The 281,193-nt window shown below is 40.8% G+C and overlaps 24 protein-coding genes and 3 long non-coding RNA genes across 50 annotated transcripts in view; 10 read left to right on the forward strand and 17 right to left on the reverse strand.

Annotated features, from left to right (window-relative positions):
- Nucleotides 1–2,094: 2,094 nt before the first annotated feature.
- Nucleotides 2,095–5,192, reverse strand: LOC119012973. 2 transcript variants are annotated; one of them, XR_005072653.1, is made up of 3 exons: nt 4,505–5,192; nt 3,273–3,339; nt 2,095–2,703 (listed from the first exon to the last, which is right to left on the reverse strand). It is a non-coding gene; the product is annotated as an uncharacterized LOC119012973 (long non-coding RNA). The 2 variants fall into 2 exon arrangements; XR_005072654.1 differs by having other exon boundaries at nt 3,273–3,377.
- On the forward strand, nt 4,089–8,358 carry nek2 (NIMA-related kinase 2). 2 transcript variants are annotated; one of them, XM_037087253.1, is made up of 10 exons: nt 4,089–4,459; nt 5,199–5,287; nt 5,422–5,639; nt 5,760–6,000; nt 6,093–6,175; nt 6,272–6,398; nt 6,540–6,777; nt 7,158–7,212; nt 7,317–7,393; nt 7,685–8,358. In XM_037087253.1, the coding sequence occupies exons 3-10, from the start codon at nt 5,455–5,457 to the stop codon at nt 7,888–7,890; spliced, it is 1,212 nt and encodes a 403-aa protein (XP_036943148.1). In that variant the 5' UTR covers nt 4,089–4,459; nt 5,199–5,287; nt 5,422–5,454; the 3' UTR covers nt 7,891–8,358. The 2 variants fall into 2 exon arrangements, with proteins under 2 accessions (XP_036943148.1, XP_036943147.1); XM_037087252.1 differs by lacking the exon at nt 5,199–5,287.
- Nucleotides 8,359–9,161: 803 nt separating this feature from the next.
- Nucleotides 9,162–14,505, forward strand: slc30a1a (solute carrier family 30 member 1a). The gene is made up of 2 exons (XM_037086694.1): nt 9,162–10,231; nt 11,715–14,505. The coding sequence occupies exons 1-2, from the start codon at nt 9,658–9,660 to the stop codon at nt 12,620–12,622; spliced, it is 1,482 nt and encodes a 493-aa protein (XP_036942589.1). The 5' UTR covers nt 9,162–9,657; the 3' UTR covers nt 12,623–14,505.
- Nucleotides 14,506–37,058: 22,553 nt separating this feature from the next.
- Nucleotides 37,059–45,548, forward strand: rd3 (retinal degeneration 3, GUCY2D regulator). The gene is made up of 3 exons (XM_037085490.1): nt 37,059–37,426; nt 40,168–40,481; nt 44,600–45,548. Exons 2-3 carry the CDS (start codon nt 40,192–40,194, stop codon nt 44,964–44,966), a joined length of 657 nt encoding a protein of 218 aa, XP_036941385.1. The 5' UTR covers nt 37,059–37,426; nt 40,168–40,191; the 3' UTR covers nt 44,967–45,548.
- Nucleotides 45,549–45,709: 161 nt separating this feature from the next.
- On the reverse strand, nt 45,710–49,418 carry si:ch211-22i13.2 (uncharacterized protein LOC553945 homolog). Its single transcript, XM_037085491.1, has 7 exons — nt 49,282–49,418; nt 48,864–48,936; nt 47,837–47,995; nt 47,529–47,590; nt 47,331–47,417; nt 47,056–47,145; nt 45,710–46,963 (listed from the first exon to the last, which is right to left on the reverse strand). Exons 1-7 carry the CDS (start codon nt 49,282–49,284, stop codon nt 46,913–46,915), a joined length of 525 nt encoding a protein of 174 aa, XP_036941386.1. The 5' UTR covers nt 49,285–49,418; the 3' UTR covers nt 45,710–46,912.
- A 10-nt stretch (nt 49,419–49,428) lies between these two features.
- Nucleotides 49,429–109,535, forward strand: si:dkey-12h9.6 (macoilin). Of its 4 annotated transcripts, none has more exons than XM_037085486.1 (11): nt 56,415–56,528; nt 97,598–97,739; nt 97,854–97,980; nt 98,648–98,771; nt 99,859–100,037; nt 100,645–101,104; nt 101,199–101,357; nt 102,736–102,906; nt 105,020–105,146; nt 105,830–106,004; nt 106,621–109,535. In XM_037085486.1, the coding sequence occupies exons 2-11, from the start codon at nt 97,620–97,622 to the stop codon at nt 106,809–106,811; spliced, it is 1,833 nt and encodes a 610-aa protein (XP_036941381.1). In that variant the 5' UTR covers nt 56,415–56,528; nt 97,598–97,619; the 3' UTR covers nt 106,812–109,535. The 4 variants fall into 4 exon arrangements, 2 of the variants coding, with proteins under 2 accessions (XP_036941381.1, XP_036941382.1); XM_037085487.1 differs by lacking the exon at nt 56,415–56,528 and adding an exon at nt 95,778–96,107; XR_005072342.1 differs by lacking the exons at nt 97,598–97,739; nt 97,854–97,980; nt 98,648–98,771; ... (5 more) ...; nt 105,830–106,004; nt 106,621–109,535 and adding exons at nt 49,429–49,578; nt 53,742–53,829; nt 53,980–54,140; nt 60,984–61,282 and having other exon boundaries at nt 56,360–56,528.
- On the reverse strand, nt 51,453–60,977 carry rhag (Rh associated glycoprotein). Its single transcript, XM_037085488.1, has 10 exons — nt 60,705–60,977; nt 56,325–56,508; nt 55,948–56,098; nt 55,658–55,805; nt 55,159–55,325; nt 54,913–55,050; nt 53,961–54,082; nt 53,720–53,790; nt 53,499–53,572; nt 51,453–53,226 (listed from the first exon to the last, which is right to left on the reverse strand). Exons 1-10 carry the CDS (start codon nt 60,880–60,882, stop codon nt 53,152–53,154), a joined length of 1,308 nt encoding a protein of 435 aa, XP_036941383.1. The 5' UTR covers nt 60,883–60,977; the 3' UTR covers nt 51,453–53,151.
- On the reverse strand, nt 80,433–87,201 carry LOC119012992 (cysteine-rich secretory protein 2-like). Its single transcript, XM_037087274.1, has 7 exons — nt 87,064–87,201; nt 86,345–86,479; nt 85,723–85,941; nt 85,408–85,492; nt 84,680–84,825; nt 84,407–84,501; nt 80,433–84,073 (listed from the first exon to the last, which is right to left on the reverse strand). The coding sequence occupies exons 1-7, from the start codon at nt 87,199–87,201 to the stop codon at nt 83,959–83,961; spliced, it is 933 nt and encodes a 310-aa protein (XP_036943169.1). The 3' UTR covers nt 80,433–83,958.
- Nucleotides 90,154–95,864, reverse strand: LOC119012040 (serotriflin-like). Its single transcript, XM_037085489.1, has 9 exons — nt 95,026–95,864; nt 93,008–94,802; nt 92,886–92,889; nt 92,666–92,766; nt 92,417–92,507; nt 91,299–91,441; nt 91,066–91,160; nt 90,703–90,785; nt 90,154–90,516 (listed from the first exon to the last, which is right to left on the reverse strand). The coding sequence occupies exons 2-9, from the start codon at nt 93,188–93,190 to the stop codon at nt 90,389–90,391; spliced, it is 828 nt and encodes a 275-aa protein (XP_036941384.1). The 5' UTR covers nt 93,191–94,802; nt 95,026–95,864; the 3' UTR covers nt 90,154–90,388.
- A 1,081-nt stretch (nt 109,536–110,616) lies between the features above and the next one.
- nrbp1 (nuclear receptor binding protein 1) lies at nt 110,617–122,447 on the reverse strand. Of its 3 annotated transcripts, none has more exons than XM_037086546.1 (18): nt 121,814–122,447; nt 121,305–121,560; nt 121,096–121,218; nt 119,683–119,784; nt 119,388–119,477; nt 119,253–119,293; nt 118,965–119,059; nt 118,334–118,417; nt 118,192–118,250; nt 116,248–116,346; nt 116,009–116,141; nt 115,061–115,151; nt 114,687–114,737; nt 114,307–114,442; nt 113,909–113,962; nt 113,510–113,573; nt 112,751–112,806; nt 112,066–112,161 (listed from the first exon to the last, which is right to left on the reverse strand). In XM_037086546.1, exons 2-18 carry the CDS (start codon nt 121,533–121,535, stop codon nt 112,066–112,068), a joined length of 1,605 nt encoding a protein of 534 aa, XP_036942441.1. In that variant the 5' UTR covers nt 121,536–121,560; nt 121,814–122,447. The 3 variants fall into 3 exon arrangements, with proteins under 3 accessions (XP_036942440.1, XP_036942441.1, XP_036942439.1); XM_037086544.1 differs by having other exon boundaries at nt 121,305–121,563; nt 121,814–122,444; XM_037086545.1 differs by lacking the exon at nt 121,814–122,447 and having other exon boundaries at nt 110,617–112,161; nt 121,305–121,535.
- Nucleotides 122,448–123,689: 1,242 nt separating this feature from the next.
- On the forward strand, nt 123,690–139,589 carry capn3b (calpain 3b). Of its 3 annotated transcripts, XM_037086541.1 has the most exons (23): nt 123,738–124,458; nt 127,577–127,646; nt 128,679–128,797; nt 129,850–129,983; nt 130,457–130,625; nt 131,347–131,430; nt 131,508–131,599; nt 131,777–131,854; nt 132,128–132,288; nt 132,392–132,561; nt 132,664–132,675; nt 133,571–133,779; nt 133,922–133,958; nt 135,038–135,061; nt 135,275–135,361; nt 136,160–136,237; nt 136,354–136,411; nt 136,574–136,638; nt 137,458–137,526; nt 137,612–137,690; nt 138,003–138,119; nt 138,392–138,450; nt 139,107–139,589. In XM_037086541.1, the coding sequence occupies exons 1-23, from the start codon at nt 124,141–124,143 to the stop codon at nt 139,131–139,133; spliced, it is 2,316 nt and encodes a 771-aa protein (XP_036942436.1). In that variant the 5' UTR covers nt 123,738–124,140; the 3' UTR covers nt 139,134–139,589. The 3 variants fall into 3 exon arrangements, 2 of the variants coding, with proteins under 2 accessions (XP_036942436.1, XP_036942438.1); XM_037086543.1 differs by lacking the exon at nt 135,038–135,061 and having other exon boundaries at nt 123,742–124,458; XR_005072523.1 differs by lacking the exons at nt 138,003–138,119; nt 138,392–138,450; nt 139,107–139,589 and having other exon boundaries at nt 123,690–124,458; nt 136,578–136,638; nt 137,612–137,631.
- Nucleotides 139,590–139,677: 88 nt separating this feature from the next.
- On the reverse strand, nt 139,678–151,844 carry znf106b (zinc finger protein 106b). 3 transcript variants are annotated; one of them, XM_037086536.1, is made up of 22 exons: nt 151,657–151,844; nt 151,271–151,528; nt 150,607–150,766; nt 150,018–150,079; nt 148,214–148,417; nt 146,797–148,119; nt 146,356–146,710; nt 146,177–146,237; nt 145,665–145,819; nt 145,509–145,569; nt 144,657–145,428; nt 144,524–144,573; nt 144,265–144,407; nt 143,924–144,058; nt 143,561–143,677; nt 142,697–142,888; nt 142,276–142,338; nt 141,886–142,005; nt 141,488–141,559; nt 141,320–141,391; nt 141,003–141,149; nt 139,678–140,860 (listed from the first exon to the last, which is right to left on the reverse strand). In XM_037086536.1, exons 2-22 carry the CDS (start codon nt 151,462–151,464, stop codon nt 140,804–140,806), a joined length of 4,515 nt encoding a protein of 1,504 aa, XP_036942431.1. In that variant the 5' UTR covers nt 151,465–151,528; nt 151,657–151,844; the 3' UTR covers nt 139,678–140,803. The 3 variants fall into 3 exon arrangements, with proteins under 3 accessions (XP_036942431.1, XP_036942432.1, XP_036942433.1); XM_037086537.1 differs by lacking the exon at nt 151,657–151,844 and having other exon boundaries at nt 151,334–151,465; XM_037086538.1 differs by lacking the exons at nt 151,271–151,528; nt 151,657–151,844 and adding an exon at nt 151,063–151,245.
- On the forward strand, nt 151,500–153,591 carry churc1 (churchill domain containing 1). The gene is made up of 4 exons (XM_037086548.1): nt 151,500–151,642; nt 151,900–152,035; nt 153,007–153,077; nt 153,245–153,591. Exons 1-4 carry the CDS (start codon nt 151,604–151,606, stop codon nt 153,335–153,337), a joined length of 339 nt encoding a protein of 112 aa, XP_036942443.1. The 5' UTR covers nt 151,500–151,603; the 3' UTR covers nt 153,338–153,591.
- Nucleotides 153,592–155,946: 2,355 nt separating this feature from the next.
- Nucleotides 155,947–156,676, forward strand: LOC119012579. Its single transcript, XR_005072524.1, has 3 exons — nt 155,947–156,084; nt 156,200–156,236; nt 156,536–156,676. It is a non-coding gene; the product is annotated as an uncharacterized LOC119012579 (long non-coding RNA).
- Nucleotides 156,339–165,050, reverse strand: ttbk2b (tau tubulin kinase 2b). Of its 2 annotated transcripts, none has more exons than XM_037086539.1 (15): nt 164,797–165,050; nt 164,204–164,326; nt 163,961–164,108; nt 162,931–163,004; nt 162,685–162,825; nt 162,443–162,547; nt 161,878–161,943; nt 161,699–161,791; nt 161,487–161,612; nt 161,239–161,396; nt 160,796–160,985; nt 159,716–159,930; nt 159,139–159,607; nt 157,591–158,288; nt 156,339–156,845 (listed from the first exon to the last, which is right to left on the reverse strand). In XM_037086539.1, the coding sequence occupies exons 2-15, from the start codon at nt 164,270–164,272 to the stop codon at nt 156,494–156,496; spliced, it is 2,904 nt and encodes a 967-aa protein (XP_036942434.1). In that variant the 5' UTR covers nt 164,273–164,326; nt 164,797–165,050; the 3' UTR covers nt 156,339–156,493. The 2 variants fall into 2 exon arrangements, with proteins under 2 accessions (XP_036942434.1, XP_036942435.1); XM_037086540.1 differs by lacking the exon at nt 164,797–165,050 and adding an exon at nt 164,444–164,717.
- Nucleotides 165,051–165,759: 709 nt separating this feature from the next.
- LOC119012447 lies at nt 165,760–167,243 on the reverse strand. Its single transcript, XR_005072477.1, has 2 exons — nt 167,150–167,243; nt 165,760–167,077 (listed from the first exon to the last, which is right to left on the reverse strand). It is a non-coding gene; the product is annotated as an uncharacterized LOC119012447 (long non-coding RNA).
- On the forward strand, nt 165,942–180,127 carry mideasa (mitotic deacetylase associated SANT domain protein a). Of its 3 annotated transcripts, none has more exons than XM_037086287.1 (14): nt 165,942–166,838; nt 167,292–169,067; nt 170,978–171,193; nt 173,449–173,800; nt 173,891–173,957; nt 174,035–174,171; nt 174,273–174,376; nt 175,115–175,190; nt 175,323–175,411; nt 175,920–176,003; nt 177,224–177,367; nt 177,768–177,887; nt 178,563–178,726; nt 179,190–180,127. In XM_037086287.1, exons 2-14 carry the CDS (start codon nt 167,556–167,558, stop codon nt 179,440–179,442), a joined length of 3,318 nt encoding a protein of 1,105 aa, XP_036942182.1. In that variant the 5' UTR covers nt 165,942–166,838; nt 167,292–167,555; the 3' UTR covers nt 179,443–180,127. The 3 variants fall into 3 exon arrangements, with proteins under 3 accessions (XP_036942182.1, XP_036942183.1, XP_036942184.1); XM_037086288.1 differs by having other exon boundaries at nt 165,942–166,286; XM_037086289.1 differs by lacking the exon at nt 175,920–176,003 and having other exon boundaries at nt 165,943–166,838.
- An 18,237-nt stretch (nt 180,128–198,364) lies between these two features.
- LOC119012926 (potassium voltage-gated channel subfamily S member 3-like) lies at nt 198,365–202,342 on the reverse strand. Of its 2 annotated transcripts, XM_037087158.1 has the most exons (3): nt 202,283–202,342; nt 201,136–201,373; nt 198,365–200,570 (listed from the first exon to the last, which is right to left on the reverse strand). In XM_037087158.1, exon 3 carries the CDS (start codon nt 200,564–200,566, stop codon nt 199,067–199,069), a length of 1,500 nt encoding a protein of 499 aa, XP_036943053.1. In that variant the 5' UTR covers nt 200,567–200,570; nt 201,136–201,373; nt 202,283–202,342; the 3' UTR covers nt 198,365–199,066. The 2 variants fall into 2 exon arrangements, with proteins under 2 accessions (XP_036943053.1, XP_036943054.1); XM_037087159.1 differs by lacking the exon at nt 202,283–202,342 and having other exon boundaries at nt 201,136–201,570.
- Nucleotides 202,343–202,594: 252 nt separating this feature from the next.
- Nucleotides 202,595–211,465, forward strand: LOC119012925. The gene is made up of 21 exons (XM_037087157.1): nt 202,595–202,747; nt 202,831–202,889; nt 202,977–203,063; nt 203,155–203,276; nt 203,371–203,514; nt 203,670–203,768; nt 205,335–205,505; nt 205,873–205,975; nt 206,490–206,710; nt 207,746–207,902; nt 207,991–208,202; nt 208,307–208,421; nt 208,591–208,784; nt 208,872–208,986; nt 209,080–209,249; nt 209,347–209,441; nt 209,852–209,982; nt 210,527–210,716; nt 210,900–211,041; nt 211,177–211,273; nt 211,363–211,465. Exons 1-21 carry the CDS (start codon nt 202,725–202,727, stop codon nt 211,431–211,433), a joined length of 2,718 nt encoding a protein of 905 aa, XP_036943052.1. The 5' UTR covers nt 202,595–202,724; the 3' UTR covers nt 211,434–211,465.
- Nucleotides 211,466–213,110: 1,645 nt separating this feature from the next.
- LOC119012884 lies at nt 213,111–219,598 on the reverse strand. The gene is made up of 21 exons (XM_037087086.1): nt 219,438–219,598; nt 219,285–219,361; nt 219,090–219,185; nt 218,870–218,994; nt 218,372–218,515; nt 218,184–218,273; nt 217,922–218,086; nt 217,750–217,846; nt 217,134–217,351; nt 216,899–217,055; nt 216,608–216,816; nt 216,404–216,521; nt 216,094–216,293; nt 215,354–215,468; nt 215,105–215,274; nt 214,916–215,013; nt 214,689–214,819; nt 213,789–213,978; nt 213,507–213,648; nt 213,294–213,423; nt 213,111–213,207 (listed from the first exon to the last, which is right to left on the reverse strand). Exons 1-21 carry the CDS (start codon nt 219,452–219,454, stop codon nt 213,140–213,142), a joined length of 2,757 nt encoding a protein of 918 aa, XP_036942981.1. The 5' UTR covers nt 219,455–219,598; the 3' UTR covers nt 213,111–213,139.
- Nucleotides 219,599–221,605: 2,007 nt separating this feature from the next.
- ttc32 (tetratricopeptide repeat domain 32) lies at nt 221,606–223,165 on the reverse strand. Its single transcript, XM_037087087.1, has 3 exons — nt 223,008–223,165; nt 222,660–222,826; nt 221,606–221,819 (listed from the first exon to the last, which is right to left on the reverse strand). The coding sequence occupies exons 1-3, from the start codon at nt 223,121–223,123 to the stop codon at nt 221,692–221,694; spliced, it is 411 nt and encodes a 136-aa protein (XP_036942982.1). The 5' UTR covers nt 223,124–223,165; the 3' UTR covers nt 221,606–221,691.
- Nucleotides 223,166–227,699: 4,534 nt separating this feature from the next.
- Nucleotides 227,700–234,615, reverse strand: matn3a (matrilin 3a). The gene is made up of 8 exons (XM_037087275.1): nt 234,450–234,615; nt 232,332–232,826; nt 230,655–231,230; nt 229,525–229,614; nt 229,155–229,280; nt 228,672–228,770; nt 228,429–228,498; nt 227,700–228,328 (listed from the first exon to the last, which is right to left on the reverse strand). The coding sequence occupies exons 1-7, from the start codon at nt 234,613–234,615 to the stop codon at nt 228,443–228,445; spliced, it is 1,608 nt and encodes a 535-aa protein (XP_036943170.1). The 3' UTR covers nt 227,700–228,328; nt 228,429–228,442.
- A 995-nt stretch (nt 234,616–235,610) lies between these two features.
- laptm4a (lysosomal protein transmembrane 4 alpha) lies at nt 235,611–244,142 on the reverse strand. The gene is made up of 7 exons (XM_037086407.1): nt 243,897–244,142; nt 241,398–241,518; nt 239,687–239,763; nt 238,291–238,413; nt 237,821–237,916; nt 237,566–237,664; nt 235,611–236,530 (listed from the first exon to the last, which is right to left on the reverse strand). The coding sequence occupies exons 1-7, from the start codon at nt 244,023–244,025 to the stop codon at nt 236,456–236,458; spliced, it is 720 nt and encodes a 239-aa protein (XP_036942302.1). The 5' UTR covers nt 244,026–244,142; the 3' UTR covers nt 235,611–236,455.
- A 1,004-nt stretch (nt 244,143–245,146) lies between these two features.
- On the reverse strand, nt 245,147–249,837 carry LOC119012507 (syndecan-1-like). Its single transcript, XM_037086408.1, has 5 exons — nt 249,681–249,837; nt 247,353–247,431; nt 246,337–246,422; nt 246,136–246,244; nt 245,147–246,047 (listed from the first exon to the last, which is right to left on the reverse strand). The coding sequence occupies exons 1-5, from the start codon at nt 249,744–249,746 to the stop codon at nt 245,881–245,883; spliced, it is 507 nt and encodes a 168-aa protein (XP_036942303.1). The 5' UTR covers nt 249,747–249,837; the 3' UTR covers nt 245,147–245,880.
- Nucleotides 249,838–250,366: 529 nt separating this feature from the next.
- pum2 (pumilio RNA-binding family member 2) lies at nt 250,367–267,216 on the reverse strand. Of its 9 annotated transcripts, none has more exons than XM_037086075.1 (23): nt 267,064–267,216; nt 265,207–265,570; nt 262,609–262,677; nt 261,749–261,854; nt 261,430–261,617; nt 261,161–261,333; nt 260,594–260,885; nt 260,416–260,509; nt 260,175–260,282; nt 259,943–260,088; nt 258,627–258,747; nt 258,298–258,438; nt 257,864–258,163; nt 257,534–257,761; nt 257,169–257,436; nt 256,903–257,032; nt 256,662–256,796; nt 256,384–256,521; nt 255,919–256,044; nt 255,556–255,627; nt 254,519–254,640; nt 253,569–253,761; nt 250,367–252,856 (listed from the first exon to the last, which is right to left on the reverse strand). In XM_037086075.1, exons 2-23 carry the CDS (start codon nt 265,555–265,557, stop codon nt 252,725–252,727), a joined length of 3,633 nt encoding a protein of 1,210 aa, XP_036941970.1. In that variant the 5' UTR covers nt 265,558–265,570; nt 267,064–267,216; the 3' UTR covers nt 250,367–252,724. The 9 variants fall into 9 exon arrangements, with proteins under 9 accessions (XP_036941970.1, XP_036941971.1, XP_036941974.1 ...); XM_037086076.1 differs by lacking the exon at nt 267,064–267,216 and adding an exon at nt 266,720–266,995; XM_037086079.1 differs by lacking the exon at nt 267,064–267,216 and adding an exon at nt 266,073–266,104 and having other exon boundaries at nt 261,430–261,521.
- Nucleotides 267,217–267,787: 571 nt separating this feature from the next.
- On the forward strand, nt 267,788–271,042 carry LOC119012349 (rho-related GTP-binding protein RhoB-like). The gene has a single exon (XM_037086081.1). It carries the CDS (start codon nt 267,937–267,939, stop codon nt 268,525–268,527), a length of 591 nt encoding a protein of 196 aa, XP_036941976.1. The 5' UTR covers nt 267,788–267,936; the 3' UTR covers nt 268,528–271,042.
- Nucleotides 271,043–272,191: 1,149 nt separating this feature from the next.
- Nucleotides 272,192–281,193, reverse strand: part of LOC119012346 (apolipoprotein B-100-like) — a 14,682-nt gene continuing 5,680 nt past the window's right edge. Inside the window, exons 17-26 of the mRNA XM_037086070.1 lie at nt 280,844–281,049; nt 280,411–280,581; nt 280,178–280,308; nt 279,850–280,051; nt 279,534–279,706; nt 279,243–279,418; nt 279,011–279,135; nt 278,491–278,864; nt 273,694–278,390; nt 272,192–273,585 (exon numbers count right to left, since the gene is read on the reverse strand). Of these exons, the coding sequence (XP_036941965.1) occupies nt 272,467–273,585; nt 273,694–278,390; nt 278,491–278,864; nt 279,011–279,135; nt 279,243–279,418; nt 279,534–279,706; nt 279,850–280,051; nt 280,178–280,308; nt 280,411–280,581; nt 280,844–281,049 (7,374 nt within the window). The 3' untranslated portion in view covers nt 272,192–272,466. The remainder of the gene's footprint in view (nt 273,586–273,693; nt 278,391–278,490; nt 278,865–279,010; nt 279,136–279,242; nt 279,419–279,533; nt 279,707–279,849; nt 280,052–280,177; nt 280,309–280,410; nt 280,582–280,843; nt 281,050–281,193) is intronic.

The raw sequence follows: 281,193 nt of genomic DNA on the forward strand, positions 1-281,193 counted from the left end.
AGGATCAGCAAGCACGAAGAGATGATTGATCTCTCTGTAGTCTCTCTTCAGTAAAAGATAACATTACCCTCATTCAAAATGTGACTGAACTTACATTTGTTGGCTTAAAATACTGTATCATCTGATAAAAGGAGCAAAAGTGAGGGCACATTTTTCTCTTGGTGGTACATATGGTATTTATAGGACTGAACATGGAGATTAAGTTAATGTGTGAGCAGCTTTTATTGGGCTTCGTGTAAACAATCTTATGGAGACTTTGTTGACTAACTGTTGTCATTTCACCACTTCTTGACAAATGTTAGCTGTTGTCTAATGGAAGCTAACTCATATGTGTTCTTTCAGCTAGAACATAGAGAACATTTGGCGGGACACTGGGCCATATATCTGGGTAAAATAACATATTTGATAACCCGTTAGCCAACTTTAGCATTCATCCACCTCCTAGCTAACATTGCTGTTTGATTACTTTTGGTTTGTTTCACTTCCAGGTTCAAATAAATGTGTGCAAAATGTGTGGTGACAGTTCAGACTAAATTTATGACTTTTCCTAATGTGTTGTACTTTCAAAAGTAACGTCAGCTAGGAAGTCTGACCGTGAGTGTGGGATGTCAAAAAAAAACAGTTGCAATGTGGGAAAGGATAAATAAAAGGCTAAAGCAGGTAGCCAGTTAGCTTAGCTTAGCATAAAGACCGCAAACGGAGGGAAACAGCTTGCCTGGCCCGGGCCGAAGGCAACAAGATCTGGCCTATGGATCGGCTCATCTATTTCATGGCCACAAAGAGTGTATTTAGCAAAATGTCAAACTGTTTTAGTATAACACCTTAGTGTATGTATTGAGTTAGGTTCCGTCGCTGGTATTGTATGTGTCCAACAGCATTTTTCCCCTAATATAGGACTGGTTATCACAGATGTTTATAGTCCCTCACATCAGCTGTGAGGATAGTTCATCTTTCACCTTTCCTGATTTGAGAATCTGCTTTAAAAGTGTTTGATTCACATCTTAAGCAGAAACCAAGCCCGTGTGACATGACATGCAGCTACATCTCCACAGCAGCTGGAGTGATATGCGGAGGGTTTTGGTCTGCAGGAAAGCCACATTCTTCCAGCAGCCAATGGGAGCTGAGGGGGGAAAACAGCAAGAAATGAGCTGGAAAATGGGATTAAATATGCACGAAGCCTCACCAACATACCAAAGGGCTAAAAGTCAGGAGCCAAGGTAGCCATTGCTCAGTGTGGTGACCAGATGGAGGAGTATGGAGAATCATCCTCCTTGGTGCAGCGCCAAAAAAAAAAAAAAGAAAACTCTTCCCAATGTCACCCACATTACATTGACAAATTATTCTCCAGAGGATCTTTGTGTCCTCTGCAGAAGAGCCGGTGTTCCTCCTCGGACACCTGCAATGGACTATTTCACGGGTGCTGCTCCCCCGAGGTCCTCAGTGTCACGCTTTGATGCCTGTTCCCTTGTGAATGTCGCGGCGGTGGTGGTCCCTTGAGTCAGCAAGCACTAAAACACCCAGCTGTGGAGAGGAGGGCCGGGACTGAATGTCACTGCAGCAGCCGTGGGCATCACAGAGGCCCCTCCTGCTGTCCTGATGACAGTGGTGGCTGGTTGGACCCTCGGCGTCGTTGAGCTCACATGAATCTCGTGCAAATACCTTTGTCAACACACTTTGTTGGAGACTATGTGTCTTAATGTCCATTTGTGAGTGTCAGAGGTGCTGATGGGTGAATTTTATTACTTTCAGACAGCAAGGCTAGCTGTTTGCCGTCGTTATGCTAAGCTAAGCTAATTGGCCACTTGCTGTAGCCTCATATTTGCCACATAAATGTGACAGTGGTATCAATCTTGATCCGATGTCCCTCGAGGCTGTCTGCCTTTTTAGCCTGCCAGTCAATCGGGAAGCTGTAACACAACATTTATTCAACATGTGTCGAAAGTGGCATCAGAGTAAAATGGCCGCTGTGTGAATTTGTCTATATGGTTTCATCAAATCTCACTGTGTGAAGTAACTGGAGAAAGCGGCATACAATGGAAACAGTCAGGCACCCTAAAACTGGGTTACTTTCCACTGAAAATGACGAACCGTTCCTTTAAAATTCAAATAATTGGTTTAATGCCATTGTTTTTCATGGGGCATCACTGAGGGTCTGAAGTACCAAAGAAAATAAAGCAGCCGGGTGAGAGTGTTTGTCTTCCTGAGCTGAAGGAGAAGCGCGCCCACAAAAGCGGTGAGATGAGCAACATGGGTGTGCTGCGATCACCCCGTCACAACACTGCAATCACCTCAGCAGAGGTGAGGAGGTCACCGTGGGACGAAGCTGTCTGTCCTCTCTGTCGCTCCCTCTCAACTCCTGGCCTTTAACAGGGGCAGCTGACGTCAGAGCGGCCGCAGGCATCCAACTGTCTCTGTTGTTTCTAGCTGTCAGTCCATCCCCCCCGACTGTTCCTGGCTGATGTCCAAACTCCTCCAGCTCTTTGTAGGAGTGACCTTTGCAGAGGCAGACTGACAGGCCGGCCCAGGCGCTCACTCTCCTGGTGGTGAGAGTGGTGTCAGTGTGTGGTATACTGGCAGCGGAGAAGGCTGAGAGGATAATTTGAACACAGCCGCCACTGTGGCTGCCCCAGCGAGAGGAACGCCACAGTGAGGCAATCCCTCAGACGGCGTTTATCCCAGGCAGGGATCCCACATCAACGTTTCCTTGTAACGAGACAAATCATTGTTTATCTGTCATGTTAAGGATTTGTTTGTTAGTTTGTTTGTTTTACTTCAGCAAGGCTTCAATTAGACATTCTTATTTGACTTCATGCTGATGGAAATGATTCTGTTCCACAGAACGTTTCTGGAGCTGCACAGCAAAACAGTGTGGCAGCATTCTCCTGAACAAGTGAAGAAGACAGGGACTTACAAAAACAAACAAAAAAAAACCACATCAAATGTCTCCATACGTTATCTGTCTCTCGAAACTACAAGATCTTTATGACTGATTTGATTTGAACAAAAAAGGAAGGTTATGTACACCCTTGTTAAATCTGAAGTGTTGCAGTGGGTGCAGGAGCTCGGCCAAATGTTGAGTGTGTAACGTCTTTGAACATGAAAAATGAAAAAAATGTGCATATATATATATATATATACTTACATACTCACTGCTGCTGTTTGTCTATAAATAGGTGTATAAGGACTCTGCCAAACAAAGTCTAATTTAATTTGAGAATATTTTACAGCATACACAAAACCTTCCTTGGATATTTTAAGCGAGCTATTCTTACCTGAGCTTGATTAAATTTCTAGACAGCTACTTCTGCTCTATCTTGGGAAAAACTCCCGGTGCTTCGGCTGGAAGAAAATGTTCTCGGTCACTCAGAGTTAGAGTGCTGTCGAGTAAAATTGAACACATCATGTAGTTTTTGAAGAGCTCTGAAGTCTAAAACATTTATACTGTCGGAACAGTTTTATTGTTTACCATCTCTATTTGCTGTTACTCCTCCTGGGATTCATATGAAAATGATGGCTGATCAGCAGATGTTAAATAGTACTGCAATTTCATCAATACACCCAACTATACACACAGCTTTAAATAAAACACGAGTTACAATCCTTGACTCGAACAACAGTAAACCATAAAACATATATCAATAGCCAATGTTTTTCCATCCATACTGTAAAAGAGGAGAAATAATAACAATGAATTAAATGTTTCATATTCATGTACACATATAATCTAATAAACAAATTATATTAATGAATTTACCATTTATGAATAAGGCAATGGGAGGCCAGACAGGACCAAACTTCATTGCTTTTATCAATATTTTTGATTACCTGTCACGGGGAAATGATCCCATTATCAGTCTTTTTCCATCAAACCATCTTCAAAATATATTTCCTCTGCGTTCCTAAACAATTGAATAATCCTAAACTGACCACAGTCAACCACTTCATTACGTGTTTTGGCGCTCCCATGTGGAGAGTTGAACACGCGTCATCTACCCGCTCTACTCTCGCGGTATTCGGGCTCTTAGCAACCTCACAAATTGCATTTTCGCACTCGCCAATCAGGAGTTAGCGTGCGGGGACAGCCTACCAATCACGATCGAGGATTTGGGCACCAATTTAAACCCGAGAGCAAACGCTTCCTGTTTTGTTTACTGCAATACACAAGTGGACTGCGAGGAAAGGACAAACATTTGGTCTGTTTAAGCAACTTTATCTGGGATAACAGAATCCTTAGCACACGAGTAACTGAGAGATTAAGTCGGAAGTCTATGTTGAACTCCGAGTGTATCCTAACATTAGCTTCACTAAGTTAGCCAGCAGCTAACGTTAAGTCAGGTCACTTAACGTTAGCTTCGGTTGAAATATGCCGTCCCGTGTGGAGGACTACGAGGTGCTGTACACTATAGGCTCGGGCTCCTACGGAAGATGTCAGAAAATAAGGCGGAAATCCGATGGGAAAGTGAGTAATGTATACACGTTTTGCCAGCTCAAAACCGCTGCCTACCTGTAAGTACCTTTACCTGCCCGAGAAGTCTCTCCTGCAACGTGTATTAAACGTTACACCGTTTTAGCTTCAGTTGGGTCAAAGGCTGAACCATCGAGCGTGAATGTCAGTGGTTTTGTGGTATGATTCAAAGATAGTTTTTAAAAAAATAAATTTATAAAATGCCAATCAGTGTCCAAAGCCCGAGATTTAGCCCTTAATGGCCCTATTACAAACAGTCGCGTTACAAACAAAAGAGATTCACATTTACGAAGCCGTGATCAAACTATCTTGACTAATTTTTTTTCTTCAAACCAACCAATCGATTATCAAAATAGTCAGCGATTGATTTATTAGTCGATAGCTTATCGATTTGATTGTTGCAGCATTAATTGTAATCTCAGTACCTTTGTTGATTGGACAGAGCAAGTTATTTGAATGTGTCACCTTGACCTGTGGGGAAATTAATCAATTAAATCTGCCTAATAAGTAAATACTGTAGCTGCTTAAGTGCAGCAGTGAAATATGTTTTAAAGTGGATTTTGGGCCAAAAATTGAATATTTTAATGTTTCCTTTAGTGTATATTCACCTGAAACTAAGAATCATTGTGTTTTGTGATCTGACAATCCTCCTTGAGTCTGCTATCTTTCTGCAATAGCCCAGAAACCAAACACTGACTCTAGATTGGGCCTTTCACGCTTTTTGTATTTCTAGAAACCAGTTATAGGAGGTGCAACAACTCTTTTTATCGCAGCTGACTGCTGAGTGATTTTGCTGACTCAAAAACCCCTGCGGCATGAAAGGTTAATGTTGCTGTTGTTATTTATCGCCACTTTTCAGCAAAGGCATTATGAACAGATGTTTCATAATGGATTGTGATTTTTATGCTCTATTATTCGATTCCGATTCTAATTATTAATCATTATTAATTTCATAGATCCTTGTGTGGAAGGAGCTGGACTATGGCACCATGGCTGAGGGTGAGAAGCAGATGCTGGTGTCAGAGGTGAACCTCCTGAGGGAGCTCAAGCACCCAAACATAGTACGGTACTACGACCGCATCATAGACCGGACTAACACCACTCTGTACATTGTCATGGAGCACTGCGAGGGTGGGGACCTGTCCAGCCTCATCAGCAGATGCATCAAGGAAAGGTGACGATGTGGTTATATGCGTTGAAATACAAAGACTGCTTGAGTCGTGTTTCCCTCGACTCCACATCTGTGCTTCCTGACTGTGTTTGCAGAATGACAGCATGTTTTTTGTCACGGCAGGCGTTATTTGGAGGAGCAGTTCATCCTGCGGGTCATGGCACAGCTCACATTGGCTCTGAACGAGTGCCACAGACGCAGTGATGGCAGTGCCACGGTTCTTCACCGAGATCTGAAACCAGCCAACATCTTCCTTGACATCAGGCAGAACGTGAAGCTCGGAGACTTTGGACTAGCGAGGATCCTGAACCATGACACCAGTTTTGCAAAGACATTTGTCGGGACACCTTACTACATGTCTCCAGTGAGTTCTTTAATCCGGCCGTGTCTTATTGGAGCCTAATCGTAGCCTTATTAGCCACATTTACTACTATCTGTCAATATCTTTTCTTTCAGGAACAAATGAATCGGATGTCATACAACGAGAAGTCAGATATTTGGTCCCTGGGATGTTTGCTATATGAACTCTGTGCATTATCGTAAGTTTTCTGACTCCTCTACTTGAGCTGATTTTCCCCAGCTGCTGCTTTGTCGTCTCTGACTCTGATATTTTTTCCTGGATTTCTCCTGCTCAGCCCTCCATTTACTGCCTACAACCAAAAAGAGCTGTCAGAGAAGATCAAAGAGGGAAAGTTCAGAAGAATCCCGTACAGATACTCTGAGGAACTGAACGCGCTGCTCAGCAAAATGCTCAACTTGAAGGCTAGAAAGAATTATTTAACAATCATGTGATTTTTATAAGACAGTCATTCATATTGTCAGAAACTTTTGTTGTGCTGCTGCTCCTCAGGTACTAGTCAGATTGTGTTATTTAATCCAGGAGTGGTTTCTTTTTGTTGACAGGACTATCTGAGGCCCTCTGTGGAGTCTATTCTCCAGAGCAGCCTACTGGCTGACGCTGTCGCTGAGGAGCAGAGGAAGGCACAAGTGCGACTCAGGAAAAAGTCGGCGGAAACTGACCGTCCACTTAACAAACCGGCTGAACCAACATCGGCCTCTGCTGCTGCAGAGCTCAGACTCAGAGAACAGGCGCTGCGAGACAGAGAGAAGGCGCTGAAGGAACGCGAGGAGAGGCTGGAGCGTAAGACTTTTTTTTTCTATTCGCTGTCCTGCTACACAGACCCACATCTGACCTGGGTTTAACTGCATTTTGTGTTTCTCTTTTCAAGTTTAACTAGTATTCCATTGATATCTTTGGTGACTGGGGGATCCATAAGTCAAGTTGTCTGAGACATTCTTTTAAACTATCATCTTACATCACGTACTACCTCTCTGTGGGTGAACTTGTTTAACTGGTTGAATTGGTTCATGTTACAACTGAATGTTTACCTACTTTCAGTTTTTTCCACTTCTACCTGGCTGAGTGACTTTAGCAAATATACATGCACTTCAAGTATTTATGATTTTAAAAGTACCAGTGTCACATTGAAAATAAGTGCTATGCTTTTTGTTCATTCGCAGAGAGAGAGCAGGAGCTTTGTGTTCGTGAGCGACTGTCAAATGAGAAGCTTGCGAGGTAAAACTTATTGCAACAGCCAAAAATGGACCGAACCCTTCTCATTCAATGATGTCACCTTATGTTAGGCTAACTAACTCTGTGTCTTTAATCTGTTGTTTCAGAGCAGAGAGTTTGCTGAAGAATTACGACAGTCTACAGCCGCAGAGGAACATGGCACTGTTCTATGGCAAAGACATAGGTATGGGCGTTGGACGAAGGCCTTTGGACGTACTGAACCGAGACAAGAACTGAGCAATGTTTTTTATGGCTTCATGCTTCAGTCTGGAATGTGTATGACTAAAATCATGGTTATTTATTAGTTTCTTTAAATCATGTAAATACTGTTTTTTTTTTATTTTTTATATACCAATAAAGATTTTATTTAAATATTTTTATTTTTAAAAAAAAAACAAAAAACATTCATATTACACACCTTGTCATCATTAATTAACTCTTCATTAATCAATGACTCCTTACTGCTTGGTTGTAGATGAGGAGAACATCTCCCCCGGCAAGCGGAAGGTCCACTTTGCTGGTGAGAGCAAAGAGAACCGGCGTCCCGATAGTCGGCAGAGTGCGACGTCTCAGGAGCTGATTTTGAGGAGGCTGCAGGTGGCCAAGCTGCGCGCTCAAACACTGAATGAAGTGGAGAAAACCTGCCAGTTCAAGAGCAGGCAGCTACTCGGCATCCGCTGATCATACAGGCGACTGATGCTGTCAGATTTGTGACTGAATGTAAAAAAAAAAAAAACTTGTGAAGGCTAGAAGTCAATAACTGGATGTAAATAGGATAATTGAGTGGGTGTGACAACAGTGCAGCTAAATTATTCAATCCAAAGTTTGTCATGTGCATGTTATTGCAATTTTTGTTTTCTGACTTCTGTGTCAGGATTTTATTTACTTTGATCTGTGGATGCTGTTGTGAATGTACTGTGTGTTCTTCTCAAATATAAGTTAGTTTTCTTGTACAGAAAAATACACAAAGGGAAGGCTTTTTAATGACTTGTGTCTGTAACCATACAACAAAGTGTGTAAACGTGTGGTTTAGACAGTAGGGCTAATATTGTTACGCACAGTGAAACTATGCAGACAGAATATTTCTATGTCAGGTATTACATTATACCACTCACAGTAGTAATAAATTATTAAGATAAAATAAGAACATTATTTGTACTTGAATGATTTTTTTTGTGTCAAAGATTCTCACTATTCATAGTAAAATGTATATATTACAAAGTATCAGTTTGGTGGGAATTGTAGTGAAACCCCCTGTATGTGAATCAAAACAATAACTCAAAAAGGTCTTTAATTAGCACGGTAATTGCACCTCAAGCACTCCAGAGAGCTTCAACACAGAGCTCCCACAAGGGGTCACCAGTTCCCCAGGAAAAGTCAGCTGCTGAACAGAGGGAGACCTCTGCGAGTGATTACAGGCCACTCAGCAATAATCCCTCACACCTGAAAGTCCTTTGATTGATAGCGAATGAAAGGGTATACTTGGGAGTGATGTGTTATATCAGAGTTTTGTTCAATAGTAGGCCATTCGTTTACAGTTGATTTGATTAGGCTAAATTAAAAGACGAATGATTAGAAGGACTTCAAACAATTAAGATAGTCCTAGACTATTTACAAACATATGCTCATGAACATATTTTCTCTCTGTTTTTCACAGACAATACTAAAGGCAAACATAACATATCATTAAACCTATTATTGGCACATTTACATTTGGGTAAAATGAGAAGTACTTTCCGTACTGAGAAACACTCATTATGAATAAATGGCCAGTGTTTCCCCATATATATATATATATATATATATATATATATATATATATATATATATATATATATATATATGTCTCGAATATCTGTTAAAAACAGATGAGTTTTAATACCACATAGAAACAGATCCGTGTCAGTGGAATGTCATCGCGAGATTACAGTTGTCGTTAGCGTGTGTAGCAACCGCTGTTGTCTAGCACGTTTGCTTCGCCTTCCTACGAGACTTGCAAAATATGACCAATCGCATGTCCCCCTGAGCCCTCTCCACCAATCGGAACCGTCCGAGGCGTGTCCTCGCCGTGCCTTGTTCCGTGTGGAAAGTTTACCGGCTCGGGTGCAAAGTTTCAGCCGTCTGCAAACCGGGGCTCGTCGGCAAACGTACGAGGACAATGCTGGAAGCGTACTGTAAACTATATTAACTAGAATCGTATCGTGGATTAGTTACCCTTGAGGTTGTCTTCCCATTTAGCCGAGGGATGCTGCCGCCGCTGGATAACCACGGTGAATGAAAACGCTGTTAGCATTAGTCGTATTGTCTCAGGGACCCACCTATTGTAACGTTAGTCGTTAGCTTGGAGTTGTGTTGAACCGGATAGCTAGCTAGCTGATGCTCCAGCGAGCTCGTGAGAAGAAACACTGAACGGTATTTCACTCGAAACTTGACTCGACGAAGGGGAAAATGGCTTGCGAGCCCAACCGTGTCCGGCTGCTATGTATGCTCTCATTGACTTTTGGCTTCTTCATTGTGGAAGTGGTGGTCAGCCGGATGACCGCATCTCTATCGATGCTGTCGGACTCCTTTCATATGCTGTCGGACGTAATTGCGTTGGTGGTGGCTCTGGTGGCGGTGCGGTTCGCCGAGAAAACCCACTCGACTAACAAAAACACCTTCGGGTGGATCCGGGCGGAGGTGATGGGGGCGCTCGTCAACGCCGTCTTCCTCACGGCGCTGTGCTTCACCATCATCCTGGAGGCGATCGAGCGCTTCACCGAGCCCCATGAGATCGAAAGCCCGCAGATGGTCGCCTGGGTCGGCGCGGCGGGGCTCCTCGTCAACCTGGTCGGACTGTGCTTGTTTCACGGCCACGCCGGCGGAGGCCACGGGCATTCCCACGGAGGACACTCTCATGGAAATAAGAGCAAGAGGGGCAAGGCGGGGAAGATCCAGAAGGCTGGGAACGGGTCATCGGGAGAGGAGACCAACAACTTGGTGGCGAATCACAACAGTCCTGGTGATGTGAGACCGAGAAAAGGTTAGTGTGGGGGGGAAACTGGGCATTTTCCGCTCGACTGTACGGTTCAATTATGTAATTTTCACGTTTAAAAGTATTTGTCAAAACTCCAATCAGGTCTTATTGTGTCCCACATTTCACCTGGCGGCATGTGCTTCACCATATCTCCATTATTAGCAGTTCAGATTGCATAAGAGTGCACATCTTCGGTATACCATGGGGAAACCCCGCCGGAGTGACTGATCCTTATTGTTTCTGTGACCGCAGCTTTTGGGCATCTGTGTTTGTTACTGGATATTTGTTTGTGGGTTATTCTATCTTTGGAAACGTGGCCTCCCTCAGTGACATAAACGAATTAAACCTCAGGTTTCATGCTTTGCAATATTCACCGCAATCTGCTGTCTTATCAGAGGGAGATATGCAGAAGCTTGTGTCAGTCTTATCCATGAGTCGCCCTGTTTTGACAAGTTTGGACTAGTAGTAGTGTCAAAATTCCTGATGGCCTTGTGCATTATTCTTCTGGATTCATACAGCAGTGATAACCCGACTGTATCTTATTGTCAGTTAAATACAGCTAAAGCATGTGAAGGAGCTGCTCATGCTTCTGTCTGCTTGCAGTGGTCAGATTAGATTTTAACCACCCACCGAAAGGGCTTCCTTCTCCTCCCTCACTAGGTACAGAAGAGCATGTCTCCCCCACACTGTTAGGCCTCACCAGTTTCAGTAAATGGAGGCTATACCCCTCCTCCTCTGTTCACTGCTACTGGGTCATACATCAGTGTAACACTGTAGCCGGCAGCCCCGGCCAAACCATTAGCTGTTGATGAATGACCCAGCGGCGTCCTGGGGTGAAAGTGAGCAGCCACTGCTCAGATGCCGTTTCCCCCAGACTTGTGTATGCTTCCTGCAACGACTAACTGAATTTGCTTGATAGAAATTACTACAGAATGTTTTGCAAAGTTTAGGATTAGGGGTTTCTTTCATTTAACCCAGCATGACTGTCTGGTATGTCTCTCCTGTTTGCAGGAGCAGGTAAAGAACAGACTCAAGTAACAAGAGCTATAACTTTGCTGAAAAGCACTACTCGGTCTACTTAATGGTATGAACGACTGAGGAAATTGCCGTTGACACCCTTCTCTTGACTGAAAAGAGCCACTCCAGCATGTGTCACCTGATGAGTACGGGTCTTTTTGTTTCAAGTTTCAAGCTGCGGCTTCGACCCCAAATTATGTAACTGAACAATTTATTAACTGGCTGCTACTGATGGCATCCTCTTGGAATCTCCTCCTGCAGGCCAATTAGTTTCACCTTTTCTTTCAGTGTATCCTTGTTTTTCCCCCTGTAATTTCTCAAGGCAACATTTTTAATGTAGTTGTAATTCCTGTCATGTCTGTGTATCTTCTTTGAATGCTGCATTGGCATTTCAGTGTCAAAGTTCAGCTGATCATTACATTTTAACTCTGTGTTCCCCTAAAGTAAACTAGCTTCTCTGTTTTATTGTCAGAAATCAGCTGTAAAGAGAGCACAGAGGTGCAGATGAATGGCAACACCCACTATGAGGAGATGGACCATGAACACGACTCGTCAGCCCAGCTGAACATGCGCGGGGTCTTCCTCCATGTGTTGGGCGATGCCCTGGGCTCCGTCATTGTGGTGGTCACTGCTTTGATATTTAACTTTGTGTGGCAGCCCTGCATAGACGGCGAGGCGTGTGTAAACCCGTGCATCAACAGCCACACCACAGACCACCAGCACGTCAACCACACGCTTGTCAACCTGCTGGAAGGTCCGACTATGTCGACCATGAAAATTGCCGGTCCCTGCTGGGTCCTCTACCTGGATCCCACACTCTGCATCATAATGGTGGGCATCCTGCTGTATACTACCTACCCGCTGCTCAAAGAGTCAGCCCTCATCCTGCTCCAGACCGTGCCCAAGCAGATCAACATGCACCGGCTCAATGAGCAACTGCTGAGTCTGGACGGCGTCCTTGCCATCCACGAGCTCCACATCTGGCAGCTGGCCGGCAGCCGCATCATCGCCACAGCGCACATCAAATGCCACGACCCCACATCTTACATGGACGTGGCCAAGCGCATCAAGGACTTCTTCCACGACGAGGGCATCCACGCCACCACCATCCAGCCCGAGTTTGTCACGTTCAACTCGGAGTCTCGAGACTCCCTCTGTGAGCTCTCCTGTCGGACTCAGTGCGCTCCCAAGCTGTGCTGCGGCTCTGCGGACAAACAGAACACAGACTCTGATAAGAAGGCCGGCAGTGACTGCAAGGCTGCAGCTGCCTCAGCCCTGGAGGTGATCAGAGAGAGCTCAGAGGAGCCCGCAGCCATTCAGGTGTGCCCTCAGTCAGAGGCCGAGGTTACCATCACCAGAGAGGTGGAGTCGTCTCTGTGAGATGGACTGGAAAGAGAGAAACGGAGGAGATGCTGGAAAACCACCACACCAGGCTAAAATCATTGTCATGGACGCTGTTATGTTTTTGACCCGTTGCACTGTCCTGACCGAGACAGTGAAATGGTTCCCCATAGTCTTTTATTCTCTGTCATTTCCCGCTGGTTGAGGCTTAAAAACCCTCCCAAAAAATGCATTTGAGCCGTTTTTTTTCGTCTCTCTCTCTCTCTCTCTCTCTCTCTCTCTCTCTCTCTCTCTCTCTCTCTCTCTCTCTCTCTCTCTCTCTCTCTCTCTCTCTCTCTCTCTCTCTCTCTCTCTCTCTCTCTCTCTCTCTCTCTCTCGATACACCCTCTCTCCCCTCTCCTTCCTCCCAGCCTCTCCTCTCCCTCTCAGCCCCTCTCTTGTTGTCTGTTGCCCTGGCAGTATGGCAGCGATGCATGTTGGGGTTCACTGACCTTATCTCCTCCAGGACTGGAGTGAGGCCTGCATGAGTGTCCCTCATTAGCACCGTGTCGTGATGCGTCATCTCGTCCCATGGTGTTTCTGTGCCAAAGCTTCTTACTGCAGGACTGAAGGGTTCTGGGAGACCTCCTCTCCTCCACAACACACAACACATGCAAGTCGGAGCACACATCACTTGGTTATTTTGTTTAGCTTATGGACCTCTTGGCAAGAAGTCTACCTTTTCATTTTTCTTACCCTCTGGCCCCAAAAGGAATAATATTGTATTGCATACTAATTTAAGTATTTAAGTTATTAGAAATGATCTATTTCTCTCTGTAGATGCTGTTTGTAATTAGTTTGGGTGATTTAAACCTTTTAAAAAATTTTCTGTCTTGTCTGTTTTTTGACGGACCATCTATGCTGTAGTGTTTTTATTTCAAATGTGACGTTTTCTAATGTGTCTGTTCTTCAAGACTTTCTTCTGGCCTTGACTCAGTTTTAATTGCAGTCATTAGTTGGATACAGAAGCCGTATCAACACCTCTCTCACCTTGCCTTTAAACATAAGAAACTGCTGTGGTAGAGCACTAAGTGTAGTAGACACGGTGTGACCGAACTTCTTGCAACGGCACAGTCACCTGATTTAACGTTCATTTACAAATTTGATGCCTTGCAAGCCAGAGGATCGGGTCTGTTGCGAAGAAATGAGCACTGTATGCCATTCTGACAAAATAAAAAATGAAACATTCTCTGTACGAATCTGTACTGAAAAGCCTTCTGACGACGGCTGTTGATTTGAGTAAAAAATCCTCATGAATGTGATCGGCACCTCGTCACAATCCTTGCTGAGGTAGGTTTTATATTTCCGGGACGCTCTACTTTGTTCACATGACCAAACCGAGACTTGGTGTCCGATATTTAGGAGCTCCACTAAGAGCGCCAGTTTGCTGCTTACCAGAACCTGCTGGTATCCCCCGACATTACTCAACTGTAATAACTGTGTAGGGAATGACTGATCTTACAGCTTTTCTGTCCTCTGCATTGGACAGCTGAGCACGCTGTTTCTGCTGAATTGAAGTCCATACGGTGGCCTTGGACATTTTCTGAATTTTCACTCATCACCACAGATATCATTTAAAGGTGGTCCATCGATGCGTTTCATATTTTCACTCCGGAATAAATGTGTATGCAATATAGAACTATGTGCTGGGAAATGTACTTTGACGCGTTCCTTCATTTGTAATGTTTGGTCACTTTTATTCTGTGTCTTTTAAGATTGAGCTCCATGTTCAAATTGAAAACAAGGTGTTTTTTTAATTTTAGATATGATGACATGTCAACTGATGTGTTTTTGATATACTATATATCTACAGTAACTGTCCAATGTGTCATAAATGTGAAATAAATAAAATGTGGCTGTTTGGTACAGTTGATAAAGCCAAATTTGTCCTTTGCCTTATTCTTACTTTATTATTATTTATTCTTAATTTTCTCACAGTGTCAATGCACCTGTACCAGCTGCACTTTCTTGCTCAGTCCTCTCTGTGCCTTAGTCAGGAGTAAATGAATTCAGATGCTGCTGTGCTCAACACACAGTACAGAAGCCTGTAAAGGTATTGAAGTAAGAAATTCCAGCACCGTGACAACGCTATTACTGACTGAGCCAACGGAGAACATGCTGGCACGGTGCCCCTGGACAACAGCCTTACGCTCCTCCCTGTAACATCAATAACGAAACCGACAGAGAACCAGAACGACCACAAAGTGGTGCAGAACTGTCACAGAAGGAAAACAGACACAAAAATATGGAAAATTACAAAAAAAAACTTCCCAAAAAAGAAAAAGCAACACACTTTTAAGCACACTTCATACTTTACCTGTGGTTACATCACTCACCCATGGCTTTTGGTTATTTGAGATGCAAACAGCAGCTGTTTACTGATGTAGGTTCATGTTTGAAGGCTTATCCATTCAGCACAGTGAATAAACCCAGTAACCAGACCCAGGGCCTTAAAACACCTGCCTCCATATGAGCGATGGAACCAATCCTAAAAAATGACTAGGAGCCAGTGGTAACAAACAGAAACTGGTGTAACTTGTGATCTTTAGTTTTGGTTGAATGACTTAACTCCAGTTTCTCACTGTACCAACACAAACGTTGACCTGTTGTTTTTCTTTGGCCTATTAAATCCACTGTAGCCACAGAAGTGTGAAGGAGATTACTGAGGAGATTTAGGTTGAAACAAACAGGTCGGTTTAACTTTATTAGCCGACATTCCAGTTTCCTGTTAAGTCCAGCTGAAGTTAGGACGCACTGAAGATGCTGCTGTGCTCAACACACAGTACAGAAGCCTGTAAAGGTATTGAAGTAAGAAATTCCAGCACCGTGACAACGCTATTACTGACTGAGCCAACGGAGAACATGCTGGCACGGTGCCCCTGGACAACAGCCTTACGCTCCTCGCTGAAACATCAATAACGAAACCGACAGAGAACCAGAACGACCACAAAGTGGTGCAGAACTGTCACAGAAGGAAAACAGACACAAAAATATGGAAAATTACAAAAAAAAAACTTCCCAAAAAAGAAAAAGCAACACACTTTTAAGCACACTTCATACTTTACCTGTGGTTACATCACTCACCCATGGCTTTTGGTTATTTGAGATGCAAACAGCAGCTGTTTACTGATGTAGGTTCATGTTTGAACGCTTATCCATTCAGCACAGTGAATAAACCCAGTAACCAGACCCAGGGCCTTAAAACACCTGCCTCCATATGAGCGATGGAACCAATCCTAAAAAATGACTAGGAGCCAGTGGTAACAAACAGAAACTGGTGTAACTTGTGATCTTTAGTTTTGGTTGAATGACTTAACTCCAGTTTCTCACTGTACCAACACAAACGTTGACCTGTTGTTTTTCTTTGGCCTATTAAATCCACTGTAGCCACAGAAGTGTGAAGGAGATTACTGAGGAGATTTAGGTTGAAACAAACAGGTCGGTTTAACTTTATTAGCCGACATTCCAGTTTCCTGTTAAGTCCAGCTGAAGTTAGGACGCACTGAAGATGCTGCTGTGCTCAACACACAGTACAGAAGCCTGTAAAGGTATTGAAGTAAGAAATTCCAGCACCGTGACAACGCTATTACTGACTGAGCCAACGGAGAACATGCTGGCACGGTGCCCCTGGACAACAGCCTTACGCTCCTCGCTGAAACATCAATAACGAAACCGACAGAGAACCAGAACGACCACAAAGTGGTGCAGAACTGTCACAGAAGGAAAACAGACACAAAAATATGGAAAATTACAAAAAAAAAACTTCCCAAAAAAGAAAAAGCAACACACTTTTAAGCACACTTCATACTTTACCTGTGGTTACATCACTCACCCATGGCTTTTGGTTATTTGAGATGCAAACAGCAGCTGTTTACTGATGTAGGTTCATGTTTGAACGCTTATCCATTCAGCACAGTGAATAAACCCAGTAACCAGACCCAGGGCCTTAAAACACCTGCCTCCATATGAGCGATGGAACCAATCCTAAAAAATGACTAGGAGCCAGTGGTAACAAACAGAAACTGGTGTAACTTGTGATCTTTAGTTTTGGTTGAATGACTTAACTCCAGTTTCTCACTGTACCAACACAAACGTTGACCTGTTGTTTTTCTTTGGCCTATTAAATCCACTGTAGCCACAGAAGTGTGAAGGAGATTACTGAGGAGATTTAGGTTGAAACAAACAGGTCGGTTTAACTTTATTAGCCGACATTCCAGTTTCCTGTTAAGTCCAGCTGAAGTTAGGACGCACTGAAGACTGTAGGTTATCCGCTCTGTGAATCACAGGTTGTGAGTTTTCTTCAAGGACAATATCAGCATCCAGAGGGAAGACGTTTAAAATGCTAATTCAACTGTATATGCATAAAACAGCATGTGGCTCTAAGCGCTCGTCGGGTAAAATGTCCCATTTCATAGTGTTTTATATGTTATAGGTTTGTTATCGATGCATGCAGAAGTGAGTGAATGTGTGAGCAGCCGTTTGGCCGTAGCTGTGTTTTACTTCCACCAAAACCTTTTAAAGACATTTATGAAAACAAATGTACATTTTGTACATTTCCCAGAGCAAAGTTACTCGACGTGTTTGGAATGAGAGTCAAATATCATCTTTTCTCACACATAGCAGCTTCAACCTGTTTTTAACTTGTTTTAAAATTCCTCAAGAAATATATCCATCAATTTTAAATGCAGCTGCCAGACTAAATGTTGGCAGAATATACATTTCTGCAAACCATGTTGAACCTTCACGTTTATAACAAGTGTTATAAATAAACAACAGGATCGAGGTTAAGAAATGAATCAAGTTGATGTACTCGATAAAATAAGGTGGTACTAGTCAAATTGTCAGTGAAATCTCCTGAACAAACAAACATGGCGTCGATCTGGTCTGACCGGATATTTGTGGCTCATGTCTTCTGGCCCAGCTACAAAACCTCAGACTACCTGAGCAGTAATGATGGTTAGAGGTAAGTCTGACACACAAAGTGAGTGAGTCGTGGAGCTGTCATGCTTCAATTACATAAGTCCATAATTGCAGCATTTCACAACAGTTCTCTGCGGTGTAAAGATGCGGATACTGCCTTTATCCCGTGGCTGAGTTTCAGCGGTGACTGCTGACTGTGGGGCTGACGGGGCAGCTGCCGGCCCAACGGGACTTACGTAAGAGGCCCTGGGGCATTCCAAAGGCAACAAGAACGGGGCTCTACCCAGCATTCCTCAGTGCTGCCGGGCTGCTCTCTCCTCCCACTCTGTCCCTTTTCATGTGAACAGAAAGAGGTTCATGCACACAGCAGCTCCTTTTGTGTGCTCTTTGTTTAAGTCAGGTGGTTTTTTTTGCACCTTTCCTGCAGCCTCATTGTGTGCAAACAGTCCAGAGGGTCTGCATGGATCCACTGCTGACACCTGTGTGTGTGATGTAGCCACAGTGTGTGCCTCTCATGTATTACCAGTCCTGTCTCCAAAAAGGTGATGAGTCAATCATAAAATCTGGTAAATGCTGGTTCGAAACATTGTAGTTTAACACGAAGAATGTGTTTCCTTCACCATGGAGGTTATTTTAAAAAAAAAGATTACAGAAGGGAATCACAACAAACCTGGATGGAGGATGAGTCTCGCTGATTTTATTGCAATTGTGCATGTGGTTTGTCCCAGCGGTGTTGCCTTACCTAGCTGTCCAAGATGGCGGATGCACTCGCACATGTGTCACTCAGATTGGGTAGTGACATGTATTACTCCTACGAAGTTCAAGTAAGGAAGGATCGTGGTGTTAGTTTAGTACGCATAAAGGATGTTTACGTTGTGATCTTTGGAAACAAATCACACCAGAATCCTTAGAGAAAAGTTAGACATTTTGGGGAAACTTGCTTTTCTGGTGGCGAGTTTGAGAAGACGAGCACATAAACCATGAACCAGGGCCCGCAGGACGAGCGGCCATATTTATTATTTGTAAATAGCAATTCACTGCCACACTGTTTATAATTACATGTTAGTGTTGTACAATATTATGTTCATATGTATTTACGAGTCTATTCTGTTTCTTACTTTTTAATTTTATTGTTCTTTTTTTTTAAACTATTGTTATTGTTTTTTAGAATGCTACTGTCCTTTGGCTGCTGTGGCAAACACATTCATGCATCACTGAACTCCATGGCTGTGTCCAGATATAATTAAACGTCCTTACTTACTGTAAAACAGTGAACTGGTGTTTTTAACACATTGGTTTTTGAACAGATTAAACAAACACGATATAACATGTTAATTTGTGAGCTTTAGAGATGCTGGAAGGAAGGTTTCGTTTCATTTGGACAGAGCCAGGCACGCTGCCAAGACAAGTTACTCATGAATGTTTATTTACTGGAAAAACATTTTAATCTTGTCATCTAAATCACCGCTGTAAAGGGAAGAGCAAAATGTTAAACTTTTCCTTTAAAGACTATCCTAGTATGTAGATGAATTTATATGAAACCATCAAAATCAACAGTAATAAAAAAAAGTGTCATGTCAGATTTGTTCTTACAGTTAAACAGGCACGAATGCCCCCTAACAATAAAACAAACTGACAATGTGGGGTATTTTAAGTCGAGTACCCAGTCCTACAGTCTGTGTGCGTGTGTGTGTGTGTGGTCGCACCAGGCCATCTGTCTCCCTGGCTTTGTCCCTGGGATTTTCAGCCACAGCCAGCAGCAGGACATGGGGTTGAGCTCAGAGGGGGGAGAGAGAGAGAGAGAGAGAGGGGTGAACACTGGACTGGAAGGGTGAGGGGTCACTCAGCTCCTGCATGGTGTCACCTTTGCTAACGCAGCATTTGAATGGGCGGTGACGTGCGGGAGCTCCAACTCTGCCGTCACTCAGCAGAGGGGAGCTCAGCAGATTATTCCCCTAAAAGCGGCATCGTGATGACACGAGATACTTAAAGCTAATTCAGTTTTCTCAGAAACAGTTGCCAGGTGATCACTGGAAAAACTAGAAAGGTTGTGATATAACATTACATGAGTAGAGGGATTTAGAAAAAAAACTTTGGACAGAGCCAGGCTAGTTATTTCCCTCTGTGTACAGTATTTGTGCTAAACTAAGCTAACTAGCTGTAGCTTCATATTTTACCGCACAAATATGAGAGTGTCAGTCCTCTCTGGAAAAGAAAGCAAATGTATTTATTTACCAAAATGTCAAACTATGACTTCAAATATACAATATAACTTCAACCGCCAAAAGTCTTTCAAACAAGAAAGGCTGAGGGAGAGCAGGAGGAGGAGCTAACGCTAGCATCCGGCTAATGAGCAGTGGAGTAATCTGAAATGAGGGATAATGTAATTACACAACTCAGGAAAGTACACAACAAAGTGCTGAAGGTTCTTAGAAATGCTAACGCCAAATTTATATGTATTATATTGTTAAAGATAGTATCTTTACTGGAAAGAGCAAAAAAATAAAATATTGCAGAGTTTTCTTCTAACATCTGAAGCTAAATAAACCATTAAAACACCCATTGGATTTTAATAAAAAAAATAAAAAAAATAAAAAACTAAATTCACAATAGAGTGCTGTAGTTATGACAAACTTTTGTAGGCTAACTCAGAGGTTAGCATCGCCTGGTTCCCTTGACAAAAAAAAAGTATGGGATGCTTTTTCATTGGATTATTATAATCATTATTTTGGATCATTGCATATAAATACTGCGGCAAACCCAAGTTTCTGACACCAGACTCGGATTATCAGCAAGATAATCTTCACAAATAAACACCACTTTAATCAGTTTTAGCTAAGGTTAGGCTATAAACAAACTCAAAAGATTGTAGTATTATGTCTTGTTATCCCCTTAAGCTTCCTACTCAGCTATATACACCTACACACATGAAGTGATCAATCTACCTCTGAGCTTTGTTAAGAGAGAAAGAGTCCACTGTGCCAAACTGTACAGTCCCATTTACAGACAAGTGACTGCGGTTTCACTGCTGCTGGGGTCAATTCACTCAGTTTCTGCCAAAACATTTCTTCTCCAAAATGCCAGAGAAGTTAAAAACTTTCAAAGTAAACTGACCCGAACTTTTAAATGTGTGACATCTCATATATTCATTACTTTGTCAGTCAGATTGTCAGATGGGACAGTGAGCCTGATCGTCTGACAGGGTTTCTTTTAATTCAACAAATAAAGAAATACTGAAGTGAAACACTAACAGGTTTGTGGGCTGTAAAGATAAACTGATGACTCTGGAGGACTTCAGTGAGGATGATGCGTACTGCTTGTTTCACTTCCTTTGTTCTGCACTTTCTAAAAGCCGCCTTTGTTTACGCCATGAAATGTAGGGCTTCTTATTACTCCACAGCAACTGAAAACGTACCACACTTTTTCTTCCTTTTTTTGTCTGTTCGATTGTATTCTTAACAATGTTATCCCAATTAGAATATCCCAACAACCATTTAATGGTTGTACATTTTGCAGAGGCATTCATGATACCCAAAGACCGCCTGCCTGACTGACTTTTGCTTTAGTGCTAGACATTTGTGTTGAGTGAAATGTCTCAACAACTACTATGAAACCCTCCGCCCCAACCCCCTACAACACACAGGAAATCCAAGGTATGAGTACATGAGCCTGTTATTTAAAAGAGGGAAATCCAAACTTGTGGCTCAGAGAGGGATCTTCCTGGACTTCACTGCGGGGCTGTCCTCTCCCACACTCCTCTCAGAAACCTTTAATCTGACCACATGTTCGTACCCACAAAAGACCTGACAGCCTCAGAGAGATTAGGAGGGCTGGAATGTTAACCAGCTCTCTGGTGGTGGTGATGATGACGATGATGATGATGAGCAGCGGGGGGAAGAAGTCCTCAAACATTTGTACTTTGCTCATTCAGAGTCCACTGCACTTTTAAAACCTATCAGCAGTTATTAGCATCAATAGGTGCTCATTCTGACTTTTCTCCGGACGAAAAGTCTCGGATCTCGAATGTTTGGGTCGTTAGTGTTCTCAGATCCGGATTATATGCTCCTCTACGGATGGAGAACATTATCTAAAAGCCTTTGTCATTTTTGCAGCTCAAAATCAGTCAGCAGAGACCTTGATCAATATGTTTTGTCCTTAAAATCAATAACAAATCGAGGGAACTATGCTAACTCACTTTCTTGTCGCAGGATAGATGAGAAGATCAATACCGCTCTGTCACTGTGGTCAATAGGAAGCTAACGCTAGCAGCAGGGTTGCTAACCTTTGCATAGAGACTGGAAACGGGGAAAAGAACAGCTAGCCTGGCTCTATCCCAAGATTTCAAAAACAAAGTACCTATCAGCACCTGTAATGCTCTTTAATAAACACATTTTATCTTTTCTTAGAAGTAAAAATAGCTAGGTTGTTTCCAGTCTTGCAAGTCTTTATGGTAAGATAAGCTAACTGGCTGCTAGCTGTAGCTTCATGTTTATTGTTCAGACATGAGAGTGGTGTCGATCTTCCCATCAAATCCTCAAAAAGCATGTAACTAAGCAAAATTTTCCAAAATGTCCAACAATTCCTTTAAGTCAAGGTCCACTTACTAGACTTTTCAATTGTATTTACATAGCCCAAAATCACAATCACGTTACCTCAGTGGGCTTTATAATCTGTACAGTGAACGACACACTCTGTCCTTAGAGCCTCGATTCAAGGGATGGAAGAAAGAAGGATCCCTCTGCCAGGACGGACGGACATGCAGTAGATGTCACAACAGAACAACAAAATCACAGTTTACAAGTTGCATTGGCAGAATATCTGATACGGTCTGCTAATTTGTCACGGTGACCGCTCAAATGTCATAATGTGACCTGTGGAGTGCGGAACGTTGCAGAAAAAAAGATAAAGAGGGATTTTGATGAGGCCATTAAATGAGATAAGAGAAACATTATCGATCATGCTCAGGGAAAGGGAGGTGTCAAATAAACATCAGTGCAAGAACAGAGTGCTGAAAAAACAAAAAGTTAAGGTACTCAATAATACTACACCAAAGATACAGGAAATGATAGTCAAACGAGTCATTTCGCAGGGGTTCTGCAAAAAAAGTTATGCAACCTTTCATCTGAAAACGTCTTTTTTTAAATCACCCCATGCCATTTTTGAAAATTGATACCCGGAAAATTGAAAAATACTAAAAAAAAAAAAGAAGGTAAGACTAAAAGATTGATTATAAATACTGATAAATATACCACTGAACATGTGAAATAATTGTCTTCATGTCATGATTTAGAAAAAGAAATCTGTATTGTCGTCCTGTTTGAATAAGGGGGCGAGAGAGAGCGAGTGAACCTACATGTGCTTATATATGTTTATGTTTCCTCTCTGAGAGTGTCGGGGAAAAAGACTCGGGTTAATGTTTCATTGACTGTATCGTCACTCGCCAACCTCTCAGACTTTGATCGTTGAGTTGAGGAGGTTAACCACTGATAAAAGGAGTAACAGCAGCTGCAGGAAAAGAATAGAGGAGCTCAGCGCCAAACACTCTTGCTCTCTCCCCTTCTTCAAGGGTTATGCAATCTGCATAAAGTGAAGATAAATGTCGTCTTTTAATAGCCGTTATCAGCGACTTGAGCAAAGATTGTGAGGAGGACGGCAGCAGCTCATCACAAAGGGGCAGTTAAATATCGTCAGGACCGTCGAATGTTTCAGCTTGATTGACTGCTCACAGGTTTTTCACCGACCCTCTTGGCCGCCACGGCAATATGGTCTCGTGAATGACCAGATAAGTGAGTCCCGATATCCATACATGATCCCCAGAGGATAAATCTGACTGAATTGAGTGATTCCTGTGCTTTTCAGCTTGTGTTTCCTTCAGGTCAAAGTTCTCAACTTCGTGAAATTTGTTCCTGGCCCTCAGATATCGAGATGTATCAAGCTCAACTGATGATCCCCTGACTAACTTTTTATACCGAAATGTCTCGGTGGCTATTGGAAGCGAAGCCATTAAATAAACACTGAACAGACAAAAGAGAAATTAACTGATTAAGAAGATCATTTTACAATTCTTAAAATACAGTGAGAATTTGTCGCTCAGGCCCGGTCGGTGACTGTGATGCCAACAAACGCTGTTGATTTGTGCTGTTACGCAATGTGTTTTGCAGCTCTTCTTCCTCCAGCTCACAGATTTTATGCTTCACATCTATCTTTGGAAACAAACACCCAGTCAAATGCTGCTGTTGCACTTATCCCTCCCCACGCCAACACACACACACACACACACACACACACACACACACACACACACACACACACACACATGCATGAGCGTTATCTCAAGGATTCACGTAATATCTGCCGAGAGGAGTTCTGTGAAAACAGCAGTCTCACTGCTGGGAGTACACTCCTGGCTCAGCACATAACTCAATTATTTGCTTTTAAGATGTTCCCCTCCTACACACACATATTAGGTATATATACACACATCTGCCTAGTAAAATAATTACATAAATGCTTCCGTCTCACCAATTCTTTGTCTCTCTGCCCTGTGTTAAATCTATCCACTTTGCCATTAAAACATTAAACCACATTTGATGGCCATCGTTTGCCATTTTTACTCTTACTAGCCGAGTTGGTGTTGTATGGATGGAAACGTTGCTTCTTTGGTCCCAAATGGACAAATATAAAATGTGCTATGAAATATTACACAGACATTCCCTGTTATCAATGACAAGCAGGCAGATCTGCGTCATATATGCTCATCTCAAATAAACGTGCATGTACAGAGTTTGTCATAGAGTTTCACAGATTTTATACAGTTTCACTGAACTCAAGAACATTAAATAATCAAATTTAAATATTTAATCATGTCATCTGGGAATTCTGTCTGCCTCTTCAACGCTTTTCTTTGTGTGACTGAATTCCCACATCCTGTGGAAACCTGAAACAAGGAGTGATGGTGGAGGTGAAGAAACAGTTCATAGTGTGGCTTCAATTCTCGATGTGCCGTGTCTTTGACACTCTTATGAGCACATCCAATAACTACATTCTGTGTTCTTATACAGGATTTTAATAAAATCAGCTCTGCACCAGAGGCTGTTTTTTTTTAATTCTATGACTAAGAAAACTGCTCAGAAGACTGCTGTGCAAATATTCTCTCGTGTCATCCGTTTTTGATGATGACAGACAGTTTTCTCTCCCTCTACCACAGCCAGCTCAACTCGCCCGTCAGCGCCCAGCCAGCAAAACCATTCTGCAGTTGTCGCTGGGGGAAGACAAATGAGTGAAGAGAGTGTCACTGTCCAGTCACACAGTTTCTGAACCGCAGAACAGGTTCCAGCAGTTAAACAGCTCCGACTCCACCAGGCTGAACATCCAAGGCTACTGTGATCTCATCTAAATAGAGCTGCTTGTTACTTAAGATTGAGGGAGGAATCAGCAAAACGACACAAATATGATTTTCTGGATGTTCCCTTATAGTATAGTTGAGCATTCCCCCCAAAATTGAAAACAAAATGTCCATGAAAGTTCTTGTTCATCCAGGTCGTAGCAATTGTAAGTGCTGTATTGTATTCTTTTTTTTTTCTTTTTTTTTTTTTTTAAACTTTACAATGTATAATTTCCTTCCCTCACTCTGAAAAGAGAGGTACAGAGTTACAGTAGCAGCAGCTGTCCTCCTCCTCCTCCTCCTCCTCCTCCTCCTCGGCACTAGCTGCTCCGTTTACACTGAAAACAAGTGAGGCGTTGGCTTCAACCGCTTGCTGCCTTGAAGCACTTTAAGTCTGGTTCCAAGATCAATAATCAACTGTCTGTATCAACATTTAATGAAACACGGACAAGATGTTCTTTTCTCCGAAAAAAATCAATATTGAAATTTTACAATTCTGACAAGAGGGAAGACCAACACTCTGTCTACTTTTTTTAGTTGTCTGTGTGGCACTAAATCTGTTTAATTAAAGCCTAAAAATGATCTTTTTCCTCACCCTAACCAAGTATCGTTTGAGACAGATCTTAAAGCTGCTTTAAGTGCTATTTTCTCATTAAAATGAGTGTTAAATAACTCTATATTCCAACGGCAATCACTGCTTCTGGTCTCTGTGCCCACTTTATCAAATCAGGTACATAGAACTCCATAAAGAGGCAGCCTAGTCGGCTTGTTGAACACACAGCGAGCAGGTTGTCAGTGTATTTTTTTAAGCGCTCAAGGTGCATCTGCTTGATCTAGTAGATTAATCATGCAGGACGGTCATAGTGAATGTTCGGATGGTGAGCTCTCTCTGGACGTTTTGCATCTTGGGGGATGTCGGGCTCATTTGTGGTGAGAGTCCATGAAAGATCATTCTACGGATATGCACCCTGACACGCGCCATCACTGAAAACTGGACATGGACTGAACTGGTTGTGCTCAAACTGGGACAGCTGCAGTATATCTTACATGTATGTGCAAACTTGTGCATACGTGGCCTGGAGCTTTTTTCAGCAACAAAAGGTAGTCTTCAGTTTTCCTCATGATACTCCGAGTAGGATCATGCACTGTGTGGACTCACTGCTCTCATGTGTGCAGCTGCCGTCCCAGCTGGAAGGCATGGAGTCCATAAGAGGGAAAGTGCACACATAGATCAACATACGGTTACAAACCACTGTGCCTGACTTGCATGTGACAGAGGAAACTTTAGTGAGCCTGCACGTATCATCCAGAGAAGATAAAGAGAGGCAGACCTGGGAGCTCATTACTGTCATGTGACGACCAACCAAAACCACCATAACTTGAAATTTATCATACATTTCCGTACATGTGAGGGAGAATTACTGCTGAATACTGCTTGAATCATGCTAATATTTTATTTATCTTTATGTAGAAAGCCTCTATCTTTTTGCTCTGTCTGACAGGCATGGAGGCGGTCACATGTCCTGTAGTTGACTTGTTACTCAATTCACCACCATGTTACCTTCATATAATGGTGGAAACAGTCAGTTGTTTTATTTGTCTTCTATGATAGTTTACTGAATGTTTCGGCAGGTTTTTGACTTTTGGTAGGACAAAATAAGAAATGTAAGGCATCAACTTTGGCTCTGGAAAAAGCATGAGGCATTTTTCAGTTTTCAAACTAAATATCAGAAAAATGATCTACATATTAATAATCGTCAGATGCCGTTCTTTATACAGGTACAGATACCAAACTAGTGCGGCTTAACATAGACATGCAGTTTTTTCGTACTGTTAGGTTGATCATCATCATCAAAGATTTTTTCTGCCATGAAACAAGCCCTGAAAACCAACCAGTCATTTCAAAGTGCATGAAAATAACACCACATTTGCACATTTACTGCAGTACATACACACACATAATTTTGCATGTGGGTGAACCACCAGTCCTTCCAAGTAAGTGCTGTGGAAAACAGGTGTGTTCAAATGCCACACACATAAAATGTCAGGTGACAAAAAATAAAAAGATAAAAAAGAAAGAAAAGTAAATTTATGTAGTTTTATGCATATAGATCTTTGAAAATTCCTGTTTATCCACCTAAGCTCTTGTTTTCTGACTATTTAAATGCACACAATTACTGTGAAAAAAAAATACAACTGGAAATTGTCCTGAGGTCTCCTTAAAAATATCTAGTGGTGTGATGCTTACAAATGTTGATCATCAAAACTGTCCAGTACTTTCACACTCCCTATGAAAACTTTCACATACTAAACCCCCTTCTGCAATTTAATTTCATTTTCTCTTGGACATTATTGTCTGTGTTGTCTGACCGACTTGTTCTGCTGTCTGCTTGCAACCAAAAGAGAGAGCACACCTGTCACCTAGAGGTCACAAGGTTGTAATGTTATCTCAGAGATCCTCACGCAGCGGTGCCGCAGACATCGACTCGCATCGCAGATGAGTCAAGCTGAGACTGTTTGCGTTGTTATCTAAGACACACAGACTTCCGACGCAGACTAAATCAATTAGCCAGAAATTTGGTAATTCCCTGGCTTAAGAGATAACATTCTGCATCAAGAGTGAATTCCAGTTTGTGTTGAGGAATTTATTCTTTCATTGCGTGTCCAGCCATCTGGCCTCGCAATATGGCCATATAACAGGCAGAGAATCAGGCCTCGGGGTGTCTGTGCCAAACTCACTATCTGACTGAAAGCTGGCACGCTGATCTCTGCTCAGTGAGCAAAGAAAACTGGGATAAGTTTTATATAACATGGTTTAATAGAGTATGTCATCACTCTTCGTGTCGCGTGTTTCTGAAGATGCTGTTACTTTACGCTGCTCTGATTAGGACTTAGAATTTAACAAATAACTATATAAAATACTAAAGTGAAAAAAAAAGGAGATTTATCGCCTGACCATGCAGGTCACCTCAGCTGTGTGAAACATTTTAACACTATTAAACAGTTAGGGAAGGAAGTGGTTAAATGCAAACAGGAGTTGCTGTCTGAGAAACAAATTGTCATCAGTTATGTTGTTTGACCTTAAAGTACTGCCCGATGTCCCCTGGGTTAATCACTATCTATGTGGTATTGTCTTTTCAGTTGCTGATGAGTCAGGAAGCAAAGTGTGTAGCCATTGCAGTCAGTTAGACAAATACAAATGTTGCTTGTATGTTTAGGAGCTGCAGAGTGTTTTGGATAAGGTCAGGTCAGCTGGCTCATATGAGTACATGAAGAACTGAGGTAGCCAATCATTCATTTTGGGTAAATAAAAGTGTTATTTTCTTTTAAAAACAACATACTGTTGCTAATGATATGCTGGTTTCATGTTAATGTGTCAGACATTAAGATTCTTCACAATTTGTAATTTGTCATTAGTGTTCAGTGAGTCAGATACTGAGCGTTTGCAGTGAACCACTTCCAAGCTAACCTTACTGTGTGATTGTATCCAGTTTGTTTTACTTCCGGACTTAAATAAATGTGTCCAATGTGCACTGACATTTTAGAAATGTAAATGTATGCATTTTCCATTGTATAATGGAACACTATCAAACAGTTACGTTAGCTAGGTAGGGGTAGGATGCTAACGTTAGCTAGCTAACATAAGGTTATCTAATATGCTGCTTTACCTTGAAATATGGTCAGATATACCTCCAAATTTTTACTACCCAGTGTCTTCTCGGTTGCTCGTCAATCAGGAAACGGTGAAATGAATAACAACAATTTGTCAGATTCTCCATGTTTATATGACTTGTAAACTGGGACAGCAGCACAACACATAACATGACATGACAGGAAAATGGCCGCTATGTGTATGTGGACTGATTGATTTTCTATCAATATGTCATGTTGTGTCAAAGTCTGTTGAGGTAAATCCAGCTAAATTACATGGATATTTTGCTACTTTTAACCCTCAGACGTGCCTTGATTGTCACACAGAAAAACTGAATTATTAATCATAATAAGCACGATTACTCAATATGTCGAACTATTCCTTTAAATTAGAGATCTATACAGGGATCACTGATCGTAAAACAGCTCATGGGTCATAAATTGATAGTATTAAATGGTATTAAATTGTACTTTAATTGCCTGTAAATGCTAAACCTTCTGACAATAACAAGGTGTTATCGAGTTTCTTTTGACTGTTTCTTTATACCTGCTAATCCAGCAGCTCAGACCACAATGACCCACGACAGTACTAAGCTCCCAGTGCAGATTGACCTTAGACCGCAGTCCACAGAGCCTTTTCTAGTGAAACGGGTTGCTGGACAGAGGCCAACGAAAAAAAAGGGATGTCAGCAAGTCAGACTTTTTTTTTTTTTTACATTGCTCATGTGATCTGCCCTGAACTTCCTTCCCTATAGTCACACCGGAAAGTGGTGAGATTTCAGCTCCACTCAAAAGATGAACAATGTAGTTTCGTGGCTTCCGGATTACATAAATACGTTTGAGCAAGGGGAAACTCTTAGTGGCTGTTAACTGAGACGGATCAGGAAGAACCTGGATACATGAAATTAGATGAAACCCTTTTACCGTGGGTTACAATTACTTTACAAAAAGTACACGTAACTGACAATATGCCCAACAAGTATTTCCCTATACCCCCTTTAACTCCTTTTTCCAGGATGTCCCCCTTCACCTCACGTATGTTAAATTCGCTGATGAAACACTTATTGTTGGTTTGATCACTGATAATGAAACCAAGAACTATGGATGAGTGGACGAGTTTGCTAATTACTGTCACACAGGTCATCTCCAACTTAATAACAACAAAATGATCTTTGATTTCACAGATGGGACACACAAGTAGCACATATCTATCAAGTCTAATTGTACTGAAGTCATAAATGACTATGAATGTCTACAGTTCTGTACTAAAACTGTCACAGGATAGAAACAGAGGTGACGTCTACGGGAAAGGATTATAACGATTTGTATTTCATGTGGAAGCCTCGCCAGTTCGGAGTGGACAGATACTCATTCTGTTTTTTATCGTTCATCTGCGGAGAGTATTTCAACCTTCTGCTTCATTGCTTGGTATTTTTCACTGTCTGTAGTTAAAGGATAAGTTCACACAAAAATGATATCAATACCCAGTCACACTCAAGCCGGTGTCCTCAAATTGTGTGAGCCCTTTTTCAAGCTAACGGCAGGGATTGATTACAGAAGATATACACTAATACCATGGACATGACCTCAGTGTCTACAGCTCCGATCCTGAGTTATTAAACATTGGATTCAGGTTCTGTTGATTTTCAGTGTAACAATCCTTAAATTTAAGTTGACAAGCAAAGTGATCATCATGTAAAGTAAAGTTCCTTTATATAGCGTAACATTTCACATGACGGGCGTAGACTCAGTGTGCTACAAAAGACAAAAGAGGCAATGATTGCATGACTGTTACGTATAAGATTAGAAGTTAAATACATACGTAAAAACATGTAACATAAGATAACAACACATGGGATAAGAACATAGAAGATAAGAATGACTGAATGCTAGAAAGATAGGGACTAATACTAAATCTAGACAAATGTGAAAGGAGATCAGAGGTCGTATTATCACATATGTGTTTTAAGTAAGAGCAGATTTATCATACACATTTTATATAAAGCATTTAACATCACAAAGGGGAATAACATGTTAAACATATTCTCATTCTTGGTCTCTAACGGCAAAAAAAAAAAAAAAAAAAAAAAATCATCCACAGGAAAAATGTGTCAGTGGAACAGACCTTCACCGTCATGTTTTGTGCTCGACTCATCATGTGACTATTAGTCAGTTCGGTGTTGAGCGCAAAAAGCCTGACAGATGTTTACTGTGTGTGGGGCTCAATGTGAACCAGTCTGACAATGAAACAAAGCTCACATTCAGCTGAGCCTGTGTCTGTCCACGGCACTTCACTGTTTGTTCCTTCGCTGGAGTAGGGGAAAAGGCCCGATTGTCTTTTAATGTGCTTCACGGCAACCTCTTCAGGCTTATGCTGGGTGTAATGCTCTCTTAATCTTTACTGAAGAGGGGGTCTTTGTTCTTTCTGTGCTTGTTCAGTGACATGTGTTCATCTACATGGATTAATATTTGTTCAGAAGGTGTGGTGACTCGTGTTTGTTTGATCTAACTTGTCAGGTTTTTGATCTCAAGAATGTAAAGCATGAGCTCTTACAACAAATACAGTTTCTCCACCTTAAAAATCATGTAACGCAGCTCACACCACCTTTAATGTTTATTGTCCCAACAAACTGAGATGTTTCAGCAGAAGATGAAGAGATAATAATGAGGTTGCAACAGCTTGCATGAAGCCTGGCAGCAGCTAAAGCAGTGAGAACCTACCCTCTGGTGGTGAGTTTGAGTGCTGACAAAATCCTGGAAATTAGGCATCTAGTACAAAATAAATCATAAATCTAGAAGGGAACATAGGTTATTATGATGTTCTTTCTATCCTTTAACATGCATTAACAATTTATACATCTTTATATGTATAGTTTTGTTTAACATCGTAAATGAAACTGAAGTTAAACCAGATAAATTAGAATAAAATGAGTTGAAAGGGACAAATAATTCAGTTTTAGTGCATTGAAAGATCCCCGCGAATTCAATAAAGGAATTAGAAGTGAAGTAGTGAAGTTCAGTCAGTGGAATCTCTTTTGGTATGTCTGAGCAGAGTGTTCAGTTCTGTTCAGTCTGACCGCAGTCATCCCGTTCCTTCTGCTATCAAAGTCAGAGCCGGCATTTCTATGAAACCACTCAGCAAAGATTAAGAGCAGAATCTGGCTGTTCTGTATCATCTCCGAAAATCTAAATGCACTGACAAAATATTACAAAATCACACCAGTATTTAAAGAACTATTGATCTCTCTCTGTATTTATGAAAAACCTGAATAAGCAGAGAAATGTATTTGAACATTTATAAAGGAGGCTCATCTGCCCAATCTCAGTCCATGTGGGACAGCCAAAACTAAAAGACCTGATCATTATATAATAAAATAATACAAGAGGATAAGTTTGATCATCTGAATTTTACTTCAGTCCAGTACGGATGTTTACCACAGAACAAAGTACAGATGACAGTGACTCAGCAAAAAGCGCACCAGCAGATACGCCCTCAGCTCAAGTGTGCAGATGGAGATGTCTCTGTCCAGCGCATACTGTACGCCACTTAATGCTGCACACTTTAATGGTCAAATTACAGAGGAGCAAGCTTCAAGTAGCTTACAGTGATGCCTTGAGAGTATTACCTGAATGGCCCAGATGGATTAGTGCCTGAAATGTTTGTAACATAACCTTAACCCAGATGCAGAGACACGGGTAGAGCTCTCAGTTTGTAAGACACTAATATCAGTTTTTCTTTTCCCCTTTTACACCGCGATGACTTGAACTCGGGGTCTGTAATAAAGTCAGAATTAAGTCTAACCAACTAATTACTACCACGTTTCGAGACCATAATGCAGGCCGTGTTAGTGTAGGTGTTCAGGCTCTGATGATCAATCTGTGCTTCAACCTGAGTCACGCTGACTCACTGTCTATATCTGACTCGTCCTGATCACCTCATGGAGATTATTAGGTTTATACATCAGGATCAACGTGTGTGTGTGTGTGTGTGTGTGTGTGTGTGTGTTTAAAAGAAGAAGTGAACAAGGGCCTATAATGAAGTGTTCACATATAAAATCAACTAGTCTATGGTGGTGTGACGCCCCCTGTTGAAATGAATATACAGCTGCACGATAAAAAAACATTCTCAAACTACTACTACCACACTCGTTTTTCAACGTGCTTTACTTGCAGTATAATTATTTATAATATATTTGGCTGCAGAGGCCCATGTTGGTAGTTTAGAGCATTTACGGTACAAAAAGAGAAGTTTAGCCTTAAAAACCATCGCAGTCTGAATTAGAAATGAGAGCAGAATATAAAATCCAGGAGGGAGATCATGACTCAAAATGGCTCGACTCCTGTGCTTCACTCAATTTCTCTGTGGGTTTTAGAAGGAAAAGAAATGGTGAAAGTAAACACAGCAAAGAGACAAAACACTTTATTGGTATACTGAAAGAATAGAGATAAAGGGTAAAGGAGTGACATCATAGTCAGGTGAAAATGATCACAGACACAAAACACGAAAGGAAGGTAGGACTTAAAAAACAAACAAACAAAACATGAGAAAAAATTGGTTAAAATGGCTGAAAATCACACCTCCAGCCACGGTTGTTTATTTGACTTCTACATATTTTGGTGAAGGAAAATGTCCATTTTGAATCACCATCAGAGTTTTACTGTGACAGTGAGAGCATCTCGTTCAATCTTAGTGCCATTAACATCACATTGTAACTCCGCTCTCACTCTTGGTTAAATAGAACTTCAAGGGAAGACTTTCACATTTTTTGACAGTGGTAAGCTGAGAAGATTGTCAGCCTACTACTTCTGTGTCTGCATGACAAGCGACAGCCGGCATCATAGCTTAGCATGAAGACGGCAAACAGCCCGGCTCTGTCCAACGGCAAACTCAATCAATCCTCTGAAACTCAATCACTGGCACATTTTATATTGTTTGTTTAATCGTCCCAATGATGTCCTGTTATGTGTCTTTCTTGAGAAAAAAAATGTACACACACACACACACACACACACACACACACACACACACACACACACACACACACACACAAATGTTGATCCTGATGTATAAACCTGATAATCTCCATGAGGTGATCAGGATGAGTCAGATGCAGACAGTGAGTCAGCGTGACTGAAGGGGAAGCACAGGCGGCTCATAAGAGCCTGAACAACAACACCGACATCGTGTAAACAAGATGGATGGATGGATGAATAAATAAGTTACTATTAGATAACACTAACTGGACATTTAATATATTCATTTACATTTAGCAGACGCTTTTTGTCCAAAGCAACTTACTGTCATTCATACACTTATGGCAAGGTACCGACCAGGAGCAGTTTGGGGCTCAGTATCTTGCCCAACAACAACTGACCTTCTGATAACAAGATCCTGGCTCTACCCCTGAACCGCAGTCGCAAATTGTATATAAGCCTGCAATTAAAATTTCTGTGACCTGTACATTTATTTTCAGCGAAAATCTGACAAACAACAAAACATTTATGTCACATTTTAATTTGATTTGGTTTTACCTGTGAGACCTCGCCATTGGTAGGGTCAAAAATGGTCACAGCGACAAGAAATCCAATCACAATCCCACGCAGGCAGCAACAAGAACAATGTAATACACATCATAAACAGTGCATAGACGTGGCAACAACATTAGCTGATAGTGATTTTTTTTGGTTTTGTTTAGGAAACCTGCTGCTGGCTCCAGCTTCATGTTCACATTACTGTACAACAGTGGAATCAGTCGTCTCATCTAAAAGTCTTGGCTGAAAACCAGAGAAGTGAATTTCTCTAAATTATCAAACGACTCCTTTAACATGCACATTGGTCGACTGGTCTGAGTGCACCTTCTTTTCTCCTCTCATACATCACCTCTCTCTTGCGCAACTTGTAACAAGATATTCAGTCACGTGAACGCGCAGTCTGATCAACAACACATTTAAGTGTCATGTGACCCTGTTATGGGCCACATTAGATGATGGCGAGTGCCTGAAAGCTCCTGCGTCAGGACACACGGTCGTCTCTTCATCAAACAACATCAGCGCCCGGTGACGCTGGCTGCTCTCTCTGAGGTTCACGCAGAGTTGATGGAGGGAATCACTTTAGAGGATTAACCCTGTCATCTGTTTGGATTAGAGGGAGAGCCTACCTGCCCATCTGTCAGCTTTAGGCGGACACTGCCTTTACATGTGGAAGGCCTCACCAGCACTCACTCACTCTGGCCTTATCTGTTTATTCAGATTAAAAACACAAGACTCCATGGCCCTGATGGAAGAACTGTAAATGTCTGGATTGTGATGCTGTTCCCTCTGAGTGGAATCTTAACTCCCTGCTAAAGGAGGCAGTGCCCTCTTGTACTTTGTGTAATGCATGTGAGCAAGACTACAGATGTGACCTCTGGAGACCAATCCACCTAAATTCACCCCAGAGATCATCAGTACTTCTTTTCTAATAAGGTAAACTGATAAAATGTTAACAAGGTGGAACTAAATCTTCATGGAAGGTGAATTTTAACTCCTCTCTCCAGGGAAAAAAGGTCAAATTTGCCTCCTGGATTCATTTAATTATAACTTAAAGAAAAGGATAAATAAAACCGTGTGATCTATGAAATGTCCTCATGAATGCCTTGTTACTATTCAGCTATTTCACCCATTTATCACAAAGTCGTGCAGTTAGTTCAGCACAGTTTAAATCCGCATACATTTTTTACTTCCTTGTTCTTTAATTTATCAGTGTGTTGTGTTATTTTTTTTATTATTTGAAGCAATGCGACTTTTTAACAGAGAAGTGCTTACGTAACACATGATTTGAAAAGTGCCTATAAAGATTGATATTGTCAGCGTTAGTTTCACGGTATGTTATATTCACAAAATGTTTTGTAATGTGTGTAGTAAATGTACGTGCACTCATAAAATGCATTTTGCATCAGCTAGTGAAAAGTTGGAGCAAAAACAAGCGTTGCCTTGATATTTCGTTGTTGAGTGTATTTGTTGTAGTTCAAGTTTAATGTTTTCCTTTCATGTAACCTAACTACCTATCGAGTGTGGCTTCCCGTCGTTGCTGCGCCGATATGTATTGAGATGTTTGCACTAAAGTAGGCGACAGACTAGAGGCGTCGCTGTGTGAGTTTTCGTAGATTCTTTCTCTTATAGAAGTCCTTTTGATGTGTTGCAGGTCCAAACGTTGAAATGGCTGATGGCTGAATTCCATTTAGCCGCGTCACTGTCAGGGGTTCTGGTGTTGTGCATGTTGGCTCACTGTCGCAAAATCAAAACGGATCCATTGTTGATGTTTTCAGTGACGTCCGTACAAGTGCTGTGAAAGTGTGCAGGGGCCCTGAGGAGCAAAGCACAACATTTCCTGAAACACAACATTTCACAAAACACAACAACATTTCAGAGAACGCGACATTTAGGACAATACAACCACATCTGAGAAAACACAGAATCTGGACTGTGACTGAGAGAAAAGGACACTGAGCTGAGGGAATTGGATGCTGCTCAATCACAAGTAAAAACTACTGAAACCTGAGATTTCTTGGTGTCTTAGACACTCTGGGTCACCGTGAAAAGGCTGTTTACTATTTGTATGATTCCCTTTTGGATGCTGATCATCTCGTGCAGGCTTCCCAGTTTAAACCCAATCAATTTAAATTCCCTGTGATAGATTTAGTTGCTTGTTATTCAAGAAGGCACGCGATAGACTGAAACTCTTCTGTTTCTAGAAATCACACTGTTTTTTTCTGTTCATGCTGCTGGATGCTGGCGTCTCTGCTCTGACTAAAACAGAGTTCATAGTTCACCCAGCATGTTATTCTAACCCTGAGGAGGAGGAGGAGGAGGAGGAGGAAGGACGGAGGAAGGAGAGGATGACGCTGGTGGCGATGCTGCATGTGGTGGAGGTGTGACGGAGGATGGTGAGGTTACTCAGAGTGTGTGCGGAAGGGGAACCGTCTGAGGTTTGCTGCTCACGCCCACACGCGGAGTAAACCAACAAACCTTGATATCCACCTACACGACGACTGCACATTCGAGCTGGACTCTCTCGCTCGCCGCTTCTCCATCATCTGCGCTGGATCATCAACATTTCCTCCAGCAATTAGCACATTTCCACCCTTCCTGTAATTCACGCGCGACTGCTGTGGGCCGCTGAGGCTCATTATCTGTGGATGCACACCGGCTGACCTCTTGCAGATGTTGCACCGCGCCCCATTTAACTAAGCTGCCTGTCGCCTGCTGCACGGCGAGCCCACACCCCACTAGCCCCTGTCCTCAGAGCCACATCCCTTGATTTATCTCCCTCTTTCCATCTCGCCGCTCAAACCCACTGTGTCCTCTTTATCTGCCTCTTCATCGCTCTCTGGCTCCCTCTCAGCTGATGGAGCTTATTGTGGACAAATAGGCTTAGGAGCGTGCAACTATGGCAACGGCCAATCGTAAAAAAGCTACATAAGCACTTCATCAGGGGCCGTGATCCAACAGCTCCCATTGGAGATGGTGCCCCCAACCTCCCGCAACAAGTAAAGGCAGGCCAGAGAGGCTCCTGGGAGGGAGGAGGGGAGAGACGTGAGAGAGAGAGAGGTGGAGATAATACCGTGGGACCGTGTGAGAGGAGCAGAGAGAGAGAATCCATTTCTCTTCTCTCTCTGCTTTTCATTCAGACGGTCTTTTCCCTGTAGGTATACACACTTTAATTTCTGAGGATCTTCTGCCTTTCAGTAATTTTGATTCTTGTGGAGTCTGAGAAAAAACTTAAAAAGAAGGAGAAGAGGAGGAAGAAGAAGGAAGAGGAAGAAGAAGAGAAAGGAGAAAAAGAAGAAAAAGAAGAGCGAGAACAAGAGGTAAGAAAAGGATTCTGTTTTTAAAAACTGTTCATTATCAATCCCTGGACCAAATGATTGCGACGAGCAATAATTCAGACATATTCAGAGGGGCTGCTCGTATCTGTCAGCAGTACAGCCGGCAACACAAGCGTCCCTGAAAAGCAGGGATTTTACTGGGCGAAGAAAGAAAGAGAGAGAGTTCAATCAAGCCAGATATACCAAAGGAAAATAAGTCAGTTTCAGCTCACTTATCTTCAGTCAGTTAGCAGATATCCACATAATCGTTCCAGTTTTTAAAGCAATGCCACTGTAGATATGATCATTTTATGCTTTTCTTGGCTTTGCTTTATAATCAGTTGAATATTTGGGGGTGGTTTTGGATGGTGTGTCTGACTAAACGAGCCCTTCCAGGACATCAAATTGGACTCTCTCTCTCTCTCTCTCTTTTTTTTTTTAGAATTGCTTTCTGATGCTTTATAAAAGAAAATATGAATTGATTAATCAGTAATGAAACTACTCATCAGCTGCTGTAGTCCTGTTTATTCATTACCCTACAAATCTGTTAAAGACTATGTGCTAAAACAATATCTGAGAAACATGGACTAACAGTGCTGTCTATCTTACGGAGGCACTGTGACGGACGACTGTGTTGGCTGGATGTGTTTGACTCCATTTTGAAGGGTTAGTCTACGGGTTAGCGCAGGGCTGCGACTAACCTCCCTCTGTCTCTGCACATGTTGAGTGTCCGGCCTCACTACTGCTCACGTAGAGTTGTATGAAGCCCGCACAGCTGCTGTGGGCTGGAGGTGACCTCAGAACCTGAACAGATTACAACAAGATTAAAAGAGGGCAGATTTAAGACTAAATGTCCGTCTAATGGAAGAGTTACCTGCAAAAATGTGTACAGGTGCAGCACCAAAAATAATGTGCACTGCCGCTTAGAAACTGTGATGGAAAAATTCCTTTTCATTATGGGTTGATGAATTTTGAACTATTTTGTTGAATATGATTTCTTAAAAACATTTATCTAACTTGCTTCATGTGACTGATATCTTATGCAAATGCATGAACACCTAACCTCTGCCCTATATGATTGTAACAGAGTCACGAACCAGCCAAAACTCAGATAGAAAGTTGTCTTCTTGTCTTATGTTTTATGTCTGATAATTTTATGCTTTGCACAGAGTCCCAGGTCATGCGTCATGAAGTTTTAACTTTACGTCTTGTGTCGATGAGAAGCCTGTCTGATTGGGATAGTCGTATGTACGTGTGTGTAGCTTAATCACTGCTGGCACCGAGAGTGCTTGTCTCTTCCCCTGACCTTGTTGATATCTGTGTATAAAATTGTGAACACTCCTTTACTCGGGGCTCATTCACTCAGCTCATGAATTCGACTGTGTGGTGAGTCCATCTGCAGATGGTTGGATTAAACTTACCGAAAAGACAGATCTGACTTTACTCTTTGATTGACAGAAATTTCCACCACAAAACACACAGTGTGTAACGATTCTTTTCTGCATCTCTAAAATGAATAAGTCAGTTAATTGATCCTTCAGACATGACAAGATTCCCATCACAATTTCTAAGGCTCAAGGTGCTCAACCTTCAAACTGCTTTTTATTTAATCGGTTAATCGAATTTTTAACTCTGACAATAACTTTTTGATAAATTGTCCAACAAATAGTGACAAAATGCCCAGTGCAACATTCCTGAGCCCAAAATGACATCTTAAAATGTTTAGTTTTGCTCCTACAACACTCTCACGCCCAGAGATATTCAGTTTACAGGAAAAAAATGACTGGTCACTCTATTTAACACAGTGTCAGACATTCTTGTGGGATGAATGCAGGATAAAGGTGAGTCCAAAGACAATACAGGCACACAGAAAAAAAAAACAAGTAAAGTGGTATGTGACAAATAAAAGCAGCAAATTCTATAATCTGAGAGGCTGGAGTAGAACAATAATTGCTGTATTTTTTTAAAAATAGTTTTTGGCATCCAAAACTCATTGAGTACATTTTCAAATGGAATTCAGTTACAAATGACAGAGAAAAGCGGCAAAGATTTCCGCTGAAGAGGCTGGAACAAGAGCGTGTTCAGCATTTGTACATCAGAAAATGATTTGAACATCAAAATTGTTCCTAAATCTTTGACCAACTAATTTATTAGTTATTTCAATCTTATAATCACAGGCTTGCAAAAACGGAAGGAGCTCTTGCAGCTCAGGTGGTCCTTCTACTTCACAATAATGACCTTCAGCAGCCCCTTCTGTGGGTTTTGTTCTTTTATCACAATTAAAACAGCAAAAGCCCGACTGTTGAATGGAGCTTGATTGAATAGAGCATCTGTGGGAGCGGATATGACACCTGTAGAACAAAGACCCAGAGGATGAGGACGATGGCGTGTGGGGGGGGGTTTCAAATGATGTGTGTCAAATGTGGCACAAATGATGTCAAACTACAGCAGATGTAAGGTCTCCACAAATGATGAATTTTCAAATTGCCTTGAAAACCACTTCTCTGTTTTGTTTGAGTTCTCTCCCATTTCTCTGCAAAATAGATATTTCTATTAGTGTCAAACCTCTCAAAGATGTCTCACCAGCAGCAGATCTAATCTGCAGGCAGTGTGCACGCTCCTTTTATTCTCCAGTCACACATAACCTTGACCAATCCACTTTGAATGTGAAATCAATTAACCGAGCAAACATCTGAAATCATTTCATTGTGCTGACTCCCTGTGATAATCTCTCCCTCCTGCAGAGGGCTGTGGAGAAGAACAAGGCCATGGCCTCCTGGTTCAGCTGGAATGAGCCGTATCACCGCAGCCCCCAGAGGGACCCGGCGGACGTGGTGACCGACACACTGATGGTGGAGTTCAGCTGGCAGCTGAAGGAGGCGGAGAGGCTGCAGAGAGAGAGGGAGATCGAGTACAGACGCCTCAAGACCGGAGTGGACTACAGCTGGCTGGCCAGCACGCCTCGCTCCTCCTTCAGCATCAGCACCGGGGAGAGGCTGGGCCTGGAGGACCTCTGCTCCAAGGTGCCACCGCCCTGCTGCGGCTTGGTCATACTCAAGTAAGGAGACTAGAAAACTCATCATCTAGCTGTAGCAATATGTTAATGAAGGTTCTTAGTCATCCAGATCATGGTAGTTCTGTGTGCTGTATCATAGGCAACTGGACGTGTTTACGTTTCCTGAAGATGGGGAAGGGGAGGTGCAGGGTTAGAAACTGTGTGTGGGAGTGTCTTTACAGAGTCGCTAAGGACACATGTGAGCTCTTTCAGGGTTGTTAAGCCTGAAACACACAGGGCCAACCGTTGGCTGTCTGAAGTCTTCTCTGGCTAATATGTTTACATTGATTTCCTCAAAGGAATATTTTTTCTCCTTCAGATGTAAGTGGACAGCAGAGTCTTGACCTGAGGAGTTGGACCTCCTGTGTTGTTGCGTCTGTTTATGGAGGGGGTTTTTTGTTTCCCCAATGTACAAATCTGTGCAGTCCTGGCTGCATCATAAACTACATGACTCTGCTTACACCTGGGTGTTTTGTCCTAAGGATGGAAAAGTGCCCCAGTGTGTTGGTAGGTTTGAAGTGAACCTGGATATGATGGTTACTGAAGATCCTATGATGGTTACTAAAGTATTGATCTGTGTGTGTAGGGTTTCTGAACACCTCAATGCTGAAGCTTCTGTTTTGTTCATCGTGTCCTGCACAGTCCAAGAAGGGCTGGTCTGTCTCCTCTGACATCTTCCCGAGTGAACTTGATGTTGTGGCTGGGAGCAGGTTCCTGGGAAGGTGATCAAGGCTCTGCTCTCAGCTTCTTCAGTGTAGAGGCTGGCCACTACTGGGGACAGTGGTGAGCTCACGGCACAGCCATGCTTCTGTCTGTAGAAACGTTTAGATGGTCGTCAGATAGACAGTCACAGTTGGCTCTGCTGGACAGAGTGCTGTCCTGTAGCAGGTGTTTCTTCACTGTATTTACCACCTCTTGAATGGCAATGCATGTAAATAGTCATGTGACATCATAAGAAACCATTGTTTCGGCTGGATCCAGTGTTGTTTCTCTCACCATGTTGACGAAATCCTGTGAGCTTTTGATGTGGTGAGTGTTACCGCCCAAAGGAGCTAGGATACCAGCTAAGTGCTTGGATATGTCATAGGTAGCTGAGTTGATGCTGCTGCTGATGGGTCTGAGTGGCGCTCCCTCCTTGAGTATCTTCGGGAGTCTATAGATGCATGACATGGCTTCCCCGGCCTACAGTCTGCAATATATTCGCCTGCCAAGGGTAGCATCTTTTTCAGTTTTTGCAGATATTCTATATTCTTTAAAAGTAGCAAAACTGCGACTTCTTAAATGTACAAACACCATACATGGCACAATTCAAGCGGGAATGATTGTCTCTCACTATTGACTACTGTTTTATCGTTAGTTAGCAGTTAGCGGCTGCTCTGGGGATGTGCTACCCCCAATGTGTTTGGAGCATGATTTCAACAGGTGGGCAATTCTTACATATTTACACCAAAATTAGTGTATACAAGCAGGGTTTTTTTTTCCCCCTCTTGTCTTTTGCGGGAAAAATTGGGAACAGTAGAAAGCGGCACGTCACACACCTGATTAGACTACATCCAGAAGACTTTAAACTTTTTTTTTTTTTAAAGTCTTGCAAAAAACATTCTGATTTAGACACATAGTTTGATGGATGGTTCCTCTCTCATTTCTGTCGAGATCTGCACATGAGCAGTACCGATCAGGCAGCTGGCGATGACACAGAAGCCACTGACAATGTAACTGCGGTTACTATTTTAGTATCTTCGACTTCAGTCTCTGGCTCTCTTCAGTGCTGTTTGAACAGAGGCGAAGAGAACGGTGTTAACAAGCCAGCACCCTTAACTTCAGTGCCCATCATAATATCACTTTGCCTGGAAAAGAGCGAAAAATCATCTTACTGTATCTTAACCAACAAAGGTTTCCTCTGGCCATATTTCATATTGTTTGTTTTTCTTTGAATAACTGTCACAAAGAGTATTGAAATAAAATAAAAACAGAAGTTAGAGGACCATATCCTCCCTTCAGCATAAACAAAGAAAACATACACAAACCTCCCACTTTACTTTAACATGTAACATGTTTTCACAAAATCACACTCCTTTATTCTGTATTTTTTGCATTCATTAATGTCTCTAACATGATTTTCTCATGTGGACGGCGGACCAAAGGTTGACCGAGAGTCACGGTGTTGAGGTGGATGCTGTGTATAGAGAAATGACAGGCTGGCGCCCAGATGTACTTCAATCACAGAGAAAGCGTTAATTACACTTCACAGCCAATCTGAAAGCTGAGGTCTCCTCGTCTCCAGCTAATTAAATTCACACAAAGATGTTGGCGCCAGTGTGTGTGTGTGTGTGTGTGTGTGTGATTTCTCCTTTCAATTAGCACCTCACTGCATTCTCACATTAACGCCACTCAGACTGCCTCCCAAAAACTGTTGAACTCTAACAAGACACCTGAGGCCCAAACAGATGCCCAAACAAGCTCAGGACATCTCTGCTGCAGATTAAAGGAGAGTGACACCAAAGAATTACAGAGCCATGTGCTGGGTGGCAGCTGTTCAGCGTCCCTGTCTCTGCCAAAGACAGCGCTTAGTGTTTGTCTCTCTGTCTCTCAAATCACGTGAACAGATTCCCATGGAATTTCAAGGACAGTAGATCTGATACTTCTTCCATTAAGACACAGGGCAGGCCTGGCTAGCTGCTTAGCATGCTAACTTAAGTGGATATTCCCTGCAACACAATGCATAGACACCTCTGAAAAATACATTTCTGACTGAATAGAAAAATAGAAACGGACACCATCTGAACTCAAGTTTCTCTATTTTACCAAGTCGAACTAAGTCAAGCTTAACTGCCTTGTTAACTGTAAAACACATTTAATTCAGACCGAAACAGAACGTTCTTTCTGCCCCCTTTAGGTTCGAAGCTAAAGATTCTAATAATAATAATAATAATAATGATAATACATTTCATTTGTAATGCGCTTTACACTCCTCAAAGTGCTACAGGAAAAGCAACAGCAAAAGAGAAAATATTAGATAAGAGTCAAAAGCAACTTAGAGGTCATAGGATCTGCTATAAAGCTCCCTCATTCTGGCCATTTCCTACAAATCACACATTTGAAATCAAGCATTTCTATATGTGAATATAAAGTGTTGCAGCATTTGGTCGTATATATTATACAGAAATATCTTTTGGCCTTTACAGAAGTGTTGGATCTAAAATGTAAGTAAAACCCGCTTCCTGAGCAGAAGAAATGTACTTTTAACAGTGAAGATGCATTTGAGAGCACCAGGAAAAGCTAAAGAAGGGACCTTGAGTGATTTGAGTGAAGATGAAGAAAGAGCTTTCACAATGAGTCAATAACTCTGATGAAGTAAATCCTCTTCTAAAGGTAAAGTAATCTGAACATTTGAGAGTTAAAGCTCACTCCTGTATTTTAGATTTTGACAGTCGGGCTGCATTTCCATGTACCACTGGATCACATACCTGTTAATTAAACCCTTTCCCACCTTTGAATGAGGAGATATTACTTTTTCACAGCCTCTTACTTACGATCACAGTGACAGTTACAAAAGGTTTCGATATAGCTACACACAATATATATTAAACGCCACCCTAGCCATGAACATGATTTCTCTTCAGAGCTAACGTGTTTGAGGGGAAGCAGGTCAATCATCAGCTAACTGGGCGCATTTACTGGAAAGCATGCTCTCAAATAGAGCACTATTTAAGGGCTTATTAAGGCCTTTGTTTCTGTTGTTAGCAGGAGGAGGAGTAATTGGGGGGGGTTAGCTGGAGTGTGCTGGTTACACAGGTGGGGAGGGGGCTGATGACTGTGATCCATGTTGCCTTTTATAACAGTTGGTGTGGTTTTCACTCAAAGGCAAGAAAAAAACCTTGGGTAGAAATAAACAAAATGAGGCCCTCTCTTCTGTTCATCTGCATGAGTACACATTTAGATTAGAGATAGTGTAAATACATTGATATCTGCGCAATGACCCTCTGTTTCAGTTTATTTGTGTGCCCCTAACCAAGTGTGTTACAACAAATGGGAAAAACACAACAGTAAAATAAGTTCTAGTAGGTATGAAGTGTACATCAGAATATAACGGTCAGTGTTTTGTATTTTGTTCTGCACAGGTTCAGGGAGGCCCTGCAGGCCAATGAGCCCGAGGTGCAGGAGGTTCCCAGCCTGTTTCGCACCATCCTCCTGGAGGCTCTGGATCAGCTGAAGGAGGAGCAGGAGACTCAGCGGCTCGCCCGCCAGTGGAACAACAAGCGTGCCATGAGCATGTCCCTCGTGAACTTCAGGTCCCGCATCAAGATAAACCCGTTTGGAAGCACAGTGGGCCTGACCTCTGCTGCAGCCGACGGGGCGGGTTTGAGCGACCTGAAGACGGTGTCAGAGGATGTGGAGAGGGGGATGGAGGGGGAGGAGAGGGTGCAGAGGGTGTGGAGCATGCCTGACTTCAGATACAAAGGAACTGGCAGCAGTAAGGTTGTCTGATATCAGGCTCTTCATGGGACAGTGATGGTGGGATGTTTCAGATGCTGAACTCCAGGACCCTTTGCTGCAGTATGTCCACCTTAGACCAGAGGTGGCAGGATGAATCTTATCATCCTCCCACTCTTTCCTGTATGAGACCTATCAGCATTCAAGACATCCACTACTTTATCTTAAGAGCTACAGGGGCAAGAGCCAGGTGATTTTCTTCAATTCTTTTTTAACTTGACAGCACCGTTTGTGGGGATTTGAAACAGTTTCATCTCTGCTTGAGATTATTGCAATTTGCAGTGATGTGACTTATATTTTTTAGGCATTGGCATCTAAGCCAAAAGGGCTATCTGCTGTAGCCTGGTAGGGATGTTTATGTCATTTAATGGCTTTCTACAAGGAACAAATGAAAAATGTTTGTGATGCCAAGTCACATGGCACAAAATGGCTGTTGCGGTGCAGAGAGAGGACGTTTTGCATGATATTTATGTATACTTGTTACTTATTTAGTCTCAAATACAAATTATCTGTAATAGTCAATATAAACATAAGGTTATTCAGAGGGTGAGTCACGCTCTCCCACCAGACCGCTTTGTTTTTCTCCCAACAGCACACAAGGTCTTGGCACAATAATTCATCTTCCAAGGTCAGCAAACTGAAAGCTTTCCGACTGTTATTCATTTGCAACACAGTGTATTAGAAGAAAAAGGCACAAACAAATGTTACCAGACCTTCTCGAATTAAACATTTCAAAGTAAAATCTTCCCAGCAGTTTATTGCCGTTTCTTGATTTGTTTGTTCATCACACAGCAAATTTCAACAGTACACAATACGTTACTCCATCATCAATATAAAGCTTTCAACAGGATCGATTTAGGGGGACTAACAGTGATTGTATATTATACTTCGATTTAATAACAGGACTGATGCTGAAACAGCATCCATGGCAGAGTTTGGGGTAATGAATGTTATGGATAAGAAATACAGTAATCAACAAACAATGCAGAATTGATTCTCATCATTTTAAACAAAAATGTACACATTAAAAAACTATGATGACACTGTGGTTCTCATAGCAAACGTCCCATGGTCAGTTACCTACAGAACAATAAATGCACAGGCCAGTCCAACATGTTGTAAAGTTGTCATGAACGATTGAAACAACCAGCAGAAAAATGTAAAGTTCACTAATTTTACATATCAAAGCTGGATAATGTGAAAGAAGATGAATAAAGCCTTTTATAGCAACAGAGCAGGCCCCAAAACATTTAATGAATTGCCTCCAGTGATGTCAGTCAAGTCCATGTCACCTGGGGCTGAAGACTACATGTTTGGAAAATGATAATAAATCTGGAGGTGTGTATATAGAAAGAAGTGAACTTAGCAGACCTCTGCTGCTTGCTCCTAATCTCAGTTTGTGGCTACATTAACCAGTAGGAGCATTCTTTAGCATATCACACTGGAATCTCAAGCAAAACTGTCTGCAACTGAGTTGCACTGTGGGTAATTTAAGTACCTGGTTATGACAAGTAGAATCCCTGGAATTAAAAAAAAGAGGTGAACTCACGTTCAGAAGCCAGTCGCTGGCAGCTCAATGCTCAGACTGATGCTTTCCTACTACATCTTTCACCTTTAACTGATCTAGGTGGCCACAGATAAAATTATGGACGACACTGCGCAACATAAACAGATCTCACATAACAAAAACTATCAGACTACGCTGAAGAATTAGCCACCTGGGCAGTAATGTGGGAAGCTATGTTTTCACCACTTCATTGCATGAGATACAGCTCCTTTGCTCTGGCTTGGTGCCGAACCTGTGTATCGATGTAAGTGGCATTCATCGTATCTGTCTCAGAAAACCCTTCATTATTTTGTCTTGGAGAGCTGAGTTGTTGTGTCCTGAGTTCTGCTGACATGTCCAGGCCTGAGAACCGCTACTGGTGTACACAGGGGCATCACAGGGTAGAGTTTAAGAACTCAAGAAGTTCTGCCCGATTTTTATCCCGCTGTAACAAAAAAGGCAAACTCAATTAATCACTTGTCAAACTATAAAAATGCTGTTACTATTGCTTACTTAACAGCAAAAAGTTGAGATTACCTGTTTGTCTTTCTTTGACTTCTTTACTTTCATCTTTATCTTCTTGCCTGAAATCATACTGTACTTGCCTTTTTTCCTGTCCTTCAAGTACTAAAAGAAAAACAACGCATGTTCAAGGGTTCCAGAATATTAAAATTCATTTAAATATCATTCATCAACATCAACTATAGATAACTATGTAATATACAAACAATATACATTTTTGATGTATGTATTTAAGTTCATACAGGTAAGACAATTAATTTCTGTTCAAAGCAACCTTAATGAGAAGTTACCTTGGATATCTGTACAGGTCCCGAATTTTCCTCTCCTTTAGCTTTCTTGTCTTTTTTACGTTTATGTCGCTTCTCTTTCTTTCCTTTCTGCAAAACAAAAACAAAAACGCTTGACTTAGTTTTAAGTGAGCTACTAATACAATACTCCAACCACCTCATTTTATAAATACTGTACATGAAATAAAATGCATTAATTACTTTTTTGTGTTGTTTTTCTTTTTTCCTTTTCTTAGACTGCTTTCTGGATTTACTCCGAGAGTCTGAAAAAAAAACACAAAACACCACACTAAATCAATTTTTTCATCATAACAGTACCAATATCCATAGACATAAAATGTGGATTTAAAAGCAGTTTGTTGGAAAAATGTTGTCAAAGCATCTGAGATTGATATAATTCAGCAGCAGTCTGTAGAAATTACATTTCAGGAGAAAGTTAAGTGACCACAAAAACCACATTTAGCCATCGAAGGTTCTCACATGTGCTCAGGCTTTAAAGACACACTTACCACTACTGCTAGAGCTACTCGAACTGCGGCTAGATGAGTGTGATGAACCCGACGAAGAAGACGATGAGGATGAAGATGATGAGGATGAAGAGGATGAACTGGAAGAGGAAGATGAGGAAGATCTACTCCTGCTGCGTTTCCGCTTCCCCTTTTCTCGTCCTGAACAAACAGAGGACAGAAACACAAAGATGAACCTTCTTTAGGAATTTGAATGAAGGTGACCCTGTGTTCTTGCTTAAAACAAGAAAAAGAACCAGCCATCAGGAAAACAAAATAGCTGCAAAGTGAACAACCACAGTGACCTGATGCACTGATGACATTGTTGAAAATATAATGTCATGAAAGTATGTCATTAGTTGTCACCCAAGTCCCAACTATTCTCCCATGGTTCTCCTTAATCAATTAAAATGTGACTGTTCTAAAACCATGTAAGAGAGTGATATTTTGAAATTAGAATAAAACGCAAAAAAAAAACCATAAATATGATGGCTATTTTTTGTTGACAGCAGGAATTAATATCAATAACAATGACATTTTTCCTCAAATCAAACTGTACAGTTAATTGTTTCATGAGGAGTAAAAGTTGAATGATCAAACTGTAGTTATCACACCAAGGGGCTATTTTACTTACATTCTAATAAATGTCTAATTTTCCTACAACTTTGTCACATGATGCACTTAATATACAATAAACAGATCAGATATATGTATGGGTGAGGAATCTCTATATATTAACAAGATGACTCAACAGTTTTGTAGCATCAACTCCATATTTGCAAGATTTTGCAGTAACTGAAGTTAATGAATGAATAAAACAAATTGTTTTAGCTCTACCGGCGTTTAACGTTTGCATGTAGTTCACACCGCCAATATTTTCTGTTTAGTCTAAAACAACAGAACATGCACACAACTTTCTTCTCGTAGTGAAACTGAGAAAACAACAGTAAAACTGTGGAAGTGTCTGTATACGAGTAAAGTTTTGGACATGATGATGAGTTTCGTGTGTCTTCTACGTAAGCAGTCTTGCCTCTGCTCCTTGATCTCCTCCTTTCATCTGATCTGGAGCTGGAGCTGGAAACTCTGCACTCCGTTCTCGTTGACTGGAAACATAAGAAATGTTGACAAATATGTTTGGTGTGTCTGTGTGTGTGACTGCGTCCAGGATGTGACAGGACATGATTTTTAAGAACTTGAAACCTGAGCACCAGGAAGATGGCGTTACACATCACACAAGTTACGCCTGGTCATTCACGACAGGTAACCACATGTCTTCAATCGTGGCTTGTTAAAGTAACCTCTGGTTAAGGACCCTTACGTTGATTGTCCTTTATGTAGCTTAGTGCTTAACGTTACCTGGACTACGCTTACTAAGCTAAAGCTAAATGCGTTTTAAGCTAATAAAAAAAACAACCTAATGCTGGTGAAAGAAGATGTTCTTTACTCACCATTACGCCAGCAGGTTGCGGTTGATATATCACATATATAAGTATATAAACGGACACAACGCCCGCAGGAAATTGGTTAAAATATATATTTTTATTCGCAATTATCTCTAGTAGACTAGCTTCAGCCGACAGTCTTAGGAGACATTTTGTATCCCATGATGCACCGCGGCTGTACTTCAAAACAACGGAGGGAAAACGGAAACGGCCCACAGATGACACAGCGCCCCCTGCTGCTGAGCGACAGGAGCTACATCTTCATCGTGCAAAGTGCTGCTAAGTCAGAACATTTTCTAACAGGTGATTCAAGGCTGTTAACTAGTAGAACATACGAAGTTAATTTAATGTCCGCAGCTTTCATGTAAAGCTGCCATTAAGATGTAGAAGTGCAATTTACCTGCCTTATATCTTTATCTTTCTAGAGTTATAAGGATTAATGTTGCAGTTGGCAGTTAATCAACGTTACACCTGGCTAGCTAGCTAATATTAAGGCAGATTAAAACAGCAGCTCTGCAATTAACCCAGCTTTCTTCTTTAAAGTTATGATGTTAAGGGGTTGTTAAAATTGCTTGAGAGAGATGGTGAATTAACTTAATGGCCATTTTGGACTAGTGTTTCTAGCTCATGTACACCCTTAGTTGATATAAAGGAGGCGTGTCAGTTAAGCTAAAAGCTAACATCAGCATGCTAATTATGCTCATAAGATAAAAGAGCAAAACATTTAAATGTGGAGTTAAAAAAAACAAATAGTGGCAAATAAACATGAACAACAGTAAAAAAGGAAAATGGAAAATAAGTTGAGTGAGGGAGATTTACTCAATGTAATTCGAAGAGTCTCAAAGCACATCTTTTTTCCACCTTTTTCAAAAATCGAAAAAGGTTTTCAAGTCATCTTTAGATTCCACAAAATGTAAAAAAAAAAAAAAAAAATCTATATCTGTCAGTATAAAGTTTACCCATAATCAAAATTAAGGATGAACCCATACATCGTTTTCAGGGCAGATACTCATTAGTAATTATCAAGGTGACCAAAAACCATTATTGGAACAAATATACATTTGCAGTAAAATTAAGAGTCTTGGTGTCAAAGTTTAGAATAACTAGTGATGGAATGTAACTTACTACACTTTACTTAAGTACTGGGCTCAAGTACAATTTACTTAACTTTTTCTCCTACTTAATACTTCCACCCTAGCTACTAGTTACTTTGCAGATTCAGATTATTTTGTGTAAATAGGCCATTACTTGTGATGTGTAATCAATTAGATAGCACTGCTGGTGGGACTTTGAGTGAGACCACAGAATTGCGACTACAGGCATGAGAATACCGGTTAGAGTTGAAGTAGTGAATTTTTAAATCGATTTATTTAATCGGCAATTGCACACAGAAAACACAGACACCGATAACTGGAAAAATACTGAATATCGCCTCTGATATGTAAATATGATAAAATGCCTTGAACTTCTAGATATACTGCCAAAATATGAACATTTTACATAAAGATAAATTTACATTAAAAACAGTGGAATGATGACCATATCTAAATGACCTCCACTTCTTTACCACATTCCTTGTGATGCCCTTAAATTCTTCAAGAGATATAAATGTGTTTTAGATCGCTTCGCTTATTAGTCCAGGACCAAGGTGCACAATATGAAAATGCAGTTCTTCTAAAATCTGTCAAAACCTGGGGAACATGGAAAAATCAACCACTTAGAGTTGAGACCGGTAAGGATACAGCGCTAATTTGGAAGTTGACATATTTACTGATCCACATGCACGATGACAATACAGACTTGAATCTTGAACTAAGATATCATTGGCTGATACACTGAGCTCTGCTAGGTTATTCATTTTGTAGGTATTTGTCATAGACCAAAGTTACAGACAATATTCAGGGTATCCCCAAAGTTATTGCAATCTATCCTGAGGTGTCATGAATGTCTGAAGAAAATTTCGTGACATCCAGCCAATAGCTATTGTGATAATTATCTCAAAACCAGCAAATGTCAACCTGCCGTGTTGCTAGATCAAAAATCAGGGTCTCACCAGTGGCATGATCAATGTAATCATCATTTACTCCTGACTTAATTGAGTTTAGCGACATTTAAATGTAAGGAAGCCATGAGACATGATTACTACCATACACACCAAACACACACATAAACACGGGTATTGTACAAAAACATCTTTATTATGACAGTATTAGTATATTATACAAATACAAGCACATGCCCACTGTATAAAAATACAAAATCTTGATGTGTCTCAGTGTTCTGGGCATCAAAAATCATTTGACAAACCAAAATATCATTGATTAACACTACTATGTGTGTAGTCAGTTTAATCCAGCCCTGCAGTCCAAACGGTTATTGTTAAAGACACTCCAACACCGTGCAGCTTAAAAAGACGCTGAGAAGCAAGCAATAGCTGCTCTCCAATATACACTTATACACAGGAGGATTGTTGCAGGTGTGACGGACCAAAACTCAGAATTAAAAAGAATTCAACAATAACCAAACAGAACAAAAAAAACAGGCAAACTGATGCATAAAATTGTACTGTGAAAATTGTAAATAAAAATTAAGCTAATTGTCACATTAGCACCACGTGTAAATGCCTGAACTTTCTCATTTTTAGGTGTGTATGTTCCTGTTGAATTCTTTAAAAGATGTCTGAAAAATATTCAGTACCAGTAGCTCTTTTTTAACCTCGCAAGGCCTTCATAAAACCAACCATGTCAAATCAAGAGTATACTGGATGTATATAGATAAAACACAAAAATATGTGCTTCAGCTCGTCCAGTGACAGCCAGTCTAATGCTTAAAATGCACGGCTCTGAATGCGATCCTCATTGCATTAAAGCAGTAGTACAGCTGCCCTCAGATAGAAAATTACTGTAAGCAGTAGAAGATAAGTAACCTGAGGGTTCATTAGTTACAAGGTATAATACGACTATCCCTGCCCATGTCAGAGCTCAGGCTGACTCTGACTCCCCGCAGAAGGACTGGGCTCCAGTGAGGTGATGTGAAGCAGCAGGTCAAGGCGGGTAACACTTTCTTTGACCTAAGCCTCAGCAGAAATACATACAGAAATATAAAAGAGCATATGACAAAAAATACACACTATACTAATATCTTAAGACATGCATTTACGCTTTTTGTTAATAGAAAAATAAAAAACTGAAAAAAAAGCCTTTGGAAGTGAAGGCAGTGAAGCTCTGGTGTGATCCACTGTGGTTTTTTTCTACAGCTGCTCATGACTGTTGAGTCATGGCGATTTTCAGTGTTAAGGAAAATGAAGAAATCCCTGAAGGTCACTGTTCTCTTTTCAAATAATGAAATCTTTATTTTAGAAAAACTAGCTGTGTACTTTGGACTTTTCACTGACCTTTCTAATTATAAATGGAAACTATACCAGGGCTGCAGCTGACAATTATTTTTACTATTTCATTGCTGATAATTTCCTCAATTGATCGATTAGTTGTTCGTTCTATAAAATGGGAAAAAAAATGTCAGTGTTTCTTAATGCCTAAAATGATGTTCTCAAACGTCTTGTTGTGTCCACAAACCAAAGTTATGCTGTTTACTGTCATAGAGGAGTAAAGAAACCAGAAAAATACTCACACTGAAGGAGCTAGACTTTGATGATTAAATTCATAGTTGACAACTAATTAATTAATCATTACACCCTCATACTATGATGATGTGTCATTGTATTTCTTCAGAACTGACCACAGTCCTGGTTTTTGTGTTGATGAGTGGCGTAAATTGTCTAGTCTCGACAAGACTGACAAGTTGATCTATGCAGACACGGTGTAGCTGATTAATTATTCTCCTTCGTTTCCAGATTAGTGGACTCTGGGCAGATATTTAAACCTCTGCCTTGTTCTTTGAGTGATCGGCGTGAGCCAAGCTCTCCTCATTCTCCTCCTCTTCCTCAGGAACCTGGAAAACATGACATCCAAATTATTTGTCTGTGGCACGATAAAAGAGACCTAGTGTATGTGAAATGGACATCGGACAGTTATTGGCTTATGTGCTATTGAAAAAAAGGAGTATCTGAAAATTGCTAATAATAATGGAATGAACCACATCCATCTGATATGTTCCCCAAACAACTAGTTTAATAACTATATATTGGACGACTACATCCATCACTCGTGACGCTCAACAGTCAGAACCTAGAGATAATATTTATGAGGGTTGGGATTTCTTACCTCCCAGTAAATGGAGTCATCAAAGCAGTTCTGGTCTGGAGGCTGTCCCCAGAAGGGCAACTTCATTATAAAACCTTGAAGCAGAGAATGAATTGTTTGGTCACTCAGGTGTTGCCCTTTCGCTTAATCATACCAACCTCAGCCTTTCTGTTGATTGACACACCCTGTGCTCATGAATTCAACCGTCACGTTTATGTTCTCATTTTTTCACCTCCACCTACCTGTAATGGCACCTCCGACCAGAGCGAACCCGAGGGATGAAGCCAAGGCAGCAGCTTGCATGGCAGCATTGCTTTTGAAGAGATCGAGGAGGAGAGGGGAAGACAGGAGTGTAAGAACTGATATATAACTGAAGAATAGAATTACTTAAAAGCTACAACATACTCTGTGTGTGTGTGTGTGTGTATATATATATAATCACATGTGTATGTAATGAAGTGGTGAGAAAAAAAGGGCTCTTACCCATCTTTTTTCTTCAAAGCCACAGCCACAATGCCAGCCAACCCGCCGAGGATGCCAGGCATGCCGTGCAGATTGTGGACTCCACAGGTATCCTGGATGCCGAGGTTCGATGCCAGGATGGGCTGCAGAGGAGGGAAAAAAAGGCCTCATGTAACAACCGAAGATGTGTCTTTTTTAAAGGTGATATATGCATTTTTAATTTTCAAAGCCAGGCATGCACTTTCATAGAACCAAAATAAGTATGATTCTTTCTATGTACATATCACTTTATGACTGACGGGGACATTTTTGTTAAAGAATCAAGTGTTTCGCAACTGATTATTTTCACTATGAGTTTTATTTGTTATTTATTGTTTAGTATGTCAGGGAAATGAAAATCACAGCTTCCCAGAGCCCAAAGTGACATTTTCAAATGTTGTTCAACCAACAGTTCAAAACCCAAAGATATTCAAGTGTAACACTTTAAGATAACCATCATTAATAACTTCTGAAATTACAGTTAATGAAACTTTTGTAAGTAATAGTTATTTCAGTGATATTAAACAACAAAATGCTTTATCAACCATTTGTAAAGCAATTGTAAAGGTTTATAAACACAAGTTACAACTGCATGATTGCTGTCCAAATGATGTTTTTAAATTAACTGAAAGAACAAGAAATAGTTGCTTGAAAATAGCTTATCAAGCATTTCATTGCTTGTAAAATAACTAGTAACTATAGTTAAACTGCTCAGGCTACTGTCATAAAGAGTAAGAAAACAGAAAATATTAACATTTTGGAAGCTGAAAAATGTTTAACCGCTATATTAGTAAAATTGTTGAACATTTTCTTACAACAACTGTCAAAGTGTTTACACCATACATTTTAAAAACTGTACACAACACTATAACTTAAATCACTATTATTGGGCTTTTGTTTTCGTTTGGAACCTATGCTTTGACTTTCAACTCACACTGAGGAGCTTGAAGCCAAGGGTAGAGATGATGCCAGCCACGAATCCAATCAGCATCGCCCCAAATGGCCCGATGCTCATGTCAGCACATGTTCCCACAGCGACACCACCAGCCAAGGTGGCATTCTGAATGTGCACCTGTAGAAATATAAAAGTATAAAAGTACGGTATATAACTGAATTCGTTTTGTTTTTTTTAAATTGTTATCAGAGTTATTGTGGGTATTAAAGGAAAAGCATATCTGACCATGTCCAGTTTTCCTTTGTGCTCCACGAGGCTTGAGATGGCGTAGGCAGAGAGCACACAGGCAGCCAGGGAGAGGTAGGTGTTGATCACTGCCGTGAGCTGAAGAAGGGGCCCTTCAGCGATGGCTGAGTTAAAACTGGGCCAGAACATCCACAGGAAGACAGTTCCTTTGGGAGAGAGTGATGAAGACATTTATATCGATGGATGGTTCAAATCAAATTACATTTATAGTATTTGTATATCTTTTACAGGATTAACACTCAGAAGAGGTCACTGTTGCTTGATCACTGGGTATACGGCATTGTTATTTGTGTCCACAAGGTGGCACCAGTCATACATGTGCGAGAGGCCAGTGATGACAAAGAACGTTGTAGTTTGTCATCACCCCCCCAAAATGTAAAAAATTCTCAGTTTGAATAAAATGATTTGTCAAATGTAATCAGTGTTTTTTTTTTACTATATGAACTTTAATACTTGACACAATCCTACTGGCTCTTACCAATCATAGCAAACAGATCGGAGTGATAAACAGATCCGTCATTCTCATGTCCGTTTCTCAAACCTGGCCTGTAAAGTACTCGAGCAACTGCCAGGCCAAAGTAGGCTCCAAAAGCATGGATGATCATAGATGCTCCAACATCATTTGCCTGTTAAAAAAAGGTGATGCAGAAAAAACAAACAAGCCAAACCACCATTTTTAAAAAAAGCAGTTCACAGAAGGTCCTTGTCATAATGCTGGAATTAAACAAATTAGTTTATCCACACATGCATGTGTCATTGTGCATTTACTTTGAAGATCTCGACCACCAGATGTTCATTAATGGAGAAGATGGTGATCTCCAATATGGTCATGATGAGGAGCTGCACAGGGCTGGTTTTGCCCAGAACAGCCCCGAAAGAGATCAGGACTGTGGCTGTGCTGAAGTCTGCGTTAATCATCCTGAAAGGAGAGGGAACAAAACAGAAATTACAGGATAAGGAGAAGAGGTGGAGGTCAAAAAGTAGCATAGGTCAGCCGTCATTTCTCAGAGCTACTCAGCAGCAGCCAACAGGGCAGGTCACAGCTCTCGTATTGAGCAGCTACAAAGTTGGTGATTTATATGTGCATAAGTCATGTTAGTCAGTCAGTTACTGAAAAGCTGCATGTGCAGAAAAGACAATCATACTTGAAGATGTTCATTTTGATCTTGCCATTATCCAGGTGCCAGATGCCCTGCATGAGGAGGCCCCACTGCAGGCCGAAGGCGGCCAGGAGTAAGTTGATGCCCACGCTGCTGAAGCCGTATCTCTTCAGGAAGGTCATCAGGAACCCGAAGCCAATGAAGATCATGACGTGGACATCCTGAAACACTGGAGGAAAGAGGAGGGAGGTCAGTTCTGCTGCTGGTTCGACAACAGGGCCCTGCTTTGTTGTAAGAGACCCGCTTTAGCCTCAGCTAAATGTGGACAAGAAATTGAATCAGACGAAACACTTTTGTCATGCCCTGCCGTCCATAAGACATTACCAATTTGCAACGTCTTTGCTGTTCACAGTGGTATTCTTTTGACTTTGTAGTTTAAATGATTTATCAAGCAGTTACTGGACTTCACAGCAGTCATTTCCTTCCACAGGGGCTGTATTGTCAGCCATGACCTGTTCGCTGGGAAAGCAATTAAATCACACTGCGTTTGGGATCCTGCAAAATGTTCCCACTGTTCCTGTAGAGTTTGTGACCTTGTGCTGTTTCTATTAAGTGCATATGATCTTAATAAGTTTAAACTTGTGTAGTTTCAAGAGCATGAGACGTTTAGCACACCCTTATCTATTAGTCTCACTTGATAGTCGGAAAAACAAATCAGGGTTTAGAAGTCCCCTGACACTGTCCTTACATGGCGTTTTCACTCTGTCCTGAGCAGTAAGGATGCACAACCAAAAAATTAGTGGAGATATGCCACAAATCGGGAATAAGGCAAGGTAATTTTGGGGGGATTTATGTAAAACCGGGTGCCCCCCCCCACCCCCCCAAGAAAGGACATCGTGACAGGAAATGGAACTCCTGTTTTCCAAAGGCCTTTGAGCTTGATATGCCCTGCATGTGGAAAACACATTGAGGTGAAGGTGTGTGCGGGTTGAGAAACAATGTGCTTCATTATCTCATCCTGTAATAAGCATGAACACAGCCATTACTGTCTGGACAGGACACAGTTGGGTCTTTAAAAGGGCTGGGTGCTGCTGCACGAGAGTGACATGAAAGACATAAAAATGTCACATCTGTGCCTTAATACGAATCTGCCACTCACAGATGGTTAGGTTTGCTTAGCTTAGCACAAAGCATGGGAATGTTAGGGAAACAGCTAGTCTAGCTCTGTCTGAAGGTAAGAAAATAAAAACACAAATTAAGACATTATATCTCATTTGATTTATTCCTGAAGTCTTGTAGTCACCATGAGGTTGCCAGGCAGCCAGTGCCGTCACCCAGCCAGGTAACCCCCTTAAAACCAAAATCAAAATTCCATTTTTGTACAGATTGAACAAACTTTAGACTTTGATAAACCTTATTGTTTCATGCAGAAAAAGCCAGGCTAGTTGTTTCTACCTGTTTCCAGGTGCTGAGTTATGCTAGCCAGCTTCTGGCTGTAGGTTTGGATTTACCGTACAAACAAGAAAATGGTATTGATTTTCTTGTCTAATTTTCGGAAAGGAAGCGACTTTTCACAAAACTGTTCCTTCTAGATCGGCCAGTAATGAATAAGTTGTCCAATGTGTGCCAATATGACAACTTGAATAGAACTGAACATAATGCAGAAAAAAGATGTGCAGGCTAATTTACATTTATTACACTGAAGGTGAGAGGTTTACTGTTTCAGTGCACTGATGTCATTTATAACAGTAAGGTTTATTATTTTCACATATCATTGTTTTTGATAACCACACATATTTATGACAACGAATATCAACGATATCCGATTTTGGAAAATTGTATTCCCTTTTATCACTATTTGTATCAGCCCCCAAAATCCAGTATCGTTCAGGCTCTGATTCTGTCAAGTAACATGACAGATTCAGTTTAAAAGACGCTTTTATCAATTACACATTTTTGGCTTTGAGCTATGAAAGACAATAAGCTACCATACACTGTACACATTACGACTTCCACTTGTCCTGACTCCACTTCATTGTCAGACAATTGATATGACATATCTACAGCAAATATCAGGAAAACAAGCACACATGCTACATTTCTATGTATCAAACATGGAATATGTCAATATTTGTATTTTTCTACTTCAGGCTATGTTTACAGCACAGAACAAAATGCAGCAGCTTTTGAATGTCAGACTGATGAGGGCGATTGAAGTCACCCACACCTATTTTCACAAACAATATTTACATATTGACATCATATATGTCAGCAATTTTTGTTTTTTACATGTCCTATGCTAAAAAGTGAGACTTGGAAACACCTGCATCTTCATTGAGATTTTGTAGGCATTGATCATTTTGTAATCAGCCAAAAACTGAGCTCGCAGCTCTGCTCAGTCAAAGTGGTTGCCTGGCTGCTCAATAACCAAAATATCCTTTAAGTGTGAAGATTAGTGTCTCAAATTGTCTTTCAGTACTCTAATACCAAGAATTAGTTTTTACTTCACTCATTATTATAGTCACACACAATTTGTAAGGCCAGATGTCGTGGCTGTATTGAAGTCTGTATTTAACAAGACAAAATTGTGAAATTTGTGTTGATGGTGAGCTTGAAAAACCCTCATGTGTCCTTGTTTCACGCTGCATAACACGCACTCAGCCTTTTCAGCACGGAGAACTGATATCAGCAGAAGCGAGTCGGGGTGTAGTTATCTGATGTGGAGCTGTTTTTGAAGAAACCCCATTTGACCTTCATCTTGCACTCCGACCTCCCTCCCATTCACAGCTGGGTGATTCAGACTTGCTCTTTTTGTAGTAGAGGATTCAAGTGAACAGTAGATTGAGGATGGGGAGTAGGTAAAGCTGGAAAGCAGCCACAGGGACTGGCACCACGCCCAGATGTTAGGTAATCTGCAGACGAATTGAGCGAGCCAGGACAAGGGAGGGAATCCCCTAAGGACCTGCTGTAGTCCAGAAGTGATGCAACCGATTCATAAAGATGAATTATCTTAGTTTTTTTTTTTTAATGTCCTTGCCTTTGATGTTTTCATTCTACAAATGATTTCCTCCTCAAGATGAAATTACTTTCAGAGAGTCTTGATTAGAAAAGTACGCAGTGTTTCGTCATACCATGCAACCACAATTGTTTCTGTCATTTACTTTATTTCAAAATTGAACTGCTCCATGATGATGAAGCTGTGATAGCTTTTACTCGCTGCAGTCCATTTCTCTGCTTGTTTGTCTTGCTTTGAACCTATAATTAGATACGTCTGGTATGGGTTGTATAGCGGTTCCTCTCAATTACAACCCCAAGTCTTATGCAATCGCTTTTTAAGTTGGTCACAGCTATAACCCTTTCTGCATAATTAAAATACTTTACTGAGCCTGTTGTGCTTAAATCAAGCTTGATCTACATTTTGAGAAGCATCTGCTGGCATTTCCCCTTACATCTTTTGATAGCAACTTTTGATTGTTGGCATGTGCAGATAAATCTCTTTTCTTGTGGGAAAAACAGTAGATGCCATAATTATTCAGAGACTAATATTTTTAATGTCTTAATTGCATATAATAAAAAATGTATATTCCCACAGTTTTCTAACAGTTTTTAATTGCAAAAACATCCCGTCTGAAGTGTAAAATATGCTTGGCCTTAATGGTGACCATTGAGCTAATCTCTGTGAAAACAGAGTTTCATAATTGCAGCTGCCTTCATGCAAATAAGTTGACCAGATGCAAAGAAACCCCTCAACTGTGCTGTAGTTGAAATAAAAACTGTTTGAAAGCAACACCAACTGCTGCATAAGCTTGAAAGAGTGTTTCTGTTGCTCCATCTTCCGTCATCTGTCTTTGTTGTTCTGTTATTTATGTGTTTTTTTAGACCTTATTATAAATCACATGTGACCTCCACTGCATGGGACCTGACACTTTTCCCTGCAGGATCCTCTTGACTCCTCAGCTGCATGTGCATGAATAGACTTTGTGACGGACGAGAATGCGACCCCATGACTCCTCTTATTGCATTCAGCAGACCTGCTCTGTAAACAGCCTTCAGATTCTTCTATTTCTTTTTGCAGGAAATTACAGATGTCACATTATTCCAATGAAGGGGCGGTTATTTTTAGTTTACAAAAATTTCAAAGTTAGAGACTTAAAAACCAAACCTTTAAATTGTGGAAGATTTGTAGATTTAATCCAGATAGGAGCCTAATTTCAGCATTTTGCACTTCTAGCCTATTCCGCCCTATCTGTCTGGATATTTAACCAGAGTTAATTTTCACCAATTAACAACATTAACCCCAAAGCTGCATCAGAAGCAGTGTGTTAGAAGCGTGAGATAAAAACTTGTTGACCCATCATTTGTTACCCTTTTCAAAAGCAGCCAAACATCACATCCAGTAGAAGAGCATCCCTCAGGTAGACTTACTGGGGTAGAGTTTCATGGGTGGCTCTTCGCTGTGAGTGTGATTGCTATGGTCTTGGTGCCCGTGACCTTTCCCGTCATCATAGTCCACAAAGACAGCAAACAGGATGATGGTGATAATCTCCAAAACCAAGGCCACGATTGGGAACTTCATCCTCATGTTGGTGGCGTATGCTGGCATCCTGAGACCAACTCTAGTTATCTCTCACAGTCTGACCCACACGAACACACAAACACACTCACTAACTCTGCCTGTCTGTCCCTCCCTATCTGTCTTTTTAGGGGTTGTGCTGTGTGAAGGGAGGGAAGAAAGTGGTGTCTGGTTTTAAACTGATGCAGGTTTCATGGTGACCAATGACAGTGCAGAAGACTGGGGCCCTGGGTGGTGAACACCCACCTCATGCACGTTGCTCGCGGGGATGAGTTTCCTCTTCGGATGTTGGAGGGGACAAAGCAAAACACACCCGTAATGACATGGGGGAAAAATACTTAATGATTGCTCCCTCCCACTCATTTTTCATTGTCAAAGTTATGTTCGTTGACTTAAATGTTCAGACAATAAAGCTTGAAAAATAAATGTCCATGAAGAGAGTTACAATAACTGTAGCCTTCTTGAGAAAATATACAGTAGCTTTCATACAGTTATTCTTGTTATTGAGTGTCCTCTTTTATTCGCTCCACTGAACATTGTTCCTCTTTCTGAGTGCAGATGACCTTACACAGTTCCCTTGATACTAAATGATTTCTATGATTTTTTTTTTAACTGATGCACCTGTAGTGAAAGTAGTAAATAATACCAAAGTACATGTTCAAGTTTTCGTTTTCTGAGTATTGGCAAAAACAACAGAAGTATTATCAGCAAAATGCCATTCAAGTATCAAAACTAAAAATACTTTGTTATGGTGAAACAGACAGTGTGAAGGAGTAGCAAAAGTGCATTTAGATACATAACTAATAGTAGCTAATTTACAGATCAGATCATGGTGACAAAGTTTTTCCCATTAATGAACTTGTCACAACAATGCCTGTAACGTTTTGTGACATTGTGTGGGGTTGCCCTGCCTTCGCACTACCGAAATCTGTCCATGGGCAGATGGACAGATAAGTCAAAAATATTAACAGCGACATGGGAAAAACTGATTTGATCTGTGATCTGAGACATAAAATGAATAGTGGCCAGGGCTACTTCCCACCTGCCTAGTTCCTGGGCCCTCGCTTTGACATGCTCACTTGGCCTTCTGCAAAAAAACTTCCACATACATAAAAACAACTGGAAAGTACTCAGACCGCCTCTGTGGTAGTTGCTGCGACAACAGGTGGCTCCGGGACCATATTTTGCCTTGATGACAAACACGCAGTCTCGCAACATGAAAACATTTTAGCCGAATGTTAAAAATAAAAATCGCCCCACGTTGTCATTCCACGCATGGCTCTCCCATGACCCCTACAGTCAGTGTATGTAACTGTGATCAGGTTACTTCAAAGTTCAAGTCCTTTACCATTGGTTGTTACATACAGTGCGTGCTTGGGCTTCCTTTCCCACTATCCAAGCTGACTCCCCTGATTGACCTTCAGGTTCTGATCCTGTATGTAGCTCCCACAGTTAGTGTAGTGGCAATCTGAGGCCTCTCGCCAAATTACCTCAGGCCAGAGGTCCTTCATTATGTGCCAAGAGCTGTATGAATGAGCAGAGGAGTTAATCACTGCCAGCAACACCATCTCTGTTTGTCTTGGAGCTGAGCGCAGTGAGAGTTTTCCCAGGCCAGTCGGGAAATTACTACCAAATGTTGACAGATATCAAAAAGTTTGCTGCACTGCTGAGAGCTAATCTGCTGATGCTGACTCATTATTCAGTCATCATGCACTAAAGAATTTTGCTCCAGTATTTCACAGACAGTTGAGTTTTTTTTTTCATGGGGTGGAGCTATGTTTTCTTTTCACAGACAAGTGAGCAGACTGGCAAACTTGAACAGCACAAGAGGATTTGTGGTTCAATTGCCACAGTCATTCATTCGTGACGGTCATAGATACTCCCTAATGTGTTATTGTCTCTCAGTCTATTAATTACACAACACACTGTGGCTGTTTGACTCCTCCCATCCAACAACAAATATTCGTTTTGCTCCCAGAGTAGCTCTAACCCTGAGAAATGTTTGTGTAACAGTGTATGTATGTGTAACTCCGGTCCTGCAATTATTGAAGCCATTATCACGTCCATAGTTTTCCAGAGGATCAGCTTCTCACCGCCCTGCTGTAGTCTGTCAGCATTTTGACAATGAGCATGGGAACAGTTTGTGTAGTCAAGACTGTTCAATAACAGTAAATGCTCCGAGTCTCACATTTCACAGCGTGGTATCCCAGGGGTGCCAGTGCTCTTAGGTTGTTGTTTCTATCAACATTTCCTCTCTATCCTTGAATACGCACGATTCACAGGTCAAGAGACTGATGGTGTCAACATGCTATAGTCTTGTCATTGTCACTATAAGCAGGATTTCCTGCAGAGATTGAAAAGACATATTTTAGAAAAATACGTTTACTGGAAAAGAAATGAAAAGAGATGAAAGATAAGACTAACTTGTGCATTAGATAACGTGAAAGGCAGGAGACAATAAGTCTAGCTTAGCATAAAGACTGAAAGCAAATGGTAACTGGTAGTGTGGCTCAGTCTAAGTCAAATCACTAAATTACACATTGCCCTTTTATTTACTTTGTACACAGACACAAAGAAGTATGTCTGCCAACAACATGGTACCTGACAGCAGGATAAGAAATTAGCTCCATACATGATGTTTTAGTTTCTAAGGTAGTTGATTGTTGAAGCTCATTTCCAGGTTGTCAACTGACACCTTGTGTTTGTGGCCAAAGCATCTGTATTTGAGTATTTTATTGAGTATTACAACCTGGGAATGAAACTCAACAGTCAACTGTCTTTCTTCAAACTAGCTTTTTGCACCGGTCAGTTAGCTACATAGTTGATGCTGTGAAAAGTTTAGGCAGCAAAACTACTTGGTTAGGTTAAGGAAAAGCTTGTAATTGTGATTGAATTATGTATGTTAATTACATGATTATGTAGGTTCTGTGCCTAAGTATAATCTAGAAGTACCAGGAAGCAAAGCAAGAGTTTGGATAGTTGGGTGGATCACTCGTAGTAATGTGACCGAGGTTCGAGCAAAGCTATTTAACTTGTGCTGTGTAACTGACAACTAGTTAGCTTGGACAGAATTACAGCTAGCATGCTAGCTAGCTTGGAAAACCTCTTCTTAATTACTCCTTAATGAATATAATGGCATACATGTATGAGAGAAAAACACTGGAAATGTACTTTTTATGTATATTTTTTTGCAACAGGAAATTTAAGTCACAATAGGTAGGCTATTGTGATTGACATGCACTGGCATATTCTTTTGCTTTCTATCATGTAAGTTTAGCTACAGCAAGCTGCCGATATCAGGAAACTAATATAAAACCATGCAAATTAAAACGCTTACTTTGTTTGATTTCATTTGTTTCTTACTGTCTGTGCTGTGCACACAAGAAAATAGTTATCGTTTTGGCAACTGAAGATCCAAAAGGGAGTTCATTGAGCCCGTGATGTATTACATCAAATTCTGGCTCCATTTCTATTTTGTGATCTCTGTCAGTCTCAGAGGGAATCATTTCACAGTTTTGTATAACAAACCCTGTTATTGACGCTGAAAAATAAATGTGTTGGCTTGTTTAGTTTCACAGAATCTGAAAAAGATTCAACCTTAAAACAACAATGCAGAGAGTAAACAGCAAAGCTAAACAGCTAATTTCTTTATCAGATCAAATCCCGTTTAATCTAGCCTCCCTGTGAACTCCACATTCCAGGAAAACCATTAAGTGATTTATCTCTGCTCACTCACAAACCCACCGTAAAGCTCAGATCTGTGGAAAATAAACAAGCCATCAGGCCTAAATGCGCTCCGTCCTTTGTGTCTGGCCCCCACGTGCCATTACGCAACATACATGACTACACAGGCTGCTCTGATGTTCTGACTGGCTGCACATTTGATCCTCCGTTCACTTGGTCCATCTGTTACGGACATGAGTCTCGCTGTAATGGCAAGACGACTCTGTGACTGTAGGGGATCAAAGAGCGAAGGCATTGGATGATGGACGACTACTCTATTTCGCTTTAGTTTCTGCGTCAGGACATTCCTGGACAGGCCTTAGTCTATCATATGTCGAGGTCAAATTGAGGTTTGGAGATTCATTGCCTCATATTTGCTTCTAGTTATTGCTTTTTGACAAAGCTCCCGACGAAAACCTTTACTTTTATCTGAGCAGTAAAAGGAGATTTGCAGAAAAAAGTCTGTTTAATGTATTCATTGAGAATTTGTTCAATGGATAGAACATTTTAAAGCTGTTATTCATTTAAAGTCATTCTTCTAAGTACACTCACTTGGTGTTTTAACCCTTGTCTTGTGTGGGGGGCACTACCGTGCGGCTGATCTGTTTGTATGGACATTCCTTCGGTGGTTTGTCCAGCTCCTCCTCATTCAAAGGTCAACTCCACATGCTTCGTTTTTTGGGTGCCCCAATGTATTGCCCTCTTATCGCTCATAATGAGGACCAGTGTATCCTTAATAGGATTCCTCTCCACACACTGCATGATACAGACCTCTGCACTTGTGTGAAGCCACGCACACACCCCTTGTTGGATACTCAGGGGATCAGCACCACATTCCTCAGTTTGGAGGATTCCTCCATGAGGAGATATGTTTGTGGCTGATTGGAAACAGGCCAGTCGGTGTGACAGACAAAACCCAGGTCCCTTCTCCTCGTTAATCAGAACTGTAAAGCTTGTTGGGTGGAGTAACTAAGTAACATCACACACAGCCTTCTTCATAAATGTGCGTGAGCTCCGCAGAGCTTTGCATGAGCAGTATCTTCAATAATCCTGCTTGATTTATGACTCCTGATAAATAAAGGGAGGAGAGCTCCTCCAGAGAGTGTTGACCTCGCCTCAAAGTGAGGATTGTTTGAAGCCTTCAGTGAAGCCAGTGCATCCACTGGGAAATTTTAGGATGTAGTGCTGTTTCTGTTTTCAATCTGTTTTAGATTCAGAGCGAGGCTGCGAGGTAGCTCTGCCTGTAGAGCTCACAATGCCCAAAGCTAGAAGTTAAAAAAACCTCAAGTTATTAGTGTAATTCATAGGGTTGATTTCTCTTTTCTATACAACCCCTTTGCTCTGTGACATAGTTAAAAATACTGTTTGCACATCACCACAGAGGTCAGGGCCAGTTTGGATCACAGAGCAGATAAAGGGTTCAGTTTTTCACCCAAGGACACTTTGACAGGTGCAGACATGTCCACACTATAGATATGGCAGTTATGAAACAGGCCGTGTCCCAACTGTCATGAGTCACAGTCTCACCAGTGTCTGATAGAGAGTACAGTAGATACTGTTACTACTCTTACTACTACTGATACCACTCTGTAGGTATTTGACGAGGAATCTTCTCAAAAATGAATACACATGTTGGCATTGGTCATGGCTGGGATCGTATTCACATGTGCAATGCATACTTCACATTTCCAGCTGCAGAATTATAGTTGACTTTGAACCAGCAGGTGTTTTACCGAAGGGGCGTTGAAACTCTTGTGGAGGCAAACGTAAGAGTTAATATTCCTTGAAACTCGTGCTGCTTATTTCCTATTCAAAGGTCGCCCTGCTTTGATTCCAGTCAACTTTTTTTTTCCCACTCTGAACGTCGTGATTGTTATGTGCAACTGCGGCCTGGTTTAATGTGACAGCAGGAGCAGGGGTCAGTCAGCTCGGATCTAAGTAGCAGTCCACTTCAGGTGCACAGTGGGTGACTGTTGTTGAAGCTAAAGATGAGAAGCATGGCGGTGAGGAGAAAGGATACTTCAGGGGAGATCCGGAAAACGCAGACTGCGGAGAATGTAAGAGTTGAGTGTGCAGTGGAGAAGGCATTTTACCCATCCCTGATACAAATCCTCACATTTTGTTTTTATTCTGACAAAACATGACAAAATTACATTTAGCCCGATCATAAGCCTGAATTGCCATTTTGGTCCACTTCAGCGATTTGCCAGAACAGTGCGATTATGCTGGCTGTCTTTTTGTTTTAACCTGACCACTAAACGTGTTAAGTCATGTTTGCTGCCATCTCAGTTACACTTGTCGCCATTTTTTTCTGTTGCTATTGCTTCTGAAGTCATGCACCTTCCAGTGGACCACCATGGGACGAACATATGCATGGCAGTGAATTGGGAGAGACAAATCATTTTTTGAACCCATTTGAATTGTGCCTTGAGCTACACACGGGATGTTTTTCAATTTAAAAGATAATTTTTCAGCTTGAGAAAGCAACTAATAGAAAATTAGAATGTGAAAATGCACAATTACAAAGACTACAAAATGATCTTTTAATTTCACAAACCTTATATGTGTAACTTGTGGTGCCATTCAGGCAGGATCCAAAAAATATTTGTCCCTCCCCGGAAACTACTGTAAACATTTTGTCCGAAATAAGGTCCCAAGAGGTCCACTGGAAGGGCAGCACTTTGGCTCGCTATAGTTAGGTAGTTAGCTGGCAATGTAGGAAGATGATGTCCCCATTCTAATCCCAGCTACACAACTGTGATTGGCAGAAACAGTCATCACTAAACACAACATCAGACTTAACACGTGCAAGATGTGGGTAGCAATTCAGAGCTCTTGAACTAGAGGAAGGAATCGTGTCCTGGTGTTGAGAACTGTTGCTCTGATTCAAAGTGACAAACATTAGTGTCCTCGTGGAAAAAAGAATAACAAACTTGAGCAGTACCACAGGATTTTATATAGATGTTTGCGCTGAGGTCGTTCCCCTCCGCTTTTAGTTTCTCAACACCCCTGACGCACAATGCTGGTGTGAACTGGAATGCAGAGGATGATCGCGCTCCTCCTCCTTTCCATCCCCGGCCTGCACTCCCCTCGTTTCCTGTGGCTCGAGCTGAGGGGAACAGTTGCACACCCTGATAAGCTCGCTCGGAGGGAAGCCTGTGCAGGCGGGTAATCAGCACGTTAGATGCTAGCAATCAAGAACAATCACAAGCTCTCATCATGTTTATGTTGCGGTGGCTCCTTATGCTATTTACGTGGACGGCAATTACACAAGTCCCATAGTGTTTCACTCCGAAGGGTTAAGAGGGCGCGCACATCTGGTAGGTTTCAGGTGAGATGGAAAGAAACTATGGCAACAAGTAGAAGCCAAAAAAAGAGACCTTTAAGCCTTGAATGAATGGTCAGATAACGTTTAGATGAGAGACATACCTTTCTGTCAGTCAAACATTGCCTCTTCACAACATAACCATTCCCTCCTACACCAGCAGCCACGAACTTAAAAAGGCTCTACACACACCTGCAGATGCTGATAGTCAGCGCTGTTAGAAGACGGCTGAGAGCACCAGAATGCTTAACAGGTGTGCGTGTGTGTGTGTAGGATTTAGCACCATGCCTATCGTGTTACTGTGGGATGTGCAACAGGCATCAGTCAAAACAGAGTGCAGACAGAGGAGCGTGAGTACAGTACGAGCACCGTGGGACCAAAACCACATGTGCACAACGTGATATGGAGAAATTGCAGTTACGTGTTTTTTTGGTTTTTTTTTTCTGTGACAGCAGGAAGATGTACAGCGATGGACTCCCTGAAGCCTGCTCATGCTTTTTTTCTTTTTTCTTTTTTCTTTTTTTTTTAAAGATTTGTGATTGTTACGAAAGGTTAGAAGTTTAGTCTCTGAAAGGCCTTAATACGTCTTCAGCAGTAGGGTGCAGTTTGCTTGCAGCTGTGTGGAATTCAGGGCCGCAAGTAACCGTTATTTTCACTGCTGATTAATCTGTTGCCAGACCGTGATTGTTCGGTCTGTAAAATGTCAGAAAATGGTGAACAAATGTCGATCAGTGTTTCCACATAGTGTTCTCAAATGTCTTGTTTTGTCCACAACCCAGGTTACTATCATAGAGGAGTAAGGAAAGAAGACAATATTCACATTTCAGAGGCAGGAATGAGATATTTTCTCGTAAAAAATAACTAGTCAATTAATAGGTTAATCTTTGCAGTTAGATAATCAGTTAAAGATGCGTTAAAGTGTAGGCATTTACACATTTTTTGAAGAGAATGGTCTCACTTTATGGTAATTAAATTTACATAATACTCTGATGGCATTAGCTGGTTTCCTCTGTAGGTTTGGCTCCATGAAGACCTATTGTGTCTACAAATACATTTCAACCCATGCTTACTGATTACAGCTACAGTACAGTATGCGATCTATTTGGGGAGGGGGCGGGGGTGATGGAGGATAGTTTGGTTACTTTGCAGTGTCGTGGGACTCCCTTCAATTTGCTCACACACTGAGATAAACCTTTGCTTTACTTTCAAGTTTCCTCAATTACAAAGATAACATGAGCGACTTGTGGTCCCAGGCTGCTACAAGCTCAGAATGTATGATAGCGCCGCTGAATTTTAATTCTGACAATTCTTCTGGTGGAGAAAGTGACAAGAAATGCATTGCAATGCAACGGGTCAAGAGCTCCACTTTAACATATAAAGTCACCGTGAAGCCACATTTTCCTTTTCAGTTTTAAATGTCAAGCTTATTGTATATATAGCACACTAAAGGCATGAGTGGAGATGCGTTAAATTGCACGTGACAGCACCCCCTCTTTTTTTTTTGGCTTTTGATTTCCCACAGTCTTTAACCTTATCCTCCCGGCCTGGAAGGAATTGCTGTCATATTATTTTTGGATGAAAGCCTTTTGGTAGCCAGTGCTGCAGCTTCCTCTGCAGTACATCCTGATGTCATACAGCCTTTTAAACACATAGCCACCCTGCAGCGAAGTTGTAATTGCGTTATCTAGTGCGGGCTTCTTTAAATGACGCCTAATTGAGGGCTTTCGCCGCACCCTTTCCTCATGTGGCTCCGAGCGGCAATCAATCTGCCGCGTTATCACCACATCTTAATAAAAACTAAAATGATTGGGCCACAGCCCAGGACTTCCCTTAGAAATAGGAAAGAGAAGGAGGGGTTGGGGGGGGTAAAAGCAACCGAAAAAAAAACATCCTGACTTAAACGACATGGGGAGTGGGCTCTCAACACACAGGATGTAGAGAGATTGGCGGCTTAAGGCATGTCGGCAAAGTAGAAAAGGGTTGTCACGCAAACAACTGGGCAGATCGCACAACTGGGAGGAGCGTTGTGTATATGATGGAATTAATAAGTCGTGTTAAACCTATAGCATTTACAACACACACACACATTGAAAAAATGGCTAGCATCCAGTGGAAACAAACAACAGTCATGCAACTTCCATCCGTGTGAAATAGAATCTCCCCCTGAAAACATTGATTTAAAGGAATTTACTGATTATATCAAAGGATTTCCAGCAGACACATGAAGCATGTCACATGTTGAATGTGTCTTTTGTATGATGTTCCAGCTGTTTAAATGTTTCCCCACATGCTAGTTATTATGGGAGGCATGTTAATTACATGACGACTACACAGATCTACAGTATAGAGTCCATTTACTTTATATGGCCATCTGTTAGTTCTCTCCACTTAAAGCTTTTTCTCATGACTGTTAAACACCTCGAGCCAAATCAGTGATAGAAACACCATCAATCTGTAGAGACATGGCTAACTTCACGTGTAACAGACCGTGTTTGTGTTATACAAACAGCTTGATGTAATATTGTTTGCAGTTTTATGAGAAGGTATGCATTTGTATATGCCGGTGCATGCAATGTTTAGGTCAGGGAGGCGCACTGAAACGCTTACCTTACTTTACCAAAGAGAACAGACTGGGTAAATGCAACAGCAGTGTCACATTTAATCAATCCACACCGGTAGTTTTAAAGATTGGATTGCCTTGTGGAACCTGAAAATCAGCTAAGCACCTTTTAAAAAGCTCCTGCAAGGTTTTTGTTGTTGACTGAATCTCCCACTTTTGCGCTTTATTTCCACCATATTTGTTCATCTTCTATTAGCTGCACCATGTTTGGGAGCCATGCTTATACTTGTGATTCCACTGTGATATAAAGATCAACTTGCTGCTATATACACCAACCTTTTACTTAAAATGAGTTGAATCAGATCTGCTTATCATCATCAACACTGAGCAAACCACATTTTTTAGAGCCCACATGATGACTGCATATAATCAATTGAAAGAAGTTACTGGTGCAAAAAAATCGGCTCTGGTCTCTGTGGCTAATTCCCCCGATCATGACAACTATGTGGGAGTGAATTTTTATACAGCTAATTTATTTAAATTATATTATGGCTTAAAGTTGTGCACAATTAGGGCCGGGACCGATTTGAGTGGCAGATGCCTGTGAGCTGTCTGCTCGGCTTCACCTCGACTAATTCCAGCCACTGAACTCGATCTTTAAGTCGGATGTGTGGATGCCTCGTGGAAAATTTTAATTCAGATTCATTACATGTATTTAGGTGGAGATATGGCTGGTTGATGGGTATGTAACACTCACAACTTTCCTGCAGGAGGCTAGAATTGTGCCATGTAATTAGCCTGCAATTAGCATTCACCTTTTCACCAACCATAACCACAACCTTACCAAACCAAGACCATATTTATTTGCCATGACCACCATCTTTACCTGTGCATATTGTAGAATGAAGACATTCAAAACACATCATACACTTGCACTGTACCTTGAAAAAAAAATGGCCCATTAGTATGTTAACTTTAAAGTTACTGGAATATTTTATCAATCTTCATCATAAGGGGACAGAAACTGCAAGAGGCAACTCTTTACCATGATGTATAGAGAACAATGAGAATACTTCACATGCCTGCTGTAAAATAAGTAGTAACAGCTGCAGTTGGTTATGACAGAGCCATAATTTACAAGATTATCACGACACTTCAGAAAAAAACTTGTTGATCATGCTCAGTGCTCCGTGTTGTTTATGACTGCGCAGCAATTTTTAGTGGTGAGCTGAGACCCTTCAATTATGCAACTACGAATCTCTCTCCAGCTCCAGTGTATAATCCCCATCAACGTTTGGCCTGTCACAGTGAAATATGTGTCGTCTCCCTCAAGCCACATGCAGATGTAGAAAATAACAGAAAACACACAAGGAATTTCTAAACGAAGACATACATCGTGGTCTGCATCAGTGGAGCGCGTGAGGAGTATTAGGAATCCTCTTTCCGCATCACCATCCTGGTGAAAAAAGAGCACAGAAAAGGCTCTTATTTTTACGGAAACTTAAGAGGGCTAAATCCTGGAGCCTACAGAGTAGCAGTAAGAAAAGGCCCAGGTGAGGAAGGCTCTACAGCGGGTGATTGAATCCTTCTAGAATACCGTTAGTGTCCATCTACTGAGCACCAGCAATATCAGTGAAATGAGGCTAAAAGACAACGCCCACCCCAGCCGCAGTCTGTCCACCCTGCTACGATCTGGCAGACTCAGACGTATCTGCTGCCATAACAGACTACAGAGCAGCTTCTGGTGGTTTAGCATGACAAAAACATTATTATTGCTGCAATTTTGTGTCACTGTGACACGTTCAATTGAAGTTTTAAGGGGGGTATGACAACCCCAGAGGTCGTATAAACGTCTCTATTGTATGTGCTTTAATTTCCTGTGTTCCTAATTTTCAGTGCCCCTCTGTTGTCTTACCTGTGTGTGTGTGTGTGTGTGTGTGTGTGTGTGTGTGCGTTCCAGTCTGCAACCCAGATGTTTAAAGGTGTGCTCCTCCCAGTTCTTTTGGGCTTACCTCTCTGCACCCTCAGCCAGGTTGTGTGCTGGATGTGTTTTTAAATAAAACCTCTGAAAATACTTCACTGCTGGTGGTGCTTGGAAGATGGGAGGAGGGGAGTCTCATTTACTTGTGGCGCCACTGTTTCCCCCAGGCCCTGGTTGTAACAAGATCGTTGATAGGTTTTGATCGGACGGTGCAACAGATGTTTTCTGACGACTGAGCCGTGTGTTTGTGTGCTGCTCGGATGATCCTATTTCCCTGCTCTTCTGAGTCCATTCTCTTCACGAGTCGTTAATTGGATACAAAAAAAAATACTGACACTGTGATATTTTTGGTAATCTGCAATATACTTTACATTGCTATATGAACAAACACTGAAATTTTCACCACATAACTTGAGTGTCTCCATACAGGCTACGGAGTCTCCATTATTACAACATGAGTGGCAGAAAAATGTTAAAAATTAATTTACTGATTATTCCGACAACACATTAATACACCGTTATAAACTGATTACTTTGCTTTACCAGAAAGGATTTAAGTTTAAGTAGAGGCTGGGCGATATGAACTTAATCTTGTATCACGGTATTCTTAGGCTATATATCGTGATAACACAATATGTACCTTGATATTTTGAAACCTTATGAAAGGCACAGCTCAAAAGGCCCTGCTTTGATATTAAAGTTGAAACCATATTGTAGCGATGACTATAGATGCTTTCACCAAAAAATCCTGATAAATAATCATCCATAATGTGGATGTAATAACTAAGTGGGTAAAGTCAAGTATTAGGAAAAGTAGAACAGCTGTAAGTAACAGTGGTAAGTTCAGAAAATGACATCGCTTAAATGTAATGTAGCCTGACAACAGTTTTGGCATATCATGATATCCAAAATCGAGGACGGTATACAGTCTCATGTCATGATAACAATATATATATCGTAAATATTGTCCAGCCCTAGTTTAACTTTTGTAACCTGATTTAGTAAATCACTAAGTCGAAACTAATAGTTACTAGTTAGCTAATAGCTAATAGTTACCAAGAACTTGGTGAGCCTCAAACTTAATTGAGGATTTACAAAAAGTTGTTGCAACTCAATCTTGAACTTCTCTCCAGTTGGACTTGACCTTTCAATCTGTCTACTCCCACATCACGTAACTGCCGTACCAGGAATGCATCGGCTGCCGCTGAAATAATGAACCGTGAGTGATTGACCCTTGCATGACCAAGCCATTCCTGAGTGAAGCTTATGGATTTGGCCCTTGCATCTGTCTGACACCGGCTAATGGCAAACAGATTTACTAGGATGAGAAAAAGGAATGTTCTCCCCGTCTTCTGTGTAAATGCCAGGCCCCGCAAACGTCTGTGTCAGATTACCGTGGCAGCAGCGATAAGCAGATGTAAAGACCCGTGGGGCTTATTTATTATTGAGGCCATGAGTGGAAAAAATAGCCAAAGAACTGCAGTGAGGAAAGCGCGAATATATGGTTCACGCATGTTTTCCCCGACACGAATTTCCAACAGTTTCACATAGAAATATATTTCAGGAAATATGCAATATTAACATTGACGGGTACATTTGCACAAGGCACAGAAGCCAACCTTTGAAATGTAACTGATCCTGAGTGCATAAAAAATATGGTTGTCTTTATGCTGCAGTATGTTGGTGAATGTCACGCACTCTGTCCTATAGGGATATAGCAGTATATCATGGCACAACATGTTGCAGCACTAAAGCGTCAGTGCTTTGAAAAGTACCCGAAAATTGTACTTGCGTAAAAGTAAAGATATCGTGTTAAGAGATTTCTTATGTAAAGGCGAAAGTCACCTTTACGAATAGTACTTGAGTAAAGATCTTATGTATCTGATGTTAAATGTACTTAAAGGGATATTCCAGCGTAAATTTAATCCATGGTCTAACACACCGTGACACCGAGTAAGACCCCTTCTTGAAAGCCCTGACAAGTCGATTACCGAGTGCAGTTAGAAATGCTCAATTCCCTTCTTTTCCCTGTCAGCTCTCGATAATAACTGCTGTAAACTGGTGGGCAAGACACATATTAACTTTGATTGCATTTCCATGGAGTTCCGTGGAGTTCCGTTTTGTGATGATTGGAATCAGTGTTTTTTTTTGTTTTGTTTGCATACCTCCACCAAGGCCTGACATTCCTTTTTATTCAGTCAGTGATCTGCATCAGGTATTGACCACCTAAGCTTGTGTGTTTTTGTTTTTGTTTTTTGTTTTTTTTTAACATTTTTTTATCAAGATCAATACCCTTTCCCCTGAGAAATTAACAAACATGCCCTATCCCTGCAATGCTAAAGCAAGTGAGGAAAACCTTTTGTCTCTTTATCCAGATCCACACCAATAGTTAATGGGGTCTATTCCGTCATCCATAAAAGATTTGTGGAACTCCGTTAAGTTGTTTATGTATGAAACTGACGAAAAACCGAACAAACAACCAACAAAAGGACACAGGACTTGGCAGAGATAAAAAAAAAAAATCCCTACACATGCCACCTTTCAAGCATTTGTCCATGCTAGTGTGAATATGACTTCAGTAACATCTACAAAGCTCGAGCCCTCACAATAACCAGAAAATAGCTATCATGTGAAATCAGTCTTTGGTCTGTGGGGCTAAGGCCCGTCCATCAGGATGTCTTTGGGGCCCCGGCATCAAGAGTAACAGAGCCAGGAACTCTTTTTATCCCATCTGCCATTACACTTAATTACACACATACATCAGTTGGACACTGGATAGCAGGTGCCCGAAAATTTACAACTGGTTTAAACACTACAGCTGGTGTTGTGCTAATGTAGTATATATACAGCTTTGTTGCCGCACTTTTTTTTTGTCTCTTTCATATATACTAATGCATTGCCTGTAGGAAGTATGTATTCCTATAGAAAAGTGGGAGGTAAAGTAGCTTTTTCATGGATGGCCAAATGAGGCTGTGTTTGAAGGTGGGACGTCAGGGATATTTAGGTTTGTTGTGAAATTTGATATTCCAGGGTATAATTGGCCGTTTTTGATTTTTGATTTTGCCATTATATTTCACCTTTAAAACTATTTACCTTGCCTTGCCTGGTGTCATTATTTTCAGCACAACCTCATATGTGTGACTGTACAGTTATTTTTTCATTTTGATATACTGTATCAACACAATGGACCTAAAATCACAAAAAAAACATAAAATCCAAGTAGGAAAAAGTTAGATTTTTTACTGTGAAAACCACAAATATGTAACGAACCATTTTTATTACTTATAATGCAAATATAAATTGTTGTTTGCTAAATTTGAGCTTAAGCGTTTGAAATTTACAAAGTTATATGTAACTGTTTACATTTAAATGCAGGCAATGCCTCAGGCTCAGGCCTCACTCAGCTCCTTCCAGCTGAATGAAGAACTGCACTGGCTGCTCCACATTCAGCAGTCTCCTCATTGTTTTGACTCATTAAACAGAAAAACAACTTCACTATACACTAAACACACTACACCACACACTACATAACACACTAACTATACACTCAAAACACGCTATATGTCACAAATCTCTCAACTCTCAAAACTCTCTATCGTTGTCTCTATCACTGTCACTGTCACTGTCACTCTTCCACCGCCATCCCTCCCACAACTTCTCCCTGTCCCTCAGCAACCAAATCACGTGGTTTGCCATATAATTTTGTGATTGGTTGGTGTGGTGCCTTTTTCCACCAATAGGAAAGGGAGTAGCACAGTTTTTTTTCTGCTTGCAGACACTTCCTGCTTATGGACACTTTTGTGAAAGAAGCCCATTTTTATTGTTTCTTCCTGCACCAAACACACAGCAAACATGACGGCAATGTTCTATCAGCAGAAAACTGGTATAAAGTTTGAAGGCCACGCCAATATATACGTCAGAACTGAGACTCACGGAGGCTGTGTCTTGCTGCTACGTCATCTTAAATTAGCCACGTGATTTGGACGCACCGGCGCGTCCGTCGACTCAGGAGGTGGAGCGTGGGGCAGGACTCTGCAGTGATTGGCTCTGGTGCGCACATGGCTATGGTGGCTATGGTTGACAATGCTAGCAAAATTCGGAAATCATATATGAAATCATTTAATAACGGTATCATTGTAGTCCAGACAAATCCAACGTTGCATACTCTTAAACCACGCAGCAGCCGTGTTGAAAATCTCAGGTCAGTCTGATCCTGATCTGAGATGTTTGAGGCACACACACACACACAGACACACACAGACACAGACAGACAGACAGACAGATATTTCTTGCTTTTATAGAGAGATAAGTGCTGCAGGTCAGCGCTTGTTTAGTGCTGTGTTGTTTTTCTTCTGCCTGTATGTTTTGGTGTCAAGTGGGCTGTCACCACCCTTGGGTGTCTGTTATGTGCAGACTATTTCTGTGTTTTCATTGTGTGTGTTGCTTTAATGTTCTTGTTTGTAATGTTCTGTTTGCCCACATGGCAAAATATACAGAAAACCATATACATTTTAGTGCTAAAAGAATAGCTTGAAACATAAATTAAATCTGTTGAATTCTGACTCCCCAAAAGGAACTATGTCTTGTATTCATACATTAAATACCAGAGGGAGAAGTTAAATGTCCTCTGTGGTCTGTCAGAGGTTGGAGGGTGTTTGGAGAGGCCAAGTTTATGTTTGCTCTTCATCATCATGAAGACACTCTTGTTTGGACAGTTTACTGTATGTTTAGTTTGATGTATATACTGATATATACAGATCTGCTTGTAAAAAAACTGCTCTGCTTTTTCATTTAGAGGAGTTACTTTTTGGTACCACCTCCTTTATGAAGGCTTGCAACTAAGGGGCTTTTGGAATGTTGATGAATAATTTAAGCTTCATAGATCAGTCCTAAGCTTTCTATATTCACAACAATTTAAATGATAAGGGCTATGGGAGGATATGGACCAGAGGCACTTATAAATGGATTGGCAAGATCTTTTACAACACTGCTAACATGGATGCTTAACAGTTTATAAAACACCTATACACCTTGGATTTATACCAGAGAGAAAAAAAATTACTTATGAAAGTAGGGATGATAAGCTTCGAACATACAGTGCAATCACACCAGTACAACACAGTGAGAAATGTTCTTACCAAAACTTTGAATGCTAGAAATAATCCACCAGTGCATACACTATATTTTTGATGGTTGTGATGTCATTTCTTGAAGGATCTTCAAATGCTTTGTATCTCTGAAATCTGTACAATGTGAGATGAAAAGGTTACATAAGTCAATAAAAAAGTATTGAAATTATGTCATGAATAGAAACAGATATCTTACAGTGTGACATTTACATTTTACTAGATTAAAACAAAGTTCATTGATCCAAAAGATTTTTATATGTAGAAACTTGCTCGTTTTTATGAGTAGTGTACAAAGGTATGTTAATATTTCAAGCACAATATTTTTGCTTATTGTGATGTCATTTCCTGGTGTTTCTTCAAATGCTCAATATGCTCACTGCAAATGACAACAAAACACATTTCGCTTTAAACTGCTATTTCTATCAACCTGCCTCTCGGCTCTCGTGCCCCCGCTTATTGGCGCCACCGCACGTGTTCTCTACATTTTTGCAACATACAGTACGTCACGTGACATCATCACGCCATCATGCGTGTACAATGTGATTAGGATGGATGGCGAAAGTCTTAGCTTAGTGTTGCAAAAAGTAATGAATGTTCTAGCTGTTATGGATATCATTCTCCTGTGGCCAGTGGGGGGCTGATCGCGTGAGGTCCGTATTCTTTAAACAGACCTCTCGCACAAACATTGAACAGTATTTTTAATCACAGAAAGTCCAGTAGTCACAACTTTTATGCTCTGCATTTCATAAACGTGCCTTATTGGCAGTGTTACCTAAAATTGACAATTTATATCAGTTTGTTTCCTTCCAACTGAGAAAGAATATCATTAGTGTAACAGTTTATGAATACTTTTTAAAAGCCTTGACTGTATCACTACATCTCTGCCATTTCTAAAACAAAAACAGACTGGATGCTTCTTTATGCAAATAGTTCTGAAGGCCACTCTTACTTTTGACGCTATTGTTTTTTCACAGCTGTGACTGTGTGAATGAATGGTTTGCCACATGTCGTGTCTGGTATATGCCTACGCCCACGTTAACCATTTCCTCCGCTGCTGGCTTGGGACCCCTCTGCCAGTGTTTGTTTAATGTACAGTTGCTGGAGGAGCACTGAATGAGAACAGCTATCAAACAGGCAGCGGCTTGGAGAAAGAACAACACCCGTCCGCTCATGGCTGACATGAGCCAGGCCTGCTGTATTTAGCTGGGTATGCTGGGAGAGATCAGTCTTTGGCCAGTGGTTGAACTTGTATCGTTGCGCTTGTTTATAAAACAAATGGTCACTCTAACAGGCAGTAGAGGAAGCACAGGGCACAAAAGCCCCATAATGTGTACTCAGTCCATAGGTTATAAGCTTCTCGGGACAATATAGGGAAGTATGTGGTTACTTTAGTACCAGCTACTGCATACAGATTAGACGTAAAGTGTTTACCGTAGCTACAACCCTCCTTCCCTCGGGCCTTTATCGATGAAAGTGATCTGTCAGTGCCTCTGCATGCGACGGAGGAGATCTGTTGTCAGCCGGCTTTGGTTGGAGGGGGTTCTTGTGATGCTCTTGTATTTGCGATGAAAGCTTAAGAGGCGAGCTGTGGAGCTTGTTAGCAGGTTTTGTTGCGCCGCATGTCAAAGCACTCAGAGAGAGGAAGGAAGCTGCCCTCTGCTTTCATTAGAGCGAGGTCCGAAGGGTTCTGTAGTGCTCGGTGGGCCGGAGGTCACTCCCCACAGGTGACACTTTGATACGTTGGGTGATCTGTGGCGTTACACAATGTGAAGCGCAGTGAGGGCAAACAGATATGATCTGAACGGCAGTTGAGGCAATCCCACCTCCCAAGTGTGTGCTGTGCTGGGCGTTATATGAAAAATAAGACTGGGTGGAACTTTGTGCATGTCGAAAAAGTTTTAGTCTGATTAAATGCTTTGGATCATGTTTTTTTTAACTATCATACTAGGGGCTGACATGCCTCCACACCAGCGTTAATTGTGGCCAGAGGAATTATGTTTTTGGGTTGTCCGTTTCATTATTGCAAAAGCAAAATCTCAAGAAGGCCTTGAGGGAGTTTTTTCAAACAAATCCACTAGGACTGGATAGTTGTCTCAGTGTATTTTATCTTGGTTGTAAAGTCAGTTGACAACGATAATCCAAATACACTTAGCTGCAGTGAGCCCTGAGATATTTGTTCAGATTCAAAAGGAGTGTGCTGCTTTTTTTTTTTCATCTTCCTGTTTCTAATCCAAAGGGACTGTGATGTGACGAGATAACAGCTCAGACTAAATGAACTGTCTTATGTCTCGACAGACTGATGTAACTGATCTCCCATCGTCTTCCTGCTTATGAAAAATGCCACTTAGTGTTCCAGCCAAGTTATTGCCCCGCATTCTCTTTTTCTTGTTTCTCGTTCTCTTAACTTTTTTTTAACGCTCTTATCCCCTATTGAACAATGTTTTAATGAAGAAATTTTAAAAGATAGTGAGGGAAATGTATCCCCTTCACCTGATTATTTTCTCAGTCTTCAGACACACAGACAGCTGCCTGGCGGAGCTGTAGTACACTGTGTCAACATCGGATTTGAACACAGCCTGTGTAAGTTTACATGAGGCAGAGCTTTGCTGCATAAACTTCCAGGACTCCCCAGCAATCTACATAAGCAGGAAAAGTACATTATTTTTCCCATATTACACAATCTACTGTTCGGGAGGACAAACCGACGCCAAAGTCATAAACATTTTCTGGCCCTGGGGCTAACTGTTGAGGCTTGCTGGTGGAGCTGATAAGCCCCACAGGATGGCACAGTTGCGCTTATCGAGCTCGGCCAAGCCAGAGGACCTCTGCTATCGCTGTACCAACCGGCAGAGGAAAAAACTCACCCCCTTATCTCCCCTCTGCTGGGGGAATAACACTCTGTCCAGCTACCCTGTCCACCCACTTCAGGTGGTGCTCTCATCTGTGTCCTAACTTAACCTCAAGGGGGATTGCAGTGACGGAGCAGAAATAAGAGGCCCAGACTTTTTTATTTGACTCCCACATGCTGTGGTATGAAGAGCAAGGCTCTTTTGGCGCAAAGACAAGATTGCAGAAATTCAGCCCCAAGTGTTTATTTTTAATGAAAGAAGTTTGTTGTCATACGACGGGAGCTAATGTCCACACAATAGCAGTGCGCGTGACAGTGTGGCAATAGGAAATCTAATGTTGAACTTGGAGCGGATTCTTTTCTGAGCCAAAATGAAAACAACCTCTTCTGCGAGTGCCGCATGGAAATTCAGAACAGGAAACAAAACCTAAGAAGATCCAGTCTGGATGAATTCCAACATGGCGAGCTTGGAGGTCCATCTGTGCTTCTCAAGAGTAGACTGCATAAGCCTAACTCATACAAACAAGCTTGTTAGAACCAGTAACCTGCTGTGCAGCCAGAACATGTGCAGCTGACCCCTGAGGGGAGGCACACTCGCTCAGCCTCAGATGTGGCTAAGTAGGAGCGTCTCCTTCTTTCAGATGCAAGTAAAGCATGCGATGTGAACGGAAAGTTGCAACCTGATGCGACTCGGGACATCCTACTGTTTGTGGAGGCGGGAATTAGGGGTGCAAGAAACCATCAATTGAGAAAAACAAAGTATGATGCAGACTCGGCAGAGGGCGAGAAAGAGAGAGAGGCACTCATGTGGACGAGCTAAGAGGGAGCTTGGGAATATGACCAGAAGTGTCAGCAGGGTGCAACATCTTTCCGTGATCATGAGGCCTAGAGCTTTGTCAATCCAGCGGATGAGCTACGCTACAGACCGGAGTCTCTGTGACAAACAGGCAGGTCTGTGTAACATCGGCATCCTCACCGCAAGGCATCATTGTAAGCTACGACGTTGTTTGTCTTTGGCATTTATCATGTGTCTTTGGCGATCTGATCACAAGGGGGACAGCTCGTCACTTCAGGCCTGGCATCAGAATGCATGTTGACATACATCCCAAGTGACCACTTGTGGTCAGATCTCACCTCGCCACTCTGTGCAAATAAATATGTACGTCACTGCGGCTAAACAGACATTATATGTTTTTCATACAAAAGAAAGAACAAACTCAATGTGCGAAAATTTACAACAAGGCCTCAGTGATTAAGAATTTGTCACAGAGAGAGTTTTTTAACAGAGTTTCTTATATTCACTCAAAATGCTAATTTCTACATAATGTTGCTTTAAAATGAAGGTTGCTTCCTTGATAGTTTCACGTTTATTGCAGGATTATCATCACTGAGGCATTAGCGTGTGAGCAGCTCGTTCAAGTGGAGCTGATTGTAACTGCTTTATAGATATGCGCAAAAATAATGAAAACATTTGTCAAAGATTGAGTCCTAAAATCTCTAACTTGCAGTGTAGTCTGAATATGTATTAGATAATAATATCTAGACCTGTTTATGACAAAGAAATGTGCCACCATGGCTGAATTATTGAAACATACTGATTCGAGATGAAGAATGGCTCAACTGGCAGATGAATAAAAATAACTTCAGCACTAACTTTCAGACTAAAATGACTTGATAAGATGGATGTTATTCAAAGGATTTTTTAAAATATTAATCCATTCCCCACACTACCAAAATATTGCGGGAAATCTGGATTCAAACTGCTTTAATCTTGGATATCATAGTATTCTTTATTTTCACCCACAGCAGGCATGTGTGGTGTCAAATTATGATTGTTCTTCGGAGCAACACTGTGGAATGAACTTTTCCACCCAGCTGCTGCCAGATCCACCCTGTAAAGTGTGGCTCACCTTCCTCTCTGTGAGTTGACACCTTACGCACAGTCAAAGGGCATCTGGTTCGGCAGGGAGTGTTTGTCAAGAGAGGAACTGTGCCAAAATACATTTCCTTCTTAAAGTCTGCTGAGCAGGTCAAATAAAGTATGAAAGCGGAGGCACACAAGCTTGATTGCAGAGTATATTTATTGAAACTGACTGACAGATGAGTCACAGCTTATCGAGGCTGTGCACCAAGAAATGACATCACGGATGCAGCCCAGCTGATGCTTCTGATTAACGTCTTGCTACAGAGAAAAGAGAAAACAGAAGATCAGTGTGTGCATGAATGACAGCGCCGCTCACTGAAGTCACCCAGTTAAAATTTGTGTGTACATTTTTTTGTTTTTGCTGTTTGACTTGTGATGACTCTTCTGATGATAAGTTATGCATCTTTAGTCTCTTTTGGTTGAGGACTACATTGAAAATAAGTCAGAGATTTTATTGTGTGACCCTTTTCCACCAGTGGGAGGGGTACTGAGAATCTGAACTCATGTACAAGTGAAGTTATATTATTGAGATATCACTTATTTACAAGTAAAACTACAGTTATGAAGATAATACTTATCAGTAAGTAAAAGTAAAAAGTGTTCTTGCAAAACGCTACTCAGAGTATTAGTTGTTTTTTTACCAGGCGTTAAATCAAGAGGGTTGATGTTTCTAAATTCTAAATAAAGTCTAAATTCCTTCCAACTCGTGTTCTGTTCTGCTCACTGGTCATGATCACCTCTCAGGTTGAGTGTGGACAGCGGTAAGTACACACTGGTTTCTTGCTGTTTTCAATACTTTGCTGTTGTGGACCATTCATCTGAAGTATTATTATAAGTCCTACTTCAGTCAATACAGGTGTATTTGTGTTAATGTCTCAGCCAAACTATAGTTGGTAGTAATGTCCAAGTGCCACAAGATGGAAGTATCTGCATTTGGAGTATCATAATAGAACAGTAGAAATCACTGAACATCAGAAACATGTTCCTGCAAACATTTCACAATCAAAGTCAAGTTAAAAATTAGGGGATTCTGTCCATTGACAGGCTGGAAAGGCTTTTGGGTGTCCAAAACAACAAAGTAAAAAGCCTTTGTAAACTGTAGTTTGTAGTGAGCTACAAGTGCTGGGGGCGCCTGTGACTCAGGAGGGAGAGCTGCCATTTTGAAGTACTGTCGTGGATCAGTACAAGTCTCTGAACTTTTTACACAACATTTAGACATTTCACGATAAAAGCCTTGTTACCAAGTGAAAGGATTGTGTCCACGGAAAGGCTATGGAAGGCTTGTACTTTGTAACATGTACAGGAATGGTCGAGTTTGTGTTTGCAGTATAATGCATTAACAAAGATTTAACAAGGCAAATGGGAGCAGATCAGAAAGAACTTTTTTTATCATAAAATTATTATAAAATATTGTAAAAGATATTATAAAAAATTTTAATATAATAGAATATAATACTTTAAATACAGTACTGTTAACATTTGCGGTAGATACAGGCTTCAGCCACTGAACTGTGATATAACTGATAAAAATATTACAATTACAAATACTCATGAATACTATTCACTGTTTACACTGAGATTATAAAGTGTAACTCAAACTCCAATCAGCCATTCATTCAGTGTTGTTTTTGCCACTTACTGCACAGTTTGTTTTCACAGGAACCGCGACAGGCACTGCAAGAGCGTCCTTTCTTGTAGGGATATTGTTTGTATCGAAACTTCGAGTTTCCACTGTAATGTAGTCCAAAGTATTAAATATTAAACATAGCTGCACAAAGACCTGATCTGTGTAGCAAAACGCTGTTTATTACTACTTGAAATTGCAGTTCTTCTCCTTACTGCAGAGCATTACCATGTTCTTCTTGCATCAACTGTAATATCTATCTTTCAAGGACTGCAGGTAACCCACATAGTGGGAATTATATCTATAATGAACTCTTAAATACAATTCATATTGCATAATAGAACTCAAGGCACATACAAATATCCTTGCAATTATTCCCTAAACGTGAAGAAACATGCTAGACTTTCTGCTGAGAAGCAGGAAAAGTGTTCTGTACTTACGGAGGGGAGTACTGGCAGACGGCGTAGTACTTGTATTCAGCATTGGGACATGTGGCCATACCGCAACCTATCTTGTTGGAATCGGCCCAGACAATCTGTTTAGACAATGACCAATAAAATGCGAAATCATCAGAACCCTGTGCCATTAATGTACTGTGTGTTATTGTCTTAATAGTCACTGTTTTGGTTACATAGTTTCAAGCCAGTGAAGGCCAATTTGTATGCAAATAAGCCAGAATTAACAAGTGTTGTGAAAGCGTGATTTTACTGCACCTGTGTGTAGTGTCCGACTGCTTTTTTCTTGTTGGTTGATCCCACTCCATATTTCCAATGTTTCACCTCGTCGTACCAATTCTGGATCACAGTGTCCCAGTTAGATGGTGCGCTGGACATGTACAGGTTCTCTCCAAAATTTTTACCTAGAGTCAGAGAGGGGGAGAGAGATACTTAAGTCTTCTTAAAACCACCTGCACCTGGAATACAGTCCATTAACCTAGGCCACTATTAAGTCGTCCGCATCAATCATTGCATGCATTTCAGTCCAAAGGCTAACACAATTAAGATACCTATCAGGAGAAGTCAAATTAAGGGTGTTGCTCTCAGATGTGAAATAAATGTCCTTCATATTCCTATATGATTGACTTTTGTCTGTCTTTGATAACATTCTCTTAAAGAATAGTGTTCTAATTAATAAATCTTTTTTTTTTAAATGATGGACTGTTTGGATGGACCATTCTGATCATCGCCACAAGGCCCATACATAACATATTAACATGTATTAAAGAATTGACACTATAAACTGCTACATGAAGCCTGCCATTTCCCATTTATGTCCTGCCAGGAGTGTTTCTGTCATGTATTATATGGTTGACACAGTACCTTAAATATCTGCTAGAGTAGTCCAGATGTTTAAGATGTCTGACATTTTAAAGCCATGTGATGGTCTGTTTGCTGTTTCTGCTGTATGTCTGGCTAAAATGACACCCTTATCATGATCTTACTTTGACGTATTTTTTGCGGGCTGTGGACCTGGGTGCATTTGTCGGCCCATTTCTGAGCATTGTCAGCTAACTCCTTGCTCCAGCTCTGAGGAAAACAGAAAACAGAGCAGAAATAAGCACTTATAGACGACTGCGGTATACAGTATATGCACTAGAGAAGTTTGCTGTGTGCTTGTCCGTAGTTCTTACTGATTTGATGCAGGCTGGAGAATGTGTAATATTTATTCAAGGCCTATCAAGCTAGACGAAGTGATCCATGTTCATAGAATTTAGTCAGGCACACTTTGTTATGAAATCATGAAATTCAGCATTTACCATTTTCAACATATTGCTTGCGGGAGGGCTAACACTTCTTCTCAGGTTGTTGTGCTTGTTCACAATCTCACTGGGATTCACGGAGGAAGAGCTTGAGGGAGAGCCCCCGGAGCCCCTGGGAGAGCCCGGACCAGAGTTCCCAGATGGTTTGTGAGGATACCGGCGATTATTAGGTTTCACAGGCTTAAAAGGGTTCCAGCCATTGTTAGGTTTCACAGGCTTAAAAGGGTTCCAGCCATTGTTAGGTTTCACAGGCTTAAAAGGGTTCCATCCTCCTGGGAGTCTGCCAGTTACCTTAATTACTACATTACGTACATTAGAGCCGTTCTTAACAGTTTTCGTAACTTTCGTGTTTCCATTTACAGCAACTCTGCCTACATGAACACAAAACAAAACAACAAAACAGATTTTAAAAGTTTCAATACACATGAATATCCTAAATCCGGTAATGATAATTAGTAGAAAGACTCACCGAATCCCTTTTTTGGGTGGTCGTTTTCAGATACAAGAGAGAAATAATGGACAGGTTATTGCACATAGGAAGCAGAATTATTATTGATTTTGCGAAACAATAACTAAATTCTATATAGTTCCCTATGAGAGAGAAACATTTTTTACTTACAGGTATGTAGATGTACTTTTTCCCCAAGTTACCAGGCACCTGAAGAGCAAAGATGGCCAAGACGCACAGGAAACTCAAAGTGTACAGAGACATGGTTGAAACCAGGACTGTTAACCTCCGAGAGCCACAGGTGTGCTTTATATGCACACAACCACACAGACATGTGACAAATGAGCACACAACCTCAGGGTCATCCTGGTTTTGAATGACCAGCCTGAAGAAAGCATTTGTCAACGTGGCACCCTGTCTGTGACGATGTATGGAGAATTACAGGTCGTCCTTATGTATTCTGCATAACAGTGATGATGTGTTCTTCTGCCTGTTACTAGTGAGTGTAGGTCTTCACGTCTTCAGTAAATCCCTGAACTGTTGCTGTCTGCCAGGGATGTCTGCATTTGGGCCAGTTACCTTTAGCCACGCACTCTGCCGCTTGTTAATATGTGTTTATAAGATTTTGATTCAGCTTTCAAATTCCACTTTAACGCTATTGTCCTTGGGTGGAAATTTGTTTTGCAGCAAGGGTTATTATATCAAGTGATGAACTTATGGGAATCACGTTGCCATGGACGTCATACGCTGCCCCTTTTTCCTGCTTGTATTCTTGCCAATGGTATTTTGAATCTTTCAAACTTAACATAACCAGCAAAGACCCTTGGGCCAACAAACTGCCACCTACCTAGTGACTTCATCCCCTGCCTCACTTTACTGGTTATCATTACCTGTCTGCTCTCGCTGGTTACTACATACATGTCATCACGAATGTCATCAGGGAGCTGCAAACTTCTACTGTCGTCATTGCACTTCTTACTTTTGTATTTTTCTAACACGCTCTTGTTGTCTGTGTCTTTGCTGTACATGTTTGTTCCTTGTTTTCTGCCTGTTTTGCATGTCGACTGAATGTTGTCTCATTACCTCCTCCAAGGAGGTTATGTTTTTGCTGGTGTCCGTTTGTTTGTTGGTTGGTTGGTTGGTTTGTCTGCAGGTTCAAACAAAAACTACCCAACAGATTTCCACAAAACTTGATCTTGACCCAGAATAGACCTCTTTAACTTTTGGTGTGGATCCAGATATCCAGAATATTCTTTCACTCGCGTTCTATATGATAGAGCATTTTCAAATCTTTTGTCATTTTCTCAGGGAATAATGGATCTTGATGAAAAAAGATTGACAAAATTTTGTGAGTGGTATGTATCAGTCAGAACAGTTAAAAATCCAAATAAAAATTCTGATCCGGCTGATTTGAACACGTTTTGTATTTGATATTTGACTTAATAGAGTTAAAGTGGACTACCGGGCCTTGGTGGAGGTATGCACTCTACTGAGCGTCATTTTATGCAATCAGTCGAGCAGGATACAAGCTTTGCTCATCTGTGTACTGTACATTCATCCCTCTTGTCTCTGATTGCCAATTGTATATTGTGAAACTTGCTCCCTGTCCATTTCACAATGCATTATAAAACAAAAAAAGCTCAGACATAAATTAATGAACAATTTCCAACAAGGGTCTTGTGTTATATTTGGGTGTCAAAATTGTGTTTATACTAAAGTTGGTCAAGAGTGGACCTGTCAACATTGGACGATTCTACAGAACCCAATGCCGGTTGTTTTAAAATTCTTGCTGTCTGTAATATCGGCATATGGTGCCAGTTGTATGGATAAGGCCAATAAACAGGCAAAAAACAAAATAAAATGCTTTATAACCCCAGACGTCAGACTTGAGACCAAGTCGGCAACAACTTTGTCTCACAGGTTTCTTGACTTGGTAGTCTCTCTCCCTTATGCTTCCTGTAATTTCCTTTAATCAGATGTCACGGTTCATGATTCCATCAGATCAGATGATACTCTCCCTCGTAAGGAGCTGCATTCCTCCTTTTTTCGTGTGAAACCAAGACAGAGGTGTTTTTCTTGAAGTGTCTCTTTGACTTAGAGTTTGCATAAAAACGTATACATTATCTCCATTTGCATACTAGAGATAAGTATGTTTTCTTTAAATCAATATTTGTGCAGGATTAAGGTCCTGTGAAAGTTCAGTTACACTCTTCTCACACACACTCACACATAATTCCTTCCCCCTACCAGGGGCTGTTAATAGAGACCGGTTTTCCACATCAGTTGGTCATATCTGTCCAGTTACACAGCAACACACACTCAGTATGCTAAAGAGACACAAAGTTACTACAGGGACACGTAAGTACTAATGAAAAGCTACTCAACTACCACGAAGTGACACACACCTATTATGAAAAAAGACACAAAATGACCAATTCAAGATTTGGGTAAACATCTACTGTTTAGGGGCTTCTGGTGCTGCTAGTGAATATTTGGATAACAGATATCCAGACCAAGATGTCCTCTTCAGTGTGCCTCATTTTGGCTAACCCATATAAACAGATAGAAACTAAAATAAGTAGATAAAAAGTTAAATCATCTTCAGACAATAGTAAAAGGGTTCTGAGGTCACATTTTGGCCAAAAAAGAAAAGAAAATTGCACCAGCTGTATGTGGTGGGACACCATACATGATACATTTATAGTGAAATGGTTATAAACCCTGGTTTTAATAATAATAATTTAAAAAGAATATTGTGTTATTATAACTCCTGCACTTCACCACGTTTTGCCCACTGGAAGGGAACCCCAGAGAGGGCACTTTATTTAATATACCATATGAGCGTTTAAGAGGACACCTTCACCTTATTTTTTTCGAACATGGGGGCATCATCTTGTTCTGCATATTTGTTTCACACTCACTTTTTTAAGTACTCCTTTTTAAGTGATTGGTCATAACTACTTGGATTATAACAGACGGCAAACAGAAACTAGAACACTTCCTATAGCGAAGTCTTTTTCTTTGTCTGCAGATTCTGCATTTATATGCAGATATCAGTTAATACTGATTTAGAAAATGAGTACAACGAGACACTGTGTCCCTTACAGTTTTGTTGTGCTCACATAAAGGAGGGGTGGGGGGCCTTTAACAGGTCTGCAGCATAAAAAGCTAATTTCTGTGCAATTAACCAATCCAGATCAAATAGCTTGAAGTCAGTGCTGGAAGCAAAAAGAAATAAGAGCCGTGACTCCCTTCATTTATGTCAACATACATTTACATCCGCACAGTGTACACATAACAGTGCATATAGTGATAGGGCAGGCTTCAGGCAGTGTTTGTCCAAACAGAAATCGTGCCGAAGTAAATTCATTTTTGCATATCTTCTTATTGATTCGCAGGTCAAATAGCTCGAAGTCAGTACCTGAACTGGAAAAAATGTTGCTCACACAGAGCTGACTATGTAATCACAACATACATTTTATGTGTTTCTTCTGTCTGAGGAGTGGAAGTATCCAAAAACGAATTAAAAAATATAAAAAAGGAGGTGATGAATGTGCATGTAAATTAAAAAATGATAAATAGAGTGGTAAATCATCAAGTGATTTGACTAATTTGAAGCCGACAGTCTTGTATGATGAAACACTGACAACGCAAAACTGCCATTTGTCATTTAAGCAAAGTGACCCCAAGGGTGGACGTACTGCAACAACAAGTACTCAAGATACTCATACAAAACTGAAGTTTTGAAAATGCTGTAGAATTCAGCATAACAGTGACTGACTGAATGTGAATTTTAAAACAAAGTGATTAATTGTCTTTAACACACTTGACTTTATATTCTTTATTTATTTGAAATAGTGTTGCTCTGATAATCAGCTGGGCTGTTACTTTCCAACATCCATTACTCAATTCATTTCAAATATTGAGTAATGCAATTACCCCGTATTTTCTTGAACCTTTCTTGGTGCATAGTTGTGAAATCCAAGTCAAGTATGTTCTCCTTTCTCTTTAGGAGTTCACACCTGTGCAGTCAAAGTGCAGGCAGTGTTTGTCTAGAGAGGAACAGTGTCAGAATACTTTTCCTTTTCTCTGTCTGCTGATTACTGAGCAGGTCAAGTATCTCTGACTATTAAAAAGGAGGAACACAAGCTCTGATGCTGAGTATGTTTATTGATACTGACTGAGCAGTCAGGGTCGATGTGGACATGCCGCCATTTAAATGATCTCGTTGGTGCACTTGCAGGAGGCTGGGCAGCAGGAGGCCACGTCGCTGTTGCTGCAGCCCCACTGCTGCTTCAGATCTGGACAGTTACTGTACTTATCAGCGTATTTACAGGGGTTGGCTGGAGGAACAAGAAAATGAAAAAAATTAACGGACGTATAAATAAAAAAACACTTAGAAAACATTAAACCATAAAAATAACTTCTGTTACAATTAGCACTATTAGAGAGTGTCATAATGTAAATGTAAAAATAAACCACTCTTATTCAAAGTAAATACGTTTTTCAGTGTTGTGTTTACTACTTACTGCACAGTTTGTTATCACAGGCACTGCGGCAGTCACCGCAGGTGGGTCCTGACTCGTAGGGGCGAGCTAACTGGTAGTTCCCACTGCAATTTTGTTCAGAGCATCAAATAACAAGCATTAGCAGCGTAAATGTATGGCACAGCCCAAACACGTTGGATATTACCTGAGAAGGCAAAAATGCTTTTAAATGACTACTTCAAGGTGCTTTGCTCAGTTAGCCATGATACTGGCAGTTTGAGCTGCTAGAGTTTGGGCGCAAACACCACAATCACAGAAGCAGAATGAATATTTTCAACCAGAATTCTTACATATTGCACCTTTAATTACTCCACACCAATGTAAATTGTTCTGTGGGGTACTCACGGTGGGCAGTAGTGGCAGACATAGAAGTACTCGTATTGAGCATTGGGACAGTGGGCAAGCGCGCAGCCAACAAGGTTGGACCTGTACCAGACAACCTGAGCAGAGAAAAAGCAGATTCGATAGAAAAGCAAGAGTCCTCTTTCACTTATTACAGTTTTCAGCAAAATGTTGGACAAGGTGTATGCAAGTTAGTCAGAGTAACATGTGTTGTGTAAACTGTTACGGAGGTGCACCTGTGTGTAGTGTCCAACCACCCCTCCGTTGATAGATCCCACTCCGTATTTAAAGTCCGCCACCTCGTCGTACCAGGACTGGATCGCGTTGCTCCAGGTGTTCTTATAGCTGGACATGTACAGGTTCTCTCCACAGCCACTAGCTACAGTTACAAAGGGAAGAGACAGTTCACCCCAAAATCAAAATACGAGATTGATACCAGATTGTTGTCATGTGTCTAGATCTAGTTACCCAGTGTTTGAGAGTTCAGCTGTAGAAATGTCCATCTTCTTTTGACTAAAATGGAGCTACGCAATCATTATATATGTTTTCTGGAAATTGATCAATCTACAATAGTTTGCAAAAATGAAATTGTGGGTCATTGTACAAAATAATTTGTTTGTTTGCCCCATGGCTGTTCAGGACTTCCCTACTGTGGATCAATTACATAAATGTACACCAACTTAAAGTTATAGAAACAACCTGGTCATATATATTAAAAAAATAACAAAAACGTATTGCTGAGAAATTAAGCAATACATACATAATAAGTTTTCTCTTAACTCAGTCCACATCTGTCATTGTGTGCAAACAAAATTAAATTACCAATAATGATTAAAATAAAATAAAACAAATTCACTTCCTATTCCTGTGATATAGTCTTGCTGTCTTTATGATGACACTTTCTTGTATGGTGTTTATCAAATTAATAAATCTAACTGGCGCCAGTACATGGTTACATATTTACACAAGCATCAGTCTGGTAATTGCTCATACAATATTTTAATTTGATATCTGTAACCCAGCTAGATTAAAGAAATCACACAATGAACTGACACATGATGTTACCCTGACCTTTTCCTGCCTTTAAATACTGTTAATGAAGTGGATACAGAGCCTTAAAATAACTTGATAAATCCATCATTGTGGATGTAAGTGTGACGTTTAACAGCACATGACCCTCTTAAAAGCTGTATCATACGATTTTACGCTCTTATAATATTATAATATATTCTAATAATGCTTGTTAAACTTGTCAGGTAACAGTAATGCTGTGTAGCTGCTGACTTTTTGTTACTTAAAAGTCTTTACTTTTACTTTTTGAATGTAAAATAAAGAGATGTTATAACGAATTTACTGCTGATCGTTCTGGAGCTGGCAGGACTGTGGTTCATGGAGCAGGTGTTGGCCCATTCCTGTGCATTGGCTGCAGCCTCATTGCTCCAATTCTGCAGGGAGCAGAGGAGAGAGGAGCCATTACACATGTAGCAACTACAGTATATACACCAGAAAATCTCCAAAGGCTGTGTCTGGAAAGTCAGTTTCATTTCCTGATATGCTGCCCGAGGGAGAAATTTGCAGAACCAGTTCATGTGAGATTAGTTACCATTTCCAGCATGTTGCTAGCAGTAGGCTGAACACCTCTTCTCAGGGCATTATGCTTGTTCACAATCGCAATCTTATCGGAGGAGGAGACCAGGACAGTGCCTAAATAAACACAAATAAGGTTTTAAAAAATAAGAAAGAAAGAAAGATTGAAGGTGACATGAATGAAAATCCTTAATCTTAGTGAAGATTATGTATGAATAATAATTCCAAACACTCACCCTCCTTCAGGTATGGATTTCAGAGATGAGAGAGAAAATGATGTGGTTAATTTATTGCTTAACTGCACTACAAATATACACACAATTTAATTCCTAGTTGAGGGGACATTTCATCTACTTACTGCAAAGGGCTCCATATCCTCCGCCAAGGTGCCAGGCACCTGGAGAGCAGCAAAGAGGCCCAAGGCACACAGGAAGCTCACAGTGTTCATGGTGACGTCCATGACTACCAACCTCAGAGAGTGATTTATATACAAAGGTACCACACAGACACGTGATGAATGAACACACAAAGTCAAGGGCATCACAGAGTGACCAAAGTGATGATAGGGTTTTGTCAACGTGGCGCAATGTGTTTTGCGAAGGTGGGCGGCTGTGACTCAGGGGTAGAGCCAGGGTCTTGTTATTAGAAGGTTGGTGGTTCGACTCCCCTGGTCTGCTAGTCAATATGTCCTTGGGCAAGATATTGAACCCCAAAACTGCTCCTGATGTGCTGGTCACCATCAGCCTATGTATGTATGTGTGAATTACTGTAAGCCACTTTGGACATATCTTTTTTTTAATGTAAACTGCTGAGAAAGTGTCACATACAGAGGTTGTGGAAGAAGGGGCGAGGGAGAATAGGGTCACCTCTGGACCTCGGCTCTCCCTACTGGTGCGGGGGAGCAGTGAAGCAGGGGATTCATCTAATAGTGCACAACTAATGCAATTAATTAGGCCAAAGTCAATCACATATCACAAACTGCTCCCGAATAAAGCACATTCAGTCATTATAATATTGTGATATTGCAAAATTAGTTTGATAAAAAGTTATTTTGTGCATGATTTGTCCTACACATCTGTTTTTTTTTTCATGACAACTCCAATAAAGGGGCATGGAATATGTTCTGTATGTTCTCCGTGTGTGGCAAGGTTATAATAAGAGGGTGTGCGATATCATACGGAACATGGTATCTAAATTAAACTTTGATTATTGAACTAAGATTAGGAGCATCGATAAGGTTTGAAAACAGCTCTCTGGTGTTAGACAGCTTATAAAGGTCTTTTTGGACACAGCAGGCCTGTATGTTTGAATCTTTCGTAAAACACATGATATCTGGATTGTCAGTTTTACAAATGAGGGAAAAATATTCAGCATAATCACAAATGTGTTGGCAGACTTAGTTAGTTTAAATAAATAACTGCATAGATTGTGTTATCATAATAAATTTACCCAAAGATAAAAGATAACGTGTTATTTTGATGTCCAATCCATTCAACTTGAACTTTATACCTTTTTACTATGTCCTGTGTCACTAAAATGAAGAATTGGAAGTACAAAAATGTCCTGCAGTTGAATGACCTGACTGAGGTGGTGCAGCTTTAATCTTACTTTAACCAAAATCACGTCATTCGTTTCCTCTTCAAATCTAGAAAAGGTTATACGTGTTTATATCTCCTCCACAACTGGCAATTAAAATGCACTTTACTCTTATCAGTAGATATACTATCAAAGGGCTGCAACTAATACTAAACTCTGCTGCCAGGCTGTTAAGGCACGCCGGAAGAATCGAACACATCATGCAACACATTGCTGCCCTCTACTGGTTCCCTGTGAGGTCTAGAATTGACTTTATTCTTACTGATACTGTTTTGAAACCTTTAATGGTCAATCAAAGTGCTACCTATGAAAAACAAATCAATTTCAATCAAGCATGAGGTTACAGCACAGGGGTTTTTTTTTCTTAGTTTTCCTTTTGATGGTAGGAGTGCTGCTCGGTTGTGGAAAATAGTGCCACAGAGACACGGAGTAAAAAGGCTCTAACAAAGAGAATGGCTCTGGATACATACACTGAAAGCTGCCCAATACCCAGGCTTGAATGGGGGAACTAGGACCTTTCTCCTGTTTTCTCCCAAGGCATCTGAAGCCTCCAAAGTCTGAAAAAGTTATTTTAGGCATTTAAGAAGTAAAGTAATTGATGCTTTTCCGAGGGTAATTAAATCATTCAATGTTTGAAGAGTCTGTGTATGTATATTATTATTATCTTGCTTACTGTTTGTGATTTTTTTTTTCAGCTAAACATACTTAGTCTTTTGATTTTAACTACCTAATTATGTGACGACCAATCTGCTCATACTGCTGCTGTGAGAGTTTACCCACCTGTGTATTCTGTCATGTGGTTGTCTCTAGACCAATCATGTTACTACTCATCCGTCTTCACTGATCATGTGGCTGACTGTCTGGACTAGGGATGCACAATATTTATCAGACAGATAAATTACTTTCCCAATAATGGAAAAATTGCATTATCGGTTATCGGCAGGTAAGGAAATTATAGCCGATAATGCAAAGCAACAATTGCTTTTGTTGACTCAGCAAGTGCGCATCTACACACAGCAGGTGGTGGCGTGCACCTTTAAAGTTGTTTTGTGAGCAGCCAATAAAAAACAGAGAAGAACAACAACAGTAACGTGCTCATAATGCTGAACTTTTATTTCTAAAATATACAAATGCTTGATTATATTATCCGTTATTTAATAGGTAATTATCGGTTATCGTATCGGCTTGTAAAAAATCATATCGTGCTTTCCCAGTCCAGTCATGTCACCACTAATCCAGCTTTACTGATCATGTGACTGTCTGCTAACCTGTAAATGTAAGAACCCTAAAGTGGCCATTTTGTGCTGCCCTGAGGAAGGTCTGGCTGAAATACATAGGCATGTGTTTACTGATGAGGTGATTGAACTGCCATGATTCATGAAATGTTTCTTAACTCATTACACTCTTGGTGCCCTCAGACAGACTCAACAGTTCTGAAAAAATTAAAAAATAAAAAATCCAGACGTGCAACAGAATTAACAATCAAATGAAACACTAAAATACCCCCAACTAAATGTGAGTGGTGAGCGTTTTGGTACAGTGTGTTCATCTGCTCCCCTCCTGCGATCAACACTTGTAGGTACAACACCCGCCGCGCATGCGCAGAGCCGTCGGCCGCCTTGCATTTCTTCCCAGACATCATCATCATCATCACAGGTTGAACCGAACATCCTCTTCCACAAGGAGCGAGCTTCTGCCTTTTATTTCTGCTCCTTTTCTTCTTTTCTCCGCCGCCGCCGCCGCGGTGTGTATTCAAAACAGCACGGAGGGAGCAGAAGCCATAAGATGAAGAAACGCTATGTGGACGCGAACAGGCTACGGAAAATGAAGAAACTGAAAATAACGGAGAAGCTGTCTGAGAGGTAGCTAGCGCCCGAGAGAGCCGCGTCGCCTGGCGGAGGCTGCTTTTGTTGTGGTGTCCGTCTTTGTGTGAATTTCAGCCGTCGTCACCTGTCTGCCTCACACATCTCGTCACTTCATCCGCGTCTCACGGTTTTACTCACACACAAAAAAACAACCAGTCCGGAGCTGTAAATGCGCTCCGAGCACGGCTGAGCTGCGGGAACGGAAACGTAGGGGGGAAAAAAACGATGTGATGCGAGTTACTTCAGCCGACATTTGTTTACAGAAAGACAGGAATGAGCAGCTGTGCAAGTTAACGTCGGCCCTGCTTCTCCCTCAGGCTCTTACATCTGCTGCTGCACTGTCCTCTGTATCCAAGTGACAGCCTCATTTAACGCATTATTCTGGTGTTGGCCCAGTATGGACTGTATTCCCTGAAGCAGCCCGTGTGAAACAGCTCATCTTGCAAATACAGTCATAAATTGAAAGCGTCTAGACAGAGTCCAGAGAAGAAATGATGCTTCAGCAGAAAAGAAACCACTTGTTTTGAATTGTGCATTGTTTCACATGAGACGGGGAATTAGCACAGTTTAATATTTTTGGATTTTTTAAAAAACCACAAACATCTTGGCTAGGCAGTCATTGCCCATTGTTTAAAGTGTATAAATGTGACAGCTATGCTAAAAAAAATAAATAAAAAAAAACAATATAAAAAAAACCTGTGATATAAATAATAATACACTCTATTGGTAATATATGAATTTAGACTTGCTGTTGTCCTTCCTTCCTCTGTCTCTCTGTGCTCATTTAAACATTGCATTTTTGTTGTGCAATATTTGGCAGATGTATTAAAAAAGCCAGGGAAGCAAATCAAAACACACTCTCACTGAGATTACAAGGCAAATGTGAACTTGTGTAGAGAATCCAAGATGCCGTTGTCGTCCCCTTTCCGTCCCATCACACTCTTTAAGTGAAATTATCGCTATTTCGTTGCACGTTTACTTTCTGTTGTAAGAATACAAATGCACTTTTATGTCAATAACATTAAAAAAAGGGAGATTTGGGCTGAGTGCAGCTGGATGCTGTGGTGCTGCCTCTCTCCTCCAGATGAAATATTGCCATGGTTACCAAACAAAGAAGGGGTGATGTGATAGCAGCCTATGGATGAGCAGAACAAAGGAGCAAACCACAGCCCCTGTTTGGCTCGTGGTTGCCTAATAAAATGAATGAGGGAACAGTCATTGTTCCTCAGCACCTCTACTTAAAAGATTGGACTGCAGTTTTAAGACGCAGCTGCTCAATTATAGGTTTAGGGACGCGTATCCGGTTTCTAGTCCTGTATTTGCTGCTGCCTTGGCTTAACAGGCTTCATTGTATCTGGAATGTTTTTATTTACCGTACTCGGAGCCAAGAGCAGAACTCTTTGTCCAAACTGAACACACCCCCTCGCTGATTCATACTTATACATAAACAGTGTTGGCTTTTCTACTGTTCCCTTGTCTTTGTGCAGTGCATACACCGTCCTGAAGTTTATGATGATGTGGACGCTGGTGCTGCTGGCAGATTTCATCCTCGAATTCAGACTGGAGTATCTGTGGCCATGCTGGCTCTTCTTTGGGAGCGTGTACACCACTTTCCACTGCCATGGTCTGGTGAGAACCCCCTGCTGTGTGATTTCATCTTGTGTGAAGTGGCCCAGATGATGATAATCCCACAGAGTGAATCCAGCGTATCTTTACTGACATCAGTGTTTTCTTTGTTTGCAGGTTATCTGTGTTGTTTTTGTCTGTGCTGCCTTCACTCTGGACATCTTTTGTTTAATTTTTGTTCCTCTGCACTGGCTGTTTTTTGTGGCTAGCACCTACGTGTTATTCAATTACATATGGCACACAGGTGAGTATGTGGATTATTGTTTGTTTTTGCCCACACATATGGAAAAAATTGCCAAATTCAGTTTGCTCTAACAATGAGGGTTCATTCCCTCACTCTCATGCCAATAGAAAGTCGGGTTGAGTCTCGTACTGCACAAAACATTTCTGGGGGTTCACAGCAGAACAGCCTTCTCCTAAAAAACTGAAGCACATAAAATGTCTCAATACAGCATGTTTGGCATCATCCAAGTCCTCAGAAGTCCAGAAATCCCAAAATTGATTTAGAACATATTTGTTTATTATATTGATTTAAACGCTTGTTGCACAGTTGAGCCCATGCACCCATTTCAGACTAATACTGTTTGCTCAGCAACCATACTGAAGGTTTTGGCTTAAAAGAGAGTTTAAACAACAGCTTTTTAATGTCGGACAAGCTGTATGGAGCCTTTTTTAGTTTTAAAACAAGTTTCCCATCTGCTTCAGTTGTTAAAAATGCTGCAACATCATTTTGCTATGATGCTCCAGAAATGTTTTGTGGACTACAAACTTCACCTGACTGTCCTTTGCTGTGAGAGTGTGAAGATATCAACTGTTTTTTTCATTTTTGTGTAAACTTATACTTTTAAAATGTGTGGTGTAAGCGGAAGTAGCATCACAAACGTTAAAGTATTCTTTCTTTCTTTCCTCAGAAAAAGGCATCTGCATATCAACGGTATCCCTGTGGATTTTGCTCGTGTACACGGAGGCATCGCTGCGACTCAAAGACCTCAAAACCTCTCATGCCAACCTGTCTCATCTTTTTGCTGCACACTGGTACATCGATTTAACACAACTTAAGACCTTTCTTTCTTTCGCAATTCTTTTTATTGACTCTGTACAAATAGTGCATACAGGCAGTGGCAGCATAGGACAAAAAAGAAAACAGACAAGAGGTTGTGCGGCAGTCAGGGTGCTAGACTGCAACAAATTAAGACCTTTGAAGAATTTCAAGAATGGTGATGTCAGACATAAAATTAATTGCGCTTTAGAATTAAACTTTATCTACTGTGTGATATAATGAAGTGGACTTGATGTTTTTCATCATAGTTTCCTGTAGTCAGTTCACTTTTGTTCTACTAGCTGATGACAAGTATAAAATGAAAGGAGTAAAAATGTCTGGATGCACAACATGTATTGGGATATTGTGAACTACATTATTGGCTATGTATTTATATCAGTGAAATTATAGCTGATAATTAGAGACGATGATATGGGACCAAATCGCTTTTTATTTCATTTTGCTTAACAAGCAATGCAACTACACACTCTGGTAAAGTAGGTGACTGTGTTTACTTTGGCAATTGGATTATAATCTGCTGATAAACACACAGAAGAAGTGCAGAAGGCGGTAAATGTTCTGCAAGTATTCCAAGGGTCTGTACACAGCAAATCATCAAAAAAGAGACAAATCTAAAACACTCTTCTGGCAAAAAGGTTAACAAGCCTATATTTAGGTAGCTTTTTCCCTCCGAAATTAAAAGCATTGTCAGTGCATGTTAAAGATGAGCTGAGTAGCAACCCACGCTTCGTGGAGTGTAACCGCAGCACCCTTTATAAATGTACAAGATGACTGCACGCACCTCATCACGTCTTGGCCTGTCTTACATTCAGGTTTGCATAAACTACAGTGTAGAAACCTCTTTTAAAATACAAAAATGTGTAATTATCTTTTATCTTATTGGTATCGGCCATGAGAAAGGGGTAATTATCGGTCATCTGTATTGGCTGAATAATATCCATATAATGCATCCCTATGAAAATAAATAGATAACACAATGATTGATAATAGAAATCTGTTAGCCAGGATGAGTTTGTATCACATATTCTAACTGTGTCTTTTCCCCTTTGTATTCTCATTCAGCATTGGATATCCTGTAGTGTACCTGGGGTTTTATGCCACCTGCTACTTCACCAACATCTTTAAGTTGCGCATACAGAAAGCAGTGCAGAGTGAGAACGACTTCCACATGCACCTCCTGCAGCACTCGCTCCCTCCAGGCCTGCAGGTTTACCCCAAGACCGGCACAGATGGCAGCAGCAGTGAGTCTTCTGCACCACTTCCATTTATACACACTTGTTTCTGCCATTTTTCACAATCTGCAGGATGATTCTAATTTAAGTTTGTTTGATCCATGAGATCAGAGGGTTGAGTTTCTGCAGGCGCTGCTCTTGTGTTTGTGTGATCATCACTCAAAGTAACCATTCAGTGCTCTGCTGTTTATTCCAAATGAACAATGGGAAAGATTTGCCAGAAACTGGGTGTTAAGAACATCGATTATAAATGCAGAAGATCATTATACACTTGATGCATCAGTGAAATCTTGCAGATGATCTAAACAATCTAATTGAAGCTTTTCTCACGCAATTCAATAACCTCCCTTATTTTTCATCCAAGCGAAAATGGTGACAGAACTCAGATGGCAGCAAATATTTCTCAGAGGACACAATTTATTCAGTGATGGTTATATAGATTGAAACTGTATACATTTTTTACATAAAGAGCATAAACAAGAATTAATTGTTGCAGCTCTCTGAAAAACTGTAAATAATATGTTCACTCTATTTATATGCCAGGTACAGAATTAAGAGCCTTCCAGAGCAATGATAGTTGCTGATGGATGTCCTTTTTTTCTGTCTGTACTCACAGGCTCAAAATGGAAGATAAAGCCTGAGTCAACTCAGTATCAGTGTCAGAATGGTGCTGTAGTGGCCCACGATGAGGGACACACTGCGGACTGTCTCCAGATCCGCAGCGAGGACAGAGTAACGGAGAAAGGAACCCACGAGGTGAGGTCAGCTGAATCGAACCGGCGACCATCATCCAAACCTGGTGAGTCCAGAGATCTGCTCCACTGTGGGGCGGGAGGACCAGAATCCTCTATGACCCCGGAAACTCTACCTCAAGATGAGCAAGGAGGCAAAGCCACACGGACAGCTAAAAACTCCTCGCCAAAAGCCCGCAGAGGCAGCACGAACACTCCTTCACCGCCTGCAGGGAGGACTGAGAAGAAACAGAGATCCAGCTCAAAGACAGTCAGCCCAAACCGGGATGTAACAGACAAGAGTGCCACAGCAGCTCAGAATTACCACGCTGAACAGATGACCAAGTATGGCACTGCCGATCGCCCCAGCTCAGCTTGAAAGTAGAGCACGTAAAGATGAAACCAGAGCTAATTATTTGTCTTTTGCTATAATTTTCAGGCTGGAGCAGGAGCTGAGGCGGCTGAAGGGCGAGCTGCAGTCAAGCCGCCAGGGAGAGCAGGAGCTGCGGAGTCACATCTGCAACTTGACCAACAGCGAGAGGAGCCTGAGACCAGAGGTTTCCCTGCTCAGACAGTCCAACATGTTGCTCCAGAGCAAGTGAGTCACCCGCCAGAACCACTGCAGAGATTGTGTCTTTGGCTCCCTCTGTGGGCTGTTTTATATATTGCATAAGTCTATAAATATAAAAGTTGTCTGTGAAAGTAAAACCACTCCTTTGTCAGCAAATGTTTCAATTCTCAAAAGATCTGATGGATCTCTTTTTAAGCTGGGCCATAATTAATATCATATGAAGTTGTATTTCATGTCGAGGGATTGTGTATCACAATTCTCATCTATAATTCTCAACCATAAATGAGTGATAAGTACTTGAACTGAATCTTTCACAGCATTAGATCTTAAATTCATGAGAGTATTTGATTTTAATATCTCACTCAAATAGTTTGTGGGCTACTCTAACACAATCTGACCCTGTGTGATGAGCCTGAATTGGAGTTTTCTAATGATAACTTAATTATTTCGTGTGAGTGTGTGTGTCTGTGAAAAGTAGAGGGAGACAAAGGGACAATTAAGATGTGAAAAGCTGACATGTAAAACAGCTATTGATTTACACTCAAAAAGGAAGACTGTAAAACATGTCTCAGGTCTGCAAAATATCGATACTGTATCAAGAAAAAGGAACAGATTATCATTTTTCTTCTTCAGAGCCCAGACTGTTACACTCTAATAATTGTTTTTATTGTTGCCCATTTTGTAGATTATTTTCCTTGTCATTAAATTATGAATCAAATAAATCCAAGGTGAGATTGTTAAATTGCCAAACCCAAACCCCAACATTTTCTCTATTTACTGTGATATAAGACTAATACCAGCAAGAATTCCCATTTTAGAAGTTGGAATGTGTGAATTTCCAGCAACACATAGATGACTAATCCATTATTAAAACTGCTGCTATTCATTTTTGTTTGTTTAATGACTAATTGTTCAAACAATCAGTTGTTACCGCTTCAGCTAATATGCAGTTTACATCAATGAAAGACTTTACAGAGACATGGTCTTTGAAGATTTAGGTCATATTCTCAAACAGGAATACGAGGCATTATTTTACTATGTTCATTTTTTAGTTGTGTGAGTTGCGCTTCACTTATTAGTAATAATGTGACCCCAGGATTTTATCTGGAAAAGCAGATTAGTACTCAAAGCACATCTTGTCAGTCCTTCCAGTCACAGATGAACCATCTGAACACATTTCCACATCAAATCCACATCCACCAGCCAGAGGCGTTTAATCTTGTTTGAGATGAACATGTTATGCATAGTTTTGATAAGACATGCTCCACTTTTTTTTTTTTTTAAAGCAAGGTGCTCCCCAGTGACAACTAAAACATGTTCCGTCTGTTTTTTGAGGCACTGACCCACTTTTTTACAGCGTCATTTTTTGCCATCACTTGAAGTGAGTTTAATGCTTTTCCTTCAGGATTTTGTGTCTAACTAAAACCAAGCAAAGGGACAAACAGAGCAGTGCGATGCTGGAGAAGAAGACCAGAGCAGAGACGGAGGCCAGACTCTCTGCTGAGAGGCAGTTGGCAGAGCTTCAGGCCCAGAAACTGGAGGAAGCAGCCAGCACAGCACGGAGCCTAACAAACAGGTAAAATCATTTCTGCCAGGAAGCTAAAGCTGGATCTGCAGGTGTTTGCTACTGATTATAATTATCTCTGTCGTGAGCGTATCCCAAACATTTGAAAAAAAATGAATTATGATTATTAGTTTGAGAGTTTGGTTGAGATCGATACCACTGTCCTGTCTGTGTTCAGTCAAAATCTGGGGCCAGCAGCTTCTTAGCTTAACTTCACATAAAAACTGAAAAGGGCTAGCAGGTCTCTCTGATGGTCAGAAAAGCTGCATACCTGTAGCAGTGGGAAGTAACGTACTACAGATACTTCCTTGATATACTTTTTTAATGTATCTGTATTCATTTTTTGGACAATTTTTTTTCAACTTTTCCTCTGTACACACAAACACAAATATCTGTACTTTCTACTCTGTACATTTTCAAAACTTGTTATTTAGTTTTAATGCATTTGAGGGAAATTATTGATTATTTTTGCACTATTGCACTGTGTCTTCCCAACATTACAATATCATGCTTGGCAGACGTAACAAGACAGAAACAGACAGAGAATCAAACCCCCAGGAAGAGTGCCAGGCATTGAAGCCAACTTTTGTAAAGGCCAAACTGTATAATCCTCACATGATGCCTGAATTCTTGCCATAAGCTTACATTGTGAAAGCAGCTGTAACGATGTAAGGATGGATCCATTTATTAAAATGTCAACGTCAAAACCTGCAAAAGGATTTGTTTCACTGTCAGAATTTGATCCATTTGGTCCAATAAATTTTGGAAAGTCTAGAATAGCCTCAAGATTAGATTTTTAATCTCTTATCAAGTTAGGCGGGCGGTAAACTGGAAGTTAGACGGCTCGTTCAGCGCAAGTCGATGCACACGCTCCATTAGCCGCACAACATGAAAGATCCAGGTCATTTAATAGCTGGGAATTCGAGGGAAGGGACAGCTTTCATAGGAATGAATTGGGCTCCATGTCCAACACTGTATCCAGGTTTAACTGTAACGTCCTTGACTGAGATGGGGAGAAAAGGCGTTTCAGGGTGTTTATCTGCAGAGACCAAGCAGCCCTCTACCTGAATTTTCTTTTATCTAAATTTTTTTTGCTGCGCTCGGGAAGCTTTACCATCCCAAAATGTCCTGGGAATCAGCTTTCTGGGACAAATCCTACTAACTCTAAGTTTAATAGTCTCTGAATTATACTAGTATGAAAGTGAGGCTCAGTTTGCTTTGCATGGAAATGGCAGGTAGAAATGTCCTTATGCGGGAAACTTTTTACTTCTGTACTCCAAGTTAAATCAGTACTTCTACTTTTAGAAGTTTACAGTATCTGTACTTCTGTTGAATGTGTGTACTTTTCCCACCTCTGCCTACGTGGTATACAACAAAACACCATTTGTGTTTCCTTGAGCTTTAACTAATGATATCTTCCTTGTTGATTAATCAATAATTTTCTTTTATCAGTGTCAGAAGTTTGTGAAAAAAAGGAATCAAAGAATTTGGACTCACTCAAACCTATTAATCTCTTGTCAAAATGATGGGTGATTAATTAAATTCTTGACAACTACTTGATTAATCCTGGCATCTCTAGCGTTTGCCTAGGGGATATGTGTGGGAGTATTTCGTATATTTATTAAATTATATATTTAAATCACTGTGAATGGCCACGAAACAGTCCAGGACAAAATGACAGATTTTTGTTAGTACACTTTTGATTTTGTGTGCTTTAAAACAAAGCAACACAAAATGAAAGTTAATCAGTGAGCTTTGGAGGTGTAAATGGGTGGATATGGTTTTCTTTTTACAGAGCCATGCTAGCTGTTCCCCTCTGTTTCCAGTGTTTGTGCTAAGCTAACTGCACCTGAAAATACAGATATGACAGTGGTATCGGTCTTTTCTTTAAGTGAATGAGAGTATCTCATAAAATATTGAACTATTCCTTTTATATGCACAGGAATTTTTAACGGATTCACATATTTTCTTGCATTGTATCATTAGCTATGTGGAATATAAAGAAACAAATGTAGGACAAATGTAAAAAATGTCATGTTTCTTTCTGTGTGAACTGGTTCTTCATATCCTATGAAAGCCCTCTGTAACAGCTCAAAACTGATGTTTTCTTCATTTCCTACACCAGGCAGGAACACTGTGAAACCCAAATGTTAAGGAAAAGAGTTAAAGATCTAGAGACAGAGTACAAACAACTACAGCTGGAGTATCAAGTGAAAGAGAGTCGTGTGGTAGATCTAGAGAGTGATGTTGAGGTATCTGTTCTTTACACTATTTGGGAATGAACCTGAGTTTAAGTGTTTGTGAGTCTCAAGTGGTGGGTTACTTGGTTGTCATGTACTCTTTTTGCTGTTTGAGTTTTTGTTTTTTAATGTCTTTAGTTCTCTGTTTGTAAAATTATTGGAAAAATGAATCATCTTAATCAGGAACATCTGTTATTTTTTAAAATTTTATTTTGGCCTGCTGTCAACATGTTGCACTTTGTCATCGTGTCAGTATGTAGTCGTATCGTATGGGTGTTGTACTGTGTGGTATTTCATTTTAGTGACATTCTCTCCACGAAGCATGCTCGAACAGAAGCCAGGTCTTTCATAAAAACATTGCACAGCTTTAATAAAAGAGAACAAGTCACCTCCCTCAAAATGTGAGAAACTGTTCAAAGTGAACACAGAAAGAATCATCCCTCGGCGCGTCTCTGGAATAATGTGCGGCTTTCATGTTTTTTGAATGGCTGGCCGCTTCATCATCAGTGTGTGGTGGTTGTTGTCTCTGTGGCGCATTGGTTCCCGAAGTGAACGAAACCTAAACAAAGACACACTGCTGACTATTAAACGCTAAAAAAGGTAAAAGTACTTCGGAAACCAAAGCACCGACTCCCTCAGGTGTCCATCGCACTGAACTTCGCACTTAACTGTTTAAATGTGTTCTTTGGACTCAGGATTTGGGAAAGTACCGCTGTGTGGAAAAAGAGACGGACATGCTGCTGTCCACTCTGTCAGCCATGCAGGAGAAAGCTCAACATCTGGAGTACAACCTGAGTGCAGAGACTCGCATCAAACTCGACCTGTTCTCTGCACTGGGAGACGCCCGCAGACAGCTGGAAATCGCTCAAGGTTCTGACTCTTTTTCTTTGTGCATTGCAATTTCTTTCATTTACAACGTACTGTCTCCAGTAGAATAGTTACGGCGCGTGATTGTGTATTATTTTGACAAGATGTAGAGCGTGAACCAACAAGTGATGAGTTTTTGCATCCATGAACAACACTGAGTGGCCATAAAACAGGCTATATTGTGGCTCCACTTTCCTTTGTCTTTAGGCTTAGAAATATATGTTGAACTTGGCAGTCTTTGTAGTCAAATACATCACTGGGACAAACAAACACAATTTTTTTTATACAGTGATTGAAATAACTTAATGTCTAACATATGCTGAATTTCTAAGAAGGCCCACATTTTTAAGGATTTGACATAGACAGTGTTTCACAATTTTACTATGCTCCCCTTAACATAACAACTAACAAGGTTTTTCCTCACACAATAACTTTCACAATTGGAGACGAGGAAGGTCTACTCTTTCACGTCACGTTAGAATCCATTCACATATGGCCAGCACAAAAGTGGTTAATGTATGTAAAATGCTACAAATTGTAACAGAGCCCCTTTGAAATAGTCTGTATCGCTACAGCCCGCTGTATCCACCCTCTCATAGTGCTTTTGTCTGTCTGACAGATAAAGTGATGAAGCAGGACCGGGAGATAAGGGAGATGAAGCAGAAGATCGCGGAGGTGATGGCCGTCAGTCCTGGTGTATCCTACGTGGCGCCTCGGCCTCCGATGCCACAGTATCTCAACAAGCTACTCAACTCTGAGCGCTACATGCTGAATCCACGAGCACTGATGTACCAGTGTCTGAAGAAATAAAGGATGTCGTCGCCTTTTTTTTAGATCCTCAGACCTCTTCGCCGCGCCCCGTTAGCCCCCTTTGGCTAGTGGATTTTATTACAGAGCTAAATGACACCATGAAGTCATCTACTTCCAGCAATGAATGGAACCAGAATGATCCTCCACAAATCGAATGCCTTTTGCCGCACTTACGGTGCTAACTTGACATTACTATATATATTTACTGATTCATCACTCATCATTCAAGAGTTTCACTCCAAAATAAGATACCTGACATGCAGCGCTGCTGTAGCTGCAGTTTTTACGTTAAGATAGAAGTCATCCTAACGGCATAAACCATATTTAGGATGCAACAGAGAAAAGCACAATATTTCCTTTTTATTCAGGAGCTTTACATTTGTCTAAATGAAAACCTGGTTTCAAGCGATAAAACAATGAAATATGTGTAATTTCTTTACTAATCCACCAGTTCAAAATGTCCAGGTAGATGAATCATACTATCATACAGATAGACTTTAAAAAAATGTATGGATAAAAAAATATTTAATTACTTTAATTCTTTCGGGAGAAATTCTTTTCTTTGTGTATGAAACTGAGTGGTTTTTCTTTTTCTTTCAAGGAGAATGTTTCTTTTTTTTAAAAAAAAAACAAGAATATAGAATAAAAGATAAACTGGCGGGACAAAAGAGAGTGTGTCAGGCATGGGGCAGTGGTGCATGTCAGCCTCTTGTGGTCAGAATGCATATTACAAAAACATATACTGTAAAAAAAAAAATTTGCCTTACAAAATAAAATTATCCTCAACCCTCTCACTCAGTTTCAAGCATGAAAGAAAAAATTTCTCCCCAAACTTTTTTTTTTTCTTCGCAGGTGGAAAAATAAATGAAGGACCTTAAGGATAGTCTCCTGGCAAAACTTAACACAGGAGAGTAAAAAATTTAGCTTCAACTTCACCAGACATAAAAGATTTTCTCTTGCCCCTCAGGGCTTGAGTAGTCCAGTGTATTTCCTTGCAATTAAGTAAAATTACCAACTCAATATTATTTATGTCTTTATTAAAAGTATTATTGAGTCAAATTACATATAAAAACATAAAGATCTGCAACGATTCGATTAGTTGTCAACTATTAAAGTAAATGCCAACTATTTTATAAATGTTTAATCAATTTGAATCTTTGTGGTTTCTTTACTCCTCTATTATATAAATTAAATATCTTTTGGTTGTGGCAAAAGAAAATATTTGAGGCAGATGTCTCAGGCTTTGAGAAACACTGATCCAAGTCTCTTACCATTTCATAGACCAAAAAACAAATTGATTAATTGAGAATGAAAATAAACATTAGTTGCAGCCGTGCATTTCGACTCGTGTCCAGCTGAGCCATGACAGTGTGACAATGAGTCTGCATGCACAATACCAGGACCCTGAGACTGAGGCAGCTAAACTGAATCCAGCCATCATCATTTTACTATTGACACGTCCAAATATCCTCTGTGGAAAAGGCTCATTTAAATATTAGCATTTAAGATTTGATGCTGTAGATTTCGGTAAAACGTTTTGATGTGAGAACTGTGAAGCATAATTAATGCCTAGAGATGAAAAACTACAATATGGAATTATCTCTGAGCCCTACAGTACCTGCAGTAGTTACGTCTGAGGGCCTTCTTTTCATTTCTCAAATGAAATGAACCATAATTTGATTAGATACGAATATTAACTCCAATAATATTCTGTAAACAAAAAATAATTTACAGTACAATAATTATTATTAAGCAACAACATTACCACATTCATGCATCAAGTATTCAACAAAATTGTCTGTGCCTGTAAATAGTGGATTTGGATGATATGAATTTTGCCGAAATTCAGAAGAAAGTCAACGAATTACTTTTTAAAATTTAAAATACACAGTATTTTGGAATGAGACCCTTAAGAGTTCCAGACATTTCACTTTTTTACAGGTGTTGTTTTTTTATGCTGAAATCTGAGTTTCTTAAGAACAATCTGCAGTGATGTTTATTTGCCTGATAAAAATTGAGGAGATGCAGTAAACGAGCTGCGGTTACCTGTCTGTGTTTCGACTGACAGCTACATTTTGATGTTTGGCAGCTCTCGGCTCCACAATGACAAACTCCTGGAAAAGAGAGAAAGTGAGCTGAGCTGAACGGCTGCCTTGTGGAGTGGAGTTGTGTTTAACAAGGAATGGTGTTGACCAAACATGGTTCATGAATTTAATTACTGTGCCTATATACATTACTTTCAAGCTGGGAAGTAAAACACAAATTTAATGTGAAGAGTAATGTGTTTGAATTGAAGTGCTATGTACGGTTTTTGTAGTTTTTGTTTGTTTGTTTTTTAAAATTCACTATGTACAGAATTGAAAATACCCACGCAGCTGAAAAACACTCATGAACTGGATGTCGCCATTTTGGTAGCTTTTTATTTAGAGTGTGTTTCTAGGGTGTTTTATATCAAAAATATTTTTTAGTCTTGCTGTACTTTTATTATACTGCTGTAATTTTGTACGGCAATGTGTTTGTCAGCATGAAATGTGTTTAATTCAACTGTTATTTGAGCACACATTGTGACATTTCAGTATGTACATGAATATACTTGTACAAGGGCTACAGTTTCTTAAAATTTTGAACAAATAATTAATTCAAACAGTGATGCTCCGAGGGTAGAGGTCACACTCCTGATACACCAGGATGGGGTTTTTTGTATAAATAATTTAAACAATTGAATTTTGTCTCCTCTGTTTTTTTCATTTTATTTAAAGTATATTTAATTTGATGTTCTAATCTTAAAGCTGCAATATGTAAGAGTTGACGACTTGCCAGATTTAAAAAAGCTAAAAAAGCTAACTGCTGCTAACCATAACTTCCAGTTTGCTCAGTTAGCTGTGCAGCTAGTAGTCCAGACTGAGAGGTCAGAGACCCAGGAGACAGTTGGAGTTTACACATCTAGCACAGCAGGTTTAGAGCGAGGTGGTTTGGGGCTAACCGATTAGCATGCTCGCTTCAGTAGATATACTCCACCACAACTGTTACTCACATTCTGTTCAAAATTCTAGTTAATTTTCTGACATTTTTAATGAAAATTCTTTCGTATTGCACCTTTAAAGATAAAACTACACATTTCGACCCTGGAAGGGAGAAATGTCTTTAGTATAAAGGCTTTCAAACGACATTTCCTACATCAGATAATCCTGGGTTAGAACCTTTTTTGTTCATGACCCCAGAGCAACCAAATAAAAGGTGTTTACTTGTCAGATTAACTGTCATTTTCAAACTGTAAAGCAAGGAAACTGAGGAAATTGTTCCAACAGACACAAATATTTCATCAGCACACAGGTGAAAACCTACTCCAAACATTTATTAGGGTCAGTCATATATTCAGCATAAGAAACTGAAGTCAAGTGGGCCAAGAACACAGCCAGTGGAACTCCTTTTTACTCTCACTTACTTTTCAAGCTCAAGTTAAAACATTTACTGTGACAGTTTTTTGGCGCCAGTGTATCAATATTTGTATCGCAAGAGAAAGTCATGTGACATAATTAACCTACTAACAAAATGATCAAACTGTCAGGATAAGGTTAGGATAAGGCTGCATTCACACCAGGAGTACGTCTGCTGTAGAAGGTCCTGACCCCCCCAGGTTGGGAATGACCATATGAAAGCATAAATCCTCAAACATGAAGGCAAATATTTCAGTCCAAATCTTATTGTAAGGTTTTGTGTATTGTTGGGGGAAAAAAAAAAAAAACCTCTCATACAGCAGTCATGAACGCTTGACAAACACATTACAACACACCAAACAAAGTCCTCAAGTGCTGATAGTGTAAATTTTTATTTCAGGAAGTGAAAAAAGAGGGTAAATGCGTTGCAGTGTCCAGCATACAGTGTACAAGATGGTTACAAGCATGCCAGGCAGACCCACTTGTATCTCGCAGTATCTACAGACCCTGTCAGAAGGTAGTCACAGCATAGATCAGACAAGACTAAGTTTTTAATGACGTCATTTCCAAATCATCTAAGTCCCTCCTGTTGTTGTGAAGGAGTCAGAGGCTACAGGACATTTCAAACAGAATATAAAAGTGTACAGCAGTGCAAACTAGCAGAGAGATCCCCAAACATTTACATAGAAGAGTGGTCTGAGCCAGTGACTGACTGTTTAGGTGGGAGGGCAGGTTTTACAAGACCATTAAGAAATGGTTCAAAGTTGCCGCAAAATTGTAATGTTGAGACTTCTCAGCTGCCAAAACTTTAATCTTTCACCATCGTCTTTAACAAACTCCAGAAGCAAGCGCAACACATGCATCATTTTCTTCAACGTTAAACTCAACAACCTCTCCAGCATAAAATGCCCCCTAAAGATGACTTTTCATTGACCTCGCTCTACTCAATAAGTGCTGCTATGGGCTACTTGTACAACAGAAGTAATTGGACCACAGTTGAGAGACGACACCCCCCTTTTTTTCCATAAAAAAATAACAGCTTGATGTAAAGAAAGCAACTAAAAGCATACATTCAAACAACTGCCAACCTTAGTGCTGCAAATGAATCATAGTACACACTTAAGAGAAGATACACAAATAAATAGTTTGCTTTTCAATATTTTAGCTGCAGCTCTTTAGATTGTGTTGCAGCTGCATGTTTGATGAATACATTTTACAGCTACAGAATTCTGAAGTGAAAGTGACGTTGCATCGGTTGCTTGATGCGTTGGAGAGTCTTCGAAAAATTGATACAAGGTAGGAAGATGCCTCGCTTGCTGCTCGAGAGAATAAAAGGACCAGACTTAACCTTACAACACCATAATACATACAATTCAGTATGCGGGACAAAGATTTTTTTCATACAGACAACTATTTGACAGTTTTAAGTAAAAATATTTAAAATACAGTTTTAATACTGACTTAAGGAAGATACTGCTGTTATCCAGTTTAATGTGGCTTGATCTTTAAATAAGCCAAAAAGTGAAAACACTGTATTTTCCTTTAAGTTGCAACTAGGATTTCCTCTTTTAAAAGAGAAGCAGATGGCTGTATTGGGTGGGAGAACAGACAAAAAAAAAAAAAAAAAGAAAGCAATGACCACTTAGTGGTAGCTTTTCCCACCAGAAGATACAAGAACAGGCTGCAGGATCTGCAACCAGACCAAGGCTTCCTCCTCCGTCCTCGCAAAGCTTTCCTGCAACTCAGAGATGGAGCAAAAAGCTAGTCCTGTTGTAGAGGAAGAGGAGGTGCTGAGAGAAGGCCGAGCGAGTCCCCTGCTACGAGGAAACAGTCACCGGATTGAGAGAACCATTCCGGCTGTAGAACTTTGAGAAGGCCTCTTCAAGAACGGATGCAAGTCGTGGCTGATCGCCCTGAAATGGAGAAAAAGCACAAGATTAAATATTTTCTTTGGGGCTGTTTTATCCTCAAGCTAATGGCATTTTCAATTACATCTGCTGGTTTGGCTCTACTTGGTTTGACTCAGCACATCGGCTCAGCACCGCAACAAAGAGCATTTCCATTACAACCTGCGACCTGCTTGAAAGTGTGTCTTAAAATGTAGATGTGCTTCAGTTATGTGTTGGTCACAGCAGAAAAAAACCCCACTAACAAATGTCCATTAATTTGGTGTCAAACACATTTATTTTCCAATACATTGTTTAAAATAAAAGGCCTCCATTAATTTGTTATTTCAAAGTTCGTACTATGTAGCGGCGCTATCAGTAAATGCTGGAAACTTAAAGTGGGCGATGAAACAGTTCAATACGGCAGATATCTGCAAGTACACACAGGAAAACTGGAGATAAAGTACAATAAAAATGCCTTTGGGGGGGTAGAGAGGGGGGTCGGCATGGGTAATGGAAATGCAAACTGCCGCTGCTTGGTTTGATTTGCTGCTATCAGAAGTGCCGGTGGAAAAGTGTTCAGGTCAGCAGGGTCATGATGATTAACTCCACGTACCTCACTGATGAATCCCAGCTGAACGAGCTCCACAGCCAGCTCCTGCACGCTCTCATCTGAACAAAAACACAAAGGCAGTCAGAATACTTGCAGCAATTGCATAATTTCCGTAATAACTACCACCAAATAATGTGCCTTTAAAGTAATTAGTTTGTTTTACGGATTGTAATAACAGCTTCCCACATTGCATGATCTGGATGTTCTACCAGAATGCACATAAATTAAATCCATAAGCTTAGGGGTGATGTGGTATTAATTGATGACAGAATGTTTTACAAAAAACACTCCTTTATGTAAGAGTCCTTTCCTGGCAGTGTATGATGAACCAAACAAGTCACCACATATTTCTTGACAATAACTTAATTTTGTGCTACAAGTAACTACATTTAAGCTGTCGCTAATATGGAATACTGATGTATTAGTATCGTAGAATCTGGGAGTCATACATCATCCTCCAATAGGGGTTATAAAAGCAGCACTGCTCCTTTAAGAAACAGAATAGTGCGTATGGTGCGAGTGGTCGAGCAGAGAGGAAAGTTTTGCAGAGAAGTTGTAAAGTACAGTACAGGTTACAGTTAGACCATAAACAAACTCTTGCAGCTCCTCAATACCCCAGAAGAGCCTCTGTTTGAGTGACGGCTATCACTCTCTCCATGATCAGTTCATTACCATGCACAGTCCCTGAGAAATACACTGAGTAAAATAAAAAATACATGGAACAACCATTCCGGTATCTTTAAATTAAATAAAGGTACATACTTGGTAATAAATCACAGCTTAAGTGCCTGTTCAACTTGTCCTCAAGTTTCAACAGCAGGGTCAGCTGAAAGCAGAATAAAACAAGTCATTTCACAAGTCTAGCAGCACATTATAATAATTAACTCTATATGTGCAGCACGTTTCAAAACATAGTTACACAGTGCTTAAAAGAAGATAAAAACAGCAGACACAAAAAATAAAAACAACTTCATAATAAATGCATGTAAAACAAAAGTGATACAACAAGGATCAGACCAACAACACATTTACTTTTTAAAAAGCCTTCCTACAACAGCACATTTGGACGAGAGGTTTAAAGGAAGGAACTGACTTTGCAAGTTCACATAAAGCACTTTGACACATGACATGACATACTTAAGAGGAAGAAACATTACTTACATGATGTTTGGTGCCCTCATCAACAGGCTCAATATTGCACTGCATCTGAAGGACCTGAGAAGCACCAGAGGGACACATCAACATGCAAACTAAGATCAGGAAAGGATGAAGTGAAACATGCGGATGAAGTCATTAGCAAATAATTTATCACCTACAGGACAACCTGCATACAGCGGGTTTTATTCTGCAGATTGACTATGCTACAACTTGTTTTCACGCAAACAATGGGAACCTGAAAATGTACTTTCAATATTTCAAAATTTGTCAACTACTTTATCTTCTCCAGCTGTTCCCTACCACGTTTTGGATAATTAATATAGTGGTGGTTTATTTGTTTATTTGTAAATATTATGAGACACAGATCTCACTTTGCTGTGCTCCTACATGTCAGTTCTTACCTTCCTGGTCTCCAACTCTGCAGGTTCAGGGGTCGGGGTTTTCACTGAGGGGGGCACTATGGGCGACTTCACCGTCTCCTGCTGAGGCTGTTGTGGACATGGCATCCCAAACGCAGTCAGAGGATAGATCCCATTCCTGGAACATAAAGGGGAAAGGCACAACCTCAGAACAACTTCAGATGATTTATTATGTACATACCATGACCTACTTCTCCTCTTACAGAACAAGTTTCAATTTTTGGCTCCAGTTTCAGTAGATGGTGAGCAATCGTTGTGTTACTTTACCAGCAGGTCCAGGCGTTAAAACTAGAATATTTAAACTACGGGCAAATTAAAATGATATCTTCTTGCTTCCAGCTGTAGCATATTTATTTTCTTACCTTACATCTTCCAGGAACTTGTCCAGCTCAAGGGCAGGAAACTGAGAGAGTCTGAAGCAAAATGAAGACTTGTTAGTTGTGCTGAATACTCAGGACAAGACCGTGACTACATCTTCAACACAGTTAAACAGCAAACTGAGCAACTTTTTATTTAATTTCCATTGAGAATGTAAGTTCAGCTTTGTTAAAAAAAAAATACATAAATAAATAAATAAAAAAGCTGTAATGTAACATCAAGGATCAGAAATAAAATCAGAATATTATGAGGAACCAAATTCCCCAAAAACAACATGTTACAGACTTTGCTCCTTCAAGAGGTTTTTCATCCAAGTATCTCTTTACATCAGTGTTGTGTAGTTCTGTGATACACTTACTTCATCTGAACTCCATTCTTGGTCTCAACAATCACCAAATTAGGGTCCATGTTCTTCGTCATCTCTTCTAAAGCATTTTCTGGAATCATATCTACAAGTAAACAGAAAAGATGCCAATCAAATCAGAGTACTTGACCATGTTTTATTGGGACTGTGTTGCTTTGGGACTGCTGTTTTTTTTTTCTTTTCAATTTAATCATATGCAAATAAAAGTCATTAGTCGATGGCATATGAAAAACGGCCAATTTGACCGTCTTAATAAAGTACATTCAAAGTATCACCAATCAACTTCAGTTTCAACAAGGCTACTCAAAATATTCTCCTCCTGTTTCACACTTTCCTTTACCGAGCTATGTTTGTAACCTTTCATTTTTAAGTTTAGTTTGTGTTTCACTCGTAACTAATCTTGGATGGCGAATGCATGCCCAGCGTGCATGAATGTAACAACATAGCAGGCTTGAACAAAAACAGGCTTAAACTTAAACAGACGTTAGCTTCAGATGAAACCGGCTCACGTGGTCAGTGTGAAATTGTTGTGAAGCTGATTTTACACACAGCTTTTGTCTCGACCAGATGGTGCTTTTAATAAAATCTGAAATGTGGCCAATTGTCTGCTTTAAAAATACCTTTTTAAAATCACTCGCTGATGATATCTGCCTACCTCTGTGGTAACTCTGAACATATGCCAAGTTAGCCTAATCTTCATCCACAAGTCAATGCAACAGAGCAACGCTTTGAGTTGCCATTACAGCTTTACTGGCCAGTCGAGACCAAAATATCAACAAACAACACAGGCTGCAAGCTCTTCTGTCACCAGGTTGATCAATGTCTTCTCTTAAACACAAGGAATATTCTCACCTCTAATAATTACTGTTACATCTTTAAGCTGCAGATACTGACTGCTCGTATTGATACTGACAACGAGTGCAAATATTTATTTAGACTTACGCTGGTGGCCGACAATGCAGTGTGCAGCCAGCAGCTTGAGTAAGGGCACCTCAAACAAGGCCTGGTGAAACAACAGCTCCTTCGCTGTGGGTCGCTTACTGGGGTCCACCTCCAGACACTTCTGGATAAACTCCTGAAAAAAAAAAAAAAAAAAAGGAAAGCAAGAAAAAGTTAAGGTTATTGATTTCTCTTCCAAAACAGACATTCTAGCTTTAAATGCTTGTCTCTCCCTCTCTCACCCGTTGCAGTGTGTCCTCAAGGGACTGAATGGCACTGTTTATGGCTTCTTGGGACACGTAAGACGAATCCCCATTACTCTGGATTTCCAACACAGCCATCTGAGGAAGTGATTAGACAAAGAATGACAATCAGCTTTATTGGCCATGTATGCATACACATACAAGGATTTGATTCCGAAATTTTGCTCAGAATGTACGAGGAATAGCTTTTAAACATTAAATCTAAAAAAAAACTAATAATTGAAACATTGCGACTAATATGTACAAGAAAAAAATGTGCAATTTAAAGGAGTTCAAAATTTCCACAGTATTTACATTTAAAAACAGTATTTACATCAAAACAGTGGCAGTATTTATTGTACAGTCTTTTTTCGGACACTTGTGACTGTAAGTGTTAATCAGGCTGACAGCCTGAGGGAAGAAACCACGTCCGTGTCTGGTTGTTTTGGCGTACAGATTCTCCTGAAATCCGCTGTCCTGAGCAGGCTCAGCTCCGGATGGTTGTGACCACAACAGAGGGCCAGCAGGTAAGTGGGAGAGGGGTGAAATGAGTTCCTTTCAAACCTGGGGTAGAAGGTGTTCCGGTCATCTGATAGTTGTGGGTTGTGGGTGGCCTGTAATTCCAGCTTTGATTCATCGGTCCATTTTCTGACTATCCTCACCACAGGCTTAAAAGTTTTTAATTTCTGCCTGCAGGTCAGGATGAGATGGAGCAGACATTGATCAGAGAGTCCTGAGGCTGCATGGGGACGAGAGAGATAGCAATGGTCCAATGTGTTCAAGTCCCTGGTGTGACACTGCTGTCTGTAATTCCGTGGGTGACATCTGGTTAGCCGATTGTTGGCTGGAGGTGGGATGTATACACCAACCAGAGCAAATGAGGGTAACTCCCTCGGAGAACATAAAGGTTTACAGTTTATGGAATGAGTCTCTAAATGAGGGCTGCACACTTCTTCAACACTCTGACATCTGTACGCCAACTTTCGTTAATGTAGAAGTGGGCTACGCGTTCCCTCGTCTTTCTCCGAGAGCTCCATGATGTCTCCTGAGGAAAGCTGGAATCACGGCAGCTGTAGGGAGCTGTCCGGGGTACGTTCGCTGAGCCAGATTTGATCGAAACATAGGGCGTCGGATCTGCAAAAGTCTGAGTTTTTTTGAGTTGAGAAGAAGCAACAGTTTATCCATCTTATTTGCCAGGGAGCCGACATTCCCCAGGTGTATTGATGGGGGCTTAGTGCGTAATACCCACTGCCTCAGCTCGACGAACGCTCCTGCTCACTCCCCCGTTCTTCAGCAAATCCCATAGCGAGCTAGTGCATCGCCACAAAAATGTCCAGTTCAATGAAAACCAGTGAAAAAATTCCAGCAGAGGAGTGCTCGATGTTTAAAAGTTCCTCTCTGGTGAATGTGACCAGAGAGGGGTCATAGAGAACTGAACAAATTAACAAAGACACAAAAGGTACAAGAGAGCAAAGTACCAAGGTGACCATCCACTGGGCCAGCTTGGATGTTAACAGGGTTAAGAAGGGTGTTGATCAGATGTGATTCATAAACGCAAATACAATTCATCAGTAGCCATTTTCCTGTTACACAACACATTCTGAAGACGAACCTAATCATGACCTTTACACAGAGGACTGAAACATTAGAAACTGTATTTTCACATTAGCTTTTTCTTGCAAAATATGGAGAGAGAACCAACATCCTGATTTCTATTTCTGAAAGTATTTAGTGATAAGTGATAAGCAATCCAACACCAATATTTAAAGCAAAAAATAACACAAAAAATGTTTAAAGCTGGATTAAATTTTCTGTTAAGAATGCACTGATATGTGGACCACAAGTCCATAAACAAACCTGCATATTTCCCATAAACAAAAGAAGAGCGATTACTCTCATCGGTATGCGACTAACAGCTCAGAGCAGAACAAGGTCTCCCCTCACCTCTAAGGCGCACATTCCAAAGGAATAGATATCCACGGCTGTGGTGACGCTGGCAACAGCTGAAAGAGAAATAAGCTGATCAATATCACACAAACACTTCAGCACAACACAACAGCATCTGAGACAAATGAGAGGTTCTTACCTCCGTATTCTGGGGCAAAGAAGTGAAGGCTCTTCTGCTCTTCCCGACAGGTTTTCACATGGTTATTGATCGTGTCTGGAGCAACTGAAATAGTGAGAGAAAAGCCTTAATAATAAATAAAATATTAACATAACGATAAGTTAAGCTGAAGAGGGACTGGCCTGATCTCATTTTCTGAACCACCTCTCCCACTTGAAATTAATTAATTTTATAACTTTTACAAACAGTAGAAAGTAGATCATATACCTCATCAGACAACCTCCAGAAGATGTTATTTAAGTCTTCATTTGAATTTTTCAGAGCTGATGACAGAAGTTGCTTATAAACACGACATCTCACTTGTTTCTCCTCTCTGTTGAGAGTCGAACATACTGATCATGCTGTAAATTTTAAATATCTTATTCTTCAGTCTCTCTTTCAAACTCAGTGGATTGAACACCATCAAAGAGACAGAAGAGAGACAGATGGACTAAAACACAAGCCAGCATCCTTAACTTCATCACATACCATGGAGGCAAGAATTTGTGATGAACACCTGTGACAAGTGTGATGTGGGAGTACTATATGCCGAGTGTACCCATTCAAAAAAGCCAGATGTCAGTGGATGTTGGTGGGTTTGAAAGGGGTGTACCTGAGCCAATCTTGATGAGGCCATTGTGCTGGATGAAGATGGTGTCACAGGTCAGGTTGCCATGGATGATGGGAGGTTCACAGGAGTGTAGGTAGCTGCAGAGAAGTCAACAAGGTAAAGACAAATAAATAACATCCCACTTTTTTGTTCCTTGGTGAATTATAGCATTTAAAAAGCCACTTTCAAGAAGCAGACCTTCGTAAGATAGCTGATCTTTTAAAGATGTAATACATATATTGGCCACACCACAATTTATTCTTTAACACTTAAAGTTTTTGCTATACTGACCTGAGAGCAGACAGTATTTGTATGCACCAGCGCTTCCAGGCCTGTCAAACCAAAGAGAGGTTATCGAAAATAGAACTTGCAATTATAAAATGCTTTTTCTTTACATTCTGATCAGTTATGGCAGAGCTGTCGCACCTTTTCATTCATGGTCTTGTGGTTTTTCTTTGTCTTTTTCAAAAACTGTTTGAGACTTCCTGATGACATGTATTCTGTGATGAAAATGACCTGCAGACAGAAAGGAAATGTAAACAGATCCCCATTAAAACCTTGTGACTCAGCACTGTTTATATGTTTTCTTCTATATCCTGTTTTTTTGCTTTTGCAACAAACAGAGCTGCACTTTCATTGTACGCTGAGCTTACAATGACAACAAAGGCAATCTGATTCTGATGATTTAATAAAGAAGGGGACTTTAGAGATGATCTCCTACCCTTGCTCTGTTCTCTTTAACATCAGCCCAGTACTTGTGGAACTTCACAATGTTCAGATGCTCCAGCTGGATCAAATTGTCAAAAACTGCTTTGACTTTTTCCTGTGGAAACAATAAAATTGATTAATTAATTAATAACATTAATACATAATGTCACACATTTTAAACTGTACTCAGAATGTAAAATATTTCACTTTTCACTCATTGTCAAATTCAAGTTGGATTTACTTTTAATTGCAAATACGTTAAACAAAAGTTAACAATTCAGCCTACATGTGTTCATCATGTCTTAAACACCTTAATACTTTTGAAAGGTCTAGTCATCTCTAAACCATCAGGTCCAACAGGCTCTCTTATAAATCCCACAGCTCTGAATGTGGATCCATTAAAATATTTGAAGCTTCAACAGTCTGAGAAAACTAGATTTTTTTTTATTTCTGTGCACATTAGAGCAGCTAGGAGACAGCTCCTGAGGACAGAGAGGAACAAAGTAAACTTTGTTTTAGTGCCATAACCATTACATTAGACAGAACAGCTTGTTTCTTCATGCTGTGAAACTCCTCAATTCATACAAATAGTTTATAAATGCGCACACATCCAAAAATGTTACACACAATGTGCTGGACAGAAGAAAAACTGAAAATTACCAAAAAATAAGTCTGATCAATTTTTCATGCTCTAAAAAAAACGTATTACCCCTCTATACCTTCTACAGACATGTTTACTCCTGAATTCAACCTCAGTGCTCGCCATAAAAAAATGCATTTTAAGAAGTCAGAATTTGACCCATCATAGATTAAAAATAACTACAATAACTTTCCAGAAAAGGCCAATCTTTTTGCTGATGGGATTGTTTGTTCACGTCGGTCATATAATCAGACATCAGACTTAAATTGGGGTGAAAAAAAAAAAAAAATCACATGAAAACTTCAAGGCACTTTCTTTTAGTCTATTCAAATTTCAAAGCATGGTCATAATCTCCGACACGTTTGGGCATCAAGTCCTCATCAGGGAGCCCTTAGTTGAAATGGGACTGTTTGCTGATCATGTAAAAGTTACCTTAAGCACATTTGAAAGTCTAAACAGATCACTTAATTATGATGCAATAAAAATCAAGCTAAATACCAAAATGACTAAGCACATGAGAGCTTTAAATACAAGTTCTTTTGGTCGGCTTACCCCTCCAAATTACAGAAAACAGTCTCTCTAACGACTCAGGTACAGCATGTACTTTGCAACAAGTCGCCTAAGGAGCTTAGCGCTTCTACATTGTTAGTAAGATCACCCAACACAAAACAGTAAATCTTTACAACCTCATCGGGGTATTTTATTCCATGCAAGCGCAAATGCTGTCCTCTTGCTGAACAATCTGTTTCATTCATAACAGCTTGAGACACAACTAACTGCACCCACCTCCTGTAGTTTGAAATTCTTCCTCTCTGAGAACATGACCTCATTCCACACCACCTCCACTCCTTCCTCAGTGTCCATGGCCAAGTAGGCATTATCGATCCCAGGGACGTTTCGCTGATTTACCTGCAGGCAGACACCAAAACAATGCATCAGACGTTGTTTACTTTAGTTAGAGATGAACTCCGCTCCTCTGCTGACACATCCCCCACCTCTTCTCTGCGTTTCTGCCAGCGTCCACATGGACTCTCCTCCAGTATCTCTGACTCATCCTCGCTCTCCTCCTCCTCGTCCTCTGTGGCAGCAGTAGCTGGAGGCTGGGTCACCATGGACACAGGAGGAGACACGGATGACACTCCTTGACCTGTGGATGCAGCTGCCATGGATTCAGACTTTCCATCCTGGACAGTGTCAGGGGCCTGTTTGCTTTCTCCCTCAGACATATTCCTAGTTGTCAGGCCCAACAGCCTGCTGTGAGACAGAGACACAATATCAGCACCATTGTCAAGAACACCGGCTTGAAGTGAAAAACAAAATAAAATGCAATTGCGTCACATCTGAAAGCTAGCTTGAATGGTATGAGTTTGACAGATATCGCCTGCTAACAGAGCTGCAGTATAGCGACTTTGCAAAAGAAGTTAGCTGATTTTGCACCTAACAACAAAGGCCATGATAAATCGTACAACACATGAGCAGAAGTAGTAGATATGGTTGGACATACGTGTTAAAGACAGGAACTGTGACGATGCCAGCTCCAGTTTAACAGCCTCCCTCCGTCGCAGAGCAATCCCGGTTTGTTTGGCTAGCTTTATAAACTATAAATCTTCTCGCTTCACCAGCTAGCTCCGTGACGCCGCTAGCTCCTTGGCTACAGTCCGTTAGTAACTTAAGAACCGGAGACTGCAGCGGAAAACTGCCGGTTAGCTTGTGCTCTCGTTCACGGGCGTGTCTTTATTCACAGTAGCGTCACCTGTCTCTCGGTGTATTTAAACTACCAGCTAGCTAAGTAGCTGCTCGGTCGCTAGCTAGCGACAGTCGTAGCAGCCCACCGCCCCTTGCTGCTTCTCAAGACTCTGCTAATGTGGGCTACGCTGAAAAACTAGCCGCTGCTAGCTAATGTGAGTGAACGACACAATATTTCAACAGTCCCGGACGCGTTTACTGGTGAACAGCATCACAGCAGCTCAGGAGAAGCTCGACAGCAGAGACGCACAGAGGTTAATGATGTCAGTGACTTTATATCCTCGAACACAGCGGCTGACTGACTTGAGAGCTAGGTTCACATTTAGCCAGATATGATGGCGACAACTTCCAGATGCACCCTGCGTTATGAGCTCTGTCACGTGACAGCCGAGTGTGGTTGCCAGATACAGTTCAGTCCGATCCCCCTTCTGCGCCGTTCAAATCGCTGAGGCGTTGTTACCTCTTGATCAGTTTGTCAAGTCTCTTACTGTCAGCAGTGTTGATGCCATTAGATTGAAAATCTAGAAAATCTACACCATTCTTATTTTTATTCACAAAATTATTTCTGCAAAAAGTCAGTTTAGATATTCAGGATCTGTAAAATTTCCCTTTTTTCCCGACCACTTATCATCCATGTCAGTTCAAGTAGTTTTTGATCTCAATTTAAGTGTTGTAGTGTAGCAGGAGACATCCGATCTTGTTAACACACAACACTGCAGCCAGGTAGCATGAATTTCAGGATGTACTGGTTAATTTTTGTGTTTCTGGGCATTTATTGAACATGTAGTCTGACAGGGCACCTGTGGCTGTGGTGGTCAGAAGGGGAAAATTAGCACATTTCTGCACTTTAACGTAGTCATGATCGCAGAGTCTGAACACATTTCTCTGCAGCTCATTACCTAAGACTGAGATGGAAAAATTCACTAGATGATCATGAATGCAGTTCTGTGTTCAGTGTCTTGAAAATGGCTTGAAAAGTATAACAGAAGCCAAAGTGAAAAAAAAGTTAAATATTCAGAATGTCAAAATTAGAAATATTCCTGGTTTCAGGTGAAAATTGTGAAAGAGATTCAGCTTTGTGTCAGTATTCTGATCTGAGAAGTCAAATCAACTTATTGTCTTAATAAATAAAAATTAAAAAAAGAACAAGCATTTCATAGTTTTCACTTACCATCAGTTTTACCATGCGACACAACAGACTTTCAGTCTAACCGCACAATTCTTAAGAGGTCCAATCGTCCTTGCTGATACTCATACAACAATGCAGATTTTCCGCAAACCTGGCAACCCTGCGCCCAGCAGCCCCTCCTGGTCTTATTTGATAAGGGCAGAGACTGACAGAGTATCAGGCCAACTGAGCACCGAGCGACGGTGACCGGTCTGTTCAGTCTGACCAGCTTGAGAGGAAGCAAATGTCAAGGCGTTTGTTTCACCACTAGGTGTCAACTGGATATTACAGATGTAGAACCGAAGTCTTGAGTCATTATAATCCAGTAACTCACATGGTGTATTAAAATAAGATGAATTAAGATAATATAATGATACATTTTCAGCGGATATATGGGCTTGTTGTTAATTATAAGCGCTAACTGTACACTTTTTATCCCCTCGGTCACATTTAAAGGCTAGTGCACGCTGGGTTTATGACCTGCTTTTGATCAAACTTTCCAAAAAGTGCTTCCTCATATATTATCTTACATGTACAGATTTTGGAGAATCTCCCTGATAGGCACACTGTGATCTGAAAATCTTGTGACCTGGCCGGTGTCTCTCTTCGAGAAGCCTCCTCCCCTCCTAGGCCTATATTTAGGTCCATCCAGCTCCAGGGACACAACTGTGAGCGAGTGCTGGTGTCAGAGGCTGTTGGTTGGTGTGACCGCTTATGCAGCAGTGACAGAACTTCCAGCCAAATAAAGGAACTAAAAGTGATTACCGAGGACACAGGAAGTTTCTTCTGGCTGTTTTGCAAGCTGAAGCTCTGTTTCCACACGACTCCTGGGTTTCTTCTTTTCTCTGTGCACTTTATAAACTGACTTTGAAACAGGAACACTAAAGGCTGAAGTGTTCACTGATAAAAAAAAAAAAATGGGGGACGAGACGTATAAAGGTAAAATTCCTCTCGTTGAAGACACAAAGGTGAAGGTGCTTTATGAGACTCAAGCATCAGCTGGGCCTGATGACAAAGCTGAATACCCTCCTGCTGGGACTAACTCCATCTACTCTGCGATTCTGAGCAGAAACGAGGCCGTCAAGGATGCCAAGCGCCTCAAGACTTTTTTGGAGCTGCGAGACAAATATGTGAAGAAGAAGGTGGTGTTCGAAGACCCTCTGTTCCCCGCAAACGACTCCTCGCTCTTCTACAGTCACAAGTCTGCCATGAAGATCGAGTGGAAGCGTCCCTCGGTGAGTGCCAGCCGCGTGCCACGCAAAAGTGAACCCTTCTCCAAAGTGTTTCTCCTCACTTCCTCCGCAACACATTGAGGTCGGGTGGCCACATGGTCACGGATGCATAGCTCCGCGTTGTCACCTTCTACAATCACAGGCAGCTGACTCTCACACAGGAGGCCCTCCAACACAAACTGTTCTGACTTAGCCCTGAATCTGGCGAAAAATATTTAGTTTCGTCCTGCATTGTTGCCTCGAAGTGCCAATATTTACATACAGACACTAACAGACAGAAAAGCGGACAGGATGATCAAACCCCAAACCTGCCAGCCAAGTGAAAGTGCCCTGTTACAGTGTTACCAGCAAAAATCAGAGAGCTCTGTCAATTCAAAATGATCAATATCAGCCTGTTATATTATTATATGTGAGACTACATTATAGTTTGTACATCATCAGATCATTATTACTATTATCAGTGCATAAGCAGCTTTTTTCTATCAAATGTTTTTTTCTCAAGGTGGAGCTATTTAACACAAGTGCAGCTCAATACTAAATCCTTGGGCCTGACATCCAAGATGGCAATATCAGTGTATTGGCTGACATGTTTTTGTTGCAATGGTCCCTGATGTTGATATTGAACAGCTGTCACAAGGATGTTTTACAGTTTAGCAGCAAATTTTATCGTCCAAATTGATCAGCGCACTGAAACAGTACATTTCTTCAGGGAGATGAATCATTTCGTATCCCCCCCCCGGGGATATATACAGTGACATTTTGTCGCACAGTTCGAATGTATCTTGATATTTATAATACCCTGAATAAGTAGGTGCCTCAATGTATCCCGCAATGCATTGTGTAAAATGTTGCTCAATCACAGGTCACTAACCAAGAGTTAGATACCATCATGCACTGAGATACAGTGCACGTTCTGTCGAGAAGACAAAGAGTAGATTTTAACTGGGAAACGACTGGCTGAGAGGTAAATCTCTGCCTATATGTGAACTGCTGTTCCACATGTGTTGCTCACCATAACATGTTGAGGTGTTATTTACAGTCTTTATGCTAAGCTAACTGGCTGTGGTTTTATATTTACCTCAAAGACATGGGAGTGAGTGGCAGGCCCATCAATCCGCTTGTTAAATTCTAGTCATTAAAGCAAATTAATGCCTTTTTCCTGAAGGATGAACAATCAAAAGAGGTTTTTTTAAGCAGCATTAGATAGAAAATACTTATGTGAAGTGCAAGTGCTTCAAATTGCACTTGATTGCAGAACTTGAGTAAAAGTAATGAGTTACTTTCATTCCCTGCCCAGTCTGCTTAGACAGTTAACTTCTCTCAGGTTTATGTGACTGGCAAGGACAGATGAATTCCCACAATATTAAGTCATTTTAGCACTAATATAAGCCTAAATCAGGTTTAAATCTATCGATGTGTTTTTGTTCTAATTCAGGTGAACACATGTGATAGACTGAACAGAGAAATGATCCAACATAACATGAATCTGAAACGTGATCGTTGCTTAATGACTCATGATGAATGCATCTCCAGCTTTTCAGCTGAGATTAGTGATACATGAATCCCGTCCAGGGTTCAGCAGGAGAGCACGCTCTAAATGCGGAACATGAGGCAGCGTTTGTACGACCTCAATTACGGTTAGATGTGTGATGAGAGGAACACGGTCGCTGCTGTGAATCTCCTGAATCAAAACTTGATTTCTGATTATTTCGTTCCTTCTATGACCCTCTTTCCTGTTATAAAACCTGCTAAACTGCATCTTTTGGATATTTTAGGTGTAAGAAGATGCTGTTTGATAAGTGTGCATGACTTGTTTATCCCGGCGGGTTTCAAAAGGTCAAACTGGCAGATGCTACAGGCTAAATGTAGTTTTCTGAAATTACACGTTGAAATGTGCAAATGACACATTATCTAACCACATATCGGCTAATGTGCTCATATTTCCAGAACCAAAGTCTGGCCATTCCATCAAGCCAAGTTCAAAATTCTTGGTTAATGATGTTGACACATCAGAGGTAAAGGTTTTACAGAGGGAATTTTGAATATTGCTTTTTAATCACTCCATAATTTAGAAAATACAGCCATAAAATACATTTTTGCCACAAACTTAACTGTGTAAAAGCCTTCAAAACATAGATGGGATCAAAACTTTTTTTAAGTGCAGCCAAAGTGGAGCTTTCTGGCTGAGAAAAGATTCATTTTGAGAAAACGGACAGTAAAAACATTCAGTAAGAGTGTGAACATATGATAGAGATTGACGATAATTTAGTCATTTCCAGTAGGACCAGAGACACAGTCCATAACTCTACCTTGACAGAAATACATAGTTATGAGGTGAAGGCTCACACAACGTTATCACTTGTTTAGACGACTAACATGTCGTGACCAGGAGACCTCCAACAGCTGCTTCCTCATAAATATGCAGCGAATGCAGAGGGGGTTTCATGGTCCAAGGAGGTCCGACTCAGCCAGGGGAATTTCTCCCACCCGCTTTCCGTTTCAGGGTCATGTCCTCATATTATGAATCATGTCAGGTGTGGATTTGTAAGAACAGATATTAAATTGAGTTTTTAGATGTTGACCAATACCAAAATGATGTAAATGAAATAAACAAATAGGAGTATACATGCACAGTCAAGACTAAAAAAGTGCAGGTGCTGAGTTGAAAAGTGAACAAAACAAAACCCTGAAATGAATTTCAGAAATATGTTCACAATGTTCACGTGCTCGGTCGTTAAAGAACACACAAACGCGATGAAATTAAAGATGAAATTTAGGACAGCTTGTTTTCAACTGAGTCTGGTTGATAAAAGAAATGACTGAAGGTTTTTAAATCAAACAGTTGATCGTGTAGCATTTTTATCCAAGGAGCAACATTACCTGATATGTCTTTTGACAACAAGGAGAACATGTTGTCTTGCTGGAAAATTCAGACTGGAAATAAAGCTAAACAGGTTTGTGTCCTTGTGAAAGAGATTGGATAAATACATCTAAAAATAACAATAGTGCAGCTTTCGTTTGATTTCATTTCACAGTGAGAAAAACGATGACAGCTCTGGCGTTGATATTTTGCAACATGTGCACAAATCACACCCTCTAACTCTCTTTTCCTCTCTGACAGGAAATCTGTGAAAACCCCCAGTTCATCATCGATGGAGCCAACCGGACAGACATCTGTCAGGGAGAATTGGGTAACATTTAAACAGTTTCTGCTTTCGAACAAGTGGTTCAAAAGTACAAAGGTACTGCTATTGCTGCTGTTGGGGCGTGGAACTGGAATGGGGAACTGAAATAACTGATTATTGACTTTCTCTGATTCTCCAGGCTATATATCAAACCCTTATGGTGCATACAAGGACCCCTTTTCTGGTGAAACATTACCATAGGTAGTAGACATTTGTAAATTTGAGGAAAAATGATATTTTTTTAAAATAACTAGTTATCGGTTCTTGTAAAGCGTTCCAGTTCTCATTAGTTCTCAGTCTAGTGTTGTCTCCTTGAATTTGGACGGAATTAGGCCTGGAAAGTCCTTGAAAAGTCCTTGAATTTAATGTTTAAACAAGAAAAAGAATGAAAAAGGGAGTGATAGAAAAGAAAGTTTCTGGCTTTGATACATAAATAACTGTATAATTAAATGCCTAAATAAATAAATAAAAAACATATTTGTATGTAAAATGCAAATACATAAAATGCATTTAAATATAAAATTATATATTTATTAAGCATTACTTATGTATACGTATAATTTATTTTCTTTGTCATTTAATTACACAATTGTTTTTGTATTTATATACTTAGTTTTGGCCCTTAAAACCCTCCTTAACCAATGAGGGAAGATTAAGAAGAAACAACTAATTCAGCAGCTTTCATAGTTCGATCAGTGTTCCACAAAAGGCTGTGAAAATTAAGATTCTAACAGTGAAAAACTTAAAATGTCTCAGCTTAAGACAGCTCCTTATACCTTCTGTACAAGCAGCTGAAGTCCTGTTGGGAGACACATCAAGAAAGTGAAGTACAGCCAAGTCATGTGGGATGGAAACTAGAGTTGTGAATATGTTGAGCAGCTGCAGTAACTGAGAATTAACCTTACCCCTACTGATATACCTGGGGGCTGCTGATGACACCTGCAGCAATGTCGTTTTAATCTGTGACAACTGCAGCACTTCACGAAGCGGTATGCTTGGATCAAGTGTTTTCATAGCTCATGAATCTGCTGTTGACAGGTGACTGCTGGTTGCTGGCTGCCATCGCCTGTCTGACAGTCAATGAGAAGCTGCTGTACAGAGTGATTCCCCCTGATCAGAGCTTCACCGAGAACTACGCCGGCATCTTCCATTTCCAGGTTTTTAAATGGATATTTGACATATCGTGCATTTTGTTGTAGTGGCTTTTAAATGTCCAGTGTATAGGATATAGATGCATGTATGGCAGAAGTGTAATATATTAATGATTTATAATTATAATGTAGATACAATATGCTTTCATATGATGTGATACAATGCTATACGATACGAAAAGATACGATACAATACGATACGATACGATACGATACGATACGATACGATACGATACGATACGATACGATAAGATACAATAAAATACAAAACAATACAATACAATACACTTCCATACAATAGGATACAATGCGCTTCCATACAGTGTGATACGATATGATACAATACCAAATACTTTATTAATCCCCCATCTGGGTAACGTGCAATTGTGCATACAAGACACACAATGGGGAAAAGCAAACACATTTAAAGGCAGTAGAAAAGGGGAGAGAACAGCACCACACTAAATGAAAAAATAGTGTTAACAATACAAAGTGACATGATTTTTTTGTGTGTTATTTCGGATATTAACAGTAAATTGCAGGACGGAAGAACTGTAAGTTACAGAAAACTTAAAGAATATCTACATTTACATAGTTTGTCCACAATAGAGCACTGAGCTTTCTGAAGATTATTGTTTTACTATAAAATGTCCCATTTAGTGTGTATCTAGGTCATAATCTAGGACAGAGCCAAGCTAGCTTCCTCCCCATTTGGAGTCTTAATGCTGAAATAAACTAAGCACCTGCTGATTGTAGCTTCTTATACTGTCATTTAACCTTTGAAATTATGTAAAATTTCAACTAATCCTTTTGCTATAAGCTCATATGTTGCTATCAGCTTTTTTGTAAACTCTAAAATATTGATATCAAATAATAACTGACTTTGTAACCCAATATTGGTCAGGCATTCTACATTCTTTCAAATGTTTTAACAGACTTTGCTTAACAGATGTGAATCAACTGATAATCGAAAATCTGAGCTTTTCCTCACTCAGTGATAAATTATCCTCTGTCTAATCACCACAAGTTTTAAATCTCTTCTTTCTTCTGATACACAGTTCTGGCGTTATGGCGAATGGATCGATGTGGTTGTGGACGACCGCATCCCCACCTGCAACAACAAGCTGGTATTCACCAAATCTTTCAGGAATAACGAGTTCTGGAGCGCCCTTTTGGAAAAAGCTTACGCAAAGTAAGTACAGTCTGTTAATATCCACTGCAAAGCCCTCCATGGTGTTATTTCATTCAGCTGTGTTCAGGGCCTTCAGTTCGTGTGGAGGCAGTGAAAGCCTGGTGAACATGAAACCTGAATTTCAGGTGTTTTTGATGCAGAGTCACAGGTTTTCATCAGTGTCAGTGAAGACACAAGGAAAATCATCCCACTGACATCAAAATGGTGCCACTTGATCTAAAAAGAAGATGATGGATGCTTGAAACTTATGAACTCTTGTCTGTTTTGCATAACATCTGGGCTTATTTCAGCTGAAACAATCATTAAGATTCAAGTGTCTCATTATGATGTGTTCTTTTGCAGTGTAGCGACAGTAACCCGGCACACAACTCGCCTGTCCTCATGTTTCACAAACTGGCAGCAGACACAGTGTACAATCCGTGTCACACACCATATGTCAGTGCATTGAGCAGAATGATTGACCTCTCTCTTAGGTTGCATGGGTCTTATGAGGCACTGAAAGGGGGCAACACTTTGGAAGCCATGGAGGATTTCACCGGTGGCGTTACGGAGTTCTTCGAGCTGTCTGAGGCGCCCAAAGACCTCTACAACATCATGAGGAAGGCGCTGCAGAGAGGCTCGCTGATGGGCTGCTCCATAGATGTGAGTGGGTCGCGAAAAAGGGCGAAGTAAAGACGGGGGAGGAGTCACAAAGTGCAGAGATGAAAAATTTCGCCGGGACTGAACACGACAGAAAAACCACACACACAAAAAAAAACTATGGTGTTCATAGATGAGCCGTGCAGCAACACAAATCTAATTCATCATCAGCTGCAAGGAGGAGGAGGTGGTGGACATGTAAAAAAATTGAACAATAAACCTCATTAAAACACATTTATTTATATAGATAAGTTTATTTTCAGCCTGTGTCCCTCTATCTAGAGATGGAAATAGTTTTAATATACTTTTACTTAAATAAAAGACCTACTACTGAAACCACACTGTTAAAATGCTACATTACATGTAAAAGTCCTGTACAGGTATGTACAGATGATAAGGAAAATGTACTTTAGGTACCTTGATGCAGAAAAATGGCCCCTGTGACTCTCATAATATCACACAGTATATCATTAGATTATTATTATTACTCACACATTCATATGAAGGCAGAATTTCGATGTCGCATTTGGCTGAGGTGGAGCTACTTTTTCGCTCTCTTGCATAGCACCGCAGCTAATGATTCATTTTAGATTGTTAACTCCATTAACCAGTTGTTAACATCTTTTAAAAATGATTGTTTTGTTTCCAATTGCATCTTTTTAACATATCACCTTTAAAATCCAGCCTGAAATTTGCTTTGATGTGTGCTGTATCTGCTTTTCAGGTTTTTTCAGCCAGTGAACTGGAGAGTCGAACTGATCTGGGGCTGGTGAGGGGTCATGCCTACTCCATCATCGGCCTGGCAGAGGTACAGTAATATGCCCACGTACTTAAGGAAGACCTGCTAATGGCAAGTAATGCTAACAACTTGGTTTTGGTTTCAAGTGTGACGAAGTTGCAAAGAACACCAAAGTTCGCCTGATTCGCCTGCGCAATCCCTGGGGTTTTGTGCTGTGGAAAGGACCATGGAGCACAAAGTAAGATAAAAAAAAAACAATTATATATTACATGAAGCTTCTTACTGTCGTTGATTGTCGCCTTAATGCTCAAAAACAGAGAATTATTTCAAAAATTATTACACAGGCCTGACGGATGATGCACTATGACAGTCTTTACTTTACTCTGTATTATTCCTTTGATTTTTTTTTCCACAGTTCAAAGGAGTGGTCGACCATTTCCATCGCAGACAAGGAAAACCTAAAGAAACAGACGATAGAAACGAGTGAGTTCTGGTGAGTAGTAGTCCATCTGCAGTTTAGTCTGGGATAAAATCAACTTTATAGATATAATGATGAAACTCAAAACTTCTTTGTCATGTTGTCATGACGTGTTGTCAGTCTAACAGACTCAAATCTTGATGTTTATCCTCATAATACTACTATATTCATTTAACTTTGTAGTTGCCTCCCATAAGATGCAACAAAGACTTTTTCTTAAGACCTCTCAAGTGTGGGTAAAATGGAAGAAACCAGAGGACAAGCTTCCTCTTTCATGTTCCCCTCCAGGATGTCTTTTGATGATTTTAAGAGGAACTTCACCAAGCTGGAGATGTGTAACCTGACCCCCGACACACTGCAGTGTGAGGAGAGACACAGCTGGACGGTGTCCGTCAACGAGGGTCGCTGGGTGAGAGGCAGCTCTGCTGGAGGCTGCAGGAACTTCCCAGGCAGGCCCTTGCTGTTTTCTACTTCCAGCTTTTATTGCAGCTCTATCTCTCTAAGAGCCAATATTTATCGTATTTTTCTGTCTTTACTTTTTGTGTTTGACAGAAACGTTCTGGACGAACCCTCAGTATCGGCTGAAGCTGTACGAAGAGGATGACGACCCAGAGGACGGAAACGTGGCCTGCACTCTCGTCGTGGCTCTGATGCAGAAAGGTCGAAGGATGCAGCGTCATCAAGGGGCCAGATTCCTCACCATCGGATTTTCCATCTACCAGGTACTGAGGACATGACCCCGTATCACTCAGATTTCCAAAGACACTGGATAGGCTGATGTACACTTACCGGAGTTTAACCCAACTTCTTCTTTGTGCCTGCAGGTCCCGAAGGAGGTACGCCCATGTTGGAGAAGAATGTTATTAAATGCAGTCAGTGCTTTCACAGCATTGACCTGTATCTGCAGGGAGCCCTGTTTGTTTGTGTGTCTGTGTTTGATTTAACATTACGTGGTAGTAGTAGAGGTGGAAACCTCTATGTTCTTAGTACAACATTAGATAGAATACCTTTTGGTTAAGAAAACAAAAATTACGAAAAGTGAAAATGTCAGTGACAAAACTGAAAATTGTCACATTTCAGCAAATATTTTTGTGGGGCACGATAAATGACTCAAATGCCAAACCATGTCATCGAAATGCTTTACGTTCAAGACGTATGTCAATTGACATCGGTTCCAACACCTGATGTACTTTAGCGACTACAGCACCTCCAGCATGTCCACTACTTTTACCCCTAAATGTAGAGGATGCATTATTAAAGAAAAAGTTAGAAAAATCTTTTTTTATCTGTATGCTGAACATAAAGCTAACACCAACAGCCAGTTAGCTTAGCATAGCATAAAGATGTGAAGCAGGGGGAAACAGCCAGCCTGGCTCAGTCTAAGAACTTGCTGTGCTTGCACTCGGCCAAAAAGTAGTTCAGCACATAATCATACATTTATGCATCACTTTTTTTCCACAGATTTGACCAATAAGATAAAAGATGTTAGTTACAGAGCTTTACAGGACCTGGTAGGCTAATTTTGTTATTTTGTTTGCATCTGTTTCCAGTTTTTGCGTTAAGCTAAGCTAAGCTAAACAGCTGCCGGCAGTAGCTTCATACTTATCCCACAAACACAAGAGTGGTACAAAAGCAAACACACTTAGTGCCTGACATTTTTGAACTGCTTTCCTTATTTTTTTTATTTACATTACTATTTCCACACTTTCTCTGATTTCTTTCTAATCATAGATGTGTGGACAGAATCAGCATCTGCAGAAGGACTTCTTCCTGTACACAGCCTCCAAGGCTAAATGCAAGACCTACATTAACCTGCGGGAGGTCACGGAGCGGTTCCGTCTGCCCCCAGGGGAGTATGCCATCATCCCCACGACCTTTGAACCTCATCAAGAGGGAGAGTTCATTCTCAGGGTCTTCTCTGAGAAGCAGAGCACGTCTGAGTAAGGATCACGCCGGGTCGCAGGCCATATTTGGGGGTGCAACTGACGTTATTTTTGGGGAGTGCTCACCGTTAAAGTGCAAAATATATCAAAGTCCAACAATAAATAGCAGGGATCCTAATGTGTCTGTCTCTCTTCACAGAGAAGTGGAGAACACGATCGGCTCTGACCAAACGCAGGTGAGTAAAGTGATGTAGAAGTGAAGAAGTGGGGTCATAATATATGTTGATATTTCTGACTGATATCGCAGTGGTGAAAGGACTCAGAACAAACCTCTGGGCTTAAAAAGAGGTCAGACGGCAAACATGACACAGGTATCCAGGTGCTGTTGTATGGAGCACTTAAACTGACAAAACAAAAGATGGATAAATGAATAAATCATTGCTCGATGAATAAATAAATTAGATTTAAAACAAATGTAGGTATAATTGGTTTATAAAATCTGACATAAATTTTAATTGGCCTCTGTGTTTATTTACCAATGTATAGATTCCCCTATTTATGTAATTTATCTTACTGTTTTATGTATACATTTCTAGTCTATTAATTTATGTACCTATTTATTGAATCATGTTCATGAAAATCATTTTAAAAAGCTTAATTAAATAAACTTATAAATTGGTTAACAAATAGATGAAAAGGCAAAAGATAAATATTTAAATACATAAACAGATTAAGTACAAATGTTAACAAAAATATCAGTCTGTGTCACATTTTAAAACACGTATGTATGCATGCATTTATTTTTAATATTGATTTTGATCTATTTTATTTATCAAGCAGTTATTCATTTTATATCGTGTTTAGTTGTTTCAGTCCCCCATACAACACCGGCACCTGAATTCCTGTGTAATGAGCTGTAGTTGACACTTTTGTGCATTTTTGATGCATTTAACAGCACATTACATCTGTAAGGATCCATTAATTTATTTTTTATTAGATTTAGATTTTGCCAGGTTCAATCCTCCATACTGTTGGCCCCCTAATATTGAAAACAATATCAGGCTTCTTACTCCGACAAGAGTATCACGTCTGTAACACTGCACAGTCAGTTTGACTTACATATACTGTAAACCTCAGTGGTGTAGCATGCATATTTCATCCACCTCTTGAAATTTCTCTGTCTTGTCCTAATTCATATCCTGAGTTCACTCATTGATTTTTCCCACAAGAGTAACTAACAGTCTAGAGAATGAGTGTTTTCCTCCTTTTCATCTCATTTCATCCTTCTGTCCCTCCTTGTCTTATTGGCCATCAGCAAGACAAGAAAAAGAAAGAAAAGGTAATGATTGAGAGTGGCAATAGCATTGTTAGCCTGCTCTCAAACTTCCTCGCTGCTTCATTCCATTATGTCAGTGCTGGCAGTTATAGTCTGTGTCATAATCGCATGAAAAGATTATAACTAAAGTGGAGTGACTATGAATTAACTCTCTCTTTTCTGTCTCTTATAACCCCTCTCTCCTCTTTCCAACCACTGCCATTACCCACATGCCAGCCTATTGTATTTGTGTCAGACAGAGCACGAGCCAACAAAGAACTCGAGCATGACGGCATTCTGGGAGAAAAGAAGAAGAAACCAAAGGTAATCAAAAAGAGCAAAAGTGTTATAGTTGAGCCAAAACACCAACACTGCTGCCACACAGCAAGTAGCATCCAGAGGCTCTATCATAATTTCTGGAGACTGACGGCTCTGAAATGCAATCTTGACCAGGTCAAATAACATTGGTGGGAATGAAACAATCGAGTCTGAAGCCAGCTGGTCTCAAGTGGCTGAGCTGCACCTGTTTTCCTGTTAGGCCTCAGTATATACAGGCCAAGCCATTCATGTTGTTCTCTAATGTGCTGCTCTCCTCTGGTACTATAAGGAAATGCATTCAGAGCTAATCACTAAATTTAGTTGTTGTGCAGCAGGAGCAAACTGAAGAAATGGATATACTTTTTATTTTCACATTGCCGATGAACACCAGTAATCAACTGCTTCACTATTAAGTTTGTCATATCGCATTAATACATTAATTACGTTTTTATCTTAACCTCTAATATCAAACCATAATTTATTTCATGATATTATTAATCTGAATTTCCAAAGTAACTACTGTAGGAGCTAAAGTTGTACATTATATTAGTGGATATATAGTAGTACAATGGTGACCTCTAAAATGTTGTGGAGTATAAAGGTAAGAATAAAGGCAGAAAATGGAATCATTCAAGTACATGTACTTAACCCTCAAATTTCAAACCTTTCATCCTCAGTGTCACTGTAGTTAATGCTCTCTGCTATGGAGTGGATCTACAAACTTATTTTTCATATATTAAAACTACTCAGTGGTTAATTTTTCCTGAATCTTTGTAATTTGATTCTTCCATATGTGTCCCTCAGCAAAAACTACTTGAACCTGAGGAGGAGACTGAAGAGGAAAAACAGTTCAGAGCCATTTACAAACAGATTGCTGGTGAGGTGAGTAAACAGAGAGGAGAGGGTGTTTAAAAGAGATAAAGAGGAGAACACAGGACAGGCGTGGAAGTCTGAGTTAAGTACTCGAGCTTATATTAAATACATGCTCCCTCTATCAGGACATGCAGATCTGTGCCAACGAACTCATGAGGGTCATGAAGAATGTCCTTGCCAAACGTGAGTACACTGTAGAGATTAAGGGAGATGCATTGTGCTCATTTTTAGGTTCATAAATGTATTCTGGGTTTATATCTATCAGCATAATAGATCTCCCTTAAGGTCATTATTGTAGTCTTTTTCATATGCTGATCATTCATACCAAGCTGTCCGTTTCCACAGATAGTGAAATAAATTCAGAGGGTTTCAGCCTTGAGACGTGTCGGAGCATGATTGCCCTGATGGATGTATCCTTTTGGTTCAGTAAAGCATAGGAAGGAACATGTGTAGTAGTGTATGTATAGGTGACAATAGCAGGCTGTTGGTGACTAACTATCCTGTGGTTTTTGTGTACTAACAGGAAAAAACATTTTTCCTGTATGCTTTAGGCTGGCAACCAAATATCTCATATATCAGTGATGCCATCTTGCTCTGGTGCTTGCTCTTGTAATTTGGAGCCAGAGTCTGTGCAGTAATGACACAACTATTTGACATGTAGCGCACTTGCCTACTGAGTTTTTAGTTTGGTCCATGTTCCATCTGCAATCATGGAGGTGGCAGGATTTATGACGTATACCGTGGCCAGCCACCAGGGGGCAATCAATGCATTTTGGCTTCACTTTTGGGGTGCTTTCATGTCTTATGTCTCTATCTACGATGAATCGATAAAACCCTTATTATTTAAGATGAGAGTTAAGAGATAATCCTCTATCAATCCCCAGCAAGGAAATTCAGATGTAACGTTAGATTAACATTAACATTAACATTTTACTGACAAAAGATGTATAAAAAAGTGTATATGCTGCGTTCACCTGACTGTAAAGTTTGGATGGACTGTACTGCTATTGTAGAGCACTGAGGTAAGGCTCGGAGGAGGTAATGCCTTTTATTTTCAGCAAAAATGTTGGTAAATTGGAATTTAGTTAATAGTATATTTAAGAATTAACGTTAATGACACGATCATTATCATATTCAATAGTTAAAAAAAAAACAAACATGAAATGGTAAACAAAAAAAAGGAAGATTTGGTGGTTTTGGTGTTTTTTCCATGGCTGAACCATTCTCAGACTGATGGGACAGGAAAGCTGAACCTGCAGGAGTTCAAACACTTGTGGAGAAAGATCAAAGCGTGGCAGGTGGGACCATTTTACCAACCTCAACTTCTGCTCATGTTCAACGAATCTTTTTCATCTGACTGTCAATATCCTCATGTGCTTTCAGCTGATCTTCAAACGTTACGATAAGGACAAAACCTGCTCCATCAGTAGTTTTGAGATGAGGAACGCAGTTAATGAGGCAGGTGAGCAGCATCGAAGAAATACCTTTTGAGATTTAAACACTCACAGGATGTTGTTCTTGACTGCCATGTATTTTTACTTTTTAGATTCTTAGGTATTTTTAGGATTTTTCAGAGCTAATAATTTAAATTTAAAAACACTGGTAGTACATAGTGTTTGGCTGTTCACAACAGGATTTAATATAATAATAACATTGTAAAAGTTCAGTTTCTAATTTTGTTGCCACCTTCGTCCTAACTCTTGTAAGAAATCTGTAACGTGATATGAACTTTTGACCATGTACCTGATCTGTGTTTTGTTCCCTACACTCAAAGGGTTTCACCTCAACAACCAGTTATATGACATCATAGCCATGCGCTACGCAGACGAACACCTCAACATCAACTTTGACAGTTACATCTGCTGTTTTGTGAGGCTAGAGGGCATGTTCAGTAAGTACCAGCAGATACGTCGACTGAAAATGATCTGACAGAACTGAAGTGTTTGATAATGTAAAAGATGTAGTCATCGGCATAGTGATTTACTTAATCCATTAATTATAGTCTCTATTGAGAATGTTAAGAATACAGAATATAACCCTTTTTATGAATCTTTGCATTGACACATGTAACTCATAGGTCTCACTGACTGCAGCTTCAGCCAACTCCATTAGTTTAAGATTTCTAAAGGGATTAATGAAGACAAATTTATTGTGTCTCTACAGGGGCTTTCAATGCTTTTGACAAAGATGGTGATGGAATCATCAAACTCAATGTCCTGGAGGTAAGCCATTTTCAGTGTTTTTTACAAGATGATATCCTGAGTTTTTATGTAGAAGCTCAAGCTAATTAATTTGTTATCTTGAGAAAACATCCTGTTTTATCTCTGGAAAATGACATGATCAGACCGTCGGCAAGAGAAAATTGCAATCAGGTGTGCAATGCCTACATGTATCGATGGCATCTTGACAGCTGTGGCAGCTGATTTAAGATGAAAGTGTCAGATTAGGTAGTACACATTATTGGTCATCGCATCACACGGTACTTAAATCTTATTTATTTACATACATATTTTTAAATCATTTAAACAAACACTAATGCTGGAAGTCTTGTTTCCTTTTCCCAATGACAATTCTTATTTGGAGCCTGGATGATAAAACATCTGCTAAATGCAACATTTAAAAGTCTCTCAATCAGAACAAAAGACAAATGACAACAAAGACAAGTTCACTATATATGTGGTGCAGTTTAACACAACAGCACAACAAAGTGCAGCTTACAAATAACGCAATGAAATTGAATCTACACTATTATGACACAAACTGTTTAAACATTTTAACAGTCTTGTTGTTTTTGATTGCATTACAGCCTAAGGTGTTGTTTAGTTTCAAAATGAAACTGTTTGAGCTCATATTTGTTTTTCTTTTGCTCTCTTTGCAGTGGCTCCAGCTGACTATGTATTCTTAACTCGCTCACTTGATCCCTGATGTAGCTGCAGACAATTGGAGCTCACGTTGATGACTTAAGTCCTGAAATCTTAAAAGGTTTAATGTGACATTTTTATGTGATATTTCAAGTTGAGTCACCACTCCAGCTACGACAGTGTGGACTAAAAGTCAACTTTATTTTACCTTATTTCTAAGAAACTGACATCTTATCAGTATTAAAGGTGATTCCTGGAACGTATTCAGTTGTTTAGACTCTACAGTGTGGATGAGAGCAAGAGAATCTGTATATTCTGATAATCATATCAGTGTTTGAAATGAAGCAGGGATACAAAATGAAATAAAGAAGCGGTGTAATGATGTGAACAAAAATGTTTTTACAAATGTAGACTTAACCTTTGTTGCCATGTTGAACAAAATGTGACGTGTAATTCAAAGCTAGAAATGTCAAGGTTCAAAAATAAATGTTTGAATACAAGAACTGAGTAAATGCACATTTTGTTTGAGACATTTTTAGAGACAGTGTGTCCAGCATATTGTTTATACATTTATCCAAGACGAACATGTGAATGTGTTTTGTCTTTTTATTGCTGTACACATACAGTAGGTATTTAAACAATCAAATACACACTGTTAAGTATAACATACAAAAATTAAGGCAGCAAGTTATTTTCTGAATGGTTTGGTCTGACAACGGAGACAGAAAATGAGAGATGAGTCTCAAATATCTGTTATACAAAGTAATAACAAGGAGAAAAGCATTGCCAAAAATGTCAAAATATAATAATTATTTTTTTTTTACATTGACTGAAGCAGGGTATATTTTTATAGTCAAATCTCCCAGTCACAACCTGAGAAATTCAATTCAAAGTTCTCAGATGTGATGGGAGGCAAAAATCTGAGTCAGAAATTAATTTGGCAATATATTTACTTTAAACTGTGAAATAAGGAAAAATAAGAAGTCAGTATTCAATTAAAAAATCTGTAATACATCCAAATCAAAAGAGACGTCTGTATCTGAGTAAACGCTCAAACAGTGGAGTACTCTTTTGAAATGACAGAAGGTCAGTTTCACAAAATGCTTGTTGACATTTGATGTATAAATGAATGATTTTGTTCAGGCTCAGACACTGTGCCATTTCTGGTGTGTTGCTGCGCAACAGATTCAGCCAACATTAAAACCTGCTGCCTCTACTTCAGAGCCAATTGACAGTACATATCTAAACAAGATTGATTAAGAAGGCAGTTCACATTAAAAGATGGCCTGTAAAAGCTACTCTGAGGTGTTAATGCCAGTGAATAGTTGTGGAAACACTGCAAGGAAGTAGCTTCACATATAGTATGGCATTTCTGAGATGAACGGTGTCTAAAGCCATGTTATGTATCAACAGGGATAAGAAAAGAACGTGTTGGTAAACAGATCAAAACAGTAGTGAATCATTGAAGCTTAATGATTGATCATTTTAACAGCAGGACTGATTGAGTGCCCGAGTATTAGCCTGATCCTGACATGATACAGCTTCAGATATCAATAACAAGTTGCCCGTCTGGTCTCAGTGAACCCAAAGAGATGTGGTCAACACCACAAAAAGCAGAACAAAAAGGAAAAATGGAACATTCATGGAAAACAAAACTAAAAATTGTAACTGAAAAATCTGGTGGCGTGTTGTAATGGATGAAACTCCAGCATCATTAAGGCTGCACTTTACTGTCCTTCTCCACGTGGCTCTGCATGTGTTCGGGAAGCTCCTGCGGGAAAATTACAAACCAGACTGAGGAGGTCTGAGGGGTAATGTTCAACTGTACACGTGTTAGTGTGAAGGCACTCTAACATTGTTTTATAACAAAGCTTTTAGAGACCGCTGAAAATAAGATGCCGTCAGTTCCTCACCTGCCTAACTGACTGCTTTTGGGCAAAAAAAGCACTGCAGTCTCTCCAGCGACATTTGACCATCTCCAGATTCAGGTTGCTGTGATCTCTAACGAGGTGCTGCAAGAGATGATCCGCCAGGCCGAAGATCAGAGAGCAATTCTGCCACTGAAGACCAGACAAAGACACACGACAGTCAAAAAAACATCACATCTTATCATCCTTCAATATCATTAGAAGAAGAATGTTTATCTTATGTTTGATAATAAAATCTTATTACCCGCCTTAAAATATTGAAAAAAAGTTAAAGTTTCACTCTCTGTGTAATGAGTCCTTACCCAGCAGCGGTGGTTCTTCATCAAGTTGAGCTTCACAGCTTGAACACTACCATCATAACAGCCTGTGTAGATCTGACAGACAATGCAGATATATAGTTTGACAGTTTACAAAATTGAAATCTGTCATGCAATTTTAGGTTTTGGCTGGGTCAGTTTTTATCCACATACCACACTCTTATGTACAGCCATACACATCACCATGTCACTGTGACCCCCGTACACCTGCAGGCGGTCATGGGACTAAAACAGAAACAAAGACAAAGTTTAAATGACATCCATCATGAATTTCTCTCATTGGTGAATTGCATCTCTGTCCAGAGTTCACTCTGTATTTATTGGCCTCAGAGACCACTGCTGTTCTGCTACCCAGCCTCTACTTTTGCCTCTTTCTCTTAATAGGTTCATCAATCGAACCTCCTCCAACTCCATTCAATGACTAAATGAAACAAGGTTCGTTGCTTTCTCTGAATTTTTAGAAAGCTAAGAAATGCACCTAGAAATCAGTGTCAGAAGGCAGTGTCCAGTTTTGGAGCAACATGTGATTGTAAAACTGAGTCATACTGTACCTGAAGCTCATACACTCGGACCAGTTTATCCAGACAGGCCGTCACCATCACCTTCCCTAAGATGACTATCGATGTCACAGCATGACTGTGACCCTTGTAGATTCGAACCAACTCACCCGTCTGCAGAAAAAAGATGGACAACAAAAATGTGTGAAGTCAAATTGGAAAAACCAAAAACACAGAGACACGCACTTTATTGATTAACATTTGAATATTTTAAGATTGTCACTCAATACTGACAATCAACATTCTCATAACCTGAGCTACTGTACTGTTGTGACACCTCAGTAACAACAACAAAGGTTCAAATTCATTTATTTGTAATGTTAAAAGGTATGAAAACAAACTTCACGTGCCTGTCCATCAATACTCATTGATAAATGTACTTACATGGATGTTGTGGGCATGAACAGACGTGTCACTGGAGCCGCTGAATACCAGGTCATTCACCACCTGAAAACAACCAAAGAAGAAATGATACAGTACACCTGATACACAAGTGATGAAAATCACTAATGATCTGCATTTCATCTACAAGACATAAATTTGACCTTTTAAAACCAAAACAGCAATACAGCAATTTGCTAGATCATTTAAAGGAAACAAACTATTTACAGGATTAAGAAAAGTCATTTTGAGAATCACCTTTTAAGTGTCAAAATTTGGATTTTGACCCTGATATGCACACAGATTTACTGTTTCCTTAACTGAATGAACAGTAAGGAGCCTTGTAACAGCTACAATTATTTTGTCTGGACAAAAATCATTATTAGATTTTAACAGTTTAGTGGAAGCGGGTTCATCTCCTCACCTTCATACAGAGTACAGTTTTGGTGTGACCCTCCAGCGAGCGCAGCAGCAGGCCGCTCTTGGCGTCTCGTACGCTGATGGTGCTGTCGTAGGAGCCGACCAGGAGCACTCGCCGGGCGCCCTCCTGTGCCGTACCCAGGCAGCTCACACCTCTTGGGCCATGGCACTCCAAGATATCCAACTGCTTCAGCGTCTAATGAGAGACAGAGAGAGGGAGATATGATAAACACGGTGAATGTTTTTTCTACTTGGTCACACAAGTGCTCTGCTTACAGGTAGAACTGTACCAAAATGTCATTTTTGCACATTCAAACTTCCTATTGAGGTTTTCGAATGATGCTGCAAATGTCTGATTGCTGATCAGCTGTTTGGGGCAAATAAACACTACCTCGAGTAATACTTGGAAACACAAGAGATCCCATGGACAAACAAGCTGGTGGTGAACATAGTTAAACTGCCACTATTGCCAATAAAAATCTATCTGATGTGACCCGAGCATAATTGTTCTATATTTTATAGGTTCAAGTTACATTTAGTCTTATTCCCCTACTTCCTTGCACAATTTTATGACTCTCCTTGAAGCTTTACCCTCAGGCGGCCAAATGAAACACACCATTACTTTGTGGATTTCTTTGGGTTTGGTATGTTGGAAAATATTTCGGATAATGTAAGTGGTTTTAACATATTCTAATACTGAATGTGTGAAGGTCAAACAGTGCACACAAACACTAATAATAAACTAATATAAACCGAGTTATGACAGTTGGCTCAAGTTACAGTTTACGAGAGTTTTTCACGTCACGGCATAATAAATACCAACCAATCACAGACATGATATTTTAAGGATTCAAATAATTACACTCACCTTTAAATCATAGCTGGCCACTGATCCACTGGCGAGTCCAGCAAACAGAATGTTCCACGCGACATGCAAACACAACACTCTGTCTGACAGAGACATCTGCTGCAGACACTTCTTAGACTGGAGGAGAGTTGACATAACAAATCACAAAATTAAACAGCAACGTGGTTAAAAGCCATCAATAACTCAACAAGTTCATTGTAATTACTGGGTTGGTATAATACTTTGGCTATATAAAAAGAGCTAATGGGAGAAATTTGTGATAGCTGCAGGTGTGGGTTCAACAAAATAAATGTGCAGCATCAACCAATTAAATGATTCCCTGTCCCTGTAAGATTCCCACTTCACAAGACGGAAGTTATGTACCTTTATGCTGTGACAGCGGATCGTCTGGTCACTGGACCCGGTGAAAAGACGTGCTGGCAGGTTTGGGAGCGAAGACACCAGCAGACAGTTGACTTTGTTTGTGTGACCAGTGAACACTGCTTGGCACTCCCTGCTCTGGATAAACAGAGACAAAATATAAATCTTATCATTTTGCAGATAATATACTGGGATCCAAAGATCCATTGTCTTTGTTGTCACGTAAAAACAGTCTGCTCCATTCAGAGAGACTGATTTGGTTAGATTATATTTGCTTATTGTCTAAGGAAGGATACAGTTTTACAGAAGAACAGTGTGTCACTTTTGAATCACGATCAACGCACCATCAGACTGTAGGCACGTGCTGTGTTGTCCCCTGAACATGTGTACAACAGGCCCTCGTGAACTTGGAGGCCGTGGACGGGGCCTGTGTGGTTCTCAAACGCTCCCAAGAATGGCTCCTCTTCCTCAACCCCCTCAAAACACTCTGAAAAAAGGCAGCGATTTTGTTGAAAATGACATTTTTAGAGCTTTATTTATCTTTGTTTCCAAACATGTCCTGTGAGCGTTTAATTCAACACAAACAGGAGACACAATACTCACCTGGAGGACCACTGGCATCTTTGACTGGCACAAAAGTGGGCTGAACTTTTCTGAGCGGTCACGAGAGAACAAAACAGTCAAATTTCACATGAAGAGTAAAGCAACCAAACATAATGTTACGTAGTGACCTCACCTCCCATCCTCTTTTTGCTGAAGCGTCTGTGTGCTCACAGCGCTGAACTCCACACTGACAGACTTCTGAGGAGGCTCTCGTTGAACGGGAACAATTGAGATAGTCTCCTCATTGTCCGATTCGTCGATATCAATAATCTCCAGGTTGGAGGGCTCCACCATCTCGACGGAGTCATCGCTCTCATTCCCTGCGCCATCATTCTGAGCTTCGCTTTCAGGAACAAGGGTGGAAACAGGTTTCTCTGTTGTGGGCCCAAGATTTCCTCCTGTCTCTTCCTCAGAATCACTGTCAGCTTCGTCTCCCGCTAACCTGACTTTCGTTAGAGAGTCTTTCCACCTCTCCCTGGTCACTTGCTCCTGCTGCCTGACAGATGATTCAGGAGAGGGACTCGCAGATAAAGAGGATATTGTTTTGAGTTGGTTCAGAGAGGTAACAGGAGTTGTGGGTGCAGCTAAGTGTGACGATGTAAGCAGCAGTGAGGGGAGCAAATCATGAGGAAACAGGGTCACAGGCTGGTTCACAGGTACCTGAGGTTTATCAGGGTTACAGGACACTGTCTGCAGTTCTTGCTTTAGTGGCATGGTTGGCAGGGCAAGAGGGGCTGGATGAGGTTGGCTGATCGAGGATGCTTGGTTTGTGGAGGACGAGTGCTGACTAGAGGCACTGACAGGGCAGGGGAAGGCACAGAAGGAAGGAAGGGGAGAGAGCCTTGATTGCACGTCAGCAGCCGCCCCTGCTGATGAAGTGGTGGCTCTCTCTGCTACACTTAGTTCTGGAAGAGATTGAGTGAGAAAATAGTGAAGTATTTGTTGAGTGTGAAGACATTTAACGCAAAAGGTTAATCTACGGTACCTTGCATCCCCTGCAGGATCTCAATGCGCCTGGCTCTGAGACTGTTGACCTCAGCAGTGCACTGAAAGAGCAGGAAGAACGACTAAATGAAATCTCATGAAAAGACCCCTCCGCAAAACGTGAAAAGATTTGTGATATTTTCATCCATGGTGGTACCTGCTGTCTCAATAGGAGGAGTCTTTGGACTTCCGTGTAGGCAGCTTGCAGGGCGTTGCGGGCCTGGATCAGAGACCTGTCCAGATCCTGTAACGAGTGGCTCAGCTCCTCCTCCCTCAGAGACACAGCCAACAGCTGGTCCATTTGGTTGTGGTCTAAAAGGTAGGATAAAATACACACTGAGATTTACTGGATGATATTTGGAAATATTCACAAACACGACAGAGTTTGGTGGTGGTCTATTATAAGTGGCTGTCAAACACTGTTGGTCAGCTTAGACATACATTTTAAAATGAAAATGCTTAAAAGAGTGCTTTGGACATTATCATTGTACTGCTTTAACATTGTTGGATTTAACAGTGGAGAACTGAAATCAATGCAGCTGAATCTGAGATATAGTTTTTCCTCGTCAAAATCTGCCATCTACATTACCCACAATGTAATATGACCACTGACACTTTGGTCAGAGATTGCAGAAGTTACAAAATCAAAAAACAAAATATTGGGATTACCCTTCTTTGACTTAGTTTTCTTCTTTTTTCCCCCCGTCTCGTTATTAGGGACGCCATCACACTGTGAGAATAAAGTAGAATTAAATTCCAATCATTAAAGTATCCTCATGTTAGTTGCTTCAGCTATGTCTAATACTTTATAATAATAATCCAGTATAATAATACTGGACACTACTCACTCTCACCACTTTGCTTTTCCTCTTTTTGGCACTACTGTGGTCTCCCAAATCTCCATCCTCGTCCAAGTGTGTTTCCACCTTCACAGAGACAACTTTGACCATCTGACTGTTGCAACCTTCCTGCGCTGCTCCAAGCTGCTCCACAGCCTCCTGCATCTGAGAATCTGACGGTGTTGCTGTGTGATGTTCATTAACTGTAGTGTCCTGGGCTGCAGGAGGAGGTAGTCGAGTCAAGTGTTCACCTGAAGCACTGCCAGGCAGCGACTCCCAGTGGAAACCCTCCGACAGAGGAAAGTCTTCCGCTTGAGTTGAGATTTCCTGGTCAGACGAAGGGTTCGCAAGTTTGATTCCAAACCTGTTACGGCACAAATGAACCAGATGAAATGCTGATTTCTGCTTGGAAAACAAAGAGTAAAGGGATGCATGAAAGAAGAGACTTACCTGGGAATGCCTTTGATACTCTCCTGCTTCTTCCTCCTCATCTCCTCGTGCACCTCCCTCCAACTCAACTTACTCTTTGCCCCTGATGAGCTGAGAAACTTATTCAAGTTTGGTTTGGGAATTTTGCACGGTTCATGGGCAATTCGAACCTTATGGGTGGTGTTCTGAGTGGACTCAGAGGATGCAGTCGTTCTTAAACATCGGGTGAGTGGAGTCTGGCTGTCCAGGGCCTCCTGTGATTCTCTGTCTCTGCTATTTGGTGGTCCATTTGAGGCACTCACAACCACTGAGCTCTCCTCACAATACTGATTTGTTCCTTGTGTCATTCTGACTGTCTGTTTTGAATTAGCTGGAGCATAACTGGAAGGGTGAACACCAGAATGTGATGCAGGAGCAGGGGAGCTGACCAGTGAGGACTGCACAGATGTAGTACCAGCAGAGGGGATGGGGGAGTTTTTGTGAAAGACACCTGCTGGCTGCTCCTTCTTAGCTTCAGCTGGATCAGCTGACCGGACAGCTGCCTCAGCGTTCTGCCTCCGGGCTTCACGATCGGCTCTACACGGCTCCCTCACACCCAGCGCTCTCCTGATTTGCCGTAGCATCTCGCTGACGTCAACGTCCCGTATCGGAGCTGCGTTAGCAGGTTTGTTTGTTGAAGCAGGTTGAGCTGAACCTTCTTGTTCTGCCTGAGAAGATCCCATACTCTCTTTCTGGTCGTGATGAAAGATGATGGCTCCATTCTGAGGGAGTTGATCACTTGTGAAATCTGCTGCACCATCATACTGGTTCTTGTAATGGCCTTGCTGTCTAATAGCATGCCATGTTGTTCGTTCTGACATGTTAGTGGCACCTCCTTGAGTATTGTGTTGTCTTTTAATATTTCTGTCCGTTTGGGAATTCTCAGTACTGACTTTGGTGAACTGACTGTTGCCAGAAAAGTTGCCATCATACCTCATCTGGTAAGTAGACTGGGTGAACTGGTCCCGGACATAAGGGTGATGCCCACCTCTACCTGCAGGCTCTCTGGACAAACAAGCCGATCTGTCTGGCTTGAATTGCCGTGTTTGCTCTCTTTGGTGAGGAGGTCTTTGTAGACTGGACACTTTATTCTCTTTGTTTTGAGTAACAGCACTGTTGCTTCCTTCCTGGTGGGTTTCCTGCACCTGAATCAATCGACTTGTTTTCACTTGTTCGGATTTTTCCAGCTTAACAACTCCTTCGGACCCCCCTGTTTTTCTTCCGTCAGCTCCCTGTTGCATTTCTGCTTGCTTCTGACCAGCTAACTGTTTCAGTTTCTTTTTTCTCTTTCTCCTTACTTTCCTCCTGTAATGGAAATAGACAGTGTGTCAAAACAATAATGAACTAAATCAGTGAACGAATAAAATGCAAGCGCTAATACTAAAGGTGAATCTCTTACTCCTGAAACTTCAATATCTTGTTCCTCTCCAGGATTTGGTCGTAGGTCTCTGTGCCCAGGATCCTCTTCAGTGTGGGGGGCTTTAGATTTTTAGACATCAAGCTCTTCAACCTGGCTTTATGTTGAGGGGTGGAGATGTGCTGAGCATACTGTTTTAAACCCATGGAGGATTCCTTACATGCCTGACATTCATGAAATAAATTCCTGTCGGTGGAGGAACATAACAAAAGATACGTCAGATATCAGCAGATGTCAGAATCCCCAATTTTAGCTCAAGAACTAATATTAAGATCAAAGCTAAGGATGACTGCAACTGTGTTATCTCGGTATGGCTAGTGCCGATTCAACCCCCAAGTTTCAGTACAATGCCAAACAATACTATGTTATATCTAGGTATAAAGAACACAAACATGTTTTTCTTCAAGGTGATCTTCTCATGAGTCACACTTATTAAATCTTCACTGACAAGCAAAGCGCAAGAACTTTGCTGAAATACACACACTTCAGGTGGCACAATCAAGTATTGTGACTCGATATCTAGCTTTATGGAATATGTGACATGTTATACAAAACGTTCAATCCTTTTTCTCAGATGAAACTACCTTTTCACTTTGAAAAAATTACTTTTTTTTTTGAACATAGAAAATGTATTTTAGTTGCGAAACGCCCTACTTTTGTTTAAAATGTTTTTTATTCATCTCTCTAAAACTTGTTTATATTTTAGTAATTTTCTCAAACTCAAGACCCGCCCTGTTCTGTCTGTTTTGTTTTGTGTTCAAAAACTGAAAAGATGGTTCACTCTGTGAAATGACATATCTAAAGATGAACAAAATTATTGTGAAGATGCAAAATCAAATAAAGGAAAAAATGTAAAAAAAAAAAAACAAAAAAACAAAAAAAAACACTGCTTTTTTTAATCCCTCACAAAAAACAGAACAGATCTAACAGACCTGCAACAATTACTTGATTGACCAATTAATTGGATAATATGCTGTTAAGCAATCAATCAGTGGTTTGGGTTATTTTTAGGCAAAAATGTCAAACATTCGCTGGTTCAAGCAAATTTTGATGTAAGAATTTGCTGCATTTCTTTGTCATTTTGGGTTTTGGCCCATTGGTAAGACAAGAGAAGCAATGTGAAGAAGTCACATGGGGATGGGGCAATTATAGATTTTATCAGAGATCCTAATAAAAAACACTCACATTTTTTTAAATTCCTTTTTAAAATATAGTAATCAGGAATCAGGATAATAGTGAACATTTACATAAGAATTACTGTGCTTGAAAAAACTGTCCTGCTCCCTGACATACAGTCCTATATTTGTTTTCTGCTTTGCTAAGTGCCAAAGCCTCTCACCCTGGCTGAAGGCACGGCTTGCACATTGTATCTTCCACAAAAACAAGTCGTAAACTGGATGTGTGTAAACAACAGGGAAATGTGTTCACCACTGTTTTATTTTATACTTTATTTGTACAGGCGGGTCTTATGATTTATGATGACTTCTTTCAGATTCTTTGATTGTTTGTTTCATACTAAGAAAAGATGTGTGTCCAATCTGTGATGCATGATAAAAACCTCTGTTTCTGAACAAAATGTAGGGTTGAAGTGATTCCAGAGTATTTTGATGATTACTGAGATACTGTGAATAACATATGTTGGGCAGGGTAATGGTGACTTCACATGTTTGACATTTTATAGACTAAAATACAAAGCATGCACATAATAACGAACAGATTAATTGGTTATGAAAATAAGTGTTAGTTGCAATCCTACATATTCTTAATTTTTACCAACATTACTCACTTGCCCAGCACTGTCTCCAGCTCTCTGTGATGCAGCATGCCGTGCATATGCTCTTGTGCCTCCTGTAGTAAAGAGTCATACTGTCAAGATTAGAGATAATTTGTAAAAACTGCATCCTATATTACCCAGCAGGCCAGCACCACTACTCAATCAAATTAGGGATGCACAATATATATTGGACCAAACAACTGTCAGCCCAATTATGGAAAATGTACGTTATCGGTTATCAACAGGTAGTGAAATTTTACTTCATATAACCAGCCAGTAATACAATGCATTTGTTGACTTTTTGTGGAAGCGCTAATTACATCTAACTGGTGCACCTGTGGAGAGCAACGCAATGAAGAAATGTCTACAAAACTTAATAGCGCTGTGGGATATCAAATTAACCATCTACAATTGGTACATCTTGGACTTTTTTCCTTTCTTCCGATGTGGTTAAACAACAATTTAGGAAAATGTAAAATTATCAGTTATCCTATAGTATTGGCCATACAAGGCAAGTAACTATCAATTATTGGTATCGGCTGAAAGAAATCCTTATCATTGCATCCCAAATTTTAAATGTCTCTGTAAAAGAGCCACTTACATGTTTCAAATACGACGTGCGACACAAATCACAGTAGACATTTTTGACCTTCGGGGAGGGTTTAGAATTGTTGTTGTGGTTGTTGTTGTTGTTGTTTTTCTTCACTGGGGTTTGAGCCACCTTCTCATGTGGGGTCTGAAGCGCTGCCATTTCTGAACAGCTGAAACAAGAACATATGATAACAGCACACATACTAAAGATTTGCACTAATATCAATACCAACTCTACATAAATACAGGACAGGTAAATCCAAATTCCAGTTTCTCAAGAGACATCAGGGGACAAAGACGACAGCCTATACGTAAATTATAGTTTATTAGTAGCATTCACGCTATATATATATATATATATATATATATATATATATATATATATATATATATATATATATATATATATATGGAGCTAGGCATATTATCCTTTAACACTGTCAAATCATTAAGTCTACAGGTATACCTGCAGCAAAACGTGGTTATCAAGTCAGACCTAGTTAGCCAGCGACCACAAAGTTAACACATTTGACTAACGGTGGACAATAACAGTTGCAGGTAAACGGTCCCTGAGGTCAATGTCACCCAAGCCGTTAATAAAAGTTGATAAAACTAGGCTAATTCATCATGCTAAACACTATCCTGTGTTTAAATCGTTAACGGGTTGTATTTACCAGACGATTTTCACATGGTAACTACCCTCCACCGCTGCTACACCGCCATGTTTGTCTACGTACGTTACGTGCGACTGCGTCATCCAATCACACGCTGGAGACGCCAACGGAAGAATGGCGACGGCTTTTCTGTTTTTTTTTTCCGTAGATCTCCAGAACATGAGAGGTGGGATTTTGTATCGATGTCCGGTCATGATGGTGTGTTACAGCTCTAGTGAGCTTCAGGGACCGCTGCTCAATGCGGAAGAGGCGTATCTGCTAAAAAAAAAACCAAAAAAACAGTTAGCAGTTAGTTAGCCGAGTTGACGCTACCTGACGTTTTTAAAAGTTAAAATGTGTAACGGCTGTGTGCAAAAAGAATATCCCGACCGGGTAAGTTGAAGCACCTTTAAAGCCCCCTCTTTTTATCATGGAGCACGAATGCTAATTTATTACACCAGCAAAGTAACTGCTAGCTACTGACGTTACAATTACCCGTGAGTAACGTTAATATTTGGTTCAACAAACAGCCTCAAACGTCGATGCTGTGGTGTCACGAGCATACGATGGCATTTTAAGATGTCACTGAGGGGAACCAAGTGTTGAACGTGATGGCGTCTAAATGGGTTTTCCTGTCTGTTCTTGTTCAGGGGAACACTTGTCTGGAGAACGGCTCCTACCTGATGAACTACCTGGGCTGTGCCAACTGCCATCAGAGGGACTTTGTGCTGATCAGCAACAAAGCCACAGAGGATGAGGATGGAGAGGAGATTGTCACATATGACCGTCAGTCTCTCTGCTTCACTCTCCCAGTTGTTTTCAGTGAACTGACATGTTTTTACCAACCAGTTCAAATACTTTGTGTCAGGGGTCGACCTACATGTTTTTGTTTTTGTTTTTTTTTTAGGGCCGATGCAGGTACAGATATTTAGAAACCAAGGAGACTGATAACCACTATTTGGAACAAATCTTTATTTGCAGAAAAAATGAAGTCTTAGTGTGAGGAATTAGAGCAACCAGTGAAGGAATGAGAAAAAGTATGCACAATTTCCAGGTACTTTAGGGCTGAGCATTTTCCTTTCCTTGATAAATTATATGTTATCAACTGTGATACTTTAACAATCAGATTGTGTTGTGGGATTAGGAAGGATGTTGCATTAGGGCCAAATGATCAGCAATTTCTCAGGCGTGGTCAGGCCCCCTTAGTTAAGTACAACCTCCAGGGACCCTGCCTCCTCATGTGGTGACACTACATTTTACTGCTTAATTTAGACCTGTTTTCCTCATTCGCGGACACCTGTCTCTATTATCTTGTGGTAGCAACAACACAATGAATTAATAAGTGTAAAAACACGAGGGCTGCTATCTCAGCCAAGACCTTCTCCAGTCATTATACTGGACATTGTACAAAACCTCATCAAATGTTATGGTTGAAACTTACTTAATAACATAAAAAAACAAATATTTTTGCAGCATTTCAGACAGGCCAATAAATATAACAGACCATAATGACACACAAAAAGGACATTGTACACATTTATGATGCTGCTGAATTTCCATTAAGGTGGAGCTCAGCATGAACATTGGGCAGACTGTCAAATATTACAGTGGAAGAAATGCAGCTGTACCACCAGGCTCCACTTCCTGGTATCTTATTTGTTAACCCTCCTACAAGGTTCCTGTGAAGAAGACAGAAATATAAGATGTATTCATTAAAAAAAGAACCCACCAATAATTAACTCCATTTGTCTTTTCAGATGTTTGTAAAAACTGTGACCACGTCATCGCCAGGCACGAATACACGTTCTCCGTAGTTGATGAATATCAGGTAGGAAATCTCTGTGCTGCTTTAACCCTAACCCTCAGCTAAGATGTACATGAAGACAAGCGTTTTGATAGGGCCAAACTTGTTATCTAACACAAACATAACTGGTTAGTTGTTGACTCTGTAGTCTTTTAGGTCTGTATATTAATGTCTTGTCTTGTGTTGTGCAGGAGTACACAATGCTCTGTCTGCTGTGTGGAAAAGCAGAGGACTCCATCAGCGTGTTACCTGATGACCCCAGACAGTCTGCGCCTCTCTTCTGAACCTGCAGGTCACGATTCACTTTTTAAATTGAGTGTCACCACCACGGAAGTACTGCTGACCTCACGCTTCACGGGTCCAACCATTTATATCATGCAGGTGAAATGTTACGCACACTTTGAATTGTGATTTTTAAGGTCTTGGTTGTTTGTGAACTACTGTATGGCGATATCAGTATAACTTTTTATAGTCCTCGACAACAATTAATATGTATGTCAATTGACAATGTCCTTCAAATAAACATTTTTACTCCTAAGAATTGTAAAACCGTTTCTCCATTCTCCTCTTCGAAGTAAGGAAACCTACCATGCAGCTATAGACTTGACAAACGTATTTTTTAATCCCAAAACGAACAGAATTTGTCTTTAAAAAATGCTAACAGAATGGAAAGCAATAACAGTTTTGCTGTTATAACGACTTTGTGTTGCAAAGAATGTTTAGCATGCTATCCAGCTAGCCCCGACCCCTCCAAAGCACCTCCATTAGCCATGTAAACACCAACGCTTCCTCAGTGCCTTGAGCTCCCGGTTCGAAGGAGGTGTTTCAAACCCACAGTGAAACGTGGTGGTGGAAATATTCAGGTCTGGGGATGCTCTGTCTCCTCTGGAGTTGGGACACCTGCACAGAATTGACTCCACCCTGACCAAGATGAAGTGCCACTCCACTCTTCAGAGACATACTACACCCTCTGGTTTGCATCTTGGAGACAGATTCTTCTGCAGGAAGCCAACAGTCACCTGACCTCAATTCCATGAGTGGTTGTCTCTGACTTATGTACCCTACTGTACATTTCCCACCAAATTGAGTGGTCCTGAAGTTGCTTGTTACTGTGTCAACATCTGGCCTCTTGTTGTGGTTTCCTGTGAAGCTGTCGAGGTTCATTGCCAATATGTGTTAGCTATACTAGACCGCTCACATCTAAAACAGCCACTTTTTCATTGCAAACACGGATGAACCTGTTTGACGTTTCAGAAAGCCCAAAGTACTGTCTTTGTCCATGTCCACATGTTTATTAACATGCTGTCACTTACCGCTGTTAAACATCTGGCCACACGTTAGTCCACAGAGTGAGCAGGCTTCATTTCACACCACCACCCCCTCCATTCCGCCGCCAGCCCGTCAGCAGTCTCTCTTGTGCTTACAGGGACGCCTGTCTTAGAAAAACAGCTGCTTGGACAGAATTCGACAACCAACTGTTCTCAGGGGACATCGCAGTCTGAATCATCACGACTGGAGTTCAACTGAAGTAGAAAAAAAATCCACAACTTCATCAATTGAGCATGTTGAGTTGAGATTTAACTGTCTGCTTTGCCTTTTACTCGTTTGTGTGATCACTGACAGTGATGCTAAGCTTGAGACTGTTTCGTCTGTAGAGACTGGCTCTTATAATTAATAATTCAGAGTAACCAGGACACTGCTGCAAACAAATTTAGTTCTCAGTTTCCATTGTCTGAAGCGCCACAAAACAAATACCATTCAAATCTTGGAGACGGGCACTTTAAAGGAAAAGTTCACCCAAAAATGAAAGTCTATGTCATTATCTTCTCACCCTCAAACTGACAGTAAATCAGAAGGCATTTTTGGAGCTTCATAGTGAAACAGCATACTCCTAAACAATTAAAATAGATGGGGGGTTGTTTTAAAATATAACATAACAACTGACATGAAACAGCTCCAAAAACGCTCCTCTGGCATTTTCCGAGTTTCTGGAAGCCCCAAGATCCCAAATTGAATTGAAAAGATGTTATTTACACCCTTTTAAAAGCCGAAATCTTCACTTTTGCTGCTAAGCTAAAATGTCTCAAGTGAGCTTGACTGTGCATCAAGGTTCTAAATATTGTCTTTTAAAATCATTTTAAGATCTCAGGGCCTCCAGAGGCTCCGGATTAGCTGTTTGATGCCATTTTATGTTTTTTCTGGTTTATTTATTTTTTTGCATTTAAGAAAGTCTCCATCTACTTCCGTTATTTCAGAGAATGTTGTCACATCAATTTCCTGAGAAGCTCCAGAAATATTTTGCTATATTTTCCATCCACATGGGGGTGAGAAGATAAGGACTGAATTCTAATGTTTTGGGTGAACTTATCCTCTAAAACTTGGACGACTCAGTGCAAAATCATAAAATTAGCTAAATACTGCTAGGCAGGGATAAGGAAGTAGTGAGATATCTGTGAACTGACCCTTTAGTCAACATAAAAACTACAGCGCGTGTGGCCATGACATAACCTTTTTCAGATCTGGCATTTATTGAATTTACTTATTTCAAAAGAATGAAATTCAACAACATGAGATGATGAAAAGGTTCCATTTATATCAGTTTTCTTCCTTTTCCTTCTACATGGTGTATGAAATAAATATGCACATAGTTGCTGGTCTACATTATGATGCATTTGGATCAGAAGCAGTTCAATAAAAATACAGATGTCTTAGCAGATTGTACAAATGAATAATAATAATAATAAAAAAACATTAGCGTTGATACTCATGCACTTTTACAATACTTAGGAATGAGTGCGCATACATGTACATTCTAAAATGCTGAGGCTTTTTGATTGACAAATAGTTTCTAGCAAAGTAAAAGCACGCTACTACACTGTGATATGCCAAATGAGCAATTCATTGTTACACAGAATAATTAATCTAGCTGTTTTACAGGAGTGAGGTCAATAAGGGGCAGCATGCCCTGGTTCTGTTCATGAATGCTGATGTTGGTATACTGCGTGTGGTGTTTACTACAAGTGTTCTTAACGTGAGTAAATGGTTTCTATTAGTGTTTACCATTTTTCTTAATGGTACATATCTACAATTAGCATCATTTTTACATCCCTCAAGTATTAAACATTATCTTTTTGGTCTCATATTAGGCCTATATGGAGAGTTAAGAGAGGAGTGAAATGAGAGGTAAGGAGTTGGCAATCATAAGGTTTTCTCAACCTTTTTCTTTCAGCTGCAGGTTTCAAGCCACATCGTCAAGTATTTTGAGAGACACATCCAACAAATGAATAAATAAATAAATACAATTTATCATACATTTTACATTACATACAGTACATTCCCTTGAGTAAATACCGTATTTACACATGCTATCATGGACTCGATGTGAGACAGCCTCTCGCTACAGTTGCACCATCCATATCAGTCACTTGTGTCAAATACAGTCATCGATTCACTTTGCTGAAGCCTTTCCCCTCTTGGATTAGACCTCTTCCCCTGGAGCCGTGGCCCCACAGACCCTGCCCACCGGGCCTGTCCTGTGATTGAGCGTGCCTAGTGGTAGGGGAGCCGGAGAAGCTAGATGGAGAGCGGCTGCGTCCCTGCAGTGCACTGCCCTCGCGGAGCTCCTGGCGGGAGGGGGAGGAGCTTAGCGAGCGCTGAAGGGAGGACGACGAGCTACGAGGCCGAGGAGGAGGGCTGAAGAGCATCCCGCTGCGGTCCTGCATCAGCTGAGTCAGACTGGCCAGGAAGTCTGCGTCACTAGTGCTGCTGGCTCGCACTCTTAGCCTCCGCCGCCTGGAGAAAAGAACATATGACACTATGATTGTGATTCTTTCTGTTCGATGATTCTTCCTTTACAACATTAGAAAACTTCTGATTTACAAGATTTTTTGATTATTAATTATGGTCAGCATTTTTAAGCAAATCTACATTCTGTAATAAGCTCTCTTGTAGTTTTTAGTCGTCGGTGGAGTCCATTCCCACATTGGATTTATTTTGTTTACCTATTCAAAAAAGTAAAATAATTAATCGTAATGCAAAGTGTAAATCTCTTACTGCTGGTACTTGGCATAAAAAAAAAAAAAAAATCTACCAGCAAAACACAGGGTGGCTTTTACTCTGAAGCATTCACAGAAAATTAAATGTATTTCTCACAGAGATGAGTGTGGCAAGGATTATTAACAGCGTAATTTATCATCACACATGAGTTTATAAACAAATGCAGCAGTCAAAGTTGGCTAAATTGAAGAGTCTAAAGCACCAGGATAAACGGCCAATTAATGTCTGACGTATTTTTTTAAAAACAATATAAGTTTGTTTGGCTGCACTGAAAAAGACACAAAGGTTGCTGTCATATTTCCTTACTGCTTGAGTGTTTGCTATAGAATTAAACTGCAATTACTAATACCACAATTGACCACACTAAATCAACCAGGGCCAAAGTCTTAAGGACTGTAACCTTAAATATGTTCCGTCCAACAAAAAGAGACAAATGAGCAATGTGGATCCTTTTAAAGTCTTCACAGAACATAGTTCATACCTGTTGTCCACACCCGGGCGGATAGGAGGTTTCCCTGGAGGTGGTCGAGGCAGAAACTTGCTTGTGAATTGCTCGGGTAGAAAGTTGGCGCTCACTGGACGCGGGATCTTACTTTTGCTACCTGATGAGGAGGACAGAGAGAGAGGGTCTTCTCCTCCACAGTCGGACCTGGAGCCTCGCTCTGAGGAGAGCCTGTCCCTCGGCAAAGCGCAAGGCAGGTTGTCACAGGACAGAGATGGAGAAGGTGAGTGGGTGGGGGAGCCAGGAACTGGACTGCTCCAGCGGTGACGCCTCTCCAAGTTGAGGTCCTTAGTTGGAGAGTCCAGGATGCTAGGGTCCCGGACTGGGATTCGACTCAATCTTGGGGATGAGGGAGAGTCTCTTCGCCTGAGCAGAGCTGGAGGTGGAGAGGAGGAGACGGTGACGGTGCTCTCCATAGCGCCTCCCACTGCGTCAGCTAGAGGCTGCTGGTTCGGCTCGGAGGAGCGATCGGGCAGACCGGAATCACTCTCTGGGTCTCTGTCGTTTGTCAGATGAGAAGTGGGACCTTTGGCTGGGCTTGGCACTGGAGCTAACTCCAACTTCCCTCCGTCCTTCAAGATTTCTTCTGAGACTTTATCAGATTCACCTGATGGTGCCTCGAGGGGTATTGCATCACTCCTCTCCTGTACTGGCGACTGTGGCGCACAGCTAGAGGACTGAGAAGAGTTTGATAATTGTTAAAGGGTGTGAAGACAATCAAAAACAACAAACAATCAAAAGCTCCAAAACAACCTGGATCAATTTTCTAGAGCATGTCCTGCTGATGGAGATAAGGTTGATGAATCTTAATCATTTTCTATGGATGGCAGGAGATCAAGCCCGAGATCACTATGTTTATGCTGCTTTCGCAAAATGTTGGCAGAATCAGGCGCACAGCTGATCACGCATTATTCAGACTGAGCATTCATCCATTATTCAAAGGTGGTTAGCCCTAATACAAACCATGTAATGACGCCAGATTAACAGCTTAAATTAGCCTATTTTGTGGTTTTATAGCAGTTCCTAACCAAGTGAACCCAGATACAAATGATGCCAGTAGAAAATTAGCTGAAACAATTGTATTGGTGTATATAATTGATTTTATTTTGATGTAGCTGCCAGCGTATTTGCAGCCACTCCTCTGACTTCTGTGAGTCTTTCTCTCTTGTGGGATACATCATCTGTGTCCGCAAAAATATATATCTCGGACTTTGAATTACTACTCTACTCTCGTAATTATGGTTTACAGGATATGATGTGAACGTGGAATTATCTACCATACACAAAGTGCAATACGAATGTTGTATACTGTCGTACTTACACCTATATCCATTTGTCAATGTCATTGTTTCGTAGGAATTTGTTCAAATGTGTCTTTGTAAAAGCATATCACTGTGAATCTGAGGTTCCTATATTGATGATTATATGATTAACTAATGAATTGGGGTTGTTTTCTCACCTGTTAAACACCTAAGTTCACAATGCTGCTTTCAGTTCATGCACATCAAAATGCTTGATCACTTCTACCTGGTCCATCTGGGGTCTTCCCATCATGACTGAGGGCATCTGTCCGAGCATCCCGGGCAGCCTCCTGTGGCCCAGTAACCATGTTCCAGGCATGGACATCTGCGACAGGACAGGACTGCTCGGCACTGCTGTGGACTGACCATCCTGTGGCTCAGAGGACTGGTTTTCAGTCTCAGCAGGTGGCTGCATTCCAGGTTCGTCCTCGTGCAGAGCTTCACCTGCAGGCTTGGTGGCCCCAGAGCCGCTGCCTTGCTCAAGCTCCAGCATCACCCACTCCTGAGAGTCTCCCTCCTGAGGCACAGGACTGAGGTTTACGGCCACAAAGCCGCTGCTGGCTGCACCCTCTTCTTGATCTGGTGTTGCCATGCCTGAGTGTTCCTCGTTGCAGGAAGGCGTGTGCTGCCCATGTCCCCTCTCAGGAATAGATTTCTCCCCGACTTGAGAAAGGACAGGACGCTGTTTGCCTAAGCTGAAACAACATATTTTACAAGATTATGGTCAATTTGTCTGTTTGCCATAAATAAGCATTTTGCAAGCTGTAACAAGCGGATATATTGTAATTTGAGAGCGTACTAACTAGGCCTCAAGGAAGCGTTCGATGGTGGGCTTGGGTTCGGGTGCAAGCCTCTTTTCAAATGCCAAGCTTTGACTGTGCCTCATCCTGCGGAGCAGCGGTGCAGCCCGCTCCAAGAACATGGTCTCTGATCGCACCCGTCGAGGAGAGCTCTGCATGGAGCCGGTGTTGGGGCTCTGGTTCCCCTGGTTCTGACTGTTTTCATCCTCACTCACCACCTGAGGAGAATGAGCAACAAAGAGGCCCAAACCTGAAGTAATGCATTTTTTACGCACAGAATGCTATTTTTACTCCGCACTGCTTGTTTAAATTCAAATCCGAAGTAGCAAATTTTTGATAAAGGTAGTGATGATTATTGTTGCCGGGACGCTGGTTAACCGAAAGTGTCAGAATTTGACAGCCTGGGAATGAAACTCAATAATCAACAATCTCTCTAGAATTGTCTACTTCAGCTTTAAGTTTCAAAAGGTAGGATTTTTTACATATTAAAAAAACACAAAACAACATATTTGATTACCTATGATTTAAAGAAGGTTAACTCATCGCTGTGTCCATTCCTATCTCAGACCTCACATCTTACCTTAAGAAATCCTAACTATAAATCCAACACTTAGTCATTTCAATCATAATATTTCTGTTATTGCTGTTACCCATCTTTATTGTCACTGCCATACAGACCTGACAATAGTAGTGCTGCAATTTCTGGCAGTTATTATGAAGTAAGGATGCCATCCTAAATCAGGATTCCTAATTTAAGAAATTCTTCGGTTAGGACTGTTCTTTTATATGTACATTTTAAGCCCAAAATGGGATTTTTAAATATTTTTTTAATAAATGCAGTTAAGGAACATGCTTTAGGTGTACAAAAATCCTAAATATTGCCCTCAACTGGGTACTCAAGTATCAGTACTGGGGTGGGTTAAAGTAGGTGAGGCAGAATTAAATATTCTACCTCTGGGCAAAGTTAATGCAGTCTTGGGGAGAGTATTGAGCAAAAATGTAAATCTCAGTGCACAAGACAAGTAGCAGTTACATAAGAGTAATATCACAGCAGTGGGTAAGAACATTGTACATTGCCCCGACCTTCCTGATCATCGCCTGGGCTTGTTTATGATTTCGGTTGCGGTCCATCTCCTCCCATACATCTGCACCAGGGGTGGTCGGCGTGGGGATGGGCGGGCAGTTGTCAGCATCACTGAGGCGCTCCCCTTGCAGGACATCTTCAGTGTTCTCCCTCTGCAGCTCGCCTGGCAGCACTGAAGCATTGGCCATGCTGTGGAGGAGAAGGAAGGTCACCCTGCAGCTCATTTCCACAGCACAATTTAGAGCAGCCATTTCTCAGGGATCTCTGACTGTGCAGATTTCTAGTCTAAAAAAAGCAGCAGCTATACATTTACACTCATGTCCAACAAAGTGTGAAGGAAGTCTGAATAGCACAAGTGAAACTGCAATAATGATCCAGCTGCAAGTAATGGAATAAATGGCTATGTGTAAAAAGTGACAGAGCCTTCTTTGACTGTAAATACCCCAAGTACGCTGGTGTGAGGCGAGTGAGCTGCTGAGCAGTGGTTGTTGCGGCAGTGATGGTCAGCATGTCCACGGAATCACATTTCTCCCAGTCGTACGGGTCATTCTCCAGCACGTTGTGGCTCTTCATAGCATTCTCAAACACTGACATCAGGAGCTGTCACAGAGAAAACACAGCCGTCAGCGTTTGGTAGCTGGGGAGGAACAAACAGTGCATGCAGAATATGCCAAACAAGAGATGGCCAACCTCATAGTCAGGCTTAGTGAAGTAGTCCAAAGTCAGGATATGATCCAGGAAGGTACTAAACTCAGAGGGAAGGTGCTTGAGCATGAGTCGATGGTCATACGTCTCTTTTAGATTTCCGACTTGTTCCTTAAAGCAGGGAGAAAATAAATGGATTAATGGATACAAATACCATGAATACATTTCTATACTGATTAAAACAAAAAGGCACATACTTTATCTTTAATTTTCCTCCAAGGCAGCTGACCAACCATGAATTCAACCAACATGTAGAAGAGGGACCACAAGTCGTCGTGACGGCCCATTTCCTACAGATGAAGATACACAACGATGAGCTGTTTCAACGTTAAAACGAATATGTCAGCAAAAACGGATGTTTGTGGTCCATGCTCACCTTATTTTTATGAGCATTGATTGAAGCATATCGCACAGTTCCTCTGAAGCCTGCCACAGGACGAGGCTGAAAGAGAATTCAGATTTGGTAAAATGCAAACTGCATGAGGTGATGAGGAAACTGAAACACAAATAACTAAATGTTTGTCCATTACCCCATCTTACCCCATTTTAAGGTATCTATGGATACTATTCAGGCAACTAATCCTTTTTGGGATGGTCACCGATATCACGAGAGCCACTAAGCTAAGGCCAGCTGAGGTCATGTAAATGAATTTGTCATTTGACGTGAAACGTGTACATTTGTGTGCCTTTAACTTTAGATACCCTATCAGTAATATTTGCTCAATAAAACACCAGTGCAACCCAAAGTGGTGCATCTGCATTTATATGATACAGTATCTCATTTTAAATTATTTTGGATTCATTTTTTAATGACACATTTTGCTGGACCAGACGGACTGTGCTGTAAATCAGCTTCTGAGAGGATAAGTAACTTCTAGGTTATCGGATTAAAAAACAAACAAAAAAACAATGCTTACAGGAAGCTGACTTGGAGTACTTACTGGACGGACTTCCTGACTGGAGTTGGTAAACTGACGGGCCAGGCCAAAATCAAGCATATAGCAGCATCTGCACGTACTGGCTAGTCGTCCCATCGCAAAGTTGGACTATAGTTTTAACAACATAGATAAACACAAGCAAGTTAAACAGTTAATTGTTCTATGTAAATGTAACTTTTGCTAAATTAGGATGCATACAATAACAGGAAATTCATAAATCATGAGAGGGTTTCAAGTCAGCTTACAGGCTTAATGTCACGGTGCAGGAAGCCTACAGAGTGAATGCTTTCTATTGCCTCTAAAATCTGCTTGCCAAGTCTCAAAGTTGTGGAGACGGAGAAGGTGGCTCGGGTCATGGTCCTGCGCAAATCTGCCAGATTCCTCCCCTTATGACAGGAAACGAGTGTTGCGTGTTATATTTATGATGCAGAGTGATTCTGTTTCAGCAGAAAACAACATACTTGATGAGCACTGATGGGTGAAAACCCTACCTGGAGCTCCATCACCACATAGTTGAATCGATCATTCCTGCCACATCCTACGAAGCGACACACGTGGTCTTTACCTGTCAACAAAGAATGTATATTTATACCAACGGGTAGGCTCTTTGGTCAAAATGTATGCCTGCTCCAGACACAAATATTAGGTATAAATGTGTGTATACATGTGACAAATCTTGTGTATTAGAATGGATTACTGGAATGTTTTGGGATTAGTTAGCACAATAAGTTTTAAGGATTATAAACATGTCTTTTATTCACTGAGTGTCAATGTGTTTTGAGGTGTAGACCAAACAACTGCTACTTTTATCATAACAATTCAATGGTTTTATTTGATGAAACATTAACCTTCATGGAAACCGACCATCTACCATATGTACTAAATTGACAAAATGATTTTGGGGGGTTACCACTTGGCACAATCTGATATCTCCGTGTTTGAGTTATTCCTGGAACATCATTAATAATGTAGCTCCAAAACCATTACTGAAACTGACCAATCACGTTTTTGTAAAGTCATGGGAAAAAGGGATCCACTCAGGGGAAAAGACTGGAAAGTACGCACATGGGAGAAGTTACTCTTTCAAATACATGTTGAACATAGTGAAAGAATATATCTAAACTCAAAACTATACGTGACCAAGTATTTCTATTGCCTGAACTTAACCAAAGAAGTTAACCAAGCTTAAATGGGTTTCAGTCCCCGTCTCCAGAATGAGAGTATGTAGCCCATTCAACCGCGATGGCTTGCAGCAGCTGTGATTTTTGGCGATGTTTTGTACGTTGAAATGATGATCCTTGAAAAACATTAACTATGACCTTCCGGGGATTAACACAAGCTGCAAAGCTATGACATCCCATGATAATGATCAACTTTAATAATGACTTTAAGAAAAACATCAACACAGCAGTATCAGATCACATCACCCATCTTGCCTGCACAAATTCTTCTGGGGAAAAAGTGTTAGTCAGTCATTTTGTGGGAGTTTTCAGTCACTGATAATTGGATGACATCACTCACCCTGAAGCTTCTTCAGCACTGCCACCTCCATCTTCAGCACCTGTTTGGGTTGTTGAGCAGACTCCACCTTTAGGGCGACAGTGGCCTGGCTCAACTGATCCAAAACCTCATAGATCTCCCCAAACCCGCCTCCACCTATCTTCCTCGCCTGAGAAAGAAGAGTGTTTTCATCAACCCACTGTGTGACCGTGGAGGAAAATATCCTTTTGATTGGGACATTATTTGGTGATTTCTCTTCCTTACCACTTTCCATCTGTCTCTGACCACGTCTGCCACTGACAGGATGTCTGTGTGCTCTCCAGCCCCACTCATCCTGAGAGCTCTCAGCTACAGCCTGCACCTGGCATCAGTGACGAAAGCACCCCACTGAAAACAGGGAACAGATTTTAAAATTCAGTTCCGTCTTTTCTCCCTGACAAACCACTGTATACTGCACGCCAATGGGCGTGCAGAGGGTGGAAAGAGGAACAGTAACTTATATACCGATTACACATCCTTGTGCAGAACACCATATATACAGCTGCAGAGGTTAGCTACACCTCACGTCTCCAAGGTTCACGCAAGACGCTAACCACTCCTAGATGGTCACGATAAGATAGCAAGCTAGCATCGCCTGGTTTGTTTGACTCTGAGCCAGGACACAACGACGAGTAGCGCAGCGTCAGTCACTGGTCATAAACGGACGTTAACCGGTCGTTTGAGAGGATTAGCCGCCGGGGAGCTAATCTAGCTGGGTGACGGCGTTCAATGCGGCGGCTCTGGTAGTCCTGTAAACAAGCTAACTAGCGTATTTACTAAATATAACCGCTGGCTAGCAAACCTCCCTGACCCCTTACCTCGCTTCGCTGCAGAATTGCGATACCAGTAAGTGAGTAAAATCCAGGCAGTCCCCATGCTCCCTCTTACTGAAGTTAGGTCATTCCAGTAAATTGTTTATTTTCGAAATGGGATTATGGTGATGGACCATAGCTGACGTTAGCTACAGTTAGCCAGCTAGCCTGCTAATGGATGGGGAATGATGCCCCGTGCTCTCTCATAGAGGCGCTGGTGACGTCACAGCGCTAGTCTCTCCTGATTGATCCGCAAACTCCTGCATCCTGAGACCCTGACAGAGAGGAGCAACTACACACACTGCACACAACTTACACACACAACACACTGCACACAACACACACCACAACACACTGCACACACGCAACTCACAGCACAGAATAAACTGCACACTGCACCAACAATACAGCACACACCACAGCATATAACACACAACATAACACACAGCATATAGCACACAGCACACACAGCACGCACAACACAGCACACTGCACACACAATGCAACACACAGCACATAACACCCAAATCTGTGACACAGGACAACATGTCTCCCGGCCTGCATTGTGGAAAGTGACAAAGACGTTTGTTTTTTTTTTTCCTCTAAATTACATCACATAATCACCATCAGTTAATGGCAAACCCTGTGTGGCTCTCACTCAGAGTCACTTGGGATATTAAACATTATCACAGCGAACACGGAGACTCATCTACTCACTGGTCCGTCTTTACGGGCCAACTTTTGTTACAAACTATTCTAACTTTACAACTTGTACATTGATCAATTTATAGAAAACATGTATAATAAGTATGTAGCAAGGTGCTCAGTGGTAGTGATGTTTAAATCACACAACTGCAGTGCAGTCTGTTTATAGCCATTACATTACAACATTAGCCTTTTTACTGTACTTTTTTACTTTTTACTTTAACTTCCAGGTGAACCTACAAAATATTTCATCGCTACGCTGAAAACCTCTTTTTCAAAGTCTTTTGTTGGCAGGTATGGAATATAAAACACTCAGCTTTCTATATATGTGTCATACAACTGGTTTGAATGAGCACAATATGTTAAATAAAAAAATGGAAGAGTTGAATGACTTAAACAGAGAAGATGTAATCAAATCAAAAGTTCTCTTGCAAATTGTATAATAAGACATTACTTTATTAGTCCCACAACAGGGATGTTTGCATTATTACAGCAGCAAAGGGGAGAGCAAAAGTAGAAACAAGTAAGAAATATAAATAGAGAAACAACATTTAAAAAAAGTAAACAAAACTGTGCACACTGAGATATATGGCTATATTGCATGATGTTGGGGGGCTGCCTGTCCTTGACCTCAGTATAAACATCCTGTCTACGACTCTGATGTTAACCACAGGCTTTTTCCGTGTGTTGAGCTGAGGCTCCGCCCTCCGGGGGGCAGCCCGTGACAGCAAAACGAACGTACACGGATACAGCTCTGGGAGTGGCCAGACGACCGGATTGGACAACAGGACGTGAGTTGAGCTGTTTTGGGGTGAGGCGGTGCGTTCCGGGGTGCACAACTTTCTGCGTGTGTGCGCAGTTTCGCAGCGTTTCATCCCATGTGGATAAACCGGAACCTAGAGTTTACGTGACGCGGGTCTCTGCAGAGGCACCGTAGAAATCTGCGTTTATACCCGAGCAGGCCGCTGCACGGCGGAGTTGTCACGCAGTCGCCGTCTCATGTGCGGTTTACTCGTTGATGCGGGGAGAGAAAGTTGTGGACATGTTTTCCTGAAGCGCACGGCTCCGCGGATACACACCGGGCAGCGTTGTTGAACTTCAGCGCTAACGAGCCTTGTTTTCTTCTCTTCCTCCAGCCTCTCCGGACTTTGGATTATGTTTTCTCGGGACTGTAAACTCGTCCGTTCGCCATATTGCGCGCTGTGAAACTCGAGGGAAAGTTGTCAGAGTTATGACATTTGCTGCGCACAGTCCCTTCATGGAGCTGCATGCAGTCGACTTTGATCGAAACCAAAGTGACTCCATGGGGCTGGCCATGGAGAGCTCCGTGCACCATTGATAAGGTACATACACTGTGTTTTACGAACGCTTACTAATCCGCTATGTTGCCCAACGGCACTCGCGCTTCCTTGTTGCTGAATTTTAACATAACACCAGTGGCTATCGCTCGGCTGATTGCACGAGTCCCTTCGTTTCCTGTATTTCTTGTTGTGCCAAATGGCAGCTGCCCTGCAGGCGCCTCCTTGTTGCTGCCGCGTCCAAACTTCTTCTCGGGCTTCTTCGCCGTCCTCTCTGCACGCACCTGGACGTGATTACCGAAACATAGGTTAACCTCAACAGACTCGCTGTCTGACTGAGTTTTCACTCTACTCACTGGGCTGTTTGCTTGCGTAGGCCTCGATTTCCTCTTTGCTGCACGCGAGTTGAAAGACGACTCAAAAACTTTTTGTATGCTTGTTCTGTTTGTGAGAGAGAAAAAAAACCAAAAGTGTCTAACCCCTCCTTTCTCTCAAAAGGTCCGGCACCATAAAGTGGACGAGAAGAATGGACTGCAAGCCTCAGATTTGATTCTGGAAGGAGGGTTGCATGCTCCCCACCCTGCACTTTTCCTCTGGGATTTATATTTCCTCCCAAATACCTCTGTATACAGATTTAAACAAAGAATTACTCAGCCTCAGGCAGTGAAAGCACACTACAGGGGCAATAACTGAGCGGTTCACACGCTCGGAGATCAACATTGAGAGCTCTGACTCCAATATTTTCCTGTTTCTAATATTACTATGAGTCTTCCTCCTCAAGTTAATACTGACAAGAGCGGCAAGCTTCGGGCTGCAGCCATGAAAGAGCCTGTGCAGCAGGAGGTTTATTATGGCATTGGACCTCCGGCTTCAGACTCGAGCCACAGCGACTCTGCTAACATCTCCGGTGTTTACAACCCAGAGAAGGGGCCCCAAAGTCTACCGCACTATCCACAGGCCACTCCTGTAAAGTGGATGCACCAGGACTCCATACAGGCCCCCGGCTGGTCTCAGGAGGCCCCCGTGCCGGCCTGGGGGCAGAACTTCGGCCCCTATATGAGCGGCGTGAACGTCCGGGGTCAGATGGCGTTCCACAAAGGGGTCCATGAGGGCGTAGCTCTGCCGATGGGGGGTGAGAATCAGCTGCCAGGAGCGCCCGTCGAGGCGTACAGAGATGCCACCCAGGCTCAAGTTCAGGGGAGGGGGCTTGAGTGGGAGCAGCATGCCGTGGCTGCGATGCACCAGGCTCAGCTGCAGGCCTATCAGCATGCCCACAAAGGTGTGGAGCACCAAGGTCAGCCCCACGGGCCTCCTCACACTCTGCAGGCGCCCATGTTGCAACCCTTCCAGGCAACATTTCGGCCCAGCAAGCAGCAGTTTTCATCCGGATATTACTCAGTTTTTCCGGGCAACAAGGGAGTGGCGAGCCTGCCATACGGCGAGCCGCCTAAAACTCAACAGCAGCTGCTCCACCAGATGCAGCAGCAACAAATGCATCACCATCACCAACAGCAACAACAACAGCAGCAGCAGCAACAGCAGCTGCACCAGCAGCATCAACTTCAGTTGCAGCAGCAGCAGCAGCAACAGCAGCATTTACAGCAACAACAACAACAGCAGCAGCAACAAATCCAACATCATCAAATGCAACAGCAGCAAATGCAGCAAATGCAGCAACAGTATCACCAGCAGCAGCTACAGGAGCGTCAACAGCAAATGCAACAACTGCAACAACAGCAGCAGCAACTGCAGCAACAAAACGTGCCACAGCAAGAAACAACGCAACTACAGGTGCAACCAAAACAGCAACAAACGCAAAACTTTGTGGCTTATCAGTCCCCTGAGCCTCGTCCGCCAGACACTGTGCCTAAAAAGGAAGGCTTCCAGTCAGTGGAGCCGCAGCAGGAACCAGGCGCTCAAACTGATGTGCCAGCCATCCCCAATCCAGAGCCTGAAAAGGTTGCCACAAATCCCGCAGAGCCTTCTGATTCACCGTCAGACACGTCAGCGGCCGCACCTCGCCGCTCGCGTCGCCTTTCCAGAGACGGCCAGTCCCCGCTGGGCCCTCCTTCAACTAACGTGTGGACTCAAGCACCCAAAGAGCCTCCACCGTCCCAGAACGGAGTGGCAGGCGTCCGGGTGGTGAAAGGAGGGGAAAGCCAAGCGGCAACAGGAGGGGTCATCCAGATCACCAGTAGGCGAAGGCGGGCGTCGAAGGAGATCAACCTGGAGACTCTGGCCCAGCAGGCGTCAAAAATGGAGCCCGCTAAAATGGTCAGGGTTAAAACAAATCACTTTCTTGTTTACATAAGCCAGTTTATCAATACCTGCTTTAGGCCCGGTTTACTTAAGTAAGAAGGGCAGGATCAGCTAATTTGTGCATGTAAGAGCAAATTCTGTCAGTTGACGAAGTTGACAAGCAGCTGTACAAAGAGGAAGAAGCCTGTTTCTATGCAGCACTTCCCTATGGTTTACAAAACACTCTCCATAGGCTCCAGCTGTCAGAGTCCTCGCTATGACAGGCAGTTTTACAAGCGTGCGCAGTCACACTATATCGTACATTTTTATGCAGCAGACTTACAATTCCTCCTTTTTGGATTTGAAATTTTGCCTCTACAAAGGTGACACTCTTAACCTGGTTCTTCAGGATTTACACTGTTTGCATTCTAGTGACACACCCACTGCACTTCTTTATTTACTGTTAAGCACCTTCGTTAAACAGAGGAGCACAAAAACCAAGATGAATTCAGGTTTTCTTAGCACGGGGATGTTTAGCGCACTGCCCTTGGGGATATTATCAGGCTCGTCATAGGTTTTTGTGCAGAGTGGGCATGCTGGATGCACAGTTGAAGCAGCTGCATGTCTGCACACCTCCACATTCCTCAGGCTCCTTCCCAGTCATTCAGCACAGCCAGGGAGGGGCTGAGCTGTCAACCTGAACAGCTATGCTCCCTAACGCACACCAAACAGGTTTAATATTGCTACTCACAAGCCAGAGCTGTCGTAATGTGTTCAACAAGCAGCACTTCTCTGTGTTAGCAGGTGAGATTCAAACTGCAGTCTTCAGCTCTGTTTGACGTATAATCATAAAACTGATTTATACGTTTCTCCGCCACTCACTGAAAATTGTATCAGCTTGACCAGAAATACCAGGGAGTTGTGTTCACTCCCACGGAAATATGTTGTAATAACAGCTCATTTATGTAAAAGTAAATGTAATCCTTCTGTTACATTCGTAGGGGACACCGCTGCAGATTTCCTGTTTTTTTGTTTTTTTTTAATAGTCTTTTTTTTTTTTTTTTTTTACGTAAAATCAACATTTTGCACAGTGAGTGCATCTTTAAAGTAAAGTAGCCACTAATTAGCTGTTTGTTCTCAGTTGTGTCCTTCAGAGCCCAGACAAATAGTCAATTCATCAGTTAATTCATCTACCAAAATAAAGGGCAACAATTTTGATAACAGTTCTTTTGTTTGAGCTTGGTATTGTTAACATTTTTGTCACAGATACATTTGATAATGTTTCCTGATACTGATACTGATAGTTCGATACCAGTTTTATGAAATCCATTGTGACTAAAGATTACATTACACGTACATGTGGTGAGCTCCGTCTCTTGTTATAAACTAGCCTTTTTCTTGCGTGCCTCGAGACAGCCAGTCACCAGCAGTATTACACTGTGGCCATACAAGCATTCTGCATTCCTATTGGCTCACTGACACTGAAGAGATTAACTACTCAAGTATTGAAATTTGATACTCGACAGTATCGAGGCAATTCAGTTGGTGCCATAAAAGTGTCAAAGTTCGATACCCAGCCCTACGTTTGACTTGATTATTCCTTTAAAAGAAATTACGAATTCAACCATCTTAAATGTTAGGGTTTGCTTGTCATCTCTCTTTGATCTGATTTATATATTTAAAGACTTAGGGTAATAAGACAATTGAAGATATATAATCAGGGCTCCAGAATACATTTTCAAACTGATTACACTGGCTAAAGGGATTCAAACACTCTTAATTTAAAAATGTCTTTTCAGAAGACAATTTGGAGTCACACCGCCTTCTTCTGTTTTTATATTTCATTGCCTTATCTATTTTCCCTGCTTCTCCCCCTTTCTCTCTGTTCCTTTCTCTTTTACATCTCTCCCCATCTTCTCTGCCTCTTTCCATTTCTGCCTTAACAGGAAGACGGTCCTTCAGGCAAACAGGCCACCATGGTGCCTCTGGTTATCCCTGTATCTGTCCCGGTTCACCGGAATCAAACAGAGCCTCAGGATGGCTGGGCTCATGGACGACTCAGCCTGGCCGAGCGACCTGCTGGACAGCCCGATCGCAAACCTTCTGTCATAGTGGCTCGTCGGCGGTCGCTCCGGAACTCCATGATGGAGAGTTTTGGCCAGGTTAGTAGTGTAAGTGGATGAAGTTTGAATGCCAAAGATTAAGGATAGTCTGAATTCACTGCAGCCTCTAATATGTCAGTATTGCCCACAGTAGTTGAAAAAGTATTCTGATTTGACACTCAAGTCAAAGGTAAAATTTAACAATTAAAAAAAAAATGGTAAAAGTCCTGGTTTCAAAGAGTATGAAAGTATTACTAGCAAAAGTGAGTCATAATCAAGCAATAGAATGACCTCTGAGTGAATAAGATGTAATGAGTATTTGTCTCATAGCGCAACATGAAGCCACAGTCAGCAGCGAGTTAGCCTACATTAGCATAAAGAGCTGGCAGTTTGTCTGACTCTGTCTAAAGGTAACAAAAAGATATTAATGACTTACCAAATAACACACATAACACATCTTGTTAGTTTAATTATTACGATACCTATTAGTCTGCCATTAACCTTTTAAACAGAGCCAGGCTAACTGCTTCCCCCTGTTTCAAGTATTTAAGCTAGGCTAACTAGCTGCAAGCCCCAGCTTCTTATTTACTTATTATACCCCTGTCTTTAGTGAAGTGGAAGTTTAAGTAACATCAAATGAGAGTACTCAAGTAGAGTACATGTGTCTCTAAAATGTATTTTAAGTTGCAGTATGTAAGAATTGACCACCTGTTGAATTAATTCTCAAAACTGAGCGCATCTTATCACTAGAGTAATCACTAAATGCTGCTAAGTGTAGCTGCCATTAGCTAGTTAGCTCAGTTAGCTGTTCAGCTGGCAGTCTGGATTTGAAGTCCGGAGGAGTAATAGTATTTATACACCAGCACAGGAGTTTTGGACAAACAGAGCTAGCTTGTTAGCATGCTAACTTTTTCAACACAATTACTACAAATATTGCTCCTTGTAAGCACAGCTCTTGAGTAATTGCACTTAGTTACATTTCACAATGAAGCGTGGATGAGTCAGGGGTGTAAATGTTTACTTGTTGTTTACTTAACGAACTTGAGATACTCTTGGACATTCTAATGAGCACAAAAATACCTCAAAAGAATCCAGCCTTTGAGTTTTCACCTGTGAAAACATCCCATCCGTCTGTTCCGTGGTTTAGATAACGTGACTCACTCGCTCTCCAAAAACCTGAACTACATGAACAGCTGTTTTCAGCTGGGTGTGTAGCTTCACAGTGCAGCCTGATTAAGCAAGTGCACGACGCACGTCTTACTTATGTCACGGTCATCAAATTTTCAAGGAAAATCTAACTGGTTATTATGAAATGGTCTTAATTTAGTACTCATGCCTCTATATGACCTACATAAGCACTGTTTGCGACTGATGTGTTTAGTGGTGATAACATCAGTTGCAGTTCAATACTGCAGCTCATGCTTGTTTAGCAGCTGCTGTGTTAGAGATGCACTGGAAGAGCAAGTTTCTGAACTGCCTCTACGAGCAACGACTTCTCCACCAGAGCTGGGAAAAATATTTATATTGTATTGTTAGATTTTGGATGTTGTTATATCGTGACAAGTGTTAAGGTACAACATGTACGAATTTAGGTTAAACATTCAAAAAACAAAAAAAAAAAAGAAGTTTTGACTTTATTGTGTTGCAATGATCTACTTTAATCTACTGAAGTTGGCACCATTCCGAGCTCCCAGTCAGTGTCGCTAGCTGCATGACTATGTATTTCACCTTTTTAAAAAGGCTAAATTACAATGGAGTGATGTAATTTCGGAATTTACCAGACTGTTCTACTTGTTTTAATACTTGTCTTAACCCACTTATTATAGCCACATTAATGAGGATTATCAAAAATCTCATTATGTTTAATATTTTTGAAAGTACAAACAGTGATTCCTAAAATATTGTTGCAATGTCGATACATAAAAAGTGTTTTGTCAAAAATATATTTGATTTTGTCACCCAGTACAAGTGATGTGGCACAGAAAAAGTGGTAATAATCTCAGTGAGGGGTTGACTGCTCTTTATCTGACAGTAGAACAGGCGTCTCATTACACACTGCAATTATACTTGCCAGACTAGAGACCTCAAAAATACGGAGGATTTCAAAACCCAAGTCGGGTCCAGATCCTAACAAATTTGAGATTGAAGACCATGTGTAATGATAAAGGAATTTAAAAGTCAGGAAATTGTTAGTTTAGGTACCTTGAAAGTTTTGCACATTGAATTGTACTCTTAAAAATCTGTGACCACGACACTGATGTGAAAGAACACAAATTAAACGTCTGATCAAAATCCTCAATCCTTTGTCTATCCAGGATGGGGAAAGCGATCCAGGATTAGACGAAGACGGAAAATCCAAATTCAAGCGCCGACCTCGCCCCGAGCCTCTCATCATCCCGCCGCACAAACCATCCACCTTCATCCCTCCATCCCTCTACTCCAGCATCTCTTCCTACCAGAGCAACCTGCGCTCTCCAGTGCGCCTGCCGGACCACCCCGCCTCCCTGCCCCCGTACACGCCTCCACCCATCCTGTCTCCTGTGCGGGAGGGCTCGGGACTCTACTTCTCCACCATCCTCACCAACATTGCCGGCAACCAAATCCTGCCACCGCCACCACTGCCGCCGCCTACGCCCAAATCAGCGACGCGTAGCCTGTTGCGGTCCAGTACGTCTTATTCGTTGTGCTTTTGTGTTTACAATTTCTACTAATGAGGCCTGACAGTCGCTAAAAACTATATTTATTTTGTATTTGCAGCGAGTTCAGATATCACTCCTCCTGTCCTGCCCTTGATCGCAGATGCCACACCTGTTAGCCTCGAACCGTAAGTAAACACGCCTCTCAAGTTATCAGAAATGTACTTGCACCACCATAACTCTCTGTGTACTTTTACTTGTCCAGGCGTATCAATATCGGGCTGAAGTACCAGGCAGAAATTCCAGAGTTACAAGAACAACTTTCCTCCCAGGTTGACCAGCACAAGGCTGACTTGGTTTGGCTCCCTGTGGATGACTCCAATCTTAAACATCAAGAGAGGAGTCAGTATCTCACCGTCCCTTGTTGTTCTTTTCATTATGAGAGCTTTTTGTTGCCATCTCCTCCCCACTAATTCTTTCAAACCTTTTGTATTTGTTTTTAGTGGAGGATTTGATGCACATGGCTTGTTCCAGTGTGTTCAGAGGTGGAGGGACCAACCAAGAGCTGGTTTTACACTGTTTACATGAATGTGGAGGTGATTTCCTTGTGAGTATGGTGACTCATGATGACTCACTCAACCTGCTGTAATTCAGTGTACAGGATCACTTTTTAAAGGAGACATTCAGCTCATTTTTGGGTTCATAATTTTATTTTGGGTTGTTACTAGAATAGGGCTACATGCTTTAATGCTCAAAAATGCATCAGTTTTCTCAGTTTTCTCAGTTCCCCACTGTCTGAGATGCCCTGTTAGCTCCTTTCTGTTTAAGGCCCCCTTCCCACATACCCAGTCTCCTTCTGATTGGTCAGCTCACACACGCCTGAGCCAGCACTGCTCACTGTGTCTTGGGTCAGCTCTGTTGTGTTTCCAGCTTCACGTTAGCTTCACTTCTACTATGAATATTGGCATAAATTATGCAAATGCACAGCATGATGATGCAGTGTGATGTCACAAATTCTTGAAATTAAAGGTGGACCTACTGACGAAGCGTCTCAGGCACTTTGGGAGCGTGTTTTCTGTGGGAGAGAGGAGCTTCTGTTTGTGCAGACTTTAATCTTTTTAACTTTAAAGATCTTTTATAGCACAAGAACTGATATGAAACACAAAAGGAAAAATAAAAAAATGTGTCATAGCTCATTTATTGAAAAATATGAAATAAATATTCTTGAGTAGCATGCATTTTGAAAATATTCCTTGATTTTAATTTTGAATTGTTGTTGCTGTTGTGTTTCACAGTTAAACACTCAAGTAAAGAAGATTGTATTGAATCATTTTCCATGTTTTAGGAAATGCTGGGACGTTTGATGCTTCAGGACCCGATTTTCCCCAGAGGCCATCAATTGGCAAATTATCACTACTCAGGTGAGTATTGACATGACAGGAAAATAAAACCTGTCCCCATCTGTTCATCTTCCTCCTTCTACCCTCTTCCCTTTAATTCTTTTTCTCCTTTTATTGTGAGCTCCACAAAAAACTGCTCTGATTTGCTCACAGGCTCCGACTGCTGGACCCCAGAAGAGAAGCGCTACTTCAACAAGGGGATCTCTGCCTACAGGAAGGACTTCTTCATGGTGCAGAAACTGGTATGCTTGTTAATTTTGCCTTTAACAATGGAGATGAAAACATACGTTTGATTATAATCTGTGTAGCATTTCCTTGCAAAATGCATTGTTAACACATTTACTGTGAAGCATTAAGTTAGAATATGAAGCTAGATTCTGATGTAATAGAAAATGTCCTGTTGCAAGTAAGACAAGAGGACTATTTACCACAAATACCTAAACCGTTGCAGCAAAAACTGATCAGATGGTGATGTCGTGGCCAAAACATGGTCCGTGTCTGAAGCCAATAGTTGAGTGTGGTTTACGGTGGATGCCCAGATGGTGTTGTTTCCATGACCAATAACCCCAGTCTGACACTCTCTTAGAAACTAGGGAATTTTGATCATACTGCAATGAAAAGAGCATGTCCTTTTGTTTATAGATAGCTATAACATGTAGGAAATCTTCATAAAAATGTCCGACAACATCTTGGTTTTTGTTCTATATTTTGTTAATTTGTGTACTTGCATTATCCCAAATGTTCCACAAGTTTACTCAAGGTAACGGTGCATTTGATAAAGTCACCGCAGCTACTTCTAGGATTGGGAAGGCGGCGAACGAGACAACACTTCAGGTGAATAAAACTTCAAAAGTGCGCAAAAGTGAAGCAGTCATCATCACAGTAAGGGGACATAAACACAGACAACGGATTGATCCCCAAAGTTAAGAAGTAATCTCTGACCTCTCCCCCCTGTCAGTAAACATCCCCGGATCAGAGCAGAATCCGATATGGCCGTTTATTCCTCAGGTCTGGTTTAGCCCCTGACACTCCTCCCCAAAAAACACAGCAAATGTTATATGCTTTGTTTTGATAGAGAGCCCCCTACTAGCAGAAATTACAGAATTGATGTTTAACACTGGACCAATAGTTCACATGGTTGTCTTGTGACGTCCATTCCATGTACAAAGATGGCATCCATTTTTTAAATATAAGATACACATGCCTTTTTATGTACATCTACATGCAAGTTATATTCCTGTCTCATTGTTTTATGCACGTGGTGATTGTTAGTGCCAGACGTCTTTGTCTGCACATGGGAGAAGCTCGAACTTAGGACTTTGTTCCAGAAAGTCAAGTAACATAGTTTAAAGTAGAGCCTCACCTATACCTGATGTTTTTTTTTGTGCCTATACCAGTTCTCAGGGAGCAAAACATGTTGGTATCAATATATTGGCCAATATAAACACGTATTTTTGCAACGATCTCATAAATGTGGTTATCAAACACTGATATGTAACGGAGGCAGGATGTTTAACAGTTGAAACATGTTTCTGTGCACTGAAACAATGACTTTCACTTGAAATTTAATAATTATAAATTATCCTCAAGCATCTTTTTCTGCCTTTTAATCTCTTTTTTTTTAAAAAGTACCATATCAGCACATATAAGACACAATATATGTCGACACTGATGATCTGTGGTTGGCCAATATTGGACAATGACCTCAGCCAACCAATATATTGATCTGGCTGTAGTATAAAAAGCTGAGTGGGCAAAGCATCAGACTTTCTGTGTGACTCAACATTGATTTATTGACATCCTGTTGTTGACTTATTATTTGCAGTTTGTGGGATGTGTAAAATTGCTGATTGCACACTATGTACCTAATCATTACGTTAAATGGATGAATTAAGTTTTCCTTCACGTCGGGATGAGATGGTTTAAAGACACTCACCAAGACTCAAACCAAGATATGCAAAAAAAAACACGGATAAAACAATTCTTGTGACAGGAAACAACTGGATTAATGGGAAACGTGGTCTTCATTTGGTCTTTTGGTCTTATTTCTAAAGGTGCGGAGTAAGACTGTGGCTCAGTGTGTAGAGTTTTACTACACATACAAGAAACAGGTTAAGGTTGGTCGCAACGGGATTTTAACCTTCGGCCCCCCAGATTCTCCAGAGGAGAAGCACCAGGAGGCCGTGGTGGACATTAAGGTAGAGTGGCTCCAATGTAACATATTAAAGTGTGAAAAAGCATTGAAATAGCTTTTTTTTTTTAGCACTATGTGTATCAACAGGGGTAGTGAGAGAGCTGTCTAGACATGTCGGGTAACTAGTTTTTGTTGCATGCTAGCCTGTGTCAGAAGTAATTGTGTTAAACAGTCATTTTAAGATCAATTTATGAAACTAATGAACTTTGAATCTTAATATTCAGGCAGTGGAATTGAGATGTGAAAACCATAATGAAATATACATTTTTTAAAAAAGGAAAACCCATAAAAGAATAAATAAATAAAAAAAAAATCCTAAATGATCCTTCTTAAAGATTTTTTTTTAGAACCAGAACTGTGTTTCATATATTTTTGAAATGATTTTGGTATCTTTCTGGTTGCAGAGTTCACAGCAGTCGAAGTTGGCGGACGGAGATGACCAAAAGGAGGTTTCCTCTTACGAGCAGAGTCATGAAAGCAGCCAGCAGGCGAGGGTTGCTCAGTCACTACAGGCTCATGACTATGTAAGTGTGGTAGTCTTCTTAGTTTACAGTGTATTGAGTTTTTCATATTTAAATGATATAATTGTTCACTGATGTTATCTGCTTTATGCAGTTGTTGAAAGAAGTGGCTTGCTGTGTGTGTGTCTGTCTGTCTGTCTGTCTGTCTGTCTGTCTGTCTGTCTGTCTGTCTGTCTGTCTGTCTGTCTTCACTTAACACTTGATCTTAAAGTTGTCGTATGAGAAGCAACTTTGTTGCTCCGGCAAGTTCTAAATCATTGGTGCCTTCTTGTGAATTTGAAATTACCAACAAAAGTTAAGATGATTAAATTCTGTTTCTGGGCTTTCATGTAACTTTTATTTTCTGGTTTCTGTTTCTGGGCTTTCATGTAACATTTGGCAAATGTTACATGAATATATTTCTTTCTTTTTTAAAAAAAAAACAAAAAAAAACATCCCTTCCAGTGATGTAGGTGTGCTATATTTGCATGTAGATCAGGTGAAGTCACTGAAGACGCATGTCGAGATGCATTCAATGCCAGGTGTGATTTTGACCCACTGAGCTATAATTTATCCATCTCCGCCCCTGACGTTTGTGAGGGTTAGTTATTTCAGAGACCTCCCCCCACAAAGACTATAACTCAAACCCTCAATGCAGCTGATAAAGCAACTAATGCCTGCTTATGTTTGGTGCTCCAGGCAGGAACAATGGTCATGATGAAAGAGCCAGTCACTGTGAATAAGGTTCATCACCCGGCACCGGCTCACAGGCCTCGGGCCGAGCCTGCAGCAAAGAAGAGCAAAGCGCCGGTGAAGCCCCCGCAGGACCCCGATGCAATATTTCCATGCAAGAAATGTGGCAGGTACGGTACAACACGGCAGAGATCAAGTTTGTTCTTAACTCAAACTTGAAGCAGCATTATGTAGAAATTGACATATTGTGCGATTTGGCATGGTGTCTGAGTGAAACAGCTCTGTCAGAAATACAAATCCCAGGTCTGTAACAAGTTGTCACACGCAACAACAAACCAAACTCAACACGTCATAACAATGGGATGTTTTGAAAGAATGTATGTAACACTGATCCGACCCTCACTGGAATTCCATAGTGCAGAAACAAGTGATGGGAAGGTGGAGGGGCCGAGGCGGAGACAACATCCAGCCTGTTACAAGTCAACATGATTCTGAAGATGTTAATTTAAGTTTAAAAAAAGTTAATTATTGTTGCTTTTAAAATGTAGCCTTAAAATTCAGTCCTTGTCATAGAGTTGTTCTAAATGTGCTGTTTGTGTGTAAAAGCCCGATACTCTTCTTCTCGTCCCATAGGGTGTTTTATAAAGTCAAGAGTCGAAGTGCTCACATGAAGAGTCACGCGGAGCAGGAGAAGAAGGCTGCAGCGCTGCGCCAGAAAGAGGAGGAGGAGAAGGCAGCGGCCGAGGCCCGGGCCAGGAAGGCGGCGGCGGTGGCGGCAGCGGTCCATCAGAGAGGAAACGGCAACGGAGTGACAGAGCAGGCAGAGGGCAGCAGCCATGAAGACTCATCTGAGGTGGAGGATGATGACGATGAAGACTGGCACTGAGAGACAAAAATCAATCAAATCAAATCAGTGAGTGGGATCGAGGGAGAGATGTTATAAAAAGGAAAAAAAATGTAGGTCCTCCTGTTTACCTTCACACTCCTTCACCTGGCTGAGTCTGGCTCTGTTCTCACAAGCCAGGCAGTCACACTCCAGTCTCACACATTTGTATCTTTTAAATATTCAGAGGAAGTTTATTTTTTTGTAAATGCACTTATTCTGTACGCTTCAGCTTTTTTGCCAATATTGCCTTTTTATGTCCTTTATTTAATTGAATATACATCAAAATATTACACCTTACCATCACGTGGACTCAATGGTTACATGATATCTCATAAGATAATCAGGATGTCTGTTTTGCAATAACGATCAAAGCAATTTTTTCACTTTATATACGCAGCCCTTTTAAATGAATATAGACTAAGAGCTTGTATTTAAAATCTCTCTCTTAGGAAAATACTGTGCTGAATTTTGCAGATTTCCACCGGAGTTTTAGGTTGGTATACACTTATTTTTTACAACTAAGGGACCTTTTTGAAATGGATATGTACAAAAAAAAAAGTATATATGAGATTGCCATATATTTATGATACTGCATTTTGCATTGATTTTGATAATATAAAAACTAATCATGTCAGCTGCAATATGACTTGTGAATTGAAAAGTTTATTAAAAATCTCTACTGTTCTGAGGGTCTTCATTTGTCGGTCAGTGTGTAAATGCAAGTCACATTTGCCCCAGCAGGTGGAGGCAGTGGTTCATTATGTGTGAGAAGAATTTCTTTCTTGTGTTAAGAAACTAGAAATGTTGGTGCTTTCTGTTTGGACAAGGACAAACTTTCTTTGTGGAGCTGTTTCTCGTTTTTGCCTGACTCTGTCCTCAAGCGAGAAAGATTCATCCCACTAAAATATAAATCCAAAATACTATATTCAGAGGTCTGATTCAGAATGCAAGACGAGCTCCACAAGGCCTATCATTTTCAGATTAAGGGCCGGAAAGGGTGTGGTGAAATTTGGCATTGATTGGTGGTGACATAACTCAGCCATTTAAGGAGCGTGCTCAGGCTAGAGACGTGTAGCCTGTCGCCCCAAGGAGATGAGATGGAAGGCATATTGCCCCGAGATCAGGAAGGACAAAGTGGTCCTGTTTCTGTCTCCCACTCCTCACTGACGAGCTGCATCTTGACAGCCCTCATTTACTGTCGGGGCTCCTGCAGAAAATAGACAAAGAAGTGCACGCACACACACACACACGCATTCTGCGACACGAGAGGAAGAGGAGACTTCTCTGCTCATGTGGTCCCTGGATATAATGATTCTCATGGAACATAAAGGAATAGTTATACGCAGTAAATGGAAATGTTCTCATTCTTGCTCTGTCAGTTGAACATATTAGATCAGGTGTTTCCATCATTTTCGACAGCACTCTCAGCCATGAGCTATAATTCTTCTGACCACTTTTAAGTAAATAAAATCTTTTTTTTTTTTTTTAAACATTTGACTGTTAATTGGAAATTCCTTGCCATGTGATATGTAATGAAAAAGTTGCCATTTCTGGAAAAATACATAAAACACAGTGCAGCACATAAATGTGAATTATAACAGCCCCCTTATTTCCGAGGGTCAGTGGGTTTTTGCTTCCCGGTACTGAATGACCTGACACAGGGTATTAGATGAACAATCATGTTATATTGTATATTTACCAGTTAATATATTTGAATTCATTGTATATTCTTAAATCAATCATCAATATGGTTTTCATGCCTCTATCAATCTACATGCAATTACCTTAAACCAGAAGAAACCTGTTTGAACTAACAGCACGATCACACCCACTCGCTCATTTTAAACTTATGTTTGTGTTTTTGATGTTGTTGCTTGGCCTTCATTTTTTTTCAGTGTGCTATAATTAAAAATGCCAAGAAATTGAATTAAGAACCACAATCTGATTTTCAGTATATTTCACTTGTGAAATACATCCCGTATCAAGTCTGATCTCACACAGTTTGATACCAGACAGCATTTTCTGCTTATTTAATAAAATAAATAAAATGTGAAATTCATCATTTCACAAGCATTAAGTACAGACATCTTTGTAGATCTGTGAGGAAGCTCTTACAATATCAGGGGCTTACTTGTTTTTGCAAAACTTTCAAATGGAGTTTAACACTGAAGAGACGCCAACTGGTTTTTGTTGTATGGTGGTCCAAACATAGTGACCTCTATAGTAAAAGAATATACAAAAATATCTGGGTTTCAGTCTTGATGTGTGTCAGCTTGTTATTGACATGCTGTTCATATTGCAGATCAAGTGTTGGAACAGATGTATCCGTGTGACCGTGTGGCGTATTCAGTGTCATTCGTGCCCCGGGGCTCGTGTCGAGGCATCGGAGGTTTGCACTGAAGGATCAAATGTCGTCCCCTGAGCAGCGGGCGTGCTAATAAGGCCCCACTAGAAACCCAGCTACACGGACACAGAAAAATAGGTTAGGGATAGAGGAGATGATGAAGACGTTACGAGGCTGACTGGTGTGTGGCGATGGAGACAAGGGCAGAAAAAATAAAAACGACTGGATGGTCACTAAATGTCTGGAAGACGAATGTGAAGATCGATGGGTTTTCTCCTGCAGGGCCGAGGTTAAATCTGATGCAAAGCAGAAATGTACTTCAACATTATTTATGTTCAGCCACTCAGTAATAAGCATTGACCATTTTGTCGGCCTGACCTGTGAGGCTGCAGGTCAGGGTCATTCTTGCAGTAGGTATATGGCATATACGCTCACAGAGGAGCTGCATGTAGACACAACACACCTACATAGACCAGCTCGTCTTTTGTCACGTGTTGGGCAAAAAATAAGTGAGTCCATTTTTAATTAAGGATTTGTGGTCCTAAAAAGACTGTGAACAAACCCTAAATGTTTATCTGAATTATTATCAATTATCATTCATTTCTCAGGGAATGAAGCATGGATCGTGATGAGAAAATTTAAGTATATTTCAGTGGCTGGTATCTATGAGTAAGTACAATTTGATGTGGGTCTAGTGGATGTAAATATGTTTGATTTGATGATGGATTAGGTTTGATTTAATCAAACAGTATTGTAGACCACTGAGGGCCATTTTAGTTAATTAATTAAAATGATTGCTTTTTGACTTGTAGTTCCTCTTGTTTCCTATATCTCTTATTTAAATCTTCTCCTTACTGTGTTTATTTTGTTATGCACATAAATACCAGAGCAATTTCTTGCATGCGAAAACCTACTTGACATTTGCAGCATTTAAACTCTGAGAGACAGCCCATCCACCACATTGAATAAAAAGAAGGGGCTGCATGTTGTATGTAATAATCTCTCCAGCATCGCTTACATCCAGCTGTCCTTGCTGAGGGACCAAAATTGCATCACGATACGACTATAGCTGCCATATAACTGACAAACCTATCAGCTCAGTTTCAAGGTGCAGTCAGTGGCCTTGAGGGATGTAATCTACCAGGTTGACCTGCTGGCCTGTGACACCTCCGGCTTCGATTTGTTATCTGCCTGTCATCCTTATCCACAGCTCTCCTGCATTTCACCAGTCGGGTCTGGTGCAGTGAACATAAAGGAGCCCCGCGCTCTGCTGCAGGTCAGCTGCTACTCCATCCCTACACAGTAGCTCACGTAATGGAATTAAACCCATCTGTCAGTATTTTAGCTGGAGTCAGCAGCTTTCCTCTCTCTTGGTTATGCAAATGGCCCTTGTCTAAAGTCCATTTGTCTCCCGCACGTGCAGCGAGGATGGGATGCCTCGGAAATACGAGGCGCCGGTGACTGACACTGGCATGTTATGTGAGATCTGTATCACTCCTCATTTTAATGGAACACATAGATCTCACCGCCCTCTGCACCGTGACGTGTTGCCTCTGCTTTTGAATGAAGAGGCTCTTAACCTTGCTGCAGCAACAGGAAGTTATTGCCTTGTCAAGGTGCCTGAGTTGGGACAATATTGAGTTCTAGCATGTTACAGAAATAGGTACATATTATACTGTAGGAGTTACATATTCACCTTCTTGTGAGTTAGATGAAAATATTTATACCAATCTCCAGTCTGCACTGTTAATAGTAATAAACTCCAGTGGCCAGTTAGCCTCAATTAGCATAAGGACTGGAAGCAAGGAGGAAACTATTAGCATTGGCACTGTTTATTTGACTGATCTACAATTTATTTAGGATCATACAAAATATTTTTAATATCATTTTAGAGTTTGATATAAAGATCAGTGTCACTCTCATGCCTGTATGGTAAACTTTAAGTAATGCCAGCTGCAGGTTAGCTTGGATTTGCAATGAATATGGAAGCCGGAGGAAACAACTATCTTAAGTGCTATCAAGTCGATTAATTGAAAACCTTATTTAGCAGTGATGCTGTTAATGCTGTCACTGTTAACACTATTAACTTTATTGTTGAGGGCAAAATGTTATCTTAGATTAGCATTAAGACTGGAAATTGTGGGAAATAATAAATGTAGGTGCTATTTAGTTGATTGATCTAACAACATGATCAGTTATTCTGAAGATGTGTCTGATTGGTGTATACAAAGGAATCGCAGTAGCCTGTTAGCTTAGCTTAGCATGAGAACAGGAAACAGGGGACTGAGCTTAGGTGCTGTTTAGTTGAATAATATAATGACTTATTTATCGATTACTTTGAAGATTTTTTTTTTTAAATTCTCAATTAATATAAGATACAAGGCTTAGATGAAAAGATAAATAATATATCATTTAGCTCAAATTAGCATTAGGACCGGAAACAGGGGTGAACAGTTCACCTGTTACCTTGGACGGCGTAACACAACAGGCCTACCAGTCCCTCTAAAGCTCACAAATGAGCAGGATATGTAATCTATTTAGGATATAAAAAAAGTGAAGAGTAAAAACAACATTGCTTTTTTGCTTATTTTCTTACCTTCAAAAAGGGCCAGGCTCACCTTTCTCCCTGTTTTCAGTCTTTATCCTAAGCTAAGCTCACCATCTGCTAACTACATTTATACTTAATGCATCAATGTGAGAGTGGTTCCTTACCAAGTGACACTCGCAAGAAAGAGAATAAGAGTATTGCTGGAATGTGATTTGACCGACCATGCGTGGAGGACGACGGAATGAGAACTTAATGTAGCCTGAACTGTGAGACATTTAAACAGGGGAATTTACAGTAAATCACTGCAGCAGGTGAAGCTTTACCGTCCTCCTTCACAGCAAAGGCGCATTATGCTTATTACATAAAACTCTTCCTTTGTTGTGACTCTGCAAAATAAGCAGCTTTGGGAGACCACCTTGCAGAAATCTGAAATGATCTGGGGTGTTAGAGATGGTGGCTGTAGCCCTGCCAAATGCACTCACTCACTGTAAGTGCTCTCAATTCAGTCCTCATTTCCTGACTCCTGCCAATCTTCCCATGAGAGAACAAGAGCTATTGGCCCTTCCTCGCCGCTCACTGAGACGCTGCTTTAACAAAGACAGTCTGTGCACAAGGACATTATTTATTGCTTACGCTGCGATAAAACGCATGCGTCATTTTTTTTCTCATGACATCTTTGCACACTGGGTCCCATGAGACTTATATCCATTTTTGTCCCCCAACCATTACTAGCTACACTTCGCAATCCGCTTTAGTTGTTGAGACACAGTAACTTTACCTTGCTTGCCAAAAGCCTCCTGCGGTGATGGACATATAATGTAAGCAGGTGAAAATCAGCTGCATTACTATTATCATTGTACTCAATTAATATCTTGGCTCTTGTAGACTTTTGAAATTTTGTAGAAAAAACAACATTTATCCACCATTTAACAGTCACATCTTTCACAATATAAACTTGTGGCAGAAAGTTATATTTGTGCTCATGCCAACGTGAAGGACGCATGGCAGTGATGTTTATTTCATTTGAAACCTACGTATATGTCTTTCTCCTTTGAGTGTAGAAACTGCTATAACAATAAACTTGACTTACCTTGACACCCTTTTGACGATTCTAACAGCATCATTGAACAATCACCTGCAAAAAGGCTTTAATTTCTCTTGTTTAAGCTTAATAGACCATGTCTTTGTATAATGAGCATCTGTTTTATATAAATTAATTTCATATTGCCAAGATTTAATTCAGGCTCAACAGGTAGTTAATCTTTAATCAGTGAAAGTGTTGGTTTAGCAGATTTGTTTTTTTCTCTCTCCCTCAGAGTGCTCACAGTTATATCCATCTCTTTAAAGATATTTGGTGAGCAGAAATGTGGCAAATCACCCAAAGCAAACGAACCCTCCCCTGACTCACAGTTGATATCCAAAACCCACATCAGCATGTTTCCCTTCTGCATGAGGTTGTTTCCTTCAAACCCCTGAGCTGACAGTTTCTAGCGTGGTCAATGTCCTATTCCTTCGTGCTACGATGCATCTCCCGATCTGATGGTTCCTGACTCTGTCATCATCCATCATAAAGTCATCAACATGCAGCCTTCTCCCCTCTGAGGGGAGGTGGTGATGTAGTGGACGAGCAGCTCTGATTTATCTATATGATTCACTGTTTGCTCTGTTCGCCCTGCGTTTGCCTGCACGATCCGTCTCACCTGCACCTGTCCTCTATCACCGGCAGCACCAGCGTGATTAAGCAGCCCTCGTACATCCAGACGTGATGGAGTGTGAGCCGATGTCAGCAAGGGAGTAAACTGGAAGATGGGTCCTGATTTGTTGAAATCAGGAATTCTTCAAAATTATGGTCTGATCGATCCAGGCCCGCAGCCAGAGCTCCATTAGTGAACAAGCTGTACTGAGAGCTGCACGATGAGGGACCGGTGTGCCTTCGCAGAGGGCTTTCCTCAATTTGACATCTTTAACATTATTTATGAAAGTATTTGCAGGGTTTTACCATTAAATCATACATTAAAATTACTACACATTTATATGTATCTCTCTCTATATACTGATCTAATTGTATATATGTTTATATATATGGTATATTATTTGTTTTGGATTATGTACCCTATTTTATCTCTGTCATATGGTGTTTACTGCACAATTTTATTTCTATGGGGTGTTTTATGAAAAAATATCTCACAACAGATGGAATGCCACATTTAGTGGCTGATAGTAATCAATAACAGTATTAGGCCTCCTGAACTGCTCACATCAGGGTCACTCAGAAAATATCAACCATGTTTCATATTTATGATTAAAAATCTAGATGATTACATTGGTTCTTTTCAAGCCGGACCACGAGAGAGGATTCCTGGAGCAGCTGACAGTGCTGCCAAACAACGGTAGACACTGTGGCCGTTGATGCTAACGTTAGCTAACATACTACTGTTGACAGGAGCTTAAAATCTCACCTCTAGTATTCAGTCTCGTTTAAACACCTGCTTTTGTATTCTTACTCACTGCTTCGCCGTACTAAAGCAAGGTGTTGAACCACACTAAACTCCTTTTGTTTAGGTTTGCTTCCCCCTGAGAAGTGAGAGCCTTAGTCACAGAAGGGTGTTCCCTGTTTAATCAAAATGTATTAAAATGAAACACGATGCGTGTCCAAATTGGACCCTGCACTTCCTTGGATCCTCAGAAACAAGCCTGCCAAGCGTGAAGTAGATCAGCTGTAGGGTTCTCAAACTATGCAAAGGACATACAGACAGTTTGCTTTACAGTTTGATTATTAGCTTCTTTTTAAACATCTTCAGTCTCAGTCTCAAATTAAGGTGCTAAAACATCTACTAATGTTGTCCTTTAAAATAAACCAATGAGTTTTTCCTCCAGAGCCAATCTGCATATTGACTGGTAACTCTTAGCTGAAAAACGCCTCAGCTGAGAGTCTTTCTGAATCAGGCCTCACCCGCCTGTTTCTCTTAAGGTTTCATGTTTCAGACTCCATCGTTGTTGTGACTAGAGATGCTTGAATACATCAAACAGTATACGCTTCCTTCACAGAACAATATCAGAACTGCAAGCTCGGCTGTTTTCTCATCCTACTTTGGGAACATAGATGTCAGTATTTCAGTATTGCTCACATAGCTTCAGCATTTCAAGGACAACCACCACAACTTGTTTAGAATTTACAGCTTCACAGCACGACTTCTGGCTCAAATCAATAAAGAAAAACACAACAGAAATTCCGATAATCTGATTTACTGATAAAAAGATTTTCTCCACAAAAGCCCTGGTTCATTTCTTTGTTTTGACACGTTTTGCATGCAGAGGTGAAGAATACACGACATAAATCTTCTTTTAGTCACACATTATTATACACTCGATCAATAGGACCATTTTCACTGGTGCCTGGGAACGCTGTACATCAGACTTATTGTCTCCTAATGACCGCACAGAAAGCTGTTTCTCAGTCTCTGCTCGGCGGCCACATTTTGCGCCTGTGTGTTATTAGACAAGACGATCGCTCTGTCCGGGAGTGCTTTCTCTGTTTACATACTCAGGTAAACACACTGTCGCCGTTCGTTACAGAGAGACTCCTGCTCAGCTCCTTGCACTCTTATTTAAATCGAACTGACAACTCCAATATCGTCCACATCTGGGCTCCAACATAAACAACTGTGCTCATTCTCTGCAGCCACTCTCTGGATATTGGAAACATGTTATGTAATACAATATTAATGACATGAGGAAGAAGTGTAGACTGTTCTGCACAACCTCATCATCAGCTGAGCTACCATGCTGATTAAATGCATAGTGAAGCTCAGTGAATAACAGTAAGTAGCAGTTGGTTGGTTGGTTTAAGAAGAAAATACAAAAACACCTCCTCGTAATAAATCTGGGAGGCCATTTTTCTGCAGGCCAGTGGCTAGAAGAACATTCTGGCATTGTGTGGCATGGTTCCGCAAACCGCACATACATTCAAATTGTCAATTTCATCTATAACATAAACATTTCCACAGTATGTATGGGGTGCAGAGCGAGAGACCACCGCTCAACTGCGAAAGCGACCAGTAATTTTAGGACATTCTGCAGCCATGTTGGCTCAACAAAATAGTATATTTTATTGAAACATGATACATTTTTGCAGCAGTCTTTGAGGAAATGTTGGGAGTTTTTGCAGCCGTCTTTGGGGCAACAAAAACAAATACTGTTAACAAGAAGTCAGGACATGTTGCAGCACTGAGTCAACAAAACCGGGCATTTTTAATAAAAAGTCAAGATGTTTTTTTGCCGACTTTGGGTCAACAAAGCTGGATATTTTTATCAAGATGCTCGGACTTTTTGCATCTGTCTTCTTGGCAACAAAACCAGACTTTTAAGGAGACATCAGGACTTTTTGCATACGTCGTTAAGGCAACAAAACATATGGAGATTTTTGATGAGTTGTTGAGACATTTTGCAGCTGTCTTTGGGGCAGCAAAACCAGATTAAAAGACAGCTTCAAAAAATGTATATGATAGGAAACTTAGATATGTGATGGTGGTTTGTGTTTTGCAGAATCGCACGATGCCAACATTTACTTTGGCCACTGGGACGGGGACTCGCGGTCATCTCTGTTGGTGCTTGTGCTGTTATAATCTTTTCCTGAAGTTTAAAGTAATAAAGCATGGCATGAGAAACTAAAATAAACTGATCAAATTAATCAAGAACGTGTAAATCAATAATCTGCTGACTTCCAGCATTCAGGCTACTGTATATCTCAGGAAAATGCAGGATCTCCCGAATTAACTGATTAATCACGTTGGCAAGACCCTCCAGAAATAATTTTATGGATCATCAGACCAGAACAGCCGTCCGGGGAGGTTGTGCTTACTTTAAATGACATTGTGGTTTTCAGTTTTCTTATACTTAAAGATAGAAATTGAATCAAGCAAGAGCGGGAGCAAGGGCTTTTTGGAGGTGCACAAACATATACAGAATTACGGGAAGAAAAGAACAACATGCACACAGTGACCAGATGTACTTTTGCCTTTTTGCAAGTCAGCTTAGTAGTGGCATCCATCATACAGGAAGAAATTCACAAATCAATCACTTACAAGGTCATCTCAGGCTCATCAAAGCAATCACTAGGGCACAATAAGACTCAGCAATGCAGCGGCCAATTACTCACTGAATAATGCCCTCAGAGCTTTGTTAATTGCTTCTGATCTGAGTCTTTCTCCATTTTGATGTTAAATCGACAACGCAAAGCAATGGCACTTCTAACTGATACTTACACAGTGAAATCTGATACAGGCAAAACCACACTCAGAGCTTGCTGTGTCATCAGAAGAAGAAGAAGAAGAAGAAGACAAAGCAGAAGAAGAAGATGGTGATATGACCCTGTGGCCAATTTGCGACCAAACTTTAACATTAAAGAAACTTTTTTGGGGGCGTTTGAGGTAATGGAGACCACATTTCTCCACCCACTATCATTACTGTGGTTATTTGAGAGGTGCAACCGACAGTTTGTCACCATTAAAGTTGTCAAGCTCATCACTTTCTCATTGTTACTGTGTGATTTGTAGATTCTCTTCATTTTATAGTGCCACATTTATCACTCAGCGACAGAAGCGGTGGCTTCACCTCAAGATTTCACACATTTTTCTGATGCCAGGGACAGACAGACAGACAGACAGATAGATAGATAGATAGATAGATAGATAGATAGATAGATAGATAGATAGATAGATAGATAGATAGATAGATAGATAGATAGATAGATAGACTGATAGATAGACGGACTGCCCTCATTCATAAGGTGCCTTTAATGGGTCTCTCTTTTTCCAGTTTTAAAGCACCTCTGCAAGAATTGGGGGCATTGGTCATAATAATATCATCATTCATAATAACTTAAAAACTAATGAGATGGATGTTCCCATCAAGCTGTTTAATCACAAGTATCTCCTTGTTACAGCTGCCAAAAACTCTCCACAGTCATTCACCAGAGGTGCTGCGGTAAAGACAATTAGCGATTAAAGCATGATGCATAAAACTAACCTAAACTGCAGCCAAAAGAAAGGTCAATAAAGCTGCTGATTTCTCATTGATTTTTAATTACAGATATTATTTGATGCTCTGAAAGGCTGACTGGACACAATTACGTAGCACATGCATTACACAGCGCAGGCAGTAAACGACTGTGAAATCTGCAGTCGAGGGTTAAAAAAAGATTTGCTGCAGCAACTTTCTGGCTCGACCCTGATGGGTTTTATGGATGCATGGATGCATTTTATCATTATAGGTTAAAGGTAATAAAAACGATACATCCATGTGCTTAGTGCATTTAGGCAGATTCCCGAGCACTGCAGTGGCTTTCCAGGATTTAACTGTAAGTGACTTTAGTTTATACAAACTTTGCCTATATCACATCTGAAATGTAAAAATATATATTTTAAGAAGTCATGAAGATGAACTACATGCTCATAGTTGGGGCAATTTAACAGACTGTATAAACATAAACATATCACATTATACATCCATAAGGTTTTTAAGGCAAACATGTTGTACACGAATTTACAACCTTGATTCCAAAAAACGCCATGCAAAACATGAATGAAAGCAGAACACAGTAATTTGCAAATGCTTTCCAACCTATGCTCAGTTGAAAACCGTACAATGACAGTATATCTAATTTTCAAACTGATCAACTTTACTTTACACCATTTTATTTTGTGAAGCCAGAAGTGACCATATTTGGAAGAGAGGATGGAGTTGTGGTAACGTTGTGGTAACAACTCATTCACAAGCCCTGGAGCATATCCGGCTTTAATTGTCTATTTTACGGTAAATTGACCATAATTTACTGAGCTGACCTCATGCTGTATTGAAGAAGACTTGAAACCACTGATTGACATCATTATCTCATTAAGAAACTGATTGCTAAAGTAATAAATCTAGTGAGAAGTAGGGTCATATTCTCATAAGCTTACATACAATCAAACCTGTTTTTTGAAACCACCTTCTGTAGGCTATTAGAAATAATGCAAGTTTAGGGTACTTCTGCAGTAGCTTTACTTTTCACTCCACTTCTCACATTGTCTATGGTTTGTCACTATGAATTTGCTGATTTTTTGGGGAGATATTGAATAAATTGAATATCTTTGGGATTTGGAGTGTTGTTTGGACAAAACATGACATTTGAATAGTCTCCACAGAGTCTGAGCAACTGGGATAGGAATTTTGATTTATTTATCTATTTATTTGTAATTGTGCTGTTTAATGTTTTAAAGACTGAGAAAATTGAATTATTCAGGAAAATAATCAACAGATGAATTGATAACAGAAATACGGTTAACTGCAGTGTTTGTATTTATTGGAAGTGTGTTCATGCAGCTGTATGAGGTCTGTGTCGGAGCGGTGCTTTGCAGAACATGCTCTGTGTTCGTCCCTGCGTCTTTCCCTGGCCCATCCCTCTTCTCTTCAATCCTCTCCCTCCTCTCCTCCCTCCTTCTGATTCATTAGCAGGACTCCAAGCCCTCCTGCCCTCTTTTACTGCCTCCATTAAATCCTTGCTCTCTCCATTGCAACTCTCCATGGATAGCGAGTGCGTCACTTCATCATCCAAGCTAAGAGCCATAGCAGTGTATTCTACATTTTTCATTCTATCCACTTTGTCTTTACTTGGGCCCGGCCCGACCCAGCCTAGCTTGGCTCTTCTTCACTTTGAAACACATTAATGAAATGTAAATCTAATTCATATAATGCTTGTGAGTCTGTGATTAACAGTTTCAGAGATACGGTATGTCTCTTTTAACAAGTGTATCTTTCCTTGTACTTACCACAGAGAGACAGGAGAAAATATTATTTGTAAATACAAACTATCTGAGTACAGCTAATAAAACGCACCATAAACATCAGTTGAGAAGAAGTATTTGCATCATTACCCAATTCATTTCAACCGTTGGGAGTGACTAATGGTGGGAAATCCTTGTGCCCAGAGACGAACTGAAGCAAATTGAAGTAAAACCCAGCTGGTGGGTCAGTGGTTACAATCTGATGCTGTAGTCAAATGTTGTTCAAATACAAATAACTTTATTTTAAATTCTGGTAAAGTTCCACAGTTTAAAAGACATGTTAGATTGTGAGGAAAAAAAAGTCTAAAGTGATGCTCAACTTGTTTATGATCTGATTTCAATATCAGGAGGTGGAGGGAATGGTGGAGTAGTTACAGTTGAGAAGGCTATCAAGTCAGTGACCACAGTTCAGGTCTGCGTTTCAACATTTGTCAGTGAAACCACTGCTGCAGTCTCAGCTCCATGTGTTGCAACAAAATTTCTTAATGGAAGTTGGGGAATCTCTATAGCTTTGTTTGTTGTGACAAAGCAGAATGTATACAAGGAGACCTCAAGACCTCCTCAGCCATGTTTGTGGCTACAAAAGTGGGTGTTTTTAACAAGACCGGGGGATATCTCCAGACATATCTGTGGTGACAAAAGAGGTATTCAAGCATATAAAGCACATACAATTAAAAGTTTTACCTAAGCAACTTAAGGTTGCAACGTAAATAGATATAAAATATTGGTGGTTTGCATAAATGTACATTGCAAACATGTATTATTATTACAAAAGGGGAAAGTGTTCTATAAAATATCACTTATAACTACCACCCACATTTTTAAACGATAAGTAAATGTGTAAATGTGAGAACTCAAGTTTCTCCTCACTGGTTTTGTACAGGGGATGCTTCAAGCTCTGCGGCAACCTTGCAGTGCTTAAGCATTAACCTCACGTAACCTGTCAAAACAAACAGGAACTGAATCCATCTCCAAAAACAAATACCCAGAGGAGGTGATGCTGCTGAGTGCTGAACCGGAGTTGTGTTGAGAGCAAAGGACGGAGGTCAGGTTATGTAGAGCCCTGAAACCCCCTCTGAGATGGATACCAGGCTACACAGGGGACACTGGATTATCTTCTTATCTTTGCCCTCATAATTGCTGTGGATTGACCGTAACGGTGGACAACAGGCATGGCCACAGAGGGTAATTGAAACGCTTCACTTTTCTCTTGTTCTTAATTGGATGAGTCACACTGCAGTGTCCAAGGTGAGGTGAAGGTGAGCCAGGCCCTAGATGATAATTCTTATTGTCAGAGAGGGACAATTGTGATATTTTTCACTTCTAAATAGAGTTTGGTTTTAGCTTTTTTTCTGGTTCATGCAACGTAAATCCATCGAATACAAATTAATATACAGATAACTGACAAACATGAAATAAAAAGGTGCTTGAAGTGGCTTGATTGGAGCAGTCTCCACTTTTTCAAAGTTCTGCTGATTCATTTTCAGTATTACCAAAATATAACCCACATGATGAACCATAACATAACTTGATGTACAATAACATAACACAGCACAACAGAACATAATATATCATTACATAACATTAATGGCATAAAATAAGATAACATAACACAATGAAACACAATATAACATGACATGACATAACAAAACATGACATCACATGATGTACAATAACATAATTTGATTTACAATAACGCAGCACAACATAATAAAACATAACAGAACATAACAAAAGTAAATAAATAAAACAAACATAATATGATGAAACATGACATAAAATGGTGTGACATAACATGACATAACATGATGAAACATAACATAACATAACATCACGTAACATATCATATCATAACATAACATAACATAACATAACATAACATAACATAACATAACATAACATAACATAACATAACATAACAATGAAACATGACATAACATGGTGTGTGAACCTGAGATGAACTTCCTTAATACACAGCTGGTGCACTGTGTGTAAATATGAAAAGGCTCATATTTCCAAGAGATCTACAGTACATTTATGTGTTGCCCAGGCAAAAACTCAACCTGTGTCAAAGTGATGAATAACAATGGACATGCACAATAACAATGTCCATCTAGCCTCACTGTGATGAACCTGCCTGAGGGGAAAAACAGGTTTCAAATATAAACAAAGTAGTTTCTTTGTTATATCTGACCCCGAGCTGAAACCACCCAGCTGCTGGTAAAGGCTGACTGAAAGTGGTCTGTCTGTACTCTGTGGTGAGCAGTACTGTGTAATGACTGATCAAAACATTAAAACACAGAAGCTAATGGAAATATTGAAACCATCAGCTCGGGTCTGTAGATTCTTATTCAGGACTACAAAAGCCCATCCACTTGTCCAGCTAATTAACATTTTACAAATGCAGAGACATTAGTGTGTTTTCTTTCGAGAGGTGGGTCGTTATCTTGCCGATTGCTAAATCAGGAGAAGCTATACCAACAACCACCACTTTCCCCTCAGGTAAGAAATACATTTTGATAATTGGTCATTCCCTTGCTAATGAGGCTTGGGTCAGTGAAAGCTACTTTTAATACAGCAATTTACTAAACTGGGTTGCAACGTAAGATGTGCTTACATGCTTAAGAAATGTCTTAGTGAGCTTGGAGGCAGTTTTGAGAAATGGCCATTAACTAAAATCATAAACAGAAATACATTAGAGGTTTGTTTGCTCTTTTATTTCATGTCATGTCTATCATACTTCTTTCAGAAATTCTCTGTGTGTTTATATTTCCTCAATCTCCATTACTGTAACGAGGGGTCGAAGTTGAAATTGGAGGGTGGCGAACTGGCTCCAGCAGGATTGCACACAGCATGAAGCTCCCCTTTGGCCTTTTGCACATTCATCACTGCGGTGACCTTTTCCTTTTGGGTGAGATGGAGGGATAAATGCCTCCACGGGCCCTGAGGCTTTACGTAATAGGCTATGCAAGTTCATACTTTTACCTGAAAACAAATGCCAGATTTTCCAGGTAAGATTTATGTTGTTTTTTTTTCTTCAAAAACTTGCACACACGGATTAGTACGAGAGCCTGCCATGTTTCAGCTCTCTCCATCCATCTCTGTGCGGTGACTTTTGTATAACGTCCAGAAGTATCCCCTCCTGTCAACACCGCAAGCTGAGAAACATCGGTGTCTCAGTTCTGCACACAAACAGCTCGCTTCCAATCAACATCAAATATCTGACCAGTGATCGTGAATATAAATCTCAAATAGGAAGGAAGCTTTAAAAAAAAGTATCGATTTGTTTTTACTTCCCACACATAAAACTGACCACAGTGTTTTTGACAGGAATTCGATTGTTCAGTGACACCTTTTATCCCGATGGTTTAATGCTCCACTGCATCCAATCAGCTTGGATTAAGACTTTGATTGTACCAGCAGATGTATCGCGGTATGAAACTGCACACCGGCCTTCAAGAAATATAGGTTGTTTTTTCATTAAAGGTAAAAAAAAGCCTGAAGCTTGAATCACTGACATTTGTGCTGACACACTCACCATGACCTTTACATGTAATTGGCTTTTTGTCCCCTTTAAATCAACAACACGCGGACCAGTGTCATTCAGGTCCCGCATAACAGACACAGCGTGATTCAGTATAACAATGTATATCTTGCTGTGGAGACACATAAGCCTAAATCCACTTTTTAAGTTAATAGCTTTCTCACACTTTCCATTGATCCTGGTCCCATTTTGCAGTGTTTATTATACAACAACAACATAGATTTTCTCAGTAATTCTGTCCACTTGTTTGGAACATATTGTTATACTGTTCACTTGTTATGTTTACACTAAGTTAAGCCATTATTGCCAGCTGTTTTTCTGCCTCAGTTTGGTCAGGTGAAGCTGGGCGACACCGGATCCTGTGCCAATTTACACCTTTGACCAACAGCAATGGAGGAAGCTTATGTAACTTATATGCTGCCTGTCCACATTCACATTTACATTCCCAGCTCTGTCATATAGCTGTTAAAACATCTCCACAAAATTTCTGAAAGCAAAGCCAGCAGTGAAATAAGCAGCACTTGTATCTGAACATTTCTCACTTTTCTTAATTTTTACAAACAAGAAACTTCAGAAAACACCTTTTATTCATTGTGATAAGTGATTTTTTTCATTTCCAGCGCCCATACAAGACACTAATAAAAGAAAGAGGAAACCTTTATAGGTCCCCAATAGATCAGATATGATGTAGTCCGGTTGTTTCTGTAAGGCAGACTGAAACAACTTCAGTTCAATTCATCTTGTAAAAATGGCAAACTTTTTGGAAGTCAAATGAGAAACACCCGCTGCTGTAGGATATTATGGTATAAAGATACACATCCTGACAGAAGTTCAATAAGTGAGTGTATTTTTGCTGACAAAGCATTGACGTCCACTTCTCTCAGTAGAAACCATGCCCAAAGCCACGAAGCTAAGAGTAATGGCGAGGAACAGGAAACTATCATTATCTGTTGCCAACTGTGCTGGAACGACATCTACGACTCCTGCAATGTTTTCCGCAACGAAACACTGAAATCGCTGTTCGCGCACACACACACATACACATCGAACGAATACAGATTACACATTTGCAACAGTGTTTGAACTCTGGCGATTGGATATCAATACTCCACCACGTCCCTCTTTGTTTTCACCTCACATACTGTACACGCCATTTCTCACAGCTTTCCACAAATTAGTCTAATTCGTCTTTTAGGTATACTCACTGTAACAGCATCAGTCAGAGTGTCAGTATAGCAGCAGTAATGCTCATTATATGCATCGGTTATTTTTTCATAGCAGCCATACTTCATTTTTACACTTTTGCTTACACGTTATTGCCAATAATCCAGCCATGCCTCTAATGTATTCCCTCATTACCTCCCTTTATGTTGTTATTGCCGTGGTTCACAACATTTCTGACTTGTGAGCCTTTAATATAAAGCTAATGCGCCGACCCCCCCATTAAAGGGTACAGTCTTTGTTTTGGCGTGAGTTGTGAGCAGTTCAACTAAAAAGTCATTTTTCTACGGTGGCCCAACAACATTTTACTGAAGGCAACGTTTCAGGAAACACAATAACAACAACAACAATTAAATGTTTTGTTTTCATACACTTTGTTGTGTTTCCTGAATTGTGAAAGTCATTTTTGTGTTTTTTTCCATAATGTTGTGTTTTCTAAAATGTCACTGCATTTTCCAAAATGTTGTTTTCCAAAATGTTCTTTGTGGTTCCTGAATCGCTGTTGTGTATTCTGAAATGTTGCTGTGTTTTGACCCCTCTGGGCCACCGTAATTTTCTTTTCGAGATGACATATTTTGAAGAAATTCCAGTGACAGTAAAGCCACACAAATAAACACCATTTTGAGTCATAGAGGACAATTTCTTATCCCTGTTGTCATACAGTAACCCCTCGGTTTGACAAACACGGCCAGTCGCCCATGTAAAGATGCATACTTTCAGGTGCTGTATAGTATCACATGCGCCGTACATGTGCGTGCTCTAAAATCAGTGCTTGTCTGTTCCAATACTCTGCTTGTCATTATAATAAATGGCAGCTGACAAAGGCAAAAAAACAAAGTGTGGATTAAGCATTATGCTAATATGCTACACCTGATACGGGAAGCCTGGTAATCGAAACTCATCTACTTCTTCTTAGCAAATAATCAAAGAGTAATGAGCTAATGAGTTCAGGTCAGACTGCAGTTGGTCCTCAAACAACCTCCTTATCTCCTGACTGACACCCATTCATTTATTTTCAACAGCCAGTCGATTAAAAAAACCCTCTGCACTTTAGTTCCCATGCGAAAAATAAATGCTTCGAGTACCATTTTGGAGTGTTTAGCTCTGAGAGCTGATGCTTCTGGTGAACACCTTCAAGACCCCTGAAGCGTGAAGATCTTCTACATCGCTCGCTGAAGTAGGACAACAGCTCATCCGAGTGGCGATGATAGGAGGGGACGGGAAATCAATACTTCAAGGAACAGAAAAGACGGTTTAAGTGCATTTCAGTGCTGAGGACAAAACCACATTGTTGATGACTTTCATTTCGATTCTTAAGACTCCAGGAGGTGTCGCGTCGCTGTCTTTCGGACATACGGCCATAAATAAATTAAACCGGGAACCTGATGTGAGTGAGTGGCGCACTTTACTGTATGCCATGTCACAAATGAGAGGCATGTGTCTTCTGGTTCACTGAGTTTTATTTCATGTCAACATGAGTTACCCACCAGGAGTCACCCAGCATGCCAAAACAAGAAAAAAATGTAATCACAGTAATCTGGCATATCAGTGCTTTCCCACAGTGCCGTGAGAGAGTTGTGCAGCCTCTCTTCATCAGCATCGATAATATTGCATAATTTCCACACAACTATTTACATCACTCTCTCTCTCTCAAGATGCATCCATTGTTGTTCATGCAGACTGTGTAACATCAGTCGATTTATAGATCTATAATACCATTTCTAAACATCAAATATTGTTGTTGACATTCTAGACTTCTCCATCCATCTGGACTTTCAGCGAGCAGACGAATCAATACAGGGCATTACTTTGAAAAAACATTAACATTATGGCCTCCTACATGCATCATTGCAGTTTTCTCAAGCAGAAAATGGGCTTGCAAACCTCCGAGCAAAGGTTTGGATAATTTCTCCTTAGATTTCCTGGTTTTTAGCAACGCTGTATATTTAACAGGCTGTTCCCTTGTTAAATAAAAAAGAAGAAAAAAAAGAAAGAGAGTTCATGGCCACGATATTTCTCTGTCAAATTGCAGGCGGAAGACGGTGCAGGGAGGCACGGTCAGCGATGGAGCGCTCTGCCCTGAGAGGCACGGAGTAAATTTCAGTCGCATAGGGGAGCGACGCTCGGCGAAATGGCAGGAAATCTCATTTTGCTGCCCCATTTTCACAAGTGTCATTATCATACACCTCTATGTCCTGGAGACTGGAGGCGTCTGTGTCGTCCCCTGCGCTGCTCTCACTGTTCCTGAAGGCGAAAGCTCCTATAAAGGGGTAAACGCTCTCTGTGAACAGGTCTCTGATGTTATAATAAGGGAGTTCAGGGTCTTGTCTCTCGGGTTTTGTGATATTCTGTCCCTCCATGGCTTTGTTTCTCTGATAGTACTTTGAAAACTTATTGAAGATGATGGTGATGGGCAGAGCCACCACTAACAGTCCACAGATGATGCACAAGGTGGCCACTATCTTCCCCGCCAGAGTCACAGGGTAGGTGTCGCCGTAACCGACGGTGGTCATGGTGATCGTTGCCCACCACCACCCCCATGGGATGGTCCCCAAAACGGTGTCATCCTCCTCCTTCTCTGCGAAGTAGATGAGGGCGGAAAAGATGGATATCCCCACGGAGAGGAACAGAAGGAGCAGGCCCACCTCCTGGTAGCTGTGGCGGACGGTGGCACCCAGCGCCCGCAGCCCGATGGAGTGGCGTGCAAGTTTGAGGATTCGGAGAACCCTCATCAGGCGCAGAACCTGCACCACCTTCCCTACGTTCTCTAAGTCCTCGCTCTCCTCTGCGCTCACCTCGTCGGCTGTTTCCAGAGCCAGAGTGGCGTAATATGGCAAAATCGAGGCGACGTCGATGATGTTCAAGGGGTTTCCGAGGAACTTCCTGCGAGAGGGCGAAACAATCAGCCTGATGATGAACTCGGCGGAGAAGCAAGCGATGCAGACCTCCTCCAGGATGGTGAGGACAGGGTCCTCCATGGGTCTGTCGTTCTCGTCCACCTGCTGAAATTCGGGCATGCTGTGGACGCACATGGCAACGATAGAGGTCAACACCAGGCCGAGGGAGGCCACGGCGATGATCTTTGAGCCTCTGGAGTGACCAGGGTCCTCCAGCCGGAGCCAAACGTAGCTCCTCACCTCTGCACACCAGGCGCCTTTAAATTTGGCGAGGTCCTTATCGAGAGCGGAGAGCTCCTCGAAGGAAGAGTCGAGGCTCGGCTGCTGCTGGTCGTCGCTCCTGACGTCCCAGTCTCTGTCCTCGATGTAGTCCTTCCTCTCGTGGTACCAGTTGTTACAGCAGGGGCTCAGGTAGAGCTCCTGGATGCCCCAGTACTCGATCTCCTGGCTGAAGGAGAAGACGCACAGCTCCTCCATCATGTGGATACGCCCCGTGTGGTAGAAGTTGAGCACACAGAGGAAAACCCGGGGGTTCCTGTCGAAGTAGTACTCCTTCTCGGTCGGGCTGTAGTCGTCGCACAGCTCCAGGATCGCCGCCTCGCTCTGGCAGTGCAGCAGACGGGCCAGGCGCGTGTGAGGGAAGCGGAGGAGCGTGTCCGGATCCACCTCATGCCGCACACCTCCCACGTTGAGGTGGACCTGGTCCTCCTCATTCCCCCGCCGGTGGAGGATTTGCCCATACCCCATGGTCCTGGTGACACATGAAACATTACGATAAACGATGAAGTCATTCACTTTCATAGATTTTTTTTTTTTTTTTTTTTTTTTTAATGACAAGAAAAGGCCCCATGAGCATATATAGTCAGGACTGTTAGTGGTGCATTTATGTGGGGAGATGTCCACTATTTGCAGAGCACATTAGTCCTCTGAAGGAAAAAAAAAAAAGGAAAAAAAAGAAAGAAAATCAATACAGCACACACAGGAAATGGCTTGAGCTGGAGTGAGTGGAGAGGCGTGAGGTACTGTCACTTCTTGGAGGGCTCAAGTAGAGGATTATCAGCAGGAGAATCAAATTACAGAGCGGACCAGACTAACTCAGAGGAAATGAGAGGCAACAAGTTGAAACTGAAGCCCGCACATCATATCATTAAAGCCTGCGGAGGGCTGCTCTCCTGCGTGAGCTTCATGTCCTAATATTTACTCTCCCTTGAAAATCAGAGGAAAATCAACATCTAACCACCTAACCTCATTTGCAAATGAGTACATTCTTTTGAACTGGACTCGAGCTGAATAGAAAACGCCAAGCTTTCACGTACCTGCACTTGGAGCCTTTCTTTCCATGAAAATAACTTTTATCCGGCTGGTTCAGTTTTTTCACATCGTGGAGTAACAGGCGCTCCCAGCAGGTCGGAGGAGGAGGGAGAAGTGCGCTGCTGCAGCTTCACGGACGGGACAGGAGGAGCTGGAGGCGGGACAGCGGCGCGCCGGCAGTTTGCTCCCTTATACAGGGAGCAGGGAGGGGCGAGAGAGGAGGGCAGGAGAGGAGGAGACGGACTAGATGTAGGAAGAAATAACAGTTCATATGACATGGTCGATTCGTAGCGCATTTTTGTTAATTACGTAGCGTTTAGCCTAAAAAAAGGAAGCTCCAGTTCTGTTATATATATATTTGATCCAATCTTCAGTTTATGCAGTGATTCCACACGCATGTATCCCCTTTGTTTACACTGGCGCTTGGTTTGCAAATTTTGTGAACCTGCTTGCAGCCAAAGCCAGCTGACCTCAACCTTGTCTGCACCTGCAGGGAGTCAGTACAAAAAAAAAAAAAAAAAAAAAAAGTCACGCTGACATTTTTAAAGCAGCTGTGGCGAGCTGCCAAAGCAGGCAGCAACACTTGTATTTGGCAGCAAAGGAGAAGTGCAACATACCTTTATAGTGGGAACAGATAAGGGGAAACAAACAGTATGTCAAGATGTGCTGCTTGTAACATAAAACAACACCTCCTTGCAGGGTGTTATGGACTTTCTCCGTCCTGCTCCCTGGAAATGAATGTGCCAGTTAACATCTTAGGGTAAAGCACATGTTTGCAGACCTTTTCAGCACATGGCACAAGTAACAGTTTTTTTTTTGGCTACTTGCACATTTGTTAAAAAAACATTTTGAATTTGCACCATTTGAAGGGGCACTGTGCAGTTTTGGAGAAGAAATTCAAACTCAGAGTTTCAGTATGTACAATATTAATGAGGTGATGGTACAAACTCAGAATTAGTATTATTATTTTATTTCTAGCTGTTCTCAGAGGAAAATAAGGTCCCCAGATCAGCGTTAGAAGCTAGGATGCTGGCAGGGTCCGCCACATATCAACAAAGTGATACAGTGTGAACTTGGGTTTGTTTATTTAGTTTTTTACATAACATACAAAAAAAAAAAAAAAAAATCAGTGAAGATTTTTTTTCTCTTTACCTCCCACCGGATGTTCTGTTTTGAGGACTTGTTGAAGCTCATATAAAGGGCAAGTTGGTGTTCTTTTCCATTTTGGAAATGTTCACCTGAAAAAATCTGAACATCTGGTGAGACTTTTTTCTCCTCTTATTCCTTTTTCACAGAATTTAAAAAGTAAGGATACGTCCTTTATTACACATGTCCACATTTTCAGTCCTCACACCAATAGTTTATGATCCATGAAAACATTTTATAATGAACAATTTTAAAAGAAGGCTGAGTTATTTCTGCCTGTCTGCATGTAGGTCAGATTACAAGACACTGGTCCAGGCAATCATCCCCATCAGGCTGTAATAGGATCCACCTGTGTGAGCAGGAAGCTCTCCTCTACCTGCAGAGTTTATGCCCACCACAAACTTCTTTAAAAACTGCAAAACAACGAGGACTGGCCCACTCTTGTGCCATGGGTTGTTCAATTGGATTGGGGTTTGTAGTTTTGTTTTTAATCTATTGTTTCAACCAGAATGAAGTTTTTCTTGCTACTTTGAAAACAGTTGAATCTCTTGCAGCTGGTTTGTTCTCCTGGTAGCCGTTGTAAACACAGAGGCTCAAAAGAAGCCCTCAGCAAGTACGTTTTTTGGGGGAGTCAACTTTAGATGTTGTTTTCCCTAAATGTCATCACTTTAACGCCAAACTTTTAAATGTTTAATCCCAGACATCCACTCAAAATGCCTGGGGAACATCATGCGTGTGGATGTTGGTCCACTTGGAGGAAATCTTCTTGAAGTTGCTGTTGTTGCCAGTAAGTAAAATGTCCCTCCCCTTACTTATTATTATTTTTCTTTAATATTTATGTTTTCTTCTCTTAACTGTCCTCTTTCATCTCTCCTCAGACAACTCTGCCATCCCTCTCACACCAAGTTTAGCTTCTCAGTGTGGTTTCAGTGTGAAGACGGACCAGCTGGGGAACACCATGATTTATGCCTCACTTCAAAACTGCTTTGCTCAAAATGTGGTAATGACACTGGAGATATCATTCGGTAGCGCGGCACCAAATGTGTTTTTTAAATGTGGTCATCATTTTGAGTCTTATTTCTGTGTGTTCGCAGGCAGATAAGGCGTTCACAACAACATTAAATCTCCGCCTGCATGGGAACCGGATGGTTGAAGACGAGCTGTACCAGGTGGCTGAAACCTGCCACTACACTTCCTGGGCCTCCAGGGAAATTGTCTGTGACCGCAGCTACATGGAGGCAAGTGAATGCAACAGGACTCTCAGGGGTCATGTTGCAGTCTATATGATAAGTGGCTTTATCTCCCCTATGGGCATCAGGGCCACCTCGTTTCATGTCTGCGTGGAGTGTGGAGGCAAGATTGATTATCGCTTATGAGTGGCCTCATTTCCTAGGTGTCCGTGAAAAGGGCAGCTCCAGATGATTACGGCTTGCCTGAGCATCCCATCCCAGGGGCCGATTCAAAGTTTGGGGATCCTCGACGAGCTGCTGAGGTTTGACAAGCCTATTTGCTCGTTTCTTTATATTCTCACATCTCGTCCTGTCTTTAAGGGTCCCATATTTTGCTTTATGTTCAGGGATTTATTGGGATGTCTGCTAGAAAATGTCATGCTGCAGCCCCTCTGCTCACCCTCTGTCTGAACGCTCTGTTTTAGTGCCTGTCTCTTTAAGGCCCATGCCTGATCTAATTGGTCAGTGCTCACAAGTCTGAACAGGCATTCCTTAATAAATTTCCGACTCAATTCTGCCGCTGTTTTTGCAGCCACGGCCGTGATGAGGACTTGCATAGTTGGGACATCACAGCAGCTGCTAATTTCCCAATTTTGTGCCTCCTCATCTCCACTGTCCCTCCACTTGTAACCCAGAAATGAATCTGTGTGCCATATTGAATGGATGTCTCAATTCCTGAAATGCACTAAGAGGACAGAGGAGCGTGGAGAAGGGACGCGTGCCAAAGGCACAGTGAGCGAGGATGGACAGTTGTCTCCTTGCAGAAATCTTTTGGCACCCATCACACCCATTACTCACTTGTCACATTATGCTACAAAATGAACTGAATTCAAGTCAGTTGTATCTATAAAGCCTCACATCACAATCCCGTTGCCTCAGTGGGCCTAAATCAAGTTGTCATGGCAGATTCAAATAACTGCTGTAACAAAACAATGGACAGACGGCTGATGCAGCAGTGCTAAACTTCATATGTTCCATTGCTTTAAAATAAAGCTCTGACGCACAGGCGTCTCATTTCGTTAAATGCCTGTTAGTTTTATTTTATTATAGATTTTTTTTCATGTCACTTTTTTTGTACAATAGTCTACATAATGCTTTAACTAACAAGCAAGAGCTAGACAATATTCCTGAGTAAACACTCAACAGTCAAGCCAAACACAAATGAGCCCAGTGTAAGGTGAGTTAAAACAAAAAGACAGATTAAACAATGTAAATGGACAATAGGAGTCATTCCAAGCAAAAGGAATAAAAGCCATCAAACAGTCTAAACTGTGGGGAAAAAGCAATGCAAAAATAGAGATAATAAAAAGATAAAATCAATGGACAATTAAAAAGACACCACATCAGAGGAATTGAGAACAGATACATGGAGTAAGAGCAGTGAAAATAATGAAGGATAATACACAACAAAAGAAAATGGATGATAAGAAAAGGACATCACATGGTGTTGAAAACAGAAATGGACTGAGCAGTAAAAAGAGATGAAAAGTCAGATCTAAAGGGGGACTTCACATAAAAGCAAAGCTATTTTTAAGTGGTTTTTAAAGAATTTACTGCCTCGACTTGTCTACCTTGTCTCTTCCTTGCCTCTTGAATTTTAATGTGGGGAGAAGTAAAGTACAAACTGAGAAGAGGGAGTAGTCTCTGAAGATGGGCTGTGTGTTTCGCTGTGGCTTAAGTTTTCTTGTACTTTCGCAAAATTTATGCAGGACATGAATCTGCTTTGCCATCCAAAAGACACTGAAATATCACTTTTCCACAATGTGAAATCTTTAACGACTTGGCTTTGCAGTTGCTGTTTTTTTTTTTGTTTTGTTTTTTTTTTTCAGAAACAGCCAGAAGACACAGGATTCAGAATCACAACGCTGGTGTTCTTCACTCCTGTGGAGAGGATGATGAAGGTGGCTGAGGCCCAGAGACGTGGTTACGGGATCGCAAACACGGCTACAAGGCTGCTTCTGAGAAGTCCACATGCTTCGCCTGAGTCGTACACCCAGAACGTGAGTGCACTGCAGCTCTCTGCGAGCCTGATGCGATATCTCAGCAGTCCAGGCAGCTGGTGGTTAAATCACTTGCAGCCCCATGAGAGAACTCACTTCTTGCTTACACTTGCAGCCAGTAAACGATTGAATTTGGATCAACTAATGTAATCAAAATGCCTGAATTGATTATTTTGTCTAAAATCAAGTTGGCAGGGTTAAATCCAGTGGTAAGCTGCTTTTTTATTTTATTTACTTCCCCCATTATGTTGAGTTGGCCACATCCTGAGGAACTGAACTATCTTCGCCCCCAGCTGTATGCCTCAATACTCACACATTAAATCGACACAATGTTGTGTATCTTTGTTTTTTTTGTTTTTTTTCACAGGTAGCAGGGGTGCCCATGACGGTGCTAAAAACCTCAATCATATTTGAGAAGAAGTGGCTGGCGACTCAGATCGACGCAGCAGCTGCTTGTCCGTCACTGGAGGGTAATGAGAATGTTTGGAGACCGAGGTCGTGTCTTGTGTGTTTACCCTGGGATTTTGGGGTTTTGGCCACTAGGAAGGAGTTTGCAGTCAATCTATACATAGCTGGTGTTTATTGTATTCCAGTATGTTTAGACTGGATATGTTCAGATCTGACCACTCTGAGGTTGATCCTGGCAGTGTGGAGACGGCTTCTTACGATGGCACTTAAACCTTACACTGTAGAAATAAACTGCGCAGAAAATTTAATCAATAATTTTGCCATTTTTAAACTTTAGACTTTTTTAGTTTAAATAAATTGGATGCTTTAGAGGTGCTGGTGGTTTCCACGCTCACATCTCCTGGCTGTATCCTCATATTCAACACAGTATTGTTTTGAGTATCTGCTGGAAGAATGAGCAAAATCCCAAACTTACAATAGTCCTAAATTGACTGAATGAAAATATGGAGGTCTTGAACTCATGACTTCAGTATTTAACATTTTGGCTATGGCCCTGTATGTGTCAACTGTGTACAGGTAGCGTTTCCTTCACCCCAAACGCGATCAGCTGGTTCCTGCCGAGGCACATCGACCCTCTGGTTTCCTCCGGCCAGTTCAGGCTGTTGGAGGTGCACATGGGCGTTGACGGTCAGAGGCTCGACCCTGCTGAGATGGCTGCCAGGGGATACACGCTGTCCGTCAATGATGTATACATCGTGGTTGAGATTCCTATCGGGGCTGTTGGTGGCTACTTTAAGGTCAGTGGCAACGAGACTGGAACGATTTCTAGCCCCTGTGATGCCTTGTGTCATTTAAGGCCTGCCTTGTCATTTAACCAGAACAGCTGTATCATAACTAGTCGTAATCCTCTCTTGGAGCGATTGGTGCTTAATATTCATTCATGAAGACTTAGGTTGACGACTTCGAGTGAACAGTGCAGGCCCGCCGCACGGCAACTGATTTGGAAGCTATAAACTTGAATCCACCCTGTCCTGTTGATTTAGACGATCAACTATGATACAATTTATCATCAGGAAGTCAAGCTGTATCACTAACAATTTGTCAACGGCTGTGAGTGAGACCAGTTTGATGAGCACTGTTGATGTTTTTCCCCCCCCGATGTGTCATCCATAAGCTTTCCCTAGAAAAACCACAGTGACATCTCAAGAAACTTGTCGATATATGAATCAATGGGGAATTTAACTTTGTCATGCTTACAAGTAGCTGACCGCCTGCATGGGTTTACAAGATATGCAAGCATTTCTATAAGCCAAACAGACATGGGCATATGTTTTGGGGGGGAAAAAATACAACACAGAAGTCAAAACAAGTTTTTCTACAAGTTGCTGTGGATAACATCTTTGCAAGAGTGGAGAAATCAGGAGTTGCATGAGTCAATCTCGCCAACTTTTTCAGGCTTCTGAGACAGAAATTAAACAACTTGACTTAAACATGCTATACTCTAAAACAAAACAGACGCACGGAAACTAACTCTTAAGAACTTAATATGGCTCTTATAGCCTTTATAGTTTTTATATACATTTTTTCTTTATTGTTAAGAACTTAGTTTTTTTTAAATGTGCTTTTATTTATATAGCAAAAGTTAAATACTTATAGAAAGTTCAGTATAAAAGTTTGGATATTCTTGAATTCTACTTTTTTATTATCGAGCAAGAATAACAGGTCAGTACTGACTCTGGATCTTTGACTTTAGATATGCATACCATCTTTAGAATTTGGGTTTGATGATGCCTTTAAAGGAAAGGCCTTACTGGGGATATTTAATCTTGCAGAGTCATGTTCAGGATGATCATTACTACACTTATTACGCCATTGAGCCGATGCTTGAGGTGCTCTGGACTGAAGAAACCACTCACGAGGACACAAGATACAAAGTCCTCTTCCCCATCACGACGCCTTTACTGTCTCGACCTCCGCAAGTCATCGACAGTGAGTCTTTATTTTTACACTCTGTGATTTACTTTTTTCTAAATGATTATTGCCAGCTGCCTCCATTCCTTTTTATTTTGCCCCACAGACACGGTTCCAGAGGAGAGGATGTTCAAAGTGCTGCTTGGGCCTGTCGGCTCCGATGTGGCACTGATGAACATTGCCTTCCCCTCGGAGGTTTTGTCCGTGGCGGACTGCAATGTCAGAGGCTTTAACGTGCTGGAGCACATGTCCCCGAGCAGCAGCACCAAGGTCTTTACACTTAAAGTGCCTTTCACGGACCGTGTTGTATTACAAATGGTGAGCTCAACTAGGGGAAACTGAATGATGTATGTTTTTTTTTCTTTTTTTTCTTTTTTTTGTTTTTATGTTTTGCTTCTAATCTAATCTGTATTTCCCAACAGAGGGAAATGGGGGTGACGGTCTACTCCCTTCACCTGACGTTTGGCTTGCTGGTCCTGCCAGAGTTTGCTCCGTTTTCTCACACTGCATATCTGGAAACTAAATTAACGGACGTAGGTATGTAAACATGGAAATTCGATCGATTTCTTAACAAAATGGGCACAAGAGGAATCATCAATATTAATCTTGCGGTCATGTGACTGACGCACAAAAGTACAAAATGGAAATGGGTGGAGAGAAGTTGCTAAATTTGTTTCTTTTCAAATCTGTATTTTCTTCTTCTTAGTTCCTCCTTCCGTCTCTGGTGGCTGCGACCATCAGTCCTTCTATGTCATTGTGAAATACGGGACCTTCAATTTTCAGACAGTAGTGGGAAAACGGATGATTACCCCAGTCCTGGCTCAGCAGTATGGATTCGTGGAGAATGGAACGCACACAATTTTTTCGGTGCCGTTTACAGCCCCAGATGTTGTGTTTGAGGTACGATCAGGCTACGTTTTTCTTCACCCGGAGTGATAAATGTTCAGGAACACTTTTTTTGTAAGAGATCGTCCACCTTCTCCGCAGGCTGTTGAGGGGTCGTCCATCAGGACCAGACTCGACGTGGTTCTGAGGAATCCGGAAACCAATAAGAATATCAAAGAGTTTTCTATGGCTTGCAGTTTCTACTCAACCCTGACCGGTTTGTTTTGAGAAAATAAACTTTTTTTTTTTTCTTGTATCTGACAATACACTAAATGCATGCTAATGTCTGATCCGAATCTTTTGATTTCAGAGTGCTTTCCTAATGGCACAATGACGGCTCTGGCCGTAAAACTAGAGTCTGTTCCCAGTCTGAACCCCAGTCAGCTCACCCTCAGAGACCCCACCTGTGGTCCCTCCTACAGCGACGACCGCTACGCATATTTTGTCTTCACTGGGAGCTCCTGCGGGACGACAAGAAAGGTGGCATGCTAAGTATTTTCCTGATGCAGATTTTGAAATTTTGATCTGTAAAAATAAGCTGCTTTTTTTTTTTTTTTTTTTTTCCTTTCCCCCTCAGTTTTTACAAAATATGATGCTGTACGCAAATGAAATCTCTCTGCCAGACGAGCTTGAGATGAAAAGGGAATCGAAAGCAGACGAACCGGAGTACGAGTGAGTGACTTCAAAATGTAGAACTGAAATAAGTCGATCGTCAGAGGATGAATGATCCAAACAGTTGCGGGTTAAAGGGTTACTCCACCAATTTTACTCATCAGTGTGTTTGCAGTTCTTGGTGAGAACTACAGGATATGTGAAAGAAGTTAGAATATTTTTGTTGCTCCAGAGGAAGCTGCATGTAATCTGATAAATTCCATAAATGTAAGATCTGCAAACTTTTTTGATGTAAGAAATTTGTTTTTATTCTATTTTAACATTGTTTGTAATTTTATTTTTATTCTATCATTTTTTTTTTTGATTCATAAACATTGGCCCCTAACAGTGAGCCAGAAAGCATCAGCTGCAGTTGGTCACTTCCAGCACTTCACCAAGTCTTCTCTCATGGGTTGTTCCTCTTTCTTCAGGTTAAAGATTTCTTGTTATTATGACATCAACAAAACCCACGCTGTGGCCTTCCACCCCAGACCTCGCAGGAGCGAACCGTATGCTGAAAATGCAAGAGGCAAACTGCAAGTCACAATGAGACTTGCTTTAGGTAAGAAGTTCTAAACAAATTATTCTCATTATTTTACTACCCCAACATTCATTTTCTTTCTCCCTTATTTAACAATGCTTTTGTTGCACTCTCATGTTCCTTGTATGGTCCCATTTTCCAAGTTGGGAAGTCATCGTTTGCGTGATAGTGCATGCAAAGTGGGAGCAACATGGATGCCCAAAAGTTTGGCATTTTGGCACTAACATTTAAACAAGTTGACTACGGTTTCCAGTATGAGTGACAAGGAAGAGAAAAGGAAACAATACAATGATTATAATTTCTTACCATAAACCCAACATGGAATGAACTTTTGCACAGTGGTCTCAGTCAGGACACATCTCACAAACTGAACTTGAACTAATCATGTTGGTCAAGTAATTGGACTTTTGGCATTGAGTTTAACTCTTAACCTAATCATCTTAATGACAAGTGGGACAAACTGGGTTTTCAAGTTAAATTCAGTTATTTGTATTTTACACCTGAAAGTTGTGAAGACCATCCACTCATCAGTTCAGCTCAACACCCCCCGTCTCTCTTCACTTAGACGACTCCTACAGCACGTTTTACACCAGCGATGATTATCCCATCATAAAGTACCTACAACAGCCACTGTATTTTGAGGTGGAACTGACGAGGTCATCAAACCCCCAATTGTCCCTGGAGCTGGAGAACTGCTGGGCGACACTCAATGAGGACAGGACAACCCAACCCAGATGGAACCTCCTCATTAACGGGTAACTTTTTATCTTGGCCTGCTGGGACATCATGAGCATCAGTCTACTCCCTCATAATGGACAGGGTGACCAATGAGGCATGAGCAGGATATTGCTCAGTGAAAATGTCCAATCTGGTGGATGAAATGAGAATTTTGCCAACAGATGTCAGAGGTTTAACGTTTTCTTGTTTTCCCCTTTCAGTTGCGTGAACCCAGTGGACCCATCCCAGGTGATCCTCCATCCAGTTTGGGCTGATGGAAGAGTTCAGTATCCTTCTCACTTCAAGAGATTTGAAGTCAACATGTTTGCTTTTGCTGAAGACCAAGATAACTTGAGTCAACAGGTAATTTCAGCTCTAGGAAAATATGCTCTTCTCGTGTGGTGTGTTTTGTTTTGTTTTTTTTAATTTTAATAATTAAGATCTGAAAACTGCCGTACAAAGCTGTAAATGTCAGTAACTCATGTTTATTTCCCGTAGCTATTTGTCCACTGTGACACGGTGATCTGCGATGCCAGAAATCCATTAGGTGGTGTTTGTAATGGGCAGTGTTCAAACCAGGAAAACAGGATAAAAGGTACAGCATGCTGTTGTCTGTCTGACTGGAGAAACAAATGTCTTTTTTTAAAATGGCTGGGCTAAGATTTTTGTTTGCTCTCTTCACAGGTCAAAGACGAGCAGTTTCAGATGGTCAGACTTTCACACATGTATCATCAGGACCAATATTTGTAAATTAACCCACAAAATAAAAATGATTTTTAACAATTCAGTTGCATTGTTTTCTTGATAGATGGATCTGAAATTTTACATGTTTTTTCCAACTGCATTTTCTTTCTATTGGTAAGAATTGTAATTGAGAGCTCTTTTAAAGTACAAGATGGAGAAGGGCATGTCTGACTAACTAGGGCTCTTTTCACTACACAATCATGGCCAAACAAATTCATGACATCTTGGCATCTGTAGAAATTTGACAATGTTGGCAATCAAATTTTAACTTCACTTTTTTTCTTTTTGTGGTGAAGTTGCCCTTGAGTATAGGGAGGTGGGGAGTAACTATTTTGGGTTCAGGCTGAACAATGTCACTTATTCAGATGTTTTGAAAGATTCTTGTCTTGTTGTGACCCCTATTCTGAACTAATTTGATTCAGTGACATTACAAGAGATGACAGATGAATTGTAACTTTAACTTCAAACAGTTGAAATCATTGTATGCTGTAAATTCCTTTGGCCATCTAGAAGTGAGGCTCAAATAGTAAGGCTGATTAACATTAGGCAGCAAATAAGTGTTATGGATGTGCAGATTGTTTCATGGAATAAACTTTGGACCAGACTACATCTGTCAGCTGCTGCTTCTCTTCAGTTAATATAGTTGAATGTGTCCTATAGCTGTGGCACACAATGAAAATGATACAGGCCACTAAATTGAAATGTGTAAAATAGTTTTTCATAGATCATGACCACTTTCAGTCTTATTGGATTTCATTGTAATAACTTAAATGACACATTAGGAATCCAAACCCAATTAAGTTAACTATTTGCCACAATGTTTTTTACATGTTTTAAAGTGACATGGCTCTGTTCCAAGAATAGGAACTGCTGAAGAGCCTTAAACTAATGACAAGTTGTACATAAATTGAAATATTGGTGTAATTAGGTCAATTTTATGACCTCAATACCCCTAAGAACCAGGGGTTAAAACCTAGGTATATTTTACACCAACTTTATGCATATAAAAGTCAGAGCTCAGGTGGACAAACAGCCTGAGAGAGAAGTGCATAAACTTGAATTTCCAAGGTTATGGCTTTAAAAACCAAACTATATTGCTGATATTAGATCGCCACTACATCTCATCAATCCAAAGGCCGCAGGTGACTCAGAAGGGGTCACTTGTCTACATGATCTCATTGGCTGTTGTGGGCTCCAGGGTGGGCATATAAGTTCCATGTGGTCAAGAGCGCCATCAAGTTGCAACATAATCCTGTGCACTGCTGGATAAACAAATTCTCTTTTCAAGGTCCTTAAATGAGTTTCTGCAATGAAGTGTAGATGTTAACTGGGTCCATCTCAATGAGATTTTATGGGGCCATATTTCAGATTAAAATGTCAAAGCGGCAATGTGCTTAAAGACTCCTTTAAAGAGGAAACATTAAGTCAGGGTTTACAAGTGTGCCTGGGCTCTGAAGAGACTCCATATCATGGTAACATTAGTCCTCTGACCAATTTGTCAAATTGCTTCTTGTAGCTGTGAGTGCATTGGCTGTATACAACAGTCACCTATTGTTGATGCAGCCAATCTGCAACAGGAACACTAGTAACAAGAGGTCATGCAGGCCTTGAGAATGCCAGAATTCACTGCAGTACAACTCCCCCCCAGTTGGAAAGCAAAAAAAAAAAAAAAAAACCAGATTGACAAAAATGTTTTAAGAAACTTTATTCACAGGTTTCACTGAGTGTTTAGAAGAATGGGTCCAGTGGAGATATGCCTTTGATGGGTGGAGTCAGCACTTCGTTCTGGAAACATGATAGTATAAATCAAAAACTGCACACAAGTAGAAGCAGTTTTAATAAAATGTTCCATACAGTTTATAGTCACTTACCCATTCTCACTTCTTTTATCCTTTGATGCCTTGAGTTACTCATGCCTGTAGGATGCACACACTGGCCTCTGCATACTCCGTCTGCCTGGTTGCTCATATCACAAATCACTGCATCACAGTGGACATAAATCTGCAGACAGAATGATTTATTATGCAGGGCTACACACAGCACTCCCATGTGCATAAAGCCAATAGATTTTTTTTTTTTTTTACCTCATCTTTCAGAACCTCTTCATCTTTGGTGAAGGTGAACATCTTTATAGAGAAGCGCTTGATGTGTGACGGGACTGCAACCCTGGTGTCACTTGTAACAGGATGGAAGATGGTCACGTAACTGTCATCCTGGTTCTGGCAACTAGTGAGAAAATTAAACACATTCGTCGACACATCCTTTAGAGAAACTATGTCTTGTGACTGATGTGGCATAAATGCACCACTCAGTCAAGGGTGAAATAAGCCATCAAAGTGGAAGTGTTAGATCATGCTGTGCACTACCTGTCCACAAGGATGTCCCAACTCGGCAGAGAGGTTCTGTCCTCCTGAAGGGTGGCCCAGCAGTTCTCCAAGATGAGCTCCAACTGTGGGTCAGTTGACTGCATCAGCTCCACCTCAAAGTATAGAGGCTGCCGCAAATATTTCATGACTGGGTAATCTTCTGCTTGGTAGAAGAGTTCGTAGGATGCATCTGAAGAAAATTAAAATGACATAAAAAAGGTGAAGTCCAGTATTTTGTAACGTGGGCCCTTAGCACTGTAAAATGTCTGACGAGAGGTTGGATAACTAGTGACTGACTTCTAGAGGAAAAAGAAAATTCTGTTTAGTCAAATGTTTGAAGGGGTTATTTGTGACTCAGGAAACCAAAAATTGTCATCTTGAGGGGCAACAACTGCTAAAGTTGAGTTTGCCAAAAGTGATGTTGAAAGTGAAAAGTTAATATTTTGGCCACTCACAGGCTGAGGTTATTCTGCAAAATGTCTAACAACCTTGCATATTGCTGATTTTCAAAAAATACAAAACAAACCTAGAACTTCCTCAGCTCATTAGTGAATGCGTTTTCAGTCAGTTGCCAAAAATAGTACAATTGTCATTACATTGTCGTAATGGTGAGCTATTGGACTGGTTCCAAAATTTTGGAAAGATGATAAAGTATGAATCACTTGCAGACAAAGCATGTGAATGTACTGCTGCCAAATTTAGTTGTAGTTAGCATTGTATGGGAGTTTAGAGTACTGGGGAAATGTTAGTGTTCCACATCAGAGCAGGAGCTTTGGACCTGGAGGTAGCCATTAGCACACTGGAACATTTAATATAGCAGAATTCTCCTTTTAAAATGTCCCTTAATGCGGTTTCAAGGCAAAAGATAAGTGATATCCATTTAGTAAAATACAATCTTACCTTGAGCTAGCCTCATTTGCACCATCAGCTGTCCTGAACCGATTTCTGCGGTGGGCTCACTGCTTATTGGCTTATAGCTGAAGGAAATGGTCTGAGTGTCATTGACCACATAGTAGCAGGAAATGGTTTGCCTGAAGAGATAATAAAAAAAACAAAACAATTAAACACAAGCTCTCACTGACCAGATGGCACATCAGGATAAAAGGGACTGGTTGAACCCCTCCTACCTGTAATCCGGGTCTATAGGTGATGTGTAGGCTGCTCCCTTGCGATTGTTGGAATACAAGCTGATCTCATTTTCATACATCATGTAGTTGTCAAAGAACTGGGAGAAAAAAAAACAAAAAACACAGCATTAACCAACAATTAACCTAGGAATACTCAAGTTTCTAGAACTAAGATGACATTAAACATACTGTTCTTGTGGTCCCACAGGAGTCGGCACTGAAAGAGAAATATGCAAAACGATCATCGCTGAACATAGGTTTGCAGGACTGGTCCTTTAGTGTCAGCCAACTTGGGATGAGATTAGGCACCGACTCCACCTTCACAGCCCAAGCTGCTATTGTTCCATTGGGGTAGCAAGCTGAGGGTAGAGGCAGCAAGGTATAAAACATCTGTCCTATATTCCAAAACTGTATAAATAGGACAAGCTCTTATCTCACCAGTTGTTGTCAGGGGGAAGTTGCAGGCCAGGTAGAGATCAGCCAGCACCCAGTTGTTGTTTGGCTCATATAGAAGCAAGTCAAGTCTGGCTTTGATGGAGTCTGAGGTTATTAGCTGAGAGACAAGTTAACATTGCACCAACAAAATCTTGGATATTGAAAACAAATGCATCTAATGCAGTGAGACTCATTGCACTGATTTTTTGGACAAACTGAAATCCATCCCAATATCACAATTGAATATGCAGTATAAAATTTAAATATGTTTTTTGCCAATACAGTTACAAATGTCTTCACATCAGAATTGTTTTACCACAAGTTTGTTAAAGAATCTGAAAAGCCAGACACCAAAAACAAACTGTGTGGTGAAATTCTTAAAATTTTGCTTTTGCTACATCTTAAGAATTTAAATTTCATTGAAGTTACATTTTTCCAGTTTCTTCCAAATTCTTGTCATTTTTATAAAACAGGGGCAATGTGTAAGACAGCTGATAACACATCTAACCATTAAAAGAAATTTTGCAGAATTTGGATACCAGTTTTTGACACCATCTGCCATTGTGGTGGCATCTACTGAAGTTAGCATGCTAACCAGCTAGCCCATCCCATTCTAAAGCCCATACAGTTACTCAGATGCACGTAAATCCTTATTTCAAGTGCTCAATAAAGAATGAAAAACTTTGCAAGAAAAAAAAAAAAAAAAAGTTATTCAATTCAGGTGTTTCAGTTTCTTGACAAACCTCAAATGCTGTGTCAATGGCATTGTATGGCACTATGAGGCTGAAGTGTGTGGCATTTTCTTGGAAATTATAGGCATTAGCCATTTCAGGCGAGAGCTGTCGGGGGCCAACAATGGTCTGGAAATTGCTGCCTTGACTTCCATATGTCACGCTGATGTAAAACTGGTTCTGGTCACAGGTGCCTGTGACAGTAGGTAACACTGAAAGCAGAGGAGAACGTACCATCACTTGGCCGTTTCATCTCACTTTTAAATCTGGGGGAAAAAAAATAAAATAAATTAAAAAGTCAAAAACAAAAAGGCGATCTCACCAACGTCCTGCAGAGAAGTTTCCACATCCACTGGGTGAGCGAATGGCATCTCTTCGGGCAGGATGATGAACCCGAAGACCAGAGGGAGGAAGTAGGTTGTAACCAAGGGTTCAGGATTCTGCACGTACAGAAAACAAAAGTTCAGGTCATGTCAAAGAAGACACCCAAGTGTTATATTTTGCAAAAGACAGTCAGGACACATACATGTTTCAGGACAACGTCGGCATCAATTGGCACTTGCAGAGAGAAGCTCTTTGTGCCGTTGGGGAAGCTATGCTCCTGGACGGTGAAACCCCTGGCCCTGCTCTCCTCAATAGTGAGAACCCCGGTTGAGAAGGTGATGTTCCTCAGCTCCACATCATGAAGGAAGGTTCCCACATGAACACTGAACACCCGCTCCTCTGGGACAGTATCTGAGGAAATACAGTGGCAGGTTTTTAAACCTTCTTTCACAAGCCTGAATTTCTTTAGAGTCTTACAGAAAACAGGTCTTACGGTCTTGGCTGTGGGGAGGTCGTGGCATCAGAGGGGTGGTAATGGGAAACAAAACCTTGTATCTGGTGTCTTCCTTGGAGTTGTCAATCCTCCACAGTACCTCAAGCATGGGCTCCACAGAGTATGTGATGTGGTACTGGTAATCTGGGGCATGGCTCTGCAATTATTCATAAACATTTCAATAAAACATGCAAATGGACCAGTGGCCAGAGTGTTGCATATCAAATCTAGAGACCTTGAAGTAGCCATCAGGCGAGCCCACTGGGATCTCAGTGATGATGTGGAAGTCTGTGGTAGTGAGTGTGTACCCCCGCATGGCCATCTGAGATTTATCCAGCTTCTGCCCGTTGATGCCCATGTGCATTTCTGTGATTTTATGGCCACCGTCCAGCAGAGGTGTCACACGGCGAGGCACATGCCACGAGATTACGTCCTTGGTGAAGAGGACGCCACCTGTCAATGAGATTAACAGTTTAGTCAACTTTAGCAAGTACACTGGACACCAGTGTATTAGTTGTTTACTTGAAAGTCTACTATTCAAGTCCTTGAAAATAAATCTGCCCACTTTACTTAAGTATGTGTCTAGGTACTGCTTCTGACTTCTTTTACGTCAGAGAGATTAGTTAAATTTGAGTAAACTAGTTTTATTTCATACTGCAATTATACTTTGCTGAATAACTGAAGTTAGTGCGGTTTAACTTCTAGCTCATGTTTTAGTTTAAAGTGTTATGACCAACGTCAAGTACACACACTTTAAACTAGGTTTAAACAAGTATTCAAGTTCTTTCAGTGAACTTCTATTCTTCCAGTTATCGTGTTTTGTGCTTTAAATCAAACTAGGTGAGACTCACCTGTAGGGCATGCAGCTGCCAAGTTCACCATAGTCAGACCATGTGGCGTCTTGTGGTAAGTGCTCACTTTGAAAACTTCCATTGGGATTCCAGCCACCTAAAGAGGAGAAAATAATGTAAATCATGAGGAGGAACATAAAGGAACAACTGGAGATGTAGGCGTGTTGCTTACGTCCTCTGAATAAGTCTCTGCTGTATTATACGGGCTTCTCATAACCAGGCGGCTTGACGTCGTCATGGCACCGTAACCAGCTTGCTCAGCCTCCCTCAGCACCATTGACACTGGCTCTGGGGTGTAAAATGTCATCTTCCAGATACCGTGTGCCTCACCAGATGCCTGTGGGGAAAAGAAAAAGTAATCCTGCTCATTTCTTTTCTTGTAGGGGATGGCAAATTTTGCAGGGTGTCAACTGTAGTCTGAATGATAAACATACGTCAGGAATGGCATTGAGCTTTGAGTCCTCTTCCTGAATGTGCCCCTTAGCTTCAGCTTGTTGAACTGGTATAGCCATGTGGTTTGACACCTACAAAAAAAAAATAAAAAAAAAAAAAAAATTGCATTTTCCATTTTCCAGGCCCCAGCACATCCACATGATGGTAGGATCAATGTAAAGTGACCTACTTCCATGTAGTTCCTGTCACAGAGAATCTCCTTGGAGGCCCACCGAGTGTAGCTGCATGTCTGCATCACATCATGACTGACCATGTCTGATGGACTCTGGCCGTGCATTTTGAGTCTCAGGCCAATATTGAATGTTGTATCTTCCTGCCAAAAAGAAAGAAGTGCTCGAGGACATGACATTTTTTCGTATTAAAAAAAAAAAAAAAATCATTAATGTGTGATTTGTTTAAAGACTGGCTTCAGCGTCAGTGTAAGGATTTACTGCTTTTGTTTGATTAAATACATAAGCTTGTTTTCACAGAATCATTCTGAAGACCTGGACATTTAACAAGACACCAGTCATATTATAGGACACCACACCATCAATGATTTGAAGGTAAAAATTACATGATGCTGCTTCAAGATAACCCTGAAGAATAGGAAATATAGTGGACCACACCAGGTGTTTCATCACTGGAAAAGTACAATCAAGTGCCATCAAATAATTTCTCAACATACTTTGTTGTCCACATAGCAGGACATCAGAGACGTGTAGATTCTGGTGTTACCCCACGGGTCAGACTCCATGCTGTATCCACACTGAGCAGCCAGGCTGGGTGTTAGCACAATGTGCTGTGTGCCATCTGTGGGAAGGAGAAGAGGCAAACATGACGGGAGGAAATCACGTCTCCCAGGGATGAACCACAATCTGCTCATCATTCGCAGCTTTCATACTCACTGATTGCTTCCACTTCAAGCTGGTTCCCCACAGCTAGAGCCTTGTCCAACGACAGTCTCATGAGATTACCCGCACAGTCTGACCTTAGACCACTGTCTGTTTTTAAAAAAATAAAAAAAATAAATAAAGGCTTGTGAGCAGGTGAACCATATTCAAAAAGTCAAATAAAAGTGATTCGAATGAAAGATAGCTTACTTGACTGCGAATTGAGCTTCCCATTTGGCCTTGCTTGACCCAAGACGATTACTGCAGCCATCAAGTTCCATAACAAACTTAAACAAAGAAACACACATATTGGAAACATTCATGTAGACAAAGCACATATTAAAAACAGGAAAACGAGCTTACATGTTCTCAAGTTTCATGTTGAAATTTGAGTGCAGCCCAACAGAAAACAACAAGAATCCGATCACTATCAGAACTCAGCAGTGAAACCCCAGCAAGCCCCTACCAACGCAACAAAAAAAACAAAACCCAACTCTGCAGTGACAGGGCTGACTGATTAACCCAGCCATCGCCAGCTGATTTATACATCAGGTAATGATAATGCACAGGTGAGGCACATCAGTCATGCTCCACCCACCTCAGCTGAGGTTTGTCATGAAAAGACATTCATCAGTTTTTATGTAAAAATTAACTAAATTAATAAATAAATAAAATATTGATAATTCTATCTGACAAATGGAATTTAATAAACGACTAATTAATTTCAAGACATTTTAAACAGAAGAGAAAAATCTTCATTAATTGATTTTCAGGCTCAAACAAACTAAATGAACTGTTTTCACAACTGAATAAACAAAGTGACCTTAAAGTTCAACACAATTTCATACTGTTTTACTTTGTTTATATTTGTGGCAGACCCTGCCACCATTCTCACCTCAAACAGTGTTCTGTAAATATTACCTTTCAGAGTTTCTCTACCAAAACTACAAAGTGCACTTTTAGGCTGTGACTGAGCTCCAATTCGATGACCCTGTTCTTCCTTTTGCAGCTGAGAGACTCATTACTCTATATGCTAACACTTAATTATGTCCTGTTTATAGTCACAAGCCCCCTCCAAGTGTCTTTATTGCTGACAGTAAAACCCAAGTTCATCCTTTCACCTGGTGCTCCCGGGCTGAGCTGGGCTCATACAATGATATACTTTCAATTATGAGGCCATTAAAAAATTTTCCAACTAGTATCGAGTCACTGCAGGAAAGGAGTTATCGCCGCTCTGCTGAACAAAAATTTCAAGGTAAAGGTCATTTTCACGGCATCTCACCGAGGCACTCCCATTGCACATCATGGGTTTTATTAAAAAATAGTGAAAACTTTGGTATTCCTGAATACTCTCACTCGCTCAAAGTCCCTCTTGGCATTACTGAGAAAAAAAAAAAAAAACTTGATAAAGAAGGAAGTGTGCGAGTTTATGATTGTAAGTCTGCAGTTATTTTCAGGGCACAAGCGAACACACAGCTCCATCTAGTGTCTTTGAAAAAACACACCAGCCTGAGGTCATGGACAGAAACATTTACCACAAAATGTGCTAAAAGAAAATCAGAATGATTTATAGTTTGGTTCCCTAACGGTTCTCATAAAGAAAGACAAGGCTCTGTAGATGTTATAGGAATATTTTTTATAAACTTAGCAGGAACGTCCTATGGTATCACCCAAATGTTCCCAGAGTGTCCTGAATATTCCTTGATAGCCACCCGATAACATCCCCCTACCCTTTGAAGAACTCCAAATCGTGACTGTCTGGGAACGTTCTGGGTAAGTTACAAGGCAACTTTTTTTTTTAACATTCTCAGAATGCACAATTTCTAGCTGGAGATGTTATTAGAATGTGATATAGAGACTTTTCCATAGTAATGGTCCCCCAAACGCTCCAAGAATGTCCTGAATGTTGGCAAATAATGTCCCCCTGACCTTTCAAGAACTCCATATCATGACTTAGTGGGACTGTTATAAGAGCATAGTCTAGAAACCCAGAGGGGATATTTTATAGTAATGGAAATGTTCCAAGGTGATGTCTTTTACACCAGCGGGGACATGCTCAAAACATTCTCGGGATGTACAGTTTCTACCTGCAGACATTACAGGAACCAAGTGTAGAGAACCAAAGATAATATTGCATGTGAGTGTTCCCACAATATCCTGAATGTTCCTTGAATGTAGCCAAATGACTACTTCCTTACCTTTTGTGATACACTGTGACCCCCAAAACTCCTTTTAATTACAAAGTGCTAACAGTTGATTATATTTTGTTTATAGTCACAAATATACTCCCAGTGTCTTTATCACAACCCCAACTCTGTGCTGTCTACTAACAGACTTAATGATATACTTTAATTTTTCAGCCCAGTAAATACATTTTCTCCAGTCATGAGTCAGTGCAGAAAAAGAATCATCAATGCTCCTCTTGACAGAAATCCAGATATGTGATGCGCCCCCGTGGAACACTGCTCGTACTGATTGCTTTGTTATCTGTGTTACATGTCTAGATTTAACTTCACTCGGGCACCTTTGAATAATTTAGATGACTTTTTAATTTATTATATTACAGCTTTACAGAAATGCATGCACAAATTAAATTAATCAAAATTAAATGAGCGTGTCAGTATCCTCTATTTATCTTGTGCTGCTGGTCCAGAAGAGTCTGTTGCAGGCTCACTTTTGCATCTTCAAAATCTGGATTGAGCTTTAATGCCTGTTGGAAGTCCCTCTTGGCATCATCAAAAAAACCTAGATGATAAAGAAAGAAGTGTATTAGTTTATAAGGAATATGCTGGCAAACTGGTTTGTTGGGAGCCAGCCTGGCAGCATTATTTTCTGGGCAGCATGGGAACACGTGAACACACAACTCCATCTAGTGTCTTGGGAAGGAACATACCAGACTGACTCCACATTCAAAATCTTCCAACCTAATCAATAGGCGACTTTGGGTCACTCCATGGAATCTTTGGCGATTTGTCCTTGACGTTTTAAGGCTTCTGAGCATTACCAAACATAGAATATGTCAGACCTAGAATAAAACATATCTTTGTATGCTCAACCTGACCCAAAGACCCTGTGTTGGAGTGGAAGGATTCTAACTAATGAGGCAGGAATTCTTTCTCTGGATAAAATGAATAAATACTAATACATTCTGAACACTTAATAAAACATTATTGAGTTTGATAAAAGTGCAGACAGGGATCTTCCATTGTAATCCATATTTTGCTCTCATTTCAGATATCTCAGCGCTAATCGGCTTTTAATCCTGACTTCAGATAGTGTTGTGGCCACTGACAGAGAAAGGATGCCGAAGGATGAATCTACCAACCTACTGGAGAGATAAACCCAACTCTTTCAGGTCTCTCATATACGATAGATTTCTCCTTAAATTCATTATTCAATTTTACTTTGGACCTAGATTAATAATGAAACCAAAAGGACAAAATAAACATATTATAATTTTGACTTTTATTTTGAAGTCAGAACGGAAGTCATTATGCTGCTCGGTCGGGCTTGGCGATGGCGGACAGCTGTCTAAACTGTGTGTGACTGACCAGTTCAGACATTATTGTGTGTGATTATCTTTACCTAGTCTATAGTGGATGAGTCCTCTGTTGTAGAAAGGGGTTTCAGAGCGGCTATCAGTCTGTATCGCTGAAGTGTAGTCCTCTACTGCTTCAGTAAAATCCACCCGGAAGTACTTTATCTGTCCGCGGTTGTTATAAGCAGTGGCCAAATGACTATCGTCACACCCCCTGTGAAAACAAGACACAGTTAATACAGCCATCTGGAGCGATTAAAAACACTGAACAGAAAAAAATAGGATCAACGTTAGCTAGCAGCTAGCGAAAACAGGTTACAGAATATGTTTTAACACTAGTTCGACTACAGTTAATTGTTTGCACGTCTTACTTCTACAGAAAGGACAAACAGCACCTGGACTGCAAGCAGGAAGAGATGAACTTCGTGTACAGTTCCTCTGCCTGTTTGAAATTCTGCCTTTTAAACTCAGAGTGAGCATGTTCGAGTAGCTGTGCGTTATCTTCCTCCATGGTTTGTTTATCTTCAGTTGCGGATATGACGTCACTCCAGACAAAGTTCAGTCGCGTCTCAGGTCGCCTCATGTGGGCGGGGCTTACCGTCAGCAGGCTGAAAGGGAAATATTGTAAAATATTTACACGAATTTGAAATAAATATCGACATTTCTCTGAAATAATTTATCTGATATTAATTAATATGAATAGAAACATTTTTCAGTTAAATCTCATATAATGTATCGCTTATTTTTTCCTTAATTTTATCCTATATGATAAACATCCACTTGTGATGCACAATTCCTCCATATTATTAATATTGTGTATATTATACTAAGTATAAGTATACGTTTCTTCATGTTTATACCTATTGTCTTATTTTATTTTGAATGGGTGTTTTTTTTTTTTTTTTTTTTACTTTACTGCATACTCAAACATAGAATATACCATGTAAATATTACTTATATTTATTGTGCATGGTGAGCATACTTAGAAGAAAATGTCCTCTGAAAAATCATAAAGCACTGCAGTACATTTAAAAGTCATATCATGATGAATATGTTAGTCTGAATATTCCAAAAATACAAAAGGTGGATAATTGTCACACAATGTTATTTCCCGATTAGAAAGCCCACAATACCATGTGGTGATTGAAATCCATACCAAACCATGTGTATGTATGATTTCTGATGTCTAAAATGAATATGCCTTCTAACAGCAGGGGGCAGAGCTGACTCATATCTCAAAATCAAATCTAATGAAGATGAAATTTCAGTCAGTGGCTTACTATTTCTACCGGTGTTATCTGAATAATGCTGCAGTGGGGGTGTTTTCCATTTTAAAGACAGGAATGTGACTCCATATTTGTCGCACCGGTCTCTGGACAATGTGGACACTCGCTGCAGTATATACACAACAAGGAGGCAACCCATAAGCAAACTGGTGAGAAATTCTCAGACGATCACCCGGGTGAAGAAGTCAACTGTCCTGGTGAAAAATGACACCTTAAGGAAGTGTAGGTCACTCACCAGGCATGCACTTCCCTTTAACGGCCCATTTATCTCCAGACTGTGTGGACGAGTTGAAACAGATCAAACAGAAACCAGTTTGACCCAGTGGAAGAAGATGTAGTCCACCGGTTGTTGACACTGCAGAGAAAATGGCAAAAACATACAAGCTGTGGATGACTGGAGGCTATTACATCACGTGATTTAAGGGGTTTTCTGCACCCCAAAATATTCAGGAAGTCACAAACTAAGGCCGCATCTCAAGAGTCCTTCATTCCAGAAGACTCACTGGATTTTCATGAATCCCATTAATACAAAATGAGCAGATTCCTGTGTTTAGAGATCAGGTTTGTTTATATGAGACCACGTAAAACTCCTCGTAGCTATGGAAAGTCTCAAAAGGAATCTGTGCACCTGATGCAAATAGTGTTATGTACACCATCCTGGGGAGTTGGCACTGCCTCTTGAGCCCCTAAATGTTGCCGTTTGCTGAGAGAATTAACACAAAGTATCAAAGTCCACTTTGGTCTGGCAGAACCAGAACAGACATCCATCACTCACGTTCATCCGGGACAGGGGTCCTCTTTGCTGATGGACGCACAGCAACAGCACCCAGTTCACCTTTCACTGCCGTCTTAATGTCTCAGAGCTACAAGTCAATGTTATGTTTTATAAAGCCAAAAATCACAAATCACAATGTCTCAGTGGTAATTTTTTTCAGTAAACCAAAAATTGTTGCAAGCTGTGAAGGAATCGATCTAAATCTGTTCACTCAAGTACTATTTTAAAGGGGCTTTGCTTGTGTATTTCAGTTTTATGCTGCTTTATACTTCCACTCCACTACAATTCGGAGAAAAATCATTGTAGTTTTTACTCCACTGCATTTATATGATAACATGAGCAGTTAGTTATTTTGCAGATTGCAGGGTGCACGGTGTTTACCAGACGTCAACCTTTCGATCTGAGGATGGCCGCCACATCATCATCAACATCTAGTTGCTGCAGATTTCTCTCTCCCCAACGCAAATAATTTAAAAACCACTACATGTCTATGCATTCATGTTCTATGTTTGTGTGGCATGAATGAGATTGCAAAACTCTTACGTAGTGATGCAACCATGTGTTGTATGATGACGAATGAGAAAATAAGCTCATTTACTTTCTTGCTGAGAGTAAGATGAAAAGGGAAACGTGTAGGCTTTCAACACAAGCAAGATATAACTTAGTAGTTAGTGAGATTTAAAGATATTACCAGGCATCTTTTATAAGTTTTATTGTAAGCCAGAGTCAGGCTAGCTGTTTCCCCTTTTCCAGTCTTTATCCTGTGCTAAGCTAACGAGCTACTAGCCTTCACTTCACATTTGCTGTCAGCGTAAAAAAGCGTCAACCTACAAATAGACTGGACAACAAATGTGTGAAACGAGACATTCTCGTACGTTCCCGTACTTTAAACATCCTCAATTTATTCATCGGCTTAAAGACATTAGGCTTTCGACATTTGGGAGGATTGCTGAAATGTTCACCACGTAAAAACATCTGAAACGTGTCCTTTATGACGCTTACAAAAAAACCCACAATTATCAAAGCGCCAGAGGACCGTAAAACTGTTTTGAGATACTGTCGAGCGTTTCAGCTCCGAAACCTTCTGAGCAGAGATGGACGCACTGGACTTTATATGTCTTTCTCACTTCTCAGAGGTGTGTGAGATCCATTCATCTTCTTCCCCCGAAACACCGGTGGGCTCACCTCTCTGACCGCCCTGTGTGTGTGTGTGTGTGTGTGTTAACCATGAAGGCCTGGGCAATAGCAAACAAACATAAAACAGCTGTCTGGTTAGGGGAGGGAGGGAGAGGATCCAAACCAGACTGGAGGTAAACGTTGGCGTGTTGACTCTCTTCCTCACACAGAAGCGGCAGACAGAGGCGCTCTGTTGTCGCGGCTGTTTCAGGCAAACAGGCCAACTCACTCCGGAGGTCACACGACGACCCCTGTTATGTTTTCTTGGCGATGCTGAAGATGTGAAAAAAAGCACGATGGCGATAGTGGTGCGATAAACAGATTGCGGTGCGGAAGAGGTGTTAAAATAATCGCTCTGGAAAATGTATTCAGTCAGTCAAATGAAGAGAAATCCAGCTTTATTTTGCGTGTTTGGTGTCTGAATATGTGTGAGGGATGAGGAAGTGATTGTCCCCTGACCTCAGATATCACAGCAGTTAGACTGCCACAGTAAATTATCACACATTGTTAACACAAATGTCAGAGCTCACCCATCGTGTTTACCTTTCGATATTGACATAGAAATACACTTACAGTTATATAAGGGAGCTGGATATAATGCTGTCTTTGTATCCACTTACACATTATAGTGCGATATGTCAAATCTTTGGAATACCCACTGAAACTATATCTTCACTGAGGGGCACAGCTAATGTATAAATGTGGGAGTTGTGATAACAATATTTTATTAAAAGGGAATTGAAACTGAAAGATCAGAACTCATCATACCGGTGTGTCACAAGAAAAAAAAATGTTTACAGTGCATGCTTGTTAGTATTAATGTATCCACAGGATAAAGTGATTAAAGATGCTACAAGGTGCTTAACAAGTTATGAAACAGACTCAATTTAACACTGGTGCCTCTGACTTACATAGGCAAATGAGACCATCAGCGAGAAGATGACCTATTACACCGATCATTTTGTTTTCAACATTAAATGCTGTGGTTTTGGTGAGGGGAACACCTCCACTTTTGTTTCAAGGGGCCTCCAAAATCAGCAGAATAACAAACTTCCTTGCTGTAGCTTTGAAGTCATAATCTTTTCCCCTCATTTCATGAAACTAAATCATATGGTGTGTTATAGGTTATGCTTTTAAAGCAAATACTCACTCTGTGTATTTATCTGTCATCTGTCATCACTACTTATGTCAAGTATATACTGTATCCTGTTTATTCATATTTACACATATTTAATATGTATTTTAACACTATATATGTATATATTACTTTATACATTAGATCTATACTGTGTATACTACATATCATTTCACATATATTATCATATTTTCATCATGTTATATAGTGTATATGTTTCCTTATGTAAAGACAATGTACATAAAAGACACCCTTCATATTAGTTCTACTCCTTTTTGTATCCTCTGCACTTCAGTGGCTTTGTGCAATTATATTGACATTTTCATACATTTTGCTTTTAGTATATTATGACACACCATGTGTGTATTACACAACTATGGTTGCTGTAATCTTGTGCAATTGTCCACCCTGGTCATGTCTGTATGTGAATTAGTGAAACAGTAAATAGTGTATATAGTCTTTATCATTATTTCAACTTGTTTCTACTTTTTAATCTTCCACTCACAGAGAGTAAATATGCCCCTGTGAGGTATAAATAACATTTTATCATAACTTCTATTATTTTTTATTATTATCAGTATTAGGTGATCAATAGATTTACATGTTACTGATATCAGATCAGCCAAGCGTCACCTGACTGTGCAAGACAGTTCGATTTTTACACGCATGGAGAACTGCAGAAAAGTTAAGAAAAAGACACAGTACGAACAACAAGTTCCTTTTCATCTTTTATTATTATTTCATTTTCCAGTTTGCTTTGCTACATTTATGAATCTTGTATGTCATCTCATAACATTCACAGACACAGAAGACGAACATTTATCATGCATGAAACATCATACAACCTGTAACAAACAACAACACTTTATGATGGTTTACCTATATATAACAAAAAAAGCAAAAATATCTAATATTTTAATGGTTGAATGCTTCAGAGCATAACGTAATTTTTTTTATTCAAATCTGTTATTTAGTAAATCCAATAAAAACCTCTATATACAATATGCAACTTTGTACAAACAGGATAAATGACACACATATTACAGTACAGAAGAAACACTGAAAAATAATACTTAATACTCTTTGCTTATCACGTGTCACACTCTGTTGGTGTAAGATAATAGTGTGAGTAGCTTTCACAACAGTTTCAAAACACTGCATCTAATATTCATAAAAATCCCAGCTCAAACGTAGATATCGTGACTCTACCGTCCAAAAACAGACTGAAACTTGCTGAAAATGAGTTGGTGAATAACAGCTTCACTCCATGTGTGGCTGAAATCCACGCAGCAGCTATGGGAGGGTAGATGACAGGAAGCACATGTCCGAACCAGTGAGCTGTCTCTGCGAAAAAGTAAATAAACAAAAGGTCAAACTGAGCGGTGGGTGGGAGACGACAAATCACCCTGTGGGAAAAAAAAAAAAAAAAGCTGTCAGCGCCTACCACTGTGTCCAGCTTCAGGCCCGGCCCACCATGTTCTCCAGACGCTCTATTCTCCCGGACACATCGGCTAGTGATCCCAGTCAAGGAAGCTCAAGGAAGCAGAATGACAAATCAAACATACAGAGGACACGCTTTTAAATTACACGCCAGCAGGTTGCAATAAGCAGCCTCCGCCTCAGTGAAAGGTGCTGCGGGGAATGTTTATAATAAAATCCTCCATCTGAAACAACAGGAAAAGGATATTCTTGGCTGTAAGCTGCTGGATGGTGGCCTGCGTCTGCTTCTGGAAAACCAGTCTGGCTTCGCATTTACACGGATCCTCCACCACCTCCACCCTCACCTCTTCGCCGGGAGAGAGCAAATTTCACATCAGCGTAACAGATCGTGTACAGAGCGAAGAAGCACACAAAAAAAAAACCCCAGCCACTCCACCTCTTAAAACTAGGCTGCTGAATCTCAAACAAATAAAAACGCATCTAAAGATAAACACTTTTCACAATAACATACATTACTATTTTGCCACAATATTTGACCTGATTCCATAATATTACCAGATAAATGTCCAACAAATGCTGCAGTCAATTCTCCACCAGTTGGCTGTGAAGTTACCAAGCCAAACACAAACTCAACATTTCCTTTTTAAGCTTTTACACAAATACTTTTAGCATCAATGTCACAACAAAAAAAGTCCCATTTGCTGCAGGAATCCATGCGTGTTGTTCTTACCTTTTGGGGAGCATGTTTTCTTGTCCGCATTCAAGGTAAAACCATTGCGGCACTTGCAGTAATAGGAGGCATTGCTGTTGACGCAGATGTGTTCACACTCATGTCCAAGTGCACAGGGGTCCAGACCTGGAGCAGACAGGGATTAAGGGACGGTGCTGTCAAGGTGGCTGCGTGGATACAAGGTTCATGTTCTCAGCATAGAGCAGATTGTGTTAGGTAAGGAAGCGCTCTGCAGGTTGCAAAAATGCGTCAAATGGAGGATGTATGCAGACAACAAGAGGAACAATACATTATTTCATATACAGCAATTTCACTTCTATTTGTGATTCAATAAAATGACATTTGCAAGCTTTTTCTCAGGTGTTTCTACTTGACCACGTCACTCGTGGTGGAAAACGCGGTCCAATCTTACGCCTCCACCACATCTCGGCCGAGGTCATTCGCCAGCTGCTTAGGTTCACTGTGTTGTGTGACAACACAGGTTGAAATCAGAACCCTGAGGTACAACAGCAACAGCACATCAGTTACATGGATAAAGGATTTCATGAGTAATGGGAGGACAAGACAAACAGACAGCCACATGGGAAAAGTACAAGTTCACAGCAGAACCTCATTTGTCCAAATCTTTGATCAACAACTGGCTTCATGGCATTTAAATGTTCACAAATTTCACCAGCAGCAAAGAGTGCTTTTTGGGCATTCACGTCCATATTTAAAGGTTCAATGTGTAGGAATTAGAGGGAATATATATCAATGTCCCAGTTGCCCAATCGCAATACACAACTTGCCAAACCCCTCTCATGGCTACATGGCCCTCCAAAAAGGGTTCTCAGAGGCACTCTTCATGAGAACACTGAATTAAAGTCTTTATAACTAGCATAAAACAATCGGTTCTACTTTATGTACACGCTGGTGTAGACAACTAATGATCCATGATGGTCCTGAAGGGTTGTCCCATTTAACAGGGGGAGGTTTGAACACCACCCCTTGTAGAGTAGCGTTGCTCTGAGGGGCAAGGAGACACTTGAAAAATTGGAAATGAGACTGAGCGTAAATCGTTCACACTGGCCCTGTTTCCACATTAATTTGCAAAAGTGAAGTTCTGCTGTGTATTTCAATCACATAAAACCATAGGCATACATTCAAAGCAATCAACATAACAATGCTTTGTTTGCAAAACAAATGACTAATGATCACAACAGGCATTTTGGCTTTACAAAAGGAAGCTGAAAGTTTCGGGCTGCATCGCCCCAAGACTTTACACTGTTGTTACTTGGCAGCTGCAAGCGCGTTCTAGTGCCGACATCTGCAGTCCATGTGGGGGTTGAGAGCATCTGTTATTTTTCCTCATGGTGTCAGAGTTTATAACGCGCTAATAACTCAGTACATGATCCACAATCTGCAACAAAACCCCACGTAGACTGTAGGTGCCCCTTACTGAGGAACTAGAACCAGGGATTAATATTGGGAAAAAACCTCTCGCAGGTCGCTTTGTCCTACCACACAGGGTCTCCCTGAACTTGGAGGTGAGCTTCTCGATCACGCCGTACGTCTCCACATAGAAGACGTGGTCGTCCAGAGGGATGCTGGCCATCAGCTGCAGGGAGCGCATGTCAGCACGATCCACTCCGACGGCGTAGATCTCGATGCCCGAGGCCCGAGCTGCAGCAGACACTTCCTCCACCTGGTCCTGAGGTCTCCCGTCTGTGACAATGATGGCCACCTTGGAGATGTTCCTGGAGCGAGGCCGGGCCCCCGACTGCTCCGTGAAGGCTTCATTCACGGCGGTCTTGATGGCGAGGCCGGTCATGGTGCCGGCCGCCAAGGGCTCGATGCGGGTGATGGCTTTCTTCATGTCAGGTTTGTTGAAGTGGTCTTTGAGCAGGAACTCGATCTTGACCGTGCTGGCGTAGTTGACCACGGCCACTCTGGTGGCGTCCGTGCCCACGTCCAACGTGTCGACCATGTCAGCCAGGAATATTTTCACCTTCTCAAACTCGCCGGGACGCACGCTGCGAGAGCTGTCAATGATGAAGACGAGGTCGAGGGGACGGCTCCTGCACTGAGAGTCTGTCTCTGGTGATCAACCAAACCATGGCAGGGTTAAGTGCATTCAACATTAAAAAAACAAAACAAAACAAAACAAAAAAACAGTTCATTACTCGGAGAAACAGTCAAGTTTGTTGGTGCGAGTGACACAGTTAACGATCAGGGACAAAACACAGGGCAATTTGGGATGCACAATAGACGTTACCATAGTAACAAAGGGAAGCTGTTGTGCATCACTGCAGTGGTGGAATGATATAGTATGCCAATATTCATACTGTATCATTTCAGTGTTCCAACTGTAAATCAGAGACGTATCACAGGACATATCCTTTTATCTCATTACCCTGAATGAAAAGGATGCTTGAAGTGCACACATATAACGTGACATCACACCTAAACACGGAGACAGTGGGAGCCCTGCCTGTCCAATCACATACACGTATACTAAAACACATTTCTGCAGGTCTCAGTGTGCTCCTCCTCATATTTCAAACTTTAACTGCACATCTAGGTTTATCTCTCCAGACATCTTGAATCATTGTCCACATCTCCCATTTCTTCGTAAATTCAAATAGGATGAAGGCAACATGAAACACGATGCCAGAACAGGCTGCTTCTCCTGCCACTAAAATATATCACCATTAAAAATGAAAAGACATGAATTTTGAATAAAATTACATCGGATTTAAAGGAACAGGCGGATGGTTTGGGAGCTCTTGGGAGTTAGATGATCAGAGACATACCACTTTTCTGTCTGCATAGTAAGTATCTAGCCTAAGCCAGCAGATGCTAGTTTAGCTTAGCTTGGCACACAGACTGAAATCAGGGGAAACTAGTAGTTTGTATCCCCATCACCTGGACTTTACCTCCAGACAGAGCCAGACTAAATGTTCCTCCCCCCGTTCCAAGTCTTTATGCTACGCTACGTTAGCTGTCAGCTTGCTGTTGCTGTCTACTTAATGGACAGATACAAGAGTTGCATGGGTTTTCTAATGCCTCTCACATTCACTCCTTTAAATAAAATGACATCTATGCTTGCATATTTATCTGACTTCAACAGATCTGACCTGGAAAGCACTGAGGAGCATTGGCTGGGCTGGAAAGCAAACCTTACTGGTAATATTCTACCTGTCTCCACAGGACTGATGGTGGTGATGAAGCCGCTTTGGGTACTGACCGGTAGCGTCACAGGAGCGGTGGTCTCCACTGGCGCCACAGTGGTCACCACCAGTGGCGTGACGGTTGTCATTGGTGCCGCGGTAGTTGCTGGCAGCGTTGGCTCTGGTAGAGCTGGAAGGGTAGGGAGGTGTACCACAGGGGTTGGTGGCACTGTTGGGTATGACTTTGCTGGGCATGGGCCTTTCAGTTTGTAAGGGAATGGGCCTTTGAATCTTTGTTGAGGATGGTGAGCTACTGGTGGCGACAGGCCTTTGTACATGTGGTGCATGTGCGGTGCCACTTGCCCTTTGAATCTGTGGTGATAGGGCGGCATGGGGACTGAGGGTCTGTGGTAAGTCACCGGAGGAGACAGAGGAACAGGTCGATACACTACCGGTGGAGGGATCCTTGGTGGCTGGTAGTGGTAGTGATACCCTCCTCTATACGTGTAATCACTTCTGTGAACTACAGGGCCACCAGAAAGGAGAAGTGATAGAGAACATTAGTGGGTTGAAAGTAGGTAAACAGGAAAGCTGTGTAAGTTTGACATTGTGGTGACAACAGACAAATTATTAGTTGAAGCACGAGTGTAAGTTCAGCCACCTCTGTTGTTTGCAACAAGCTGGGACTATTCTGCATAGTGCTTGTCAAACACCCAGTGAGATTCATGCTTGTTGTGTTTGAGGAAAGTCTAAAATCCTGATGTTACATTTGCGGCTCAGCTGCATCATTTAGAGATAAAACGATTTGGTATTAATCATGTATCTATTTTTGACTCTCTAAAGTGCGCGTGATGTGCAAGAATAAATTGCTGACATTATCAAATGATATTATTTTTGTGTAAACAAATCATAACTGGTAGCTAGAAAGCAGTGATGGCACATTTATGCTGTCAGCTTTACTTTGGCACTTCTGTTTTATGCATTTATGCTTCTTTTTCACTACATTTCAGAAACAGTGTACTTTTTACTCCACTATATTGATTATAGTTACCAGTAACTTCACTTTACACACATAACCTCTGATGAGCTTGAAGTTAAAGTGAGCTGCACCTTGACTGACAACTAAAATAATGCACATACTGCAAAAAATATCCAAATATCTGAGTCTAAATAATAATACAATACTTATGAAATCTATTTGTCTGAATGTGCTCAGTTGTGCGTGTATCAAACACTGTTTCTCAGTTTGGAGGAAGTATTTAGATCTTGCGCTGAAGTACAAGTACAAACGCAACAATATCAAAATACTCCACAATCAAAACATCTACTGTGACTTTACTTTAGCACTCTTGTGTTTTGCATTTATGTTTCTATTTCACTACATTTGAGAGAGGAAGACTGCGATCTTTACTTCACTACACTGATTATGGTAACTTGGTAAAAAAAAAAAAAACAACAACAGTATTTTATTCACATGGTTTGGATATTAGTTCAAATTGTACTTAGTATTCAATTATTATTTCAAAAGTAACTGAATAGTTTACATGATGTAATGCATACTAATGAGGGTAAGTTCCTCCCAAAAATGAAAAGTAAGTGATTTAAGTAGATGTAATTGATTACTTCCATCCCTGATATTTACAGCCAGAAAATTAATTTTGATTCTTATGCCCATTTAATTAAAGATACTTAAGGACTTTAACTTAAGTACTATTTATATGGGAGACTCTTACTTTTAACAAAAACATAATTTATCACAATATCTTTACTTTTAAGTAAAAGCAAGTAAGTACTCTATAAGTTAGTAAGGCACTCTCTAAACTAGTTAATAAGAATATAATATGTGTTGTTCTTAGATGGAAAATGGTAATAATTTGAGTAACTAGCTGTCTAATTAAATAAGTGGAGTCAAAAGTAGAATACATTGCTCACTGAGAGATCTATTCTTAGTTGAATGAATGTTACTAAGCACTTTCCATCACTGTTAGATTTTTATTTATTTATTTATTTATTTTTACATTTTACAAGGTTGTATTGCTACTTTTACTCAGCCAAAAGGAAATCTACTTGTTCCACCACTGGTATGACTTACTTATAGTCAGCAAAAAATAAGAAGTATTCTGGACAGAGTTTCAGTGACACTTACTTGCTGGGTTCAGGGTCCTGAGTGGTGGTCGGCCATTATTTCTGCTCTGTGCGTAGCTCTGTGCGGCTATGAGCTGAGCGTCCCCGGCACTGAGGTGGTATGTGGCCAGCACATCGGCCATCAGCAGTGAGGCGCAGCACAGCAGGCTCCAGAGCACACACTTCATGGTTTCTGCCTGCACAGGGTCCTCTGGTGGTCTGTTCCGGGGCCTGCTCTCTGTGTCTGAGGGTCCGGCTCTGACCGCCTCCACATATGAGGGGCCTCTCCGGCCAACACGTCAAACCGGCTGCCCAATCCAAACATAGGACACGACCCCCAGGACACGGTTAACGACGGTATGGAGGACGGTATAGAAAACGACACACATATGTCTCAGAGTGTGTACAGGGTGTTTACAGACACAAGCCCCCAGCCTTTTTTTCAGTGCCAGGCATTCGGACCGGAAAGGAGCACTGTGCGGTGGATAAATGCTCAGTGTTGTAAAGTGTAGGCAACCCAAAAGTCACGGCTACTTGATTCAAAGTAAAGATCCTGTCTCAAAAAATTAATTTGACAAAAGTGAAAGTCACCTATACACGACTTGAGTAAAAGTCTAAATAACAATAATAATAAATAATAGTCTGTAAGTCAGTTTGCATGTTGCACTTCCGGTTCCCTCGTCTCGAAGTCAATGGGTTTTTTTGAATGGGTACTTGGTTAAATGCCTGAAATAACATCTGTGGTCACCACAGGCTTGAGGTATTTACACGTTTAGTTCTATGGCATAAAATACATCAATAAATGTCCCACAATTTTGTTAAAAAATGCTTACAAGTCTGCTAACAAGTGGCTAAACAAGACTATAGAAGTTGTCACCGACATTAAGTGTCCTAACACCCAACACGGAGACCTGTGTACTCACTAGTGCGTCTTTACAGGTTAACTTCAGTTATAAATTATTCAAACTAACTTTACAACTTGTAGAACTTAACAATTTATAGAAAACGTGTACAGCAATTGTTTAAGTAAGACGCTTAATGGTGGTGACGTTAGCTTTTTACTTCTATTTTTTTTTCACGCTTTGAAAATGACAAAAGTGGTATCACAAAAACAGAAACTTGTGTCTGCCACAGAACTTATTACTGTAAAACGCAGAATATGAACAAAAAGGTCAAGATGAAATAAATGTTCTGAAACTTTTATTGAAGTCAAATGTTTTTCCACTAGGATAAAATCATATTACCATTAAAGTAACAAGGGGGGGCGGGGTTGTCGATAAGCATGCAACTACTAAATGTTCACAAGACTAGCTGATTGCTCCAGATGTCAGGTGAGAACGAAGCAGAGAAAATGATCCATCATCAGTGCCTTCTGCTGTCTGGAAAACTTTTCAGTAGCTTTGCCAACAAATAACAGCAGCGGCAAGTGATGAAAATGTCAGGGGTGGTGGTGAACTGAACCACAGCAAGGCTAAATAAATAACAGACAAAAGGTGCTACAGACTCCATCAAGACTGAGCTGGAATAGTCTAGATCTTAATAATCAGGAGGGGAAAAGTAACACAATTCAACAATAAGAGCTATAATAATAAGTGGATTGTCATAATAGCTTTTTTTTTTTACACTTCATATATCAATCTATAGATAGGATGGTGCTGGATTGATGATAGCATTTTCAAGCAATTTAATTTTTCACATGTATCCCTTTTACTAAGACATAAAAAAGGCCAGAGAGGGGGGCTGGTAGCTTCTGTTACAAGTCAAACATCACATTCATTCATTCAGATTTCAGTCTTTCCCACCGTTCTCCTCTCACACCTCCAGGATGCTCTACAGAAACACAGACGGAAGGGTTGAACAAAACATTTTCAGTGGCCTTACATATACACAGTAGGTCAGAGAGGGAGAGTGGGAGGGAGGATAAGGGCATAGTGGTGTTCAGAAAGGGGTTAGTGAGGGAAGGTAGGAATGCATATGGTGGTGTGTGTGCATGTGCATGTGCATGTGTTTTGGCAACAGGGCTGGTGCTTAAGCGGGCATGTAAGGGGGAGGTGGCTCCTTCTCTGGCATCTTCATCGCCATCTCGTAAGTAGGCAGGATGTACTAAAGAAGAAAGGGAAAAAAACAAAGTGTCACCGTACAGTAGAAAAACGGACATTTCATATAAAACAGTTATGCTTCTGAATCATAAGAGAGTGCTGCAACTAACCACTGTTACTGCTGCCAAGGAGGTTTTTGTTTACACCCGTGTCCAGTTGTTTATTTTCTAGCAAGATTAAACACAGACTACAGAATGAACTGCCACGAAACAGGGCATAGAGGATGTGTCTTGGCCCAGATTAGACCACTTTAACTTTTATGGATAAAGGAACGTATCCAGGCATATTTTTTTTCCTTCACTTTAACACTGTGAGCTGTTTTTCAAAATATTAATTAATTTCACAGGGAATAATGCATGACTCTTGATGAAAAAAATTGTGACGGTATGTGCTCTACTGAGTTTTCAGTCTGTTAGTTTTCCCATCACAATTTCACAGTAAATTTTGGACATTTTGGCTTTAGGAAAACAATTTGAAAAGAAAGTGTTGTAAGGAAGGGACACACTAACTGTTTTCTGGGTCAATCATGACTGTAAATGGAAGATCTTGGACAAAAGTAATCCAAACATGTCAACTTGGTCTTTGGGGAACTGTGACTTTTCCACACCACATAATTCATCAATTTATTGACAAAAATAATTTGCGTATGAATGATAATGGAAATAATATTCTGTTTTATCATGGGAGCACTTGTTTAGTGTAAACACTGGTAAAGTTTGTGCCCCTCACACATCAAAACAACTTTTTTCACATTTGACAAACATCGAAACTCTTTAAATTTTTTAGTGAAAGTCTGTTAAAGCTGGAGATAATGAGTCTTAACCTGTGTATTCTAACTACTTCTAAAAGTAGAGAGAATAAATGTTTTCTTCCTGACATGGTAAAATCCTATGAACAGATACTTTCTCACTTCTTTTTTTTGACTGTCCCCGTGTGGATGAGATGCCACCTTCTGGCTTGACTTCAGCATTACATATTACTGCCCAGTGCGTTTTTTGCTGAATGAAAACACAGAGTGTATCTCTGGCAGCATGCATACCTGAGGAGGGGTCTCAAAGGCAGGGTAGACGGCAATCTCTGGCATGTTCCTGTTGTTGATGTACTTGTAGCAGTTCCACACACAGTTGATCAAATAGGCCTGGAAAGCAAAGGTGAGTTGTATTTGGAATGGAGTCACCTCATTAACTAAATCCACAGACAGAAAACTGATATAAATGTCCCTATCATACCATATTAGATTCATTTTGTTTTTTAAAGCAACCAGATTTTACTGTGAATAACCAAATAATTTCACCTTGAGGATGATGAGGAAGGCAAAGAAGACGAGCACAAAGAGCAGCAGGCAGCTGGAGTCCATAGAGAGGAGGTTGTCCTTGTATGGGAAGTCGGGCTGAGGACGTGAAGAGCAGAAAACAAAAATAAAAAACCTTTTTGAGGACTTGTTCAACTCACGATACCATCAAAACACATAGTGACCTCCATACGGACGTTGGGCTGTCATAACACCAGAGTGTTTTAAGTAGGAGTCTTTCAGTATTTAAAAGTAATCTAAAAATAATTTCATGCAACCAAATTGATTTTTTCCAATTTTTCTCTTCAGTTTCTATGATCCTGGAATCATATTCAAAATGTCAACAGTGTCCTCTTGAGGGGCAACAGATTGTTAATATTTGCAAATATAAGCGTGACTTTAAATTCAGAATAGCAAGTGAGTGTGTTGTCAGGACCCTCTGTTCATCAGACTGTGGGTCTGTTGGCACTGACCAGCTGGTCCAGGTAGTCCTTGATCCTTGGTAGGTAGGTGAGAGAGCTGATGGCCACCAGGCAGCTCAGAGCAAAGTCAAACAGCTGGTAGCAGAAGAATGGGATGAGCCAGCCGTCACGATGCTGAGGAACACAGGTCAAATCATGTTAGGAACAATCACCAAGGAGAGATCTTCCATTTGAGACCATGTTGCCTCTTTTCAACCTCTTCCCCACACACACGTTTCTGTTGATCTCTACTAAGTCAACAGATGACGATGCATTCACAGCCTGAGCAGCAAACAAAACACTGTTTTTTTTTTGTTTTTAAAATTCTAACCTTGGTTTTCTTGGTTTAAATGTCTAACTAGAATCTACTGGCTTGTTTGTATTTCTTCTTATCCATCACGATCTTGGGCAGTGATAAACCAAGGTGCAGCGGCCTGTGCAAAAGTCATCCATGTATGTGGGAAGACGAAATTCACAGAAAATTAAGATGAACAAGTAATTTAATTAGTCTGAAACCATCTGACTGAAAAAGTCAGATGATGTCAGCAGTGAACATCATTCGAGTCAGACTACCCAGGCTGCAACGGCATCATCAGATGTGGTTTGGGGTAAATGACTAGAGCCTTCCTACAGAGACAGGGAGTGCTGACACTGTAATTGCAAACACAAACATGTCTGACAGAGAGGGTTGAAAATCAGCAAAATGGTCCTTTGACTGAGTCACTTTGCGAGAATCTTTGAAGCACAGTATGCTCTGACCTTAACAATAATATCCACTTCGATCTCTAGTCCTATATTCTGTTGCTAAGCACTACATATCTTTGCTGTATGATGATCTTAGTTCAAACATGTAGGGTTGTCCTCTGGGGAACTACAGGGCTATCTGGGTTGCCACACTGTACAGGTCGAAGGGTATCTACTACAGTTTTGTGAGAGTGTGTTTGCACAGCCAAAGCGTTAACGTTTGTACCAACTGTGTCACACTGTAACTGTGCAATCATCCCAACTAGCAGCTCAATGCAGGGCCACGTCAGAAGGCTATCAAACCTGTCAGTCCTGATGCCATCAGGCAGGCCTGTGAGGTAAAAATGACAGGCGGTGAGAACATCAAAAGCAGCATCGAGAGCTACACTCCCACTGCATCAGGATTCTTTTAAACATCCAGCTAAAATGTACCGGAGGGAGGAGAAAGAGAACAGCAGCGGCTGCTTTGGCATTTCCTGTAACGCGTTCCTTACCTCTCGACTGTGGAGAAATAACGACACAACTTGAAAGCATTTACAGGATTACATATTTGCATAAGAAGCCGGCTCAGCGTGTCAAATAAATTGTATGCTGTCAGAAGAGAATTAGGAAAGAAAAAAAAAAAGAAAAAAAAAAAAAGGTGATACATCCTTTGAACACTTACAGTAATGGCTCCATACACCATCATGGCACTGATAGTGAGCATCAGCAGAGAGATGGCGAATCCAACACAGGCGTTCTCTGTATTAAGAAAAAGTGAGAATAAATAAAGTTAACAAATGCAGGGAAAGATTTATTAACATTCTAGTCCAGATTAATCCTGATGTATATATCAGTGAGTGTATATTTGCCTGTTCTCTTTGAAGCAGCAGTGATTTGCATACAGTATAAGTGAACTGTCTCCAGGGCTTCTCTCCTCCTGGCTCACTCCATTTTAAAACGCCAGCTCTGGGGAGCATTAAGCCTCTCCCTCTCAGCTGAGTAGCATTGGTAACGATATAGTGAAACCCTGGTCTGAGGTAATTAAAAGGCCTGCATTTCATATCCTCTTTTCCCTCCATCACTCAGACTCTCGCTTCCTCAAACTGTCTGGCCTGTTGCACTTGGGAGCAGATGCTTGTGAGAGAGCTACTGCAGCAATGCGGTCCAGAGATGTTTTTTTTTTTTTTTTTGATATTCAGTGGCCATTGCTTGTGTACATCAGCGAAAGTCTGAAAGGGTCCTGTATGTTTGTATTTTTAATGTGTGTAAAACTTATCTTTTTGGATCTTTGTCAGATCTAAATGGATTACTTTCCTTGTATTTATGTCAGTTTTTTTTAACCAATACTTAATTAAAGGTTTATGATTGAGCAGGGCCAGATGTGTCAAAGTATAGGTGAGCTTGAAGACAGTCTTCAGATGATCTCCTCTGCATTTCTTGCATTTAATCCCCTAATTATTTTTCCTTGTAAGTGACGTTTACTGTACTAAATGCCGGCAACTTGTGCATTTTATTACAATAACAGTTTTCTTAAGCCAAATGTAACAATTCAAATGGCAGTTTTGGCAGATGCAACAGCTCAAAAGTCGAAGATATTCCCATTACTATCATGAAAGTTAAAGAGCAGAAAATTGTAGATCTGAAGAAGCAGCAACCAGAGAATGTTTTGCATTTTGTGCTGCACTGAAACAACAAAGTTCACAAAACAGGAACATGTCATGTTCATTTCAATAGATAAAATAAGTTTTAAACATGGCCTAAATAAAATTGGTGCAGCCTAATGAGCTGCACTAATATGCCAACATGGCCTCTGCGGGCTGTGGACAACCTCCACTGCCCCTGCTGTGTGCTGGCATGAGCCTGCTGTGGGAAGGTCAACCCACCATGGTTGTTTCCCCACATCTCCCGCTGAGTCACTGTTTGGGGAAAATGAGGAGGCCTTTACCAAGCCAACCAACAAAACGACCGCCAGCGAGAAATAAAAGGCTCTCTGATGGTCCTGGCAGCCCTGCTCTGGCACACATGGACACAAACGGCCTGGACCAACATGAATCCTTGAGGATAAACAAAGCAACGACACCAGTTACACTACACCAGTGACTACATTTTCTCTCAACACAGCAGTGCTCTGTGGTCCTCATGAGTTGTTTTGTTTTGCAGTCTGTGGGGAGTTGTGCTCCCTGTGGAAGATGACTCACATGTTCAACCTCAGCGACACATGGGCTCAGGAAAAAGCTGCTTTACACTAAATCTGATGTAGTGAATATCCAGTGATGCTTCACAGGGGATCCAAAAGGCCCACCTTAACAGAAGGTGCTTGATGTGTAAACGCTTGTTTTCATAATGACTTTGTTAGCCCTTACAGCAGTTCTTATGCAGATTCGACCGCTTACCAGACATCCTGTCTGAGGCAAAGTAATGGTCGATGACCTCATACTGCAAGTCAATAGTGGGGACGTTCTCTGGGTGGGTCACAGCCACAGTCAGCAGGATGCCCATCAACAAGTTGACGACCTGAGGAGAGGGAGGAGACGAAGAAGGAAGGTTTTTAAAATAGACCCAGAGCAGTACTTTCCCATGTCTCAACACTTTTGTATCCTTTACACGAGTAACAATATTTTCTGAATGTGTTTTAGATTGACTTTCTCCCTCGAAAGTAGCCTTTAGTTTCAGATCATATCAATTTTGTTGAACAGCTGGTTCATCCACCAGACATGCAAGATCACAGTGGACAATTCTTCATCCGTTTCTGTCAAGGTTACTTCATCATCATGTGGCGATGCTGTCGAGAGGAGGATCCATTCAAGCACTAACAGTTGGCCTCTGAGAGATTACATTCAAAAGACAAACAAGCAATTGTATAAAAAAAAAGAAGAAGAAAATTGATGTGAACTGAAACTGATGGTTATCTGAAAGACCAGAAAATATTACTTACTTATTCCATGCTATGAAAATGGTTGGAAATGATGGAAAACTTATTAATTTCAAGTTGATGATGAGTAATACTTCTTTTTCATCGAGAAACTACAACAAATCAGACCAAATGTGCGCTTACTGTAAGAAAAAAGTGCTATCAGGTTTGACACAAAGGACAACATCTTATCTCATATTCATCCAACTTACAAGAGCACAAAACTGAAACTCCTGCAAAGCACGTCTGTTGATGTAGGACGGGCTTAAGCGCAGAAATATCTTGTGTTGTGGGCAGCCCACTTGTTTCAAACTATTTATGTGTTCTGACAACTTCAAGGTGGGGGGAGTTGGAAACCCATAAGATAACATTGTCTGGAGAAATTCTGGTGAAAAGAACATAACAGTAAGAGTTTAACTGGTAGTTAAATGGGTTACAGCACACAGTTCAGACTAGACGTAGGGGGAAGCAGCCTCATCTGCCTGACCATCATGAACCATATTTAAAAACAGTGAAATAAGCTCTCTAGGTTTCAATTTCAGAAACTTTGTTTAGTCTGCACTTGGCACTGTTTTCTTTTCAGCTGTCTTAACATCAACCCATTTAAAAGGGGTGTGAGGTGCGATAACCATTGGCATGATATTGGGAAACATATATTAATCACTATAAATCCTATCAGTGGGATTAAAGCTGATAAATGTGCAACTTGCAATAAACACAGAGAAGAAGAAGTGCAGCTGTTGCGTGCATGACATCAAGCTGTTACACCTGGGTTGAGCCAGGTAGTTTTTACAGCTGCAGTGAGAGAAAATAAAATTGCAATTAGCAATAGGTGTTTTGCAGGAGTTCAGAATGGAGGGAAAGAGTCGGTTTAAACACAATAACTCTTAATAGAGAAACGGAATTTAAATCATCAATCTATTCACTAAATCTGAGCCTCACTTACCCCTCAGGTGTGCATTAATCACAGGTTAGGAGCAGGTTTTTTTTTTAATCTGCAATTACTGGTTATCCTGTTATTTATTTCCATCGTTATCATACGAAAATTGTAAAAAAAAAAAAAAAAAAAAAAAAAAAAAAAGAAAGAAAAAAGAAAAGAAAAGTCTTTAAAAGCCACGGTAAAGAGGTCAGAGTATCACTGTGAAAACAGTGTCTCTTTAGTAATAAAAAAGGGACATGGCTCACGTGTTTTGGGTTAAAAATATCGCATCCCGTCAGCAAAACTAACATTTTTTAATGAAACCAAAACCGGGAACTGATGCTGACTTCAGCTGTGGGTTAAATCAAAGTAGACTAACTGCCTGAGCGAGATGCAGGGTGGGCAACGATAGCTAACGTTAGCAAACAGTTGGCTGCTTCATCGTTCCTATGGAAAACAGTTATTTTATTTAAACTATAACGACAATCAAAGTGACCACATACAACAAGAATAAGATTTAGCTACACGCAGGTTCTCTTCATCAAATGTTACAACTGTGGATGAAGCTTGTTATAATTTAACAACCGCTACGTTAACATGTCACAGGAATGTCTCCCAAGATAGCTTGCGCTAGTGGGCTAACTTTTACCTAACGCTAAGTTAAAATGTCACACATACTAAAGCTTCGAATGACACACAGGTCCAAGTAGCTCGCAGTTACGTGTTGCCCGTGGTTGTTTTTTGTTTTATGTTTATCTAACCGCATTTTCAAGGTTGGGCGACTTGTACCGACCATAACATTTGGCTTGTAAAACCTGACATGATAGCAGGCTAACGCTAACGCTACCAGCATGTAAAGCTAACGGTTATTTTAAAATAGACAAAACACCTGGCTAACGCGGGGATAGCTCAACATAATCAGAATCACTGAATTCACAAGAATTGCTAACAAATGCGTAGTTGACATCCATTGTATAACTTTGTACTTAATCGACCTACACAGATCGGAAAGCAACGTTAGCTAACACAAGCCTGCTAGCACGAATCAACCATTTTACGTACCATGTACCATGTTCCCAGGATGATGGTCCCCGTCCGAACATGGCAACATCCACAACACCTGGTGGTGTACAGTCTGTCTCGACTGGGTTTAAAATGATGCATGTCCTCTACAAGCGTAGGAAGAAACATCGGGAGAGCTGGTGGTGGAGGAGAAAGATCTTCTCATCAATAGACTGCGATCTGACACGGAGGAACGCCCACCACTTCCCTGACTACCTGCGTGACACCGCGGATAAAAACAAACGCTCTGACAGGCCGGAAGTGGCGGGGTCCCGAGGCTTAACTTTGACTGACAGGGAGTTTAACCAATAACCGTGAAGTAATTGTAATTACGACCAATAGGCTTCGGCTCCGGTATACGCAAGCCAGATGAAAATTCTTCAGTAAATAAATTAGTTTAGCATTTATCTGCTCCGGGAGCCCAGGTCCCCAGGGGCCTGAGGCCTGTGTTTATACTGGGGAATTATCTTGGAGTAATTTATTAAATGCAGTTGTTTTTATCTAATACTGCAAACTGAGAGGTATCACACACATTATTAACCTAATCTTGAGGCCACATCCTGCAGTTCAAAGTCTGAAGCAGTGATGGAATGTAACCAAGTCTGTTTACTCAAAAACAATTTTGAGGTATGTACTTTACACAAGTATTTCCATGTACTGCTTTTTACTACGTTTTACTCTGCTACATTTATTCATGTATAACAGCAGTTTATAGTTACTTTGTGGATTACAGGCTGTATCAGAGCCAGACAAATACATGTTAACATCAGTTCTTTTTTCAGCAAACAGATTTAAAAAACAAATAAACAAAACACTGATTCTGATAATGACAAAAATGCTGGACCTCAGATCTGTACAATGGTCGACCTATGATATACAGTTTATATATACATGTAAATATATGTATAATTTACTTTTACTTGTACTTTTTGCACTCAAGTATACTGATGCCAGAAAATTACACTGTTCTTAAGGTTTTTATTATCTACCTTTATATAGTGTTAATGGTATATTTTACCAAATAACATTGTACCTAACCACATCAAAGTAATGACTAATTATTGACTAATAAAACCATACATGCATTAAGACTAACAGAAACAGCTAAGTAGTATATTACACAGTGCAAATAGCATGTGAATGATATCCTCGATTAAAATTGTGATAAAGCTCATTAAACAATTACAAACTACAAAAATATTTCATTGCACATATCTAGACCTTAAAATAAGCAACACTGCAACAGCTTATTGTCATTACCTCATCATTTTTATTTGTTTATTCATTTATCATGGATAAATTAGCCAAATCAACTATAATAGGGTATAACACCAAGGTTTCCGTACTTAACATAGCGAATCAAATCATTTTGGTATCACCAGGACTATACACAGGATTTTTTTTAAAAATGAGGTCATTAGTCATGCTTGAGTGTTTGAAAGGCACCTATGTGGAACAGAAGGGAAAAGTCAAGGGGTGTTTTCACAGCAGACATTTGGACGAGCCGCAGTAGGAAATGCAAAGGTGTGACTATTAACCTTGATTATCTCCGTTCAAAATCTTCTATTCAAGGCACGCACATTATCAGGGCCCTGAAAACCTGAGGTAGCTAAATGGTATTCACCCATTATTTATTTATTTATGTACTCTGTCATCAAGTCAAACATGTCCACCATTAAAAGGGAGGGCTGTAAAGCATTTTCTGTATACTCACACTAGTCAGAGAGGATGTCTAAACAGGCATAAGTCAAACAAAGTAGGCTTTGTAAAAGATAGTCAGCGGAATAGTTGTTGAATAAAAACAACTCCCATTTTTTAAATCATAAATATAAATAAGTTATCAATGAAAACCAGCAGAGATGTTTTCATTTAGTACGATAACTGTCATTCCCCATGCAGCCCCCCCCCCCACCCCCCCCAATAATACACAGTATTTCCCATGGTACAGAAATGAGAAAACATTGATTTTAAAACATGTGGACCACTAAACAACAAAAATTTCATCCCTGTTGTGTCTGTAATAATCTTCATCTGAAGCCCTCTGCTGACCCAGCACATATCCTTCCTCAGCTTTCTTCTGCCATTTGTAGATTAATAATCCAGCCAGCCCAGCTGCAAATATCACTCCTGCGACTCCTCCTGCAATAACACCTGTAAACAATAACACAACTCACAGTTGGCATACAAATTTATAGTAGTCGCTCTCTTAAATTTAGTGTACCATTATACTCCAAAGCACCTGCAAGGATTTCCTTTCTCTCCAAGAAACTCTTGCTGTTTGCCATGACGACAAATCCGCTGTCTTTTGAAGACCAGAGCGAGTTGTCAAAGTTCAGGTCTGAAGAACCCTGAAGACAAAAGAACGAACAGTTCTTGCTCTGCCTGCCACATTATAAGGGGAAGAAATAGTGAGGTTGTAAAAAGGAGTCATGTGCCGTACAGTATTCTGGGTTCCCCCTTTGGTGTTCACTGCAAATATTCTGACATCTTTGATGCTGGGGTCGACCGTGATGTTTATAATTCCACCTAGTGAGATGCAGAAAAGAGAGCATGAAATATATATTAAGAGGTGGTAAGTAACATACAATATACTTCAATGAAGTATTTGTACTATATTGAAGTATATTTAAGTAAAGGACAATATACTTCAATATGATACAAATACTTGATGACTTTACTTAAGTAGATTTTTTTAGGTATCTGTCCTTTATTATTTTTCGGACAACTTTTTATTTTTACTCACTACATTTTAACACAAATATCTGTACTTTCTGCACCTCATATTTATCTATTGACAGCTGACTATTGCTAACCCTGTGTGGATGTGACATGATCGGCCTGGCTCCGATTTAAAACTTTCATAACAAGACCAAATATGAAAACGAGAATGGCTGCCGTATCTAGTTGGACAGTCATAACCGATAAGGAAGACATGTCAATAAAGCTGGCTGACATGCTTGACGTTACATACTTTAATGGACACTGTTTCATTGTGCAGTAAAAAAAAAAAAAAAAATCTGTTAAGGTGGCAACAGAAAACTTTTCCCCACTAGCATTTGTAAGAGGTAGCATTGTTGCTGCTGCTGTTGCAAGGACAGCTGGATCCTTTCCTTTCCCCTCAGAGTCGCAGACAACACAAGACAAAAATGACTGCCAGTCAACTTTCCTGTTCCCACATGCCCAGTGACAGACAAAACTGTGTAGTGATTGAGTTTAATTTTTCTGTATCCATTTCATAGTGCAATCAATATTTATACCATTATTAAACGCTGAGGCAGAAACCTGATCTATTGCCATCTTAAGTTGCAAACAGCTGTACAGGACACTACAGGGAAGTAGTAGGTGCTTTGCTTTGGGGTCAAACAATTACATATTGTTGGCTTTATTAGAGCAATGTCTCATATTGGTATCAGTGTCTGAACCTAATCACAATTACTTTTTGGTACTCAACATTACCTTCTTCTGACCCCTCCCCTGAACCAGAACTCTCCAGGTCATATCCTGATCCCTCCAAGTCTTCAGGAAGGCCAGAAAACTGTTATGATGGAGAAAAGGGAATAATAATGTTTAAAGACACTGAGTAACAGCACTGCAAATACTGTTTCCTTTCTTATTATCAGACAGACAAGAGGTGAATCCAGCCTGTACTTTATTTAAGAGGGCAATAAAGAAACGAGTCATGTCTCAGATACAAAGTCCCACTGAAGAAAGACGTGCACACAATGCGTACTGTAGCTGACAAACCCATAATGACGCAGGTGATCACACTGTTATCAACAATAAAGTGTAATGAGTAGAGAATACAGCCTGCATTAAATGGTATTATCACTCCACCCATTTGTAAAGCAGGAGAGAAACTCAGAATGTTTTGTTAGACATTTGCATTTGTCATGTTCAGTGAGTGTTTATAGTTGTATGAGTGTTTGAAGTGGAAGTTTGCTTCAAGTAAACAATCCATATTTTACTTTTCAATTTGTATTCACAGTTCAACACCGTCTTAAAAATGAGGCAATTGAATTGAGAACTGGATTTAATTTGCTCAAAGGTGACAACTAGTTTTAAGACTGTGGGTGAATATTTGAAATTGTTTGGAGGGCGTGGAGGAATAAAACCATTTTTTTTGTCAGACAGGACGGCTGATTACTCAGAGGGAATAACATTCTGTCATAAACAATCATACTGTAAAAGTCCCTGCCAGAAGATAAAATGTGCCTGAGGTACTTCCTGAATCAGGTATATTGGTGTTTGTCCTGCTCAGCTGTGCACGCCGCTAAAATTTCCTGCTGGAAACAAACTGCAAGGCAGCAAATGTTGTGCTGACTTGCAATTTAACCTAATTAACTAAACAAAACATTTCCATTACGTTCTAGACTTAAATGTGGATTCTGGTATTTTTTAACCTGTGCTCTCTGATTGCATTATTTTGGTGTGTAAATGACAAATAATAAAACAATATTCTGGAGCCCTTTTTTTAATCATCATTAGTTCAAATTTCTGTTTTCGCAATTCAAAGACATTACCTGGTATCTGGGCAACGATTTTTCAATTTTTTAGACTAAACAAATACTCAATAAATATAACAATCCGTTGCAGTCCTAAAAGGACAAATGTTTTAGAGATAAATCCATTCTGCTATGGAAAGGAGGATTCAGCAGATAGGGGTGTCAAATGACACTTTTTGTGTCTACATAGTATTTTTAAATCAGAACTCCTACTTTTAATGAAGGGTTTTTAAGCATTTTGTGTGTGTGTGTGTATATATATATATATATATATATATATATATATATATATATATATATATATATATATATATATATATATATAAGGGACAAAGGGAATGGGATCATTCTTCATAAGGAGTACTTGCAGCCTACTGTTGTCATGCCAAGTAAATCCAACTTGTTTATGAACGTCAAGTACCTTTACTTGTAATTGAATATATGTTGTATTTAATGTCTCAACAGTATGTCTAACAATTAAATATATTTAATGGTAGAGCTATATCTGTTTCTATGAAATAAGCATGTAGGCTTAGTAATTTCTAATGGAAATCCAAAAAGCTGCTACTTTTCTGCTACTTTACACTTCCACTCCACTTTGGAGCAAATTAGTGTAGTAAGTAGTAGTAGTGCATTTTTAATTAGATTTTTTTTTATCAGCATCTTTATCTAAATAAGAAAAACTTATACATTTACAGTATACATTCATATATAAGTTTACTTCTACTATTTTAAAGTACACTGATTGCCATAAAGCTACTTTATACACGTATATACTGTAAAAAAAACAAAAAACCCAAACAAACAAAAAAAAAAATCTGAGACTTGAAGACTTTTACTTTTACCAAAGCAATATTCTTACAAGTTATCTATTCTTTTTCTCAAGTAGTACCTTTAGATATTTTCTTTAACATTGTTCATGATATCTACAATTCTGGAGTCTTATTTTGTCTGAAAGTCGAAGCGGGGAAAAAATGTGAGGAAAAGTAGCCAACATTGAAATAAAATAGACACGAAGAAGCAAATGCACATGCACAAATCCGACTCCTGTAAATTAATTATGGGCAGCTGTACCTGAAACTATTTCAGGTTTAAATCAACAAAAACACAGAATATAGTGAAAAATCATGTCGTAAATAAACACACCTTGCCATGTCGTAGGCTAAATTCAGGAAGTGAGAAAGGTGAGTGCAGAGTGAGTCACGTTGCAAACATTGCAAAAAAAAAAAAAAAAAAAAAAAAAATCAAATAATGTACGATGGACAAACTGGAAATGACTTACCGTCGTGTAAACTGGACGTATAAACACAAAGGTAAAGAATAAAGAGGTAATTAAAGGTTTCCTCATGTTTCAGTGGGGTTGGTGTCCGGATTGTTTAATGCTCTTCCTCTACGAGATCCTCCGCAGGTGATCTTATTGAACCTCGAGCCTCTGCCGAGCTGCCTCAAACCACGCCCACCAATAAATCAGGCAGATGACGTTTACAACACACATTGGAGAAAACACTTTTTATTCGTTTAAATTACATTTAACCTTACTTCGACTTTGTGTTGTACATTTTATGCATTATCTTTGTTTCATGTCCTTTATGTAGTTTTATTTACACTTACATTTGCTTTGCATGTGCTGAAAACCTGAAATTCAGGTTCTTTGTGAAAATTACCTCCACCAAGGAGGTTTTGTTTTCAAAGGTGTCCCTTGGTTGGTTTGTCAGATGGATTACATGGAAACGCCTGGAGGATGGTTCTCAGCCCAGAATAGACCACATTCACTTTTCATTTTATTACTCATTTCTCAAGGAATAATATCTGGCTTGTGACGAAAAATGTGTATGCACAACAATACTTGACAGACATTGCATTATGGCAAAAAAGGATTTACAGGATTATTTAAATCCTAATGAGAAAAAGCAAGCTTGTTTTTTTTTTTTTTTAATCAAACTATGAGAAAAACCACAACAATGCTGGTCAAATGTTAGAAGAACAGTTTAATCATACATAGTCACAATTCTGCTTCCAAAAATGAGTTTTTTTCTTCATCTAACATCTGGAAATGTACATAAGGCCACCTGAAAATGTACATGACTTTGACAGTGTGACAAAACTCATATGTTCATATTTATATAATTGACAATATTTTACATTGCGTTTGCTTACAAGGTAGTAGCTGTTCCAAAATACAGCACTCTTCTGTACAAAAATAATTCTTGTCATATCCTGTGAAGTTTCCATGGTAGCAGAGAGGACTAAATGCAGCCTCAGTTTTAGTACAGAGTGTTTTTTTTTTAAATCTATTTTTTTTTTTAAACTGTCACACATCAGAAAGACTATCAACAGTGGATGTTACAGCTCTGGTACAAATAGAGGCTGGCCTTTCCCATAGCGGATTAAAAACAAAAATCATGCCAGATTGTGAAGCCATAAAGTTTTTTTTCTTTAAAATAACACTTGATCAAATAAAACTGTATACATTATATTCAAGGGGAAAGGAGTGATGAATATACACACATCAAAATGCACATTTTTGCCTTTTTCTCCCCAAAAAAGTGTAAAAGACATCCCATTTACAGCATAAACGTTTACAAATGTACAACTGTACAGACGAAATAAAAGCATCACTACAAATTTAGAGCAAGGCCTGTCAAACACCACGACTAGACATTTCTTTTTTCAATTAAACTAATAATCTTACACTTATTAACTGCACATATACTACATGTATTCTACAATTATTCATATGAAGCAAAGAAGCCATCACTACGAGCATTACAGGTGAATTGTATAGCTTTCAATGGCCCCACCAGCCTCCACCAATGCACTTGCATATCCACCCGAAGGAAAAGAAACGTATAAAACAAAAACAGAACCATATAAAAAAAAGGTTCTTTCAGCATCCCTTTCTTCAACTCATCCCACTAGTTCTAGTTCATTTCACCTCAGATGTACAAAGCTGGGACAAGCTCCACTCCACAACATTTTTTTTTTCTAAATCGACTACTCTGACCTTCAGGCGGTGGGGGTCCCATCAATGCTGCAAAGCCCCCTACCCAAAAGCAACAAGTTACTCATACATAAAGATGCTATACATCGCTAAACTACTTCTACGCAAGAGATGATTATTCAGTACAGAAAGATACCGTTTTCTAGGGCAGTGTTCATCTCAAAACTACAAGACAGATAAGATGTTACACAAAACATGATAAAGAAAAAAATTCATTCCAAGGATTAAAACCTGTCACAGCATGCCAACACATAGCCCACTCCCACCCCCACTATCCCCACAAAAAGCCCCCCCCCCCCACACACTACAGTCAATTCATGTTAAGATTATACCAGGTTACACGCCTGCTGTACAACCCAAACTCATGCTCTGTCTGCATCTATAAGTTAATGGTAGCTTTTATCTTGCATAAACTCCGAGTGATCACCTTGATGAGGGAACGACGGCTCGAATGGGGCTCAGAGGATGCAGCAGCTCAGGTTGGTCAGTCTGTAGTAATTAGTACCGAAAACATCAGGTAGGCAAGAAAAAGCCACCACTGGGAAACACCACCCTAGACTGAAGCACCGATCCCCGAAAGCAAAGCTCATAGAAAGCGGTCTCGAAGACCTCTGGGTGACTGTGGCACGTGACACATAGTACTCTCTGTGGACGGAGGAGTTTATATCCATCCATACTATGTAGTGCTATCTGAAAACTAATCCATCAGCTGCTTTGGCATGGGAAAACACTTTTACTGTGCATGAGATAATATATAAATATAATATTCAATTGCCTAGACTTAATTAGAACAGCTGACATAATAAGTCTGGTTACAAAAACAAATGGAATTGTTTCTTTTGTTTAAAAAGGATCACTCAGTTTAGCCTTATAAAATCACTTGCTGGTGTTAATTGTAGGAATTGTAAATTTCAGCAAATGTGAATAAGTTTTTTTTCTACAGAGAATTTACAAGGTAAAAAACTAAATGTACAAGATAATATGAAAACCAGTCAAATACATCAATTACATCATTAACAATGGGCTTGTGCTTTACCCAGGAAAAGTCGGCCTGCTGACTATGCGTCCCCTGGGGTCCACGCTGGGGACCGGCACCAGGGGTGGCAGAGTGGCAGGGCTCAGTTGTCACAGCGTTCTTAGGTGAAGTTGACTTGTCTTTTTTTTTTTTTTTTTTTAAATTTCATTTTTGGTAATTCCCCCCCCAAAAAGGGACGACAAAGGGTGTCAAAGGCTAACCCCTATGGCCAAGGAGCGTCTCTCACAGAACAGGGGGTCTGGAGCTCCAACTCCTCTACTTCTTTAGGGGACTGAGGACGTTGATGTCACTACATAAGGCCGTTCGTGGGGCCACCAATGGGACCCAGTTCGGATCCACTCTTCATGTAGTACTTTTCTAGCTTGGCTAGAATGTGCTTCCCATAGGTGTACTTGCGTAAAGTGGCAATGTGAGGCCGGATCTGAAAAAAGGAGAAAAGGCAAAAGTCAGCAAATTACAACTAGCTAAAGTGATTTTTATTTAATCAATTACTTTATCTACAACAATATTGATAGTCAATTAAAGTCATTGTTCATGCAAAGAGCCCATAGATTAACCAACATTGTTTCACACTGATTAGAGTGACTGGTGGAAGTTTCATTATGAACTGAATTTATTTCTTCAGCAGCTGCACATTAATCATAAAAACTGAAATCACAGAACTTGTAAGTGCAGTATTCAAATCACAAAGGCTTTCTCTAAAAAAATAATTACAACTTAAGTTTTATGTCTGTTTAAGCATTTAAAAACATTCACAATTTTGCCTACAGCTTTTTCCCCTCCAGCAAAAGTTTCACATTACAAAGCTACATTAAACATAAAAGAAGGTTACAAAAAAATATTAGACACTGCATACAGATGAACCAACTGGAACCGTACAACACTTTGGTATTGGTAAAATTGGTAAACAAGTCTTATCAAGTCCATGTCATTAAAATGTTCTGATGTTGGACAATAAAAAGGTTATATAAAATCTTTGGTGTAGTGTTTTTTTATGATGATTTTTTCTTTATATCTCTTCAAAGTCCAAATATGAATTCTCTAAGGCAAAGGTTTAAACTCTGACCAGCTGTTTCATATAAGCCCCCTAATTTAAGATCCTTGTGATCACAGGGACTTAGAGGTGTACCAACCTTGTGCATGATGATTTTGCGCTGAGCAGGTTCTGCCATGTCAATCATTCTTTGGACAACATAGTTGGCATACTGGTCCTTCATCATGGTGTACAGGGCGCTGTGGGGTCCGTCTTTCTGGCAGCACACTTCATCGATCAGCAGAGCTCTCTCTGCACGTGAGGAGTGGATCACACACTTCTCCACGACATTACTAAGGACACAAGAGAAAAGCTTTTATAAACAAATTAATTCATAACTGAGATGAAAGAGTTGTGGCACTGTCATGGTCATGTCCTGATGGATGCTTTTCATAATCTATTTATACATAATAATGACAAGGCCTGTAGAATCAGTGTTCTAAAGATGAACCAGCTGGTGGTGTATCGAAAATGTATCATTAGAAACATTTTAAGTCTCTCACTGCAATAACTTTCCCAATATGCTTTTGTGCTTAACACACTGTACACAAGGCTTATTATCTTTTTATGCAATCTTATGCCCTAAATTACATTTTCTTAACATGATATTTCAGCAGATAATTCAATGTAGTTATCAATGAACTGTGAATTCAGAAAAAACCTTAAGAATGGCAAGTACATTTTTTCCCCATTAATGGTGAAAATAAAACTTTTTTCAAATTGATGAGATTTACATCAATTGTTTCAGTGATTTATTGTTGAGTATTAAAAGATCACCATTGGAGTAACTAACAGCAATAAACAAGTCAAAAATCTCAGATTCTGGCTTCTCACATGCAAATATTTTCTGAATTATTTCCTCCTCTGTGACAGAAACCTGGGATTGTGGTCTAAACAAGATATTTTAGGACGCCATCTTGAGCTTTGAGAAACACTGACATTACCTTCACTATTTTCTAAAAATGTACAGATCAAATAACCAATCAATTAACTGAGAAACTAATCAACAATGACAATAAACATTAATTGCAGGCCTAAAACATAGCTTACCTTGCAAATTTGTGTTGGCTAAGGACGAGAACCTTCCCACGAACCTCTGCGACTATCTTGCTCTTATCCTCTGGCCTGCCGTGCTCCAAAACATGCTGAATGACGTAGTTCCCGTACTGATCCTGCAGGAGGCAGTGGAGGCGTGAGCTCAAGGTAAACAGCCAGTGAAATAGAAATTAATCACAAAAGGACTACGTGCAACACCCTTTATTTATTGATACTCATGCACTACTTTTCACCATTGGTCTTAATTGGTGTGAGATAATCATGCATCTCTACAATGACAGATAGACGAATGAGTGACACCCCCCATCAGTAGTCTAACAAATAACCCTTACGTCATCACTGCGGAAGGTCAGACAAAACAGATGCTGCTGGTTTGGAGTGCTGCTGACCAGACAACACAACCAATAGCATCTTTGCCCCTTCAGAAATGGGTGATAGACAGTTATGGGTGTGGTTTTAGTGTGACAAGATGGAGACAAGAACTCACCTGACCAAGCAACAAATAATACCACACTGACTTGATCTTTTTTTGAAGTAATTTGTTGGGTAGGTAACATCTCCACCTTTAATTAATTAGCCTTCAAATCCATTTCCTGTCAATCTGTTTTAACAACATGCATTCTTTAGCTCTTGGACTTCAAAGTACTCAAGGTGAAGAGATTTACAAACATTTTAGTTGCCCAAAGACTTTAAAAACTCCCAGAAATCTTCTATCAAATAATTACATGGAAATCAAGAAGAAAACAGAAAAACAGATTGATCAAGAGATGGTGGAGGCAAAAGAGGGATCATCAGACAGCAGGGAAGCATGTGCCTTGTAATTTCCTCTGTGACATAAAGCAAGAGAGGGAAGAAGGTGAGAAAAAGGCGGCTCAGTGGGTTAGGAGAAGGCCTGTAAAAGAAGTTGGGAGTTGGAGAACTATCTAAATGTTAAATTAGATTGTTTATAAGAGAAAAGATTTAAAAAAAAAAAGGGGGGGGAAGAGGAAGGGAGAACGGGGACATCCGCGAGAGAGGCAAATTGCTCTGACCTTGAACAGTGCATCACGGGACACTGTATAATATGTTTTGGGTGTCATCTCCAATGATACGCCTTGATATTTCTAGATGGAATAAGTGAGGGGGCAGGGTGGGTGTTTAAATAATCACATATGTCAGATGTAATGACAGCTAACAGCACATTTACATTCATCCTTACACGTTACACTTAGCAAGACCACAAACTACACAGGAACAATGACAGGCTGAAAATATGGAACGCTGAAAACATGAAGGACACATGCGAATACACATTTCTCAACAACCATCAGTCACATCTAGCAAACGTAAAAAAATGACTTCTGCAAACAACATAGGCTAAGAAAGGAAACAAGACTGGAGACGGATGTGCTCACCTGGCCCAGCTGCTCAGAGTGCTGATGCAGCTCTTCCAGGATGGGCAGAGTCTGCTCCTGGGTGCAGTGCTCCAAAATCCTTTGGATGACTCTGCAGCCATAAGGGTGTGTGGAGAGCACGAACACCTGCAAAAGAAGAATTGATAAATATAAATTAGGTGGATACACTGGATTAAATAGGTAATATTACACTGATTCTTCCAAAAACTTTTTCAACTCTAATAACTCATGGTCTCCAAGATTAATTTGCATTCAATAATCGGACACTGTTTAATGTTCATGGTATGGATCCAAGTTTTTTTTTTTTTCCCTTTGGTTTGGTTTCAGTCAAAGGAAATAAACATTTAGATTCATTCATTCAACAGGTCTTTTAAAAACACACTTTTAAATTGGTGGGAATGGAAATATGAAGATTATAAGGGGAATGTCTGGCAGCTGAGTAACTGCTTATAATAATAAACCCACCTGTCCCTGGAAGGCATCAATAATGAACTGCAGGGCCTGCGGCTGGACACACTCAATACATTTCTGAACCACATGGTTGCCATTCTGGTCCTTGACACACTTCAAGACGTGACCATCAAGCTCTCGGACGATGTCGCTCTGAAGTGAAGTGAAGTAAATAAGGACCATTACTACAGAGGTCAGTGTTTAAATTGAAAATAGAGAAAGAGACTTTAAGAAGAGCTCACTACAACATTGTTAGCAGAAACTTTGTGAAAAATAAGTGAAATCTCACTTACAATTACCTGCTGGTCTGAGGAAATCGACTCCAGGGCTTTCTGAATGACCCTGCAACCATACATCTGCAAAGCCAGGGGCAGGACGTGTCCACGGATACGTGTTGCCAAAGCCAGCTTTTGGTCTGCACTTCCAAACTAACCGACACAAAACAAACTCTATTTTCCACAGATGCAACAGAACAAGAGTCTCTGTTCAAGCAAAACAGAAATGACACCAAGGCTAACTTTAAACTGTCCCAACCTCAAAGAACTTTTGGATGACGTAATTTCCAAACACATCAGTCATCAGTTGGTACGCTGCTTGCAGAATCTCTCCAAACACCATCTGCCTCTCAGCAGGAGTGGCTCTTTCAAGCTTCTGCTGGATAAATCTAGACAGACAAGATTGGAGAAAAAGCAGAGACGGAAAATTAAAATACCAATGCAGTGCACTCCTTGTTTTAGGTTTACAGTAAAAAGAGCCCCATCAAGTAGCATTTTTTATGCCAAAAAGCACATCTGAGCCACCTGGATCCATGCTGGTCTTGAGAGAACTCCACCATGTGTCCAGGTAGATCACGGAGCTGGAGGTTTGGGAAGCGATTGTTCCTGAAGTCCTCCAGTAGGCGGCTACGTCCGGACGGCATGACATCGGAGCGACTGTAGCGGGGTCGAGAGGGAGGGAACAGCTGGCTGCTGGAATTGAATAGACTGGATGTCCCTCCGGCGCTACGATACTTTGCCTCAGCTCCAGGTGCTGCCGAAATGTAACGCCCGCTGCCATTGGTCAGGCCACCTAAGATGACAAAGCAGTTGACCATGATCAATGTAATTGTTATGTATATTGACAGACCTTAAAATGAAGTCACCATTTACATGAATATTAGGCTTACCTAGGTGAAGGCTAGAGGAAGATCCATGAGAGGAGGGCAGAGAGGGGGGAGGAGTGAGTGGGGAGTGACCTGGTGTGAGGCCAATAGGACTGGGTGAAGACGAGTATCCCAGGCTGTTGTAAAAGGGCTGGCCGATGGGGGTTAAACTGCTGCCGCCGCGTTTGTATAAGTCAGAACTTGCCAAGAGGGAGTCCCTGCGAGACACACTGCTACTGGTAGAGCTGGATACTGCAGGAAAAAGAAAAGAAAATCATAACAGTGTAAGTAAACAGATACTTAACAATAAGCACATTATTTAATGGTCATGTAGCTTGTGGCTGAGTCACTGACCAGAGGAGCCAAAGCCTCCAAGAGCAGAGCCCAGGCCAACGCCAAGAGAGCCACCGGTACTGCTGAAGCCCAGGGAGGAGCTTGGTGGTGCAGCAGAGGTGTGTGAGAAAAGGGAACTACTCTGAGACGTATTGGGGACTGATCCAGAGCCATAGAAAGAGCTGGAGGGCAGGCCACTGCTGGGCGGGGGAGCCTGCTGCTGCTGCGGCTGGGGCTGAGGTTGAGGCATTGAGCGGTACAGTCCGTTGGCTGGAGGACCAGACATGTTGTTACCGGAGCCAGATGCTGACACCGCAGCTGCTGGTTGAGGCAGAGAGGAAGAGCGTGAAGGATAAAAAGAGAGCTACGGTCAGAATGGCTGCCAGTGTTACTAATTAAATAAGCTCAGAGAGGAGTGGATCCACACATTGAAAGGCATAATGTCTAGTAATTACCAGCTTGTGCTGCTGCAGGGTTTATGAGGAGAGGGGTCTGGACTAGACGGACTGGCCCACCTAGACTAGTTCGGGCACCAGGTCCCATTACCAGGGCCCCAGTCTGGTCATAATAGGCTGCAGGGGCCAACACCTGATAACCTGAAAAGATAAGGAGCAGAAAAATTATTCAGCATTTATAGATAACATATACAGCAATTCAGAAAGGCCACTCAATGACAAAAAGTCTTGCACATTACTACAAATTATACTTAGAGCTCTTCAAATTACATCAAGCAGCGAAGACAACTGTGTTTGTCTGTTAGTTTGTTTCTAGGTGGTCTACCTACCAGGCATTCCTGCATAGGCCAGTGCAGGGTTTGCAGCAGCTGCTGCAGCTAGAGATTCTTGCTGGCTCTGTTGACCTTGACCAGGTGTAAGAGGTCGCTGGTTGTTTCCTGTACGCATCACCTGGAGGAAAAGGTAAGGATATAGTCACACCCACAAGCTCCACCAGTGCTGCAAAAACTCTTGGGAAAATGTATTCAAAATATTAGGTATTTCTATGTTACAGTAAAGAAAAAAAAACTAGTCAAAGATAAGTTAATATGCTTCATCTGGATTCAGTGGGTTCAGCTTGATCAGACTTTATTGAGAGTTGCCTACCAACATAAACATCAAAGCCACGGATTATTGATTAAAATGTTGATAAACTCTGAAGTATATGATATCACCCAAGGACAGTGGGGTAAATACAGAAATCCCTTATTTAAAAAGAAGAAAAACACAAAAAGTAACTTTCTATTAAATCTAGAACCGGGTTATTTCGTCTTGTTTGTTTAACTCTGTGTGCGTGTGTGTGGATAGAATAAGATGATTGAAACTTTAAAGCAAGAACCTGCTCTTCACATTCATTGTTTATCAGAAATGCGCCCTGATGCCCAGTTCTCTTCTATAATGAAGATACTGCACATAATCCAGACATGTTAAGCTCAACAAAGTCTGTGAAGAACACCCACACTTAATACTTAGAAACACGGGGGTTCCTTATTTGAATCAAGATTATCTATATAACATTTCATTACGCAGGTTTAAATAAGATATCATGTGAATTTATCCATCCTGGTGAGTATGATCAGGTTACATTAGCTTCACCTCAAGTTTAACCAGTGTTAGCTTTCTCCATTGTTCCTCTTTGCTCCACTGTGAACTACAGTCAACTTAACTTAACCACATATTGGCACAGACTGTTATCAAAGTCATATCCTTTTCAGCTTAAAAGGATGTGCACAACATTAACCAACATGGTTTTCATAGTAAAAATAATGTGTTCCCTCTTTTAAAGTCAATTTAACAAAATTACACAAACAAGACAACCAAAAATCAAAAACACAACAGGGACGGAAAGCCAATCTGATGAGATTTTAACAATGGTATTTTAGTGTTGTTGTAATGTTCTGTTTTTAAGATGAGCAGCTCTGGTGCTGTGAACATCGTAGTTTTGTATGCACAAAAGCAATTTTCTTTACGACGAAATGATGTACTCATCTGGCCACATTAGCTCAGAGTTGTTTTTATGAAATAGTGTAATTCAGTTGTTACGCTTGTTCATAATGAGCCCTGCTTTATATAAAACACCTTTCAGATCATAAATCACCCATCCTACCTGAGGTTGGCCAGGCCCTGGTCCCTGATTGGATGCTTGCTGATTAGCTGAGTGATTGGCAGTTGATGCAGCCTGTTGCTGGAAAAGATTGGCCGGGTACACACCCCAAGGAACACCATAGTACTGTGGTGGAACCACTGTGGGACCTGAGGAAGGTTTGGATGTTACACACACATCAAATACATCTGATCATGAAAATGAATGTTCATCTGAAAATGTGCTCTGTGCTCACCTGCAAGCGTGGCTGCTGCTGCCAGCCCGGCAGCAGTGTAGGGATCAGTTCCAGGGGGGCCAGCATTGATGATGTAAGGGTTTGGCACAAATGCAGGAGCAAGGCCAGCTGGATAATAACGGTAATGTAATTCATTATTTCCATGTCGAATCTCATTCAAATGAGTATGCAACAGATCACTCGACAATTTGAGACAAACTATACTACAGGTCACATCGAGTGTGACAGAAAGCTGACTTACCAAGATGCTGCTGCTGGGCTGCAGCAAGGGCGTACTGTTGTTGCTGAGCTGCAGTGAGCTGTTGAACGGTCAGGGGATTAGATCTCTGGAACAACTGGAAAAAATAAAATAATAATAATTAAAAACAGCAAACTTGCTGTTAGAGCTCTTGATTGGTGCATTTGCTTCTTAAACAAACCTGCTGCTGGGAGCTGTAATCAAATAATCCGACTGGAGTCCCCGATGAGTCCACCTGAATCTGATTTCCCGCATAGTCGAACTGGAGGGACTCCACACCACCTTGCTGCTCCATTCCTCCCATGTTCTGGGCCTCCTGGTTCTGGAAGTCCTCAGCTGGGGCCTTGTTTTGAGCGGGGTTGTGCTGTTGGAGGTGTGGGTGGTGCTGTCCCATCATCTCCAAACCTGTCTGACTAGGACCCATCCGCTCGATGGCCTCAGTGGGGGAGGCTTGACGGCTTCCAGGGGTTGGACTAAGAAGGAAAAGATGTTAATGATCAGCACTTGAGTCAAGTACAAAAATTTGCCTCACAAGCCACTAGTTCCATCTTCACTCATGCATTTGGACATTTTGATCATGTTGGGGATTCTGTGCCTTGAAATGCAAACACAACAACTTCAATGAGACCAGTTAAAATAGCTTTGGGAGTTCTGAAATAGGATTATTAAAAAAAAAAAAAAAAAAAAAGATCATTGTGAAGCATCAAACAACTGTTTACTTTGTTACTGTAAAAAAGGAAAAACCTACTTAAAATCTTTGCAGTCTCTGTCCATGCCATTTAGTAGGCCTCTTCCGTTGGCTTTAGTGGGATCACTCTCCTCTCCCACCTTCATCTCTGGGCTCTTGTCCTCTTCAAAGGGGGACACTTTCTCTTGGGCATCACTCTTCTCTCTCCCATCTTGGTCAACATCTCCACCACCCTGTATTCATACAAAGATCAGACATGAATATGTGCCTCCCTTTGTTGTATGAAGCCCCTCTTTTTGAGCAAGAAGTGATAATGAAGTTGGACTTACATATCCACCATTCCTGTAGCGACCATCCATTTTGTCACCAGGGGAGGAGCTCAGGACATACTCCACCATGCTCACCCCAAGGCCTCCACCTTCTGAGCGAGGTGAAAGCACAGAATTGGCATCACCATTCCCATGGAAACTCTGGCCTGGTCGCCGCTGCACCATGATTGGCTGAGACACTGAATGATCTGAATGAAAAGCTGTGATCAAATATCTAAACAGTTGTGTGTATATAAACTATACCTGGGTAAAAGCCCTATGTGGAAGAAAGAAAGGCTGCATGAAAATAGGAGACAAAGACAACAAAGGAGCCACTCACGAGATGATCCCCATGCATTGTCCCTCCATTCCTCGCCAAGAAGCATCCCTTTCCTTCCATCCTTGGCCAACTCATCAGAATCCCACAGCTTTTTTGCTGGCAGAAGCTACAAAGAAATTTCACATATTTTCTAAACATCTGCAAGATCACCACATGTCTACACGCAATGTAATAATTGAAATACGCCACTATAAACAACAGCATCTCATTCAAAATAAGATGTCTGGTGGTTAGCTTAAGTTTAAACATTAGATCGTATTATAGTAGCTAGCTCAGAATTTTCTCACTTCGACAAAAATCTATACATGTCACATATTTCTGAAGACTTAAAAGGGAGCTATTGAGAATGTAGTTTGCTCCTTCATGAAGAATTTGCAGTATTGATAAACTGGGAGTGTTTTCCTTTTATGGCTAAAAGCAGAGATGAAAGGGTGTTAACTTCTTCTGTAACTGTACAATCCGGTAAAATGGGCACATGATATTGTCTCATGTAGTTGCAGTCACCTCAATTTAAACCTATCAAAAGCCTAACCTGGCAGACTTTAAAATATCAAATATATTATTGTTATAGGATCAATATAATATGTGTATCTTGATTAAACTATTGATTTACAGCCCTAATCATAAAACAACCCTGGTAAGCTTGCAAGCATGAGGGAGTTGGTTTGTGTCTCTCTCCTGCTGTGTCATTGGTCACAACTGCCCTCCCCTCACTTAATCCGATGTACATAAAAATGATCAAAGATGTCTTAAGGCACCTTTTAAACGTAGACAGGCTAGTGTTTCACACAAAATTTCTTCTAAATTCATTACTGTAGAGAATGAAGAAAATGACTATGTCAGGACCAAAAACTACTTACCTCTCCCATTCCCCTTGACTCCAAAGCAAGAGCCTGGAAGTCATAGTTCATTTCATCCACAGCACGGACCTGAGACAAATGGAGGAACTTGATTGAAAATAGACAGAATATTTTCCTCATTTTTGTAGCCTTCCACTTAGTATTTCAGATATCTTCACCTAACAGATGTTCGAAGGTCACCAACACATGACAGATTAAAATCATCTAGCAGATCAAGCACTATGACATTACGTGAAGTGAAAAACACAGTAGTGCCACAACCATTTCACAAAAAAAGATTGATGTATTAAAGTATTGATGCCTTAATACAAAAAACAAAGCTTCACCCCGGCCTAATCATTATGCCTTTGTCCCCTCAAATGGAGATCCTTAGCACGCAGCAATACATGTCAGACCGTATAAATATTTAACGGGGTAAAAAGAAAACAGGCAAAGTGCAGCAGTGCAACATGAACCTAGATTGTATCCCTGGTAGAGAAAAGAGAAGGCCAAAAGATAGCATCTCTCTTTTCATCAGGCTGAGTGATAACACCATTCTGACTCCACTGCATGTAAACACAGGGCTTGTTAAACAAAAGGTTTCAGACATGATGGAAAAAGGGGACTCCAACTGAAGAGGGACTTTTGTGCAATTATTGGATTGAGACAGCTTAAGAGACCATGTGACTCCCCAATTCAATAAGTAGAAGGCTGGCCCAAACAAGGAAATTACAAATGTATCATTTTCACAAATCCAACTGATGATTGGTAAAGAGAGAAAGAAAGAACAGAAAAACTATATTAACCAGAGTTTATTTGATGAGGGGCCCCATATATCAGAAACTAAACAGTCAGGTCTGGTGGAAGCTCCATAAAACTAAATAGAAAACAAAGAATATATATACACACCTTTATTTCCTTCTTTAGCTTTTCCAACATTTTTATATAACAAAGTCTGTTTGGCCAGCCTTTCTAGCTTTCCCAGAATTATCTAGTTATCTTAGTATCTACCAGTAAGACTCTTTGCCGGAAGTCCAATTTGAGTCACAAATCCATGACTTTGAAGTTTGATAAAATACTGTATGGCCATAAAATACTGCAGGACAGGATATTAAAAGTCTGGCCAACTGTCACGGCATAAGTCACACCCCTGCTGTGCTAATGCAGTTGCCAAAGGACCGGTCTCACATTTTATTCTCTGCAAAGGAGACTAACAAGAAACTAATAAATGGGACATGGAGATGTGACATTAGCGCACTCAACACTAGGCCTGGGGTGATATCAAAATACATATACATACATACATACATACAGACATATATATATACATATAAATACACTTACACAATACAGCTTTGACTAAACATAATACTTGATCTATATATATCTGTAAATATGTTTATATTATTATTTGATGTTAATTTGTAGAATGAACAGTATGAATAAATGAAGGAGAGGTTGATATGCTGCTCACTGAAACTTTTACAGCTTTAAAGCAAAGTATGAATCACAAATATAGCACAATAACCTACAATATTAGGTGCAGCTGGTCTGTCATGGATTAAGTAAAAATCAAAACAGTCAGAATACATTTGTTTTGTCAAAAATATCCATTTATATTAATACTGAACACTTAAAAAAGCCTCAATATTAACTTTATGCAGTATCGATACACCTTTACCGGCTACACTCTCTCTACAGCAAAACACATTGTTTTTAAAAGGCCAGGTCTAAAGAGAAAAAATGTTTAACAAAAAGGTGATATTAAATGTTTACTAGTCTGTTCTATGTTGCCAGCCAAGGGAAAGGTTATCTGGTCATGTTATAGAGGTGTTTTTATTGTATCTGTTTGTTTGTATCTTCTCATAACAAAAATGTAATATCACTCGGGCTCTAATGGGAGGCAGTTTGTTCTCAGACTCACCTTTGATTTATCATACAAATGAATCTAGATGGAGTAAATTATAGATTTTAATAATTATAGCATTTTGTTTGGGTCTTTTCTCTGCTGTATTCTCAGCAATGAACATCACCGTTGCTTCTGCTCTGTCACAATGGAACAACCACTGGAAATAAGGAAGCCAAAAATACACTTATCAACACAATTCGATTTTGTTGCTTCAATGAGGTTACTAAATTATTTATACACATTGTACAGGAAACCTTACATACACCCATTTTTCTATGAGACGACATTCATTCGTCATTGTAAAGACAAGTCTTTGTATTGCTGCACCCCACGGCAGCTCTATTCATTTGCTCAAACTGCAATTAACCTTGCCTAAAAGAGATGGTAATTGATGAATGGCTGGCACCTGATGGAAATCATCACAGATTAACTGAACATGTGACTCAGACATTGTCAGTGGTGACCAATGGGCCTTACCGTTTTGGCTGTACATCACATCATGCATTCAAACACTAACTCTGAACCAGGAAGACACTACAGAGCAGCTATAACCTGACTGATAACTGATCATGCCGAGTCCCTTGAATTCATCTTAATTTTGTTGCCTTCTAGGGTTAGCGTGAGTGAATCACATGTCTGATGGGCAATTTCTATGAATGGTGAAAGAAGTGGGTGTGCTCTAATTACATTACAATCACTGGACACTTTACCTGATCAACATGATTGGCGTCTCCAGTCGGCCAACGGTGCTTGCTGGGCGTGCAACCTCCGAGTTGCTCTCCAGGCTGCCTCTGGAAGAAGTATCCAACTGTGGCATCATCCTGAGATCGTCCACTCAGTGGAGGCTGCGGGGTACCTGGGGTAGGGTTGACAACCCTGTCCATGCCCTGTAAATGTGGAACTCCAGGAGCCTGTCCACCTCCTCCAACTGTGGCTAAGGGCCCCCCACCATGAACTCTGACACCTCCGGTCTCAGGAGCACCATTTGCATGCAGCATCCCACCTCTTGTCTCCTGCCAGGCCACGTCATTCATACCTAGGATGCTGCATGGAACGCTCATTCCACGGGAAAGCCTAAACAAGACGGGACATAATGATTTTGTCATTAAGGGAGATACATACAAGAGTATTTTTGTTAACATGAAAATTAGTACAGGCCCTTTCTTGCTATTATGCATATCATATTTGAGTTTGTAGTTCTCACAGTGGCTGCCTAGAACAATTAACTCATGTGATTTAAGTTACTTTTTACATCCAAGTCAATGAAGCACCCATTATGACATGACAGGCTTATGTATTCTGCTTTTACGTAATGAAAGCTGCAAATTACTGTGTGTCATGTTTTACTCTTGTATGAGCCTTGCGACAAACCAACATTTTAGGTAGAAGCCAGGGTAATTCTTGCACCGAAAAAAAAACAAAAACAAAAAAACGAGCTACATGGGTGAGTGTCATAACTTAATTTTCCACGCAGGGACATGACTATTTCCTGAGTAGCTAATTTCATGCCATGACTGTTCTCATGTTGAAGATGAACCGTTGATTAATGTTGCCCTGAATATCCAGATTTACTTACGTGGCTTGCATTAACATGTGCCTATTATAGTGGTTTTCTAGTTGACGAATGATAAAAAGAGACGGACAAAATCGTTGATGGCTTGCAGTACCAAGAATGCTAGCTAACGTTGGTAACCGCGTCTAAGCTAGCTGTTGATAATAGCTAACCTATAATGTTACGATTTAAAAGAGACTCGAAGCCGTTAAACACTACGACCCAAATTTTAGCCATGACTAGAAATATCGTTGGCGTTAATAAATATGCAACTAGCTACAACGAGAGGTCCAACATTATAGATAATTGTGGCAAACCGACGTGCAAACCTTTCAGCAAACTGGCTAGCTAACCTAGCCAGCGAGTCCGCTGCTAACAAGGAAGCTAACTCAGCGGCTTTCAGTGGTCATTTACGTAAATTGTGGTTTTAATGGATTGGAGCTAGCAGTTCGTATCCAGCACGGCTGTCATTATTCTGTAAGTCAAATATTTTAGAGGCACTTGCGGAAATCGACCAAGTTTCTTTTTAGCTAGTTAGCTAATATTACAACATCAGGGGTTGAGTATTAGCAACATCCTTAGCTAACGAGCTAATGCTAACCGCTGCAGGCCTGCTCTGTTTATTATTGGGTTGGCGATGCTAGACATCAAAGTTTAAGTCGTGAATTTACCATTGTTATACAGTACGCTAGTGGGGTGCCGTGTCGTGCGGAAAACAACACGGTTTGTCGTCGCGAAATGCCTCACTGGCTGCGCGCTACGAGCCGAATGCACCATAAATAGCTAGCGTGGGAGCTAGCCGACGCTAATTGCCAAGTTGGTGTTGTGCGAGCTAAAACATCAACCAAAAAACCACCCAGCGGCTAAACAACATGGCCCCCCTTCAAGTTCCAAACAGAGGGGCCTTAACCGCTAAACAAAAGGGGAAATACTCGCACCACGGTAGCCGCGTTCAGATCATACGTGGTTTGGGTATTTTGCTGCCGATGTGAACGAATAATGAGGAGATACTCACGCGTTGTCGTGTCGAGAGAGGGTCTATGCTTGTTGCACGCCGTCAAGCCAATTTCTATATTGTTTTGTTTCCTTGGAGAGAGCGGTGATTTAGCAAGGCTTGATAGTCAGAGCTAGGAGTTTGCCTACGCTAGTGCCCCCTCCCTGTAAATAGCGTGAACTACGTAGACATGCGTATAACAATGTCAATGAGCGCTTCTCCCATTTACCTTTTGTACACAATGTGAAGGTAACATACGGATCTTTTAACGTGTATTTTGTATCCGCTTTGACATCTTCATTATTCATCTAAATTATCGCCATCATCATATGAAATACATTTTGAATGCGTGCTTATTTCACATATAGCTAATTCAGTTTTATTGGAAATAGGGGGCTTGACTCGGGAACAAAGAGAAAAGAAAAAAAAAACTCAGATTTAAAACGTTGTTTCTGGTGTGGGATCATGTTCTTTTTAATGACAATACGTAAAACAACTGGAGTCCATTAGAATGAGCGTTACAGAAAACAAATGCATCATCATGCAGTTAGATTTGGTTAATTTCGGCTGATCCTGGGTCGGGTGGGTCCTCGTGGTCCATGACCCTCCTCAACATAAGGAAACCCGATGAGATCCAATCACCTCTTCCTTTACACACTGTGATCTCACCTCCCTATTTCCGATTGGATTGCTATATTTAGGAAACCACCCTGCGCTTTATAAAGAGATCGCACTGGTTACTGGTAAAAAATTTCACTGGAGTTGGAAACGGGAGCGGCGCACGGAAGACGTCAAGTATATATCAAGTATAAGAAGAAGCCGTGGGGGTGAGTTTATCGGGGACATCTGTGCCGCGGATGCGAAGCGAAGAGCTCGAGGCAAAGAGGCAGGAGAATGGCAGACAATCGTAAGAAACTTGTCGTGGTGGGGGACGGCGCATGTGGGAAGACATGTCTGCTGATCCTGTTCAGCAAAGACGAGTTCCCCGAGGTGTACGTCCCCACCGTGTTTGAGACGTACGTGGCGGACATAGAGGTGGAAAACAAGCAGGTCCAGCTCGCCCTGTGGGACACGGCCGGGCAGGAGGACTACGACCGGCTGCGCCCACTCTCCTATCCAGACACCGATGTCATTCTGATGTGCTTCTCCGTGGACAGCCCGGACTCGTTGGAAAACATCCCCGAAAAGTGGGTCCCCGAGGTGAAGCACTTTTGTCCCAACGTGCCCATCATACTGGTGGCCAACAAGAAGGATCTGCGCAACGACGAGAACGTAAAGAACGAGCTGTCCCGGCTGAAGCTGGAGCCCGTGAAGACGGAGGACGGCCGGGCCATGGCCATGCGCATTGGCGCATATGACTATTTGGAGTGCTCTGCCAAAACCAAGGAGGGGATCTGGGAGGTATTCGAAACTGCAACACGGGCAGCCTTACAGAAACGGAAAACGCCATCAGGAAGCTGTCTCAAATGTTGTGTTTTGATGTGAATTGACGCTTTTTTATTCTGGAGAGCGATGACGCGCAGACCAGACGGGACGAGACGTTCGGGACCCGTGTCTGAACATGTCCGGGGCAGTGACCACGGTTTGGGATACTCCCTTGGAAAAAAAAAAAGAAGAACCTAAAAAAAAAAAAAAATCACACGACCTTGCTTGAACCATGACTGCAAACAAGTTGTTTTAAAACACACTGGCAACCATCTGATATCGATGTGTGTGTGTTTTTGTGTGGTTACAGCATGTTGTCTGAGGGTCACACCACATGATCCCAATCTGACAGGTGGAGGGGTACAAAACAAAAAAAGGACAATGGCCCCTTCTGACTTGGACATGACTTTATCCCAAGGTCTGCTTTCGAGCCAAGATTTTAATTGCTCACTTTTTTCTGTGTTTCAAAGTGTTTGCATAGGCCACTGCCTCACTGCCAAGTTTAAACAAAGCAGTAAAAAAAAGAAAATAATAATTGCACTGGTTATTTAAGTCCACTTTGTTTAGTAAGATGACTGTATTTAATTTGGCAAATTGCACAGCACCTGAGCACTACAGCAATTCACAGGCAGTTTTTTTATTTCAATAGAAATGACAAGTTAGTGCAAGGACGCACATGGTGTTCACTGTACAGTTTAGTTTGTTCTGATGTTTTACGCCATTTTGAATAAAGACACAGCTTAAGTTTACAGTTGAGGACATCAGTTGTCTCAGGATTGTTAGTCAGTACCATATCCAAGAAAGTTGTTGAGTAGTATTCACGCAGCAGGACAAATACCATTTAAGGGTCTGAGGGGCTACACGTTGGCCAGTCTTGAAAAGGGCTAACCACATTGTCCAGTGTACTTTTGCACGTTTACAGCTACCGCAAAGTATCCTTTTTAACGGTGCAATATGTAAGAATCGGCCACCTCTTCAACTGATATGCCAAACAAGCTCAGCTCAGTTAGCTGTGCAGCTAGTGGTCCAGACTGGGGTTGTTATTGCGAGAAAGGGAGAGGCTGTGGTTAATTGGTTAGCATGCTAACTTCAGTGGATACAAAAAGGTCTTTAGAATTTCCCTTATTTTTTGTGTGTTTTAAACTGAAGTTCTTACATACTGCACCTTTAGATTTTGCTAAGCACGCTTCTACCCCAAATGTCACGCTTGCTAACGGCTACAGTGGCACATTCATGAGAAAGGAGTATTTTAAACATGAATTTCTTTTATGAAATAATGAAGGAGAAAGCCTGCAGCTTGTAAATATTACAGTCAGCAGAGGAAGGGATATGTTTTTCCTTTACAGATCACCTTTAATCTAATCATTTGACGCACATAACAGCATCTCACCATGTTTTTTCTAATCTCTTGACAACTACATCTAGTTTTCTCTGAGGCGAAGACTTAGGAGACGTGCTTGGCATTCTCTCTTTAGCTGCTGGTTCATTTCCCATTAAGCGGTCGATATTTCAACAAGAGGACTCTTTTCATACAAAGTGTCACATAAAGAAGAGTGGGCTTGCACACTCATTTTGGGATGAAGCCATCTGATGGCAATTGAACACTTCAACTGTATTAAATGTTTTGTTTTTAAAACCACACTCTTAAACAAGAGTAGGGTATTCCTTTGACTAAAATACTTGATGAAATGTCTAATGTGTTAAAGGTTTTTCACAGCAGTAAAACTCAATTGTTCTTGATTGAGAGATGAAAAATACACTCAATGTCTTCCATTTTGACTGTGAATGTACTTCTATTTGGTCAAAAAACATTGTTGGAGCTTTGAAGTTAGCAACAGAAAGCAATGTATTTAAGTTTGATTTTTCTCAGCTCATGTCTGATCTGTGTCTACACAGAAGTGTTGTGTTACCGCCCTCTCACACAATGGTGGGAGAGCTTGTTCAAATGACAGCTATGAACATCGATTACAGAGACTGTTGCTACACTGGGATTCCAGGGGAAAACCGGTTTTTGGATTCACTCTGCTAGTTGTTCTTTTAGAGGAAAAAGCTACATTTGCTTGAAATGTCTCTCTGGTTCAGTAAGTAACCATATAGTGGAGATAAATCAGCGTTTAAAAGAGTATCTTTTCTAAATCCAACCAGAGTTAGAGTGGTGTAAAAGTCACATTCCTCCATGCCTCCTGTTGCTGGGCTTTTTGCTGACTTACAGGACAGGAATGCATTGTGCTGGACTGGTTAATTTTCCCACACTGGCCCCCCTCATGTGCCTCTGATTTCCAGTGTTGTTAGGTTATTATTCAATGGTCAGATAAAGCAGTTTTCCTCCTTTTCTTTATTTGGCTTTTTTAATGGAAAATATGAGAGAAACATGCTGAAAATGTGCCAAATGTGTTTGTTTTGTAAGAGTTCATCAAATTATGACTATGTTAATGTGATGACATAATTTCAAGGCTTGAATGGGAGATTCAGGAACAGTGGAAATTTGTGTGAGGCAAAACAATACAGAATGTAAGGGAACAAGTGGTACTGTTTTGAGAAAGTCAATAAAAGAATCAATGTGTCACCACCTCTACTTTTCTCTCTGCTTGATTTTCTCACTCTAAAGACAAATGGCATTTGTTACAATCTGAAAGAAAGAAATGTATATAAACTGACAATTAAATTAATTTCATTGACATTTTGTGAAGTAATCATCCATTGCATTGGTGTCCTTCTGCTTTGGCAGGATATACAGTATTTACCCACCAATATGGACCTTTTGATCAGTACAGATGTTTAAGTACAGTTTTGGGGTTCAAAGTAAGTACAAATACCTCAAAGTTGAGCTTTTAGTAAATGTACTCAGTTACATTTCATCCCTGCCCAGGAGGATGCTTACATAGTTTAAACAGCTACTGCAAGCTGTTGCATTAAAATACTACATTAATGAGTAAATCATTAGAATTCAGTGATATTTTGTTCTTTATACAGTTTTAAATTCAGATGATAATACCTCTGGAGATTTACTTAAGTAAGCTTTGAATGCTGTCTTCCTCCACTGTTATTCTGGTACTTTTGCTTAAACAGGGATAAGGATAAGGTGACTTTTTTCACCACTGTTGATGACTACACAGTCATAGCAATCATTAGAAGAAATATATTCATGTATTCCAAGGGGTGAGTACATTTAAGTACCTCGCCTTTTACTATTGCTAACAACTGTCAAACCGACTCCATGTCCATGATTATTTTCATTGTTTTTAAAAAGACAGCTCGTGTGTCACTGATGCTATTTGTGTCCTGACTAAATTTAGACCTGAGGATAGAAGTGACTCATTGGCATATGCCAGGAGTGTGGAATGAGCTTTTTAAAATCCTACCGCAGTGTGACAGTGTTCAGTGTGTAGTTTTGTTTTGTTTTGTTTTGTTTTTAAAAAAAAAAAAAAAAAAAAACAATCTTTAAGGAGTTTAAGGTTAAAAAATGTAACTACAGTGTTTGTCAGAAAAATGCTGCTTTATACACCATAACATCATCTCAGGGGAATTATTATGTATGTTATTACACAGTCTTATTATGTTTTTACCAGATTGTAAAGGGCACACCTTGACTTTTCTCTCAACACCCCATGCAGATGCCCCTGATATATTGTCAGTATCTTTGCAAACACTCCTATTTTTAGAGGCCTGTGATAATGTCTGCAGATATTAATGTGAAAGAATAAATAGGAAATGCACAGAGATGTATGCAGTACAAACTGTCTTTATTGAGGGCCACATATTGTTTTTAAATAGTACAAGACACACAAAGGGAGCACAGTAGGGTCAAAACAACTGGGAGTATACTGTGAAATACAAAGAAATTAATAATTTGAAAAACCGAGAGAGAGACAAACAGGATACAGATAACAGTTGTTAGAATACAACTTTGTATTTTTTGGTAGAACACATTTAACAGTGTCTTAGATGGTTACACAACAGACACAGTCAATACAAACACTGTTAGTTAGCCATGGTCACTTAGTTGAATTTGGCAACAAATGGTAAAGGAATGTCAACCTCCATCTGTCTGTCACCTACTCTCACAAATGGTTCAACATTTTTGCTAATCTCCTTCAGGGTTTTAATGACATTGTTTTGGAAAGCGTTGACACGTTTTACCAATAAGCCAATCCAGGACTGGATGTCAGCTTGAAGCTGTTCAAAAGACATGTCAGCCAAAATATTCTGGACTGTAGCTCTCACGGCTCTTACATATTCCATAATAATTCTGCGGGCTGATTCAACCTGCTTGGCAACATCAGCAAGGACCTGGGAGTTCATGGCATCATTGTAGACATCAGTCACAAAGGTTGAGAACCTCTCTACATTCTGAGATTTTAGAGTTTGGAGGAACTTCTCATTTTGTTCAATGGTAAACTGAATGAATGCAGAGAATTTGTTAATGATATCTTCCAGCTGGATATCCCCCAGTTTCCTCACAGTGACAATTACCTGGTCCTGAATTTTCCTCAAAGCTACAAACAAGTCATCAAGAATTTCTCTTCCAATGACAACATAGTTAGAGCCAGGAAGAGTGAATTCAGTGGCTTTTACACGATCAATGACTGATGTAAACATGATGGCAAAGTACTCTGGAACCTTTTGAACAGCCTCCTCAGATACATCTGCAACAAAAGTACTGAATTTCTGATAGACCTCAAGCCCAGACAGCCTCTCCTCATAACCAGGGATCTGGAACTTGGTCTCTCTCAGGAATTTAACAACAGCATCCAGGACAATTTCAACTTTCTTTTGGTATTCTTTGAGGATCAAAATGGTCTTATCTGTGACAGTGGTCATAACATTGGAAGGATTTACTCTTGCAAGATTGTCAACAGCTCTCTTGAACATCACTTTTCCCTGCTCCTTTGCCTCCTCAAAAGAACCCTCAAGCCTGCTAGCCTGTTTGTAGACAATCTTGTATGCCCTGATTGCAGGCTCAGACACCACCTCCATGATTACGGGCACCTGTTCTTGCAGACGAAGCATCATCTCATAGGGCATCTCCATATTCCAGCTTGTCTGAAGGTTCAGCTTCTCAGCATTCACCACAGACATCCTCAGACCCAAGATTTCAATGTCAGTTGTTGGCTCAGACTGTGGGAGACAAAAAGACATTTTTACAAAAAAAAAATAAACATGCATTTCCCTGAAATCACATCAAAGGGAAGTAGTGAGCGAATGAGTAAGCAGAAGTTCTCCTACCGGGTAGCGACCATAGAGTCTTGCTTTCACTTGTGCTGGGCGCTTGGTCTGCATCTGAAGAGCGATGAGCCCTGCAGATGGAGCTGACAAAGAGACAACAAGGCCTTCTTCTGGGTTTCCAGCAATCTCCTGGTAGATTTCCACAGTCGTGTCAGGCAGATTGACCTTTGCTGAATTGGTGATGGAGGTATCAACATTGTCAAAGCTGAGGACGATAGTGCTGTCGTGGTTTCCCTCGAGCATTAAATGTTTTACAGACAGGACAGAGGCCACTCTTAATCCATCAACTGTGTTCAGGTTGCTGTTGCCTTCAATTCTTCCATTCAGAAACTCAAATTCAGAGGTTGAAGAAGCATCAAGTTTGATGACGATGCTGTCCTGGTTGAGGATGCTGGCATCAGTTTTCAGTGTGACCATCGCTGTTTTCACAGAGAGCTCGTAGGTCAGATCACCCATTTTTGGGATCCTGATGTTCTGGATTTTGGGCAGAGTGATTTTTGGCAGGGTCAACTTGCTGAGGGCAGATGGGACATGCAGAGCGGGCATTGTGATGAGACTGAAGTCGGGCAGAGGAATAGTGAATGTGGAAACCTCAACATTCATCACTGGAACTCTGTAAGCAGGGACTGTGATGGTTTTGGGCAGCTCAATGCTATATTTCTCATACTCAGCCTTTGCTTTGTTGTAAGAGTTAGCCAGCATGTCAGCAGCCTTGTCCTTGCTGATGAGCACTTTCTTGTGCAGAGTCTTGACATTGCTATTAATGGCATTGATGATTGGATCCATGTCAATGTCAATGGTGATCATCTCAGGGTTCTTCATGTACTTCAGCTTGGAGCTCATGTCAAATGTCTGCTGAGTTGTGGTCAGGATGTTGCTCAGGCCAGTGTTTTCCCACAGTGAAAAGTCTTGAACTCTTGGTGTCTTAAAACCAACAAATGGCACATTGATTTCAGGAATGGTGATAAGTTGCTTCAGCACATCCAAATTGGCCTCTCCATTAATCTGGGAGAATACGCTGATTTCGCTGTCACCATTATCCATGGTGAAATAGTGGGAGTACTTGTACTGGTTGAATCTTGCCAGACCAGTCCAGCTAGCTTGTTGCACTTCAGAGTTCAGGATAAGGGAGGCATCATTCTGGAGATCCACCTTTCCAGACAGGCTGAATGGAAGGGCAACCTTGACATTTCCCTTGTTCTTGGTGTCAAACACAAGCTCAGCTGGTGTAACTGAAGCGAGCATAGAGCTTGAGAGAGTTCCCTCAACTGGTCCGGTCAGCCCTGCATTGTGAGAGGCAGTGAAATCAATTTTCATGTCTTCAACCTTAGCCTGGAACTTGATGTCTGCAATGCTGGCCTTCATGATGGGTGTTTCTGTCTCAGCCAGGATGTTGACAATTATGTGGCGGAAAATGCAAATATCTGCAACCACATTTTGATTCATTTTGAATACGCTGCTGCCTGTTTCTCCAATGAAAGTCACTTTGGCTGTGTGGAGATCCATGACCACCTCCATGTCACTCTTGTGGGTTGCTTCATCCGAGAAGTCCTGGACTGCGTATTTTCCATTAGCTAGATTGTTGATGGTCAGTGTGGCAGTGCCTTCCTCAAGCTTGAAAAGGGTCTTTTGGTTCATTGATGTTTCACTGAAGATGTTGATGAGTGGCATGTTGATGTTGTGCTTGTAGTCAGTCTCTACATTGGCAGAAACTCCATTTTCCATGGCAAAGAATGCACTGTTGAAAAGCTCTCCAACGTAGGGCTCAGTGTCGGCCTTTGCGGTGGTTTCAGCAGAAGCCTGAGCTGACAAGCCGTAGAGGGTCATTGTTCCCTTGTGGTCGAGTGTAATGCTTGACTGGTCAACTTTGATGTTCTCTGAGATTGACAGACGACTCATCTTGGGTGCAGCGACATGAACACTGGCATCTACTGTGAAGTCAAGAACTCTCAAAGTGGATGAAGCCCGTGAGTTAAGGTTCATTTTGAACTCTGGTGTTTCTGAGTCAGTTGTGGTGTTTTCCAGGTCAGCAGTGGTCCTGATTTTATAATGAGGTGAGTTGACACTGACCTCTCCGTAGAGTTTTCCAAAGCAGGGAATCTTGGTCATATCTGCCACTTTCTCTTTCAGCTCCATAGTGAATGTGTCATAGTCAAATGATTTGATCTTCTGAAGCATTCTCATGAAATATTCGCTCATGTCATCAATCAGCTGTTTGAAGTTGAAGGAATACAGCTCATTCACAAGCTCCTGAACAGGCACCATAACTCTTTCGAGCACAGGCTGGATGTCAACTGACTTGAGAGCAGCAAATGCAGACTGAATCTTTTCCCTCACTTGATACTGCTTCATAATTTTAACACTCTCATCCATGATGGCTGCAATCATCTTCTCAACCTCATAGCTGGACAGGATCTCTTCTACTTTGGCATAAATTGCATTGAACTTGTTAGCAATGTCATATTTCTTGAGCCAAGCCACGATAGCGTCTTTCATTGATTTCACCACATTCATGACTTTGTCAGCTGGGAATTTGGCTGTCAGGTTGGTCACATAGTTTTCCACTGAGCTGATATACTTCCTCAGGTCTTGGACAAATAGGTTGAAGTCAAAGTTATCAATTACCTCCTTCAGTTCAGACAATTTGTTCTGAAACTTGGCACTGATCTCATACCTGGTGTTGATGTCTTTCACCATCTCAATGCTCTGGTCCATCAGCCTCATCACTGTGGTCTTTACATTTTCAATAACTGCTGGCAGATGCTCAATGAATGGGATCTGGATGAAGTGGCTGTCCATGTTCTTGTCATATTTCACAAATCCAGAGATGGTGTAATCTTCACTTGCATCACTGAAGAGGGTCGTTGAGGCAGCTCCCATCATCTCAATTCCCATTCTCTCTACATTGTTATAGGCACTCATTTCCTGATCAAGTGTGTGCTCATTTACTTTGGATGTCATCTTCAGTGTTAAACTTTGCTCTTGGAGGCTCAGCATGCTGTTGAACTTGTTTTCCATGTTGGTCTTGATGGTGGGCCTGCCCTCAAGTTCATGAGTGGTTGAGGCTCTGTACTCAAATGAATGTGTGTACACCATGGGTTCTGCTTTCAAGAGGAATTTGCTGTACAGTTCACCGCTGTGCTGTCCGTACAGATACACAGCTCCATCAGAGTTGAAAATGGCATCAATGTTCAGAGTGAAGGGTTCAGCAACAGTTTTGACTGTGCTCTCCAGATGAAGATATGGTGAGTTGAAGTTAGCCACATTGTTGAACTTCATGCTCAGGCCAGCAACCTCCATATCAGTGGTTTGTGTCATGTGAGTTCCCAGAAGTCTACCGTTGGTGTTGCACTTGGCAGAGAGGACCATGTCAACAAACTTGACTTCATAAGTATGCTTGAGCTCTTCCTCTGAGAAGACTCCGGTCATTGTTCCAGTCAGCTCCATGTTGTAGGGCTCTGCCTTGAACCGGGCATCATTCACAAAGTTAACTGCCATGATCTTCAGGTCATTTTTCACCATGACTGAGGCAATGAAACGCTCCATGTTAACTGTGATGTCATGCATGTAGGAGTTCTTCTGGTTGAGGACATTGTCAGTCTTGGAGTTGAGGGTGAAAGATCTCAGCGTAAGAGACAGTGAATGGGTGTTCTCGGTCCTCATCTCGTTGAAAGATCCGACAATGTTGTTGGAGAGGATCAAGCCATCTTCGTTCACTCTGAAGTTCACTCTGTTCCTGGTGTCGATGTCAAAGAGGTTTCCCTTAAAGATGCCGTTGAGATGCACTTCTGTGCTGGCCAACTTACCCTCAACACTGAGCTCAGCTTTGTTGTCCTTGATGCCTCCCTTAGTGGTGAGAGACATTGTGGCACCAGTGGTATCAATTCCACCATGGAAAACATTCTCGAAGGTCATTGGGCTGTACTGGGCAGTTGTTGTACAGCTGGTGATCAGGCCATTGCTATTCAAGGCCAAAGTTGCCTTGTGAGAGGCGAGGCTTGAATAGATGTTCAAGGAGGCATCAGCATTGATCTCCAAACCTGAGGGATTCATGGACCCAGTGACCAAAGAGTAGGCACGGTTCTCGGTGTCATCAGCTTGATTCTCAATCCTGAGGGTGGCCTGTCCGTCAGAGGTGGAGAATGCCATCTGACTACGAAGCATTCGCTCATCAGCCTTGGTCACAGAGTCGGACTGCATGGTCAGCTTGACATCCTTGTAGTTCAGGCTCATTTTGGTGGTGTGCTTGATGGGGTCACTGTTCATGTTGGTGTTTGACTCAATCAGAAGCTCCTCATTTGCATATGATGCCTTGATCTTGTTCATAAGCTTCAGGATTTCAGAGTTGACCCTCAGTGTGCTTTCTAGTCTTGCTTCTTTCTTTGCTGGCTCAACAGAGAAAGTGTGGAGATAGGTGGTGCTGGCAGTCAGGGGTCCAACAGTCACACTTCCATCTATGTTGATATCCCCGGAGAGCATGTTTGAGTCGAGGCCAGCCTGGGTGGTAACAGTCAGGGAGGTGTCCAGACCCACAGGAGAGATGGCAAACACATTGTACTTTCCTGTTGACATTAAATTGTCTGTGACAGCAATGGTTTCCAGCACATTGAAACCTGTGTTCATTAGCATGTGGTTCAGGGAACCTTCAATGGCGAGTCTCATGGTTTTCTCTGCTGTGTCGGTGATTGTTGCAGCTCCTTTAAAAGAGACAAAACAGAAAAAATGATAATTAATATCAACATTTATCTTATTTCTCTTGTGTTAAAGAAAGAAAACAACAAAAAAAGATTAAATTACCCTCAGTTTTGAAGGCGAGAAGCTCGATTGGACTCTCAGCCAGGATGCTGAACTTGGCAAAGTAGGTAGGAGAATCTTCTGTATCGTTACCAGCAAATGCTGTTGCCTCCCAGTTATAATAGTTGCTGTTGACCTTGGCAGACACTTCGGCCACGCCCATCAGAGGCAGGATGAGATTGTATTCATCAGGAATAGTGAAAGTGGGGATCTGGATCTCCTGTGAGGGAATCTCCATACCCAGCTGAGGCACGGAGATGCGTGGGGAGGTGACCATTGGAGGAATCCTCAGCTCCTCAGATGATTTGCCTCCAAGAGGCAGAGGGATGGTCATGATCAAACGCTCCAAGTTGAACCGGTATTTGAATGCACTTTCACTGGTGAAAGGATGAGAGCAGAACATTTTATAACTTCAAAACAGACATTCAACAGGTGAGTAAATATAAATTAAATGAAAAAAGGGCTGTGATTTTCTTCAAATCCCTATGAAAAACTATATTTTGATCATGTGGAGTTTACTTACAGGTTCATGAATAGTTTTTCAGGCATGGTGGGCATTTCAGGCATTTCCACATTTGCCATTTTGTTTCTCAGAGTCTCAACATAGGGAACGTCAGCTGTGATCTTGTCCATATAGATATTGCTGGCCTGATGAAAAAACATCACATGTCAGATGTCTCATATGATTTAGTCTGGAGGAACAAGAAGTAAGTAAAGGAATGGTTAAATAGTGATAATGATTATATGATTTTCACCTCAACAGCCTTGTTGAAGATATGACGCAGTTTCATGTCAGTCTTGACAACCTGCTGGTCCATGATTTCCTCCACAAACAGAACAAACCAGGTCTGGAGGGCTTTGGTGGAAGTTACCATCATCTTTGTGTCAGCATTTATGTTGGACATCAACTGAACCTCAGCCTGCTCTACACCTGATGTAGAAAACATTTAACATTTTACTTTTACATGACATTACAGTATTTGAAGAAATTCTTGAAATCATCAATATCTGACATCCGTGAACACTATTTTCTTTAACAGACATACAGTATTTGATTGTGACTGCCTGAACAGAGGAGGTCTCTGCCAGCTTGACATCACTCTTGATCTCCACAGTGAATACGCCAGGGTGGCTCATGGTGGCGGTAATGGCGGCGTCAGTCTCGAGTGAGGGCACTAACAGCTGAACCTGCAGCATGCCATCAGTCATGGCCTGAAGCCTGTGATTGATTAAAAAAACAAACAAATGTGATGTAGTCATCTTAAATAAAAAAAAAGAAACTAAATACTGTTAAATGCGTACCTAAGATAGATTATTTATTGACAGTGTGATTGAACAAAGTTCGTGGCGGAGTTGACTCACTTGGCACGGCCAATCAAAGAGACCTGGGGCACGTTCTTGTTGGAGATCTCGAGGGTGATGGCTTTGCCTTTGGCACTGCTGGAGGTCATGCCAACCTTAATGCCGGCCTCAACATCAAAGTCAGGTATCTCAATATGGGTGGTAAAGACATTCCTGTTCCTGTTGTATTTCATGGTGGCTGTAGCCTCAGTGGGCTGAGCACCTAAAGTCACGAAGTTAGAAAAAGTACAACTTGGTTACTATTTAACCCCATGAAATGACAAAGGAGGAGATGCACACTGAAAAAAACTTAAGTTGATGTAATGTTTTTCAAATAAGATGCTCATACCCTCAGCTCTCAGGGCAAACTTCAAAGAATCGACCTTCTGGCGACCGTCCTTTCCTTCGCTGAGGAGATCATAGGCAATGGTGGCTGTGTACTCAGAGACCTCATTAGTGGGCTTGATGTCCACAGAAAACCTAATGGGAAAAAAACAAAGAAATTAATTCTCTGGTGATATTGTTCAATCAGTGATCTTAAAATTCACAAAATAACCACAGACTCTTCCCTAAAAAACTTACTTAGTCTCTCCATTCAAGGGGAAGTAAGGAACAGCAGTCTTGTCGCCAGTGTCAGCACGGAGTGTTTTTGTGCAGTATTTGATTCCAGAGAAGAGAGGATTGCAGCTTGCTTCACCCAGTGAGTGTGGGATCACTGTAGCGTGACCAGCACCCACAATCATCACTTTGTTGCTATTTGAGAGAACAAAAGCAGAATCAGTGTCTACTCTCTAAAAACTTCAAATCGAATGCAATACGATAAAGAAACACTGTGGTTTTGTTTTATTGCTGCATTGATACCATCATCTTTTCAATAACTTGAGGTTTTATCAAACCTTCATGTGACTAACAACAGAGGGAAAACATGAAACCAGATAAAAGCATTTTCAATCTACTACTATAGCACAAATGTAATTGATTAAATATATTAATGTGTTTTTGTGTTAATTGTTACCTGATGCTGAAGAACTTTGTGGTGCCCTGTGGGGCGGGGATGGAAAGCTTGATCTGGTTCTCCTCCATGGTGATCTTGGCATTGAGAGCGCTCTCATGGTACATGTTGGTGTGCATCTCAACAGTGGACACAACAAATTCAGGGACATTGACTCCCATCTGAGTCACAAATTCAACTCCAACAGAGGGTGCAAACACCAGCTCCTTCTGTGAACAAAACACAGGTCACATGTAGGTAATAAGGTGGCAGGGTCTTACAATTTTTTTTTTTATCATAGACTTTAGCAATAATTTGCAGGACATTTAAGGAATTATTTCAGTGACAAAGCAGCAGAATAATACAATTATTAT

The sequence above is a fragment of the Acanthopagrus latus genome, chromosome 22 (assembly GCF_904848185.1).
Source record: "Acanthopagrus latus isolate v.2019 chromosome 22, fAcaLat1.1, whole genome shotgun sequence".
Lineage (NCBI taxonomy): Eukaryota > Metazoa > Chordata > Actinopteri > Spariformes > Sparidae > Acanthopagrus > Acanthopagrus latus.

Bases quoted from the DNA above. Each gene is read 5' to 3' on its own strand.
- nek2 (XM_037087252.1), top strand. From the start codon at position 4,364: ATGCCGTCCCGTGTGGAGGACTACGAGGTGCTGTACACTATAGGCTCG. The intron at 4,460-5,421 runs GTGAGTAATGTA...TTAATTTCATAG, and splicing joins GGCGGAAATCCGATGGGAAA to ATCCTTGTGTGGAAGGAGCT. The intron at 6,001-6,092 runs GTGAGTTCTTTA...CTTTTCTTTCAG, and splicing joins CACCTTACTACATGTCTCCA to GAACAAATGAATCGGATGTC.
- slc30a1a (XM_037086694.1), top strand. From the start codon at position 9,658: ATGGCTTGCGAGCCCAACCGTGTCCGGCTGCTATGTATGCTCTCATTG. The intron at 10,232-11,714 runs GTTAGTGTGGGG...TTTTATTGTCAG, and splicing joins TGATGTGAGACCGAGAAAAG to AAATCAGCTGTAAAGAGAGC.
- rd3 (XM_037085490.1), top strand. From the start codon at position 40,192: ATGGCCTCCTGGTTCAGCTGGAATGAGCCGTATCACCGCAGCCCCCAG. The intron at 40,482-44,599 runs GTAAGGAGACTA...TGTTCTGCACAG, and splicing joins TGCGGCTTGGTCATACTCAA to GTTCAGGGAGGCCCTGCAGG.
- si:ch211-22i13.2 (XM_037085491.1), bottom strand. The intron at 47,591-47,836 runs GTAAGTGTGTCT...TTTTTTTTTCAG, and splicing joins GAGTAGCTCTAGCAGTAGTG to ACTCTCGGAGTAAATCCAGA. The intron at 46,964-47,055 runs GTAATCTCAACT...TTTTTGTTACAG, and splicing joins AGTCAAAGAAAGACAAACAG to CGGGATAAAAATCGGGCAGA.
- rhag (XM_037085488.1), bottom strand. From the start codon at position 60,882: ATGCCAGCATACGCCACCAACATGAGGATGAAGTTCCCAATCGTGGCC. The intron at 56,509-60,704 runs GTAAGTCTACCT...TCTTTCCTCCAG, and splicing joins ACCCATGAAACTCTACCCCA to TGTTTCAGGATGTCCACGTC. The intron at 53,791-53,960 runs GTAAGAGCCCTT...TCTCTTCAAAAG, and splicing joins GCTTTGAAGAAAAAAGATGG to CAATGCTGCCATGCAAGCTG.
- LOC119012992 (XM_037087274.1), bottom strand. From the start codon at position 87,201: ATGTACAGCAAAGACACAGACAACAAGAGCGTGTTAGAAAAATACAAA. The intron at 85,942-86,344 runs GTAAGTAAAAAA...AACCCTTTTAAG, and splicing joins AAAAGTACATCTACATACCT to CCTGTGAAACCTAACAATGG. The intron at 84,502-84,679 runs GTGCAGTAAAAT...TTGTCTAAACAG, and splicing joins CAGTCGGACACTACACACAG to ATTGTCTGGGCCGATTCCAA.
- LOC119012040 (XM_037085489.1), bottom strand. From the start codon at position 93,190: ATGCCCTTGACTTTGTGTGTTCATTCATCACGTGTCTGTGTGGTACCT. The intron at 92,508-92,665 runs GTAACTAATCTC...TGCTCCCTGCAG, and splicing joins CTAGCAACATGCTGGAAATG to AATTGGAGCAATGAGGCTGC. The intron at 90,786-91,065 runs GTGAGTACCCCA...ACAAAATTGCAG, and splicing joins GTCTGCCACTACTGCCCACC to TGGGAACTACCAGTTAGCTC.
- si:dkey-12h9.6 (XM_037085487.1), top strand. From the start codon at position 96,031: ATGAAGAAACGCTATGTGGACGCGAACAGGCTACGGAAAATGAAGAAA. The intron at 101,105-101,198 runs GTATGGCACTGC...TATAATTTTCAG, and splicing joins CACGCTGAACAGATGACCAA to GCTGGAGCAGGAGCTGAGGC. The intron at 105,147-105,829 runs GTATCTGTTCTT...CTTTGGACTCAG, and splicing joins ATCTAGAGAGTGATGTTGAG to GATTTGGGAAAGTACCGCTG.
- nrbp1 (XM_037086545.1), bottom strand. From the start codon at position 121,535: ATGTCTGAGGGAGAAAGCAAACAGGCCCCTGACACTGTCCAGGATGGA. The intron at 119,478-119,682 runs GTAGGAGATCAT...TTCTGTCTGCAG, and splicing joins TTAAAGAGAACAGAGCAAGG to GTCATTTTCATCACAGAATA. The intron at 112,807-113,509 runs GTATGTACCTTT...GTTTTTGTTCAG, and splicing joins AAGCTGTGATTTATTACCAA to ATGAGAGCGTGCAGGAGCTG.
- capn3b (XM_037086541.1), top strand. From the start codon at position 124,141: ATGGGGGACGAGACGTATAAAGGTAAAATTCCTCTCGTTGAAGACACA. The intron at 131,855-132,127 runs GTGAGTAGTAGT...GTTCCCCTCCAG, and splicing joins ATAGAAACGAGTGAGTTCTG to GATGTCTTTTGATGATTTTA. The intron at 138,120-138,391 runs GTAAGTACCAGC...GTGTCTCTACAG, and splicing joins GAGGCTAGAGGGCATGTTCA to GGGCTTTCAATGCTTTTGAC.
- znf106b (XM_037086536.1), bottom strand. From the start codon at position 151,464: ATGACCGGACATCGATACAAAATCCCACCTCTCATGTTCTGGAGATCT. The intron at 145,820-146,176 runs GTAATCCCAATA...CCTACCTTTTAG, and splicing joins GAAAACTAAGTCAAAGAAGG to ACCACAACCAAATGGACCAG. The intron at 140,861-141,002 runs GTGAGGAACTGA...ATTTTCCCGCAG, and splicing joins AAAAGCAGTCAGTTAGGCAG to GAGCTTCCCGAACACATGCA.
- churc1 (XM_037086548.1), top strand. From the start codon at position 151,604: ATGTGTAACGGCTGTGTGCAAAAAGAATATCCCGACCGG. The intron at 152,036-153,006 runs GTCAGTCTCTCT...TTGTCTTTTCAG, and splicing joins GGAGATTGTCACATATGACC to ATGTTTGTAAAAACTGTGAC. The intron at 153,078-153,244 runs GTAGGAAATCTC...TGTGTTGTGCAG, and splicing joins CCGTAGTTGATGAATATCAG to GAGTACACAATGCTCTGTCT.
- ttbk2b (XM_037086539.1), bottom strand. From the start codon at position 164,272: ATGAGTGGGGCTGGAGAGCACACAGACATCCTGTCAGTGGCAGACGTG. The intron at 163,005-163,960 runs GTGAGTGATGTC...CTTTGTTGACAG, and splicing joins AGTGCTGAAGAAGCTTCAGG to GTAAAGACCACGTGTGTCGC. The intron at 162,548-162,684 runs GTAAGCTGACTT...TTAAAACTATAG, and splicing joins TGCACCGTGACATTAAGCCT to TCCAACTTTGCGATGGGACG.
- mideasa (XM_037086287.1), top strand. From the start codon at position 167,556: ATGAGTCTTCCTCCTCAAGTTAATACTGACAAGAGCGGCAAGCTTCGG. The intron at 169,068-170,977 runs GTCAGGGTTAAA...CTGCCTTAACAG, and splicing joins AAATGGAGCCCGCTAAAATG to GAAGACGGTCCTTCAGGCAA. The intron at 173,958-174,034 runs GTAAGTAAACAC...TTACTTGTCCAG, and splicing joins ACACCTGTTAGCCTCGAACC to GCGTATCAATATCGGGCTGA.
- LOC119012926 (XM_037087158.1), bottom strand. From the start codon at position 200,566: ATGGGGTATGGGCAAATCCTCCACCGGCGGGGGAATGAGGAGGACCAG.
- LOC119012925 (XM_037087157.1), top strand. From the start codon at position 202,725: ATGGGTTGTTCAATTGGATTGGG. The intron at 203,064-203,154 runs GTAAGTAAAATG...ATCTCTCCTCAG, and splicing joins TGAAGTTGCTGTTGTTGCCA to ACAACTCTGCCATCCCTCTC. The intron at 205,506-205,872 runs GTGAGTGCACTG...TTTTTTTCACAG, and splicing joins CTGAGTCGTACACCCAGAAC to GTAGCAGGGGTGCCCATGAC.
- LOC119012884 (XM_037087086.1), bottom strand. The intron at 215,469-216,093 runs GTTTGTCAAGAA...CTTGTCTCTCAG, and splicing joins CCATTGACACAGCATTTGAG to CTAATAACCTCAGACTCCAT. The intron at 213,424-213,506 runs GTAAAAAAAAAA...TTCTGTCTGCAG, and splicing joins AAGAGGTTCTGAAAGATGAG to ATTTATGTCCACTGTGATGC.
- ttc32 (XM_037087087.1), bottom strand. From the start codon at position 223,123: ATGGAGGAAGATAACGCACAGCTACTCGAACATGCTCACTCTGAGTTT. The intron at 222,827-223,007 runs GTGCTGTTTGTC...TTGTTTTCACAG, and splicing joins TCTTCCTGCTTGCAGTCCAG to GGGGTGTGACGATAGTCATT. The intron at 221,820-222,659 runs GTAAAGATAATC...TTTATCATCTAG, and splicing joins ACTCATCCACTATAGACTAG to GTTTTTTTGATGATGCCAAG.
- matn3a (XM_037087275.1), bottom strand. From the start codon at position 234,615: ATGAAGTGTGTGCTCTGGAGCCTGCTGTGCTGCGCCTCACTGCTGATG. The intron at 229,615-230,654 runs GTAGGACAAAGC...CACACAACACAG, and splicing joins GTTCAGGGAGACCCTGTGTG to TGAACCTAAGCAGCTGGCGA. The intron at 229,281-229,524 runs GTAGAAACACCT...TGTCTGCTCCAG, and splicing joins ACCACGAGTGACGTGGTCAA to GTCTGGACCCCTGTGCACTT.
- laptm4a (XM_037086407.1), bottom strand. From the start codon at position 244,025: ATGTTTCTTCCTACGCTTGTAGAGGACATGCATCATTTTAAACCCAGT. The intron at 241,519-243,896 runs GTACGTAAAATG...CCCTCTCCTCAG, and splicing joins TCCTGGGAACATGGTACATG to GTCGTCAACTTGTTGATGGG. The intron at 239,764-241,397 runs GTAAGCGGTCGA...TTCTTAATACAG, and splicing joins TGCCTCAGACAGGATGTCTG to AGAACGCCTGTGTTGGATTC.
- LOC119012507 (XM_037086408.1), bottom strand. From the start codon at position 249,746: ATGAGGAAACCTTTAATTACCTCTTTATTCTTTACCTTTGTGTTTATA. The intron at 247,432-249,680 runs GTAAGTCATTTC...CCATCATAACAG, and splicing joins TACGTCCAGTTTACACGACG to TTTTCTGGCCTTCCTGAAGA. The intron at 246,423-247,352 runs GTAATGTTGAGT...GCATCTCACTAG, and splicing joins AGGGGAGGGGTCAGAAGAAG to GTGGAATTATAAACATCACG.
- pum2 (XM_037086072.1), bottom strand. The intron at 258,748-259,942 runs GTAGGATGGGTG...CTTTTCCTCCAG, and splicing joins CAGGGCCTGGCCAACCTCAG to GTGATGCGTACAGGAAACAA. The intron at 256,522-256,661 runs GTAAGTGAGATT...ACTTCACTTCAG, and splicing joins CCTCAGACCAGCAGGTAATT to AGCGACATCGTCCGAGAGCT.
- LOC119012349 (XM_037086081.1), top strand. From the start codon at position 267,937: ATGGCAGACAATCGTAAGAAACTTGTCGTGGTGGGGGACGGCGCATGT.